The sequence below is a fragment of the Centropristis striata genome, chromosome 19 (assembly GCF_030273125.1).
Source record: "Centropristis striata isolate RG_2023a ecotype Rhode Island chromosome 19, C.striata_1.0, whole genome shotgun sequence".
NCBI classification, from domain to species: domain Eukaryota; kingdom Metazoa; phylum Chordata; class Actinopteri; order Perciformes; family Serranidae; genus Centropristis; species Centropristis striata.
The window spans coordinates 16,468,651-16,757,008 of NC_081535.1; the positions used below are offsets into that span (position 1 = coordinate 16,468,651).

Here is a 288,358-nt window from a genome sequence, read left to right on the forward strand (position 1 = left end):
AGACACTTTGGAGACAACAAAGTGTGATTTTGTATTGCAGTGAATCAGAATATCATAATCAAAAGCAGTAGGCTATGACTGGGAATAGAATACTGAAAAAAACATTTGCTGATTCATCCAGAGTGAACATTTCTTATGTTTTAGATAAAAGTTTTGTCTGATATATTTAAGTTAACAAAAGTACAAGTGCTATCAAACTTGCACAGTTTCATTCTGGTGGACTAGGAGCTCATACTGGTCTGTGCATTGACCACAGACTGTATAGAAAATGGACGTAGTGACCGTGATGTCACCCATTGGTTTGTGGACTGCCCGTTGGAAGCATCGAGCGTTACACTCGTCGCCATCTTGCGTCGCCATCTTGTTTCCGATACGGGGAGCAGACCATATTTGGACTGTGGAGGAGCGAGAGGGATCTGACACTGACTACACGCCTCTGTACACCGGCAACCTGACTGAGAGAAGTCACTGCTAATTCATGTTAGCATTAACTGGAGCATTAACTGGAATGTTAGTTTTGGCTAGCAAAAAACAAAAACTAATAAATGTATGGTACTGACCTCAGAAAAATGAACAGCGACTCCTTGGAGTGTCTATTAGTCCAACCAAACGCTGAACAAGACATTTTTAATGAACAAAACGTTCATATAAACTGTCATTAAATGAAAAACAGTGTGAAAGGGTCAAAGTTATGAGACCAAACTGGTAAACGTCCTTTTTTATATCTATATATTGTTATATATAACTTTATTGACACGTTGCCGTGGATACGCATTGTTCTGCTTCTCTCCTGATGACGGCTCGCCTTGTTAGAGACCTGTCAATCGAAGGTGGCCACGCCCCAAATCATACGATTCTTTATCATCTGTTTTCTTCTAAATGGTGCCATTATTTGAACTATTAATATAAAATTTTCTTGAAGAAAATTTTTTACTCGCGACTGAGACTATAGTGTTGTCCTAAAAAAAAAATCTGAGGTAATAAATCAACAGAAGTTTTCTCATTTTGCATTGAAATTAATGGACAGAATTTTTTTTTTTGCAGCTACACTTAGCTGTAAATAGCTACTAGATTTGCAGGATGTAAATTTAAAAAAAATGGCAACACTGCAGGAGGTTACTATATTGTTATCTGAGATTGCGACAGAAAAAGGGATAGTGGTGCCATCGGAGATGATATGAAAGACCCTTCAGATTAAGCACATCATGAAAATAGTGACAACTCCAACACTGACCCTATCTTTCATGTGCGTATTGCATCTTGCAGATGTGTAGCTTTATTTTCAGAGGGCAGCACAACCAACACTCCAAACAGACCCAGAATATGAGCGACAGCCATCAAACATATGTGGTAGTTAAAAGCAAACATATCTCCAGCGTCACCATATTCACCATCTTTGATTTTTATGTTATCATGCACAAAAGTGGGCCTAAAGATAACCTATGTTTTGGAAGCATTTAAAAAACTGGCCTCATAATGGTCAGCAGGCTTCATCCTCTTTAGAGACAGATACATCAGATATTAGAGGTGGGAATCAGCAGAGGCCCCACGATACAATTTTATCCCGATACTTGAGTCACGATACAATATTATTGTGATTTTAAGCATTTTGGGATATGGTGAGTATTGTGATACAGTATATTGCAATTTAAGTGTTTAACTGCATTTTGTGTCCAAAAAATTTAATCAAATCAATAATTGTTTTGTCAAAAAAGAGAAAATTCTCAGTCTATTCATCTCACTTAAATCTTTTTATTTCTCCACAATGAGAGTCAAACCCACAGACTGACCAACAAAGTCAAACTGAACTTAACTGATATCAAACATGTATGAACGACAACAACTGCAGCATTTTCTCAAATCTTCCTCAACTTTAAGCTTCACTGCTCTGAATCGCTTAGATGAGTCACAAATCAGTGTCTTTAGCATGTGACTGAAACCCTCGTAACTTCAGTTACCCTCGTGCCTATAGATTCCTTAGATCTTCGAGTTTCATATGATACCAGTCTCTCCAGTATATTATTAATAGTGACCCCGCTACGGCCTCTGAAAATAAAGAAAAACAAACAATGGGGGAAATACTGACGACGGGCGTGCGGAACACTATCGATACTTGGCGGCCATGAATCTATATAATATTGCCCCGCAAAATATCGCGAAACAACTCTATTAGACATTGTCCAATATTGGCCTATCAAAGGCATATCATTATCAGTCTATATGTTGTACGATATGCATCACTATGAAAACTTATTTTACACAATAAATAATGTAGAAAATGTTACTTGCACTCTAAAATCATTATCAGCACCAGTGTCAAAAATCACATATCAGTCAGGCTCTAACCCTCTTGGCACCACTCCACTCATGGCAATACATCCAAATTGTGTCAAGATATTTCACAAGAAAAAAAATGTCAATCACCTGGTGGGACTACAGGAAGACTGTAGTCACAATTATGAGCAAGAAACAAGAAAAGTAAATATGTGTGGTAATAAACTGCTTTACAAATGATATATATTTGGTGAAGGAAAACTAGGAAACTAATCCTGGGACACTCAATTGTCCTCAAAATGTAAATGGTATTGCCACATTTGTGGCTGTGTATAAATGTTTTTCTTGGGACAAGTTGAATAAATTGTCTATGGCCAGTTAAATAAACTTCACAGTGTAATCTTTGTGCTTATTAAAGCTTGAATTACAGTGTCCTTGTAAGCACTGTGCAAGAATGTTTCTTCCTTCTCAAGATTTATGTTCCCTTTTTTTACCTTTATTGTTATCACCCATTACTGTATGTGAAGCCCTGTACAACTATTAAATTACCAGGTGGATTTTAGAGCATGGGGCTCATGGGTCTTCTTGTTTGTGCAGAAAAAAAGGGTATACACTGTTCTTTTTAGGTGCTGGACAGAGGGCACATATCAACGATAAAAAGTAAAGGATGTCTGCAACAGTGAAGGGCTCACATAGAAAAATAATTATTATTACGCAGTAGTAATATTTGGGAACCCATTCAGTGTTGTGTACTTCATTTTAACTTGTATCCTTTTTTGCTATGACATTCATAAGTCAAAATTCCTAGTAATATTATTGTCTTGTGGACATTAAAATTTATATTAAAGCTGCACAGCATGGGGGGAAGATTTGGAGATTGTCTCACTGCCTTCTGCGAGATATCAAATGAGTTTCGGATCCAGATCTTTGCTTGCACCCAGCTGCCATCCAGACAAACAAATGGAAGCACAGTCCAAGCAAAGCCTAATGCACCACGGAGAGGACATTAGAAACACATATCCTGTTTTATTAATGTGGTCAATACAGTCCATTAGGCCAGGGATTTAAAAGCCACAGAGCTCTTCCACCTCCATTAATATTTTCCTTTGACCCATGGTAATCTTGTTTTTTTGTCGAAAAGGGGCCAAGTTGCTTTCCATATTACCCCAAGAGCACAGACATAAATTGACTATAACCGTATAACATTTGTATGTTTTAAATTGTGGTGATGAGAGTTCAGTTGTGAATAATAGGAAGGCAATGTCAAGGCTTAAAGATTCCAAGAACTCAGTAGCCAAGAAACCCTGAGGACATTAGGACATCATAACTGGTTATTGTTATATTATTAGGCATAATACATATGCTGTCTTTGTTATTGTTTACATCCCACCATCAGCTGCTGCAGACATTGTGCAACTAGTTCTCCAATCTAAACGACAGAAGAGGTTGTGTGTCAGTACAAAATTACAAATTACAGCACATATGCACATATAGCGCCTTGTGGTACAGCCATTCTAAAAATAGCACACACGTACGGTTTGGGGTTGTAAAACAGGCTGCAGTTTCTGTTGATTCATGTTGTAAAACCACTGACCTAGGTTAAGGGCAATAAACTTCCTGGTAAGGCTTCATAAAATACAGTTTAAACAGTAAATTAATTTACGTAAATGGCGGAAGTGCAGTTACAAGGGTCACGTGACTACCGCTAGTTACTTATAAAACAAAAGTTACGTTCAAAAACGTGATTCACGTAACTTAAGTTATGCTCTCCTGGGTGAGTCTGCCGTTTCTTCGACCTATCCACCAGCCCAGCTTCCTTACTACGTCAGCAAGATGGCAGCGGACGCATTGCAGCAGTCAGTGAAATATGTCAATATTGCTAGTTTTTCGCCGCTTGTACACATGACCTTTTTTGACGTTTTGAAGGGAGAACAGGCTGCATCGTGAGTGACACCAATGACTAAGTCTTACTGGGGATTTCCACCGGACACGTTACAGCAGCAGCACGTCTCCACAGCGTTTTTGCTGCGTCTGTCAATTCACAACGGGCGCGTTACAGCAGCAGCACGTCAGTTTAGCGAGCCGGCCGTATACATGCGAGATAACGAGATCACGCGATAATCTTGACCATACGGGAGACCGCAAGATCCCGTGATAAACTTTAAACTCTATTTATACAGTCTATGGATAAACTGTGTGTATAAAGTAAACAACAACAACAAAAACCAACTTACTTTGCTTCTCTGAGGTGAAAAATATGTTGATCTGACCATCTATCCTTATAAAAACAATATGTTATGTCATAAATGATTGTATGATGTTCCACTTCAACAATCTGTCTCTTGTCGTCCGTGTCGCCGATCCTCTGAGACCCTTTGATTGATTGATTGATTGATTGATTGATTGATTGATTGCTGATCTGGTGCCCCGGTCATAACATAATGTTGATGTGAAGTAGTTTTAGGCTGCATGAATTGCGTATTGTGTTTTATTTTGAAAGGGGCGGAAGTGTTTTACGCTGATTCTGAGTCGGACTTCCTGTCTGGTGCGATCTGCTCTGTTGAGATTCACGCGATTTGGCAGCGTCTCGCGGAGAAATAGAAGTCCTACCTAATGCTCGCGTAGAGACGCTGACGTGACGCTGCTGTAACGTTACGCTACGCGCCCGGTGGAAATGCTCTCATTGATTAGAGTGTTACCTATTTGCAACGGCATACGCGACGCTGACGTGACGCTGCAGTAACGCGCCCGGTGGAAATCAGGCTTTTGTTTCCATAGTTTTCAGCTCCAGGCCTAAAATACCTCTTTCTCCCACCCATCGAAGGATCCTTTGCTACCAGTTACATCAACACTTTATCGGTGCTCCAAGTAGTTCTGGCAGCACAGCTCACTGAGCTAACTGACCGCAACTGCAGTTAGCAGCAGTTGTGATTAGCTACCAGGAAACTCCGTAAACCATCAAGAGTCGAAGCAGAAACGATGATACATAGATAATAGAAGAATATTTCTATTTTTATGAATTTTTCTGTCTCAGAATCTGCTCACACACTTTATGGCCTCACTAACATGTTGTCACAATAACAACAAACGACAATCATGATTTTCTTTTTTGGACCAGTCTAAATTACCACAGCCAACAGTGCAATGTATCTTCTATCCTATTCTAGTTCTATGTTCACGGAGCTCAGTCAGTGACTCAGTGACAGACTTTTGCATTCATAGGGCTTGCAAAAAAAACACTATTTCTGGACATAAAAACACAAAAACAGTACTTTGGGAAATAACTAATTTTACTTAATAAAATGCCAAAATTTTAAATGGCACTGGGGCTGTGTACAGATTGGTCCTCTTTATTTAGTTAATTTATATAAAGTTAATTTAGAAAGGTTATCTACCCGAGTGTTCTTAATGTTTTTGTATTTGATTTATTAAAATCCAGAGGATGATTTCCACAGGATTTTTTTCTTTTTTTCACCTGCCAAAAAAAAGGTATGGACCAAACCGTTATTCAACGATTGGGTTAGGTGCCTTGCTCAAGGGTACTTCAGTCCTTGACCTGTAAATCCTGGGATACGATCCTCCGATTACAAGCCAGATTCCTAACCTCTAGCCACGTTCTGCCCAAGTAAGGAGAATTTATAATAAGAGTGAAGTTGGGTGGGCTATACATTATAAGGCATATAAAGCATTAAAACGGTTCTGAGCAAAATGAAAAGTTGGCATTGGGAGGCCATCGAGTTTCTGTGGTTTCAATGGATGTTTTTCAAGTTATATTCTTTTCCAGATATAAATGTTCTTGAAGGACATCAGTCATAGAATAAATGTTTTTGAAGTCTGTTGCTAGGAGATCTATACATTGCTTATGTAAGACATTTTATTCGTTAAAGGTCTGAAAAATCATGCTAACATTCCTGATATTTGAGGCTATTCTATCCTGCAGAGGCACAGTCGAGGACATAAACAGGATAAAAGGGGGCTGAGTCGCACTTTTATCAAAATGTTAAATAGTTCTGAAGCTATGAAATGTACTGTGTAAATATTTCTGTTTTTCTGTAAAAAGTTTCTCTCTGATAAAAGATTACAGACATGGCACCCAGTATTTTCTGGCACTATTAGAGCATATCTGTGTCTTTTCACTATACAGCCAAGGTTGTCAAGTTATTTCCCTCTGTAGTCCCATTCATAGCTTGTGTCAGACCACTCCCTATGACAGTAATGGTTCTTTAAAAGCCTAGCAGAGGTGTATTCCCTCTGCAGTCCGACAAGGTTGAGCAGCAGTGGTTGGAGCCCACCTTGTCCCCACACCTGCCCTCTAAACCCTTCCCACTCAAAAGAGCACTATTTCAGGTGTGTTGATGCAGAGTCTATCCTGATTCAAAGAGACATTATGCTGCACAAAGAGATTCATGGGCGCAGTGTCATGCCCTCATTCCAAGGATCTGTAGTGAGCAGTTGAGAGTGTTCCTCTTTTCTTTTCTTCTGTATTGTATCCTGATTCCCAGGGCACAGTGGGACAAGGCAGATAGCACAAAGAGATAAGACACAAAACCCTTTTATTCAGCACCAGGTTTGAAACAGGGAAATTAATTCAGTCTTATCATCTGCCTCTTTCAGGAGCTAGGGGGCTGAAATTATGGGCTGAAATTTGAATGTCGACAGTGGGGATTTTGCAAAAATTGTGTCTAATGTAGGTACTGTATATCGTTCAATTTCCATATAAAATGTGAAGGTATGACTTCATTTAAATGTAATAAACTTGAAGAGTTTATAACTGGTAAAATAATGGAGTTATTTAACGTATCAGCTGTAATGATTTGTTTTTGGAAAAAAACAACATAATATTGGCTGCATGGTGTATTGTAAAAATGTGTTTTGCATTCCTTCCTCTGCTCAGTGAGACAGGTAAGGTTTGACCCCTAACAGTTTCTCCACAAGGTTAGCATGCCCTCCCTACCATGTTCATCCAGTAGCCCCATACATCAGCGGTGACACTGGGAAAATTAATGTCGCTGAGATCCAGAGCCCAGCGATGCTACTGATGGCATCTTGCTCAGTGGCCAGACACCAGATTTCCTCCTCAACAAAGCATTACATGTTAAACTTAATATTAAAGTAAGTAAATACCCTCAAAATAAAACCCTACTATCTGTGCTAAAGTAGAATTTATCTTCAAGGCTCCATGCTGACCTTAAAAAACATTAGAAAAACATTGGAAAAGACATATTTTCCAAGATGTCAAACAGCATCACATATATTTTAACTGTCATTGCAAAAGATCTTGGACCTTTCCTGCAATAAAAATAACACGATGATATCTTAAGAACAAACTCTGTCTTTTGCATATGAAAAAGATTCTGTATGAGGCTGGAATAACTGGAGCAATAAGATGAGCAGTTCTCAGTGAGAGTTTAATTATGCTATCATTAATAACACATTATAGATCAGTCTTAGGGAGAGACAATTTATCATGTTAGTTGAAGGGTCACAAACATGATGAAGTGATTAAAAGATAATGTTTAGTTAATGATCATTGCAATACTTGGAAACCAACAGAACCCAGGCTCCACTTGGCCATCTTGTCAGGTTATTATAATAAAGAAATGCCATGTTTAATACCTAAGATATCATAATATTGCAGATATCTTACGTCCTGCATATATCAATATATAGTTTGTGCACTACAGTGCAGTGTCCATAATTGCACATTTATAAGGTTATAGCTGCAACTGATTGCCATAAATTATTATTTGTAATGCAATTTATTTAATTATTTTCCCATCAAACTTCTAGTTACAGCTGGTTTACCATGAAAAACCTTGAAATACACTTTAGATTAACAGCCAATGATAAGTACATATTGACCTTTTACATAATTGTTCCTCTTACAATACAATGTTATAATTTTAAATACAGGTAATTTCATTTTGACCGCATCTTGCTTATTACATGCCAGGAAAACAACAGGAAAAGGTTATTATTGTAGCGCCTAAAATACAAGCAATTACCTTTTTATCAATGCTTCATTAGTGTACCCGAACATTGAATGTGTTATACAGACAATATTTAGTTTACTCCTGCCTTGTATTCTGAATCCAAAGGAGGCTGCTGGCCTCACTGAAGGATAATGAGTCTAATTAACTCCTCCCTTTAGTTAGTATTTCTTTAACATTTAGAATAGTCACTTTTTTTCTTTTTTCTTTGTAACTTTGAATATCTAATGACAAGTAGCTAATGCTATCAAGTTAAGGTGTAGATGTTTTGTTTCATACTTGAAAGGGTTTACGGACATAATCTTAAAGTTACCAACTCGATCACTGTCCCTGGTTTTGAATCCGCTTGAAATCCTGTAGTGTGAAAATAAAAAGCAAATATTTAGCAGAAAGCCAATAAGTACAAGCTGACCGAGAAGCATCACTCACGTAACACATTTTGCCTTGTGAACCTTGTACAAGTCATGCACATTATGAAAACACAACTTCATCCAAAGTTTTTGCTCTCTTTTTTCCCCTTTTTTCCCCATGCAGAACATAGCAGGGTCAACCAGCTGTCAACGACAATCTGCTGCCATGTTTTTTTTGTTTGTTTTCTTTTCTTTTCTCAAGTCATATTTGATCACACATGTTTCTGTGAGATTCCAAGTCCTTCGATTGCTGCTTACAATTTGGTCCATAAATGTGAAAAATGTAATTTTCCATCCTAAGTGAAACGTCTGGTGTGTGCGTTCTTAAGATTAAAACACTTATGATTGGTTAAATTTGTCATTATTATATGTAGTCTTCTACATTGTTAAAGTGGGGTAAGATCTGAAATCACCTAGTGTGCCCCAGGTTTTTACTATTTTTTTAAGGCATGCTTACTGCAAGATGGAATAAGGATGTCCTAACTACAAACCCAAACTAACCCCATGAAAGAAAAGATATAATGACTGCAAAGAACTGGACTCTTACACAGACAGATAATATGTGGTACAAGAGACAGGGACGAGGGATACAGAGAGAGAGAGAGAGAGAGAGAGAGAGAGAGAGAGAGAGAGAGAGAGGAGGAACAGGCAACATTCCAGCCTGCAGTAACCTTGATGACACCCTTCATTACTATGTGCAGGCTGACATCCTGACAGAGGCATGCGGCACCAGATGGAGGGGAGGGACACAGCACCATTCCCACCCTCCACTCGTCCTTTGTAGAGGGGCAGCGAGAAGGAAGTTGTGGGTGTGTGAAGAAAAGGGAAGGGATCGCAGTTGCGTTGGTGCACAGCTTGACTGACACTGCACTGGCTCAGCTCTGCGAGGCTGCCCTTGTCCTTGTGCCTTGACAGCAGGTGGCCTCAACTCTGGCCCGACCTTGCCATATCAAAAAACCTTAGCCTACTACTCTGCATGAAGCGGGAGGACCCTCAATCCAACCCCTGTACGAATCCCGAACATCCCCCATGGAGACGTCAATGCCTGTATGCTTCTTCAGAAAATTTGAAATCACAGCGGGGTGGAAAAAGTTAGCTGACTTAAAGATGATACACAGAAATTGCAGATCTAATTTTATGCTGATGATGTTCACATTTTAGCATGGAAATCCTCAGTATTACACGTTGCTTAACTCTTTATAATCCAGATTGCCTTTATGGAAATCAAAGTGTTAAAGCTTCTTCAGTAAGACACAGTGGATATGAAGTATTATGATGAGTGGCTACTGAAACTACAGAGTTGAAAGCTATGTTATGACACAGAAAGCTAGCAAACAGTCCCAGTGCTGTGGGAAATACAGTCATGGTGGACTGATCAAAGGTGGCATTGCCAGCAAGTCCCCTTTAAGGACATTGGCAGTTAGCACAGGGCTGCCCAGCCTCTTTGTCTTCCTGGCAGCCCTTTGATGAGAGCCCCCTGGGTGATTCACTCTTACTTACAGAAGTGCACACGGCTGTTAAGAATTGGATCAAAACAGATTGAGAGGGGGTTGAATGCACAGAGAGGAAGAGCGGAGCAAAGGATTAAAAATGGGAGATAGATGGGGAGGATAGAGAAACAGTGTGTAAAAAAAAAAGGAAGAGATGGAGCATGGGGCAGACAGAGGGTGACTTAAAGAGGCAGGATTAAAATGTTGAAATATCCCGTCCTATTCATCAGTTCATTGTTGTCACATTCAAAGACAAAAGGTCACTCGGTTTAATGGTCTTCTTGTCCTGGGGGTGGCCAACATGGGTTGTGCAATCAACTCATCAATTTGAACAGTGAATCAGTCACGCTCATCTTTCCATGGTTACAAATCTGATGTAAATGCAGATGAATCTATGCCCTACTTAACTCATCAGCCTTGACAGTTTTGCATGGACTTCACCAGTCTAAATGTAAATGGTGATGAGTGAATAGACAGGGTACATTTAGGAATATTTCTGAAATATTGAAGCGGCGTAATGGGTCATTTTGATAACTTTCTGTTTGATTTTCCCAGTGGTTCATGATAATTTACAATGAGTTAGCACTTTCTGCTAACGGACTTGATAGAACGTACATAAATGGAATTATTTTAATCAACACGCCGCCAGTTATGCTGATAATAAATAATCTAAACATGAATAAAGACATTTGTTTGTAACTGCCTTTGACTCACTGCAAAGCATTTAATCTTCATTAGCTGTGAAAACCAAGGTCATTCCAGTCTCTTTTTCTTGTGGATGCACTTTTTTCCATGCATGTCTCTTTCTGATCAGTTATCTGACTAGGACCCATGCACAAAATCATGTTGAGATCCATGTTGTTGAGTAATGGTAAATTGAAAAGATTTTGGATGACATCCGTTATCTTTCTGACAAAATGACACCATTTCCAGAAGCTGTAGGTAGGGTTGAGCCGACTGGCGATCGGATCATATCAACAGAAATGTTATGAAAATTATCTGTAGAATCTGTGCCCTATACTGTTTATTTTTACTCCTTTTCAACCAACTTAACTTAACTTACTTCTACTGCTTTTCTTGTGGTGGCTCATAGTTGGTTCAACTTGCGAACCTTATCCTTCTACATCTATATACGTTAGGGATGCAATGGTACGCGGTCCGCTCTGCATGGGACAATACCCTCACACTGATACACTGTTGTAACTGAAGCCGGGTTCAAAGTGCAGCCATAGTTTACAGGTCCACTTATAATAAGCTACTTATATTACTAATAAATTACTTGGAAAGTCACTTGTAAATATTGGCAGTTGCAAGTTGTATTTTTTTGGGCTTGTTCCAAAAGTACAGTTGCTGTTTTGGGCTTGTTCTGCCCCCGAAACCCAGGAGAGATCCGAAGCGCGATTATCGTAACCAACAAGACCAACTCAGTGCCGTTAAGAGAGACCAACTAAAATGTGTATCATTCATTAATTTGATTTGCTTAACTGCAATGTGTTTGATATGGGCTAGAGAGCTAATGTTAGCGGGCTAGTGCCCTAACGTTAGCTTACAACATAGTCAAACATTAACATCTCACGTTCAGTGTTAATAAGAACGTAATCACCGTCCATAGCAATCAAGGTGAGCAGCACAAATGTGTTGTACATGACGTGTTTGGATGCCAACGTAGGCTAACAAAGCCAGGAGCAACATTTGTAAAGAGCTGAAGTAGTCCACCTTTGTTGTTATTATACTTGCCGACTGCCAAGAGGGTGGAGACATATACAGATGTAAACAGTAAAGTAATGTTGTGGCTCTCTAGCCTGTGGAAAGTTATATTATTCAGTACACCAGTGATACTGGAAATTGTTTAATGCGATATGCAGTTTTTGCTGACAAGCAAAATAAACTATAATAAAAATGATATTGGGAGAAAAAAACCTGTACCGAAACCGTACCGAAAACCGTGGCCCAAAAGCCAAAAGTATGGACCATACCGTGGGTTACCTGTACCATTTCACCCTTTTCTAAAGGGGTTAGAAAGGTTTCTGGTAGAAAGGCTTGTCCACCCGTAAATCTGTTCTGTGCTCCATTAGAGTAGTTTATGTTATGGATATTATTTGAATTTTCATATTAAAGATAAGACAATAACTTTAAATGAAACACAATACTGGGATATTGTAGCACAAAGCACAGACTTACAGAAAGGAGGCATTGTTTGAATAAAGGAGACATTGCCGTTACATACATTTTTTGTTTAAATATTTAAAGCTGTTTAATCAGGGTTTTCCCCAGTGTATTGCAAGCCCAGTTTCCCATCGTGCCTAAGTTGACCCCCCCACTGTGGCTAAGCATCAACGACTGTTTTTAAACTTTAAAATTTAAGCAGTTTTCAACTAGAGCTAGTGGGGTGGCTCTGTTGGAAACATAGATATCCGTATATGCAATAGGTCTCACACAATGGGCCACAATCAAAACACTGTTTATAGATGTTTATTAAGTCAAATGTAACTTTATTGCTTGCAGAAGAAGTCAAACCATTACCCCTACCAACTGTGTGTAATTGCCAAAACCAAACCATGATGCAACTTATTGATGTGAGAAAAACCCAACTGATTAGCAGAAAAGCCTCTGCAGATGTGATATACTAAATAAGAAAAGTTTTGTCTGATACAGTGAAGAACCATAACAAGTTTCTGAAAGCAGATGATGCAAAACATTTTAATTCAGCAGATAAGAAAAAAATAAGGTTGTGCAGCATTCAGCCTTCTGGAGTCTTTTAATATGTGTACATTGCCACTATTTCCATTTTAAAGCTGTATTTATTGATTTTTTTGGCCGCCATGGGGCAGAAATGCATCAATATTATGCTGACAGACAGACACTTCATATGATCAGCTTATAGATTTGATGGGCAACATGTTAGCAAAACTATTGCACTGACTTCCTACAGAGGTCGATGAGAGCTGCTCCACCTCGTACAGTAAACTTCACATTATCAAGGACCCTTTCACATTACTCAGTCATACACACCATGGCACATATTTGTTATTAAATACATATAAATGCAGCAAAGTCCTCTGCTATGTTTGTCAGCAGTGTAATATCTCATCCTATCATTGATTGGCAGCAGCACTGATTCCTGGCTGTTACTGCAGCGGCAAGAGGCACATATTAGACCTGCTAAATTTTGGTGGCAGATGGCAAAACTGTGTGCTCTCCCATGGGTGGCAGCCAGCTGGCCTCTCTTTGCCACTGTGACTAGGGTGAGCAGTAAAGTTGCCACTTTATGTACATTAAAATATGAAAGTTTTTTCTGCTTGCTATTGTGCACGTATTAGATATTTTGGCATGCCATGGGAAGTGATTTAATGTGGTGTATTTATCATGTATTATTATCGTTTAATGTGGAGCGTAGTCAGGCTTTATGGAGGTTTAGGACGCCTGGAGTTCGATTATTATCAAAGAAAATCTATTAAAATTGATACCTTTGAATATCCTTTGGCAAAAAAAACCTTAAATGTATTAAAAGATTAATCTTTACGCTCATTTATGTAATGCTGAAATGGCAGCTTGTAGCACAGTCATTTGATAGAAGTCGGCGCTGACTAACCATCTGGCCCTCTCCTTATTTGTTGTGATTGAACAGGATCATGTGGTAATTTCAGTTTCTATATGATGCAAATGAAGCCAAGAAATCCTCATAAATAATGTAAACAACCTAAAGACTCAACGCCCAAACAAACGCACATGGCCGGGGTAGCTAGGCAACAGGCTTGATAACTATGGTGTACAGCGTGAAGGTAACAGAGTAATCCCACAGTTATTTACTGTATGCTTCAGCCTGAGAGCTTAATAGGCGCAACAGTCTGGAGGAGGTGATGAAATTATTGCAGAGCAGCCTAAGTTTGTTTACTGAAGTGCGAGTGAACTAAACACAACAGCGTGAATGACACAACAAGCCCCGTGCTTTAGCAGGGTGGGTTTTCTATTTTAGAGATGCAATAAATTAGTAATGCCAAAAAGCATCATGACCAACAAAAAATACAGTAAAAAAAGGTAAAACGTGCATTGTGCTCTCTAATTTATTGTAACAAATACACTATTATAACAATTCACAAGGGGAAAAAAATATTTTATTAGGTTAGACATGAACTGCCGCCACAAATTATATTGTTTATGTGTTTCAGTTGAAAGCTGACAAAGTGCAAACTGCACATAAGTATTCATTTAGAAATTTTATGATGAACATGATAATATTATTTCCATAACATTATTCAGTCTGACTCGTCACTCATGCCATTTTTTATCCAACAAAGCAGTTTGCAGTTAGTTGCAAAAAGACGTTAACTTAACTTTATCATCTAAATCATAAAAATAAGTTGATTAAAATGTTGTTTTTTCTAGGAAAAAATGACTTGAGCGCAGCTGTGTCAAACTCATCAATGCTCCATCTGAGATTTAACAATTTGCCGTTGATCATAACTGAGCAATCGCTCCAGGAAAGTAAAGAAACAGCAGGGAAGCACTGAAGAATAATGATATTTGTTTAGAGGTGATGGATAACAACACAAAAAACAAATATACAATTACAGATGATCAGTCTGATGGAATGTGAGGCATCTTTGAATAAGTTGGTCGGAAATGTTAAATACATTTTCCTGTTTTAATCCTGTGCCTGCAAGTTAATTGTTGATTTTTTTGCTCTTGATTTATGCCAAATATATGTCAAAATAAATCAGTATCAGAGTATTTTTACATCAAAATCCCTGTGTTTTCCTCTACCAACTCATCCTGTACTCAGGGTTGTTTACAACATTTTATCCAATAAAAAAAAATTGTTTTTGGGTTGTAGTAGCCAACAGAGCAATATGGAGAAAGGTAGGAAAAGATGCTTGTTTGACATCATTTGGCAAATCATTTTTTAAAATTTCCAAAACAATGTGGCTGAGATCTATTACACACAGACTTTGCCAGTTTTCGACCGACTCTGTGTCCTGCTCAAAGCTTGGTGGTGAGACAGACTCACACATGTAACTCAGCTGGAAAAGCTCAGCTTCTGCATTGGGTCCATAGTTCTTTTTCAAATTACGTTACATTCGGCATCATGTTTATTTTTTACTTGCCCAAACACCAAGTATGCATGAGGCATTGCACTTGCACCAGCACAGAGGTTGAGGTACAGTGATTTTGTCGGTTAACAAGACTGGTCTCCCCAAAAAAACGACCCCATAGGTCACCGGCACCCTCTAGCAACTGAAATAATAGCAATTGACGATAATGCAGAGTTTAAATGACAGAACTTGTGCGCAGTGAGGGCAGGAGGGGAGGTGGCTGGGTAGAACGAGCTTCGGAACAGGGTTTGTGTTCAATGAGAAAACAAAAGTAGCCAATGTCATTTAGTATGCATTCTTTTTGTGCATCACGTTTGTACGTAACTATGTCACCTCCTGTAGTCCCATCGCCCTCGTATCTACTTCACAGCCGGCATTTATGTACATTTATTTACTGTTTAAACTAGGGGTGCACCGATCGATCGATCGGCGCCGATTTCCTTAATTTTGCGGGATCGGAGATCGGCTGATTCTTTTACGCCAAACCGATCTTGTCTACCTCGATAATAACCCCCCACCGGGGAAGCAGTGCTCCCAACTTTGTTGCTAAATTTAGCAACTTTCCAGACCCCCTTGGCGACTATTTTTCAAGAAAGCGACTAGAGACAAATCCAGCGACTCCTTCTTACTCGGCCTCTGGCTCATTAGCGGCTCGTTAAGAAGAGCCGCCGTTAGCGGTAGTTAGCTACAGTTACTGCTGCTGCAGGAGGTGTTCACTTAGCGAGCTCTGTTTGTTCTTTTACAGTTTGGCATCTAGCGCGCCACACTGTATAATCAAATGCTACGCTGCCCCCATGTGGAATGCACCAGTAATACACCTTTGTTTCCTTCCAGATATGATGAACTATTCGATTTTTTTTTATTTAATGACTATTTGAAAATCGATGCCCATCCCTAGTTGTAAATATGTTGTACTATAATGAAACCAAAAACTCAGGACACTTTATTTATGGTTGCAGTTCTTTTGTTAGTATGTCCTGTAAATTGTTGCTATTTATTATAAGTTCAGCATTTTATTAACTACCTCAGGCATTGTGATTTCCTTTATTTGTTAAAGAAAAATACTGCTGTGTTATTGTTTTCAATAAAATAAGATTCAAACATTGAAGGTAAAGTTAGTTCAGAGTTATAAAAAAATCGGTATCGGCCAAAATCGGAATCGGCAGGTCAGGCTCTTTAAAAATCGGTGATCGGCCAGAAAATTGCAATCGGTGCACCCCTAGTTTAAACTGTCTTTAAAAGGATTTTTGCCCTAGACCTAGGTCAGAGGTTTTGTAACTATAATTCAACGAAACTGAAACCACGAACCATATGTGTATGTTTAATGATATGTATGTATAGTGCTATTTGTAGAACGATCCACTCTGGAATGATTCACAACGCTCATATGGGTTGTTTTGATAAACGCTCATATTGGTCGTTATGGGTGGTATTGACAAACTGCTGGAGATCTTGAGAAATTAGCATCCCTAAACCCTAATATTAGTAAAATATAAGAGACAAGATAACAACCTTACCAAAATATGAAAAGTTATCACATACAATTTGTATGCCTATGTGCATTATTAAGATGTATCAGTTAGCGGCAAAATTGCTATGTCAAAATGACACATTTCCTCATTGTCTCACTACAGCTGAGTAGTGCGGTATCAGCATAGACTAATTACTTGTCCTACAAATCATAATTTGTTTTGCCAAAGATTCCTCTCGGTGGCATGCAAAATAAGGCCAAAGGTAATCCCATTGATTAGTGTCGTGTGAACTCAGCACCTTTCAACAATGAGGTGAGCATGCCTTCCCATTAAATTAATTAATTACCTTTTGCCATTTGGGAACCATTTAAATTTGTAAAAATGTGCCTGGGCCAGGCAAGGTTAATTGGGCATTTAGCTCTCAGAGCTCCCCCTCAACACCCAGGAGGAGCTTGTCCCTAAAACAGAAGCAGGTCCTTAATAAAAGTAGCACAGTGACCCCTCCAATAGACAATAGCTGGTTTCTCGTCTTTGACCGCACCCATCCTGATACTGATAAATGAATGCATCTGAATGTGTCTACATAATCGTACTCCATCCTACTACATCCCTGGAAAAGAGGAGAGGGAGGCTGGAACGGTGTTCCTGGCTTGTGTTTTGAAACTGTGATCATGGTGCGTGTGTGTGTGTGTCTCCCCCCTGACAGAGACAGATGGAGTGGGAGCCACCAGATTTACCAGAGGAAGCAGTTTATAGAATATTGTCAGGGGAGAGTAGGCAGTTTCTGAAATACAGCTTTCAAGTCACAGCCATCAATCTCACCACTGGCTGTCTGGATCAAGCAGGCTGGAGAGCTAGTTTGTTAGTGTTCACAAAAGATGAGTGTGTTATGCTACGCCATTCCGACGCCTCGGAGACAAAACAGCCGCCAGCAGATTCATGCAAAGAACTAAGAGGTAAAGGTGACGCTGTCGGTCATCAGTATGTAAATAAATTGCCCCATTCTGTCAATCAGACAGTGAAAGTAGGGCAGAGGAACTGGAGGTCCTGTGTTAATGAACAGCCTCTGAGGACTTTTTGCAGGCACATATACATTGGGGAGAAGCAACATGTTTAACAAATCTGACCATCCATTTTTCGACCCCGTTTTAGCCCAATGAGCGTGTAATGAACTAGGGGTGCAATGGATCATAAAACTACAGGATGGGATTGGATTGTGGTTTTGAGTCCTAGGTTCGCTCAAAATGTAACGTCAAAAAAATGCTCATTAGGCTTTTATTCATACCTTCCGAACAAGCTGCCTGAAGACTGAGCTCTAGTGGTGGCTGCTATGCGCTACACATAAAAACGTCAGTTTAATACATAGAATGAAAGAGCAGCGTCTGTATATTTGACGGTATGGCTGGGCAATATCACCTCAAATCAATATAAATTAATACGATATCGAATATGATTAATTGAAAATTGATTACGGTTAATGAACAATTATATTCTTTTTGTTTTTTGCCCTCACAGTTCACTAACATGCTCTCTAATGTTAATGTAATCAATTATTAAAGCTGGGATTGTTTTTGTAATGAAAGAGTGCACATCTTTAAGGAAATTAAGGAAACGCACACAGATTAACTATTTTGTGGTTATTTATTGAATACTTGGAACTGAAATCAAAGCATCCCTTGAAATTAAAACATCACATTTTAGTTTTAACAGAAGAAATCGACTTCTCTAAAACAGTATAAAATAAATAACTTGCATTTCTTGCAAACAGGTTTTTTTTGCAGTTTTTACATTTCACTTCTTTTTGTTTGGTGTAGTCTTCCCTAAAGCCAAAATGTATCCAAACAACGTGGACGACGTGGCATTTTTGTATAAGCAGCTTGAGTCACATGAAAATAAAATATGATCGCTATTAATGTCGGTTTCACTTAGCTTTTAACCAGCCCTATTTGACAGTATTGAAAATTATACTGCCAGGATGTCTAAATACCCTGGTACATCATAATACCGTAATATCGCCCAAGCATATGGCAAGTTAACCAGCGAAATAACCACAAGAATAATGACATCCCACCAATCACCTTTCATTTTGCATATTTGTTTGGTATAAAAAACCTTGAATAATGTAAAAAGCCATTCAATACATGTGATTTCCTCGTCACTACCTAGTGTTGCAGGAAATAAATATGCAAGATTTGTTTTCTTGTTTCATAATAATTTATATACAAGGATAGGTGGGGAAGGAGGAGCAGAGCTCATTCATTTTCTGCCATGAAGGTGAAGAGCTATTTAAACTGTTTTACACTGGGGCTAACATAGTCATGAAAATATGATAACTGATATAGATAACTGGGGTGGCATTACATTTTGTCACGCCAGCTCAAACTTATTGTTTATGTCAAACGGTGATGATTAACAAAGATGAAATGACGAACTCCAAACAGAGGAACAGAACAGTCCGAAGAAGAGGAATTTGTCATTTGGATGGATGGAAATGATATAATCCCCCATACGTGCAGTAAGCCAACAATTTACTGCAGTTATGTGATTTAAAATCTGAGTGAGACTTTTATGGAGCAGCACACTACAGAAAACCACATATTTCACCATTTATCATTCAGCAGGCGAGACTCAGAGTCTGATTCCTTACTAACACCAAGCTGCAAGGCAGTGACACTGGAGACGCCATCCATGTCTCTCTGTTTTTACCACTAATGAGCTGTTTGTAGATTAAACCACAGAGTTCAATATAAAAACAGAGACGGTTTTTCTTCCAGTCAGATAAACGCTTCAAATTCCATTACCACAATTTCAGTCCTGCTGTGCAATGTCCCACTACTTGGATCACCCTCCAAATCTGATGGGACCATATGGTTTGCAAGCCTATGACAATGGAATTTATGTTCAATGTATAAAGTAAATGTACACCCAGGTTCAATAACCTTCATATTTCATAGTTCTACAAGTGCAAAAACCATCTATTTCTAGCACTGTGTGCTTTCACAAGTGCCCAAACCTTAAATGTTCAATTTTCAAGCAGCAACTTAGGAGCCAAGGAACACCTTGAAAATGATAGAAATAATATATTTTGGCAAAAAGAGGAGGTGAGTCCATCATATGGGTCAGTCTGTAGAGAACTTTAACTCTCAGCTTGAACTGAAGGAAAACTGTTGTCGCAGAGAAGAAAGAAAATGTTTAAAAAAGTCAAAAGGATATACTGCGTATGTACAGAAATATCATATCCAATTATCACTAACCAATTCCGTTATCACAGTTTATTCAAAACATTCCCAATCAGCATAAGCAGCACTCTTACCATTAGTGACTAAAGTGTTATGTATAGTGTTCATTAGGAACTGGCAGGTGATTACTTATGTTTATGGCACAGGATTTGGTCATGCATGTGAGTTTTTGTTTCTTAAGTCTACACCCAAACAAGTGAAGCACAAATCCTCCAATAATGTGAAGGATTGAACACTAATTACTGCTCCAGCTGCTGGGATGCTGACAATTCTGTCAGGTTAATGTTAATGTTGCTGGCTGCTTCAGGAACTAGATTGATTCTCATAACAGCTGAAAATGTGGTGTGAATATAGCAGAGTTGTCGCCTTCCTATAGCACCCAAGACATATTTAGATTCCACAGAAGATACATAATTATAGGCTTTTTTTGTGTGCCAATAACTGAGAAATAGACCCTGAGATATTACTATTACTTAGACTGCATTGGTGTCAGCCCCCTACCCAGGACAAACTGAAAGAGGAGTTCAGTTTTCACAGGGGGTCGGACTAAAAACATGGTTGGAACCGTGGTTCAAATGCCAAAACCACTATATGATAAGAGAAACCACACAGCTGAAAATACATCATTATACATAACATCTCATGTTCTGGTGCAAAATTATTCAGAAAACTATTAATCCCAAAACCCCAGCCAGAAAAGAACTCACTTGATGTTGGTGACATAAAACAGCACAGCACAGCACAAACACATTCCAATGCAAACTTCATGAACAAAATAAAGAAAGTTGCTGAAGCAAAAGCTGATTACTTCCAGGTAATAACACAGGCTTACAGGTAACACAGGCTTACAGGTTTAACCTAGGGTTGCAACTAGATGAGATGTTCTCTGTACGGTAACTATTCTTATTAATATTATTATTATTATTAGTAGTAGTATTACTACTACTATTATCAGACGCAATGACACTTACGAATGAAAACAGTGTTGTTTTAATTATTTATTTTTTATAACAGATACTTTTTTTATGGAACTATATGAAAAAATGGCTCCCTTTTGGTAAATAATTTAAGAAAACTATATTTGGAAATAAACAGAAGGACTTTTATAATAATAAAAAAAGTAATATCTGTTTTCATTCATGCAATGGTAACCATCAACTTTCATACCACAGTTTACAGTGAAACCGGTACACTATTGCAACTCTACTTTAAGTCTGCCAATTTTACGCAACCGACGCAAAAGTAGCACAGCTTGACTCACCGTTAGAAGAGCTGTAGGTGTGCACAACCTCCAAAGAATCTCGCCCGTCCATTCATTCAGGCATCTGCGTCTCTGGGAGGCCAGCTGCTCCAGATGCGCATTAGATGCATGGAGCATGGACTCACGGTGGTCGGTGAAGAATCCTCACAGTGACTTCTCTGCCACTTCCAAGCTCCTCCGGAGGCTGAAGTTGTATTCCACTGACAGCCATGAAAGATCCACAAACAGCGGCGTTGGCTTGGCTTTCAATCATGATTTCGTCCATTCCTCTTCCTCTAACTACTGTTCCTTCCGATTCCAAGCCGGACGTATTTTTATTTTTGGCGATTAAATGCCCTTTTGCTTGAAGCCACGATTTTATATGCATCAACCAAAAATCACTCGTTGCTAACGCTAGCTCATAGCGCTAGCTCCGAACTTTCCCTGTGCTTCACCCTTCACTCTTCCAACGATATTATTCATACAGTCTATGTATTAAACTGCAAAATCGACAATTTAAGTAGGCTATACCCCAAAATACTTTTTAATTAGCCGATAATCCTATAGTATCTCTGTTTAATTGTATTATTTTACATTTTTTTCTTAATATCACCTTAATACCTTGATTGCGTATTAATTAAATATCAATTTACAACGTATTCATCCTTAGTATTTTTCCCCTCTTCCTATTTATTTACAATGTATTCATCCTCAGTGTTTCTTTTATCTGTTTGTGTCTGATTGTGTCAAATGTTGAATATTGTATTTCATTGTGAAATGTATGTTCTGCTAATTAAAAAAAAATCAACCATAAAAAAAAACATAAATGGTGTAGCCTGAATCATATGAGTAGTAGCCTATAAATAAAAAATTGTGCATGCCTGGTGGAAATTAATGAAACAAAGATATTTAATTAGTCTTCTTTGAATCATGAAAACAATAATTTCAAATGTTTGAAATAAGTCTATGATTCAACATAACGATAACAATCTCCCCTTTTTTAGAATCAATGGGTGGACTGTCATTGATTCATCAGACCTTGTTAACTAACTTGATGGAAGGTCTGTGCAAAACATATTAACTTTTACTTTCTCTTATTTTTACACTTTGCTCTAAATAGTATCTGACAGCTTGTGACGGCTCATGTAGTTAAGGCGCTGCCAGGCAACTGCACCGTCACCTAATTATAATTGAGATGTGAGCCTTAGTCATGTTAGGATTTGCAATTTTTGGTTCCTAGCCTTAATAACAATATAGAAAATTATAACGCTCAAACATTTGTAGATTTTGTGCATTGAAACAAAAGATTTGTTAAGAATTAACAGATTACAACGGCGGTCTCTGGAGGCTCATTTGATCTTACACTCTGTGGCTTTGGTTTATGAAGTGTTCGATTTGGATATGCAATGCTGTTTCTGATGAATCATTTCAGTCTTGTATCTGGGTACTGTGTACCACACTGCAGCGTTAGTGTCTGATTTATTGTGTTGCTCTGCTGTAAGGTTTCTTTGACTCATTATTTTATGTTTTCTTTGCAAATTTGTGCTTTTTCACAGCACCTGAGGGCTATCATAAATAACCACACAGCTGAACCCGAAACATCAGATCCTCAAACCACACTATTTTCCAGCACACAGAGAACTGCATTAAGGTATTTCAAGTCATTCTCTTCTCGCTGTGAGCCATATGACAACATTTTGCACCTAAAATACTTTTATGCCGTTAGTTTTGTGTGGCTTGTCACAAAATTCACCATGTACAATGCCCTTAACATTTGCACTCACACATTTCTGTCATCCACAGCTGTTAACAAGATTCTAGAATAACAACAGCCTTGAGGTGTTTACGGTGTAGTGTCTTCAATTATCAGGAGAGCTACCTGCCAGGTTGTGTCTAATTCCTTGCAAGGCGAGAGTGTACACTAACAAGTGTGTTTATTCCTGTCAGGTGTTTTCCTGCCCAGAGGAAAGCACAAACTTAACAGTAAGTTTGCTTGTTCCTTGTTAATGGGCTTTATTTATTTGACATTTATTTAAGTGAGGCCGGATTATTTACCCCTCTTATTCATTGTATGAGGGAACATGGTTTCATTGTCCCTCATTTTATCATTCCAGTCTGCTTCCCTTATGTCTGGAGGCTCTTGGGTTTTGTGAACTTTTCAGAAATATGTGTCTTTTATCTTTTTTTGTCCTTCAAAATATTATCAGTTCCTGCGAGCCAGAAGCCAGAGGCCAGCGGGAGTATGCGAAATGAAGTGTGTAAAAAATATTAACCAAAATCTGATTTTGTACCCCCATGTAAATTTAATTGTATCATATTTCTGATCTTTTTCGAAACCCTGTGACATACGTTGTTGCCACCTTGTTCATTGATTCTCTGCCAGACTCTCATTGAAGGCAATGTGTCTGATAGAAGGCATCTGTCTCCTTTAGTCTCCCTATTCCCGTGATGTACTCTACCAGGTGTTGGCTATGAAACTACAGATCACAAAAATATGTATTCAAGACACTAATTTAGGCCATGTAATGTGCAGTGAATAATATCAAAAAGGCCACTTTTGCTTGTATAATAAAGACAAATACCTCTGTGTGCCAAAGGAGGAGTACATTTCTTGCACAATAATGCAGCATTTTTGTCTTTCTAAAGGTGAGTGGTGTTTGTTATATATTACAATACTTCCAGTTAAATTAAATTTTAAATAGATCTACTTTATTTACACTTAAAACTTGATTCTGAGTTGCACAATGGCTGTATAGGCACTTTACAGCAATAAATCCAGAAATTACATCCACAGCAAGGGACGGCACTGTCAATTTAGCATATAAAGCAAATAAACCTATCAACTAATGTAAGAAATACACTTATAAGTACAATATTACAGCACTTACAATTGTAGGCGTAATGGCTTAATATTAGCTGTGGGTGGATACTTTATGTAAGTGCACAATCTGGCACCCAAAATTCTATTTATTTATTCATTTTATTTTATGCATTATTATAGATTAGGAGAAAGAAAGAAATTCGGTGAGCAGAAAAGAACCTATGAACCCTTCTTAAACATCTATTTTTATAGTTTATTTATTTAAGTATGACCAGTGCGGGAACTATAGCTTACTACAGCTTACAGGGGAACTCTCTCTGAACTGGAGGACTGACTGTGACTCCCGTTGCAAAAGAAAAACTTCCATAGCTGTAAGCATGCAGGCCTACTTACTTTATATCAGCAAATCTGGCATATAATATTCAGTTAATGGCCATCATTAAACATTTATCCTCCACAAGGGTATCAAAAGAAACATCACAGTATGATACAATTCATCTAACTAAAGCAGGGCACAGTATGCTCTGCAAAGTGATGTACTACACATGGATAGGTCAAATAGCAAAACAGCCATTATAAACACAAATATATGAGCGTTAAAACGGAGCACAGCAGCCGAAAAATAAGTTACCATCACATACAGATGAGCACAATCATTTCAAGAATAGCATGCTATCGTTATTATAGTGAGTCAGTGATGAATCAGCCTCATGCATGAATCATACAAAAATAATAGCCTAGCTTTATGTGTGATCCCTGATGATAAAGATACAGAAAAAAGATAAAGGCATGGCTAAAATAGCATGTTGTGAATATTTTAAATAGCCCCCCAAAATTTGCAAATCATGTTTTCAGGGAGTTCATGTCTTATTAAGAGGAGACAGGCTCCCCTTGGCTCCCCTATAGTTTGCACCCTGAGTATGATAAATAATAAACCACAATGGAGTACACAGGAAACCATGTGACTGTCACTGTTAATGCAATTGTATGCAATGGGCATACAGTATATGTCATACACTTTCATTATGAATAACTTTATTGTTTTTACTTTAATATTCAGGCAGAATTCTTAACAAAATTTTACAGTCATAAATTGAAGAAAAATGATAAAAGATTTATATTAATTGTTATGTTTTGACAAAATTACACTAGTCAACCAATGCCAATTAAATTCACCCTACATTATTTATATTCCCCTGTTTGCTTATCTTGATGCTTGATTATCTTCATTAGATTTGTTGCTACTTTGTTATTGTTTTCTGGTAGTTTTTTTTAAATTTATAAATTCTTTAATGTTCATGTATTCTACAGGGCTGCAGAAAAACTTCAAGACAAAATCTTACATTTGTCAACTTGATTAGAAATAAAAATGGATTCTAGTTTTATTAGTAACTTTGACACACTGATAGTTTACTGCCTGCATCCTTAAGTCAAGGCCTGTACTGAAAGATCGCTGTTTCATTAGTTTCCCAAACACATAACGCTGCACTGATGCAGCAGGAATGTCAATGTTTAGGGTGAGTAGTGTTATGGCTAAATCTCTTATAATGCTGTCCAGTTCAATGGACAAATCCCCCTCAGGTTTACATGAATCCCATTATCAGTGTCAGAGATTTGAAATGTCCTTGTAATGTATGTATTTCATAATGTAATATGTATTAGTTGATGCTGTGGTTCAGTGACTACTTCTTAAGAAGATCCTAACATATAAAGAAGCTCTGAATTGACTTTGGTGGGGAAGGGGATAAACAGGTAAGTTGTTGGTTTAGCAGCATGTACTAATAGCAGCTGTGTCTACTGAGAGGATACGCTGGCGGGCACTAAAGCAGTAGGTGTGCATTCTTAGTAAGACCAGTAAGTCCTCATTAGGGCAAATTGATAATTTCATGTCTGATTAGGTCAATTATTTGCGATTGAAGAAGATTAGGAAATTAAACGTGTCATTAAAGAATGTTAAGGAATCATTTGCGGTAAACACGGGTACGAGGATATAGGCCGGGGTCATTGAGAAGGTTTTTTTTTAAAAAAGCGATCATGTCAGAAAGAAGGTAATGATTATCTTTATTAGCATTGATGAGTTCTGAGGTTTGGCGGGCGGGAGCTTAAATTTGTATCTTTCACTCGATAGTGAAGAAATTATCATGAGTTAATTTATTGAGATGGCAGTATTGCTAAGGAAATTAGCTTTAGGAAGCTTTAGGGAGATGTAAAAAAAATTCCACTACCTGAAAAAGTGCCCCCTAACAGTGCAAAAAAATTTACCAAAGTGCTGTAAATGGTGCCCTTCCAGTGGAGAAAACATGCAGTCTACTACTGGATGCCATTAAATTGGATAAAACCCAATGTAGTCCACGCTAGGGTGCCCTTCCAGAAGGGAAAATGTGATAAAGCGCCCTCTCTCTGTTGCCCTTCCAGTGGGGAAAACACACAGTCCACTACTGGATGCCCTTAAATTGGATAAAACCCAATGTAGTCCACGTTAGGGTGCTTTTCCAAAGGGGAAAAGGGTTCCCATAAAATGGTTAAAACCCAGTGCTGTGCCCTCAAGGGTGTCCTTCCAGTAGAGAAAATGTGATAAAGCGCCTTCTCGAGTGCCCTTCCAGTGGAGAAAACATGCAGTCCACTACTGGATGCCCTTAAACTGGATAAACCCAACGTAGTCCACCCTTGGATGCCCTTAAAATGGATAAAACTCAATGCAGTGCCCTCAAAGGTATCCCTCCAGTAGATAAAAAATGATGAGTACCCTCTACGATGCCCTTTAAATGGTTAAAACTCAATGCTGTGATCTCCAAGGGGCCATTCTAGTGGAGAAAATTGGATGCCCTTAAAATGGCATACATTTTTGTCATTTCATATTGGATAAAATGGATTTATATTGGATTTTTTTTTTGTCCCTGCCCCCTCAGAGAGCCTCAGTCCGCCACTGGAATTAGTATTGGTTCTGTAGGAATCAATCTGCTCAGTGTGTTGGTAGAATAGTTCAAATTAGAATCCACAGGATCAGATACAATGGCTTTTGAGGCAAAAGTGTTTCATCAAAAGTGAGGACCTGATCCAGGGTAATACCATTACAATGGGCCTTTTCATGTATAAAGCAAATGTGTCTATTAGGTGACAAGAAAGCTCACCCACAGGGTCAGAGCCAATATTATATGAGAACTGTCACAGATAATAAAATGTAATGGTTACCAGGTCAGAGATGAAACTGGAGGTCTTCTAATAAAAGCTGCTTAAATCTTTTATCCGTATCTTCATCGCTATCAGTGATTTTTTTTTGTGTGTTTTTAATTATGCTGATGCTTTGGTTTGGCCCTGTGCCACCTATGCAACACATTTCTAATGATGTGATATTATATATTAGTAAGGTTCCTGGGTAATATTAAGGTTTATAGTTCCCTAACACCCAAAGATATGAAGCAATATCTTTTAATAGGGATACAATCTTGTGTTTGGGTCCTCTTGTATTATGGAGGAGGTATCTCAGTTGTTGTCCACCAATCTGTCTGTCTGTCCATGAATTTCATTTTAGACTGGACACAGATATTGTGCCTCTGGTTGTAAAGATATATTCAGTTGTTCCTTTCTTTTTGTGTTAAGTTGCGCTTAGCTTAGAACTGCCTTAGTGCATCTCTGAGCTCATACATATCAGAAAGGTGTTTCCTCTTGAAGGCACCTCTGTATGCTGCAACATGCATCACACAGTAGGGTAAGGTAAGCAATAGGGACTACAGCGGATGTGACTTAACTGACAACTTGGATAAGTCATTCCATCATTGCAGTCAGACTTGGATGCATTTTGTCTGTTAATTAAATTGTTGGAACTCTGGAATCACAAACCATCCAATAAAGACTGGAACCTAAAATTATTATCATTCCAATATATGATAAAGAGCTACAGTGTCAAAAGCAAAAAATTATGATTTGGATCCAAAATAACAGACTCAGTATGTAATGTGATTTTTTTGTGTTTCTCATTCTGTTCATTTGAGTTGTAGTTTTTGGGAGGCATTCTTTGCATTTCTGAGCTTCTATTCTAACTATTGAATGGGCGTTTATTAGCACTGATCACCCCATAAGTAGGGGCCAACTCTACCTTCTAGTAAGTCCAGTAGGTTGTTATCGCCCAGGAAGATGTGCTGCTATATTAACATGTATTGTTTGGCGGTTTGGCGGTGTTTTATATCTATGGTTACAAAGTGCATTACTCGTCTCACACAGCCAAAACGTCAAGCCAAACTTACCATTTACTGCCGTTACTCAATTTTTATGTTACAGTGAGACCAGCATGCATGCTAACCCCTAGCTCATAAAACAATTTAGCAGGTGTTCGGGTGGTAAGTAACAGCGTGACGAGTAAAGATACCATGGCTCACCACTGCAAAATGACCGGGTGCCCGAAGAGTAATATTAATATTAAAATACAACATTATCAGATACTTCATGTACTTACTGAACAGTGTAACCGTTAAAAGTTGAGATGTAGCTCTATCTTCAGCAGACCGATTGACACGCAGCAGTGCGGTGCTGTACGGTGTAGGGGGGCGACGTTAACACTTGAGGTGTGAAATACAGGATCAGAGTTTAGAGTAAGAATTTCGGAGTTAATATTTAAATATTTACACTTACAGGTTTGATTGAGTGACACTTCCTTTTTACACTCGGTAACTCAACTATTTATCGACTGAGAGTTAATTATAATGGATTAACTCTATCCAGAGTACAATTAACTCTACTAGTGTATGTCTAGTTTAACACCATGAATTCAACTCTTCTCAATTTGCTGTGTACCTATCCGAGGCAGGTACTTTCTGAGCTGCTACCTGAGCCGCTAACTGGTGAAGTCGTGTGGATCTTGGGTGGATCCTCTCTCACAAGCCACACCCATAGCGGCTCACTAGAGGGAAAGGACCTAATGGAAACGTGTCTTATGTCACATCTGGTCATAACGTCGTCCTCGTAAGTACTTCAGTACTTGAAAAAAATTGCATAAATAATATTTTTTTTATTATCATTTATAACGCCGAACCACAAGCTTAATAGCCCGAAACTTGACGAAGTAGTTTTGTAACCTAAAATAAAAAAATCACACCCCTTTTCAGTGCCCCAACCTAGCACTATGAAAAAACAAGCAACTATTAAATGTGCTGTTAGCAACCTAGTAGAGGGTGGAGCAGACCATTGAATAGGCTGATAAGCACCTAACTACCTTCTAGAGGGTAGAGTAGGCCTCGACTTGCTGATACTTATGGGATGATAATCGCTGATAAACATCCATTCAACATCCTGATCGGATGGATCATCCGTCATATATTACAGGAACTCTGTAAAGTGACCGCAGAGCTCCGATGGTACTAGCACTGGAGCAGTAGCACTCCCTAAAGTTTAAATTAAAATCATCTCCATTGTTGGTTTTCATCACTTATTGATGGAACCTTACTGATAAAGACAGACTGGCCCAGTTGTCCAATTTGTGTGAAGACCGAGCTCAAAACCTCTCATCATCAGTTAGAGTGCCACTGTGCTCTAAAATGAGAGAGTTCTAAATTTACTAAGCCTTTTGTCTCTCACTTGAGATGCTGGGATTACAATAGCTTACAATAGCAATTCAGGTATTTAATTAGCTTAGTTGGAGATGAAGAAAAAATTAGGTGAATGTTATATGCATTGTTTGATTTCTGTTGATTCATGGAGGACAATAGGAAAATAGAGAACCACTGTCATTAGTCATAAAATTGACTTCAACAATGTTCCTGGATATTGACTTTTATTTGTTTTCTTCGTGTGTGTGTGTGTGTGTGTGTGTGTGTGTGTGTGTGTAAGTAGCTAGCTATTTGAAGAGCTGCTTCTAATCTAATTATTTTAAAAGCTTTCCCGCCTTCTCTTTTTGTAAAAGCTATCCCTTTTTAGCCTGAGATGACAGAATAATTTTCTTTGAATAGAAAGGAGCTTCGGTGAAACTCATTTCTGCCCATCAAATACAATGTTTTGCCCTTTAAGAATATGATGTTCAGTTCTCCTTTGCTCTAAAATGTTAAGTGTCTTTAGGTTCTTACTCTTCTATACCATGCTGCAGTGCAGATTTACAAAAAAACAAAAATTATTGTGTGCAATAATGCAATACAAAATGTCATGTATATTTATATTATAATATGACTTTATCTTGGTGGCAGTATTTATGTAAAGTGTAATAACATGATGTTTATTGTAACAAGTGATAACTGTATATCCATAAGTTCAGCTTGTGCTAAAACAAGGACATCCCCACACAAACAGAGGCAGAGGAGTGTCCAGGTGGCACACCACGGCAGACACCTGCAGGTTCCTTTCCTGGCAGAGGCTCCTTTGGCTTGACCTGGCATTTCAACCAACACACCTGGCAGAGTTAACTAGTGGGAAGCCAGTGAAGGGATCATGTCCAAGGTCCTACATTGGGAGCTCTGGATGAGGTTTGAGAACAAATTTTATCATATAAAATGCAGGAATGTAGAGAAAATGATGCTGCAGTGTAGCTGATGTCATTACATCATAGTTCATATTATTGTGGGCATGTGGCATAACTGTGTATTACATAGACGATAATTCTAGAGCTAACAATGATATCAATCTATTCATGCTAGGTAGTTGTTTTGTTTGTTTCTGTCAACACAAAAATGACAAACTGAAAATATTAAAAGCCATAGCATTATGTAAACCCAGTGTGAACCCTAGTTAAGATCTTAAAAGGCACAGTGTAGTGGTTGATGTTACAGAGAATGCATGTCATAGCACTGATGAAAGTTGATATGGTATCATGTGATCTCTGTATTAACATATATTTATGTATTAAATTATTTAATAATCTATTTGTTAAAAGCTGGCTTTTGCGGGAGGGGAGCTTAAAGAGACAGGCACTAAAACTGAGAATTTCAGAGGGTGAATTCAGAGAGAAAGTATGCGAAATATATTGTTTTAAGTGATGTCCAAATGAAGCTTCATGAACCATTACTGGCATTTGTAACACCACCAGATGGCGCTCTTGGTTTATTGAAAACAGGCTTGAGGAACGTCAATTCAGAGTGCTATCTTGTAAATAATAAGAAATGTTTATATTATTTGTATTATTAATATATATTCATTTGATATGTTTTAGGATTTATCTGAATTCCCCTGGAAACTTCTGTGATCCCTTCATGTTGCTGCTGCAGCTGTCAGGGAGCAGCTTACATATCACTCACATGTCATCATGGGGGCATGTTTTATTCTATACATGTCAAGGACTGAGAATAGTTCTGCTCTGATGCTTGTACCAGCAGCACCATTTTAAGCCACTAAAGTGTTTCAAAGTCAAAAGCAGGGCATGTTGAGTACACATGCACAACTTTTGTGTGTATGAGGGAGAAATAAATACCAAATCTGGTTGTGATTAATGCCACCGCCTTACTGGATATGAATCCTTGAGCACAAATATTATTTCCTTCACTGTGTTCAGTAAACAATAAAATGTGAAGCCACAAAAAGCAATGGTGCGCCAAGGAAAGAAATCTTTGTTATCAGCAAACTTCAGAGACAGGATAATGATCATGGTGAGAATCTTCTATGGAATAAAAAAAAAAAAAGTATTTAAAAGAAAGTATTGTGGCCATACTTTGACAATGCCAGTAGACTAAAATTAGCTGGCTCATAGGATTTGGTTAATACTCTGTGCAAAAATATTGATAATAGTTTCTGGAATGGGAAATGGTACAAACAAGCCTTGCTCTTCTTATTAAATATAGCCTTTTAATGAGAAATAGATTATTATATGAAACATTCATTTGAAATAAGCTGATATAATGATCTCAACAGAACAGCAAAAAAGTACATAGGCAAGGTATTAGGTGTAAAAATCTTCAGACATATCCATGGATACATGTAAGCAACACTGTGGTAGCATAATGCCATACGAGTAAATGTGCTTGTTTTATGGACCTTGCAGTGGCTCAAAACTAAATTGTAATGTACAGTATGTTTTGACAATATAAAAACAGTCATACATTGTCATGAATCTAATTAGATACATAAGACATGGATGCCCTGTTTACTTTGTGCTGATGTACTCAAATGGAGGGCTTTTTTTAAACAAGTCTTTGTGTTCCCTTTCAATACTGTTATATTTTATAATATTGTTACTGTAGCAGAACATTGTTACTGTAACCGAGTTAATATTTACAGGTATATTGTACAACAGGGGACAAAAAATATCAACCATTACTTCAAGTCATCCTTTGACCCCACCCCTGTATGGTGGTTGATTTCCCCACATGCACAAACCTCCTCGAAGGCGTAGTTCTCAGTAGGAGATGAAAAGTGTATATTAATTAACATCTATGGTCATAAATTCTGAAGCTAATTCAGTGTCACCTGTCTGTGTAACATCTAAAAGTTTTCTCCAGCTCTAAATGTGTTAAAGGGATAGATAACAGGCACTTAATAATAATAATAATAATAATAATAATAATAATAATAATTATAGAAATAATCATAATTATAATAATAATAATAACCATAATAATAATAATAATAATAAGGTAACAACTCATTTGGATAGTCCAATGTTAATGCTGAACAATCAATTCCTATTTACTGCATCTCAATTGATTACAGGCTTGTGGACATATCAGGCTTGTTATGCTTCGCTTCAGTATGTCAAAGTCAGCTCTACATCAGCTTCAACAAATTCTATTAGGAGGTACTGTTAGAATGCAAATGATACAATTGCAATACTATGGATGCATGAGTACAGTCTACTATACGGAAGCCCTTAGAGGCAAGTGGATTTGAAAAAAATGTTTAATCCATTTTCTAAGTCTGATCTAAATTGTTATCTCCCCTGTGTTTATGACTTAAGAAATTGTGAGAAAAAAAGAATCTTTGTAAGTTTATTCTTGTTGTTTAGTCTTTTTTTTTTTTTTTTTAAATCAGTAAAACAGGAAGAAAAAGGATTTGCCAGGTGGAAAACTGAAAATGTTTTTGCCAGGACCATTTCCTTGGTAACTTTTTTTCTGAAAACAGGTGGGCAAACAAGTTCTAGCAGGTCATATTGTAATTTTTTTGTCATCCGTTAAAACTGTTGGGGGGAAAAAAAAGTGGATTTTTTCCCCCAGTATCATATTTCCTTGTTTGTTGTTGTAATATCATGTTGGCCACAAGACCTTGTGCTTAGACTACATGGTGAAAACTCGCCTGGAAAAAAACAAAAACATGAAAGCTTTTCATCCTATTTAGAACATATGGTATTGATGCACTTCAGCCTCTTGTGGCCAAAATAAGTATTACAACAACAATGACTTCACTTTGAAAAATTAACAAACTGCCAAACCGTTTTCCCCACCTGTTCCATGAATATAGATTATCCTGGTAAAACTTTTTTCCCTGTTGTGAAGTCATAAACACAAGAGACACAACAGTTTAGATCCGACTAAGAGAATGGATCACCACATTTGTTTTTTTTTTCTAATTTGCCTCTCAGGGCTTCTGTATAACTATGTTAACATTAGCATGCTAATAAGCTCAAAATTCATAATGTGGGCCAAAAAACCTCAATGCTGAGGAGCTTTGAGGCAGCTTGCAGTTCCCATCTACACCCAAGCAGATGCACTGGTCTCGATACAGTACATTTAACTGGCATCCACCGGTCCAGATGCCTTCTCTCCCCTTTCTGCTGCTTAGCTCGAGGCAGTGCTGCCATCCTATGCAAATTGGAAACAATAGCACTGCAGAGGTAACTGCTCACAAGTGCATTTTTACAGATGTTGAGCTGTTAGCCTGACATAAGATATAGACTGATGAAAGTATCGTAGTGTGAGATTAATTTGACAGGCAGAGCTGAAGCTGACAACCTGAGCTTTAGTCATCCTGAACCAGCCAACACATATGTGCAAACCCTTGCACTGAAAATCGGTCATTTATTTTGCAGACTACTGAATCACCAGAAAAAGATTTGATTTGCAGTGATATAGTTACATAAGTAAGTGACTAAGTTGTTATTTATAGAGCACCTATGCTTCACAAAAAGACAGTAAAAGAAATTATAAGAATAATCATCGCCACACAAAGACAGACATGATTCTGTTAGTTACATCATGTATACAACAATGCACATCTAGACACAACTATTAAAGTTATGGATGTGGTCAAATCTGCAGCTGACAAAGCGATATCCATAACAATCATACAACAGGTTTTGTTCCAGGGCCGCTGCAATTTCTTGCTGATATGATGGCCCCGACTTTAACTGCTCTGTTTAAGAGGTGTGAATTGGCTGTGTAATTCCAAACCTGGTTTCTCAGTGTATGATTAAACCCACCACGGTTGATCGCAGAAATATCACATGCCTCTGCTTACAGCTGACCCCAAAGACCAGTCTCATCACAATGTAAAAGAACAATAAATAGAATAAAATAAAATACAAGAACAGAAAATTCAACCAAAAAATACAAAGGAAACTAAACAATAATACATTAAGAGACTAACAGACAAAAGAAAAAAACTATTTGAAAACCAAAAAAAAGTATGAGTTTTTAAATGTTTGTCTAAAAGCTTGCAACTGGGCTGGCAGCTTTTACACTGGGAGGAAAGTTTTTTCCAGAGTCTGGGTGCCATGGCAGCAAATATGAAGGTTCCTGTTTTTTTAAGTTCGTACCCATCTATGGCTAGAACAGCTATGACATGAGTGACCTTGCCTTTGTTGTTAACACACATGCAGGTAATGGACCGGACCTACAAAAACTCATCAGCAATGCTTAAGCATCAGACTACCCAAATAAAATGTGACCAACAATACATATAGGTAGTGTTCATATTTGATGACTGAGTGTTAAACACAGTTGCAGCTCTGTTGATGTTTCCAGCAACATGCAAAACAAGGTTAAATTTCAAATCTGGAAAGAAAAAAATCTACATGTGGTCATTAAAAAGCTTACAGATTAAAGACTGCCAAAAAGGTATTTTAAGCTTTAATATAACCATTTCTTTTTTTCTTTTTTTTTTCTTTTTTTTTCTGTGGCACAACAGAGAAATTCAATGGCTTTACAACACGAATCTTATCCAACATAATATGCCTTTTCTTCTTGTCATCTCCCTTTTTGCTGTGCTCTTATCTAAAAACCGAGAGAATAAAATAAAAACATACAAATGGAACATTTTTTTTTTTTTTTTATGTACGTACTTTCGTGAAACGGGGATGGGCTTTATGTCATACTGTATGTCTACCTCAGGGAAGTGTATGGCTTTAAGTTGTCTTGCAAATGTGCCTGAATGATGAATGTTTACATTTTGCTCTTGGTGCTGAAAAGCTCCACAAATCAGCAGTCACAACATGTACATTTTGCAAAGCTGTACAAAATAGCATTGATTGTTAAATCTTCAGACCACAATATTGCACTCACGCACCAGGAGGTACTGCCTTGTGAAAAACACAGCTTGAATTTCAAACACGGGAAGAAGCGCTCCAAATGCTAGATTTTGCTTAGACTGGAGTCAATCTCAAATGACACATTCAATTAACAAACAGCAATAAGCATCAAGCCAAAAAAATGTATACGCACATTTGCACACGCGCACGCACACATACATTCACCCACATATATATGTATATATAAACAGCTGGCTTTTGTTATTTGACATGACTATCCATTACTGCCCTGCTGTGTGCCTTATGTGTCAGAACAATGACAGAGTGCCTCATAACTCACAAAGAGCAATGCAGATTCGCTGTGGGTTTGAGATGTAATAAAGAGTCTATAAGTAATGTGTCGACTACTTACTCACTAGGGCTATTTAATCCTTACAATGTATAAACATTTTTTTTAAATATTAAACTGTCCATTATGTCTGAAATATTTTGCACATTAGCTGAAATAAAAGGATATCTGGTCTGCCCTTGTGTCATTATTCCTTTAAAAATGTTTTTCTCAGTAAAGAATGGCAGTTTCAGATACAACCTTTGATCCCTCGGAGTAAAATCAAGGCCTCTTTTTCACCAGTACATAGATTTAATATTTCTTTTTTTTTCTCTCTCACTTTTAAGTTCTTTTGGGGAATGACAGACATGCTGGGACAAATATGATACAGTCTTTATAGTGGTTCCATTAATCTTCTTTATCTTAATCTGAAATGCTTTTCATCATTGCCTTTTTCCTTTATCTCTTTAAGAATTATGCTTACAAAGTTAATATTACATCAAAAGGCAGAAAAGGTCCAAAAAATGAAAAAGAGACAACAAAAATTAAGATTAATATCCCCTCGTAGTTCATTTGTTGGGTGTTTCTGTTTGCTGTCCTTTGTGTTAATGTGACTTTGTTCAACAGAGTTTAGCAGTCAGGTGATCTGATTGTTTTAGTATCTCTGTGCTGTACATGTCCAAGGCATGATTTACTCGAATCATCTCGCTGTTGTTGAGCTTGAGCCTATGCTTCAGCATACAGGAGAAGAGGTCCAGCTGGGGTTTGCCAGGTGCAGATGGAGGAGCAAGGCGGTTAATTCGATCCCTAATATCCAATAACAGGAGCATAACAGATGAAGATGAATAGAACTGAGTTCCTTGTGTGTACGACTGGTTAACCTGCTGGACGGCACTACGGAGCAGGTCGGCATTAAACCGCAGGCTGTAGCCGAACACTTGGATGTCAGATATTTTTATGTAGATCTGCCGCTTGTTAGGGTCTCCAAGATCCACTGGACCCTGTCCAGTGTCATTGCGTAGGCCAGTTGGGATCTTAGCGCGGCTGCGCAGGTAGATGTGCACCGTCTCAAAGAAGGTCTTCCACCGGTTGCCCAGCAACAGAGTCCAGTTGAAGCACTGGGAGTTCTGCAGCCGTACTTTTTCCCAGCGGGGGTAGCCATGTTCCCCAAAGGGCATGCTCCAGCCTTCTGAGTGGCTGCCACTGAATGGGTTGACATAAACAAAGAACATGGGATCAATGCTGCTATTTCGCATCTGGCAGATCTTCATCGACAGACCGATAATCATGTGGAGGTAGTCCATCCGGTTTTTGTTACTCTTGAGAGTCAGGGACATGCGCTTACGCCATCGAGGGTCAAAGAAGGTCTCTAGTCGGATCTCATTACTGATGAAAGTGGTGTGAATGTACAGTCGCGAATCCATTTTCTGTAACAGGTACTTGAGCTCCAGGTCCTGAAAGTCCAGATCAGTTTCAAAGCTGATGAACTGCTCGCTACGTTCTGAGTCCACATTCTGGGGCTCACAGCGACCACGGTACAACTTGTAGCCCTTGTTGCAGGAGCCACATTGTGAGATGTTGGCCAAGCTGCACATGGCACAGCTGTTGTTGCCACCTATGACACATGGGATGGGTCGCTGGCATAGGGTGACACCTGTGTGGCACACGCATGTCCTTTGGCTCTCCAGGAAGGTCCCCCAGAAGCCGTTCTCATTGCAGTAGAGGAAGGACTGGACCCTGTTGAGCCACTGCATCACAGATCTAGAGAGAAAGAAGAGGAAAAATCAGGAAAGAAGAATTAACAGTGGTCAGATGGAGAGTTCAGAGGTTTTATCACATCAGCACGCTTTTAGCACATTTGCAACTAATTGTGTAAGCAATACATTAATGCTGACACATTTTTGGCTGAGTAAAATAAAGGGAAACTAATGACTACAAGGTATAAAAACACAGGATTAAAAAATCAATAAAATGCTTTGTTAAATGGTTTGGAGTAGTGTATACTTGAAAACCATCTAGTCAGGATAGTCAGGGAATAGGATAATTCCTTCTCTTCAAGGGGGAGGAGCTGCGTTATTTCCCTCAGGTGGAAGGCATTACTTGCTATTCTTATCTTGTCTCTTCTTTCCCCCTCAGGCATCTTTCCCTGTCATCTTGACAGTAGTGGAACTTCTTTTCTGACTGGAGGAGGTGAATTCTGAATCCTGATTTTTCAGAGTGGAGGGCTGGTCAAGGTTAGCTTGACATGTTAATGAAGCTAAGGCTTAACTATGATGGATGACATTGCATTCTCAGCAGGCCGGAAAGCCCCCAAGCTACACCCAAAATGAGCCCGGAACAAATCACCTATAGAGGACAATGGAAGCACATTGTTTGATTCAACTAACTTTGGTTCCAAATTGAAGATGGGATAAAGTGAAGGTGTGCTGTTATTTCCATGATCCCATAGTCCCACAGGTGCATTTTAGGAAACGTAAACATCAACTTGAAGCGTACATAATGGCAATAAAGTGTCCCTTATTTTCCCACACAAAACACCTTTCTAGAACATAATGTCAAGACATTCATTGGTCCTTGAATGGCTGGAATTCAATTCGCCAATGCTCAGTTCAGCCCCTTTTTGCTTGGTGCTCCAACAACAATTGAGCAAGCTTGGTACCAGCAGAATCACAGTCAACTTTCCTTTTTCCTGTTACTTAGCCAGCATATCGGATTACATGCTAGGCTTGTCTGTATGGAAAGTAAAACCAAATTTTAAAGACTGACAAAGTGGCAATCGATGCCCTGACCATGTCAGAATCTTCACATCATAATAAGTTAGCTAATATTAGCAAAATGCAAGCTAATGAATAGCTACATCAAGAGGCCTTGTCAATAGAATGAAAAGCTTTTTAAGAGTTTGAAATGTTGAAATGAAATGAAACTGTCAACACACACACACACACACACACACACACACACACACACACACACACACACTTCATTAGACCAACGGTTTATGCCACATCGGTCCTAAATTAACAGCATTAGTAATTACAAAAATATTTTTTTTCTGTAATGGTTAATACACCAGTATGTAGAAGCTCTTTCACCAAAATCATATTTTAAATGCTAAAATATAATAATTATTGTTATTCATGAATTTTCAAATGTACTGTTAAAAAAACAGTTTTAGTGGTTGAATGTTATGCTTGAATAATGATTCAGACTTCTGAAGCCCAGTGAGCTCGCTCAAAATTGGGTATAAAAAGATGAATTCAGTTTGTAATTTGCCAAATAAATTACAATAACATTTTTACTTTTAAAAAAGCTTTAGAAAGATTCCTAAAATATTTATGTTTTTTTTCTCAGTTTTATGACAGGTGGTCCAATAAATAAATAAATATAAATATATATATAGTTTTTAAAACTTTAACTCAGTCGACAAACTCCTATTATTGTTTGTAAAATCTAAGTCCCTAAAAAAGTAGGATTATACTTCATGTGAAAGAAGTTTATGGGGCGTCCCGATGGCTCACACTGGTAGAGCGTGTACCATGAAGGCCGGGTCCTTGCTACGGCAGACCTGGGTTTGAATCCGGCCTGTGCTGCATGTCTCCCCCTTTCTATCTGTCACTATCTAATAAAGCAGTAAAATGCCAAAAAAATTATCTTTAAAGAAAAAGGAGTTTATTTTCATCCTAGAGATTAAGTTCAATCTGGATTCAGCCAGTCCCTGAACTACGTATGGTAGAATCTTGCCAACTTTCTCACTGGCAAAATTAATGTTTTGCATGAGTCATAAGGTTATTTGTCTCCGTGGACAAAAGTAAATTGCATGCAGTCTGGAGGTGTATTCTCTTTATATAAAACGTTGAAAGGAGAAACTGGATACGGCTGATCTAATTTTAATATTTTGACTTTAGCTTCTTTTTCTCTGTGAAGTTTGTGCAAATGTTATGTCAAATAATATGTCTCTGAATATGTGTTTTGAGAGTCCTTGAGAGATTGTGTGGTCAGTATGGCTTTTAATCTGTTTCGCATTTTTTTTTTCTCATAGACAGTGCCTTACCTTTGCTGTATATTTTGATTTCAGTTTGGCATTGAATTTTTTTGACATGACATGACATGACATGACAACATGTTACAGTCTGGAAGCTTCTGTCATGGCAAATTTGTAAGAGTTAGCAACACTTAAATATGAGCTATCTTCAGTTTTCTTTTATTCTTTTGCTTCAATTTCCCTGTCCTCTGCATTTTTCATGTAGTTTTTACCCTAAATCCATGCTGTCTTCCAGCACTGGTCTTTTCACACACAGGTTTTTCCCATTTGTATGTTCAATTGCAACCTTGGTATGTGCCTTCTCTGGAGCAGCTATTTCTTGAGCTTGTTTGCTTATGTGCACTAGTGTGCTGATGTCTGCTTTTGCCTGCTTTTCCCTTTTCCCCTAGAGATGAGATGTCTTAATCTCCTGGTGCAGGCACTGTATTTGTGATTTTTATATCACTTTCCATTGCCTCTCTGTGGTATTGCAGTTTGGCCTGGAGTGTCTTTACAGAGATGAGTGTATCATGTTGGTTCCCTCCAGCTTGCGTCTGCTGTCCATTCCGGCATGAATACAAAAGAAGCTACCGTGCAGAGATGGGCCAGTATGTTGGTTGATTTTACTACATTGTACTGAAACATCCACAGCCAAAAATTTCTATTACCATCAATACTGCTATTATTTTCCACTGCTCTAATAGAGGCAGACAGCAGGGACAGCTAACTAGTTTTCACGTCTGTCTAGCCCTGAGCTCTAACTACTCTGGTCATTACTGTTTACATTAGCTAGTTGTCCTACTGAAGCACAGGAAGCTTATGGTTTCATGCATTTTACATGACTGTCACAAAGGAAAATCACTGCTGCAACATTGTGCACATTCAGTTCTTTCTGACAGGTGAATTTTAAATGTGCCGATGTTGACAAAATTCTGCTTAACAACTATTATATATGTATCATTTTTCTATCACCAACACATCAGCTACAAATCTTTGGAAGAACTTAACCATGTGCTTATTGTGAACAAAAACTTCTTCTTTTTTTATAGATAATTGGATTTTGATATAAGAGATCAAACTGGCATATTCATTTGACATTATCTAATTGGGAAATATCACACTTGATTTCTTGTTCAACATTCAGTATCTAATATTTTAAAATATTGTGGAGTTCACAACACTTTTAAAAAAAAAAAAAGGAAAATCTTCATTGGGATTGGCATACAAAAGAGATTGTTTTGACAGTTGCCTCAAATATAAAGCCATTTCCTTTTTTGGTATTTATCACTGCATTTGACAAGGCACAATCAAAACGATCCCTTCTTTAATTATATTTGCAATAACTGTTGAAATATCCAGTCTGCAAGACTGAACTAAAATATATTTTATCATATAACTGCCTTCCTCAATAAGCTATTTGAGTGCCTCATGCAGCTAGTTTTATTCCTGCTTCATTTATTTCAATTTAAAGTAATAACTGGAGATTTGCTACAGAAAATTAAATAAAAGTACATTGGAATGGGTGCTGTTTGTTTTCATAAATTCAAGGACACTTTGTGCTTGTATTGGCGCATCAAACAGCCGTGGTATTCATATGAGATATGCCATAACTCGCTCGTTAGAAAAGGGAAAATAAAAGAGATGGAGAACATCAGAGCAGGATAAAGGAATCTGCTTTTCATCAAAGAAAACTGAAAAAGAAACTCCCACAGATGGGGCATGTATATTTAAAAAAAAAAAAGAAGAGTATGAGAGTAGAGACCCCCTGAAAGGTCACAGTGGGGATTTTATTTCTGAAATGGTTTGACGTGAACCTTGCAATATTTTGCAATATGTCTTACTTTCCCTCTGATCCATGGAGAAAGAGAGAGCTATAATATGATAGAGTATTAAGTATTATTAAGTGTAAGTGTGGCTGTACTTGGGTTGTTATGATCATGGCTGTACCATGGGTGTAACACTAATGCAGGGGCTGTGTGAACAAGGAAATGTTACTGCTGGCTGAGCTTTAAAGCAACTATGGTTCTGAACTCCTGTGGTGTATAACACATCTGTCACATCTGATATGAACGCCGCAGGTTCCAATCCCGTGTGGCCTAACAATGCTTTCTTGGCGAATGTTAATATGAGCAGTAAGGAGTAGTCATATGAGATAGCACCATAGATACAAATGCAGTCATCGTCCGTGCAATAACAATATTCAGGGCTACAGCTCAGCTACAGCTACAGCAACACCACAGCCAGGCGGATCTGTTGCAGCGCTACTGTCAGATCTCGGCCTTTTGAAAAGAATAATGAGCAATAAATGCATAATGTAAAGTGTCACATCATCTCTTCATTCTGTTATATCTGCAGAGCATATCCCTCAACTGGCAGCATACCATATTGCACTAACTGTTCCTATAGAACGGCCTGGGGACACAAAGTTGAGAAAAAAAAAATTCCCAGCATGACCCTTGGCTACATATAAGAGAGAGCATTACCCTTGATGATTTCATGTGACAGTATAACACTCAATGCAAAAATGTGGCTTGCATATATTCAAGCACAAACTTAAAAGCAATGTTGTGTCAAAATCGATACAAATTAGAGCAAAGTAATTCATCACACGGAGGGTATATTCATATTTGTAAATATGCTTGACTTGACATGAATAATTAAAGGCAATGCATAACCTGGATGCAAATGATTTGGCTGGGAGTGAAGCTACTTCATATCTGTCACTATTAATCATTTATACCAAAGACAAACTGCTATGTTCATTCTACTTGAAGCAAGCTGCTATACTCATTACAGGAAATGCAATAGCAAATCCAATATAGTTCAGCTATAAAGTTTCCACACAGTTATTGCAGTGAGTGTTCACAAGAGGAATTTACGACGTTTGTAATGAATGGATTCCTTGTGGTGAGGTAAACCTAGAAAAATTACAAGGTGGTGATATGATATTCTAATTATGGGTCAGGCAACAATGCATCTGATGTCTGTCTAGTGAAGGGGCAGTTTGATTTAGAACTTAAAATCTTTTTTGGATGAGTTTAACCTGATAACATAAGTTTACATCATAATAATTGTAATTAGTAATAAGTAACTTCCTTTCTCCTATGCATCCATAATTTAATTAAACTAAAAGCGCACAAGGACTGGCATAATAGAAATGCTTTAAGGCTGTGTGTAAGAATTATGAAATAAAATGAAACTAAAGTGGAGCTGGTTCATTAAGATTGCATCACTCTACTGTGTTCTAGTGTCAGTCAACACGTTACCGGTGAATATGAATAGTCTTTCAATACCTCTATTTTTATCTTACCTATGAATATACATTCACTCATATTCACATTTATGCCTGCACTAACAGTGCATGCATAATAAACATGCTTTATTAAGCACCTCACTCAAGTGATTTACATTACACACACACACAAAAAAAGATTTACTTGTGAGTCCAAGCTCGCTTCTATGACTGAACTCTCTCGTTGCCTCGGCAACAAAGCATAAAAAAATTATTGTTCTCTTTTTTTCTTACCTTTCCAGCACATTGCAAAAGACTGTGAGTCACTTGTGGTGCCAGACACAGCGTCCTTAGAAAGTATCAAGTATATGCTGTTCAAATACTGATACCACAGCTTTCTTATTACTGTTAATAAAGCTGGGGGTGATTTTACTTACCAATAGTACCTTATCATTGCTCTTAGATTGTATCAAGGTATTTCAGTATACCAGGGTATTTAGAAATCCCAACGGTAGGATTTTTAATACCGTCAAAAACACAGACACTCCTCTTTGACAGTGAGATACTGTATTGAGACAATGTACTGCAGTGCTCAGCATGTGCCACCAGGGGTCAGTCTCTCTAATGGTGGAACAAGCAGGGTTGTTTTTCCATCCAACTTCTGCTGAAACCATGCCCATTTTCTTGTGAAAAATGTCTGAAAGCAACTTCTGGGTTGATGAATTTCCCATTAACTGCTAGTCAGCTAGCTAGTTTGTCCATTTCCGGAGCTGCTGTCCATTTCCTTCCTAGTCGAAATAATCTCGTAGAGACGGGGATTGAAGGGATTTATCCAGCACTGCCGCTGGCCACCTGCCCACATTTTCTGTTACCAGTGTAGCGTGAAAGCTAGCTTAATAGTGGATTATTCAGAAAATTGCTAAATTGTTAAAGTTTATGAATTTAACAGCTGGCTAGATAGCTAACTTGCTAGTTTTGCCATGCTTTCATGCTGCACTGGTAATACTGCTACTAAGTTGTTAAATTTTTCTAATTTAGCAGCTGGCTAGTAAGCTAACAAAGAGTTTTGCTAGTTTTGCAGACCTTTCATACTACACTGGTTATACTGCTACTAAATTGTTAAATATTACTTAAATTTAGTGGCGGTCTAGTTAGCTAGCTAATTTGGTAATTTCACCATGCTTTGTATGCTACACTGGAAGTTCCGGAGCTCCATGAGCTGTTCGTGCTCATGTTACAGTGAAAAATCTGCAACGTTTCCCTACAAGTATTTAATTAAGAAAGACATGTCTAAGTAGACTAATTGAACATTAGACACACAGCATGGTGGGCAACTCATAAATGACTTTTTGGCCAGCGGCATTTTTTTCAACACAAATACCACCGTTTATCCTTGAAAAATGTCAGGAATGCATGATGGTATGAAGATTATACCGTTCAGGCCTATTCCTTATCTTGGTTACCTTGAATCACTGGTGATTTCATAGGGTTGACTCTCCTATCAGACTTGCATATTTTCCTTCCTCCCTAACAGATGCACTGCACTATCACCAAGTTTCCGGGAAAACATGATTCTGATCAAGTCTAAGATGCAAAGGTTAATAAGCAAGCAAGATAATACAGTCCCCTGAGGAGCCACCGTCTCTCCCACTTGTTGATCCGACATGGAGTTGCACGGTGTCAAATACTGTGATATCGGTGGGGTAATCTGTGATCCAAGTGATCACTGGGGCTTCCACATGCATAGCTTAGAGACATTTCCCCAGTAGAGGACCCTGGGTGGTGTTAAAACCACTGGAGAAGTCAATGAACATGATTCTTGCAGTGCTTGTCCAAGTATGCATGGAGTAGCAGGTGGTTGACAGCATCATCCTCCCCATTGTGGACCTGATGTATGAACTGGAGGGGCTCTAAACGGTCCCTCACAAGGGATCAGGCCTGCTGTCATTTAGAACCCTGGTGTGCCCATTCTTGGCCACTGGGGCCAGGCAGGATGTTTTTCACATCATCATCAGCACCCTCTGCAGCTTCACTGACAGGTTGAGGATGTGCTGGAAGGCCTCCCTGAGGTGGTTGGCACAAACCTTGAAAACACTTGGGCTGATGGTTTATGGGCCTTCAGCTTTCCCTCAATTCCCTCATCCTTTGATCAGCTGTTATAGGCTGCCCAGAGGAGAGGGGAGGGTTGGATGTTGGTGATGAGGACAATATTCTTGAATTGGGGACACATTCACATGCATACACATGGGGACTATACACGTGCATAGAGCAAACTCATGGATATATGATAATAATATAGTCTTTAAACCCTCTGAACCCCAAAAGCTGCCAATGGATTTGAAAAGCATGTTTTCTTTATAACATCACTAAAATAACACCATTTAGCAAAGTGAAAATCTGTAAAAACAGACATTATCATCTAAAAATCAGTGAATCTCTGACTGACAGCATATGGAGCACCCTTTCTTTTTTTGGTATTGGTAACACTTGCAGGCTCTTGGAAAAATTGCATTAATAAAAAAACTTTTTTCTTCGTAAAATAAAGTATCAAACAACCTCAATGTGCATTTTTTTCACTTTTTTATGATTCAAGGTAAGTCTTGCAATAAATTTAAATATTATTTTCTTTCACAAGACATTAACAAAAAGGAAAAAATAGGGAGTTGCAGAGACTTGTGATGAATAAAACAAATTCATCCTGCACAAAAGTTTTATAAAAACACATTATAGCATAATGTAGAATCCCTGTGTGAGCTATAGACCACTTATGACCCACTCACGAATGTATGCAAACCGCTTACACGCAAGCACACAGAGGTGATGAAAACAAATAAGTCCTCCATCTGATGCAAAGCTGTCTCACACAAGCAAGCAAATAAACACGCTGCTCTTATTTCCAGTGCCATCAGGCACCCTTGATGCGTACTCCATGGAAGAGGAAGCGCATACTGCGGCTCTTTGATAACACTTCAGAACAAACCTTTGCCAACTCTCACACACAAATGTGGGTGTGCTCCTTTTCTGTCACTGACAGTTGACAACTGCTCATTTTCAGACCACTTAAATGAATATTTTACGGATTCTGTTTCCATTTATATGGCGACATCCCCTACACCGAACAGTTTTAGGGGTGTTTTGTGTGGCACTCGGGAACTTTGCATATGTTGCATAGTTTTTTCTAATATTTGCTGCAGTGGATAGGGAAATTCCTGGCATTTCAGGCAGTGCCGTCACCACGACACATCCATAGCAAGGCTCTTAAGCTGCAACTGCAGTAGGTGGTGACAGATGTGTGCAATGACCTATCAAGAAAACTCCCACAGCTACATTTTCTTTTCAGCCTGCAATGTGAAATACAAGAGTGAGCAAGAGTGCTTTGGGCATGTGCAAACCTCAGCACTAAGTTGGCTTGATGGACAGAAACAACAGAGCCATAAGTTGAAATGTATAATGGATGACAACTTACTTTGCATGCTTCAAGAAGCAACAATCAAAATAAAACCTCTACATCATCTCAGAGGAGACATCTCCCTGAAAGATGTCACTCCTCTGCGGGATACATTTTCATTTGCTTTACTTGCACTTGGAAAGCAAAGATCCCAAAATACCAGCGTAATAAACAGCACCTTTGCTTTTACGTCACTGTGTAAATCCACATCTAATTTCCATCACGATGTGGAGGTCGTATTTCTACCCACCTCTCCCGAGGCATCTGGTGGTTGGGGTTGTGGTGACAACGGATGCTGAGGCCAAAGAGCTTGCGGGCGGTGCGCTGAATCTTGAGCCGCTGGATCTCCAGGGAGCTCTGAAGGAGCCTGTAGCGGGCCTGAAGGTCCCAGTCGCTGCCCCACAGGAGATGCACACTGCTGATGGGCAGGAAGTGAGTGGAGGGCAGTCTCTTCAGAAAGGACTTAAACTCATCTGGATGACAGGAAGGGATCGAGGGAGAGAGCAGATTGCAGAGAAAAGAAGAAGAGAATACAAAGAAGGAATTCATTTTCTGACTTAATATATCTGGAAGGTGCTGTGTTAGGAAGAAAATGTGATAAAATAAAACAGTTGCATTTGAGAAAGTGATACCGGTTCTTCTTATATTGTACTTATTAGTCAACATAATTAAAACATCATAAGTAAAGAAGAAGAATTTACATTCATTCTCAAACTTTTAAGCAGGTGAATTACACAAGTAAGCAGCAGGTAATGCATGTTTCACACTAGAACACTTGTTTTACACCCCGCTAAAATCCCAGGATTAGAGGCAAATTGGCATTGACTTAATGCTCGCAAATTAATGATATAATATCTGGACCAAGAAGAACATCAAGAACTTTACTTCATGTGTTGCATTTTTAAACCACCAAAGATGTTGTTGCACCTAAAGGAACCTGGTGAAAGGTTGTGACCCCCTGTCACCAGCCAGTCTTGAAGTTCTCAAACATAAACAACAGAAGACGTCGTGTGTCAGTTCTACAAATTACGACACATATGAATGTATCACGACGCAGCTCGTGGTGCAACGACGCGTTCTAAAAATAGCACATACGTACGGCCTGCGGTTGTAAAAAAAGACTCCAGTTTCTGTGGATTCATGTTGTAAAAGTACTGACCTTGTTTAGGGCAAAAAAAATCTGGTTAGGTGTTTTAAACAGACAGTTTAAACAGTAAATAAATGTATGTGAATGTCAAAAAAAAAATGTTGTTACAAGGATCATGTGACTGCCGCAAGTTATGTAAAAAACGTAAGTTAAGTTAAAAATTGTGACTCACGTACTGTAACTACGTCAGCAAGATGGCGGCAGGTGCATTACAGCGGACGGTGAAATACGGGGACATAGCTTGTTTATCGCTGCCTGTACACGCGACCTATATTCACATTTTTGACGGGAGAACAGGCTGATGCATAAGTTAATTAACAAAGCAAGTCTAAAAGTTTCTTCCATTTGATTAACTTTTATGAAATAGTGAAAAAAAAAAAAGAAAATCTGTATCCAAACAATCTTATCTGTGAACCAACCGGTGTGTTTTCATACAAATGCTATGAGTGCAAACAACATCGGTGAGTGGGATTACTTTACAAAACTCTTATTTGTTCAACCTTATCCTTAGTAGAATTACAAACACAACAGCAAGCAGCAAACAGTTTGCAGGACTCAACTCACACGGGTAAGTGACTAAACAAAACAAACAAATCTGTTGGATTGTAATTCTTTGTCTGTAAGTTGTCCATCAAAACTGTTTTTTGACTGTAATTAGAGCAATACAACAGTACTATTGTATTATAAATGCTGTAGTGTGACAAATAAGGCAGTATTTTAGCATTTGAAGGGAAACAAAATGAAACTTGCTTTAACTCCATCAATGTGAATCTTTACTAACTGAACTTTTTGCATTGTAATTTTTATGTATGTTATAATTCAGGCTCCTGATTTAATCTGGTGACTGACTGAATGAACATTTCGGACTGATACATTTAGGTTAAAGTACGATTAAGGAAAAGTTGGTCCTGTTGTTCGAAGCATCCAATATTTTTTGCATATTGTTGGTGCTTTCATACGGAGCCCCCAAAGTGATATGAGAAAAAAAAAAAAGCGGTGAAACTCGAAATCTCGACTTGTAATCTCAATCTGTACCATACTTTCATGCGCATTAATGGACGTATTATTGATGTTTTCATAGTAGTATGCAGTATGAAACAATTAAATGGATTTATTTTGTAGAATGCAAGACACCATTTCAGCTGAACTTGGCAAGCTGTTTATTCCAGTGATTTTAACTTTAATATTTATATATTTATAAATAAAAAAGTATAAAAAACAACCCCACCTTTTCTTGCTTTAATTCCTAAAATATTAAAATGTGAATTTTGGGAGTTCACCAAGATTTATATATTATTAAATAATCTCACCCAGAGTGTATTCTTATTTATATCATACATATCTTAACATATTCCTTAACCCCCACTCTACAGTTATTTATACACCACTATCCATTTGAACATACTTCTTTTTGCACTTCTAATTAGAAGCTGAGTAGCATTGTGTCCCTTCAGCACTTGTATTGTGTGCAATGACAATGAACTCTGACCAGCCTTCTTAATATGTGCCTGAGCATCTTTGATTTACTCTTTTGGATTGCTTCTGTTCTGAGCATTTACAGAGAATTGAAACCCTCAGTGCAGTAAACAGCCTCTTACTCTGTGCTCCCACACACTTACTGAAGAGCACTGCTCCAACCAATTTGTTCCCACCAGTGTTGATTATTGCCCTTATGTTCCTCTCGCTGTTTCTGATAATTCTTTGCTTGTCTCCTCCCTAGACAACCCCAGGAGCCCAGCTCTCTGACCCTTGTTTTCAACACTAGCTCCAATCTTTAGCAACACTGGGTTTGAGCATGTTGTTACGTCTCCAGTGGCAAATACACAAGGAATCTTTTACTTGGTGCGCCAATTAAGAACATTTAAGTCAAATGACTCAGAGTGGCTCGTTATTGTCTCCGAAGATAAATTTAAGCACATGATTATAAATAATAGAGTGAGCAATTTAATGTCTCCTTAGCAACATCAGTAGTCAGGCTGAAGACAGTCCAAAAGTAGTCGAACACAAAGATAATTGCCTCTACCTAGGGTTCACATTTCATCTTTATACTGTCATAATGGTGCAGAGCTAGACACAATCCATACATTCAATGTATAAGTCCCTGGTGCTAAGAACTGTTGTTGAAAAGATTCTTATAATCAAGACACAGCAAAGATCTGTGCACTAAGCCAGCACCCTCCTACAGACCTCTCCAAGACAGTCTAACAGCATTAACTACAGAGTTGAGAGCTCTTTCTCAGACACAGCTGAGAAATGTCAGAACTTCCTCCACTCTCCTCCCAGGCATGTCAGAGCTCCTTTCCCTCTTTTCTTCAAAGAAGCCAGATTCCTTCTCCTCCCCTGTTTCCAACTTGCCATATCCCCCCCACCCAGTTTTTCAGAGATGTCAGGTACCTCCCTCTCCCCTTTTCCTAGAAAAGATGGGTGTCTCCAGCATCCGCTATTCAAAACTGTCTGATTCCCTCACCACAAAAAAAAAATCCTTTATCATGTCATGCCAGTTCAACAGTTGCCAAGTCCCTTTTTACCGGCTTCAAAGCCATCCAGGATCTCTTCCTTGATACAGCTTCCAAAGAGCCCACAAAGTCCCTCGAATGACCCTTATCTCAAGTCACCCAGCACCTTATCTGGAGATTACAGCTCTCCAAATGTAAACCCACTTTACCTCTTGTGCTATTACATCTCAATATGTTGTGGTCCAGACAGTAACACTTTATAATAACCATCATTAACTCATGGCCATTTCATAGTGAAGGAAACTGTAGTTTATAGTTTGTTTGTTTTTTATGTAGACAATAACTAATAAGGTTTACTGATTACTAGTAACGCTATAAACGATGTTATTTAATAGTTTGGAGGACACATTATAACATTTTACATATTATATTAATTATTTATAAACTGTCTACAAGCACAATTTGAATATACAGTTGCTAATGATGAGTATAATAGCTTGTTAAATGGGTAATAAACACAATAAACACAAAAGCATCTATAAACATTATTTTATAAATATCATCAGTACACTAATAATCACTCTTTTACAGATTACCAATAAAAATGTGAATGTGACTTGATGCTTTACAAATCAGTGATTAATAGATAATTATTATAAGCATTTGTTATTTTTTTATTGCTTTATTAAAGCCATCCAAATAATGTTAATAGACAATTTACAAAGTGAAGTGTTTCATCTATCCATGTGATGTTTTTCAAATAATGCCTTAAACGTTTAGAAATAATTTAGTAATAATTAGCAAAACATTATTTCATTGTTTCTTGACAGCAAATGATATAACATTACAATAAACTTTTTAATTAATTTGCAATGTACCATTTATAAATGATGGTTATCTCGTATTATAATATTTACATTTGCAATTTTTTTCAGTTTGGGTTTGATGGTTTTCAACAGGATTACTGAAACACTTGCTTCATTTTCATGGAACTTGGTGGAAGGGTGGAGCATGAGCATAAGACGAACCAATTACATTTTAAAGAAGATTTGAATCACAGGGCAGATACTATAATAATATACTATTATTATCAGATATTATTTTTCACTTAAAATTGTGAGATTTCTGCTGCATTTTAAGTGCATGTCGCATCTGCAGAATCTGAGAAAACCAACTAAAGTAGCACTTATTGTTGTAGTAGCTGCTGAATTTAGCATTAAATTTATTTCAAACTTTTATTTAATCAATTTGGACGTTTGGACAATTTGTGGAATATCTAGCTGGACAGATGCACAATGCGGCATGGTGGTAGTGGAAAATATATTATCTGAGGACGGTTGATGGTGATATTGTAATTAGTCAAATCACCTTTTTCTTTTCTTTTAAAAGGAAAATGACTAAGCCTAAAAAAAAATCTCCCAAGAGGAAACAGGAGTCTTTGTAGAAGAGGTACTGATCATAATTGCTATGAGCAGAAGAAAAGTGTCTTGACAGAATGCATCTCATTTACTTTCCATTTACTCTGCTAATAGTGGATGATCGTTAGGGTCATTTTGTATTTTTCACTTTGGGGGAAAAATCTTTAAAATAATGTTAATAATTTACTGGCTTGACTCTCAAAATGCAACTATGGCTGCCCTTTGGATGAAGCAATCACATGCACCACAGGGCTTGTCAGGGCTTGTATCTTGTTATTTTCATGATATTTCTTTTTTTTGTGCCAAAAATGTGGTGTTGAAACGAGGGATTTTTTTTTTAGTTAGCTGAAAGAGAGAATTATTAGAAAACTGCACTTTAAAATGTAATCACTCTTTCTTTTGCTGGTGACTTTCCTGTTCAGTTTAAGGTCAGTGCGTTCAATTAGAGAATGTTGTAAATAACTTTCTTTTAAATTTTTATTTAACTCAGGAAGCATTTTTTTTGTATTATAGCAGCTCACTGAAAGCAGCAGAACAGCAGAAAAGAGTACATAACGATTAATTCATGTATCACAACTCATATCATTATCATATATTGCATCTTTTTCTCATATTGTGCAGCCCTAGTGTTATTCAATCTTTCATATTAAAAAAAATATGTACTCAAGTATATATTCTGTATATTCCTTGTTTCAAAACCAAAGACAAAATGATAAAGTTTAGACAGATGTTCCTCACAGGCCCTCTGACCCTGAGAAAGTTATTGATTCAACTATTCCTTATTTTGGTCAGTATGTGAAATACATTTAACTTTCTGGGCCAGTTAATACATTTATAGAAATCACTTTTTGGCCTCTTCATGTGCACTTTCCACCGCCTCTTCACAGACTTACTGCACTCACTGACCTCCACAACTCACATTAACTTTCTTCTACGGTACATAAATATATTTATCTGCTGCTGGCAGGTTTTATTGGGACACTTTTATATCATATCAATAATAGATCAATGTGGTGACTTGCCATGTAACAACTGAGCACTAGCTGTGCTTTTTCTCCCCTCCACTGTGTCTAAAATATTTTTTACCTCAGGTCTCTATTTGCATTCAGTGAAACAGGAGACATTTATATTGGAAAGAATATAACTTGCCCTGACATTCAAGCAATTGACATTTCAAAGTATTTTTTGCTGCCATTCATTCCTCATACACAACAAATAACAAGTAAGAAAATTATTATTTGCAAGTCCATTACAAAGATGGCCCATATGATTATTTTCTGATCTATTGCCGCTATGTGAAACACTTGGTTGCTGTTCAGGAAAGACCACTGTGATAAAATAAATCATTTTAGAGTCAGAATACAATCACCAGTCTTTGGTGTTGGATTAAAAAAGTTTCACTGTCTTTCCATCCATGAAGCTTGACCTTTTGTAACACAATGAAAGTTTCACACTACACTCTGCAGTGAACACAAGAAACCTTAATTTCCTATTAATTATGTAGTTTTGGGAGTGAACATGGAAGCTGCCAAATAATTAAATGTGTTTTTAAACTATCTTCAAGTGAAAGGAATACTGCCAGATTACCTTAATTACCGGAGCTCAGCATGTGTGCGCATAAAAAAAAATCACTTCATGTCAGGAAATATTTACTTGCTTAGTAAAAGGAATGCAATGCAATATTGCTCTACAAATGATATGCTATTATTGTGTCTCCTTTCAGGCTTTTTGTAATGTAATGTTGGTAATTCATCTAAGTAAGAAACAAGATGTGTATGATTACTTAAAAGTTTAACAATTTTTTTTAACTTTATTATCTGTTTATGTAAATATATGATGTCACATCCTGTTTAATCACTTCCACTTCCTGTTTAGTGACTTCCTCTTGGATCCCTTCCTATTAAGTCACTTCCTGTTCAGTTACTTCCTGGTTAACTGGAAAAAAAGGAAGGCAGACATGTGTTGCATGCTCTGAAAGCAATCTGTACACCTACTCTGAAGCATCATAGAGGCAATGCCTTAAGTTGGATTTTGCATTTGACATTAGTGAAGCTTTCCATCCAATTGGTTCATAAAAAGGTTAATTTCTCAAGGCTTCATGTGCTCACAAACCCCCCTGCTGGTCAAAACTTTTACTGTCATTTCAACTATTTCCAACTATTTGTGATTGGCCTCTTGGCTGTCTTGCAACATTGTCAGCATAGGAATAATCACTGCCAAGAACAATTGCATTTGATTTTGTGTGGTTCATTCATTCATTCATATGTGGGTAATGGTAAAAGTCTATTAATGTCAAAAAAATGTGTCAGTATGATTTCATTCAATGTTTAAATAAATCCAATAGGACATGAGATGTTTATGTTAAAACTGTGGCAGTGTTTTCCAGATCAGGACTTTATTAATTTTTTTTAAACAGTATTTTTGCAACTTTGCTTGGACTCAATTTTGTGGGGATCCCTTGTGCTTTATATATTGTTCATGTATAACGCCAACACTCAAACCATTCCCTGAACCAGTGAGGCTTCAAACGTCATCAAAGATGTCACTTGCCCTTAAAGAAACAAGCCTCGATACGAGCTTCATAAAAGACTTCCTGGGTTTCTCGACACACACTCCGAAGCACAGTCCGTCCCATCACTATTCGACATGTTTATATATAAGCAAGTGATTTTATAAATGAATGTATATGATAAATTAAGTTAAGTTAAAAGTGTTTTTCATTTACAATTATATACAAGCAGACAGAAATGTGCATCATGTTTACAGCTGTGTATGTTGTAATATTTAGTTAAAATACTTTTGTATTGCTTTATTTGCAGTTTTCACCAGCATGTTAATGAATAAAGTGTGACAGTAAATGGTCAAACTTACTACGACTCTGTCTTCATTGGCAATGGTTTAACTTGGTGTGTTAAACTTAGAGTTTCAACGAACTGCACGAGAACACTACAATTATCATAACGCTTCATTGTAAATACATATTGTAGGAATTTCTGTCTTACCAGAGTTCTCAAAGTCTTTGTAAGAGGACGCCCAGGACTCAGACATCCCCAGCAGGGTATTCTCCATGATCTGGATGTCGGTGATGGGGCAGTTGCATTGGGGATACTCCTCGGCGCACTGACAGATGCACTGGTTGTTGCTGCACACGTACTCTCCCTCTCCATTGCACATGATGTAGCTCAGAGCCGACTGGACAAATTTCTCCTGCAGGTAATCTGGGAAAATGACCTGAAGACCTGAAGGAAAAGATAAATGAAGTGCCTTATTGAAACAGAATGCTTTTTTTAAAAGATATTTTTTGAGCATTTAACGGCTGTATTTGATAGTGGCAGAGAGACAGGCAAAAGGCTCCAGGCTGGATTTGAACCCGGGTCGCTGCTACAAGGACTAAGCCTTAGTGGTATGCGCTTTTCCAGTGAGCCACTGGGACACGACAGAGAGCATTTTAATTCGCTATTGTCTATTATGGCATAAAGTACACTTCAAGAAAAAAAAAACATTGCAATCTTATGAAAGAGTTTTCTTTGGTGAAGTAATTGGGGGGCAAATTAAGTCTGAAATATGCAGCCATGTTTTTTTTCCATGAAAGCGCACCAAACAATGGATTTTTTTAATACCAAAATCTCAAAACATGACCTGATAAAAAAAATTAATCTGAAAACTGCTGAGTGACATGAATAGCCTTTTCACTATTTTGTAATTACATGTGTTCAGAAAAAAGAACTGAAATGGAAAAATTCGAGTCAGTTTACTGTCAGTGCATTGTTACTCACAATGTTTCTTCGCAGATAAAGTGAACATATATGTAAGAAAATGTTACCAGAATAAGAAAAGCTGTGGTTAAATGGCAGGCTGCCCTTCCGGGAGCAATTTGTCTTTTAAGCACTCATTCATTTTTCTGAAGGATGTGCTTCAAAGCTCGACTATGTTCAACTTGAGCTGTCTCTTCGCTAGCGGGTCACTCGTGACGTGACAATGTATATAACAGAGATTGATGCCTGCTTGCTTGTGCTGTGGATTTACTAAAGCATGGAATATGTTTCCATCATGAGCATTTTCATGTGCTTCACTGTGTACGGTAAATGATACCATTTGTAGTTTCTTGTGGTTTACATACCCAACTTTGCAGCATTCTGCTAATTATACACTAATGGCAATAGATGAATTCATAACCTAGAGAGCAATTCGGGGCTGAAGCTGAAAGTACCTCCTCACTCTCACCACTGACAAGGTATTTATAATTTTCAGACTCCGAGCCAGTCCATATCTCACCCTGGGGATCTCATAGAATTGAAGCTTGAACAGCTAACATTAAAGCCTTTCTCTTCAGTCCAAGCCCGGGGAAAAGAAATCCCTAGCTCTACAAGCCACTGGATTGGAAAAGAACTAAATAGATTTTTTCTTTCTTGTATGAAACGACATCTTGGTGAGGCAATATTTCCTTAATAGGTTTTACTTGAGCACAAACAGTGCTTCAGCAGAAAATATGCAACCAGGAACCAGAACATAACATGTTATTGAATGATGAATGATTGCATTCTTTTTTCAGCTCACGTATTATTTGCACCTTTGGGTGAAAATAAGATTCCATTTATGCAAAATCAACATAATGTAACTGAAATGAAAGTGAGGGTATAATTTCATCTTGTACACATGAATCACTCTCATCTCACAGAGTTGAGTGGTATCTCTCATTTTGCATATAATGTGGCAATTAATGCTCATTATCATCCACAACATGGGCAAACTGAAAACTGTGGGGAATTAAGAAGCGAATAAAGGTCTTAATATGTACAGAGAACTGTCTCTTCAACAAAGGGCAACTGTAACAATTATCGTCATGGTGATAGACTTTGAAGAGGAGCAATGAACAGGCTGCATGGAAAACTTCATACCAACATGTTATTTAGTATAAACGGTAGTATGACAACAATTTCCACTGAAATATTTAATGATGCAAACAGTGGACACTGTGCTGGCATAAATATCCCACAATGCAATGCGGTGGTGATCAGTGTTGGGGGGGAATTAACTATATGTAATTAAATTAGTAGTTTAACTACAAATTGCAGTAGCCTGCTGGTGGTTCAACTATTGGTGGTTAAATTATTTTATACTATTTTTTGTGTAGTTAAACGACTGAAACGACAAACTTTACACTGTGCCATAAAAAGAAAAGGACTTTTTTTTTTAATCATTATTATTTTACCATATCTGTTCTACAGTAATTGAACCTCCTTTGACCGCCCACACCCCCTTTCTCTTTCATCCTGACCGCTGTGGAGGCATGCTGAGGCACTGGCATCCGTCAGACAAAAGCCAGATTTGTTTACAAAAATGCTGTCAGATTAAAGCCTGTTTATTTTTGAAAAGTGGGTGGATTTGTGAATAAAGGAAATCTTTTTTTCTAGGATTTGTGGGAAAATACACATGAAGAAAGGGCAATTAAAGTAAAGTAATTAACATTAATATAACTACTAAAAGGCATGCTGTAGGTATAGAAACAATTATATTCCTTTGTTGCTGTTTTATTGATAATAAGCTTGATAAAAACGTTTTGAACTTGTAAACTGACACTTATTAGGCAGAATGAGCTTGAGGTATATGAACGTTGTCAATTTGATCTTTTTAACTAATTCGTTTGAACTACTTTTTTTTAAGTAGCTTTAGTTAACCAAACGAGAATTCTCTCTAGGGTAGCTCTACTGTAGTTCAACTTCTTCTAGTGTTAAGTAATTGGTAGCCTGCAAAGCTATGCTTTCAAAGTAGCTTTCCCAACACTGTTGGTGACGATAATGTTCATAACAGACAATGGTGGAAAGCAACCAAGGAATCATTTTTTTTATTACATTAAATTTGATTAGTTTTGTTGTCTTTTTCTGTTTGGCACTGCTTTTAATTTTATTTTCTTAATTTTTCATCTGTATGTGTGTGATTCTGATGATGGAAAAAAATTATTAGACCATCCTTGTTTTCTTCAATTTCTTTTTAATTTTAATGCCTGGTACAACTAAAGGTACATTTGTTTGGACAAATATAATGAAAACAACAACAACAGCTCATAGGAGTTTAATTTAAGAGCTGATATCTAGCCATTTTATATGGTTTTCTTGATACCAAAACCATTATCAAGAAAACCATGGAAAAAAATTGTCCAAATGAAAGGAACCTTTAGTTCTACTGGGCATTAAATGAACAACAAAGCAAGGAGAAAACAAGGGTGGTCTAATATTTTTTTTCTATGACTGTACATTGTCAATTTTTTTAAAGACAGCGGTCAAGGCAGCTCTGTTATGACAGACACAATGACTTGGATTGCAGTTCACTTTTTCTCACAGCCGAAGTACTCCTTTAAGTGATTTTTATTAGAGATTTATGACTTGGAAAACTTGACACAAAGTGCTGAGCTGCATCTCAAATCTTCATCTCCCCTTAAATGTCTACTGCCTATAACCCCTACTCCTCTATAAAGGCAAACACTAAGGGGTTAATAGGGGTGTAGTCTAATCTCTTGCTTCGGCACGAGTTCATGCTTTGAACTCATGGTGTGAGTGGTACCGGTACTGACCTTGAACGCATTTGTGTATCTTGTACCAAAACTATTTTTCTGTCAAAAATGCTCCACAATGGAGTTCACAAGGTTTTTCCTTTTTTGAGTTATGTGAGTGGAGTGTTGTGAAATCTGAGTTGAGCTTTATTAAAAGTATAGCAGCTTTGATCGGGGGAGCGGAGGGAACAAAAAAACTCAGTGAGCAAGAAGATATTCAGGGGAGTTTCTATTTTTCAGGACTTTGTGATCAGCTGCCCAGTGCAGCTGCAGTCTCAGTCTGGCCACTGAGCGGCTCCACAGCCGGGGTTAAGGGTCTTGCTCCAGACCACCCAGGTTTATCCTGCCTGTCTGGGGATTGAACTGGCAACCTTCCAGTCACAAGCTCACTTCTTTATCCTTTAAGCCACTAAAATTAACAAAATTGACTTTAGCTTTAGGAACACTGGTCTCCAGGGTGAAGTCTGGTTTCTGCTTGAGCCATCCAACCATTTCTGGTAACTTGGCTGCATATTTGTACATAATCTCAGTTCAAATATGAGGCAAACTTTCTACCTTTGCCTTGAATTAAAAGATCAACATTTTCACCTATTATCTATCCTAAACAAGCTTCTTTCTGTAGCTCCTTTTGTAACTTTATACCTCATCAGAAGCACTGCCTATCAGTAATGAAGGGAACAGAAGGAGGGTGGGATGGAGGGAGTAAAGGGGATGGATGGATCATGTCTGACCACAAAAGAGTTGGGTTGCACAGGGCTTTTTCTCCATCAGGCCTGTCTGCGGCCCCTGGATCCAATATTCATTTAGCTTGATGTATTCCTGGGCTTGAAACTTTAATGTGATTTGTGGGAGAATCCAGATGGCAAGTTCACGGATCAACGCTGCTTACTGACAGTGCTGGTGCCAGCGGCCGGGTGCACAATAACACCGAGTGCCTCAGCCCTCCCTCTTTCACTCTCCTGTCTTACCATACCTCATACCCCCAACTCTACCATCAGCACAACCACACGTTTTCTTCTGATATCATTGTGTTGGTACCAGGAGATTGCAGAGGGAATCGTTCAGGATGCTGACATTCAACTCAGCGCTATCACTCTTGCGATCTATTGTTTTCCACTCTTTTCCTCTCAGTGTTCCTGTCCCTTCTCTTCCCGAGCCTCTCCCTCTCTACCTCGTACTCCGTCTCTGTACACATCTCTTCTGTCTTACTTCATTACGCTCACTCCTACTCCCGCCACACTCATGCACATGCCCCTTGACTCGTCCCCCATCATCCTTTGGCTCTCATTCACTCCATCAATCACTCTCCTCATTCCTGTTACTTCACCTCTTCTGCTCTCCTCTACTACCAAGCACGTAGTCAAGTATTGGAAATTTGATGTCTTGTCCTCCCACTCCAGTGTAGAAAATGATGTCATGCAATAAAAGTAAATCCATCAACATTTGTTAGTGCAGTGGGGAATGAGTAAGAGAATTGGAGCCCTCGGGCCAAAAATGAAATGAGAAACTAATCAGAGTAACAACATTTATCTTTGTGGCTTTCCTAGCTTTGCTGTGTTAGTGCAGGAACATGTGAACACATTGAGAATGATTGGGCTATAAAGCTACAGTTATACAGCTCTGATGCAGGTATTTGTTGCAGAAAACACTCGGTATTGGAGCAGGGAGTTGCACCTGCCGTCATTAAAGAGTTGCTGATGAAATGAATAGGTGCATATTGGAATTCCCGTGCAGCCATTTGATAACCTCCAACTTCATGCTCTGCCAGTGCACATAATTCCCTGCAACCCCTATGCCTGGCTAGCTCTAAATAAATAGCACCTCAAAATGGCAGTTAATCTCACCGCATACATCACAGGCTGATATATTTCCTTCACGTATATTGGAGGATATAGGCCCTCAAACATTCCATGAATGCTAAAAATGGAGACTCTGCAACTGTGACTTTGCCTTTTCATTATGTCTCTTTCCAGAGTGCTCTATTTTTACATGGTGATAGATGGGGAGTGTAGGCCGCAACTGAGGCTTGTAACTGTCTTGGCAAGCAGTTGCATGCTTATTGCAATGCCACGCTTCGCCTCATAAGTTACAGTTTCATTAAAGATTAATTGACCATTGTGTGGCCGCAATTTCGCAAAATAATCATTACTTAATCCACTGGTGCAATAAAGTGCATTACTTGAATGGGGGCATTAAATTACCATTGGAGGTTATCGTTGCAGCCATGATACAAAACCAAAGACCTCTGAACTGGAAGATTGCCTGTTTCTCTTCAGTCCAGGTCTGCCCAAGTCTGCACCGCTGATCCCTAGATACTTAAAACAGAAGGGGCATATCGCTTTAAGATTTGCTGCGTCGGCCCATTTCACACGACAGCTCCTCTTCCACAACTGTGAGGTAAAAAGGTACAGCTAAAGTAGCTATTTATCCACTTTTCATTTCTTTACATAAAGCGCTTAAGGTCTCTGACAGTGTGTGTGTGTGTTGGGCCTGACAGAGGATAACATGTTCCACTGGAGCTATTCTCAGCTCTCAGAATATGTTAGCATTTTTTAAAGTTCTGAATGAAGTGTACTTAGCATTCAAACGGATAATGTGTTGCTGTGTCTGTGCTGAGTAGATTATCGTAGATTATCATAAGTGTTCCCGGCACACTAAGGGCAGCAGACTGTTTTCAAACATGACTGTGGAGTCAGATTTCTTTTCATGCAATCCTTCTTAGGCATCTGTGTGTGAACATAACTGTTCGGGACATTCTAATCAATACTTCCATCTAAAATATGTCCAAAGTGCAGCATAAAGAATGATTTTTTTTCCAACCCTGAGTGCTTTGTTGAGGGTTTTTTGGGGGGATTTCCATGCTACATTAATATTTAGGCATGCATATATTTGAAACGGCAAAACAACAGAGAAGTCGTAAATCCAATTTCCTAGAACATATTAACATACAAGAGCCTGCATATGCATATGTCCTACACAGCGCCCTATCTGTGCGGAGCAGAAAGACTTGCAGAACACAATGTGCTTTACACAATACCTCTATATAGAGTTAGCTTAGAAGAGACCCACTTATTTGTATTGTTAACACAAAAAGCAAGCAAAGATGCAGGTGCAGTAATCACTGTAAAAGCATAAATTACATATAAAAATGATGCCTGCATTCGGGGCTTAGAGCTTCTGCCTCCCGAAAAGAGGGAAAATGCTGAAATTGCATGTTGAAGCAATTGCTGGATTGAGGAGGGCAGGCAGTCTGGAGAGGTAGATGAGCTCTCCATGGTGCTGAGTTATTGCCAGTTGTGCCGCACACTGGACACTGACACACACGTCGAGTGGGGGCTGAAGTAAGTTAGCGATTACTTTTGTTTTCCTTTCCCTGTGTGCAAAATCACAGGAGGGAAAGTACAATTTTGTATTTTATTCTTTGTTTCTTTAGACGTAATGCCCTCAAAGTGCTGCAAGTTGAATGTAGTCATTTTGTTTTGATTTACTAAAGAACACAGTGTCTATCAGCCCCGTTTCATAATATGTGTGGTGGCGATTGTTGCCTGCTTCACTCGCACTGATCAAGCTGTTCCGTCATGTGCTGCCATGTGTCCCAGCACAGCAGCAGCAGGAGGGCCTCGGCTGGTGAGATGTTCTACTAGTGTCACATTTCTATATGCACGCACACACACACACACGCACACACACGTACGAGCACACATACACACCCTTTGCGAGGCTCTTGCAGAAATCACATGTTTTACAAGAACCCCGGAGAGGGGGCTGGAGAGACGTATGACAAGCTCTGACATTTCCATTTCAGCTATAAAAGATACAACTGCCCTCAAAGTGTCAAGATGTGCTGTATACACGTCTCAGATCAAAAGCCCCGAATTCATCACAGAAATTACATCAAACATCCCTTAATACAGAAATAATGTTCATCTATTTGCATTGGGAGGCACATGTTTGCTGTACACTACGGTGAAAACTGAAAATCTGCTGATTCAAAAATAAACTCTTGTACAGTAACACAAATACACAAGCTGGATCATTTAGGGTTATTGGATTATTGAAGTATTACACTTTTTAAGATGTATGTGTGGTTATATACTATTAAAAACAGTCAATATAAGGCACTGTCTGCAACATTAACACATATTAATAATAAAATACTTTTTAACACATATGAATTATAGTTTGTGAGTATATTGTATATCATTTATTTAGTGGTAAATATATAAGAAGTTTGATTATGGCCTTTTATTGATACATTTATTATTAGTTATAATGTGGGGAGGCAGCAAGATATCAGAAGATCACCACTATCTTGGTTTGGGGGAAATCGTGTGTGTTTTTTTTCGTGTGGAGACTGCCAAATCTTGAGAGAGCGGTAGTTTTTCTTCTTTTTAGGTTAATTTCACAACCTTGACTTACATCATGATTGAAGAAGATTGAGGCGAACATGATATTTGACTATTTTGCAGCCCTTTCTGCTGATCTGAAGGCAAGATATGAAAGAGAAAACTTGCTGTTATCAGGTTTGAATCATGGTCCACATAAATATAATATATACTATAGTATGATATATTACAAAACTTGTATATGGTAAAATATAAAACTGGAGACATTACTCTTGTTACAAGAACAACCAGACAAACAGCAGCTCTGTGGTGTGTTGAAGAAAACTATCTTAATTTGTCACTCTTCAAGCTGCTCAATCTCCAACAAGCAATTTATGATTATTTTTATTTCTATAGCACCTTTCAACAATAAGGCAATTGAAAGTGCTTTACACAAAACATTAGAAGAATTGGAAAGTGACATATATAAAATTACATTCAAATATAACATTTTAAAATTGAAAACCAGCAGATAAATATCTAAGAAAAAATATCAAATAAAAGTCTTCATTCTTGATTTAAAAGCATTGGAAATAGACATTAAACACATTAAAATATATGAGCAGATACAATTTTAAAAATATCAAAAATCAAAGGAACAGAAGTAAGTTAGGTTTAGTTAATATGCATCATTCAGGTGACAGTAAATTCTAGTTTAATTAATTCATTGTTAGTCAAGACATCTCCCCATCCCAAGGAAAGACTTACTTTAAATTGGCACATACCGGGCAGCTGAACAATATACAATATTGCAGAAATGTCTGATTTAAGTATAAAATAATGTTAACTAATTTCATCCTTCATGTGTGCTTGTTGTTTTGAGGGGGAGCAGCAGCCCCAGTAGGCTACAAGAGGACTGTCAGATGCTTTCTACTTCAAAACATACGGTATGGTATCGTATGTAAATGTGAGTCGCATACCAACAACAGACTGTAAGTTAATTTTGAGAATAACATGACGCCTTTGTACACAGCGAACACAATCTACGCCACAAATTCACAATATGTCTTTTCACTGCCAGGGCCTTTCTAAATACAGAAGAACAATAAAGTAAAGCAACCCCCAATCAATTGATGAAACAGAGTTTGTCAGAGAGAGAAAAAAGACCCTGGCTCTTGCTGAAATGGCAGCCTGCAGCTGGCAAGAGTGAGTGGAAAAGGAGATTTATGGTCATGCTGGCCCGAATGGAAACTCACTCTTGATTGACCACTTCCAATTGAAGGCTGACCTCCAGGTCAACCTGGAAAGATTTCATCGGGTACTGGGTTTTCAGAATGGTAGAGAAAAGTGAAAAAATGTGTGCGGCCATCTATCTTGATGGGAATGATCCTGCTTTATCAGATCTTCGGGCAGAAGGACCAATGTTTTCATAAAGGAAATGGTCACATGGGGATGTCTATGAGGTGAGTCAGTACATCGGACATGAGATATAGCACCAAGATTTCAAAGTTAAAAACAACTTTAATGAATCTTTTCAACTGTGCGATTAGTATTATCAAATTACTTTTTGATTTTGTGTTCTGAAAGATAAACAGTTAAACAGCCTATGTTTAATCTCTGAGTATAGAGAAAGATGCAGAGGAAGAACAACTGAGAGAAAGAAGATAATAAAAATGCCTCTGTGTGTTTATTGTTGGGCTCGTCCAACATTTGCTCCCCAAGATTTTTTTCTTCTGTAAATTATTCTCTGGTAACCAAGGACAATGTATTTCCTGATACACTTTAGTCTCCCAATCAATTTCTCAACAAGTATGTCATCAAAAACAACTTAATTGATTTGTATGTTTGTTTGTCTTCCCGCATAATGTTTGCAGTGTTTTCACTTGAAAAGAGGGACAGGCATCGAGCGACAGAGCAATGAGTATCTAATTCATCACTCTCCGCACGACTTGCCTACAGGGCCAGTTTAATTTATTTTCACTTCACCACTTTGAAAACTGTTGGCTCAGGCTATTCTAACATATTCATAAATCTTCCAAGATAGGCTCATGGCTCTTCCAAGATAGGCTGTTGAGGAAACTGAAGAAGGAGAAAAAGAGAGAAAGCATGTGTGCTGGGGATTGAAAGAAGCAAATTAGTTTGCTTTTGTTTTGGTGCTAATTTATGACAGCCATATTGGAGGTGATTGGGTCCTCGCGAGGTAATGGCTTGTGGAGGTGCCAGGGCCTTTTATATTTCTTTGGCCGAGCTAATATATGTAACCAATTTGCCATTTTCAATCCCAAGTACGTGTTTTCTTTATTTGAGTTGGCTATCAAATTACACAAATAATATTCCAATCTTCTGTGTAATATACTGAAAGCCCCTGCTGTTTTGCTTTTAAAAAAAAAATAATTCAAATGAAGCAATAAATTATATCCGATGGAAGGAAACTAGCATATCAGGAGGAAATAAACATGCCATCGCACTACCACTTACATACAGTATAATAAGAGTTAAAGTAAACAGTGAAAAGTCTGACCATTTAACTTCCACATGCCTATTCCCACTTTTGCTTAATTCTCACCCCTCAATAAGCTATTTATACTTGTTTACCTCCCAGTGGAGGAAGAAAGTGAGAATCCAGCCAAAGCCAATATCATCAGGTTTCTAAGCTTTAGCCTGGAGAGAGGACAAACAAACAACGAACAAATTAATGCGGGAGAACAAAAGTGTATTTAAATCCCAACTGTGGTATAGCTAAATGGTGTGGATCTTCTTTAGAGAATAAACAAAAAAAGAGTTCTTTTAAAAAAATATCTGTGTTCCAGTGAATCAGAAAATCCATTAAAAATTTAAGAGAGGGTTCACGTTTATGGCTTTTACTACATATGCATGATATTTCTTTGGCCCTGCAGATAATTTGTAACAGAAAATAGGTCGATTACATCATGTTCAGAGACACGAGTGTGTGCAAGGTTATACTGTAATTCATGTAAGGTGGCAGTGTGAGACTGGGCCAGAATCAATGAATTCCTCTTGCATACCCACAAATAGCCTCTGCCAATGACATATCCCCATGCCCTCTTGTACTGTATTTAACGGCCAATAAAGCTGTGCATACAGTATCAGGGATGTACCGGAATCTGAAGATTTTATTCGGGAAAGCACAAATAAGTCACTGGAATCAGATATTTGTGTTACCCGAAGGTGCTCATTATTACTGGGGGGAAAAAAAAAACATGATCAACATGTCCATGCTTCAGCAGATTCATAGATAAAATGCCACAAGATAGAATGTTGTCTTGTTTCGGACAACTCGCTTTGTCAACCCACGGGAACCGCGGCTTTTGGGTCGATCTGCAGATCGGCTAGCTATCATTTAGTGAAACTCTCACATTGAGTAGGAGGAGGCGACATGTGCCGGAGTAGAAAGACAGAAGTCTGGTGTGACAGGTGGATTTCTTTCAAACCCCCTAAAGCCATGCATAAAAAATGAAGCTTACAACCTGTATTTTTTTCTGATTAATTTTAAAAAATCATGCAAAATAAAAATAATTGCAAACGCTGCATCATTGGGACAATTACCTTCAACTGAAGGATATATTTTTAGATCTTTTAAATCCTGTAAAGTGTTTTTATTTCCAATGCAAAACAGAATATATCAACAATAACTGTCTGACACATGCCAGACAGTTAATTAAACACATTTAGGTTATAAATAAGAGGGAGAGAGAGAGAGAGAGAGAGAGAGAGAGAGAGAGAGAGAGAGAGAGAGAGAGAGAGAGAGAGAGAGAGAGAGAGAGAGAGAGAGAAAGAGAGAGAGAGAGAGAGAGAGAGAGAGAGAGAGAGAGAGAGAGAGAGAGAGAGTATGAGTCAATGAATATTATATATAAAAAATACAACATTCGCTCGATTTAGGTGACTTATAGTATAAATCCCGCCCACTTCCAGTCTACTATCTGCATACAGAAAGAGAGACAGATAATGATGTCCCTGCACATCTTTAGTGCAAATACTATGCTTTATTGCACTTATTGCAAAATGGAAAAAAAACATGAAACAAGACTTTGGCAATATGACATGATGTCAAAGACCTTCTAAAATACTGAAAACTGTTTTATCATGTATATAGCTCTCTCACATTAACAATGCCTAATGTTTCACAACCAGTGGTGGAATGTAACTAAGTACATTTACTTTAAGTACTGTACTTAAGTAGAATTTTAAGGTAAATGGAGTGCACTTATATAGCGGCTTTATCCAAAGCGCTTTACACTACACACTACACTCATTCACCTGTTCACACACACATTAATACTGGTGGCCGAGGCAACCAGGGCACACCAGTGCCACCTGCCACCATTGGGAATTCATTCACACACGGATGAACGCAGCATCCGGAGCAATCCCTGCTGTGGTCAGGGATCGAACCAAATATTTAAAAATATTTTAACATGATTTAACATGAAAACATGGTCACTTTAAATATATAAGGCTTTTTTTTTACAATTAAACCTCATAACAGTATATTAAATAGTTAAAATGAGACATATCTTCACAACATTAAAATCCTGCTTACATAAATGTATCAATAATAATAAGATAGTAATATATTTAGAATATATTAAACTATCTAAGTGGGGTCATTCTGCATGAAAAGTACTTTTACTTTTGATACTTTAAGTACATGTTGATGCTGATGCTACTTCTGTACTTTTACTTATAATGGAGGATTTCTGCAGTGTGGTATTAGTACTTTTACTTAAGTAAGTGATCTGAATACTTTTTCCACCACTGCTCACAGCTTAGAGTGCAGTATTTCGTGTTTATTTCAGCACCACGGACAGAGAATGAAGGTCTATTTATATTTAGCCATATGTTTAAACATCACAGAAAAAAAATAAATGGATCACATGCTAATTCAAAGGGGGGGATGACATCACAGGAAAACAAAAGGCACAAAATAGCTAAATTTACTGTAGTTTTATAGTTGCTGAGCTTCATATGCAAACACTCCAATGTGTATTAATAGGCTACATATTTCCGAAACCTCCACAGTTGTATCAGGTTTAAGGAATGTAAGGTTTCGTGCTTTATGGATCAAAGCTTTGCTAAGTCATGCATGAAATCTAATGTGGAAAAATAGTTCCAGAGCCATCTCTAATTCAGACGGTTGTTAGGGGGGAAAAGGGAGAAAAAAGGGGGGAGAAAGCACAGGGTGTTGGTTAATTTGCCAAACATTTTACAAAGCAAAACTGTGGGAGAGAAGAGGACTGAGTTGAGGCTTTGATAGGTAGCTCCCTTGATGTGAGATTCTACTACAGCATTCTAATCTAAATCTAAGTGAAAGCAGAGGGAATATCCAGGGAGTGTCATATCCGCATTGTGTTATCTGTGGCTCACAGCCCCACCGGCTCACAAAGAGCGGACCACGGGGGTGAGAAGGAGAGGGAAATAACATTCCTGTTTGAAAATACTGTTTTCTCTTTGGAAAGATAGTCTACAGTGTCTCCAGGAAAAAAATTGACCACAACTAAATTGACTACCTTGTTAATTTAAACCAGAGTGCTGTCTGAGACTGTTTTAAAAGTAATCCCACCAAAGCGAATCCCTCAAACAGCATTAAAAGTGTTTGGTTACAGGTTCGTAATCATTTTCTTGTACATATTTTCCAACAAAGTTTTGCAGTTACAGTCTGCCTCAAGGTAGACAAAGTGCTGAGGTTTGGAGTGACAAAAAGGAAAAAAATGTGGGGGAAGAAAAAGGCATGATTAAAAGTTTAATTAGAAGAATAAAATGGAGTGGGTTTTCTATTACTGCATCCTTGTTGTAACTCACATGGTGCTGCATACTAATATGATCCCCTTATTTAATTCATAAGCAATTAGAATAGCTGGTCTAGATTAACGTTTTTATGAGTTTATTCATATCCAAAAGATGGCAAATGTTTTTCGTTCAACATTATGGCCAAAGATAATAAGAAGCTACATGTTTATATGTTGAAAAGTAGAGTTAAAAAACAGAAAAGAACAAAAAATATGAAGAAAATAGGCAGCCAAGACAAATAGGCTGACGGAATAGATGAATCAATGCGGTGAAAAATAATAAATTATTTTAGAAACAGAGAAAATTTGATCCGAAAATGAGGGTAAAAGCAAACAAAATGTACCGGACACAGCTCATCTTGGCTCATTAGAAATGGCTCCAGTAGGGTGGGAGATCACACACATCCTGTTCTGAAATGTCAGCTGAACCACACAAAAAGAAAAAAGGATGTCTGCAATTACGCTGTCTAAAAGAAGAAGTGAAAATGTGTTCGCAATCTCTCACTCCCTCACTGGTAGCTATTTAGATGGCTGTCTCACCCACAGTACAGACAAAAATATATGAAACTTAAAAATTGGAAAGTTGTGTAAGCAATTGTTTTGTTCTTATCCCTTTGGCCCACGTCAGTCTGTCAGATGCACAAAATTTGTTATTTTCATGCAGCCAGTATTCCACTTGTGTTCCAGCTATACTGACTAATCTCTCAAAAATATTTGTTCACCAGAGAATATTTTAGTTAGGATTAACTTGATAAAGTGGCCAGAGGCTTTCTTCAGTCAGAGAGCACACTGAAGAAGCCTCGGGCTGAAAGCTGGTACATTTGTGTCGCATTATGTTTTCAGCGGTAATAAATGACAAAAAATAAGTAATAATTCAGGACAAACCTTTTCTATTTTATGTCACAAACGGTCTGGTTAAACACACCAGCTCAAGGAGGACAGAGAAGCACTTTTATGGCTGATATTTCAGAATCCAAAGTTTTCATTCACAGCATGAAAACTACAGCTCATCTGGGAGACGTATTGTTGCTGTCCAGTGAAAATCATGAATCTCAAAGATGTCAGCTGTTCATGAGCTATGAAAAACAGCCCTGGTTTCAGACAATGCATTTGTCAGAAATCCCAATGGCATTTTAAAACGGTTTGTTCAGCTTATAAAGTAGAAGAATTTCCACAATCATGAAAATCCTTTGGTTTGATTGCCAAATGTGGAGATACATTGTTTACACAGGACAGGTGATTCACACTCCATTTTCTCTTGTGGGTGGCCAAAGTTCTCTAATTAGCAACCTATTTTTTGTTTTTTTTCTCTCTTGCACACCATCTACTTCTTCTACTGTTGACTGACGGATTAGCCTACAGCAATACATAACTGCCATCTCCTGACCAAAGTAAGTTTATGCAGCTTTGTTTATTCGCTCTAAACCAGTTGATGGAAACGTCCCTAATTTTCATTTTCTTTCATGCAAAACATCAAAATTTTGCTTAAAAATTGGATTTGACTTTAATGGAAAACACAGCTTCAAATCCAAGACATGCCTCCAACTACATAATGCCCACATTATTGATTTTGGCAAATAGAAAATAAAAAAACAACAACTAAAAACCAAGATGAAAAATATTAAAATAAGGCAATAATTCTATAACATTAAAAAATATATATCAATTGCATCTTTATCAAAATAGTACTTACACCTGCATTTTAAAAGCATGTGTGATTTTCTTTCCACATTGTGATTTTTTCTTGATTTGATTTAATAAGCTGATTCCTAAGATGTGGATATATGGATGTTGGAATCCTGAATAACTATTCTGACTCTGTTTCTACATAGTCAGAGAGATGTGTAGGATTTTTGTTTTAATCACAAAAACATACTACTACAGGAGAGTTCAAAATAAAATGATTGCATCAGAGTTAAAAGTGGGCAGCTCTCTCCTCCTTCCTTTGATGTTCACCTGTGAACTGTTACCTTGTGAGAATATGTGTGCATTCTCCTCAGTTCTTTATTGATTGAACGCACCAAACATTCAAAATAATGAGGTGGTTGGGCATTGTGGAGTCCTGTGTGAACCATTGAAACAAATCATACCCATGTGGACAGAGTAAACAGATGGAAAAATCACACAGAAGAGTCTGCAGTGGCTACGTGTCCCGGGTGTGTAATCTGCCTATGGAGGTACATCTACATTGGGGGTGAAAGATTTTCTTTCCAGGCTCAAATTCTATTTCATCTAAAATGTTGCATGATGTGCATATTTTGCTATTAGATAGTGCTGCCAGTGATCCGTGATCTTCTATATTGGCCAGATGTGACTCCTCCCCACAGTTTAAATGCCAAAAGTTAGCATTTTAGCTAATTGTCTGGTAAAAGGTCAATAGGCATTTGAAAATGAGACACATGGTGGGTGTTCATTAGATGTGCTGGGAGCGGCGAGTGCTTATAAGAGCGATTCTGAGCCCAGCCAACGTCTTCCTCCTCCAGGGATAGTTTGTGAAGTCCATTTATGGCGTGTTGTCAAAGACGAGGACAATGCTGTCAAAGCTGTTATTTTTTGGGCATTGACTGCAAAGACCAGTCAAGGGAAACAGTAAATCTGTCAGGGAATCGAACTGCTTTCTATGAATAAAAGGCGATAAAGCTGCTTTTGGAAACAATATGAGGTTCACAAGTTGATCCAAGTGGCTCAACCATTAACTTGCAAATTTTCTACATGTCCAATTTTTCTGAGTGCACCCAGACAAAGGGGAAAAATACATTTAAACACATGCTGCTAAAATCCTTATTAACTTTCTTTTTAAGAGTGAATGTCTTTGTCTATTCACAGTTACAACAGTTACTCCAGATGTCCTTGAAATCAGAGAAAAGATGGTAGAAATCGCCAATAAACACAACACCAAAGCCCTGGACACTGCAGCAACCACATTGTACAGCTCTAGTGGCCACAACACAACATGCCCTGACATTACCTCCACTCTATCTGCTTTGCTGTTATGGAGGAGGATTGATTTCCCCTGAAAAATCACCAGAGACTTCTGTTGGCTGAGCCAGTTAACTTCCAGTTCGGCCTTTTGCTAACTTGAAAGGAAATAAAATTCCAAGAACTGTGAAGCTCTCCCACACATTCCAAATGTTATCAGGTTGCCAGTTTTACAGCAATTTTATCCACCATTTTACAGCCACAGCAGTAGCGATAGCAGACCCTATACCATAGCAACACGTTTCACTAACTTGGTTGTGATTGACCAGTGAGCCTTGTGCCAGAACACACACAGAACACACTGTAATGTGCACCCCGAATGACAGACACACAGTGAGAGGGTCGGTAAAGGGGCAGGCAGAGCTGGCTGGCTGGTAAAAATTTTATGGATTTTTGGATGGTTCACTAGCCCACCAGGATTTGTCCAGGTATGACAGATGGCCACTACACCACTGGAGCAAAGTAAAACCAAACTGCAATGTCAGACGATATTGAGAAGACATTTATTTAAAGGCACAGCTTTGACAACAGGGTTAGTCCTGCCCAATTCGCAGTTTGGCTTAGCATTGGCCCACCCGTGTCAGTCAATGGATTGAATGCTGTTAAATACCATATTTGGTAACTTCAGCGGAGCCCCATGCCTCTCTGTAAGGCTGTACAGCCAAATGGATTTCTCCCAGCTTATCAGCAGAGATCAGGCTATGTCACAGGCAGTGACACCGTGACATCTGATCCATCAGTATGATAAACATATAATAATAATAAAAACTTAATTGACTTCGATGTCTGAAGTAAAAATAAAAAAATTTGAAAAAGTAAAAAGGGTTGAAATTTGGAATTTGCAAGTATTTCAATGAGTGCCTTATAAAGGGCTACTCAAGAAACTGCTGTTCCATGCCATAATGCAGAATAGATAAGTCAACTTGAAGTTAGTAAGTAAGTTTCAAAAGTTTCAAATTTTTAGTTGTTCAAATATGTAACTATCTAAAGATGTCGTAACAACCACATCAAGAACTCCAACCTATATGGCAGAAGAGGTCATTTGTCAGTACCACCCATTACGTCACCTAGCTACGTATGTAAGTAGCGTGTTTCGTGGTACAACGGCACGTTCAAAAATAGCACACACGTACAGTCAACGGTTCTAAAATAGGCTGGAAGTGAAGTAGTTACAAGGGTCACTTGACTACCGCAAGTTACGCAAAAAACTTAAGTTACATTCAAAAAAAGTGGTTCACGTAACTTAAGTCAAAATTCGTTTGCTTTTGTTTTCACACTGGATGTGAACCCCGCTCTGTTGGGTGAAAGTCCGATGTTTGTTGGTGGCGGACGCATTGCAGCTGTAGATGAAATACATCAACGTGGCTCGTTTTTCACTGCCTGAACACACAAACTATTGACGTTTTTGATGGGAGAACAGGCTGACATCAAACACCCAAGACATGACCGAGCCATCCCCAAACACACATTCACACCACCACAGCTACCACCTACCAACAACCTGACAACCTACCTAAACAATCTTTTAACACCCTAGCGACCACACAATGATATCAACCACGTGTAAAGCCAACCATTGCAATTACTCCAGGAAATGTATCCTGTTCGTCATTTAAAAATCCAAATCAAATCTTTCTTCTGATAAAAGTAATTAAATTCTTAACTAAAACAATTTGTTAATCAAACATGCAAACACATCACACATACACCCACCAATGTTTCATGACTGAGCGCTTTCAGCTGCATGCCCTTTTGAAATTCCAAATGATGTTAGAAGCTGGGAGTACTAATAAACATATCAAAGTAAAGACCAACACTGTGTATCTCTAACATCTGCTTGTGTTTGTTGACACTGAGGAGAAATGGCCTATGGACATAACAATAATCTTAACATAAGTGCGTATCTTTCAAAAAGAGAGGGAGCTAAATTTAATACGTGATGGCTTCCCAGTAGAGTCCAAGTAAATAACTGTTTTGAAGCCGACTGAATTGCCTGGGAACAATAGAGAAAATCAGCAATAACCCTATAGCAGCATGGGACTAAATGCAGGTCACATCCTGTGACCCAAGTGAATGAAAACTTCTAACCTATGCCAATTTTATGTGCGCAGGAGGACAAAATCTTTACAAATGTGCATGCCTGGCTTGATCTGAAAGGAATATATGGCTCAAGGATAAAATAACACTAATTGTAACACTTGCACTAGTGTGTATGACAGAAGGAGAACGGCAGGGTGAATTAAATGATTGGATCTCATTATAAATATATTTGAACAGCATAACCTTAAAAGCTTTTCCACTGACTACATGCCTCTCCATGGGCTGTGTGAAGTGCTATCACTTTGAAGAGCACTATGAACAGCACTGTTTGTTGAAGAAGTTACACCATCAGCTGTCTCTCTAATTAAAGGCAGGAATGATAATTGCTCTTAAAAGAACGCATTTTCAGGAGAACTCTCACCACCTCCTCCTCACCCTTCGCCCACACACAAACTGCATAAACACACGGCAATATAATTTGGCCTCATGCAGAACTTCTAAGCCGGAAACCAATGGAAAAGCTTTTCCTTTCTATTGGGGTTATTATGAAGCCAAAAGAAAGGAATCTTACCCAGGCCTGTCATCTATCAATTTGGTGACAAAACAGTCTTCAAAGCACAAGGCTAATACGTTTGGTGCATGACAATAAAGCTTTTCCAAAAACCTATAGAGTCCTTTGAGTAAGTGGCAGCTGAAGACTTAAAAGTGTTTCTTTGACAAACCACTTAGTTCTCTGATTTTGGAGGACGAGTAATGATCCCTTCAGAGAGAGAAAATAGAGGAGGGGGGTGATGTGGGCTGGATTGAAAATAAGCTTCTGTGATTCTCAAACCGGTTTTAATAACCTGCGTAAACTCGAATAAATCAAAGAAACAATCACTCTACTCAAACACTTGACCACAGTTACACAGTTCTTTCATCACTTTTCCCCAGGGTGACTGTCACTGCAAGCAATTCCTTCTCTCATGCTAATTATTAGCTGTGTCAATGTTTAAGACAGAACTATTTTCACTTAAAAGAGCATAAGCACTAATGGGTAAAAGTTGCTATTTGCATCCACTGACATGTGATCTGTGAGTAGATTTCTTTAAAGTGACTCATTAGGTGTTGAATACATTCTTAAGAAGTTACAGTCTGGCTCTTATAATGATAAGTATAGCAATGCTTTTGCAAGATGGTATAATTGTCTTATTACCTCCACTGAGGAAGTGATTTTTCTATATTTTTTGGTTTCATTTTTTTGGCTTGTCTGTTTGTCATCAGAATTACACATAAACTACGATCCGGATTTCATCAAACTTGGCACGGGGTGTAGCATGGGCCAAGGAGGAACCAAATAAATTTAGGAGTGGTTCTGAATCATGATGAAGTTAGAGTTAGACCCCAAATATTTCCAATTTTAGAAACATGATGACTCCATATCACAATTCATGGCTACAAGAAATCCTTTGGGATATTCTTAACATGTAGCTGCTTAAACTGTCAGAAAGCAGTTGTTGCAGAGCATTCTGGGAGAGTGGTGTCAGGGAAGTATGGTATCATTTGTACGTAAAATGTAAACGTGAAATAAAAATACAAACAAATCTATGAAGTAAAATTTGACCCATTTGAATTTTAAAAAATCCTTGTGAACATACCGTTTTTTCGTAACATCTGTTTTCCAATACAAGCTACCACGTTATTTCAGTCCAAGCATTGATGATATTTGTACATATATACGTATATGATATAGGTAACTGTTTTTCACATATGTATGTTCAGAATGTGCAATATTCTCAATCTATTACATAATACATGCCCAGATGAGATAGAGGCTCGAGCTGGCAGAACCATATTTTGACAGAAGAGTTTTGGAAATGTATCCAGACATTCATAGTGCTTGCAATAGCAGATTTGCATATGCAGTCTCTGAGAGCCCTTCTAGTAATATTTTATACCTGCATGGAGAGTGATATTTTCCACACTCATGTGTGAATAGTTTTCACAGTTCGTGAAACTGTTTTGAATTAAAGCCTGTCTTTGAACACAGCGAATCCATCCCAGGTCCAGTTAAAAATGCATTGTCTCTTTTGAAGGCACAAACCATTTCACTTGTCCATATAAGAGCAGAGTATATCAATTTTACTTTTAGAAGCTAAAATGGAGTTTGACCCTGCTGCCCTCTTATGTCAAACATCACTGTGCAGAATGTGGAAAATATTGATATGCTGGGGTTGTTTACCTTGCAGATGAAGCTTGCTCTCAGGGCTCTGTAGAAGGATGGAGCTAACGGAGTCCAGATTGTCATAGCTACTGCATCCCAGTGGTCCCGTCCGTGTTTCTGTCACCTGCAACAGGATTAAGGCTAAAATTAACGTTTGAGAAACAGACAAATGCACTTTCTGCATGCGTGTAAATGTGTGTGTTTGGCGGCAAACAGTTGCATGCACTTTATGTCCATGTAGAAGTGAACACTCAATCTCCAGAGTGTGTAGTGTTTGTCTCCACACTAACCTTCCAGACAACATGTGCAAAGATAAGCCGGGCTCAGACCACAGGAGTTTTAAAATCCTACCCAACTTTGGATTCGGTTCAAACTTCACACATGCTCTTCTCTCTAATCTCAAACATGCACACACTACAAGATTTGAAAATAACAGCACATCTCACTGCAATATATTATTAAGATTATCATGCCAGAGGGAGGAATGCACAACATCATGTGATGCAGTGCTGTAGCAATGCTCTGCACTGAGAAAATCAGAAGGCTAAATGAATCTGAATGAGAAAATGGTTGGGGAGACGCGGTCAACAAGGGTTTCCTATTCCTCAGCGAGGACTGGAGGTGAGATTTAAACTGTCAGTTTAAATATCTGTCAACAGTAATGTGGTCGCTAATGTTATCCTCAAGGGCTAGAATGTTTTACAGTTGCTTGACAACACCTATTGTGGTCCTGTAAAATAAAGATGTAACCATCCAGATCCTGAATATCAAACATTTCTGAATGAGTCTGTGAACAGTTTGGGAGGTTTACGGCTGGATCTTAAACCCCTTACATTACCACAAATCTGGGCCACATATCGGTACCGATCAAGGTCCCAGGCCAGATTTCTCCTCAAAACCCCCATCACATGAACCCAGACTTTAGAGATCACACGATCCTCCAGTTATTAACACTGTCAGGCGGCAGTAAGATGTTAACATCTGTTCATTACTGCTGTCAGTGGATAATGTAACAGTGTTAGTACAGACTTAGACTTTCATATGTGCTAATTGCGTTGAGATCTCACTAGTAAATTTAACAGCCAGTGGCTCACAGACACAGGAAGACTGTGCAGTGGCAGAATGTATTGCCACAGGTTCTCACACCAGAAAGCTTCATTATTTAAGCACCAGTCACACTATAAGGACTAATTGACTCAATGTTCAAAAGAATGGCCTCTTATAAAACATCTTAACATGATGCATCTTTAACATAGCAACTATGTCCGACCTGTTGCAACAATGGGATTTCTTTTTTTGAAAAAAATAATTGGAAGAGAAACATTAATGGCCATTTTTCTTGAACTGCTGTATGTCCTTGTCCCGTTCCAAACAATAGACCCGTTAGTGGCGGTTCTTTACCTCCACCCCCAGACCCCTGCCAATAGAAATAACATCTCTATTCAGATGTGAAGAGGTTGCTTTGAAAGTATACAGCTTCCGTGTTTGAGACCTTGAAAATATTTCTCTTGAGATGAATGGAAGAAGGAGAAAAATCTCTCGTCTTTTCAGTTGCCTTTGCTCATTAAGTTCTTCTAGGAGCTCCTAATTGTTATTTTACAAGGATCCCAAGGAGCCAGAACAGATAGCACTCATAAGAGGAGATTAGGCGAAAGAAAAGATGAATCTTTCTAAAAACTTCAAGTGTTTTTTCTCTTCTGTTGAGCACAAAAATGAAAAAAATCCAATGCCAACTAGCACATGTATAATTTGAACACAGCAGAACATTAAAACAGTAATCAGATAATGCAATTATTTCACAGCGGTTTTGTTTATTAAGTATAGAAATACATATTGTGTTTTAATAGCGAGGAGAGATTTGGGAATACATTCTTTAATATTTCTGTCCGTTAGTACAGTTAGGGGGTTTTGTCAGCACAATGGGTGTTTTCTGGCTCACAATGTGTGACCAGCATGTGTATGTCACAGGTGCTAAAAGTCTTGTGAGTTGGACCCACACTAACTGGTGTTACTGGCCACTTGGGGGCAGCCAAAACAAGCTGTGAACACAGCACATATTATCACCTTATTAGCAGCATTAACATTCATTTGGAATCATGTGTCTAGCCACTTAGTAAATATAACTCCAATATTAACTCCAATTTTGTGTTCATTTTAATGGCCAGCAGCAGACAAGTTCACCTGTTGCAAAAATAAGTCTGATTGTATAGAAGTCTATGAAAAAATTACCCTACTTCTAACTTGATTTATCACCACAGTAAAAATGTTCCCAAAAAGATTATGGTCGTAATGGCTAGTTTAAAGTCTTCTTTAATACAGCATGATTTTTCTTGATGTAAATGATGGTCCGATTTGGAGTAAAATAGACAATAAAGCAGGGTATGCTAAGAACTGTGTTTTCGTATCACAACTTTGACCTTTACAAAGTGTGCTTTCAGTTCATAAAGGTTAATTGTAACATTTTGGTTGCTTTGAAATGTAATTTTCAGCCTTATGTTGTACGAAAAGACACCCTAAGAAGTTGGCTGTTTATTTTGGATTATGGATGCATCTTGCTAACCAAGCTAGCTACTGCTCATGTTAGCTGATAACATAGAGTCTTTCTGGCATGCCCATGCATTTATCTCACACGCTGGTTCCAAAAAAACAAGAGTGGCAAACTCAAGGCTTCCAAATGGCAGTGTTAAAACCAATGGGCAAGAAAAGGACAAGAAAAGATAATAGTGGAAGTAAATAAGGAATTCAAAAGTGATTACTGGTCTTGAAGTTTTAAGAAAAAAAATTAAGCTTTGTATTGGAAAATTACCATTTTACTAATAAGATTAGGAGGGCTTAGATACAGTTGGAGGGTGTTCCAAGCTGATCCACAGAATTGGGAGTGGGGCCAATCCGGACACCCCTGAGGAGTACAATATGTTGCTTATTGTGACCCAGTGTGTTCTTGGTACATCAACTGTTAAAAGCACCTACACTAACAAACAAAAACTGACCAACTAATCACTGAAATGTGCTTAAGACTGAACAACGCTCTTGAGAAAGTGCTCTTACAATTTAAAATGACAAATGTTTGTAAGATGTCGACCACCTATGGCCTCAATAACTTTTGCATCTGACACAAGCGTTTGTGTGTGTGGGTGTGTTTCTGTGAATGACAGTGTGATACCATTTCCCTGTCTTTAATGTTGATACTGCACCAGATGGTGGGCTGACAACCAAGAAATTAGACAGATGTATATCTTACCCTTGGCATCAGGCTGTTGGGGGAAAAAATGCAAAATCATGGGGAGACAGCGACAGACTCTGTGGGAGAACTATACAATCTTAGTCTTTAATAATTTTGCTCTTGAATAAGTTTTGCTAATTTTCATCATCCTAGGACACATGGTATTAACATCACAGTTGTGTTACATGATTGCTGTATGATTTCATCACTATAAATCTTTTTATCCCTGGGTGGTAAATTGGCTCTATCAGTATATGACAGTGTGTTACTGTTGCATTGGAGTGGCATTATTAATGTGTATATATTAAAGGTTTAATGACTACTAATATATTCAGTATTGAGAGAAAAATATCAATTAGAAGAACAATAATAATAATAAAAAAACGAGAATACATATATGTCCTCATCTTTACATCCACATTTAGTTTACTCTAAATGGAACCATAATTTACAAAATGAACATCATGTATTATAGAAGACTTGAAACTAGTGATTGAGACAATAAACTGACTTGAAAATGTTATGAGGGAATAAATTAAGTGATAAGCAGGGTAATTTCCCTATTTACCTACGTGCAATAGGACTTTTTATGCAACTAGTGGAGTCGCCCCCTGCTGGTCATAAGAGATAATGCAGGTTTAAGGCCCCTCTGCATTGCCTTCAGTTTTCAGGCTGGTAGGCTACTACTTGCTACTTCCACCTTGGTGTAATAATTCACTTTTGTTGCTAATAAACATTGATGTTAACTAAAGAGGTATATGTCAGTCCAATTTCTCAAATCACAATAAAACAAATGTGTTTTTCTGGTTTCATTACACTTATTATACTTATATTTATTGACAACTATTCAATTGCATCTGAACTGTTCATGAGACATTAACGATCATGTCATTTAATTTTTTTTCTCACTGGTCCACAGTTTCCAGGCATGTACCCTTCTTTATTTCTTTCCAGTCAAGCAATGGCCTTTGAAATGCACTTCGTGGCCTTGCATAAAGTGCATGTGCAGATTGATTACAGAGCCAGACTTGCCTATCACAATCTACCATCTTGATGGCTGCTGACGGTGCTCTTTTTTTCCCCCTTTTTGTTGTGCTTATCGCCGAATGAATTACTTCCTTCCAAAGGTTGTGTTGCATGATCCATGGTGACTGAGCAAAGTGAATATCTGTCCTCTGTCGCCAAGGGACATCTTCCCCGGTGCCAAAGCAGGCGTATGCACGAGCTCGCTCAGCCACATTTACATTAGTAGTTACACACAAATCACACACTCCAGTGGATGTGCATAAACATGAGCGCAGCTTGCCACAGCCAGTTTACCATACAGTAATTTTTCTCCAAGAATTATTATTCCAAGTTGGGAGCAGACGTACCCAGCTTTATGGATTAGAGACTGACCCTTGTAATCTGAATGACTTTAGGAGGGCAGTATGCAGTGCTTGTTCAGCTCTCTGTTTTCATTCTCTCCAGCACACACCATAAGAGTGCTGTGCACCAGATTATGAAAATGGAGTATAACGCAATAAAAATACAAGGAGCAATCAAAGGACTGAAGTGGGCCGAGGGGGACTTAGAGGATTTGGATTATTAAGCAGAACACAACAGTGGAATCCCACTGGGCCTAGACTGTATCACAGCCCACAGTCAGAAACCACGGTTCTGGAACATCCTCTCTAATTGTCATCTGTCATCAAGAAAATCATCTAAGCAAGTAAATAAGAGATGATGCACATGAGATCCTAAGTTTCTTTTGGTTCTATAATTTCTGGTGTCAATTTAAAGCACATGTACTATTCCCCAAGCCCCAAATGTAGGAAAACTACGTTTCTCCGCTATGGGCAAAGTTGTGCAGCAGCAGTATATCAGGGGTGTGTAGGCCGAATATGTGGGTTCTGGACATGTGTGTGTTTTCTCAATTACAGCGCTTCTTTCTTTTCATACTGAAATGATTCCCATATGAGCTTGTCTCTTTCAGTTACATGCATCATCAGTTGCTATGCCAGCCAAGTATTTTGATCTCAGGCATATTGTACACTTTTCAAAAGCAATGCTCTCATTACACACACACACACACACACACACACACACACACACACACACACACACACACACACATATATCCTAAAATTAGAATAGATTGTCACTTCAATGTGATTGGAGGTGGAGTCGATCCACTCTAATTAGGCACCTGTAGCAATATACTGCATGTACTATATGCAGTATTTATCTTACAACTGATTCCAGCACTGTCCACGTGTTCTCAGCACACTGCAGTCTCGTCACTTGTATGGTTGACCCTGTTAAGCACCAATTAAAAATCTCATTAGGATCCTGGACTTTCTGACAACTTATACTACCTTAAATGCAGAGAGTTGGAAGTGTTTGCAGTCAACATTGGAGGCAAATGCCGGCTCATGGCAGAGAAATTGCACAATGTTTTTACACCAAGCGATGCAAATATTTTTCCAGAGGGTAACTGCTAAATAATATGCATTATCTTGGAGCAATGTAAATTATAAGAGATAATTGTAGGCCTCTCAGTACATCAGTTATTAGGTAAATGTCATAGGACCTTCTTGTGCCTAATTAGAGTGATTAAGAATTAGGTCATTTTCAATCAAATAAAAGGTTGTTATTAATTCCTCCCCAACTATGTCGAAACCAGAAAATGGTTCATGGGAGTGTTATGTAAGTTTTGCACATATGTGAATGGCTGCTTCTCAATGCATCAATGAAGAATACAGTAATAAACACTCTATTTGTATGCAGTAAAATGAAGAGGTCCTTCATATCTATAAACTTAATACGCATTAGCTTTGCATTAGCACTGCAGCACTGTGAGAATGGAGGAGCAGAAATTGTATGACTTAGATATCACCCTTGGATGTGATGCGACTGTCTTAGTTGTGCAGTAAAACCACTTTTCACCAAGTTCATTAAAATTATCACAGCATATGGAGCTCTCATTATTTCTGTAATTCCTGTAACTTGTCATGGGAGCAGTGTGTCCTCACTTCTGTTTTTCAAACCACACCGAGAGGAGTATATTTCTCTGAAAGCAAACCTCACATTATACCGTGTCCCCAAGTTGCATTTCAACTTGAAAGACCCAGAAGAAGAAAAAAAGGTGGTTTGAAGCTACGTGAGATAAAGAAAACAAGGGATCAAGGCAATAAGATGGGTGAGTGGGACAGGGAGGAATACTGTAAGGTTGAACTGTCTTCATTACACATCGCCTCTGCTGAGCCTTCCTAATACGCCCATCACCTGCCATTCTCTTAATGACTTGCTATTTCTGGATGCATAGAAATGAAGAGACGTGCTCCTCAGTTATTCTCAAAGCCTGATAACGGAAGATCTCGGAGGACTTTTTTCTGCCTTGTTCATACCATAATACATGTGGCTACAGTATCACAGTAAGTCACATTATAGGGATGACATTTGATGAACACATGTAGCAACACATTTATCAGATAGATCCACAGCATTTTTAATATGTAAATGAGCAGTCTTTCGTGTCTGTAATAGCCATTTTTAATATTACTCATTTGTTTTAAATGATACTGAGAAAATGATCAACTTTGGGGCATTTCTAATTATAACTGTGGCACGCTCAAGTGCGCAACTCAGGCAACACTGCATACAAAAATCTGTCATGCTTGCTCATGGCAAATGCAAATTAGATGTAAACTGCTCCAAACTTGGCTACCGCAGTCGACACAAATCTGGGTCATATTATATACACGTTACATTTTCCTTTCACATTTCACATGAGGCTCACATGGCTGGACTGTGAAATGAGAAAAAAGGATAGTATGGCTGTGGCTGATACACTAGCAGCATCACCACCCCACAGCATTGCAGCATCATCAGGAAATATGCATATTGAGCACTGGTGTAAATCAGAGTAACTGTATGGATAGGTGACCTTGCGAGGCATGCTGTAAGCACACTCTCCAGTTGGAATGCATACTTGCACACTTCACGCATGAATGAATACACAGTACACACGCCACATGCACACTGGTATGCATTCACGATAGCATGCGAGCACGTATATGCAGTCGATTCCTAATCGTACTTCTTCCTGCATAATCACACTTTCCCAGAGGAAGGCACTCACTCGTAAAACTGACATTTTCTTTCCATTAAAACACTCCATTGGGTATCTTATTTTCATTTCTAAATGACCCTCCCTCTCTACTGGAGCCTTGGCTTGCAGCAATCAGGTTCAGCCACACAAAGACAAACAACCACATGCCATTTATTTCTATCAGCAAGGTATGATATTGCTCACAGTGGGAAGAGACCTCACTTTGTATTAGATTTATTATTTTTGTTTAGGACCCTACTGACGTGTCCCTATTATTAAATGATGAACGTGTTCCTAAAAAATACTAAATAAAAGGTATCCAGCTCATTCCTAGCCACTGTGATATCTTGTGTGAATTATTGGTGCAACTTCCAGCTGAACCTGAATTGCGGTTTCACCAACACTAGCATGCTTAGCTTCTTTACTGACTCCATTGTTACAGACCTTACATAGATGGTAATTAACACGCTGCAAAAACAATTTCAGCCATGTAAAAAAAATCAATATCAGTTCATCAGTGTAAACTATACTTAAAATATTTTTACTGATTTACCCCGCTGCCAGAGAACCAGTTACATTGGGGAACTGACACCATTATATCCATCTATACTCTCCTAAAAGACACCAGACTTCTGTGACAAAAACAGTAAATTAACCTCACAGAACATGTAGGTTGCTGGTCTCCTGCAGCACCGATAGTTTTGTTTATAAGTTAGTTTTGTTACTTCCTAATCCTTTTAAAGAACCACAGTCACATAACTAAACAAACTAGTAGACCAGCAACTCCTATGTTCTGCACTATACAATTAATGTTTTTGTCAAGGGAGTATGGTTGCTTTGAAGAGGGCATAGATGAATATAGCTGGCTACAGTTTCTCGTGTCTGATTGCAAGTGAAAGCAGTGAAAACATCCAAAAGACAGCATACACTTCAACTCATATGGATTTATTTATTTATGGTTGGCTAAAATATGTTTAGCTGCTGCTCCTGTCCACAGCAGTACTTTGCTTAGCTTCCATATTGGTACCCCTGACTGCTAATTTGCTAATTTGAATGTAAACTTTCAGCTTTGGTAGTAAACCACAATGGTTAGCCACTGCGTCTAACTAGCTGACTGCTTCACTTCTTCAGCTATCTCACTGGAAGTTAAACCCATAATCATTTCTACAGTAGCGCCCCTAAGAATAAGGTGGACAGGGAAAGACTGCTACACTAGTGGGGAAAGGCATCAGAGAAACCAGTGCAACCCAGTGGTTAAGTGCAGCTGGGAAAGATTTGATGATTACAGATTTTGGCACAAGAGGGAGCTGAATTATGATTTATGAATCGGTAGAAACTGGATAAGCCCTATGTTGAATGGCTTCTGCAATTTTTTTCCCTATTTAATAAAAGGGCTGCAATACATCCATGGAGATAAATGATGTACAGCAGGATCCCCCCCCTACTGTACGATCTCATTACAGCGTAACCCCAGGCCGGCTTGTTCACTACCATGGGTCTAATGTGTGCTTGATGGTTTGTTTATTTGTGTGTATATATGTATGCTTGTGTACTTCCATTGATATGAGTGAATATTGCACATAAGACAGGCAAGGTCAGAGACTACTTTCATTTTCTTTTCTTTTGTGTCATCCATTTGTTCTTTACTTTTGTTTTAACTTTGAAGTCTGGTCTGTATTACAACTTTGAAGTCTGGTCTTTATTATTACACAGCTGTGGCTAAGGTTCATTTATTTTAATGCACAAGGAAACAACGTAAAGCATTTTTCTTATCCAATGTATTTCTGGATAGGTGGTTTCAGGTAAATACAAACTAAGATTCTGCAGAAGGCGCCTACAGCACAGTGGGGATATGTCTTGGTTTTGATTAACGTTCACATGTACCTAAGACCTCTTAAGCAGTGCAAAGGCTCAGGGAGACAGAAGGGGGTATCAAGGATGAAAGGTTTGATAAATTCAGGCAGCCACCGTACACGTAGTATCAGCCCACACATTTAGTGGCAAGCAATTGGATACAGCCTGCACAAAGGACTCACATTCTCATACGGAAAGCTGTTCCTTGCTGTGCATATCCCATTTCTGACACTTTATTATTACTGATTTTGATTATTAGTGAATTTTATTTTAGCAATGAAATCAGTGCTCCTCAGGACCAATTTACATGTAACCTTAATAGCACTCTATAAATGTGTTTTCAGTATTCCAACTGACACAGTTTGCACAGCATGCACAACCTGTAGGAGTCAAATAACAATCAAACAATTGTTTGTATTTCTTGCTGATGAAAAGACGACTGTGTTTATAATGAGAAGGCTTGGCATTAGTTCCTGCACAGATGTCTGATGTCATCAAAGACTGATTGTTATATGTCCTGCTGGCTGCCCTGATGTTCACGTACTGTTCTGTTGCCTCATTAGTACTCTGATAATGACACAGTTAATCAAATAATGCTTGCAAATAAATGATAAAGCATAAAGGTTCTTTTGATTTACTGCAGATTTACATTTATTTACAAGTAGAATTTGAATTCTGTTTTTTAGACCCCATAGTTGTGTATTAATTAGATGGAATACTGTTCCGGTATCTGTGTCTGTAGATGGATGTATTATTTTGATTCAGCCAGCAAACCTTGCATTAAGCAGTAATGTCAGCGTTCTGTCATTGGCAGAGCAGACGTCACACTGATCCAGACAGGAGCCGGCTACACAACGCATGAGCCACAGACCCTGAACAACAACCACATTAGCTTTCAGCTAGTCTCCTTATCTAACTAACAAACATGAACGTGAACATGAACATTCTGCCCTGCACCTCAGCTCGCTGAAAGAGCGACCAAACAAACACTCACTGGGGAAAAATGCACGGCTAACGTCAGTTTGCAGGTTAGGTGGCTAATTAGCTTTTCAGCTGCAGCACATTACACAGCATATTAACATATCGGCAAATGTCACTTCGGTCCATAGATGCTGGTGTGGCTTTTACTTTTCATTACTACTAAAAACACATTGTACTAGTTTCAGATTTGCCATACTATATATATGCACTAAAAACATCCTATAGGCGCCCAAGGTTGATATTACAATTTCTCAGAAGAGGGAAAGCATTTGGTTACTATTTTGTTTTGGTTCTAGGATAACTGTTATCCATCATAGGAAACAGTTTTGTGCTATCAGGCAAAGAGCCAAACAAAAGTTGGCGGCAAACTATTTTGTTGAAGGGAGGGGCCACCCACCAGCTTGTCCCTGACATCTGCACAATATGCAGCCCTCTCAAAATTAGAAGCTTTTTTCCCTTCCCTGGTTGGCGTATTGTAAAACTACTTTTCAAAGGGATTTTTTTCTTTTCGATTGGCTAATGGGTGCTCCCTGGGTAACAACAAGGTCTTCTGACTGCATTTGTGTGCATGCTATTGAAGTCCCTTCTGTTGTGCCTCACTGCAGACATTGAAAGAAATAAGCAATGAAAATGATTGATTTGGAGGTGAAGATCCTAATACAATCCAGTTTCTAAACATTTCTTTTTAATCCAATATATTTTAGGTTTCATGTGAAGCTGCGAGGGTGGTTTAATTCTGTACTGCTCTGTGTCATGACAGAGAAGTAAGAAATTATCAACAAAAGCAAACATTTTAATGGTAGATAAGTTATAATTTTTCTGCAGTTCAAAAGTACTTTTGAAATATAAGTTTAAAGAGTTCAAGGCGCTGTACACTGCAATTGCTCCACAATATCTTTACATGGCAAATAAGTATCTGCGCCCTCACCTCAAGCAAGCAAGCGGGTCGCCGGTTCGCCTCCCGCCTGCGGCTCTTCTGTGTGGAGTTTGCATGTTCTCCCCGTGTCAGCGTGGGTTCTCACCGGGTACTCCGGCTTCCTCCCACAGTCCAATAACATGCACTTACGTTTAATTGGTGACTCTAAATTGCCCGTTGGTGTGAATGAGCGTGTGATTGTCTGTCTATATGTGTCTGCCCTGTGATAGTCTGGCGACCTGTCCAGGGTGTACCCCGCCTCTCGCCCAATGTCAGCTGGGATCGGCTCCAACCCCCGCAACCCGAGTGCGGATAAGCGGTTAAGGATAATAAATTAATGAATGAATGAATAATGCTAATGGTATGACACCAGCTGTGATATCTACCCCTTGTTCGCCTCAGGGTGATTTTTGTCACTGCTAGAAATCTGCAATTAAACATACATATTTCAGTGTATTTAGAATAAGGAGGGGGGAAAAATCAGATAATCAGCAGTTTTATTCAGTGCATCAGTAGGTTTGCATTATGCCATCTGCATATAATCTCTTATTAATTTCAGGGCATACAGAAATACTTAATAAAAGAAGCCTTTTCTATCATTGACCCTTAAGGGATCAAGGAAAAGAGAAGCAGAATATTGGCATCATAAATAAAGCACAATGCTCCCTTTAAAAGCTTTAAAAGTTATTATTACAATAACAGAACTAAATCTAATACTCCTATTGTTTTTAAATTTCAAACATTTTCAATGAAAGCATTTATACGAGTTTTAATTCAAGTGGCTGACCAAGAACAAACAACAAAACTGGTAAATGAGCTAATTATGAGGATAGAGTTAAAGGTGCCTCACAAAATATTTCAGTGAAACAAAGTGAACCTGACTTTCAACCTGCTTACTCGCAGACAGGAAATGTCTAAAACATTTTTGCAGTATTGACACGTGTTTTTCATCCTGATTGTAAGTTTGCACTCCAAAGCAGGTCTCACAGCCATACTGAATCAATATTGGAGGAGCAAAGCCCTTGTTCTCTGTGTTTATAGATCCGTGCCTTCTGCCGGACTTTGCTTCCTCTGCACATTCTGATCACTGTCTGTCTGCTGGCGACGTGACTAGAGAACTGCAATTTGTGCTGCCTTTATTTATAGTCGACAGATACGAGAATTCAGGTTCGGCCTTCGACGATTTTAGATTGCTATATCTGACAGTTATGCACGTTTGAACGAAGATTCTAGAATTGTATTTCACTGAATGTCTCCACAAACCATGTTCCTCTTAATCTTTTTTTGACATTTTTTCCACTTTCTGCCAATATTTTGCATTATTAATTTCTCATGATGGTGATCTCTGAAGACATAATGATTACACAGTATGTGCATCAATATAGCACCTGTAATTTGGGGGATGTAATATTTACGTAAAGTGCTGCACAATTATGTGGCAATTATGTGCGTACCTTGAAATCATCTTACACAACTATAGCACCAACCTTTGCAAAAATAGTATTTTGCCCACATTAAAGTTGTGAGTTGTAGCTATGCATATGGCTCCAAAGTTTTATGCAATGGAAATTATAATAGAGAGGACAGTTTTCTTTAGAGAGAAGGTGGCCTGGACTCTAACCCCAGCCTATTATAAAACTGTCTGCTGCTTTTAAATGAGATGAGAAGAGTTAATGTGATTGGCCATTACTGAAGGCTGTGCCAACTCTATTCTCTGATAATATATTTCAGAACAATGTATTTCTCATTATTTCATCCTATCCCCTATTTTCCACATTACTCTACTGCCCATGGTCACCAAAATTGCCAAACAAAAAAAGTGCTGGCAATACCAAAGTATGTTTGCAAGAACTTATTGAGCCCTTGGTGTATTTGTTAAAAAGTGGGCACTTCTATAGAACAGGAATTTAGGATTACATATTAATGATTTCATGCTAATTTAAAACTCTTATTAAATTATTAATGAAATTACCACAAATCAATTACACACATTAAACCTGGGGCTCTCAGTGACCCTGCGGCAGTTGACCACTAAAAATTAAGCCTAAAAGTGTCTATTATTAAATACAGTACATGTGGAAAATTCTGAATTCAATTAAAGAGACATGATCAACATTATACCTGCATGATTCTGTATTCTTTATCCCATCCCCTCCAAGGTATGTAAAGTGAAGTCAAGTAAAAATTCTTAATAAAGTCCAATATCACAAATCTTACATTTGCCTCAAGGGGCTTTACAATCTCGACATACAACACTCTGTCCTTAGACCCTTGATTTGGATGAGGGGAAAAACAAACTTTAACAGGGAAAATAATAATAGAACAGAAGAGAATCTGAGTCGAAATCTGTGTTCCTGGACAGAAAGACAAGCAATAAATGGCATTTGTACTGAAAAACGTTTTCTTCCATTTCTTGCTCATTTTAATACTTGGTGCAACTAAAGGTACATTTATTTGGACAAAGATAATGATAACAACAAAAATAGCTCGGAGTTTGATTTAAGAATTGATATCTAGCCATTTCCCATAGTTTTTTTGATAATGATTTTGGTTATTATCAAGAAAACCATGGAAAATGACTAGATATCAACTCTTAAATTAAACTCTTATGAGCTATTTTTGTTAATATTATTATATTTGTCCAAACAAATGTAATTTTAGTTGTACCAGGCATTGAAATGAACAAGAAATTGAAGAAAAAGGGTGGTCTACCAATTTTTTCCATGACTGTATATAACTTACTGGTGCACTGTACCAAAAAAACAACAAAAAAAACACTAAAACGTATGCAGTCTTTCCCACTATGCCATGCTATCCACTTTGAGCACTGTGTGTACAGCCATGTTTGTTTCACTTGATAGAAAAAGCCTATTAAAGTGCTATTTCATCCTGTTAGAAGACTAAGAGACATCCATTGTGAGTTTCAACCAAGTCATTACAAACTCTCAGGGAGTGCTATAGGTGGGTGAAAGCTATCTTGCATGCCTGCATTTCCATTAACTAACTCACAAATTCACTCAATCACAGATCCATCCCCAACCCTTTTTTCCAAACTCAGACAAAGTCTCACCTCTTGACATATGCTTCAGGTCCATCGGTCTTGATCAGCAGACATGCAGTCCACTTAGCTTTGCAGTAACTTGTAACTGTGTGTGTGTATGTGTGTCTGTGTGTGTGTGTGTGTGTGTGTGTGTGTTGTATGGATAGTTTCTCCTCTCAACACCTCCTCCCTCCTTTTCCTCAGAACCTGACTCAGCAGCCACTGTCAGGTCTGCTTAATTTTGTCATGGTTGACTTCCTGCTACCTGAAGTCTCATCTGCCAGAGCCCCTTAATCCACTTGTCACTCACAACAACAAAAAGCTAGGATGGTGCTCCTTGAATGAAGACAGAGAGGTGGAGCATTGGTGGGTGTATCGGAGAGCTGTTTGGAGGAGTTTTTTTTTTTCCTGCAGGTGTGCAGGCACAGGTGCAGGCAGCAGCTGTGAGTCTTGGACTTATGGAAAATGTCAACACTATTCCAAGATTATGCCAAGAGGAAGGCCATAAATCCTCAAGTAGAAATGCACGACACTACCATGCATGCAACTTGTTGTATAATACTCAAAAGATTAAATTTAATCAATAAAATATGAATAAAACAACAAAAACTATATATGTTTGCTCAACTCAAACTGAACTATTTTTTATTCATTGACATCTTTTGTTCATTGTAATTAATTATGCATTCTATCAGTACTACTTTTACGAACTCACGGGCAAGAAGGGCATGAGGCGTGCAGCTATTGCCCGGGATGAAGAGGACTGGCAGAATGAGTAGTCCTGAGGTTGTTTGGTGATGTAGAGAGGAGAGATAAGTTTAAATTAGTTTCCATGGATCCCTGTAGTCTGTGTGTGTCCAATATGGCTCCAGGATGCCTACACTCTGCCTGCTGATCTGCACAGCGTAAAAAAAACATCAGTTTGGGTAGAAAATCTACAATAACAAAACACTCTGGCTGGTTATTTTGCAGCATCCTGGTGCTGATTGTGCAGGATTTAAATATCTAGTCACAATGGATTAAAGTTTTGTAAGTGCACTTTTCTATTTTTTATAATGTGCTTTTCTCATATTAGTGAAAACTTAGAAATGTGTTTTGTGTTGCCCTCAGACAGCTGAATTCAACTGAATGAAGAATAAAAACTTCTACATTCAGTTATGGATGAATGATATAACCAATTAATCTTTAGCTCAGATGAGACTTTACTGGCATTATTGCCATATTCATAATAAAATGGCATATTTGATGCTAATGCTACGTGCTAAAAATACCAACATTCTTGTCCTGCATCATCTCAATTATATGAAACTCCCAGTCCCCAGATCAAATATGTCAAATTGGGGATACTTTATATCAATGAATACACATTTACCATTAACTAGTTGCTCATTAGCATGCAAATTATAGGAACGATGCCTCTGCATTAGTCATAATAAAGCACTTCTTAATGTCACAATCTGCTACTACTACGAGGCCATTAAGAGTTTTTTCTCTGCATCTCCTAAAGGCATTATTAGGGGTTTATAATCATTAATAATGAAGAGCCAATATGCTATGAATATGCTTTTAAGCAACTGGTTAATATGTGTATCTTAACATAGACATATGAACCATAACGTAATTCAGATATGATCCAATGGAAAATATTTTTCTCCATTTTACTTCAAGAAAACTGGAAATTAATTGATTTATGGCATCTACTCCATCTATTATCAATTGAAATGTTATGGCTCTAAGTGTGCAATTCTTCTTGTAAGACAGTAGGTTAAAAATAAAGGTTTATAAGAACCCACAAGGGGCATATCAGGAGGTCCCTAGATAAATGAAGACAATACCCCATATCACATTTAACAACATACAGTATGTCCATATGATATCCAGAGCTTAAATTGCATAATATTTCAGTCTGAAGTCAGACTTGGGTATTAAAGTTTAGATGGCCTCCATAGTTACAGGCACTGTTCCAAGGTAAAAGTCTATATAATCATGTGGCATTTTTCAATTTCTTTTTAATGCAGCCTATTTTTTGCATCTGCAATCTGTGTGTGATTGCAGACCCAGAGACGAAAACCAGAGAAGTCTAAATAATTATGCTCACCAGGGCTTGAAATTAACAGCAGCTAACTCACTCAGTCTAGGTAGAATTTGACTGTGGCAGGTAACACATTTTATACCTGCAGCTTTGTTTGCTGAGGTTTTCTGACTCTGTTTCCATACCAACACAAAGCTTCTTTGGTACTGAGGCTTCAGACTGTGCATGCTTTTATGTATTCTCTCCCTCCTACCTGATTTTCTTTTTGTATTCACTGCACAACTGTCTTATTGTCCATTCCTGAATTTTGTTATTGAGTGAAGTTCATAAAGTGTTATGTTTTCAACTCTTTCAACTTCAGCACAGCGGTGGTTTCATTGTAGCAGAAGTCTACACCAACACATTGTAAACAGGATTTGGAGAGAGAAGAATTGGAGACATTTGCATAGTGAGTAAGTTGCTTTGGCACGACACAGTTGTAGACATATCATTTTTGTGTGTGTTGTGATATATTTGGCATATATATTTATAACTGAGAATACTTGGCTACTAGAAATACACTGATGCATTTCACAGTTAGTAATCAATGCCTGGTTCCTCTGGGTCATCCAGGTCCCTACAGCTATAGTGGAAGCATAATAGAAGCAAACAGTCCCCGCTGCTGAACTGCTGACTTGTTAATCAAGTTGACATCTTCACACAACAAAACATCCCAGAAGCAACTGCACATTCAGGTTTACTCCAACTTTGCTTATTTTTCTGTAGCTACGGCACGTGCATTGGGTTACAAAGTAGGTGCATACTGTATGAGCAAGGTCATAGCAGTCAGTGGATATTATTGTGGGCAGTATTATTTATTAGATATACAGGTATACACACTGAATTGCAATGCTTATCCCTGCCAGTTTGGAATAGGAGTGTTTCACTATGAACCCACTGAACCCCTCTTTAAAAGATCATAAAAAATACACCATTTATCATAGAAACAAGCTGTGAAAACAGGCATTATCGTCAGATTTTGAACTTTCCAATAGTCTTTGAAGGCATCATAGTTTATCAAAGTTTCTGTTAGAAAAAGTAACCAAAACGGGGGAAAAAAATGGAATTTGGTGATATTTCTGTGACTTTATCACAAAATCAGTTTATTCTATTTGTCTCATTTAAAACGTTGCCAAAAATAATTAATTTGGAAAAACTAAATCCTGATAAAAAATATTAACTTCTGTGCTCCTCAGCGAATCTGTGAAGCCATGACTGATTTTGAACAACAGTTATGTGACAAAAAAATCCCTAAAAATTGGACAGGACTGCAGGCTGTTTACACAGAGCAGAGAGAAAAGGATTTTTATTATATTACTGACACTTGTGGGCACTGGAAGTGTTGTTAAAATACTTTTCATTTTATTCCAAATTTTTGAAAATAATTTATCAGAGAAATTCAGTTTGCTTTTTTGCTTTTTTAAGATTTATGTCATGAGTGTTTATTACAGATAAACATTCCACGTCTAGCCATGATTGTGCTTACTCCATAGAGGTGCAGGACTTATATATTGCATTGAAATACAAGGCCACAGTAAGTAAAATGTAAACGGACTGAAATGGTTTGGGGTTGCGAGGGTTAAATTCAATGGGGGCACGGAGTTGTTGCGGCCATTCTTTATTTTAATACTTTTCGTTTCTTTTCATAAAATAAACCTGTCTTAGGGGGTTTTATATAAGCAGGTATTTGATGTAATTTATGGTCGAGATATAGAAAAACTGTTGAAATAATTATGGAATTATGAGAGTGGGTGTGACAATCAGCTGACAACAACACTTTGATTTGTGTGTTTACATGTTGTTTCATTATGTGATAACAAGGGCAACTCCACTTGGCAGAAAGTAGAATGTCTGTTTTGATGCATTATTATGATTGTTCATGAGAGTCATTTTGTGTTTCATTACTGTATTTGCATGAGTTTTAAAGCTAAACCTTATCCCAAGCTGACACCACCCCCTCTTTTCACCTGAGACAAGGATGAACATTTGGGCTAATTACTGGAACATGGTCACAAGAGAGGGCTCTTCCAGAACTCTGACCTTACGTGGTTTTACTTGATGTTATTTATACTTTACAATTGCTTTCCCTAGCCCCCTCCTCTCAGTGTCGCTGGGTGAATGAGCATCTGAATGACCACAACTGGCAAGCAGTTGCAGGTAGTGGACTCACACAGCTTACCTTTGTTTCCTCAGTTTCTGACAGGCAGAACAGAAAGAGGAGTCTACTGTCTTCAGCATAAAAAAAAATCACATTAGGTAATTTGTTTGAATGTCTAAATCTGAATGTGTCCTGTATCAGTTTGTTATGGTTCATGGTTAACTTCTTTTCAGCACCTTCTAGTGGTAAATGTGAGGTTATGTTTTTTTGGGGTTTTTTTGGGTGGGGGGGTGTTATTGTTTTGTCTATCAGCAGGATTACAGAAAGACTAGTAGCCAAATTTTCATCAAATTTGGCAGAAGAGTGTAGCATGGGCAAGAACCCATTTCATTTTGGACCAGATCTAAATCACTGGACGGATACACAAATTATTTTTCATTTTCGTTTTTCATTAACATTGCGAGATAGGGCATTTGGCCTTGCTGGAGGTCTGCAATGTCCGGGTGCCCTTTTAGTTTCTGTTCAAAACTGTGCTCATATGACCCTGATGTGATGAATATGCATACAGGAAGTATGCAATTTGAATCACAGAGACTACCATTCAGTCGCATGTATGTAAATTAATGTATTACAACCTATCTGCTCACTTCCTGCAGCCTGTGGTAGCGTCACCTGCCTCGGTTTCTTTTCATCACACCTACTCCTATGAACAAAGTATGAATACAATTGTGAAATATGTTAATTTTGTGAGTTTGTGTATTAAAATTAGCTTATCTGTATAATGCTACCTTAGAACTTATGCAAATGTACATTAATTAGGATGCACTTTCTATGTATTTCTGTTTTTCAGTTTCATGTGTTTTTTATGATAAAGTCTGCCATCTGTCTCTGGAGGAAGTGAAAGTAAGGTGTTTATCTGACTGTTAAATCACATTGTTTGTGTGGAGGATGGAATGTTATGTTTACATTTTCCTTTCAGACAATTTATTCCTCATAACTGTTTTTTTTCTCATTAGCAAAAGTGAAAACACTGTGTTATTATAGCGAGAAGTCTTAGGCAGGAAGGCTGGAAATACAAGGACATTCACTTTGACATCGGGGACCACAAGAAGACACTAAGTGGATTTACTTTTCCTTACATTGATCATGTTGATTAAGTTGCCTTAACTTTGGCTTTGGCTGAAAAAGTTGTTTTTGGACAATCATAAAGGTGGTTTTGGAAGCCATTCACAATCCTGTTGTGTTGTTCTGTCCCTTGATTGTTTTTGAAAAAAAGCCATCTATGGTAATAATAAGTACCAACAGTGTTAGTTCAAGGGACCAATGCTGCAGAGTTGTGAGTGCTGCTGCAAAAATTTCCCATCATCATTAATATCCTCTGCCCACTTTCACCGAGGGTGGCGAATAGGCCAAAATGCATGGTGCACTTATATTCTGCAACACGTCTGGTGCAGTATGCACGTAAAAGAGCACATCCATAATAAAGTCAAGCTGCTACACTGTGTCCCCAAGCAAGAAATGATGATGTTTCCTGTGTTTTTGTGTTTTTTACTGAGAAGAGAATAATAAAACAGAGGGTAATGCTGTTCTGCCCTTATTGTAAGTGAGCCCTGCACTGGACTCCATTAAAAAAATTGCCTTTTAATTGCTACATTCCTTTTCATCAACAGATACATATGAGGAGGCTATTTGTCCTTGTGTGCTCTGGTTTGGTATAACAAGTAATACATAATCTTGTTGAATGAAAACTCTGGATAAAACTGCCATTTTATTCTGTTCTTCACCACTGTTTTGTAAGAGAGAAATAATGGGAGTAACAGACAAACCAGCAATAAAAGTGACATATTTTCTTTTTAAATAAATGCTGTGCAAAGGATCGCATTTATGCTGATGTGAAGAATCGTCCATGTGAATTTTTGAAAAGTAACTGATAAATATTTATAGCTGTTGAATATTTAAAGCGACTTTAAAGTGTTAAATTTGAGAATGGAATCTGGATTTAATCTGAAATTCCAGTTGTCAGGATATATATGTATATAAAAGTTTATGGGCATGTTTATTATGCACTGACCTTGATGGCATTGGTGGAAATCTGGATCTCATGCAACTTCCTCATCGTGCCGTCACGGTCAATGAAGTAGGATGAGGCCAGCTGATGAAGGGCTTCCACGTTCTGAGTAGCATTGGCAAGCTTCCTGTCCAGCTTGTTTTTGGCCAGGTACATAGTCAGCGCCTCCTCCCCTACAGGTGGCACAAAGAAAAGGAAATATGATTAGGATCAAAAGCACTCGGTGCCTCTGCTGTTTCGGTCGAAAAAAAGTACTTGATGTACTTAAAGTTTGAGCAGCGAGTGAAGTATTTAACGTCTGAACCGAAGAAATTATCTTGATTTAAGGTGCGCTGAATAAATAATGTGAGTGTACTGTAGATATCTTCATTTTGGACACTGGTCCGATCCAGGCTTATCACAGTGGCCAATGGAGCTTTTAACAGGAGGGATAAGTCAGAGGCCTGAATACCAAGGCAAGCAGTTTTCGCTTGAGAAACCAGATGCCCCAGTTTTCCAGGAACAGTCTCTGTATTTGCTGCTTTATCCCCAGCTGGCACCATCCCCAGAAATGTCCCTGGATTTACCCCTATTGGGATGGCATTATTTCCATGAGAGGTCTAGTGATATAGAATTTTTACCCCAATACCACAGGAAGAGTACCCTGTGGAGAGCAAATATATCACATCTGGTATCTTTTTTTTTTCTTCAGCGACCTACCTCAGGTAGGGAAGAGAGAAATTGAAAATAAACACACAAATAGAAAATAACATAACTGATTGCTAAGATTTAATTGGTGCAGAGAAAAGTTGTAAAATAGGAGGACAGGAGGCTGGTGGGGAGCCACATGAGGAGGACTTAACATGTTTGTCTGTGCTGTGGCACTGTGTGGCACTTTCCTGGATTACCACTGTCCCACTGATTTTTTTCTGTCCCCATCTGGATCACAGACTAAAATTACTCATGTGCATGGTTGAATCAAATTACTGACCCTGGCTGGTGATACTAACACTGCCTGGAGAGGTGTTAAACAATTTCTTTCACTTCTATTTCCCTCTACTTTAATACTCTTATTCTCACCAACAATGCCTTTAAACCACAGAAGAATACTTTACATAGCCAAGTTGTTTTCTCTTAAATCAACAACAATCTGTTAGGTGTCTTGCCAGAACCAAGCCAAACACCCCCGATGAGGTATTGTTGTTATTGTTGGTGGTGTCATCTCGGAGATAGTTCAAATGTAGACTTGGGTGGACCTAAAAATCTGTGCTCATTTGCTGAGTTAAAGAGGCAGACTTCCCACCTCTAATGTGACATGAATTTTAAATAATCTCTGCTAAGGTCACAACTACTGTGAATATAAAACTGATTATGCACACAAAAAACAGCATGTCTCTAATCTCTCTCTTTAAATGCAGTGCTATGCCCAGAATTAATATTTGAAAGGTGAAAAATGAAAGCCCAAAACGGCCTCAGCCTCACTGTATGTGTGCACAATATGCCAAGTCTGACTGTCCACAGGAAAACGGCGGGGGATTGTATTTAAACTGAACCACTGACCTTTCAGTAAGTGTCTGTATACCACAAAAGGGGAAGAATGTAAGCGCTTGAAGCAGTAACAGGGCCAAATATTTACTGAGCACCAGACAATCTCTCTTATTTGCATGTCATGTGTTTGTTTGTTGACACACTATAAAGAGTTGAGCTGCTCATTCTTTACACATCATATTTTTCCCCCCATCTCTCGTTCCTACAAGCAGAAACAGACGCATAAAAAGCAAACAAACAAACACCAATTCGCTTCCGCCGGGCTCACACAAACTTGCCTTCGAAGATTACTGTTCAAATGGCGAACCATATGCCCGGAACTCGTTCAAGAGCGTGTCACATATGTTCAGGTTCCCAGTGATGTGAATGGTTATTTGGCCCCCAGCGATGCATTGGAATTGGTCACTTAACTTGTGGTGACCGTGACTAGGGGAGGGTAGCAGTCAGGGCCAATGTCTCATGCCTGGTTAGAGTACAAGCACTGAGGGGACGAGGGCCCATTCTCTGACGCTACCATGCTCTCTCTCCCTCGGGGGTTAGCAAAGTTACTTACACACACTTGACTTACACTACTGCACAAGAATAACGGTCCCACATTAAGCCCTTGATCTGCCCTTTTTTTTATTTTTTATCTCTGTTGCAACTTAGCGTGGCATAAAGGAGGCCCTCTGTACATAAATACTCTGTGGTTATTGCTGCTGGTCAAGCAAAATCATTACCTCCGTGGCTTTAAAAAATTCATCCGTGTGCACCTTTCTGTAAGTAATACATTGTGTTACATTCTAACGGGGCGCCTCGCTGGCACTCTGCCAGAATTAATCAGCTCATGCAGAGCTTATGTGTTTACAGCAGAGAGGTATTCAAAAACAATGTACTGTTTCACCTCAAGAGAGTGTGTGGGAAAAAGGCATCTCCTACATGTGTGGTTTTTTTTCTTTTTTTCTTTTTTTGTGTGTGTCGATGCATGTGGATGTCGATGAGGGTCAGGAGTGCAACTAGGGTTTTAAAGTAATGGAATGGCTGGGAGTGCTCAATTTGGTGTTAATGGTACATGTGTGGGTCACTTTATGGAGAACATTAAACTATACTGCTTTATACTGTGCAGAGGAAAGACACTAATGGATATTGTTGTTTTCCTTTTTTAAAAACATTCCCATTAGCGATATAGATTCACAGAATTCATGCACAGATTACATTGCTCGTCATGCTTTATCATTTCATGCATTTAATTTATTTATTTTGCTCTTTTTTTTCTATATATATATAGAATGTTCATGTCAAAGGTTGCCAAAGTTACAAATGATATTGTTTTAAAGTAATCCCTGTGAGCAAAAACTTCAGATTTCCAAAAATTCTTAACACTACATTTCTAACAGTTTCCTATAGTACAGCGACAGCACGAAGTGCTGAGCAATCAGTGTAGACTGGACACTATAAAAGCACGTCTCAGACTGAGGGTTATTAGAGGTGCAGCAGCCATGGAGAGTATGTGACAGATATAGTGTCTTTGGAACACTTTTTTTTTAATAAAAAAAAAGAAGCCCTTTTCAGTGGTTTTACATATATATTTGAGTATCTGTAATGCCTACCAACCCACAACCTGTGAAACAAGACAATCCAGTCCAGTGTTTTGTGGGCTGCTTAGATCAGGATCATAAGAATATATTACCCCCATCTGAGTTATTCCATCCACAGATTGAGATCTACCTTTGCAAAATTGCGCCATATTTTTCTTGCAAGCCAATCAGAACAGGCTTTTTTTTTTTTTTCGGAAGTTGGGCTTAAAGAGAGGGGCGCAAAATACAAGTGAGAACCTGGAAATGAGCATTATAGGTCCCCTTTAAACTACAGTGTATTCCAGATATGTCAAAAGTAAAACAAGAAAAAAGAAAAGAGGTGTTCTAAGTTCATAATCTGTGTATTTCATACATAGAGAGCAGTAAAACTCAACAAAGGCAATATATAGAAAAACAAACTTTGTTTTCTTTTGTTAATCAATAAAAAAAAAAATGTGGTGAACATAATAAATAAATGCCCAGTAATGACTGTAATAATTTCTCCTTGAAAACAGGTGAAAAGACTTTCTTAAAAAAATAAATAAAAAGCATAATAACTGCATACACTCACACAATACATTTGAATAAGCAGAGGAATGAATTCAACCGATTTTCTATTCAACTTTAACTAGATTGTCCTTGCTTTATGCAAGAGATATTCTGAAAGTGGGGCTGTTGCTTTGAGATAGCCACGCTCTCAATGCCCAATTATGCCCTGTGCTTTTTTATGTTGGCAGCAGAACAACAGCAACTACAAAAAACTTTTAAGCACGATGTGGCGAAAAGTCGGTGTCGACAGCTTTCACAGGACAGTCCTCCACTAGAACCCAGGGCAAGGCCAGCGTTCTGTAAATCTAGCCTCAGGCTGCAGTGACCACAAGTCCTTTTAATCAACTACTTTTTCCTCTTCAGCGCTGAATGCATGAGACTGTTGCACTAAAAAGGTCTCCGATCCAGTCACACAGGTTATGAATTCACTAGGGACTGGGAGGGCTAATGATTCCTCACAGTTTAGATACACCCCCTCCTAGGTGTGAAATCTGCAGTCAGTCTCGGCTCTTTTTAACAGATTCAGGGCGTTTTTTGCTCTTTTCACATTTTATTTACTGTGGGCTTGTATTTCACTGCAATACATAAAGGTCCTGCAACTCTGTGGAATCAGAACAGTCATGGCTGGAAGTGGGAACAACTCAAAAATGCCTTTTGTGCAGAATAACAAAGTTATGACATAAAAAAATAAAAAAACACAAGTTGAATTTCTCTGATACACATTTTAAAAATTGGAATAAAATGAAATTTATATATACAACACTTTTCCAAACGCCCACAAGTGTCATGAATATTGGAAAAAATGGGTCTTCACATGCTTTACATATTGAACTATTTTCATTTTTACAACCTCTACTTGCAACCTCTCCTGTCCTCTCCACTCTGCTCTGTGTAAACAGCCTGCTGTTATGTCCAATTTTCAGTGAATATTTGTCACATAATCGTTAATCTCCCCAGAATCAATCACAGCTTCCCAGCTGCACTGAGGAGTGCAGAACTCAATGTTATTCCAAAAGGTTTATTTTTGGCAACGTTCTAAATGAGATATGTAGAATTAAGTGATTTTTGCGGAAATATCAAAATGTTTAGCTTCATTTTGATTGCTTTTTTATATGGAAATGTTTGTAAACTATGATCGTTCAAGGACTGTCGGAGAGTTTTACAGCTTCTTCCTACGATAAACAGTGCATTTTCGATTTACTAAAGAAAGTAGTTTCAATCCCGTCAGCGGGAAAAAGGTTACATTACTTTACATTACTCACTTTAAGAGTTGGAGGTTCTTCTTTTTGCCCTCTTTAGCCCGATATGCAGGACAATGACCTTTAAAAATGTAGCCGTAGTGAATTTAAATTGCACTTTTATCTCCCTACACTCTCCCGGACATTTGCATCCCATCTGTGTCAGCTCAAATGCTCTGGATCCCTCTGTACAAATACTAACAGAACTCAGAGTGAAACAGCAGTGGTCTCACTCAGAGTGTAAAACTGATTTCAGACATATGAGGGAGAGGCAATGACAGATGTGGTGAAATATGTCCCTTGCAGCTTTAGCAAAATGCAAATCTGTCCTTCACACTTAGCAGCACCTTCCTCTAACATGTATATACAGTACAGCCTCAGCTGTGCAGAGATGCATTCCCCATTTTGTAAAGTTGATTTAGAAGTTTTGAATTCTCCTGTCAATAAACACCTACAGTATTGTTCTCAGTGACTGCAGGCAAGCCAAAAGACGTCAAGCATCTGTGTCAAACTGTATTGATGTATTTTTCAGATTCGGCTTCAGAACTCAGTTAAATTCTGGAGCATTGACTCACAGTGGTGCCTTTTGTTGGTATGTCTGAGATGTATTTGCTCTGTTTGGTCTCCCACGCGCAGTGTGCACCCGGGATGCAGCCAGGTCATATGTTGCACTTCAAAAATACACATCCCTTGATGCCTGCTTTAAAGCATCCACAGATGCCAGAGACTCGGCTTTGGGTGGTATGAGGTAGGTAAAAATCTTCTGACAGCAGAAAAGCAGCAGGTAATTGATAATTATGTCTTCAAACATATTCAGTAAAGGCTGTCAGTCAGTAGAGTTAAGAGAAAGAACTGAAAATCTCCCTCTCCTTTATGCTTGTGAGAATTGAGCTTATCCTGACATTACTACAGTATTACTTTTTCACACATTTGCTAACTCTAAAAGCATGAATTTTCATTCAATATGTCAATTTTCTAAAGCTAAAAATGTTTTTATTAACTATTGTTTTTGTTATTTGCAAAATAATGAGATATCATCATGTTCAGCTTTAGTTTTTTAAAACATAACAACCACGGCACAATTAGTGAGTCGTTGCCATGCTCCACCTGGGGCCAGTACCTCGCCACAGGCATCAGAAAATAAGCAAATAAAAATAAAATATATATAATTTATAATCAGCAAAGAGTGTCTCCATGAATCCAGACACAAAGAAGGGGTATTGTCACAAAAAGTGTTTTGTTCTCCGAGCACTGTGTGTTGGTGCCCAGTGCTTCCATGCACCATTGTTTTGACATGAAAAGAAAGCAAGTGACAGCAGAACACAAAGAAACGGATAAAAAAAAACTTGGAAAAAAAGGTCATAATCTACTTGCAGAATTGAAAAAATAATACTTCTCGGAACTTAGGGCTTTAGTTTTATAAATGGGATAAGGGACGGGGTTACACAATCAGTGGTAAGGATAAAGTGAGAGTGTCCTCACCAAAAACAACAGCACGGGTCAGCTGATCAGCTGTTTGTGTGAAGTGGGAGGTTTAGGCGTTGCACAATATCTTACAGAAAAAGTCTCGTCTTATATATCTACAACAACAAATTTGTTTAATGAATGACAATCTTTGCCCAAATCCTAACCATGATTATATTTTCCCCTAACCCTTATCCAGTAGTTTAATTTGCCTTAATTTAACCCTACATACCTGAGAGGTGTTGTGCTGGCCCTTTGGCAAAAGTTAAAACAGCAACAACAGAATTGGTCATTCGTCAATATCACCATTTGACGACCAATATGAGCGATTTGCAGTTTGCAGTACAGAGTGGAGCACACACTTCGTTATACATAAACGTTAGGTTTGCGGTAGTAAAAAAGGCTGCAGTTTTTCTAGAATTTAGGCTACAGAGGCAGTGATCTAGGTTAAAGGCAAAAAAAAACAACTTCCTGGTCAGGCATTATAAAAGAGTCAAATGTAAATAAATGTCCGTAAATGTCGGAAGTGAAGTAGTTACGAGAGTGACGTGACTACCGGAAGTGACATAGTTTTGTAAAAACATGAGGCACAAAACCTAAGTAACGTTATGTTTAAATCACATTGTGTATTTTTGTTTTCACATGGGACACGAACCCCCTTTCTCCTGGGTGAAAGCAGATTCCATCATTTAAACTTTGCATTGCCGTCATTCATTATTATAACGGCCACTAGAGGGCGATGGAAGACAGTTTAGGACGTAAATATGGGTCGTATTTTGCTGCCTATACAAATTACCTATAGAGTCGTAATTGAGGGGAGACCAGTCTGGCAATACAAACTAATCAGGGACCAGTTCATAAACATTGCTTCTTAGCGCAATTTGTGGTCAAACTATAGGGGTGCCAGATGAGAAAACACTGGCACTGACTTTCTTGAAAAGGACATATGGGTAATTTTGTAACTCCCTGATAATTTCAATGTTTTACCATTTATGTATGAGGACTTGTAGGAATGAAATATGTTTGTGGCAGTGTGTATTTGTCACGTCAGTATAAATCTGTTATCAACAGCAAACTATCTGAGTGAGATAGCAGTATATAATAAAATATGAATACAATGAGATATAAAGTAAGATTAAAAAAGGTGGCTTTTATCTTGATATGACACTTTCCATATGCACCCATAAAGGTCTTTATTTTTCAGGGCTTATCAGCTCAGTCAGTAGGATTTCGCTCAGTCAGGTAGAGATGTGCCACTTGAAGAAAATCACAGCAATAATGTGCATTTTGTGCTTTGCACAGCCATTAGACTAAAAAGAGAAGAAGGAAAAAAAAACTGTGATATAACAACAGTTCAATGGTCATGCATGGGAAGCATTTCTATTCAGTTCAGAGGAGGAAACCTCTAATGGGGCTCTTCACACTTGACCACTCAACTCTAAGTTGCCTGTGAGATGGAGAATTCACTTCTTTCCACTCGAGAGTATAACGACTCTTGAGACCACAAAGTGTAGGTGGCTAAAGAGAGAATTAGCCTCTTCTTCTTACTTTATCACAAGCCTGCTGTGCACATTTACTGCTTCATATAACTGTGATCTTTAATGGGCAATCCCAAGATTGAGATAAGAGCGTGCTGACCCATAACTTGAAACAAGATGGCCTCAAGGTTACAGATAATACGGTGATAACTCAGAGGTAGAGAGGAGGAGCAGGAGGTTAAAAATGACTGAAAGGCGAGAAATGTAAAGAGAAAGAGGACAAATATGAGGTGATGCAACAAAATGAGATTAGGAAGGATGCTGCGGCTGAAAATGATACTGGGATTATTTCTGTGGCTCATTTGTCCAATTTTAGCCACCTGGTGCATCGGTGGCAGTGGCGTTCTTCCGAGCTTAGGCTCACTTAATTACATTTTACCTTCGTATAATGTTACACACCAATATTGTATTTCCAATTTCCAAAATGAGTGTCTCCGCATGAATCATCTTACAGAATGGTGTATACAATATTGCAACTCTAGGCCTTCACACCTGATATTCCTCCAGCTAAATTATTAAAGCCTAGTGTTTGACATTAAGTGGACTGCAAGGTTTTAAAATGAAAGAAGTCTTCTTCCGGATTGCTTTTCTCTGCTAACTGCTTTGGCATCAGCGTTCCAGCTGCGGTGTCAGTGCCAACAAACAAAGCAAGTTTGAATTTCTTCTGCAATCATGAGACTAAATAAAAACAATCTCCACATAATTTAAAGGTTGAATAGATGCCCATGACCTCTACACTCTACATCAGCAATCTTAAACTGTTATATTGCTAAATGCTTTTAACCCTCTGAACCTGAAAAGTGTGTTTTCTTTGGCAAAAATAAAATGTTTATCCTAGAAAGAAACTGTAAAAACAAGCATTTTTTATTGACATTTTTGGAATTTGAACAGTCCTTGAATCATAGGTTCTGAAAGTTTCTGTTTGAAAAAGAAGTAACCAACATTGTGATTTTTCTGTCAAACTCACTTTATTCTGTCTTATTTAAAAGGTGGTCAAACCGCTTGGAATAGCTAGATCCCGTTAAAAATATTAAATTCTGATAGATTTTGCTAACACTACCAGTCACATGGCAAATATTCACTGAAAATTGGACAGAACAGCAGGTTGTTTACACAGACCAGAGAGAAGGGGACAGGAGAGGTTGCAAGTAGAGGTTGTAAAAATGCAAATACTTCAATATGTATAACATGTGGAAATCTAATTCTTTTTTTTCCGATATTCATGACACTTGTGGGCATTTAGAAAAGTGTTGGAATAAAATGGAATGTATATATATATATATATATATATATATATAAATTCTAAAAAATACATTTTAGAAACAATTTAATAATAATGTTTCAGAGAAATTCAATTGCGTTTTTTTTCCTTTTTTGTGATGTATGATACTATAACTATGCTACTCTGTAAAAAATATTTTTTTTACAAGGCCACAGCAGGTAAAATTACAGGGCAAAAAATGTCCTGAAACAGCTTGGGGTTCAGAGGATTAAATATACCCTGTTTAAACTGTGTTACCATGTTATACGTTCTAACTCAGTCTGTTCTGTACAGTGGTGTACTAAAAAGAGGAGAAACTTGACAAAAGTATGGTGAATATTTCCCAACGTCATTTGATTGTGAGATTAATTTGCGATAAACATTTTCCACAACCGGAACGACAACTTGGCAATGTTTCATGCATACTGTTATATAATGCAGGGTTTGAGTTAAAGAGCGGGTAATCATACTAATTATATCTTTGAAATGCAATTGGCAAAGTAATCACAGCTAGCTGCCTTCATGTGTCCCTCAGAGCTTGAGATAAGATAAGAGATTCGAGGGAGAAGCCATTTATATTTAGACTTCGACAGCAGGGGTGCTTAACTTTTATTTTGGGAAACATCCAAAATACTGAAATGATCCATCAGAGGTATTTAAACCTCTTTCTGTTATGTTTTTTGTCAAGTGTATATTATGTGGCCTTAAAAATATATTTCACTACTTGCATGATGTTATGGTAATGGGTTATTATTTCCAAAATAAAAATAAAGCATTAAAACAGCCTTCATAAATCTTAAATCTTAATAAAAATAGCATGTCTGCACACAGTAGTACCTAAAATGTGCTAAGTGAAATTGTTTTTTCTCTCTAATAAGCTTGTAGATAAATCAGAGCAATACATATGATAATCACACTCCCCCATTTACCTGAAAGGTCTGTAAGTACAAGTACTTATGAAGAAGATTATCTTCAGGTTAAATTTGGCATGTGCAAAAAAATGCAATTACCATATGTATGACTATAATGGTCTTGGGGTGTTGCGAATGAAATTGAAGCTGTGTTATTAGACCCGTGTGCATTCAGGGAGCTGAACCAGAAGATGAATTTCTGAAGTCTCCTGCACTGGGTTACACCAGCTATGTTGTAAGTTCAAACATAGTTCAAATGTAATATTTAACTGGGGTCAGAGTTTATGTTCGGCTAACATTTTAAGGGTTGCAACGGCCGAAATAATTCCAGTTTAACTTTCAACCTAAATGGCGAGGAGGAGGAGCTGACAGATTTGTGTCGACTTTGCGTTCTCCGTTATAGATTACACACCTTGGACATTTATGATGACTTAGATTTACTGTGTAGTCATGCTTTTTCCAGCGGAGATAGCGTTACAGAAGATTACCGACCTACTGGGGACTGCAATTAAATGGACCCGCCTCTCGCCCAATGTCAGCTGGGATCGGCTTCAGCCCCCCACAAACTGGTTGCGGATAAGGGGTTAAGGAAAGTGAATGAATTAATAAATTAACTTAATTTATTTGAATTTTTTAGAACACAGAACTCAAAATCTGACACTTGAAAGATGTTTGAGATGAATGAAAATGACTATTTGAAGCAAAAATAAAAAGTTGTCTCAAATGTAGGCAGTTTTTTGTTGGCCTCAAAACTTAAAAATCTAGTCTGGAAAGATGCTTTGAAATACGAGCTTTTGAATTTTCTTAACTTTTGAATTTTCACAGTGTGAGTGTCTGTAAACAAGCAGATTAAAGTGCATATGTTATGCTACGTCCTTGGGGTACGGTGTGTGTGTTTTGCTCTCTGTTTGTGCCTCAGGACCGCAGCATACGTCACCGACTCTGAATCCCCGCTGGGTAACGCCTCCGTCAAATGCCGACAGCAGGCCGCAGTGTTTCCCTGGCTCCGCCCTCTTCTGCTCTATTGGTCTGGCGACCAATCGACTGCCGCACCTGCCTCCAGCTCAGCCTTAAGAGCCGCTTCGCACGGCTATCAAAGCCCTTTTTTTTTTGTCTTTGTATGTCCTTGTATTAAGTGTCTCTCGTTGTTAAGGTCTTTGAGAAACTTGTGTGTTAATTTAGAATCGAGGCACTAGTTTTGTGATCGTTGTTTGTTATTGGGCATTAGGTTTGGTTTTTCTTTTTCACATTTCTTCGCACCACACTTAGACTATTCCATTTGTTAGGTTCACTAGTTTATGGGTGGTTGCACTTATGTATTTTTGTTTGTGAAGATTAAATCAGCGTAGACAGCCAGAGTTCTTTTGTTGATTGTGTTTTGAATAGAAAGATAGTGGTAGTGTTACTTCTTGTTAACTTTTGCTGTTAACCAATAAATATCTTTATTTGCCTGAGTACACCGGTGTAGTGTTATATTCCCATTCCTCTAGACTCATACTGGGTTGTATATATATATATATATATATATATATATAACCAAAATTATTATCAAGAAAACCATGGAAAATGGCTAGATATCACCTCTTATATTAAATTCTTATGAGCTATTTTTGTTGTTTCCATTATATTTGCCCAAAGAAATGTACCTTTAGTTGTACCAGGCAATAAAATGAACAAGAAATTGAAGAAAACAATGGTCTAATAATTTTTTCCATGACTGTATGTATGGTCTTATTTACTCTTTATTTCTAACAGTGCGCCAACAGTGTGTGGTTGTATAGTTATCGCCTTATCTCAGTGCTTCGGTCTAGTTTACATACCTTTTTGTTGTTGTTTGGTAATCTATATTAGCTATTTTAAGCTATTAGCCTCTCCACTATTGGGTTAGTTTGCACTTTACCCTCAAATAGCTAATATGAATTTTACGGCTCCATGGTTCAGCCGAATGTCAACATAGTTTTACTACCAGTTTAACTAGATTTAATGTTAAGTGTTGACTTTACACCCCAATTTAAGAGAAAATCTGATATAGTATGTATTTACCCATGAAGATTTTTTTCTTATCATTTGTTATAGTTGTTTATGTTTATCATATGTCCAACAATTACAGAGAAGCAGCAGAGATATAAAAATCTAAGGCTTCAGGTTCCCTCCACAAATTTTCATTAAATGTTAATATTAAATTCAAAAAACAAACATGCAAGTAAAAGCAAAATCCAGGTCTAAGGCATGCATGATGCAACTAAATTGTAAATGTAATTGTGAAATGTAAAACTACAAATTGCATTATGTGCATGTAATGTTGCTTCAGGCAGGGTTTGTATAGGGAATGTATGTGGTTTTAGATACCTACTGATCATTTCTCATACAAGAAAGCTATTTATTCAAAGTCTGAGTTCTCTAAATTCAGTGAGGTGACAGCTTCCAGCTGGCAGCCACACTTTGCCTCCACAATATTGAAGATTGTGCGAATTCATATTATTTTTAGGATGTTACAGTAGGTTTTTTCCCCCTTTTTCACTTATCAAATGTCCCCACATGTGTTCAGTGGGGATAGGGTTTGGTGACTGTGGATATAAGATAGTCCTGTCATAGCTTTGATGCAAGTTTTGGGTCACTGTCCTGCTGGAAAATCCACTTAAGCCAGACGAGATGGAATACCTGTTCAGAATAGAGCTGTGCTTCTCTTTGGTCAGTGTGGAGTCTGCTGTGCAAGTCACCGGCTCTAGAAAACTGACAAATCCACATACTTGAATGTAACCCTCACTATATATTCAAATGCAGGTCTTATTTGGTTTCACATTCAGTCTGATACAGCAGACTCATGATACTGACTTCAATCAGGCTTACAAATTAAATTCAAATTTATATTCCTAAATCTTGCCGTTGTTTGGCCAAATGCTAAATGTTTAGAGTCACTTTGTCATCAAGGAAATGGATTGGAAACTGCTACTCATTCATCAGCGCTGTTCATTTGGCTTCACTTTATGGATGCAAGTGCTGCTCTGGTGCAAAGATGTCTTATAAAATGGTTCAACTGATCTTTCAGTGTGGTCACTTTAACTTGCCCTAATCTTGCTTTGGAGAAAAATAAAGGTTACGTGGTCTGTGAAAATGTCTCCAGTCTGCTTTGCCCTGCCCTCGTCTGATGTAGCTGCAGTTTTGCTGTGGGAGAGTTTTTCCAACACCCTGGAGAAAAACTTGGCCCCAAACTGCTTCACTGAGCTGTTTTGACATTGTTGCAAACAGGCAATAATCCAGGACACCATGGTGTTGCCGTTTGAAAGGATAATCATATGAGGTCACTGAATACTGATGTGCCTTTGTACAAATATAAGGAAAATGTTTATTCCTTAACTTGCTGAAAGGGTTCTGTCTTGTTTTTATTGATAATTTAATGAAACAATGATCAGTTTTTAAATAAGCCTTGTTAATGAATAAAATTCATATTGAACAGTCGTAACAAAAAGTAGCAGTTTATTACCTAATATGAGTTATATCAGAATGTATACCTCCTCTTATACATCACAGGAACAAGTCTCAGACATAATGTTCAATGCCTATGTTAGAGGAAAATACACTTTATATATGTTGCAGCCCTAATGACCCTTTAAAGACCTGCTGTAATTATAAAAGCTGGCTGTATAACATTAATAACTCAAGTCCAGTGGTGGAAAAATATTCAGATCCCTTACTTAGCTGTAATTTCACACTGTGAAACTTGTTGAAGTAAAAGTACAAAAGTATCAGCATCAAAATGTCCTTAAAATATCAAAAGTAGAAGTACTCGTTGTGCAGAATGGACCCATTCAGACTGAATCTTATACTGTAAATGTATTATTAGATTCATTTTATTGATGCATATATTTATATTACATATTTATGCTGCGTTTTAATTTTCTCAAAGCAGGGCTCATTTTAGCTACTTAATATACTGTCATGAGCTTTAATAGAAAATGTCTAATCACTTTAAATGTATCATGTTTTTCATGTTAAATCTCAACCTGAAAAGTAACTAAAGCTTTCAGCTAAATGTAGTGGAGTAAAAAGCACAATATTTGCCTCAAAATGTAGTGGAGCAGAAGTATAGAGTACCTAAAAATTTTACTTAAGTAGAATATTTGAGTAAATGTACATTCCACCTCTTCTAAAGTTGTATTTGCAGCCCAAGAAAAGAACCTTGTCCATAAAATAATACAATTGCCCCAAAGCATGTAAGGAAACTACAACCCATGTGTGACAACCACTTGAAATAAAATGTAAAAGCTGTAAAACAAGCATGTAAGTGAGCAGGATGAAGCCTCTCTTACCTCCCAGGGTGGCTGAGATGAGAATGTGGGTTCCATATTTCTTAATGATGGTGTCGATGAACTGTTGAGTCGTGGGTCTGCGGCCCAGCAAGCGTACGCTGCGCTGGAACTCAGGCATGAGCGGCACAGGGTTCCGGATCAGGTCCCTTCTCTCGATCGCTGTGTTCCTCACCTTCCAACGTGCAAATTCCCTGACATTCACAGGAAAAAAACAACAGCTTACACCAAGATGACTTGGTACATACAACCACAGGATCAACAACAACAACAGTAAAACGCTATTAATTACTGTGTGGTAGCACATTAATTAGACTCAATCGCACTGAATGCATTTGTGGGAAAACAATACACATCTTGAAGTGAATACTGTGGTTTAATCCGTCAATTAATTAAGATAATGAAAAAGGCTGGTGTTTTTATTAATAAATATTTATCGAGCAGAGAATATTCACAGTAAAGTTCATTTTAATACAGTATAACACAATTAAACACAATGGTGTTCGTTTATCCACGAATATTACTATGAAATATCATGTTTTTTGTTGTTCATCTGTATTCATTTAAAACGCTTAAGGTTATTTAAACCTTAAAATACCAAGAAATCCCAACAAGAAAACAGTTTAAACAATAGTACAACTGCAGTGTCAATATTAAAAATATCTTTCAAAATATTTGTGTGGATTTTCATGTTTGCTTCTGTTCCCGCTGAGACATGCATCAAGAAAACATTTTCACAGACAGACGTTACAGACACTTCTGTTATGTTACAGAAAACCCAGATATCCTCACCCTGAGGATATAAACACCAGGTTTCTTCAGCTGTCTGAAATGCAAAAGAAGGCACTCAATTATTGAGTCTGGCTAATGCCTGGCATATCCAGGTACTGACAGTCAGTGATTAGGAATCTGTGTAAGTATGTTTCTTTCTGTGGTAACATTTACAGTACAGAGTGTTGCATACAAATTGTGTTTTTGTTATAAAACAAGCAGTTCAGCTGTTTTTTTCCAGGAAAGACACAGAAAAAAAGGATTTCTGATGTATTGGTTTACTCTAGTAGTCATCATTTTAATGCAAATGGAATCGGAGACTGTGATTTCCATCACCATCTGTTCTTTCTGTCAATGGCAGAAATATTTCCATTTCCATATGGATTGTGCATATTCTCACACGCAACTATCAAACATATATGCTTCTGCATGCCGATCTTTTTATATGGATTGGATGTGTGATACATGAGCTCACACTTTTTCCTGAAAGATGCAATGCACACACTACTCAGATGAGCAAGAAACCAATTCTTTTTAGTCTATAGACGGGGGGAAATGCAATTTCCTGATTACTGAGTGATAGTTTTAAAAGCATTTCCTCAGAATTAGATTTAGATTGAATTTAGATATGTTTAATGATGCAGACTTTAGTGTATGAACGATGAGCCTAATTACAGTAAGTGTGTGACTTAAAGTGCAACAAAAAGCTCCATCGGATCAAGCAAAAACAAAAGGCTTTATCGTCTCAATAATTTCGCCCTAATAGCCTACTCTAATTGAAATCTGGGTTCTGTTCAATAGATGCATATAATTCATGTAGAAATCATCCAACAAAGCAGATATAAACAGACAAAATACACACACATACACAATGTTTCAAAGACTTTAGTTATTCTTTTGGCTTTTTGGATATTGCATTTTAATCTTACTAAAACATCTATTTAAATCTTGAAGAAATCAAATGGGGGTTTTGCTCGGTGTCCACTTTACTTAATAAAAAACAGAACTGCAACAACACAAAGAGGAGATCTGAGGGGAAAAAATGATTTTACCGTTCTAGTATCCTGAAAATAGAAGTGAATGCCTTTTTGAGATGGACTCTTAAGGTTGTTTTTGTCCACAAGAAATCCAGCATCCCCTTTCAAAGTCCTGACACTATTACTTGTAAAACTTTGTCTACAAAGCAATGAAAATACTCGACACCAAAAAAAAAAAAAAATTGCCAATGTGGAAGTTCCTTAGATCTGCATTCTATCTAATTGCCTGTAGGGGGTGACACCACTGGTTGCAAAAAGAAGTCAGGACAGGGCTTCTCACTTGATTTATTACCTCAGTGAAAATTTTCATAATGAGCTTATGGTCTCAATCACTAGTTTTAGTCTAATTCAATACAGCGTGATTTTCATTTTGCAAATTTTGGTCACATTTAGAGTGAAATAGCTAATACAGCAGGGTGTACTTTAGGGCGGGATACCTTGTGTTTCAGGGGTTGCTACCATTTACATTTACATTTACATTTACATTTAGTCATTTAGCAGATGCTTTTATCCAAAGCGACTTACAGGAAAAAAGGGGAACAATCAAGGTATAGTGCAATAACAGCCATTAGTGCAGTGACACCTCTTTAAGGAGTAGAATTTTTGTGTGTTGCTAGGAGAGAAAGTGCTCTCTGAAGAGCTACCACAGGCACTGTGGTCCTTTCCTACCATGTTTGCAACTTAACAAAGTGCACTGTAACATTCTGGTGACTTAAAAATGTCGGTTGGACTAGAGACACTTTAAAGAGTCCACTGTTCAATTGAATAACAATTGACCCTTGCTAACCAAGCTTGCTAGCAAGTGCTAGCATGAGCTGATGACATAGCATCCATTCTGCATGCGCTGGTTGCAAAAAACAATATGGCGATGGCCAAAAAACAAAATGGCGACAGTCAAAGTGCTGAACACAAGGCTTCAAAAGAGTCCCCAAACCAATGAGGTGACATCGTGGCGACTACTATTTTTATACACAAATATAGTGAGGCAGAACACCTGGAGGAAGTGGACAAAGCTTTTAGGTTGTTTTCACTTTCATGAGCTGGGTAGGAAACGCAAAGTTTGAACGTTGTGTTTACAAACAGCAAGTGACAATTCCTGCATAGTGTGCCTTTAAAGACTACGTATAAGGATATTAAAAGTTCATTTCATTGACACAATTAGACATTTTATTTGTTACCATATTTCTACACACTGAGTAAAGCTGGTCACAAAACAACTAAGAAATAAGAAGTTAAAGTAGAAAATGAATTATAGGAGTTCAGCCATTTACAGAAACATGCACTTATTGAGCTTTTGTATTATATACTAGAGTTTAGTGAAATTGCATTACAAACACACAAAAACATTCTAAAGGATTGTTTAACAAAGTGTTTCAGGACCCCACAGCGCTCTTATAAAAATGATGATTTAATTTAAAGAAAAAGCAATGTGAATAAAAGCTACAGCACACTGCTTTATACCGGCTTCATCCTCCAAGTCTTTTACCTCAAAGCCCTCAGGGGCTCTAATGAATGATTTAACCGTGAATAGGTGGGTCCCTTCAAATTGATCGTCGGTTACTTAGTTTAAAGTCTCTGACACGCAGTCAGCGATGTGTCAGTCTGCCTGAGCGCGGCTTGACGGCAGCACTTTTTAATGCTCTATTCAGCAGTCTTTATTAGCATTTAAAGTTGAATTCCTTTCAGCCGGGCGACTGTTGCGTAATCACACAATGTAGCCAGCATTTCAAAGGTAATATCTTGACAACTCTCTCATAGCTTATACAATGACAATATAGGCTTTCACAACTGACAGGAAAATGACTGCGTCGCTTTCTCTTTACTCTGTCTGATCACATACATCATCGAGTAATGTTCTCCAACCAGATATTCAATAAATGCTTTGTGGCAGATTTGCAGAAGTCTTTCTTTTTCGAGAACTTTGCAATTCCTCAACGTTGCAAAGACACGAGTCTCATCCGGCGGGACAGGGCGCTCCGGCACATGCTGATTCAGCTTGCACTCCTGTTCCATGACTTAGCTTTATGAGAGGTACACGCTGGCTGCTATTTCGAAAAATCTAGAGCAAACATTCAAGTCAGGAAATCTGCGAGAGACTTTGCAGCAGATGTACCAACATTTCTGCTCTTTCATTTGGTGCCCAGCTCTCTCACTGTACCCCCTGTCTGCTGCTATCTCCCTCTCTTCAATATCAATTCATTTTCACTGGAATCCTCCTCATGGCTCCGTCACTGCCAATTATTATATAAAACTTTTTATATGGCAGCCATATGTACTTGAGCCCCTCTGCCCCAGATTAGGCATGCCAGCAGATGGAACCTGCGACATGATTCAGTGCTTTACTTCACAGCTCCAAGACCAGTTTAATGACCTATCAAAGGAAGTTAAGAGGAGATAAATGGCATTGCAGCTGCATAGGAGGAAAATGGGAATGTAGGTGATTATTGCTTTATGGTGTTCAAGTAACTCGCGTGGGAGCGTGGCTACATTACACTCGCCTGTGTGGAAGTGTCTGTGACCTACAGAAAATACAGGTTCTATGATATGGACACAGAGGGCCATAAATAAATACTTATTCATGCATAATAACGTCTATGCTTTAAATGGCTCTGACAGCCTGTTTGCTGAAGAATTTCATGTGGATGGAGCCCCATAAGGCACACATTCGTTATGCATCTGCACTCATTTATCCCGCATACATACATGCATGCGTTCTAACAAGCAACATTTTGGCATCTTGAACAAAGAGCTTGCTCGATGACAGAGGAGTTAGTTTTTTTTCTTCTTTGAAGAAGAATCAGCTAAAGTCGGTTAATTCCCCAGTGCCCTCATTGAGACCACCATTTTATCTCATTCCTTTCCAATGTTTGTCTCTGCACAGTTTAGTCCAATAAACATGGAAAGTGGTTGCTAGGAAAAACATTATTGTAATCAAACAGCCGACCTCCTCATCTCAAATAGATCAGAATGAATCAGAATGTTTTCCACTAGAGAGGTCTAATGGATGCACTGAAGGCTGTAATGCGTCTACTGGTATTTTATACCTTAATCAAGTAAAAGACTAAGAAAAATGCAATTTTTAGAGCACGTATATTTGACACCTCAGCATTAAAGCCCCAAAAAACTACGTTTGATGAGCTTTTTTTGGATTTCTTGCATACATTATTGATATGAACTACTGATTACTACGGTCAGTCCTTGTTAGAGCCAAATTACCCTCATAAATATACTTGAAAGTCATCTTTGAGGATGAACCAGATGCAAAAATGCAATGTATAACTGGGATGGCAGAATGGAAACAAAATAAAAAATTTACAGAATGCATTAACACATTTCTGCCAGTGACCCTGTTTTATTATTTTGCACTAATTGATGTTTACAAGAGGCATAATGATTCATTCATTGCACCAATCCATCAACTGCAAATTATGCCAATTCATAACAGCATTACCCTGCTAAAATAAATAAACAGGATTATTCTGACTGCAGTAGATAAATTTAGAGCAAACTATTTGTGATTTCAGATAGCTGGTTATGATTTCACATTTAATACATTAAAACATTAAAGTTAAAATCCATGCAGAGAAATCAAACCCTGTTTAAGCTAGTATTTAGTTGGCATTTTTTCTGAAACAGCCATTAAGAGTATTTGATTTCAGTAATTTCCTTCAGTTTTTGTTATTAGTGGCAGGGTCCGCCATTTCTGCACTTGATTCAGATTGCAGCGTTCAACTGGGAATCACAAAGTGCTTTTTTACAGTGAAACAATTATTACAGGGAGTAATGGACTAAAGACCAAGCCACAATAAACAGTTGTTCCTTAACTGTGTCCTGCTACTGCGTGAAAAATTATTATATGCTGCAGGAAATCAGATTGTTTGGCTGCGCTGTAAAAGGAAGCATGAACTGTTTTTCTGTTGTATTTGTGCCAAAGCAGCGACACACATCCATTGGTACCAAATCGACATTTCCAACTTATTTAACGGAAATTGTCACAGGAAACACAGCATCAAATTCCGTGCAGACCTGCTCCAACAAGCATCCATTCGTCAGCGGTTAGACTTCGTAGCATTTGATGCTAGGTGCAGCAAAGTATTCACTTGCACATACAACCCCGATTCCAGAGGGTTGTTGGGACAGAATGCAAAGAGTTGCAAATCCTTTTCGAACTACATTCGAAACACAAGATATCTTACGCTCAAACTGGGAAACTTGAATTTTGAATTTGACTAGTTCTGTCTTTGTTTGCATGGTGTTCCAGCTTTTGGTGAAATCAGGGTTGTACAAACACCCTGCAAGCAATGGCACAAAATCCATTATTATAACCATCATAATATTCTCCTCTGTAAAGTTATATTTGTTGTGATTCCTAGTAAGCAATTAATTGCTCATCTTGCTCATGAGTTAAAAGCTGTTATGAATACTATGGTGCTCTCTTTAACCGTAATGGCTGGAAAGTGTTGCTGTGGCATGTCATCACACCTTCCAGGCAGCACGTTGTCTGCTTCAATTAGAGTTGGGTTGTATTGACATTCAGTGAATATTCCCCAAAGCTCTGTCAGGGGCAGGAAACGGCCATCATACAATGTGTCACCACGGGCACTTTGTTGAACCTGGCGCTAGAGCCCAGATTAAAAAACCTTGAGAGAGCATGACAGACATTCAAAGTGGAAGTGTGGTGGCACAGAGGAAGGGGAGGCACGGTTCTGCTGAAAGAAAATCTCTAATTAATTGAGTGGGAAACTGGCTCGCTGGACCCAGAGACAACATGTTCCTGGACGCCTCATAAATGACATCAGAAAACAATAAAAGCGGTAGTGTCAGTAAATTACACAACTTGTCATACTTGGCTCCTTGTTCACCTCTGTCCTCCTCTCACACTGAATCAAAGTCTTTACTGTTAAATGTGTTACATATTCAGAAGGATATGTTGTTCAGTTACATCTTGACCTTTGTCAGCCTGTGGTAAGAATCATGAATATCTGACAAAAAGCCTGTGCCATTTTCCCTTCGCTTGAGGCACACAAACAAGCATTTATGATGAAACAAACCAAATAAAAATGTTACACCTCGCAATAAACATGTTAGTGTTATCAAAACACACTGACTTTATTTGAAGCAGACAAGATGCTGTCATAAAGGGCAACAGTGTGGCACACAGCATTTTACAAGGACGATTTAAAGGATGCACCTGCTGTAGGAAAAAAAAGTACTGAAAGAACAAAAACAGGCTAAAATAAACCTTACATGTTTTTTTTTTTGTTTATTTATATATATTTAGGTTGAAGTGCTGTGTGCTCATCTCCCTGTCTGACTGCAGACGCAGCAATGCAGTCTTTAATAATAAACCCAGACAGTGTTCACCCTCTGAACCCCACAACATGCAGGTGGGGTGAAAGACCGTTTCTTTTAAAAAAAAGTTAAAATTACAGCATTCATCATAGCCAGAAACTGTAAAGACGGGAATTATCGTCGAATGTTTTAATTTCCATAGGTTCCTTGAATGCCACATGTGACAAACGCTTCAGTCAGGAAAAACAACCAACAATAAGCTTAAAATAGTGAGAATTAAAACCACTATATTGTACATGTCTCATTTAAAAAACAATTATTTGCCCTTGCATTTGCATGAGAAAAGGAACACAGTTTCTGTGAAAGTTGGACTAAACGAGAAGAGAGGACAAGGGAGGTAGTGCTGTAAAACTGTAAATAGTTCAATATGTTTAGCATCTGGAGCCCTACTGTTTCCCCCCAATATTGGTTTTATTGATGCTTCTTTCTATTTTTGCGATACACTTTTTGCTGCTAACACTGGACATGTCCCCATTGTGGGACAAATAAAGGAATATTTTATCTTATCTATAGACTCTATTTTATTCAATTTTTTTGTAAAAAAAAATAAGTTATAAACTAAATTTGCATTTTTTTTCTCTTCTTTTTTTAATAATGTATGGCATTACATCTGTGTTTTATTGCATGTAAGACATTTTTTAATTCTCCCTCGTGAAAATCCCTACTATGATTTTGCTGTCTTAACAGAGTTGCATGACGTTATACTGCAGTGAGACACAAGGTCAGTGTTTGGTGGAAGTCTGAATTTCATTTTTATGCACTTTATGTAAGTGCAAACGATTGCACTACTGCATAAGACTATGCACTCATTTATTCATTTATTTTTATCTCTTGTGCTTCAACTTGAAAAAGATTAATGACCACATTTAGCTTGTTGCACCTTTATTTTGAATGGATGAACATTTTTGGCTTATAGTTACTGATCTGAAGCATTATTTTAAAAAATAATTTTGAATTGAATTTTAGATTACTAATATTATTATTAGTAGTAGTATTATTATTTAGACACTCAAAGACACTTAACAGAAAATAAGTAAATAAAATAGACAAAATAAAATAAAAAGTCAGTGGTTGTAGGCGGATTTGAAGAGGTGAGTATTAAGAGACTTCTTGAAGAGTTCGGGGGAGTCGCAGATGGTTTTTGGGACTGAGTTCCAGAGGGTGGGAGCAGCAATGGAGAAGGCCCTGTCACCCCAGGTGCAAAGTTTAGTACTGGTGGGGGGAGAGAAGGATGGTGTCAACAGACTGGAGAGTGCGGGATGGAGTGTGCCGGTGGAGGATTTGAGACTGATTTGAGAAGACCTTAAATGCAACAATTTCCCGTGCAAAGTATTTATAATTTTAATAGTAATTTAATTAGAATACAGTGTGCGATAAGCTCCCCATTATGACAAACAGAAGATAAGAGGACAGGGAGAATTAACCCGCATATTCTGTATATTCTGTCTTTTCTATACATTAGTGAGCTCATAATTATTGTTTTTACACAGACAGTGTCAGAGAGCTGATGATTCAACTCTCTATAGTCTCTATTTCTGTAGCTGCAGTTAAATGCTATGTTGTACTGAGTTACATCATATTTTAGGATTAATAGTAAGCCTGTCACAAGCAAAAGCCATTTGGAAGAATGAAAAAAATATTTTACAATTTATGTGGCTATTCTATTAAGAATGCATTATCTAGACTGCATTGATGCTGTAATAAAACATCAATAAAGGTTGCATAGAGAGTAACCAAATCTGAAATAACTTAGTAGGGCAACAAAGTCTAATCCATCTGTTTAGTGACATTTTCAAAAAGTGAGAAAGGATTTTAGCATCTGCTCCAACAATGTTAACAGTTGATTTTTTAGAAATGCCATTTCATTACCAAAGTCTAGATCAGGAACATGCCACCAAATTGAAAAGTTCATGATAAACTGTAGATTAAAGGGATAGTTTTTTAAATTTACTTGGGCAATATGAAAAATACCCTTAAAATAAACTTTTCTTTTTAGCCTCAAGGTTTTCATTTATAGATAAAGATACAATATTTATCATGCTGGAAGTCTCACTATATACAAGAATACAATATTTATTCCACTGCAGTCACACCAATGATTATTTCAGAGTTACATTATTTTTAGAGATTGCATTATTATTATTTAAACCCTGTTGTTCTGTTGCTACTCCTTTAGTTTCCACTGAAAGCCTCCGCAGCTCTTTATACTTGGCAGTTCCTTCAAATTCACTTTGGAGTCATCCAGTTGTGCGTGTCACCTTTACACACTACATGCTTCATATGTGATGAGTCAGCTAGTTCTGCTATTCTCAGACATATTCCTGTGATATGTATTTGGGTTTAAAAAGGAATAAATGAGATGGTTAGATGCTGGATTGTTGCCACTTACTGTGCTCTATAAACGTATCTTTGTATGAATCTGAAACCTAAATCTATAGACTGCTTAATAAATCTAAAGTGGAATAATGGACAGGATGCTTCCTATGTTAGTTTTTGAAAATAATAGATAAACCGTTTTGTTTTTTAATGGGCAAAGAGTGGAAATGACAAGCACTTTATCTAAAACAAAGCCACAAATTAACATTTTTTCCAAATTTAACTGAACCATTGTGTTTTTCCCTCTAGATTCCAGTTGTTTGGTGGTAGCTGTGAAACAAACAAAACTTCATGAAATGAGCTGTGTGTGTGTTCGGTGCCACTGATGTGAGAAGGAAACGACAGCATCGATTTTAATGCTTTGATGAAGGATGAACCTTTCATTTTTAGCCATTTGTTCCACTACTTGTTTGTTAAGGATGACTTGACTAATACTTCAATTGCTGGTTGAAAAAGATACAATGCAACAACATAATTTTTGAACTATCTACTTTCGTCAGTTTATTGTCATATAACAAAATACTCCAGAGGGGAGCAGTCCATTTGCAATAACCAATCAAAGAAGTGGAGACATCAACTGCTGTCTGCCCTAAAAGTCTAAATTAAGTTTGTACACATGGCAGCTTCGTGACAACATGATTGTGACACATGCATGTTTACACTTCTGCAAGGTCATTTACGGGTTCCAAATTATCTGTATTTGCGAAACTATTTTAATACAATATTGTGGCACAGAAGCTTATGCCAATGGTCTGTTCCTCTGATTAGCATTAGCACAGTGATCCATCAAAACAACCATAAAATAAGGCAACAACAAGGGAAATAGCAGTGAGTGCTCTATCTGCTGTCAGTAAAAGCATGGGGTGGGTCTGTTGGCTTCTTTTTTTGTTTTCGTAAAACTGAGACTGGTTGCCTAATTACATAGTGCGCCACAGGAATTAGTTCTTAAACTAGGTTAACTACCAGGTTAGGTAGGTTGGCATTTTAGCACCTTGGGGTCTAACCTCTAAAACTCAATGAGGATTTTGAATGGTTTGGTGGGTTAGGTGCCTGAAATAAGGTCTATGGTTAGCACAAGCTTAAGAGATGTTCACATTTTGTTGTATGGCATAAAATACATTATGTACAGTAAATAGCCCCACTTGTGAACATTGTAGTTTTTATGTGTCCTAACTTGCTAACAAGTAGCTAAAGGAGACTACAGTGGTTGTCGGGGACTTTAAACGCCATCACGACGGACACGGACAGGAACTCTCTCACTAGTCACCTTACAGCCTCTAGTCGTGTTTTTCAGTGCTCTTGCAAACTCTTCTAGATGTTATTAAACAATTTATTGAGCTACTATTAGCTTAGCTTAGCTAGGCTGTCAAAACTGCTGGTTAGCATCTCAGAGACCGCCTGAAGCATAACGGCTGTGCCATTCAAGTCATGCGACCGTGGTGTAGTTCGCTATAGCATAACGTTAGCTTTTTACTTTCGTTGGCTACATTAACACTTCAAACGTCATAAAAGTGGTGTTCATTTGTGTATTTTCTGCAATGATCCAAAATCCAATGCAAAAATCCCATAGGCAAATTCTCAATAGTTCCCATGATGATGGTACATCCAAAGTGGCCTACAGAAATACGTCATTTAATTGTCTCTATAAAGAGTCCTGTGTTGTATCTACATGCTCATTCCATGCTGTTACATTTGTGTCATAGGCTTTTTTTTTTTTACAATGAAAGTATGAAAAAGAGGTAAGAAAGTAAGAAATGTGGCTTATGGAAAGGTGGGGATAATTATCTTGTAGTGGGCAGATTGAAAAATTAGCCAATATAAGTCTAAACTAATAATTGGTGTTAGAGTTTGCCATACAGCGTGAGTCACATAACTGTGGATGGGGGGGATCATCCTCATCATGATGATCTCATTTGTCTATGCCCTTAATATTATGTTATTAAAATTAATTAGCAAATTATCCTACACATAGAGATTTTGCATTATAGCATGCTGTATTATTTATAAAAAAGACCATTAAACATTCCTGAGACGTAATTGATGGAATCTTTGCCACACAGTTCTTTGTGGAGCCAGACTCAGCTGACTGATAGTGGTGCATGAGGACCTCCACAGAAAATGCTGGCAAGCTGCAAAGACTGGGGGAGACTTTGATCCAATAATGGTAATTCCCCCATGAATGACTTTGTGAAGCGATTTTGTCTTCCCACTCAGTATTGACTTATTCCCTTTCATGCTGTACATGGTGTTCCCACACAGAAACAGTGCTGCATGATCTCATGTATTTGGATATGATATATTTTCAGGGATGTAAGTAAATGTTGTTACATCTAGATCACCATGTGGTGCAACATGGTTTATGAATGTCCATATGTGTTGCAGTGCGGAGGCTGACAAACAACTCGTAAGAGCTACCAACAAGGTGCTTCCATGATTTCATGTTGCCGTAGCTTTTTCATTTGCCCAGTTCATGTGATTTACCAGTGATAGATAAGCACCCGAGGGCAAACACCTGGAAAATAAAACCTAATTAAGGTCTCCCTAACAAGGATAGACTGCATGATTAACAAATGGCACGCTATTGATCCAAGCATAGTACTGTTAGGACTGCAAAGGACACCCTACCTGTATCTTACTCTGTTCTCCAAGAGTGGTATTAATCAACTCTATTTCAAAATCTTTTGAAAGATTAGGCTTTGTTGACAACATTTGTCAACATATCAATTGGGTGGAAGTCCCTAAAATCGAACACATCTGATTGTATCGATTTCTGTTTAATTTATCAAAGAGTGTGCATATTTTCGTGCTGTGAGTGATATGTAGATGACATTAAGGTTTACATTCAAAATATGTCGAGCACGATCTAGGAGCGTTTATTCACGATTGAAGGGATGATCCTCGATTGGTTCTTCCTTTGCCAATATTAGGCTGATTTTAACCAACTTACTATCAGATCTAAGATATCTATAGAATCTGCACCCTGCTGTGCATGTACAAAGGTTTCTGGGAGCAACATGTACCCCTGCTGAGCCATGTTAATCAGCACGAGTGGCGAATACATTTTAGATCCTTAATAAGCAACCTTTACATCACTTTTCCCATATGACACGTGACGGGCGATGCTTCCTTTGAACAGTCAACCAGCCTCCCTAGCTTCCCTGCTGCTTGGGAACTACTCCAGGGATGGCTAACAGGAGCTTTGTTATTGGCACAGTAATTGGCCCACACCAATTACTGTGGGCTGGTTAGCCAAAGCAGCTAACGTTAACAATTGAGTTTTCATGCTGCATAAACCCAATTATTACATATCACTAGGAGGCAGGGAAATAGCAAAACATTTGAAATTAAAAGAGCAGAAGCCAAGCTAACTGCTAAGCTAACGCAGCTAACTTACTGAATAGCGTGTAAACAACTATAGGATTGGGTTAGAACGTTGCTAAAAGAAGGAGATCAATGAGGGCTGTAGTAGAGCTACTGTAGTTTTAAATGTAAAGCAGATAATTAATCGCTATAATGAATAACATGAAAACTTTAACTGGGTTGAGTTAGCGACAAGATAATGCTATCAGTAACATAGAATCAATAAGCCTCCCTAGCTTCCCTGCTTCTCAGGAGCTACTCCAAGGATGGCTCACAACAGCTATGTTAGGACGGCTAATTAACTGTAACAACTAACATTAACAATTGAGTTTTCATGCTGAAAATAAAGCACATTTACAACATATACCATTATTACTAAAGGAGGCAGGGGAATAGCAAAACATTTGGTATGGAGAGAGCAGGAGAAGCCAAGGCTAACTGCTAAGCTAACATAGCTAACATACTGAATAGCGTGTAAACAATAGGATTGGGTTAGAAAGCTGCCAAAAGACGAAGAGTGATGAGCGCCTTAGCAGAGCTAGTGTAGGTTTAAATGTAAAGCTGATAATTAGTTGCTGTAATGAATAACATGAAAAATGTAACTGGGTTAAGTAAGCGACAAAATAATGCTATCAGTAACACAGAATCAAAAAGCCTCCCTAGCTTCCCTGCTGCTCAGGAGCTACTCCAGGGATGGCTTACAAGACCTATGTTAGCTCGGCTAATTAACTGTAGCAACTAACATTAACAATTGAGTTTCATGCTGAAAATAAACCACATTTATTACAACATTATTACTAAAGGAGGCAGGGGAATAGCAAAACATTTGACATGGAGAGAGCAGGAAAAGCCAAAGCTAACTGCTAAGCTAAAATAGCTAACATACTGAATAGCGTGTAAACAACTATAGGATTGGGTTAAATGTAAAGCAGATTATCAGCCGCTGTAATGAATAACATGACACATTTAACTAGGTTGAGTTAGTAACAAGATAATGCTATCAGAAACACAGAAGCAAAGGCAACTGGAAATATGGCTAGTATGCTTACTGTAGCATGTCAGCCATGCAGGACGTAGGACAGAAAATTGTGGTGGGAAAAACTGACTTCTTTCTATGTTGAATCTCTCTGTGATCTGACTGAACTATTTCAGAACAACTATCTACCGATCATTACATACTGCAGATCTACATGCTCATGTTCCTTGGGGGGGCAGTATTAACAGCTATTTCTTTGGTGAAGGCCCCCATAATCTGAGACCACAGGAGCCTTGTTCCTGTGCTGCCACAGCATTATGCAGCAGCTTGACAGAACGAAAGAGAAAAAAAAAATCCAGGCCTTTCATGGTAATAAGGAGGCAAGGCCCAGTAATAAATCAAACAGACAGAGATACAATTGAAATCCTGTATGAATTTCAACCACCAAGAACCATTCAAAATATTATAGAATGAATCTTAATCCCATGCTCCAATGCACAGTGAAGGACTGCGCAAAAAGAGTTGGGATGCTATTTTGGATGGCCTGAGCTGTTTGCCTGTGCTTGTTTTATTTATTTTCACTTCAATACTGGCATGGGCCCGATTTCTGAACACAGCAGTGTAAATACTGCAGGAAATCCGAGGGGCTATTTTGAAATTCTGTTATAGTGCTGCAGAAGAAAAAGTAGATAACATCAGCAGAGAGGCCATGTAAAAATATCCGAGTGACTGTTCCGAGCTAATGGGTTTAGATAAAATTAGGTGTGCGTTAACCATAAATCGCTTCAGACTCACTGTCAATGTTCCCACATGTCCGTCAAGTTTATAATAATACTGCAAACTGTATAACAGAGATTGTTGCATATCTTTCATAAAAATTCAGTGAGGCAACTGATATTCTTGACAAGTGTCCTTATGTGCACTTTGAAAAATATGATCCTGCACAGAATTACTTCACATAATGAGATCTTTTATAGGAGATTTCTTATAAGTGATAGTCTTAAGGTTGTAAGAAAGTTTAAGTACAAGCTATTTGATTGACTGGATTGTTGGCTGTTACATTTTGCTAATCCTGCAGGAATGATCAGATCTTTTGCACAGGAATATAGCAAAAATAGATTTATTTTTTTTACCCATAACCTTTGTTAAATTTGCAAATTGCAACACCTTTCCAAGTCGTGACATCACGGACATGATGCCTGCAGAGTCCATCTGTGTGAAATGGTGGCATTAGGATGGGACTATTTTCAGTCCGGAGGAAGGGAAAGAAGGATAGATGCAGAAAGAGAAGAGGGGGGGCGGGGGGATCAGTGGCGTAGAAGGGATTATGTCAAGGTTACTGTGATGTACAAGATCAACACACAGAAATAGAAACGCTGCCATCAATCTTACAGTGTGGGGAATGAGTTTGGGTATATTTTTGATTTCTTCTGCCAACTTTTGTATGAGCTGACAAAATTCAATTTCAGCTCCTCTTTCAAAGAGTTGTACATTCAGTAAAGCCAGTAGTCAGATCTAAACAGCGATAGAGAGAGGTGAAGAGAAGCATAGCTGAATTCCGAAAAATAAATTTGTGAATGAATTGTCTTTTTCCATTAACTGCACTGCTGTTTGTGTGAAGCGTTGCTGAAAGTCTGTTGCCTGGGTCATCATCTAATTTAATTTTGTGCCTGCAGAAATTTGACTGATCCCAGAAGAAATCCTCTACAGGCTCAAATCAAGGCAAAGGGGAAATAAACAGCATAAATCTAATTTACTTACTACCACAATGACACAGTTAATGCAATAAATACGCTCAGTGGTAACTTAACACAGACTTATAATAGAGCTATTCTCAGAGTTGCTGTATGTTAGAAATTTATACTAAAACACACTACTGCAGCCTCAAATATTCAATATTTATGGACTTTAATATCTAATATGGTTCTACTACCGCCATATTCACATGTAAGTATCTTAGTTATTAACCATTAATTGGAGCATATCAGCAAATGGAACGTGATTGCCTAAATGGAATATGATTGCTGGCATAATGGCTTTGTTAGTGCACTCTGTAATTGTGATGAGGCAATGAAACGAAAATGGATCTAATCAAAAACAATCTCTTAATTCACTTTGATCTCAAGAATTTGATGGGACATGGTGCCGGAAGCGAGTGCACGGGTGAGTGACACGAGCATGCGTTCCGATCTAATTAACTGTGTAATGTGAGAAGTTCTGCTGATGAACTAGTCTGACTGTGTGGGCATCGGATTGAATGGAAATTATTATGAGCCCACACAACAAATAATGGGAAGAGAGACAATGACTTGCATTGATGTGAAACCCACCATCGTACAGAATCTGGAAATGAATGATCACCTCGAAAATAGTGTTTACATTGTATTCACAAAAGCCAGTGCAGTTCAAGAGATTATCTCGTCTTTTTTTTTCTCCATATGTTCCCATCTCAGTCTTCCTGTATGCTGTTTACAGCTGATGAAACACTTCATCACCTTCTGCGTCCTGTAATGAAATCACCAACAAAGCTCTTCCAATCTACATATAACACAAAACCTACCAAGGTCAAGGCATTCATGCAGTACAAAGAAACAACTGCTATTGTCAGTGCCCTAGATGCAGCTTATTGTATCCCATCCATTTCCTGCTGAACTCAATTTGCCCTGTAATAACAGTCAGTCATACCTCGAATAAAACGGCATTATGTTGATGATTTCTATGTACTGTATGTGCAGTTGGTGTAACGGGTAAAATTGCCAGCTCCTTCAATTCAATAATAATCGCTTTATCTTTTTATCTACCAGAAACAAAGCTTCTTATTATTCACTTGCCTGTCTTTAATTCAAGGACATCTAAATAACTTGTGCGGTGTCATACTACTCCTACGATAAATGGTGATGATATGAAATTTTAAAAAAATAAATAAATCTATTCAATATTGTCAGGCAGACTGAAAAATGGGCAATAACGTGTTTTGTCATCTTGCACAGAATTGCGGCACAAACTGTGAACAGTTCTGAGGTAAATAAGATGTTTTTTGAGGATGGATATCAGAACCTTGGACAGTGATAGTTTCCTCACAAAAAGAAACCTTTCGATGCAGGTCAAATTCAAGAAAGCCAAAACAAGCGTTATTCAGGGAAATGTTGTTTTTTTAGCAGTGTTGGAAAACACCTTTAAAAAGAAAAAAGGATACCACTTTCCTGTTTTGAGATAATGCCTTATGCTTAATGTCACACGTTCAATATAGAGAAATGTGACATTTTTTTCTCACTTGATCTTTCCATTCAATCTCAACTTGCCCAACAAGACGTGTAATTCACTATTTTTTATTTTCTTGTGATTATTTATTACAAGGAAACTTCAGAACAAGCTCCAGATCAAGCGTATAAGTGGACTTTGAGATTGTGATTGTTTTGTGAGCTGCTGTTTCCAAGGTCAAGAATGAACTGTCAAACTCAACACACATTAGTTTAAGCTGACAAAATGTATTCTGTGATCAGGAGGAAAAAGGTTTGCATAGCTAATTTTGTCAAGATAATAAAAAACCTTGTGATTAGGTTTATTTTGTAGTTTTGTGTACTCAAGGAAATTAGTCAGTAGTATTAAAGATGTGGTACAGAATTAAGAACACTGTCTGTAATGTCCTCTCTGGCCTTCCGTAGAGGCTTTTGACCCTTAATTGGTAAGTACAAGTGTTGTACTGGACACAAGCATGAACAAGTCTGCGGTAATCTTTAATACCATCGCTGCTTCACTGCTTCCAGTCTGAAAATGAGAAACATGTCATTACTTGTTAAACCCACTTATCAAGCCTCTGCTGTGTGAACCCCAAGAGATCCAAACAACCTTCCATCAGGCTGGCTATCTCTGTGCCCTCTTTCTCAAACTCCCTTTATACACACTGTGCACTTATTCTCTGTGAAGTGCATGTATAACAATGCATCTGTATCAAGCACAGAAGCCGAGCCCGCCTACGATTTTATGTAGTTAAACTGATGTTAAACGGCCAACATGTTGAGGCACATACTATCACATAAAATGCACTTTAGACATGTGACCTTTCTGGATTCCTACAGTAGAAAATCCTGCCAAACGCTGTATTTCTAACACAGCGAGGATAACATGCCCAACATTTTTAGTGTTTTGCTGGAAGTGAACTGACTCAGATGTTCTGCGGGAGGCCGAGAATAAACCTTTTGTGTTTGTGTAGGTCACACAAACCACCAAAGCTGTGCAGTGACTGCAGGACACAGAAGTAAGAGAGTAAAGACACCTCTGCTGTGTTCGGCAGAGATGCTGCGCGCTGACTCTAGGACAGAACATATGTGATATTTTTAGACTTCTAAAGAATATTTAGGAATTTGTATATAATGCATCCCACAATTGCAACTGCATTTTGTGTTCATTCTGATTTTGTTTATGTAAGGAATTTCTCCAGAAATTATTTGTGTAATAAAAAATTGGTCAAATCATATTCATGCAGGTTTACAGCATGAACATTTAAACCTGACACTAACTCATTATCACGCTCATGCCAACACCATCTGATGGCAGTAGCTTCCTCTACCATCTAAAACTCCTTCTTAAGTGGCCTTTCCTATTGCTGACTTTATGAAGATTTATGTTTACTCTTATTAAGGGAAATTAGCTCTTCCAACAAAATCCTAAAAGCTCCTTCAAAGAGCAAAGCATTTTCTGCTAAAAATCTAACTATATAACACATTCTATAGTGTCCCTAATGAAACAAATTCCTTCATAATGAGACCAAAATTATAATTATTTTCTTCTTAAGGCAGGGTAGCAATCTTGATACATTACCTTACCTAACCTAGTTTGACACCATTGTAAAGAATATTGAAAATGCCTCGTCATTCAAAACCAAATTTTCTTACCTAAATAAGGGTAAATCTCATCAGTGTCGGTGAACCAATAAGCATGCAGTATGCTTGTACCAAGAACTAATAAGGCTGCTGATTGGCTGTCTAATGGTAGTTGTTCACGTGCAGGAAAACAGTGTGTTTGTGTGTGTGTGTGTGTGTGTGTGTGTGTGTGAGTGTGTGTGTGTGTGTGTGTGTGTGTGTGTGTAGCCGTGCCTGCCTGCGTGCGTGCGTGCGTGTGTGGATTTTGAGAGGCACCACATACAGTAGTTGTAATGAGGTTGTCAAAGAGGATAAATATTTAAAGCATAATGTGGAACTTTGGGATTTCTATTTGTTAAAATGGATTTTATGAAAAAGTTTATTTCTAAAAAGTATTGTCAGGAACAGTATCAAAGTTAAGTGTCAGTACCAGAATATTCAATTAAAATATACATTAAAATATATAAAAATGTTTGCTGCTTTCTCTACTTTAATTCTTTCTTCCAGCCTGTACACTGATACCCACGCAGGTGTTTTCAGTTAGCTCACTTGATAAGACTTTTCCCCAGGACTTTGAAGTGTTTCTACACTTCATGCTTGACTGACATCTCCCTGACCCCTCCAATGTTAGTTATGTTGTACCTGTTTGGGCAACACTTATAGCTTTGATTCTATTGAATATTTGGTGTTTCGGGACCTCTTTTCTACCTAACCTTAGCCTGAGCCAAGTCTGATCAGCTAAAGTGAAAACACCTGTATGGGTTAACAAAATAAAATAAAAAGTAAATAATAGGGCGAGTCCTTGGGCTTTGCTTCTGTGTATTCAAAGTCACTGCAAGCCAAGTGCAGTCATTGAATGCCTCACAGGTCTATATTCATTTCATGGGCAGCTTTGACTTTTTATTACTATTATGTGCACTTGTCTGATATTTTCATTGAAGGATGCAGGCCTTACTTTAGTGGAACATTTAGTATTATTTATCAGCCCAGATCACAACATCACGAAGATGATAATATGAGACATGGCTGCTCTAGCATCTACTCTACAGAGCTTGCTGCACTTGGTGATGTTGCATTGCCATTCTCAAGGGAGAGGCACAGGCGTCCCACGCAGTGAATTAGTCAGTGCTTAACCCTGACAGTTTCTTCTAGCCTCCTGTTTCTCCTCTAATTACCATCCCTTCCTTGCCAGTAATTAAGTCGTCCCACTGCGGGGGCTTTTTACCACTAGGTAGGAGAAAGGAAGTGGCATGGAGTCCCTTCCCTGATCAGCCCCTGTTGAGTCTCTCCCAAACTTATAGAGGTGGGAAATGCAGATCAACATCCAATATCAGCCCCGCTCCAGTGATTGTAATTGCAGTGCAGTCCCATGATACCATTGTTTTGCATTATTATGTGGGTTTCTGTTTCCAAGTGTGTAAAAGAGAAAGATGCATAGAGAAAATGTATATTTTCCATCTATGTGATCCTGTGTTTTCTGTGGCCCACGGCAAACAACACTCACATGCTAGGATTCATATGTAAATTTTTGCTTTAAAAAAAGAAGCTCAATTTGTACACGACAGTGACAAGCTGTGCTGAAATTTCTGCTTGCCTGATTGGCTGAGCCGAACGCTCCGAATCCAAGTGTTGGAAGTGGTTCCTGCTTCAGTCAGCAAATGGGGAACTCACGTCTGCTGCCAGAGTGTGAGGTGACAGCCAACATTCTCTTTGGTGACAGCATCTTCATGAGTCATCTAAACTAAATTTACACGATCATCTCGTAACAGAGACACTTAGATACTGAACTAAATATACATTTTACAGCAAATGTCTGACTGAACTGGTGGGAGGGCCTCACATCCTGGAATTCGACTGATGAAAAGTACACGAAGAAGAAAACTTTTAGTCCGTTGGCGAACCGCTAGCTCACTGCAATAACTTACACTTTCACTTATCATTTTTAGGTATATTTCTACGTCTTTTTTGCATTTATACATAAAATAGGTGCCATATGACGGACAGAAATTGAAGCTCATGTTTGAAAATGTCATTGTGATAATTTTCACCAATAAGTGAGTGTATATTTCTGACTGGTAGAAGACAAAATGGCATTACGCCATTTTTGCGCCTATCGCAAGTGACTTTGTTATAAATTCAGATTTATTATTGTCATTTCTATTATTATTTCACATTCATCCAAACTCCACAACAATGTTAGTCCTTAATAGACTTTCTCTGTCACCCTCTCACTGCTGAAAAAAATAATGAATGAGTAATAAATAATTAAAATGATGTTGTGTCACCAACTGAGCATTTATACGGTAGATAAGAGCAAGGATGAATTAAAAAAACCCTGAAATCTAATGGTGCGGGCAGTCCTGGATGTTAATGAAAACACGTTGACAGATGCACACGTGAGTTTCTAAGCACAGGCATGATGAGATGCAGAGGAGGCTTTAATAATACATGGCCTCTGTTATTTTTTGAGGTGCACTCAACTACATGGTATTTGTGGGTCATGTGAGCCATTCGAATGCTTCTGTGAGGCGGCATTTCCTCACCTTGGCTGTGACCTCACTGCCAGCATACCTGTCTGCTCCCCCATTCCTTGTTTTGATACTGAGCTCACTGGACCCCCTTCCTTGTCGCCAGCACTTATATACATTTTCGTTATCACACACTTTTAGCACCTTCCTGTCTCACTGCCTAATGGCATCTCAGACCCTACGACGTCTCTGTCCTCTTTCTACAGTCTGTTTCATCCCTCCTGACTTCCTGACTGCCTCTCTCCTTCTCCTCCTTTGGCTACCGCCTGCTGAATTAAACATTGCTGCAGTCTCTCTCAGCAAATCTGCCGACGACATCAAATTCGCCTTCCCTTGCTCTATCCAATTACAGATGGTTCATCCAAACTAATTCAGGACCTGAGTCGGACAAATGTTACACCTTGTTTCTGTTTAAAACAAATGGAGCCCAGATCAGCTCTGACAGACACATCCACACTGAACACATGAGGAAACCCAATGTGTTTCTGTCGCTGCTTGTCGGATTTCAAAAATGAATTACATCAAGGCGACAGACGATGCCAAGCTAATAACAAATTAAAAGAAAAATGAGGATTTCAAAAAAATGGAATAAAAAGGTGAAGTGAGTCTACAGATGCACGGTTTAAATTGGAGACTGAATAAAAGAAGTTGTTTGCGCATGCAAATTAGAGCTGCAGATTATTCATTCAAGGTTTAGTGCTGATCAAGTGGTTGTCTCTGGACTGATTATAGTTAGGAATAATTAATATCATGAAGGAAATGTTCAGTTAGAGATATGCATGATGTGCTTTCATTGAATATACCCATGCTGTGCATATCGAAACTGGTATAAAAGCTGAGCATTAAAAAAAATGCTTATTTTAAACCTAAAATGATAAAACTACATGAATATGATATGTCCTTATGAATGAAATGAAACTGGTCAACATCACATCTGTCACTTGTCTCTCTTCGGTGTGTGTCTTTTAATGTGTCCAAGCTAGATAGCTAGATTGGCATCCAAGTTGTGCCAAATTGTGCTTATTTGTGTATGTACATGTAATCCAGGATTTTTCAGTGCAAATTGTGCCCTCATTTGTGTTTAAACATCCAACATTTCAACAAATCCTTTTGTTGCATCACCGGTCAGTCGTATGACAACTGCTAGCTATCCCACAGTGCTTTGAGAGGAGATTGTACAGTTGATGAACGTACAACATTAATGTGTTATTTAATGAGCTTGAGAAGAGCCGGTACAGAGGGTGATTTTTTTTTCTGTATGTTTGGAATGAGCCATGTTTACGATCATCATGCTAACCTAAGGTAATCTGCTGCTAACAGTAGCTTTATATTTACTGTAAAGACATGACAGGTGTTCCAAAAAGTCAGACTACTTCTTTAAATTTCCACCCAGAATCAAGGCATAGTATATTATCAACCAACAGTAATGTGAAAAACACATTTTTTTACATTAATCGCGTGATTTTCACTCAAATTCACCCTTTGTCAGAAAATATTGACCACGGATTATTTATCATTAGAAATAATTAAGTATCTACACCACTTCACTCGACTTTATTGAAGCTTTATAATACTTATAGTACCTAAAATATTAAAACTCAAGATGGCCATGTTTTAGTGTTCCAATTTTGTCATTTCATTTTCAGCTCAGATCTGCAGGAACTTACTATGAAGGGCGCCCTGAGGATGATTCACTTGACTTCTTCGCTAGCTAGCTGTTAGCTTCAGTAACTGTGTTATGTTTGGTTTTGTTCTTGGAAATAAGTTAATATGACTCCCATAAAAAAACGTCTCTTACTGCTGTATCATCCTAACACACCAAAATGGAATAAAGGTAGACAGGAATACAGGCCAGCAGAGATAAACTATATTACAGAAGCTGAGATATCATTCACAGTTCTGTTACAGAAAAGAGGATCTGTCTCAGATAAGGGGAAGCAAGCGATTAAAGAGAAATCACAATGTGAAAATCATAGTTTTTGTGTGTGCAAGCATTCTTCAAAGGTTTTAACAAGTCAGTAATTAAGTATAGCGATTAAGGATATTAAACTGGCTTTGCAATTGTCTTTAATAGTGCTGTAAAACATGCAGTGGGTCAATTTTCATTTTTTTAATGATTCTAATCCCAACTTGTTGGATACAGGCAAGACCAATGACACGGAACCTCTTTGCCCCAGTTTTGGATGTTTCAGGGAGGGTGTGTTACTTAACTATAGTTACATGTAGGGGTGGGCAATATGGCCCTATATATGTATATATCGGGTTAAAAATCAATCATAAATCTAAAATGTAGTGTAAATTGCAAATTTCAACAGTTGCAATACAAATACAAAAAAAAATCCTCTAGAGGGTCCGGGGACATGCCCCCCGGGAGCAAATTATGTACATTTTTAAGTGAAAAGCATCAATTCCGTCCACTTTGAGAGCTAAATGTGAGCAATCACATCACATAACATTTTTCACAGTGAACAGGGCTTTCGAATAGGACATGGAGCAGCCAGACAGTGTTAAAAAATAGCTGGCTAAGGGGGTCCGGGGGCATGCCCCCCTCGAGAATTTTTTTTTCATTAAAGCCCAAATTTGGTGGCCTCTCACACATTCTAATGCCACTATTCCAACGCATACACTGATCGTAATCATTGCCTATTTTAATTAATTATTGTAAAGGAGAATAAGAGTTCTTGTATTATTATTATTATTATTATGTTTTATCTAAGGCATCTTATTTTGACAGTCTTCTTGTAAATTCTGTGGTGGATTCTATTGTGAATGATACGATATGGCACACCCCTACTTACATCCATTGTGGATTTTCAAAATAAACTTCTGTGTTCACAGAAAACGGTTAATCTATGGCACAAAACCACTTGACTAAGGTTAGGGTTAAAGAAAACAGGGTTTGGAACAACTATTAAAAACTACTTCTGCATTAAACTACCAGACACAGTTACACAGACTAAAACATCAAGTCTTGGTTTCACCAGGAAACAAATCCAGGGTCGAAGTCCAGGGTTAGTTTGTCCCATTCTGTCCTTCCTTTTCAAATATCTATTCAATTCAAACACAAAAAAATATCTGTTTACCTTATTTAATTGGAGCCCAACTAGTCTGTTTTTGTTATTACCATGGACAACATGCTAGCTTTAATTTAATTTCTAAATATTGTTTTTCCACAGGTCATTACCGGCTTTTGTTCGAAGCCTTGGATAGGTCTTCATGAGCTCTGGCCCAATGACAGGAGTGGCTCTATCACCCTCTCTATTCATTCACTTTAGCGTGTCTTTTCAAAGTGTGATCAATCAGAACTATTCATTTTCATAAATATTTTTATTATAAATAACAACCCCCATCTCGCTTCTTTGATTACAGTGCAATGCTGATTTGAGGCCTTTAAAATGCATTAATGGCTACCAGATTTGCATTTATATTGGTTTTTCACTCAGGCACACAAGAACCTGAGATAGAGCTCTGCGAACAAAGACCAAAGAGAGAACACGCATTATCTGAAACACATTCGACCCCATAATAGAGTACAAGCAACAGAATGAGAGATGCTAGTGTGAGCAAAACAGGCCATCGAGTTTCACCACTAACTGAAGCACACATTGATACACATTATTCAGCTGCAGGTCTGATACAGGAGCAGCCAGCAGTGAAAGTGGCTTTCTTTTGACCGATGAATACCATATAGGAAATTTACACTTCTGCCTACGATAACGGGGGAGGAGGAAGAAAGGAAGGAATTCAGTTTGAAGATTCCAATCAGCAGTGACACAGCGGTGACGATTACTTAAACAAAATGCACTCCAATCATTTCTTTAAGAGACATAAGTCTAGAGGGAGCGGATAATTGGTGCCTCGCGGTGTGTCTTTCCCCTTCAAGCGACTGTGACCTTTTCAGAGCATGAGACAAGAGGCTGGCTTCCTCTCCCTAAATCTGTGTTTATCCTTCAAATTAGGCGCAATGCCCATGTTATTAAAGATGGGGCAGATTTGTTTGTTGCTGATCAGGTTGGCATTGTCCACGCAGCATGCCTCCGGGGTAATCTCTCTTGATAAGAGAACCCGAAAGGAATGGATGCTTTGTCTCTCTGCAAATCTGATTCAACCACTTTCCACCACTAAATCGTCGAGGCAGAGAAAGTCCCCGGGGAAATTTACAAAGCGATTCAGTTCTCATTGCTGGTTAGAGGAGAGCACGGCTGGGCAATCATGTGCCGAAGAGGACCGAGGGTATGTATGATTTCATTCCAACCAAACACTACACCAGCTGATGTCACTGATTTCCTCCAACCACCCCTCTCTCTGGGTGAAGATGTACTAATCATTGAAATTAACTGGGGGTCCAGGTTGGGATGAAAATCCTTGGAAAACTGTGAACCTCAGGGAGAATGTTTCACACCCTCACAAACCCTGAATATGATTATTTATTAAATATCTGTTCCAAAAAATCTTTCATTTAGTCCACTAACACATCAGCATAGCACAATACACTAGATAGTACTGTGTATACTATGTGTTACTGCACTGTATATTTCCAAATGCATTACTTGAGGGAAATTGCTCAGAACATAGGTATAAAAGTAAAACAATCAATCAAACTTTTCTGTGTCTGACAGTTCTGCAGATGTGTGACAGATGTGAGTGTGGATTGTTGATTGTTGTCGTCGAATTTTTAACGAGATATACATCAAATTCTTCACACTCTTAATGCAAGATTTAATTGTCTTGTCATGAGGAAAGGGACATCCAGCACTGATGGCTGAATTTGATGCCACTAATGGTCTGTTAAGAGGGAGAAACAACAGGAGCCACCTGGGCCCGGCAACGTTCCCAGCAGCCCCCAACATGCAAACACACACTCTCTGTTTTAATAAATCACTGCAGCATCACAGACAGCACTCGACGGCTGTACGGCGTCTGTGGAAAGCAGCTTCAGAAGTTTTGCCTCTGAGATTCATGTCTCTGTGCAACATCCCGCTCTGTCAAGTTACACATTATGCAAATGCGTTGTTTACTGTTCATGTGACAATATCAAGGCACGAAAGCCAGTGGGGACCGGGGGCTGTGGCAAGTTACCAAGAGACGGAGCGGAGAGACAGAGAACAAACTCTGTGAAAGAACTGCCAAAGGAATGTAGCAAATGACTCTTACTCTTTCTCAGTCTTTCTATACTTCTGAGTTAGCAGACTAGGGATTAGGGATACAAGGAAATCAAAGCAGATCATTCTGAGAAAGAGGGTTTCTATCCATCTAAATTCCCTACATCTTCTTCTCTATGTGACAAACGAGCAGCTGTGTGATGCAAAGCAAAATACATGCTGGAAAATATCGACCATGTTGCAATTAATGAATGTCAAACTGTCTTATTTGGGAACAAGTGCTAGAGAACAGATAGAGAGTTAATTAGTGATAGAAATCAGTGATTTAAAGTAATTTATAATGGTCTTAATACAGTTTAAGGCAAAGGTTTACATAAAAAAAATGAGAACTAAGTATATTAATTTGTTATATGTATTTTTGATATGTGTGAAATTCATATTTCTCTGTCAATATATTTTATCTACCCAGTTCAAATGTTATCAGTGATTAAATGGATGTTATCAGCTTCATTTACTAAACTTAACCATGTAGTTTTTTTTTTTGCCTAAACCGAATCATGTATTTTCTTTTCCTAAACTTCACCATTTAGTTTATTTTCCTAAACCTAACCATGTAGTTTATTTTCCTAAACTTAACCATGTAGTTTATTTTCCTAAACCTAACCATGTAGTTTCTTTTCCTAAACTTAACCATTTAGTATTGGTGCCTAAACCTAACAAAACAGAGACGAGCTATCTAATGGTGATAACGACCTTCTACACATAATAAGTGGAGAAGGCACCTTCCCATATGTATGAGGCTTATACCAAGTAGTAACAGCGATTTTAATGGGCTGTTAATATGAAAAAAACTTTAGATTTGTCCTTTTCTTTTTTGTTATATGTTATTGGTATAAATAAATCATGCAAATTTTAATGTCATACTATGTGGCAAAAAATATTTAGCTCATTAATAGCCTGTTAGAAAAGCCACAGGTGTTTGATTTTGTCATCATTTGACTAATAACAGTAGATGTGTACTGTCTTTCTAAAGGCTGTCACCAGGGTCATACTGGTTTGGGCTCAGACACTATTAATTTATACCATAGAGCCTGTGTTACAAACTAGGGCAAGTAGTTTGAAAGACATATGAGTACAAGTGAGAAACACTTTAAATGGGATTTTGCAAAGTCTGGGATACAGTATTTTTGGATTTTGATCCATGACTTAAAGTCAGCATATATCAGTCACTGCTGCCCAGATTTTGACCTTTTTTTCTCCTTTTTTTCCTCCTTTTTTATTTTTTAAAGCTGTCTCTTGCAACTCCCAACCTTATGGAACCATTAAATTAAATATAGAATAACCTATTTAATTGCTCAAATTTGTGCAAATACCAAACTGTTAGGCAGCATTTCTCACCTCAGTACTCTGCACCTACTGTCTGCCAATAATAGCCAAACAGTACAGTAACACGCTGATTAACACCAGTGTGCAAATATTTAGGCTGTTAGCTATAATATGATCATTATTTTATATTTCATGTCACAGACTGGGGAAATCAAATTGTTGAAAAAAAAAAAGACTAAAAGCTATTTGCATTAATATCAGAAGAATACAAGTGCACACTACCTAGAGTTGTTGCAAGCCAGTATAAAAGATGCACACTTGATAGGTTTAAAATGTGCACGGTGCAGCTTTTTGCAACTAAAATTTAAAAATAGAAAAACCATTAAAACAGACAGATTCTTAAAAAGCCTGCGTGGCATCAGTACACAGGCTGAAAGTGAACTCACCTATAAATTTTATATCTGGTCGTAAATCCTTGGCGGAATCTTTCCACAAAGGACAGATAACTCCGAGAGTGGTGGAAAGGTCCACGGTCAGAGATGAGCCAGTCATATTGCTTGGTGACATGTTGTTCAGTGGCCAACGGGTCCTGGCGGGAAGACTGAACTGTTATATGGTCCCATATAAACAGGAAGCAGATGACCTCAATAAACCTCCAGTTCATGCTTTTTTTTAAGCCGCTCTCTGTTCATTCTCGCTCCATTATTTGGAGACCTGATGGGAGAGAAAAGAAGAGGAAAGGAGGGGAGGGAGACACAAAAAAAGAGAGCTGTTACATGACAAAGTCTATTTTAGCAGTACAAGAAGATGTCACAGAGTTAGGTTAATTGTGTTGTAGTGAACAAATAAGATAGTGCCCTTGTCATTGTCACTTTACTGTGACATGATGGGTATTTATTTTGCTCTTTTTAGATTGTTCACCCTTCATGCGTCCCTGGAGTTTTTCAGAGAGCCACACGGATTGTGCCTCCACATACAAGGACTGTTACCCTTTTGCAGATGAGCATGAAGAACACCCTCAGCTGTGTGACTGTCTTCTTCTTTTTTTAAAACATCTAATTGGTGTCATGATAAGTTCTGACAAGGTTAGAAGACTGCTTTACGATATGTTATGACACCCAGCCACTAATGTGGAGGAACACCATCTCCCTTTACCCAGTGGTGTCAATTACTGCTGGAGGAAACTTTCAACTATTGACTTGCGACTCCATGAATTGTTAAAACTAATGTGATACAAAATATCGCCTTTTTCATCAAATGCAAAATAAGAACTCGATTTGGTTCCACTAAAGCTGCTAGGGGTGGTTAATACAATTGTATTATTGCCCTTAGCTTTGCAAAATGGCCCAATAAAACTAAATCTGACCCTCAGTCTATAAATATTTTAGAGACAATGCATTTTTAGCAAAGCAGCGGGAACAGGTCATCTAAAAACAGATTTAAACAAGGCCAGATTTATGGAGTTTCTTTAATTAAAAGATCCTAGAGGTAGCACACACCATACACCTAATGCGTCCTGGATTGGAATTACAGTAAATGCAATTCATGCTTAGAATAAAGTAGGATGACCGATATTCTGATGTATTAAACAGTACAGTAATTTCCAATTTATTTCCAAATGAAAGATTCCTAAAACACTCAGCTCCATTACAGCGGAGAAAGAGCACATTTAATGCCACCACACACTGCTTAATGGAAGAAATTAAAAAATCTTGAAAACATTTTAACATTTCAAACATTAAAATGATATACTTCCTCATTTTGCATCGGCTGTGAATATTATTATCCATTTGGAAGTGAAATTATGTCTCTTAGTTACTGATAAGGAAACGATTTTCATCAGTAATTGCATTTAAGAACTTTGGCCCCTGGCCGTGGAGCACCCAGCAGTGTGCTATCAATTGCTACTGTATGCAAAAATCCTCCCCCTTTCATGGTTTATTAGACAATAACATCTTAAAAGAGCAGGGAGAATTTAATGGGCCTAATCTTCTCCTGTTAAATAGATGATGAACTACTTGATTGCAAAAGTTAAAGAAATCACAGTGGCATACTTAAACGATTTTTTTCTTTTTTTTAATGTGTCATACCATGGTTAAAATTAGTGTGTCAGTTTCTAATGACACCTCAAATTAATTCTGTATTTTATTATTTAAACATTACTTCACCCACTTGCTAAAGGACCAGGAACAATCTTGGATAATTTGAATATCTCTACTTGTATAACTAATTATAATTATACTGCCATATTTGAAGTATAATCAGTTCTTAAAAATGATTGTAATGAAATCTCAACTATGAAAACGGCATTTCAGCCATAATTGCATGGTTGACAAAGGGAAAACAAGTCTTCTCTCTCACCCTATCAACCAGAGACTCTGTGGCAATGACAAAATATGACAGTGTTCAGAACAGGCCTGTTTCAGGCTAATTACATAAGGCTAATTTGAGCTTGGCTGTCAAAATGAAATGGTACATAATCTGATAGAGAGGGACGATGCTGAGCAGGGGATTGATAACAATATGCCTTTGTGCAAAGATTAGGGTGTGAGTGTGAATTTGAAAACAAAACGTGTATGAGAAACTAAATCAAAAATGTGTTTTTTATTTAATTTCAGTAAATCACTTATTGACAACAGAGTTCACAATGAAATCTTTTGTCTGCATGTTACAATGAGTACAAGGTTGAATTCTTTGCTCTTACTGACATAGAAATCTATGAGAGTACAATTTGTTTGATGTGGTGTATAAGACCACATTTTCCATCTTAAAAACCCCAACTATAATAACGTGAAATGGCCATTGAGCATGTGACGGTCACTAAAAGTATATTTGACAGCCTGGCAGAGAAGAGTCACAGGCCGATGCAATGTGTCAGGTGTTAGGACGATACATGCTGCAGCTGTCGGTCATACCTTACAAATTGTATCCAATATAAATTATTTATCTTTAGACTTTTCAGCTTTTAGGTATGAACCACCAACCAGACTTTTACTTTTTTTTTTTTTTTTGCCTAATTCAATAACACTAACACACCTTATTTTTCTATTTAATATTAAATTCTACTGACACTAATTTGGTAGCATATAATTAAAAAAACAGATTGAATATTGACAAAAGCAAATGGATAATTGATCCTTTTGGTCTAGGCAAGATATGTGTTGCATGTGTTGTAGAATTGGACTTAATTTGTTTGAGATGGTGCCATAAAACAGTTTTGGACACATTTTCAAATGGAAGGGAAGAACAAATTTGGCATGAAAACGTGTTTTTTGGCAAAAAAAAATATGATAGTATGTTGTATGGTGTTTAAAGAGTAAAATCCTTGTTACAACAAGGATGGATTTTTGTCAGGTAAGAATTGGGTTGGATCTCAATTTCAGCAGATTTCTGCCTGTGGAAATAGATGTTGGACCGGTAAAATCCTTAGTTCCAACTGAATTCATGCCTCCCAGTCATAGTTAGCTTCCTGCCAATTTCTCAACGCCCTATATTGTACAAAAATCACAGCAATGACTACCTGAACAACTAAATAAAGGGCAACATATGGCTTGAGATCACCTAGCAGCCTTGATATGACTAATGTAGTGCCGTTTGCTACACAATTCATAAACCATCCAGTCCCCAATTAATTATATATTGCAGCTTCTCACGACAAAGCTTGTTGGTAGTTGTCATGTGGAATGTATACATGCACATTTTCCCCAATTCTTACATCGCACTGGTAACTTTAACTGTTGCACATGATCATAAAGCTGCATGCAGATAGCTGCTAAACTTGCTGGTAAAGAAAGGTAATAACCCTAAAGTTATCTCGTGCTCTTGATTGCCCCACTAACATGAAAATCAGTCCTGCAGTTGACCCAGAGGCTTAGTCATTTCCACCACCTGAGGTGTCATTGCTGTCTGAATCCCCTAAATCTCCTGCAGTGAGTGCATTTACATTCATATGGCCACATGATGAGAGTAAATTCTCCCTGCGTCTGTCTGTAAGCCTGTTTCCAACCGTATACTAAGATCTGTCTGTCTTCGACTGCCAAAACGGCATTTATCTCATGCCAGATTTTCTGCTTGCTTGCTTTGTGGGTTTTGCATCTGAACATTATCACACCTTAAACCGAAATTTATTGCTAGATAAAAGGGAGTCTGGTTCAACAAACAGCACCGAGCGATACAGAGGAATAGTGGATAAATATGACTCATTGCGACCGCTAAGCTCTCATGGATGCTGTCATGATTTCATTATATGACATATTTCTTCAATATTTAAAGACGCCATTTGTCTTGATAATGAGAGGGGGTGTTATGATAAAGAAAAGATCTGAGGACAAAAGATGACGGTGAAAATATGAGGAACGGTTTCTTATAGTTAGAGAACATATTATTATAAAAGAGGATTTGTCAGAATGAATGTACTGCATGCAAACATCACAATCTGACAGCCCCACATTACTGAATCCATGCACAGTGGTGAAAAACACTGTCCACAAGGGGTGGGGTGATGGACTTTTGGTATTTTGGGGGGACTGGAGCCATGTGGTGCAGTGCACCAGCTGCACAGCTGGATATAGGCTTGGATGAAAAATCATATAAACTCTTATTCTTTCCTTTAAAACATGCACACTCTATGCCATGCTGCTCTCTCAGTTTAAATATGGAAGCCACGGAGAACAGTTGGAAGCATTTACTACACAAAAAAAGATTCTCTCTGGAATAAACTGATGTTCACGTGCGTGAACTGCTGACTCACCATGAGCAAACATGCAGCATTGTAAATAAGCCACTGAGGGCTGCTGATGTTAAATTAGCTTGGGAGGAGATAACACATTTGGTTAATAATTGCCGCCCAGGTCCTACGAGAACTGTTGTCCGATGTAGGAAACAGTTCAATGCCATCGCAAGGAGAGCCAAATAATTTGGCAAAGAACCGCGGGGACAGTTTAACAACTGGATGGGGGCCATCCACTAAAGCCAGTCCCTCACTGGTGCTGAGGATGTCACTACATCTGCAAACCCAGCTCAAATGTGTTTGGAGGAAATCTTGGTAATTTCAGGTGCTATTAAGAAAATCAGTGATCGTGCCTTTCAGGTGAGAAACTGCATACTCACAAACATTTCAAAGGTCAAGTTAGAGTGATAAAAATAGATTTGATGACATTTCATAAAACTGCACTGACGTGGGACAAATATGCATTTAATTTCAAAAGTTGTCTCCTGTTCATTTGGGAAAACTCAACGAGAGAAATGTCAAAAAAGTCAAACTCCATAAAGAACTAGATTTTCAACAATACAGACAATCCCTCTGTTACACATGAAGAGCTACGGTAGCCAGTGTCATACCTGCATCAAGGTCAGAGTAGGTTAGAGAAAGATGAGTAGTGCAACATTGAAAGGATGATGGCGTCCTGCTTTTCCCTGATCTCCACTGAAGTGGATTTGATCTGTTCAAAAAGGAAATGGCTTCCTTGATAGGGATGCTTGAAATCCCACTGAAATTGCATTTTTTTATTTGGGTGCTGCAGCATACATATCTGTCCTGTAAATCACTCGTTCTGTGTTCTCTTTGTTGCAAAAAAAGGAAAATATATGTTTTCTATTGGTTGCTTTTATGATGTCATTTGGAAGCTTTACAATATTACTTTATGTCGGTTAAGACGTTGTTATAATGCAAATACAAAATCTAATCTTGCCAGGTGCAGCAATATTAGGGGGGGGATAAATGTGTTTATAGCTAGGTGAACAAACATAGTTTTGTTCTCAATAGCTAATTTCCCAGTTCATAACAACTGCAAAGGGGGTGCATTTTTACAGAACTCACCATTTACATTTTATTGAGGCTTAAATTTATGCATAATTAAGGACCTGGCCATGTTGAGCGACAGGCAGATGTCGTCACAGGTGGCGTGCTTTGGCCCACCGCAGCTCACCCACCCTCTACATTAAGCACATTTTTGGCTGGAGCTGGTGATTGCCTGAGCCGGAGCCGGGCCTGCGGACAATGGAACCAGGTTCAGCAGCCTCTGGACGTTACGCTGGCTATCCCAGTAACAATTTGGCTACAATTAAGCACATTGTCAGACTCCAGTCTTGTAATTTTTTACCTAGTCTTGTTGGATTAGCCAGGAGTTAGGAGACAGCAAGAGCCTCTACACTGAGCTTCACATCTGCTCAGCAGAAACCTATGGGTGACATCAGAGATAAGATCTATATTTTATATAGCCTATGGTACAACAGATGTCACACTGAGCCAGAAGTCTGCTAAGCAACGGACTAAAACAACCACATTAGCTTTCTTGCTAAACTCTCCTTCTTATCTAATTCACAAACATGAACAGACTGTTTGGACTTAGCTTGTTGAACAAGCCACCGACAACACACACTCACTGGGGAAAAGTGCACTGCTAATGTCAGTTTGCAGGCTAGATAGCCAATTAGCTGCTCAGCTGCAGCACGTTAAACAGCATGTACACGTACCTGGCCCTTATTCTTTAGTACCACTAACAACATGCTGTCTGCCATGACATGTACAGTTGTTTACTTTGTCTTTCCTTCCCTACGGTGTGACGCCGCACTTTGGCAGCTCGCCAGCTGCTGTCAGTCAAACACAGACATTGGACGAAAAGGTACAATTCTGATATTTCCCTAAAGACGTTATTTCCTTCTGCCAATAATAAAAAAAATTATAATACATTTTAAAAAGATGACATTATTCATGAGCCATAACCTGCCACCCCATCCCATTATTTTGAATTTTATAAAAATGCATATTTCATCATAAAACACAGTCACGGCTACCAAAACATTATGCACAAATTAAATGTATTGACAACTCCCCCATGATATTAAAGGCTTACATTTGCAGGGATGTTGCAATCAATCCATTTTAATGTGTTAGTGCTAACAAAAGGCACTTTTTTCATATTTCAAGAGTCCTTGTTTGATTACTCAACACAATATAATGCACCGAATGGTGTGCACTCCACTCTACTCCACATCAAGCTCATGGCAAAATAGAATTTTTCAAACTCCCTCTCCATCCAGAGGTATTTGTGTCCTGTTGCTGCATGAGATCATAGCTCACAGATCCCAAATCTCACACGCATTCAACATATTTGTTTGTTGGTACGTCAGGAATATTCTTTATCTTCTGTTATTTGCAGATTACTGTTATTTGCCGAGTGGATTAGTGAAACAGAGAGAGTAAGAGACAGAGAGTGGATCACGTTTACCCTTGAATAAGCAGGGTAAAAAGGGGAGGATGTCTGCTTCAGGAAATCACAAGACAGGACAAGGGAGGCTTGTTTTCTCCATCCTCTTTTTAAACAGCCTTATTCATGCCGCAACTCCTCCTCCATTCTGGTTCATTCAAGGGGATTCAATCTCCATTCTGGTCCCGTCACTCGCTTTGCCAATCAATTCCCCTCTCCCCTGTGTGGGGCCCTAAGTGTCCCTCTTTATTCTATAAAGTTCATAAGAATGGGGAGGCTTGTTCTCCTTATTTGTATTCTAAATCCCAGGGAGGCAAGAGATCAGGGTAGAATGAAGCCTTTTGCAAGGAGACAGGTAGACTCAAGGGAATTAGAGCAGATATAATGTATTTCTGCACTATCCATCTATTCGTTGCTTGGGCCTGACACCTGGTCACCAATATGTAATATTTATTTTTTAGACTTGATTTGTAGCTGGAACTATATGGATACAAGCAGATGGAGTTCTGTGTGAAATGTTATCAGCATGACTGCCTCACAGCCAATTCCCAGTGATACAGGTATAATGCGCGTAGTGAAGCAAAACCTTTGACGTAAGGTTATGGATGGCTGGCAGCCTAGAAATGAATTTTTATACTCCTCTGGGTTATTTTTTAACTTAGTCATATTAATATGACCTCAATGGGACTAAAGGGTTATGTGAGACTGATGCAACGGAATGACAGAATGAGGAGAGAGCGAGAAGAGTTGCATCTAAACATGCCAAACCAGTGTCGTCTGAATTCAGAGAATTATTATTGCACAGCTCACAGCCATGTCTGGAGAGGCGTAGTAATAGTCTGCCACTTGCAATTGCTGGGAAGCAACAGAGGAATGGGAAGGCCGGCCGTGGCTAACTTCATTTGTACTGGATTCTTTTTCCCCTGAATCTCTCGCCTTGCTCCTGTCGTTTCTTTTATAAAAAATAAAAAAAAGGACTGCAGTGGCACCCAGCACCCTGACCTTCAGAAAACATGGCTGAGCAAGCAACACTCGGTTTGATAATTAAATTCTCTGGTTGGTCAGCAACCAATCAGTTCAGCTCAGGGATCAATGGCTGATTTTAAAGAGCAAACTAATTCACTAATGGTCAGAGTTATTCCAATTTACCTGGCTGAATTATTGTGTTCAAATCTATTCAGGGAGGGAGGATCAATGCGAGCCGGCGAGAGGGGAGCTGCCTGCATCTGTCATGTGAAGCAGTGCAAGGAGTGCGCTGCGAGGTTTATTTGATAGCTGCCCAGCTGAACAGCAGTGATGCGTGGGCGTTTTATGACATGGTTTTAAACAGGGACTGTCTCTGTCATAAAGCAAACTAATTAATAAGGTCTCAGAGTAAGCTCGAGAGCAAACACCGTGGATGGTAAAGGTATAGGGTTTTTGGGCGTGTGATTCAGATAAATTAAGCACACAGACTGACCGAAGGGCAATTAAATTTAGCGTGAAATAAAAATGAAATTCATTTCCTTCACGAGGGACTCTGCAGCAGGGGAAATAAAAACATTGCGACACATTTTTTGTTTTTTCAATGCTGATTTTACCTTGAATCTGTTTTTTTAATAAACAGAGCTCACCTTTTTGCATTGCAGTTATGAATGGGATGGTTTAAGTAATTATAAGCAGCATATGTCTCTTAAATATATTCAATGAAAAAGAGCATTGCAGTGGTGATTTGCTCCTGTGTTTGTCTCATTCCAGGAGAAGGTGCTTTGCACTGATAGGAAAAACAGAAGGATTCTACTTCTTTAGTCAGCATCTGAGTCTTTCACCGAAGAGAATGAGATGCTAGGTAGCACAGGCAAAGCCATTTGTCACCACATCCACCACTGCTGCTGTATGCTACTGTGGCTGCGTTACAGATGAAGATTGATCATTTGTCAACTCGCAAATTGGCTTTCAAGTGCTTTCTCTAATTACTCTGTGGTTTTATTGATGAGAAACCACTGACTGCTTTCCTTCGATTTACCTCGCCGGGCACAGTCTTTGTTTTGAATATGTTGTCTCTCACCTTCCTCTCCAAAGGCATTAGAGGGGCAAATAAAATGCTCCAACCTTAACACATTTCGCATGCTACCTCTTGTTCTCACGTTCCACTGAAACAATGTGAGATTAAAGGCAAAAAAATGCCAGAGCGAATTCCATTCCCTTAGCTGGTCACACTCAAAATGCACCCAGAGGAGCCCCCTGACATGAATAAGAGCCTGAACAGGAGCTGCTGGGAGGATGTAAATGACACTGTTCGCACTGCAGTTCCTCCTTGCTCATGCATGTAAATGTCAAGTGATGTTATCCACTGTATGGTTTTCACCGAATAGACTTGAAAGGTTTTGACCAAAGGAAGGGAAGAACAGGGAGAAAAAAAAAGTCTCATAGGGAGTCTAAATGTGTTTATCGCCAAGAGAGCGCATGTAAGATAAGTATGATATAAACACACCCAAGGTGCTTTTCTCTGAAGTGTCGGCGTGCATGCACACATTTGTTTTTCTTTGCAACTGTACAATCTGTTCATTCAGTAAAAAAAAAACAACATAACAGGCATTTAATAAGGCTGCGATGGAGCTCTCACCTCAGGCCCCATTAATATATCTTTTTTACTGTAATTACCGGCAGAATTAAACAGCAGATCCTCCTTCCTCTTTTCTCCCTTCTGTGACTGATCTGTCATAATTGCTTGTGTCTCTAACATTTTATTCACATCTCACTATCAGTGCCACAGGGCAGGGTGTGATGAAGTGTTGTTGCGAGGCAACTGTGAGACTGCAATTGGATTGCAGAGCTGCATTTTATTTTCTAGACATATGTGAGAGAAGTATCACCTTATCAGGGTGAGAACATGATTTGCTCATCCTATTTCAGTATCTGAGGTACAGGACTCTGGTAGGGAAAAGAAATGTTTCTCGTTTTCTCATCCTGGGATTTTATCAGCGTGTGCACAAGATGAAGCTTGAGCAGAACAATGTGTTTCACTCAAACTCGTCCCTCCCCACTTGCACTCCTAACGACCGTCATAGTTGAGCAATTTCCTCTGCCAGATGTTTATATATCACAGGAAAAAGTCTGTTGTGACAAAAAAAGGAAAGATAAAGGAAAATGTTTTGCCAGCACATTTCGGAGTTAATGCTGCTTCACCTAACCTTTTCACGACAACCTTCTACTTTTGCACATTTTTTATTTTTTATTTTTTTTAGGCGAAGAAGACAGAAATACATAACAGCTGCTGCCCTCTCAAGAGACTGGACCACTGGCATTATGTGAAGAGAGATTTTGTCCAGCTGCAGTGGGTTATTTTTGTTCCCCTTTGCTACCCCCGTTTGCTCCGCGCACTCTGATGCAATGCCATCCCTGAATTTATTGACCTCATTTTCCTTCCCAATTCGATGTTTACTTTCCAATTCACCCTTTGACGAATTGCTAATCGCGAAAACTTTGGCGAGAGTTCCTCCGATCTGACCAACCGCCTTGCTCTCCAGCAGTAGAAAGGAACAGGGTGTTAAGGCGACGGTCACTGCTCCTATTGTTCCTAATTCAAAGCCATAAATTTGTGGAATGGAAGGAAAGCAGAGGAGCAGGCACAGACTCAGTGGCTTCCATAAATCAGCAAAATCTGCAGAGACGCAGAGCAGATGGTAAAAATGAAAAAAAAAAGTGCTCCCATCTCAATTCCTTGCAGATTAAGCATCGCAAAGCTAAACTGTTCCGTATTACGTATGCCTCTTGTCAGTGCTGTGCATGAATATCAATATTCTAAGGGTGTTTTTGTTCAGTGCCAAGCTCAATCTCCCTCACAGTCTGAATGCACTTACAGTGTCAACCACAATTTAGTGTCATCTATTAACCTACAGCATGTCATTTGCAATTTAGTGTTCCAATGTACATTACAGCTTCAGTGCCACAAAGACACACATAGAATAGCTCTATATTTGTCTTTTTAATATTCAGATAGCACCACATCTGTATACCATATATAAGAAGAAATCTTTAAACGCTGGGTTGTTTTATTTGCTTGTAGGCTACAGATGAATTGGATGCATCTGCCGTTTAGCCCTGGGAGAATTTTTAGTGATCACTCTGCAGTGCCAAGGACAATCACAATTAAGGCACAAAACGGGTGGAAATAGTTCATTTGGGTGTATTTGTGAGTTTGTTACAGTCTAATTGCACGTGCAAATATGATTATACACATCTATGTAAAATTATGGTTTAAAAGGAAGCTTTTTTCATGTGGTGAATGTCGTGTCTTTGAGTGATGTTTAGTGATTCATAGAAGAAGTATCTTAGAGGAGAGACGTAGTGAGAAGGGCACTGCTTAGGGGGGATACTCTGTCATGTACACAAGCACGCACGCACATAGTCATACAGTATATAGATCCACATGCGCAAAGGCATCCTGAGCAGACATTTTCAGGCCTGATATGACTAAAAGGATTGTGAATTTTTGCTGAGAAAAGCTCTTTCTTTTTTGCACCATATTCCATCTCCTCTTCTTCAGAGGTTATCGTTTGCAAAAACGTGCCCTTGATACGGGTTATTGCAGCCAACTTGTACCCATTCCCCATGTTAAGATTGAAAATAGAGTGCTCTTGACCTCTTGCCTGTGAAATTCTTCCACTGTCGCTGTATTCCAACCCTAAGCTGTCCTCTTTTCATCCCATAGCTCAGAGGCTTTTGCCACGAGGCTAGCACTTTCATTTCCCATGCTCCAGCGTTCCTTTGGCCTCATTCATTTCCAAGACGGAAGTAAACTGAGTCATAGGCCATGTAAAATGCATGTCCTTATACAGGGATTTAACTCAGCTGTGGTTATAACAACTAAGTAAAACCTCAATGCATGATAGCCAATAACAACATGCCCACAGCTGCTTAATAATTCACAGACCAATTTTTCCAAATGTGCACTGTGAGACGCAGAAGAACAGGGGTGATTTTCTAAGGTCTTCTTCAAACGTTTATGTTCCAATAAAGTCAGCAAATGCCTCTTTACAATTTAAATTTTAATTAGGTGATATAGCTATAGGTAACGCTTCCTTTCTCCTTGGTGCATAGAGTACTTACTGTATATTATTAAATTAAAGCCACAATATGTAGAATTGGGAAATGTCTGATTTTGGCCATCCCCAAAGGTCGTATCAAAAAAGACAAGCTTGCACGAGATTGTACAGAGCAATTATTGAGCTATTCATATTAATGATGTCACATGGAAGAGCAATATTCATGGATACTGTCATGTGGCAGACTAAATGGCTGCTGGAGCTTGGTGTGGGACCATTTATTTTGTTTTTATTTATATCAAAGTTATTAAGTCAAGTCAAACATTAACTGTGTGATGTAACTCTTCAGTGGTAGTGGTCCTAGCACCATGCAGTACTGCATTAAGAGAAGTGCTGGAGCATCAGGCAGAAGGACAAGATGCAAGAATTGCATTTTTTCTACGATTGGTTGGCGTGCACTTGTGTTTTGTAAACTGCTGAGAAATCCCCTTATTGTCAATATACATAGGAAAGCTATCCATCCTCTTAAAGCCCTCTAGGTCTCTAGTTTGTGGTTGTAAAGTTTAGGAGGTTGTGATTATCTTAGAGGTCACAATAAGTCATTTAGTTCTAATAGTGCTTACCCCAGTATGCAAAAGAATTCAAATACAATCGGCATAAATACCACATTTGAAGGAGAACGGCATGTTTTTTTTGGTTGATATTTTTTGGCCATTTTAAGGCTTTGAGATACAGAATGAAAGGGGAAAAAGAGGGGAAGACATGCCAGGAAGGGCTCTGAGTCATATTCAAACCCAGGCTGCCCACTTGCGAGGACTAGGCCTCTGTGGATTGCACTCTACCAGGTCTGCCCAGGGCCCAAACCCCAACTGGCATGGTTTTTGGCCCAGACTGCATGAGATTAGCATTAAATGGACATGTCTGTAAAACGGAGACTTGTGGGTACCCCTACAACCCATCTTTACACATAAATCTTTGTCATAGGTCAAGTGATCCCCTTTAGAAACAGCCATGTCAGTTTTTCTCTTTCTAAAATTTAGCATAACTTTGAAGCGTTATTTCACTGGTTTTATTTGAGCCTTTTTCACTGGTTTGTAACATAATTGTTGCCTTTGAAGACTTCTTTGCTGCCATGTCCAAATAAGTAAACCTTTTTCCTTTTTATATTTAAAGGCCTGGTTGTGGTTGTAACAGTAATCTGCTCTAATTACTGTGTGTGCTTGGGTGTCAACATTTTTTAAAGGTGCCAACTTAGTGTGTGAGGGTCACTTTCTTCTGGAGTGCTGCCTAATTTTCTGTTCATCTTAAGAATCACTTTGTGTGTGTGTGTGTGTGTGTGTGTGTGTGTGTGTGTGTGTGTGTGTGTGTGTGTGTGCATTCTCTTAAGTAAGCTCAGGGTGGTCATCATAGATCAAAGACTGATTGCTTGGCTTTATAAGAGAGCAAATGAGGAGAAAACTAGTAGCAGTTCACAGTAATGTGATGCTGTTTAGAGAAATTATGCTTAAGTGAGGCTCCCACTGGGAGAACCATCTTTGTCTGGTCTGGAAATAAGCTTTGGGAATCCACTTCCTCTTTTGTGTCAAGACTCTGGCTTGGTGGAATGATGTGTGTGAGCACTGTACAAGGTGGCCAAGAGTGTCTTTAAAGTGCCAAAACGGTGACTGAAGGCAACGGGAAACAGCGAGCCTCGGAAGCTGTTGAATGGGTTAATAAGAGCGCTGATTAGTGATTAGCTCCCATCTGTGTAAGAGAGAAGGAGTGAATTTAGGGCTTACTTGATTGGATGATGAACGAAGAGGAGGTTGCCTCTTGAATTTCAAACTGATATAATAATGGAGGGAGGTGGGGATGAAAGGAATGCAGCCAAGAGGTGTGGCTTCGAAGAAGTAATGAATGAAAGAGTAGCCTACAGGTGAAAGAATTAAAAATGAAGCAGTCTTCCTTATTAAACTTTCGCTGAGCTCAATTACAATGACAAAAGACTTGTCTGATGGACCATTCCAACAAAAGCTCATTGAAACTGAGCATCAAAGTACAAGCACATTTTATAGAATCTCTCCTGAGCTCACTGAGATGTCACTATCCGTGTCTCTTCTTAATGTGATCAGTTTTCAGAACCACTGTTCCGCCACTGTAGTCAGATTGTTATCCAGCCAAAGGCTACCACCATTGCACTTTGTTTTCTGCTCACCGCTGTGACTTGAATCTGCCGCGTTGCCTCTTCTCTGCCCTACACTGGTGTCATGTTAGTGTGCCGAGTCTGCAAAAAACACCACAGAGGATTCTGCTCGGGCTAGCTTCACCTGGACTGGCCTCTCCATCATTAAAACTAACAACACCAGCTCCATCAGCACGGCGGCGCAGAGGTCTTTGGGGATGGAACACGTTTGTGTGTGCTTTGTGAACATGTGCATGCATATGTAAATGAATACTGGTCCGTGTCCCCGAAGGTTTAATCAATGTTTGTCTGTTTGTCGCATGCTGTATATGTATTTATGTGGTTGAGTGAGCCGCAATAAAAGATCAATGTACAGGATCAATGGAACTAACATTGGTAATGTGTCATATTTTACAGAAGACTAAACACATGACCACATAGGTCACCTAACGGTATGATTAAGTTACAGTATGTAAATTGGTCAGCGTACAGGTAATACACAATTCCTTAGTTTTTCTGTGGTTATTATGTTACAATAATGATCCTTTCATCTATTTAGTTGAATCATCTGTAGCATCCCTAGCTGAAGCAACAGCCAATCGTCCATGAAGATTATATTTATAATATAAACAGTACTACAGGTGCATCTCAATATATTAGAATATCATAGAAAAGTTTATTTATGTCAGTAATTCAATTCAAAAAGTGGAAATAACACATTATATAGATCCACTACACACAGAATGAAACATATATTAATATATATTTATATAATATTTAATTTCTTCTAATTATAATGATTATGGCTTACATTTATTGAAGACCTTAAATTCAGTGTCTCAAAAAAATATAGTATTACAAAAGACCAATGTTTAATATGGGAATGCTGGCCTCTGAAAAGTATGTTGGGGCTATTTGACTTGAACTATTGCACTTTTCCATGATATTCTAATTTATTGAAATGCAACTGTATATATTATTATCTATATTAATAAGAAGAAAGAAGAAGAAAAATAAAAGAAAGGCACTGATAAATCTGAGCATGTCCACACACAAAGAAAACAATAGCCATAAACAATTAAAATGCGCTGAAAGTAAAATTAGACAATAAGTCTTTACTGTTAAAGTTAGGTTATCTGTTCATATACTTGATGAAAACAAAACAGATAATCAACCTTAGAAAAATAGTTGGGCCCAAATTAGCCACAAATGCAGTCACAAAGATTTGTGTTAGATTACTTTCATATACATTTGCATACCATTAGCAAAACAGTAATTGAAAGCTAACTCAAACCTTGTTCACTTTCCAGCCAGGTGATGAGAGGTGATGAGAGTTCTGCATGTTTCCACAATGTTGCATGTTACTAATTTAGCTAATTTTGTGGCACCAGTCATCATCCAGAACCACAGTAAATATACATCTAGAGATGACAGAACTGCTCTCTAGTCTACAGCTGCATGGCTGCAGTTTGTGTTATTTTAGTAAAATAGCAACTTGTGTGGTTTTTGGGGCTGCTCTCTAAGTTGTTACCCTGTAGCCCATTGCATGCTACCAGGCTGGCCAAAAATCACTCCCATTTATTATTGGGAGAGTCAGACTGATCCATGAAAGTGCCAGTGTTGCTGCAGATTTTGTTCCAACCAAGCAGGAGCACACCTGACTCAAGTCATTCAGTCACCTCAACTGTCTTCACTCAGTTGATTTATTGTATCGAGTGTGCTCTTGCTTGGTTAGAACAAAAAACTGCAGCCAAACCAGACCTTTAATGGATCAGTTTGACACCCTGCATTATGTATTAGAAACGACTAATTTGCTGCACAAAGCATGCTGGGATACTTGGCGACATTGACCAAGCTAAACAAGGAGGGCGGACCCATATTCATACAAAGTGGTTGGGTACAGTGGGCAAACATCATTACCAACGAAGGCAGGGGGCCGAACAAACCTAACCTGCTTTCAAAATAAAAGCCCAAATTAATGTAAAAATAAAAATGAATAGAGAATAAAAATTGATTAAACGTCATATAAGCCAGTCATTTTGAGGGGTCTTTTGCAACATGCATTTCCAAAAACTCAGTTACCAACCCCAGTTTTGAGGCAGTTTATTGGTTAAGGGCATTATCAAAAGCTTTCATAATACCAAATCAGCAGTAGGGGGTTACAGGAGCTTTTGAAGGAAATCATGCAGCAAAACATATTTTTACCACACCTCAAATGTCTAGCAAGCATCATATCAAAGAATGATGTAACTTTAACATCACAGTTCGCAGACTACCCACATCATTGTAGCATTGCATCCATAATTCATTTGGTGGGAATTAAATATAGCCGAACACGTTCAGTCTATCACAGTATAGAGCGGATGATTAAATCATATATGAGATGCCTCTGTATTTACAGTGCATGCAGTGCATCTTCTCCCAGTCAGCACACTGTCAGCAGTTTGATTCAAACACAAATCTGACTGAAACACAAATCATTTCCCTGTCTGGCTCAGGCATGCTTGTCAGATTTTGCAGGGTTTTCGTGCTAAAACGGCATCTCAGCATTACAAATAGGCCCACTGCGGGCTGATTTGTGATTCTTTATTCATAGTTCAAACACTTAGAATCTGTCTGTGTCTGTCTTCTTTGTGTGGAGAACAACATATAAGTCTGATCATTATAATCCTGCCACTTGGTGATTTCATGTAACTGCAAAATTAGAAGAGGGCTGTTAATGGAGTGAGGTGCCAGGTTGGCACAGTGCTGGCAGCTCTGCACTTGGTTGAGAAAACATATTATTCATGTTAAGAGACTCAATCAACGTGAATTTCCAATGCCTCTGCTGTTTTGACTGAAGGCAACAAGTGTGTCACCCACTGAAGTGTTGAAGAATTAATCAAAGTGGGAATATTTTTGATGTATTATTTTCAGAAAATGGATAGACTCAGTAAAGGACTCCAGTTTTACCCAATCAGGATAAAATTAACATAAAAATCTAAATAGCATCTGTTTGGCTTTTAGTTCTGGGTCCTGCATGTCCATGAAAAGACTGCAATAAAAAAATAAATGCTTTTTTTCTGAGGTGTTCTGTCAGTCTGCCAGATATCGTCTTGAACTCAAATCAAAAGAGGTTTTAAAACACAACATTTGGCCTCTCTTGCATCTCCATCAGATTTATGTTACCTGATACACAATCATCCCAAAGCATAATATAATTACCCCCGACATTTTCTTGATTGCGTTTGACTCAGTGCAAGCAAGCCCAGAGGGAGCAGCATAAAGACCTGCTTTGCTCTACAACTGAATTTCACATTATTGCAGTTGTTTTAGTTCATCTGAAAGATCAAATTAGTTCAGATGTCCTTTTAGCAAGTCTGTTCTTTTTATGCTAGAAGAGAAGACTTCTGAAGATTTCCTCAATGTTCCCCTTAACCCACCACCCTTACCAAACCTCTTGAGTTTTGAAAACCAGTTCTAAATTGTCCTCGTTACTTCAACCACCATCTCTTGTCAACCTCTTTCTCCCTCTCCCCTCGCTCATGTATCCCCAAGCTCACCATCTCTGTCAACCCGACTCCCCTAAAAGAGGATCAGGAGAGAGGCCCCCTCCAATTCCTCTCCACCTCTAATAGGCACTTCCTTGTGTTACATGATCACCGGGTGTCAAGATTAAAGAATGGCTACTGCTTCCCAGGGCAGACATAGATAGGAGACAGAGAAAATAGCACTCCATAATTACTGATAAATCGAGCACACTGCCTCTTCTCCTTCCACTTCCTCCCCGTCCACCTGGCCCTGATGTCAATGTGAGGGGCTGAGCAAGTTAAGCCGAGAAAAAAAGTTGACCACGCCAGCACTGCTGATATTGCAGTTAAGTTCGGGCAATTCAGGGCCAATTGACTGACTTGGAGCTTTTATTCACCCTCCAATCGTGTCCTCTTTGAAGTGGGACTCACAGCACTAGACTCACTAAAGGCAGCTGCAGCAGGAGCACAATGGCCCCGGCTTACTCTCAAGAAACTATACCATACTACACTCTCTATCGAACACAGGTAAGCTGCTATGATAAACATACAGCACAGGTCTCGCCTGCGGTCTCTGACAGGGTTATAACCTGCAGAGGATGATGGATGCACAACAGAGCAAGCACTCCTCTCTGCTGAGCACTACACATGTGCAGTGTAAGGGACAGCGGCTGGCACCAGTGGTAAAGAATGGCCAGCTGGTTGGGTCTCCTCCCTCCAGCAGGCAATCACAATAGGTTGCCAGGTGGCAACCCACTGCCATTGTTTATTAGTAATCCCAACAGCCTTCATGGAAACCAAAGTAGAAGCGAATGGAGTCCAACAGTGCATGAAAGCCTCTGCTGCACTGAGACTGTTTTGTTCCATCCTGTCATATTGGAGAATTTGAATCTTTAGTTGAGTCGGCAGGCAACCAGGTGATGATGAGGCCCTGGGCATTACCATCACAAGCAGTCTACCTATGAAATAATGAGGTAAATATAGTAAGTAATGCATGTGCCAGAAAGCTTCATCCTGGATGGAGTAGATGAGCTAAACCAGGCCCAATAAATGGGCCATGTGTATGTACTGTATTAGCCTGATAATCAAGACTGAATTCCCTGAACAAATTGTAGACGTTGGTGGTGGCTGAGAGATCTGAAGCCACATGCTGTTTATCTTTTTGAGATCAAAATCTTTTCAGAATGCACTACAGCAGAAAGTAAAAGTAGAAATTGGCAGATCATGAACTGTCACAGACGTATGCGTAACTATCTGTATTGGCGAATATGTTTCACAGTCTGTGCCAATATGATAACCTTTTTTCACAGTACATATAGTGCAGAAAATGCTTGGGCTGATTTAGAAGGTGTCATATGGCTATTTATTTAATTTCTATTTATTATTTATTCAAATGGCCAGCTATTGGCCGATACTGAACATACAGTAATGTTGTTTATTTCGCCTTTAGTATTATTTTGAATTAATTATTTATTTTCTAAGTTTTCATTTCCAGCATTGGTTGACAATAGTACATTGTATGATGTAATTGTAATGTATATATGTATGAACCTTATAACCATATAAGTGCAAAATCAGTCTTTAATTCACAAAAAAAGGGTCTATTTTCATTTTAGCTCAAGATTCACTGTATTGGCCATCATATGGGTCATCTGTAAATGTATCTTCTTTAAAATCAGTATCCTTTTCAAGAATCCCATTATGGTCTGGCTCTAGTATGCACACATTACGTCTGTTAATTCAGTGTAAGGAAACCATAGATAACTATACTTAATTGTTCTGCTGCATAAAAGTTAATTTGTTAACTGTAAATTGCTATTTTGTCAATATAATTTGTAATTCAATTTGAAGATGTCTAAAGGACAAACAGCTACAGCCACTAACAAATATGTTTTGCAAGGTTTTTAATGTTTTTATTAGGTCTCACAGTGCCCAATCTGTCCCATAAATTTGTCCTACTAAGTTTCTAGTTAATTTGATTCAGTGTTTTGTCTATTTTTACAAATTATCTGGCCACAGCTTCATTTCCTACTTTTAAACATGCAACGCTTGGTCCTCTTTTCGAGAAACCCTGCTGACAGTTGACCTAACCCTCTTTCCTCCAAACTATGAAAGCATTTGAGGGTTGACCTTTTTCATCCAGGATTAAAATTTTTAAAAATTAATAACACAGCTGTTATTTCTTCATTTGTGAAGTGTCCTAAATTAAGTCTATGATTTTTTTTTTCTCAGTTTTTCTGCAGTATTCTAAGATTGTGCATAATATTTTTTTTTTTATTGGTTGAATGAAAGTGGTTCCATTTATGTATTCCACAGTATGATCATTAGTATTGTAGACGCTGGCTTTTCAATAGATTTCATCATTAAAGTTGGTTTAAGATGCACAGTTCCATCTGTTTCAGTGTCTTTCACTCAACATCTGCTCGACTGTTTCATCTTCAGTGGACACTGCAGGTTTGGCAGGGTTCCTTTTTTAGTTCTCACTTTCCCTCTCACATGAGAAGTACACTTTTTTTTTTAATTGAGCAATCTGTAACTTTAAGTGATCTGGAAACACAAGAAGACAGGAGAAATTTATTACCTGTTCATTTCATAATAATTCCATAAATCTTATCAAAGCACATGACGGCATTTATGGGAAGGCGGAAGTTCTCAAGCTGTTACCCTTTTTGCACATTCTAAAATGTGCTTTAAAACCAACAGACTTTTATTGTGGTCATCAAATTTAAGGAATATTTATGCCGTCATTACATGCCAAGCATACACACAGTAAGTTTTATTTTAACTATAATTATATACATAGAATTTCAAACATTTACCATAACATGAAGACCATTTGGAGGCCAGGCAATAACCGCAACATATGCATGCCTGGAGGAGATATATAATTTTTAATTTATATCGAATTTATCCAATTTATATTCAATAATGTCCAGGACGATATTACTGCCTTTAGGTGTGCCTTAAAGCACAACTGATCATGAAAATCAAACTGCAGCATTTTAAAAGACAGGTCATTATGAAAACATTAATTTATCGAGTAGATTTAAAATAATGGTTGCATGAATGATAAGTAGAGATTAAGCCGGCCAAATACACGAACACCAGTTGAAGATCTGATACAAGGTTATAAGAGTTACCATAGCAACAGCCCTGAAGGCAATGCCAAATGATCACAAATATGCATGAATGTCTAGTCAATGTCCCTCAGGCTAAATGTGACAGGATGCGGTGCTTAGGCAATAAAGCTCACATACTAGGAATGCAAATGCACTAATGGTTCACCCATTGGGACATGTAGGATTGACGTTAGCGAACATGAAGGATGTATGTTTAAATACTAATTAATATACGGGTCTGCTGCCGTGGCAGATGTTCTGCCTCAGCCATTCAAAAGATGCTCAACGTGCAAGAGACACACGCGCATATATACAGGCACAGGCAAGGTCAGGCACATAGAAAAAAAAATCTATAGGTTGGTACTTCTGTGAAAGTGCTGTGTCAGGCCATTCATGTGCTACTTCTGGAGTCAGTAGCACAATGTCTTTTACAGCACTAAGTTGTTGCAGACAAAGAATGCAGCGCTAATCAACTGTGTCTCCTACAAATTGTGTCCATTTTGCTTAAGCAGTTACTTTTAGGGTGAAACACATTAGTGCCTGGATTATGTTTTTCTCATCAAACTTCAGATAAAATGTTAAGCACTGTACTGTACTTTACATACAAAACATTTACAACCAGTGATTTTAAGATTGATCCTACGATACCTACTGGGTTTAGATGCCTTTTGGACATTCAGATATGATGTGAACAACATAATATGTTGCTTGTCCATGCCTTCTTCTATAAGTATGATAGAATTATTTGTTCGTACCTTCCAAAACTATTAAACATTACTGTTGAAAAATGAATCTGTTTTATTAAAACTTTTGTTCAGGTTTGGTTGGGTTCAGAATCAAAAAGGCTTGGTTAGGTTTAGGAAAAGCTCATGACTTGGGTACTTTGTTAAAGTTCGGGACGACATCATGGCCCTTTGTCATTATGGTTACTACCTTGTGTAACAAACGTGGTTAAGGTTAAACTTAACGACTGTGGTCATTCTTGGGGAAAAAAACTGATGCCAATTTGAAACAGGAATTGGATAGTTTGTTGACTCGGTCCAACCAGACGTCCTCTCCACAGACACTGCAGCTCTTTAATGACATCATTTGACCTCTTTAACTCTCTTTAACTCACTTTAAGGTGGACATAAGTCATTCCTGGGCACTTAAAAAGACAGATGCTGTCACTGCTTCAGAAGGACACTCTCCTTTTTTAAACAGAAGTTAAACCTGCCATCACATTTACATAAAGAGGTTCATGTCTGAAGGGACTTTATGCACTAAGCTAAATTACAGGTACATAATCCAGTTTGGGGAAAGTACATCTGCATAAGTGAGAATCAGGGTACATACCATAGACTCAAGCCAAAATGATGTCCCCCATTGGTTTGTGGACCACTGTGAGCCAGAAGTGGCTATATTTGGATGAGATGGTGGATCTGATTGAGAACCTGAGGACACTATATGCATGCCCACTTACCCTGGCAGCCAGACTATAGCTGGCTCCTGTTTACAAAATGGAAATCTCCTTAGTTAGCTTACATAATTCAAGGTCAACCACAACAATTTCATAGCTATTTAAATGTAGAGTGCCATGCAAACATATTGTTATACTCCTATGCTGACTAACAGGTCCATCACAAGGTACACTCTAAAACATAAAATGCTCTATTATATATTTTACTCTAAACTAGACCATAATTTACTAAACATCATGCTTCATTGAAGAAGACTTGAAACTAGCCAATAAGACCATATCTCATTAGAACAATAAGTTCTGAGATAATAAATCAGGTGAAAAGTAGGGTAATTTTCTCATAGACTTCTATACACTAGCTTTACTTATCAGACCAGGAGGCTATGTCTACTTCAAACCAAAATACATTTCATGGCTATTTAAATGTACACAGTGCTATGCATATACGTTGTTATACTCCTATGCTGCCTAACAGGTCCATCACAAGGTAGCCACGCTCCAAAGCATAGAATGCTCTATTATCTATTTTACTCTACATAAGACTGTAATTTACTAGATTAACACCATGTTTCATTGAAGAAGCCTTAAAACTAGCAAATGACACCATAAACTCATTAGAAAAAGACGTTCTGAGATAATAAATCAGGTTAGAAGTAGGGTCATTTACTCATAGACTATACATTAGCTTTACTTTTCAGACCATGCTCACACAATATTAGTTTATCTGCAATAAGATTAAGAAAAATACAGTTGTTGAGTAGATATCTATCCCTAGCAGGATTAGCCACATAAGAAAGCTGTTACCAGCAGCTTACAATAGATACCACTCCAATGTGAGTATACAAACTCTTTTCCTCTAAATTAGACCATAATTTACCTAATAAACACAATGTTTCATTGAAGAAGACTTGAAACTAGCCAATGAGACCATAAAGTCATTAGAAAAATAAGTTCTGAGATAATAAATCAGGTGAGAAGTAGGGTAATTTTCTCATAGACTTCTATACATGAGCTTTACTTATCAGACCAGGAGGCTTTGTCCACTTCATTCCACAATTAGACTAGAAGTGAGTTCACAAATTGCTACTAATATTAGTCAAACTATTAGTTATTACCCAATATTAGTTACCCACATTTAGTTTTTTAGTGCAATACGATTAAGAAATCTACAATTGTTGAGTTAACATCTATCTCTAGCGAGCCACATAAGAGAGCTTTTTACAGTAGCTCACATTAAGATACCACTCCAATGTGAGTATTCAAGTCTAATTGGTCATTTGCTGCATTGTATGCTGCTGCTGCCCTGAGCCGCAATATAGGTCAGTGATGCTGGGAGCCACTGGCATGAGCCAACAGTGCCTTGACTCACCAGCTTCACATCGGTCATGGGTCAGTCTATGAATCTACCCTCTCTCCCAAATGACTGTTCAGCTGTTGAATTTTTCAAAATTGGGACACACTGTAAGTACTGAAAATAGAAGCTTCTCATCTCCATCCAGGCTTCATTTTTATAAATCCCAGACTATTTGAAATGTTTTAGCAAATGTTTCTCTATTCTTAAGGAATAATTGGAGGTACCTAAAATGTTCCAGCAGGGAGTGCTTCTCGTTTGCAAGTCAGCACCAGGAAGATTGGAAAAGATTAAAACCTTCACTGTGAGAGGCCTAATTAAAATTCTTCAGAAAGATTATCGTTCCATGATTGTTCATATCTTAAATTGGGGCTTTTTTATCTTGGCAGACACTTAGCTGAGTCATAGAAATAAGTAATACTTTAGATTTGTTTATAAACTTTAACAGTAAGTGTGGAGGTCCAGGATTAGACACATATTTGAATCCCTTCTTTGTGAAATGTAAAGTGAAATTTGTAGATACATTTGATAAAGGAATACAAATGTATTAATTAAAACTTGGGTATTAAATGCACATAAGTCAGGCATCAGTTAAAGAATTATATGTGTGTTTGTATCTTACAAATAGTTTTGATCATTTGAAAACAAATATTTTAAAGGCAAAAAAGGAAAATACATTTTCTGTCTGTGTGTTTCAGTCATGAAGATAGTCTTTTTTAGACAGAGATGTGTATTATTAATTTAAAAAAAAAAACAAAGCATAAGTACTGGGGCAAGTTTGTGGCTCTAGTGCACTTGAACATGACCCTTAAAATAATCACATATTTGATCATTTTAGTGCCAATCAAATCTGATCCTCTCAAGCCCTTTAAACACTTGAAAGTGAGTTTCCTGCAGCACACTGACAGTTGTCCAGAGAGGTCCAAACTAACAGCTTTTTATAAGGGCTCAATTTTCTTAAGATGTGAAATTCCCCTTCATCGTCTTGTCTGTCAACAGTGAATCGGACCAATTATGAAAGACAAAGACCATTTTGTTTCTTGCCTAGAGCTCCTTGTTCTCCTTATGCTCCGAAGACAGTAGGTAGCCAATATAGCCATATTTACATGCATCCAATCATGAATTTTATTTTAACAACTTAAGTGCACAGCTTAATTTTTCAGTTGTTTGTTTCAGCTAAATGTAAATTACCAATCACTTATCACAATGCCCTGCCACTATCAACCTCCACCAAACCACTTTTTCACTTTTATTATTTTAAGGCAACCTTTTGGGAAGCAAGAGAGATAGCATATGCCTCTGATGCACCTCTGGAAACACAGTGTTCTTGTTGAGAATACAGAGTTACTCTCCTGAAAATTGTCGGAGGATCTCAGCTATTGTTTTCAGTGTGGAGCCTGGAAATCACTGTCAGAGCAGTGGTAACTGCACTGTAGGCCCCTGGTAGCTGTGACTACCATAAAAACACTGAGCTATGACCATCCAATTGGGAGTGTGCCAGGGAAGTGTGAGAAAAGTTTGTGCACTGACCTTGTTAAAGCATACGGTTAGAAGGAAATGATTCAAACACGGTGTCCAGAGCAGATTGGGTATGTATTTTTGTGTTAAAATGATTTGTTTCAATGTTGAGCAAATGGCCGGAAATAAGGTTAAAATTAGAAGTAACTGGGCTGGAGTTTTCTTTAATCTCTATACATGATGATTAGCATTGGCACATTGCAATTCATTTATAGAAAAACGACCCATATTTCAGTTGATGTTAGGGGACGACCTCTAGTGGCCGTAGTAATTATGAAGGGCAAAAAGGAGGAAGTCAGGTCGAATATAATAGACGGGTCAAATAAACACAGGACCTAGATCCAGAACAATGAGCCCCATAGAGCCGAGAGGAGCTGCAGAGCTGGGTGGTCTGTCTCTGTGGGTTTGTCACTACTATCGACCCTATTATACAGATATAAACAGCCATTTGATCCTAGGGCTGAAGAATTAAGGTTGAGTTTATAGGAATTGTAATATGGACTACACTGTTAAAAAAAATATCTGTTTAATTTGCAGCTGTGGTTACCACAACTTCACCGTGAAAAATACAGTGAGTTTTCTACTGTTAATTTAAATGTAAATATCAGCAAAAACTGTAATTTAGACTGAGTCGTCCCTTTATTTTTAGGTTCATTGTGTCCTTCTGACATCATAGTATTTCTACATTAATTTTACATGAAAAAAAATGTGTTTTTTCTACAGTTTAAAAGTTTTGTACTATTCCTTGATTTACGCTAATTAAAGGGTATTTCTGATGCAATTTGACAGTGTTTTACTATTTTTTTTACAATTTTCAAATCGCAAGAAGCGCAGTATTTGTTAAAGGTAGAATATATATATATAAATACCAACACCAAAAATTTGGGACAGACCTTTGCAAAAAAACACCATATTTGAAATGTTTTTAATTAAAATTAAGAGTAATGATCCAAAAATTGACCATTCTCTCCAGTTCCATATGAAATATAGGTGCATTAAAAGTCAATGTAATCACGATTAGGTATTTTTTCAAATCATGCAGCCCTGTTTGATCCAATGTTTGACACAGATTTAACAATATCTTACACATGTTTTAACTAACAATTGTTTGTGGATATTCCAGCTATTCCATTCTATAACACTGATGCAAGTTCACAGTAAACACTATACAACTACAAACACATGTTGGCTTTGGATGTTTCGTAGATATGTTAAACACACAGTAAACATGTATGATATATCGACTGAAAAAGATCAGAATCCATACTGCATTTTCCCCAGAATGTATTTGTACAATGACTGCCCACAAAATTACCAAACAGATGCAGATGGAACAGAAAATCTCCACAACAGATTTGCCAATTGCCAAAGCATCGTCACAGCCGCATTTCATCTCCATACAAATTGGAGCCCGAAGATATTTTACGACTGAGAAGACTGTATTTTGTTTAAGATACCTCAGACACAACTTCCAGACTGTGGCAGATCAAATTACATTGCTGGAGGGAACATGGGAGGCAACAGTGAAGCAAATGAAGTTAAAAGGTTCTATGTGTAATCGCCGGCCAGTGCAGACCTCTATTGTTCAGTGATGTGAAAGACCACAGCAAATCAAAACATCTCTCTCCCTCTCCCTCTCACAGCAAAACTGGACAGAAAATTCAAATGGATGTAGAACCACAGCTATCACCTAGCCAGCAAAGACCAAGGCGGTGTCAGGCAAGATAAATTACTCTGGTTATTACTGTGTTGTCAGAGTTATCATATTTTTAAGGAGTAATAACGGAGCTCCCTGGTAGTGCTTAAAGACACGGGGGTCAGGTTTGCAGAGGCTCCATTTAGCATCACTTTTGTATCCGGTGTCTCCTAACTGGCAATGGCCAAATGTTAGGTCAAGATGAATAATTTGCAGAGGACTGTGTGTGGTAACCAAATATGCAAGGTCTGCTTTTGCACATTTGAAAGCAGAGATCTTCAGAGCAAGTATGCATGGAGGATTCAGCGACTGCTTCTGATACATATTAATCAATCTCTGCCAGTACATAGAATAACATCAAAGTGATTGACTGATTTTCTTTTGAACGCTACAATAAATGCTGCAAAAATTATAATTGTTGTATCCAGGGCAAAGCTCTATAACTGCAGCTCCTGCAAATGAACTTAATAATTAATGATTTTTTTTACGTAACATCCTATTCAGGTTCATCAGCAGTCACAAGGCAGGCAGGCCACAATGAGCTTCGCTTACAGCAACTGAAGGTGCATTTTTCTGACAAATAATTGATTTCTGTTTGCTGGTTAACTTTTAATGTGCAATTTATTTCTTGATTGTGTCATATAACAGTGGTTATGTTGACTCGCACACATTTAGAATGTGGTCCCCTTCTGTGAAGAAAGAGAAAGAGGAGGATACTGAGAGATTGGACAGAGGCCACTGAATTCAGATGACAAATTGTGTGTGCCGTTATAGTTGATAACAATAAAATTGTTTTGATGCTTTTCTAAGGCTGCTTTCAGCTCCCCAAAGGCTTCGAGACCAAAATTTGTGTCTGAAAAAAAAACAGAAACTGAAAAAGATAGCGAACAGCAGCAGATGCAACACTGAATTTAAAAACTATGGTTCTCACACAATAAGTCAGTGTTTTTATGCAGTTTATGTGCTGTGCACGGGGGTGAGACTGCTCTACATGAATGTTCTGATGTTTTTAAAGGCCATTGTGAAGAAAAAAAACTGAAACAAAATTTCCTTCTGGAATTGTTAATCAAGGCTTAACATGCTTTAAATTTCATGGTGTGCAAGAATGCAATTAACCACTTGTGATCAGCTACCAACCCGTTAATTATGAGCCTACAGGGTGAGAATTCTTTTTGAACATGGCACCATACAGGCATGGTTAGGCCCCATGTGGTCTTGCAGGGACTGATAGCAGCAGCACATAGGTCAGACAGCCCCTAGTGGAGGTCAAATGATTCAGCCGCCTTTCCCAAATATTGTAAGCTCACCAGCATTTCTGTGAGATTTTGTCACATGTCATTATGTGACCCTGTTGTTTGTTTCCGATGAAAACAGATTTTTTTTTCAAACCTCTTGGGAGGCAGCCTTCTGGCCACTACAGCTGCAGCCAGCCCCCACATAAAAACAATGCCGTGCCAATACAAGAATACAAAGACAGTGACAGAGAGGGAGAGGGAGAGAGAGAGCTGGTGGGTTCTGCCAACACAAGACTAATACTGTTCTCTGTCCAGCACAAAGACAGTTTGTAAATAATATCCTTATCTATACACAAGATACTATAGATAGAACAGCTCTGCGTGCAAAGCGCAGATGCATGAATTCTATCTCCCATTCCTCCTAATTATGTTTATGGGTGTTTATTTCTTCTCCTTTAAAGAATCACAGCCAAATACTTTACAGACAATTCATCAGTAAGTTGCACTGCCAAGGTCTGTAAAAGGACCTCTGCTGCTGAATGCTCTCTTTTCAGTCCTTGAAAGCATCATCAACATTGGGTCATCTAAAGCCATGACACAAATATAGCTTTAAGCTAGTGCTGGCATTTTCATTTTGGCGATGTGATGTGGAATGCCTTCCCTCTGAAAATGATTACATGTTGCCAGCATTTTGCCATTGAAAAGGCCACCAGATTGAATGAGGCATACTGAATGAGGCAGCTTTTCTTCTGTAATTTCCGCTGCGAGTGCACTGCACACTTGGAGACTGCACAATTTTTCTTGTGCTGCACGTTTGGAGACGAAGGCAGAACAATACTGCAGGATGGATTGACTTGCTTTGGGTATAATGTCAATTTCAAACATTAAAGCTTAACTCAAAGTTCAAATTCAGGGTGCAGGATTATTCACAGGCAGATCATTTGTCACCTGTCTCTTTAAAGCCTACACAGTGTTTCAGTCAGACAGAGATCTTGTATTATTTGAAGTCTATTGATTATACATTAAATGACACTAATGTCTTGTGCTTTACACCTGACAATCATTTTTACTTCTATTTTTTTTAATTCTACATCAATGTAGCTAATTAGGGTTGGCTTTCCAAAGAGAAACAATGACAAACAAAACAAAAACTGCACTGGCAGTCATGGAAGTGCAGATAAATGCTTCCGGACCAATTTCAAACAGAAGCCGCTTCTCTAATTTCATAGAGTTGGTGTCAGTATCATACACAGTTATCTTGCCTTTAGCCACATAATGACACCCAGTGTAAAGAGCATGAGCTCCCCTCGCAGTTAGTCAGTGGAACAGCAATCAAAGCAACTTAAGGGAACACGGAATGGCAACTTTGCCTCACTGGTGACACACGCGCGCGCTTGCACGCACACATAGAAATAAAACAAGCATGTACGTGCTTGATTTTTTGCACGCGCAAAAAAAAAAAAGCCACGTAGACTCGCACGGGTACAGAAATACAGATTCGCAGAATTCATTACAGGCAGTAAGTCATCCATAAATCTGCAGGAGAAAAATAATAATAACAGGAAGCATGACCGCAACTCATTCCGTATCCAATATCCAAGCTGGGATGGCACTCACTTTTCCTTAATGGAACATGCAGTTTCCGGGATGAATTGATCAACATGGATGTAAAAAAAAGCCACGACTGGACTGCAAACAGAATTAGCTCGAATACAAATATTGATGCCGACTTGCACAGTGATCTGCAGGCCTGCTAATGCACCTTCACTCTGAATGTTGCCCCTGTAATGCCATTCACTGGAGCCGCGGCAGGTCTGCGTAATATGCGAACCCCCAAAATTCTGAGATCATTGTTTCTCCTAGTGTTTTAATGCTCCTTTCTGCCCGCACTCCTGCAGCATCACCGCGGGAAGATGCTGCCTCACAACGTGCGGACAGAACGCAGTCGAGTGCACATAATCGGGAGAAAAACTAATTTGCATAATGTTTGGAGATGATGGGTTTATATGATTGTAAGAGTCGTGTTGTTATTTTTAATAGCCTCAGATCGCTCCGTCGACATTGAGCCCGGGCGGAGCTTGAAAGCACTTGCACACCGATGATTTAAAAGGTAGCTTCACAGTGTGAAGAACAAATTGCCTCCATCCCGAAAAAGACACCACCGGCCACCTCAGTAACATGCTGACCACGCAACATCGCCATAATTGTGCCACAATATAGCCCTGCCTACCCGACCACTACCTCGTGGTCAGTGATGGACAGAAAAATATATATATATAAAATACCCTCATATTATGTTAGAGGTCCAAGCCGGGATAACCGTACTTACCTAAAACTGACTCTCCCCTCTTAGCTGTATTTGTGGTCCAAGATTTGTTAGTTCTCTAGCCAACAACTTCTGCTGGAGCATATGTATCCAGTGCTCATGCTGGTGGCTCAGTCGGTGATGTTGGATTGCGGATGATTTGGCAATCCTTTTCATGCTCAAGGGAAAAAAATCCTTCGTTTCGGCGTGGTCTCGGGCATTGGCGCGCAGAGGAATAAAGTAATGAAGTCCGTCAGGAGGGGAAGGAGAAAAGGGAGCTCTGGATGTGAGATTTATGCCGACGTGTTTGAAACTGTTCTGCTCTCTTTTTTTTCTCACCGTAGGAGCCGTTTGCGGGTGGAGAGGTGTGGGATGGATATCTAGGAAGGGAGGCTGGGATGCACAGACTGAGGGCGAGAAAGGGGAGGTACAAAGAATACAGTCTCGTATTGTAGAGGACGGTCATGGCAGACAGTAAGGGGTGGGTCTGGACTGGATGAGGCGGAAGGCGAGGGAACTGAGGGTGGATGAGGATAAGAAGCCGTGTCGTGACTTTTCTCTGCTGATTTACACCAAGGCTGTAGTTGACCACCATAGCTTGACTGTGACTAATTAGGTGGGGGCGAAATCGGGGAAAGATCTAAGCCTAAGAGCTGATACGAGTTATGATTTAGTTATGAGATATATCTTTTTTAAACTGAAACCGCAACAAAGTGAGAAGGCGGTGAGTGGCAGAGAAGGTGCCACACTATGCCACGTGTAGGCTGTGTACTTTGCATAAGATACAACGTGACTGTATGACTCTTAATGTAAAGTTGAAAAGACTCCCCGTGAAACTCTCTTCTAAAATCCCCCATAGATCAGGTCTGTGGAGTCTGTTCAACTTTGAATGGAACACTGGTGGTTGCTGTCCATGGTACTGAAACACAACTAACGAGTATAAGGCTGATGGCTGCTGTCCATGGTTCTGAAAAGCATATAACTAAATAGTTTGATTCTGTCCATGGTGCTGAAAGACAATTTTTTTTATCCTGGTGGATGCTGGACCACAACTAACATGTATAATTATTTTGGTACATGCTGTCCATGGTGTTGAAAAATGGCAAAGGGGAGAAATTCTGGTTGTTGCTATGCATGGTGCAGAAACGCAACTTAAGAGGCCAACATTATTGATGTCGAGGTTACATCAATACACAAGGGGCAAAAAAAGACCAAAAAAGTCAAAAAAGGTTTTGTCTTGTTTCTTGAAATTTGGGGGATTAAACAAGTTAAATTTATAGTTAAAAGAAAATTTTAGCTTTTACGGTTGATTTTGACATTTCTAGAGTCCATATTCTTAAATTTGACCATTTTAGGCCAAAGACATAATACAAATAAAGGGATTAAGTGTTTATGCAGATTTTTGGCATTGAAGGGAAGGCTCTTTACAATTAAACAATTTTAAAGAAAATAAATGCTTACATTTAAATTAATATAAAGAATGTGTGGAAAAACAAAATATTAAAAGCTTCTTTTTTTGCTTAAGTCAAATGTGTTAGAGTGATGGGATTGCATGAGGGACTCAGGAACTCAGGAAGTTTTTTCTAAAATCTTGGCTATGGCGCTGATGACTGCAGTGTATTGAAAACAATACTGGTGTGACAATAGCACTAAGGATTTAGAAGCTTATTGAGACATGGTGCATAATGGTACACAATGGTGCATAATTTTAGGGAACCATTTAAAACCACACTGCAAGAGAACCATTGTCTCAGTCTACTGTGTTGTTATCTATGTCTTCTGCTTTAGACATTGATTCACACACATGCATGAGCAAGCGTGTGACATAATATAATCAATTTATGAATCATACATTTATCATTTGCTGCTTCATGATGTACATGCTGCTGGCTTGTTAGTAGCTCATTCATTACTGACTACTTGCTTTACTTATGGTGTTGAGCAAGATGGTAATGTGAGAAGATTTTGTCCCTCTACTCCATTTTTAAAGAGTTGGAATAAATCAATCAAATCCAAAACAAAGGCATTAGTAAAGAACCAGTATTTCAGTTCTTGTGGGAAATAACATGGTTGATAATTTATGACTTATGATTATTATGAGAATAAGCATGGCAATGCATAAGCATTGCCATGCTATTAACTACAAAAACAGCCAGATTCCAATTTATTTGGGTAAAACCCCACAATAAACTACTATTACAACAACTACTACTTTTACTAATAGCCATTATATTACCGGGACAATAAAACCACTATGGTAAGTGAATCACTTACCACTCAAGAATTTCAAGAGTGTGTGTGCTTGAAAGGATGAGTGTATGGCCTGCAGAAATCTGTTTTTATCCACCTTAGAATGTCAAAATGATGAAAAACAGTGAACACTGTCAATTTCATTTAATTTTTCAGTTATAATACATGACAAAAATGACAAGTTGTGTAGACAAGTCCTCCTCAGGTAATTATAAATTACCCCTCTACGTTTAATGTTAGTGCCACCTGTTCCTGCCTTTGATTCTAGCTACTGGAGATACTATATTCCACAGCTGTGCTGTATTATTGAACCCCAAATAAACATATGGATAAATGATAGACTTAATATCATCCTGGTGGCACAGCAGCTGAAACTTTGCCTCAAACCATTTTTGGTGAGGTTGTTTAAAATGTAAGGTTCCTCCTCGGCAGTATATTTCCCCATAAAGTTTAAAAGTTGAGCTAGTTTCGAAGGCTGATTAAGAGACACAACATAGTGTAATGTGATTATCAATGCATGGGTTTGATTATGTCACTTTTTATTTAGTTGAACTCACTGTCACATTCAGGTTTTCCCCTTCTCTGAAAAAGTAATTGGTTTCTCAAATGCAATTCAGAGACACACTGCTGCATTGACATGATACAACATGATAGATTGAAAGGGTATATTACAGTTTTATACATTTTAATGCACCTACGTGTATTATTTAACATCACAATGGAAGTTATCGAAAGAACATAAATGGAAATCCCTATAAATTTCCATTTCCTATCTAGTAATCCAACATTGGCTGATATATGTGACAGCGCCTACCAGTTATATGTTATATCGTTCATTGTAGCTTAAAGCTCAAATTTTAAAAATAGATAACGTTTGGATTGATTTTGACACAACTACATCCATTGTGACCACAGACAGCTTTGCAACTCCACTAGCTCTCCAATGGTCCACTTGCAGTCAAGTGTTTGAAGCATCCACCAATGGGCAAAGAACCTGGCTGGACCAGCACTGCAAAGAACTCAATGAGGCTAAATGGATGAATGGGGCCATTACAGAGTCATTAGCCTGGAAGTGGCGGTGACACGTGACAAGCTGCCTTTGCAATAGTAGACATAAAATACTCCAGGGATCATTGAAGTCGTTACATTCTATAATTCTATTGGCCGTAGCTTTTAATTAGAAACTTCCCTTCGACTTCGTTAATCAGGATATCCGGACACTTCTCTGACCAGCCATACCTTTTGTTGTAGCTTAAAAACCCCTTCAAACAAAATCAGCTTATCTATGATATATAAGCCACAGTGTGTACTTGCATCTGTATGTCAGCCAGGGCTACATCAAACACACCACAGGAAGAAATGTACTTCATGTGGGGTTTCAGGTATGCTTTTTTTTTTGTGTTATTGCGGCTGGTGCAGAAGTACTGTACGTGTGGTATGAGCACAGTGGTCATGAATGCTATAGTGAACCATGAATTCCACTGTTGCACTGAGTACACCTGTCTGATGAAATGTGCAGTACTGTGTGTGGTTGGGTGATGTCAAGCAGAGTGTTGGTAGGATGCATATTTTAAATGCCCTTATCTCCAGAGAGGAAGTGCTGGTGAGGGACTGTTGGCTACTAAACTAAAAGCAAAAAGAAGGATTAAAAAGAGGAGGGAAACAGACTGGAAAGAAAGAAAAATCTGGCAAGAAAGAAAGGTCTATAAATTATTTGGAAAAATGTGAACTGAAGTCCACTGTGGAGCACACAATCACATTCAAACCAAAATATCCTGTTTTTGAGTGCACCAAACTTCCTTCTGAACAGGTAACTTCAGATTAAGAGCTCACAATCTCTTGTTTGTGCTCGTCAGTAGTTGGCGATGACAGCCACCTGGTGAGCAAACAGGCTTCTTGGGCATTTGGCATAGCGGGTATTAGAGATAAAATGAGGTGCTCTCTTGTGCTGATTCCACATCACCTTTCAGACAAATCACTTCAGGGAAAGTGTGCCCTAGGCAGAGCCCACAGCACGGCAGTTCTACAGGCGTATGAAGGTTTTATCGATGAATTAGGATGAAAACAAAAATGAAGCTCTTGAAGTCCAACATGAAGTACACTGTACTGTTATTTTCTGCAACAGCATATGTATTTCCTCTGTAAATGAAATGCCCCACTAGCAGCGAAGTCTAACTACTTTGAAATCTTGTGTCAATGCTTCCAAATCAGACTTCTCGTTCTTCCCACTCTGTCGAAATTCTGCCAGTATCCTATTGAGCAAGTAAAAAAAACCATTATTAGGCTGTAACTTGTTCAAAACGCAGCAGCAAGAAAAAACAGGAAAAGAGAACCTATTACGGCAGTACGAGCGTCATTACATGATGCTGAGATGCTTGTTTTTAAGACCCCTAATGATTTAGCACATTCATACCTCTGTGATTGCTTGAGTATGTTCCACACTGTTCTCTGAGGTCGTCTAGCGCTGGCTTGCACAATGTACCAAAAATTAATAACAAAAAGTATGGTAAAGGAACTTTCTGCAGTTATGCATCAGCGGTTTTGAACAAACAAACCAGTAATAACCAGTTTTTGGTAGTTTTTTTTTCTTTCAATTAATTTCCCCTTTTTTTAACATCATTGTTATTTTTTTTTTTCAATATTTGTTTTATGGTTTTTACAGCTTATAGTTGTTGTTTTTTTTATGGTTATGGACTTGCTTTTGTTTACGAGTATTATTACGAGTATTATCCTATTTTTTTTGTCACATTAGTATTTTATTGTTTGTTTGTTTGTTTCTCTTGGAAAGCACTTTGAGCTGCATTGTATACCGAATGAAAGATGTTATGTAAATAAATAAAGTGCATTTATATTTGTTATTAGTAGTAGTATGATTAGATTATAATTTAAACCTTACCTGCAAATGTCAACATTGGTCAGTTTAAATACTAAATGGCCTGCTCCTTATTCTTCTACATTATTTGTTATTTTGTTTAAGTATATTCAATTGATTCTAACTGTAATAAAATAGATACGTTTGGGATTTTAATTTGATTTGACAACCAAGATTGTTTGTGGAGGTTTGGCTATAATATTTGCAGTCAAGTATTTGTAAGCTTGGAAGAAAACTGAAACATATATACAATTATATGTCAAAGGACTACTTAAAAGAAGCAGAGTTCATGCTAAAGAGGTGGAGGACTTTGGCCAGAAAGCTGCTCATGTGTGACATGATATATATTTATATATATTTATTTATATTTGAGAAGGAATTATGGAGTTTGTCATTTTGATTGAGAGTTAACTAACAGAGAAAAGTCTTGCTGAAGTTTAAAAAAAGGAAAGAAAAGAAAAAAAAGCGTATGAGTGTTAACACCTTATTAGCACCATAGACTGTGCAAAGCATACTAAAAATCTATTTGTGCGTGTCAACTTTCTAAATGACTTCTTGTAAGGAGAATTAAGAATTAATGTGCCAACATGTGTGACATTCAGCATCTCATTATCGTTGAGCATGTGTTCCTTAATGTCAAATATTACAAAAGTTTGTAACTCACAGCCTTCTGGGAATACCACTGTCAAGTAAAAATAGACTTTTATGCTGTGCAGGATTTGACTCCATTATCCACATAACTACAATAATTGTGCCATATTCGGCCCCAGCCCAGACACAATACCCTTACAGGAGCTAAATTTATCTGGACCATAATGATCTCACATCTACCTCCTTGTTGGAAGCCATGAGCTGAATCTCCCTCCTAGCTGCCCAGAAGACTGTTAGCGCTCGCTAGATTGACAACCTACTAATGGCTGATCTCTGAGGCTCGGGCCACAGAGATCTTTCTACCCGGTGTTAGTACACGCTGTTGCGGAAGCCTGTCACACTGTACCCAGACCTCTCCCTGCCAGGGCTATGAAGGAGAAGACAGATGTCCAAATAGGCAGCAGGTCCATCAGTCATGGCGATTTTTTCTCTCGCAGGGCGGGAGGCAGGGAGGGTCAAGTGGGAGAAACACAGATGAATGAAGATGACACCATTCCAGCCTCTCTGCTACTCTAATGAAAAACAGTCTCATTTTCAGGAAGTTTCTGGGTAATAAGACAGTCAGCCAGCCAGAGCCAAACATAGAAACAACTTTTAGAAAGTATTACCTTACTATTGAGGCCATGATTCCTCCAATCCAACCAAAAAGAAAACTCCCAGCTACTACAAAAACAATTGTAAAAGCACTTCAGCATGCAATTGTGACAAGTTTCGGTGTATTTGCTGAACAATATTTTAAAACACAAGGACATTAAATTCATGCAGTGATAAAAAAGACCAAGAAAATAAAGAAAGCCGTCCAAATTAACAGGCAAAATATGTAATGTGTCCATGAGCTCCGGAATAGCCAATCTAGTCACCAGAAAAATATCTTGGCATTGTATGTTTCTGCAAACCACAGATATTGTATGTTCATATGACACGTTTTCGGCACCCTTTAGTGTAGCGCACGTCACAGTCTGTGGAGGGAAGAGGTCTGGAGGTTGGATGTGCAAAACAGACACCAGACTTTCACCCAGGAGACCAGTGTTTGGGTCCCATTCATGTCCCCAAAAGTCAAAGTTGTTGTTTTAAGTTAACATGTGAATTAATTTCCAAAAAGGTAAAAACATCACATTCTATGTCATGCTCTATAGTAACTGCGTTCACTAATTATGTACAGATCTTTTTCTTTTTCCTAATCTCAGCAATCTTATTTTGTTTTTGTTTTGTTGCCTAAATATAGCCAACTAGTGGTTGTATGAATTCACAACATTAACCTAACAACATTACTTGCATAAGCCTGTTCTGATAACAGAGCCTTTTATTTTTAAAGGACAAAAAGAGACTTTCTGTCAATCGTAAAACTTACTCAAGTGAGGTGATACTGTAAAGATAAAGGAGTTAAATGTTTTATGTTTTAGCCCCCGAAGTGGCATGAGGTTAGTTTTCACAGTTATCTTGCATATTTAAGTGTGTTATGTGTTAAAAATTAAAACGAGCAATTCATACTATCAAGGTTTGATACACTCAGCTAGTTTTGCTCAAAATAATATTCTTGTATTTTCTGTGTTTTTTTGTGTGTGATTGCAATTTTCAGTTAGCAAACTGTAGCTGTATCCAACTTACTTCTCAGCTCATTGGTTCATTCACGTACGGCCACAGAATTGAACACTCGACCGTGTTTCAGTTCAGTGAGTACTGATAGACAGTCATAGATAAAAGTATAATTAAAAAATACACAGAACGATTAAAAATTCCACGTGATCAACCAAATTCTTACTGAACATTAAATCGATCAATTATACCCACCCCTACTAGTGACTGATTTGAAACAGCGCATTTGAGTATTTTCTGATCTGACGCTATATCAGACATATATATTTTGTCTATGCCTCTAAAAATCATTGTTGAAAAATAGTAGTTTAATGATGCGGTATAGTTTTAAGAACAAAAACCACTTGGTTAGGTTTAGTGAAAGATCATGTTGGGTTAAAACAGATACTTTTTAAAATGACTGGTCTAATGTTAGGTGATCTTCAATGGTGATAATAATAAACACATGGTTATGGGTTGGGACCGATCAGGGTGATGTTTAAAAGAAGAAAAATAAACTGTTGCTTTGGAATGAGAAATTAACAGCTGTCTCAAAGTGTTTAAGTCCAAAATTTTGTTGACCCATCCATCAACCTCGACCTCTACTTCACGCAGACTTTGTCAGTCTTTAATAAGGTCACTGACTTCCTCCTTTGTTCCTGTCATAATTACTATGCACGTAAGAGAACTTTGTTGTCATTTTGGGGCTGAAAAAATGTTCTTGGGAGAAAAGTCTCTATCAAGAAGTGGAGACAGGAGAGGGAATAATGGTGGTGCTTCTCTCTCAGAGGGATAGAAATCGAAATGAAAAGCAATGTTAAAGATTCTTGTAAATTGCTTTTAGCACAACATGCATATCCAAATGTATATTAAAGTAATAAAATCCAAGTTAAAGCACAATAACAAACTGGAATAACTGGACCCTAATGACTTTGCAGAAGCTTCCTAAGACATAACGACGTTGTGACTAAACTGTTTAAACCTCCTGTAACAAAATCCCAGATGTCAGCTGTTCTTCCTTATTGAATGCTATGCACAGAAAGTTTTAAGCTCAGTGACAAGGACCTTGAATGAGGTATATAATATGAGTGGTATTACAGGTAATCTCACCACATGTGGCAGTGTTGCAGCCAGTGTGTGGGTGGCTGCTCAGCATGCAGTAACCATATTTCTAATTGCCCATCTGGCACAAAAGCAAAGGACTGTGCACACAGAGCGAGCACACCGAATCACAAAGTTTAGCAGAGCATTAAAAAAACAAGTCTTCGGCCTTCTTTGAAAACATTCTAGAGAATTGGGTGAGATTCAACAATCTGCTTTGTATTTTTGAATGACTTTGCTGGATTCTTAACTGAGAAGGGTACTTGACTAGTGGAGTGCAGCTCTCAGGCTTCACTCACACTTCACTATCAAACTATTGTTTGGCCTTTTCATCACATCCCCTTTTCTTTGCTAACCCCTCGTTAAAAGTTTGTTTGCGAGAGATAAGTCACAATATGAAACACAAAGGATAAATGTTAGTACAGTTTGAAGGTACATGGTGCCATTGAAAATTGAACATCAAAAAATGCACAGCAGTTTATGAAAGACAGGAGTTCAACTCTATTGAGGTATTAGCTGCAGTGACAATGCAGCGTGTCTGCCAGTGTATCGCTCAGCACAAGTTGACTCCCTGCCAGGCTTATGCATCAGGGAATTAATATAAATACTAATATGTATATATTTAATATGTGTTAAACAAGTGGTGAACTACGTTAGCAAGTGTGCGACGGACAGTCAGTCAGTCAGACAGACAGACAGACAGACAGACAGACAGACAGACAGACAGACAGACAGACAGACAGACAGACAGACAGACAGACAGACAGACAGACAGTGTGTGTGTGTGTGTGTGTGTGTGTGTCTGTGAGTGTTAGAGTGAGTGTGAAATTAACAGCAGGGGTTGAGTGGGTGGTGGATTCAGGGGCTCCAGTCCTCAATGTTTTCTCAAAAGTTATCAAAAAAATTTGGATTTTAAAATACCTTTAACTTTGTTTATTTTCTGGGGAAATATCTCCATCAATAGGTGTGCCCTAACATTGCCATGGGGTGGTTGTTCAATGCTACTACTAAACTACGCTATTACCAAAAGAAATCTAATATAACTGAGAAAATTTTCTTCCGTTGGCCTAATATTCAAGTAAGAGCAAGATGACTTACAATTAAAGCAACCCAGATTATTATGGGTGGAATTCCAAATGTAGCAGATTTGTCAGCTAAACATTTACATAGTATAACCGAAATAGGTTTCAAGATTACTAATGCTGTTTACACCTTTCATACCTATGTTGTGTAACTTAAAAATGGCAGCAACAGACAGATTTTGACACGTTTTACTTGGCAGCAGTGAAAATGACTCACCCTCAACATTTGTTGTGTCATGTTTTCAGAATGATACAGACAGTTGGAGAATAATTAGATACACAATTTGAATAGAGGGTCTGCAGGATGATTTTTTCCCCTTGGCAACCATCTTTTTTTTCTTAAATCATGTGCAGATTTTTAGACATTCTGCTATCAAATGGCTTGAAAAATAGTGAATATATCTGCTGTAAGTAGTGAAAAAAAACCTCCCTGAGGCTCATGCCCCCAGAGCCTGATGTTTACAGCATCAGGCTCTGCTCTGGTTAGCAGTGGCAATATAGCTGTGAACACAGCAGTGTAGTGTATACAGTTTATGCTATTTGTTGGTGAATAAATAATGCAACTTCTAGAGATCTAAGCAAAGTGCCCGTGTCTTGCTTGCCACCTGCTGATGAAAGTGGAGCAATAATTTCGGCCAAGGCTCACCTATAGTGGTCTGACCTTTTAAGGCGGACAAGATATAATTTTCTGGCAGAAACCCAGGACAATCATCTAATATTTCATTTGTTCAGTCTTTATGAGGTGAATAGTAGAAATATGGTGTTCACGTTAAATTGTAATCTACCAGGAATGTGTCTGGCAGTAGATGAACAAGTTTTTTTTGTTGGACGACACTGCGTTTGACAAAAGGGGGTAAAATTTAAATTTAACCACTAAACAGAAAAAAAATGTTCCTTGATGAATCCAACCATCTCCATTGCCTCATTCCATCTGAAGACACTGACAGGATGAATTAATGTCACCGTTTGCTTGAGTGATCTCCTGGCACATTAAAAGCAAACCTTTAAATAATCTTTTTTATAAACTTAGAAAATATTTATAATTTATAGTCATTTGAAACCCCCATAAATCATTTATACGCTGCATGAAAGTCATTTTTTGGAATTTCTGTAGATAGTTATCTTTTAAATAATCAAATCAGCCATGTGAAGTTATTATAAATTGTGTATAAATATTTAATGGATAATTACTAACCTTTTTTTTTTACATTACAAACATCATTGATCTCCCATTATTCCAAAGCCATTATAAAAAAACATGTTTGGCACCTTTTATATTAGGCGTGTCACAAAGGAAAACAACAGCAGTAACTCTGGGGCATTGTGAGAATACTGAATTATAGCCGAGCCTGTTTGGACAGCACAATACATTAATATGAGCAGCGTAGTGTGGAATATTTAAGAATAATTCAACTATGAATCACAGAGGACAGAAAACATCTGCCGCACTGCTCTCTGTAGGTTGAAACCTTCAAGCATGCAAGACCTCTGGTCCTAATCAGTAAAGTTACAGCAGGTATGTTGTGATTAAGACGTAAATAAGTATCAAAGGTGTACTCTATATTACCTGCTGTTGAATACCAATTGTTACCCATATGTACATCTACATAATGTGAGACACTACACAGCATCACAGTAAAAATGTGGACCATATTAAGGAAGAATGTAGCTCTTGTGGCTGCTGACTACGGGGAGTTCTCCCTCCTCTTATTGCTCTTGGCAAACACTGTAATTTAAACAAAAAATGTGGGCTTTGTTTGTTTCTTGCTCCAGACAGAAGAAGGGAAAACACATATGCAATAGGATTACAATGGAAAAGAAAACAAAGCAGCCTTGAGAGCAGTTGTTCAGTCTAAATAATTAAGCAGTGATTAGGATGTGGCCAAAGGCTGTCTGATGGGCTCAGTGGCATGCTGTGGACTGGGCTGAAGCCCTCCATTCGCAAAATATGCATTATTGTTGCCAGCAGTGAAGAAATCTCACGCCTCCCACTTTTCCATTTTCCACTTGACAGCGACTCTTACCGTCCTTAGCGTTCTCCTTCTCCCTCTAACTCTCCATCTACGTGTCTTTCTTCATTCCTTTTCAGATTATATTTTTGCTCCTGTGCCTTTTTCATGTGTGTACCCACTCATCATTCTACATAGCACTGTGCATTTCTCAGCTCCGGGCACTTTTTGAACCACATTACACTTATGACACTTTATTTTTACATTCATTTAATCATTTCGACATTTCATTTCATGCCCTGCTCTTTCATTTGTTAAAACCCTGTGTGTTTTTTGTTTGCACAGAGTCCTGGCTGTTACATTGTGAAGTAACTGGTTTTGCTAATGAATTGCTAAGTTAAGCTTTGATGATATTTTAATCACCCGGAGCAAAAGGAGAGCTTGTAGATGCCTGAGCCTAGCAGGAGTTTAGCACATTATTGGAGCCCCAGCTATATTAAGGTTTTAGTAGATTTGCAACTAATAGATACTTACATGATTCCCTATCTTGATGTACCTGTGTGCATTCCTAGATTTAACAAACACCACGTACACCTGTGTCTCATTATGAATCACAGCATGGAATCAGTGGAACTGCGGTTTTGAGATGAACATTTAACCCTCTAGAGTCCATGAAAGCACCAGCACATTACTTCTTCATGATGTGAAGACATAAAAATGAAGCAACATTGAGTCTTGCCATCAGCGTCCCTCTAAAGTTCTGGCTTAAAAATCCATGCCAGATTTTTTTGGGATTATATTCGGCCAAGTAAAACCGGAGATAATGTCAAATATATTTAGTATAAAAATATAGAATTAGAGATTATCCTCATTTTACCTGTTATATGTAATATTTGCAACCTGTATTCATATTTGCAACATTTTAAATTCTTTGTGTTGAGATATAATTTTCAAGATCAAATTGTATGTTTTCCTTTGTTTCTTTTGGGTTCAACATTTTTACCAAGTAAGTCAAAGTTAAAACATTAATTATCAGGACATATAGGTGAGGTTGAGCTGAAAAAAATGATACCAACATGGCATGGTAAAGATTTTTTAACAGATTTGGAACATAATAGCCCAAGATTTCAGAGGGTTAAAAGCAACACAAATGCGGACGGGGAAGAAAAACTGCAGCATTACTGAATGCCGGGCTCTGTTAATGAAATAGAAAGAACAAAAGCAATATTGTTTGGCAGATTGAGTTGTGGGATCTCTGATGAAATACATTGCAGAGTGACAGAAGGTCAGTGAGACTGTGGATTCTGGAAGTTCAAAGTTGTGTTCTTCTTAACAAGATAAAGACAACACTGTCTGATTACAAAAGAGAGGCTGTGAAATAGAGGAGGGAATCAGTAGAGGCCCCACGATACGATTTTATCCCGATACTTGAGTCACAATATGATATGGTATTTCAGTTCATTCTTTTCAATACAAAATGAGAAAACTTCTCACTTGATTTATTACTTCAGAATTTTTTTTTAGGACAACACTATGGTCTCAATCGCTAGTAAAAAAAACTTCTTCATGACAATTTGATGTTAATAGTGTAAATAATGGCCCCATTTAGAAGAAAATAGAAGATAAAGAATCATATGATTTGGGGCATGGCTACCTTTTGATTGACAGGTCACTAACAAGGCAGTCAGATATGTTTTTTTTGCTAGCCAAAACCAACATCCCAGTTAATGCTGCAGTTAATGCTAACATGAATTAGCATCGACTTCGCTCAGTCAGGTTGCCGGTGTAGAGAGGCGTGTAGTCAGTGTCGTCAGATCCCTCTCGCTCCACAAGATGGCGACACCAGATGACGACAAGTGTAACGCTTCTAGTTTCATATGATACCAGTGTCTATTATATTCCTAAAAGTGAGGAATATATTGGAAAAAATGACAAAAATACTGCCGATCGGCCGGCCGTCAGGACACTAAGTATAGATATTTGGCAGTCATTAATCAATATAATATTGCCACGGGAAATATTGCAATACTATGCTGTATTGAGTTTTTACCCTACATCTACTGTGAAAACACATCAGCATGTACAGATGCAGTCTTAAAGTGAGTTAGGAAGGTGAAACTCTTTTCAATTGACCAAAGTATTGTCAGAAAAAAGGGACACCACAGAGGCCTGACTGCAGATGCAGTTGGACAAGTGCTTCTCTGCCAGATTGATTACATTCACAAATCAAATAAATGGCAAAACAACATTTCAATGCATAGTTTTACAGTGTAGGAGATATTAAGCCTTTTGATTTAATTTATGACTAGCGCTGGAAGGGGTTTGATTGAAGAGGAAGGTGGAAAAAGGTGTTGTGTGCTGCACAGTGCAGGAAATCTGCCTCACTGTCTGCCAGTGAATGTACTGGTCCACATGGATGGGTTGTAACAGGTGCAGTGCTGAGGATGCAGAGGGAAACCACACAAGCTCTAGTGAGGCATCAAGGCAAAGCCATCTCCCTCATGGTCTGCTCAACTACAAAATGAGCCATATGCTTTGCCCTGTAGTGTGCTTACTGTGCGGACTAAGGCTCTGTCGTTTGAGCATAAAGGCATTTGAATGGGGCTCGAAGATGAAATTGACCCTTGACATTAATAAACCTGTAGTAAACCTGTGGCTGTAAACTTTTATAGTAGCAGTGAGTCTTCATTCACAGCTACACCTTTAAGTCACTACCTCATTTAAAAAAATAAAAATAAAAAAAAAAGAATCAATCCATAAAATTTGACCTCTGGCTTATGGCAGGAGAAGCTTGTAACTGTAAGGTCGATAGTTCAATCCACTGGGAAAAACTGGACGCGGAAAGTGAAAGAGCTGCATTTGCTGCTCCTTCTTTACCTTAACCAATTGAGGCTTTTCATCTCTATAAACAGATCCTATATGAATGCAGACGCTGTAGGCAAAGGGCCACATTTTGATATGGGAAGTGTTGTGGTACTCCGAGTAGTATTGACAAATTACCTTTGAGTTGGCTTTGATTGACTACAGGTAAACAATCTGTGTGGAGAGAAAAAGAAGCAGAACAAATTGGCGGAAATGCTTGCTCTTTAGTTTTTAGCTCTTTAAGTTAACTCAACTAAACTGCAGCCTGGAAACAAGTCGAATCTGTTGAACTCATGTCATCTGGCCACTCTCCCATTCAGGCGTCCATCACAATTCATGAAACTCAGACTGTCAAACAATGCAGTGCTGATCAAATATGAATCAAGACTTTGTTAGTGCATTGCCTATTTCTCACTGCAAATGTTTTAACACATTTTATTGTAATGCTGAGCCAGTGTGGGGAGCGCCCCTTAGAGGGGCCATGGAGGCTTGTCACGAGGGACGTGAGATGGCTTCTGGGTGGGTTTTTTTCTTCAGGTCAGAATACGTAGCAACTAATGTTTTGGCGTCGGAGCACCCCAAACTCACTGCCATGGTGCCAAGGTTTCGAGAATGTTTTGGGGCGAAAAAGAAAAACTAACAAGACAATGTTATACATGACCCATTGTTACAATTTTGTTGGGGGGTCATTATGACCTATTAGTAATGTTGGTAGGCTAATTTAGACTTAGTAGGCTTTTTTATCTTCATTGTAAGGCCCAACATAAGATTTGTGGCTCCATTCCAACATTTTTTTCTGTTTTTCTGGCCAAAAATGGCTCTTTTGTTAGGAAAGGTTGCCGACCTCTGCTGAGCTAGCTAAATTGGCTATTAGTAGAACAATCCGGTCATGGACATCGTCATCATTGGCATCCTAATCCATTCTTGCATGTTAAGTTGTTAATCGGACTGTATACAATAACTAGCACTTAGAAGAGGAAGTCTCTCCACTGGCTACACCAGAACCCCAAGAAAAATCAGCACTTTCCCCCTAGAGGCTAAATCATCGTCAGACGTTCCAACATTCCTTATCTCGAGCTGCTCCAGTGACAATCAGATCAGATTGTGCTTGTGGTTGTACTGGGAAGCTCCCCGGTCTTCATGTGTGTACAGTAACAGTGTGAGTATGAACAGAGCCTTCCTGAAAAACAGAGCATAGCCCTCAGGTAACCTTCCAGGATAAATAAAAGCAAAAACACACAGAGGAGAAAAAAAGGAGAAATTGTTTGTTTACTCACTGAAATGAAAGTAAAATAATTGTCAATAGTTAATTTGATTTAACTGGCTTTCTAGTTTCTATTCAAAATATGCGCATGTGTGAATGTGCAAATATCTGAAGCAGATGTCTGAAGGAGAAAAAGTTCACACGTACCGGAAAGCAAACAACGTGTCATAAATATTGACATCTCATTGTGACAGCTGCAAACTCCTAAGTTCCTGTCTGTACCCCCTCAGCAAACACAGACAAACACCCAGACACAGGCAAACACACGCACACTCACACAAACACACGAACACCCTTTTGTGTCAACAGACGATTCTGAGCTGTGTTGAAAGCTTGTACAGTAGTAAGAGCGACACTCTGTCTTCTGGGGAAAATACTGACTGCCACAAAGAGATGCTGGATTTGCTTTCTGGGACCTGTTTGAGCTGCCTGGTACTCCTGGAGCTCACCGTGCTCAGCATCTGGAGCACATTATAGTGCGGAATATAAACAGACTTTTCTCCCATGCTATTTAAATAGCCTTAAAACATTCACATCATCATGCAAATACCATTCTGTGTGTGTGTTTGGTTTTTTTTACCTGATCTTTGTCTAATTTGATGGACCCACTCAATAACATCCTACTCATTAACTGCCGGCCTGCTGCACCACTTGTGTTGGTAAGGGTCTGTATCATAGAGACTAAAGCAGCATCTTAAGTGAGTGATGTCCGAATGACAGCTCAATCTCATAAACAACCGGGATGGGCTTGAAGTTATTGAGCACGGTGGGGTAGGTCTGCAAGTGGCCAAATCACTTCATCACATGTGCCAATCTTCCTCCAGCTCTAATGTAATTAGTGTGGATCTCGTCTGCCTGCCCTGGCCTTTTGTTGTTTGATAAATGTAATTAGATAAAATGAGCATCAGTAAGCTAAGGCCTCACTAGCTTGAAAAATGTGACAAGAAAGTCATTGTCATTAACAAAGTGGCTGAAAATGTGCTTAGCTCACATCTCATTGAAGTGAGGTTAAACTGCATGCAAACACACACACACACACACACACACACACACCTGAGTGTGTCTGTATTGTTAATAAGACGATAAAAATTCATTTCTGTACACAAATTCTCATGAGGTTTCTAAAATATTGTCTGGCTCCAAACTAAACTTCAAATTTCCTGAGAAGATTATTTTTTTACTTTAATTCCTCAACATGCAGTGATGGTTGGATCAGGCCACTGCGGTAAGGCTTCAACCTTAGTACATGCGCTCTACCAGATGGGGCTCCTCCAAAATCTGACATTTTTTACCCATTTTTGTTTGTTTTTTACTTCTTGGGGGCAGCTGAAACCAGCAGAACCTGAAGGCACTGGGACAAGATTGGCCAAAATGCAGGGTTATTGTCAGTATTGTTATTGTCGGACAATAATTTAGCTTTTTATTTTATCGGCATCTACATCTGTTTATAGAGAATGTCATTTATGTCATTTGGACATAAAACTACTAGAAATAGCATTGATAAAGTTGCTACATGGACTGGAAAACAGAAAAAGGAAGTCATGGCCCTGGCAACACTGGCAATCAATCTGTTGCCCCCAGAAACGAAATCATCATGTGATAGTTGATAGGTAGTGAAGTGATAACAAAGCTTTGTGAACTATTTGCTTTATTTTTTGACCCCACTAGATGCCGTCTTGGCTTACAAAAAAACCTCTAGCAATGGAAATTGAGTGCGTTTTCAGTGCTTTGTTGAACAAAAAGTGCCATCTAGTGGCCTTAGAAAATAAAGAAAATGGTTCACGAAGTTTCGTTGTCACGTCACTACTGATGGGGTCCAAGATCCCCTTTTCTACTTAACAGCAAACAGTTGGTTAGCAGTTTCGGATTTTAATCTTTGGTTGGTTTCCACCAACTCTTGAGGGGATTATCTGTCTGTTTAGCTATTAAATTCATAACTGTTAAGTCGCCAACTTTATAGCTTTACCATTTGGATCTGTGTAGGTAGTGTATGCCACACTATTAAGAGCAATGAGAGTGAACCAAAGCAGTAAAGCTGCAGGCCGTAAATAATTAAGACAATGAGCTTAATATGCTAAAATGCTCTATAGAGCTGAGAAAAAGTGAGTCGGGTGATAATTCTCTGTGGTTTCATCACTACAAGCGACCCTTTTCACATTACTCATAGTTGTTTGGCCTATTTTTTATCTTTATAAACATTGATTACAGCAACTTTAAAGTTCGCTTGTTCAAATGTCAAACAAAAAATAATTTAATGCCTCATCGACTTTCAAAACAAAACATCAACAACTCTCATTAGCCCAATTTCTTCTCTTCATTTTCGCCTTGCCATCCCATCCCATGCAGGTCTTGTATAAATGTTCTAAAGCTTGTTTTTTGCATGTTCTTCAGCTTAGTGTAATTTATTTCTTATCTCATTTATCCTTTCACCTTTCCTTAGTCTGTGCTTTAAACCTTTATTCGACGTTCCTAATGATTTCCCTGGTTTACCATTTGGATCAGACAGGTGAGGTAAAATAGAACATTTATTGAAAATTTGCAAGGCCCACTGGATTTTTTGCCTCTGCTTTGGCGGCGAGTAAACTCGTGCAATCAGCTAATGGTCAGATTAACCCACTGGGGAGCCCTTGGGCAAAAATCAGGTATGGGTCAGTTCACAGGAGTAATAAGTGCTGTCAGCTTGTGCACATTCAAACCGAGGTGGAAAATGATATTTTGTAGATGTACTGTTATCTATAACGGGGGTAAAGGAGGATGAGGAAAGCAGTATGACTTAACTGAAAACACTTCCAAGAGGGAGAGAGAGTTTGGATCAGTCGACTTATTACAGAATACATCAGGGGCCAACGGGTGGCAGTACACTTGAAAGCAATCAATAAAACATAAATGCTGTGGAAGAAGATCATCTGCCTCAAATGGCAGCATGTGGTGAGGACAATTGAAAAGTGCTCTGTCCAAGTCATGGTGCACTGGTAGAGAATGAGGTGGAGTTTGTGAAAGAAATGATGTTATGTCAAAATGTAAAGAGGTGTTTACTTCAATCAATTCAAAGCAAAGCAAGTGAGATGAAGGTATGTGATGAAGTAAATGATTATACAAAATATTTATTCATTTTTTAAATTTAGCACCACTTGCATAAGGATGTAGGACCCACTCGAGAGTAAATCAAGTGGTGTTCGACTTATTGAAAATGAATCAGCCCACATGCAATACGATGAGGTAGAAGAGTCTACTGCGAAGTCTGTACTTCACAATCATTCACACCATGTTAAACCATATGGATTGGATAGACACTTTGGAAAATGAATGGAAAACCATAAGGGTAGCTACTGTATCCTTTGTTTCTAAATGGCTGTCAACAGGAGTCTGTTATTTCCCTCTGAATGACATTTTTCTTATGTGCATGTGCCAAATCCAGCCGTGATACGGTACATTCAAAGCTGTTCCTGAGGATTAATTTGACTGGGTGGATAAACCTGACTGTGCAGTTGCACAGATAGCCAGCAGTGATGTTGGAGGGTAAACAGTGTGTGAGGGATGAACTCAAAATGATCTCCAAATAAGATAGCGCAATTATATCTCATCAGAAATAATGCTATGCAGGATTAAGCTGGTAAAAAGGTTTATCCTTGAGTCGAACGCAAGCAGAGCTACATGATTAGCATTTGTGTGATCTCTGTATTAATACCATTTATTTGCCTTTTTTCCTATATATTCTAGATATTTACTTACTGTATTCATGCTGGGATTGGCATTGAGTAAATAAAACCAAGGCCTTTTGAACACAATCATGCAAGAGAGGCAAGAAAAATATATTTAACTTGTCAGACTCTCGAACTGTAGTGTTTCAGTCTAGCTTGAAAGGAACTAAAGTAGCACTTGTAGTTGAGTTTGATTGACTGGAGTCTAAGATCTGTGTACAATACTTTGTTTCAACCCTAATGAAGCTAGCATGTCTGGTAAAACATTGGAACTTGCTTTAAATTATTCTGTAGAGAAATCAAAGAGTGTGACCATCTCTTACTTGGGAGTTATTTAGTCTGTACATTTTTTCTTCAAAGCCAATTTGGATCCTTACTTGAAGTAAATACCTTTTTTTTTTCCTGTGACGTTCCTCGGGGCACTGCATACAATTTATACCACTAACAAGCATAAATTACACTGGAGACTAAAAAACCATTTGGCTCTCCTTGAATTCCTGCTTTTGCAGTTTTGAAAAGAGAAAATTGCACAAGCATTTTCCTTAGTCATTTTGCATTTTGAAAGGTAACACTCAAGGATGCCAACACTTTCGGCATCAAAAGACTGAGACTGCGAGAGTTGAATAGTCACATATGAGACACATCATTTCAATTCTCCACAAATAATGTGCGTAACATGAGTGATGGATAATTCTCTATCTTCTGGAGGTCTTTTCATGGGGAGACGCTTAGTGAGACCTAGCATTTAACCAATCCAGTGGCATGAGGATGAAAGGGGAGGAGGCAGCGGGACAAAAAAGCAATAATAACAGAGTTGGAAAGTTGTGGGTCCACAATACGAGGAATTTTTATATAAAGAATTGTATGATTTTCCACACGTCAGAAGAGACTTCAGCATAATTTTAATTGAAGCAAAAATAATACAGTCTTTATAATTAAAAAGAGACATTAAATGATGTTATCAATGATTGTGGCTCAATGATGTGTTTGTTAGTTAAACACATTGTTGTGTAGTTTCTGAAACAAAGAAAAAAGCTAAACAAACATTATGTCTAATTCATATGCCATTCCTCCCTAATCCAATGTTCAGATCACACGGTGTTTTATCTTTATTCCTTGTCTTCCCCACGGTCTATCTAAATCCCTCAAAGCCTTTGTGCTACCTGCCTGCTAGGAAGGCAAACATCCCATCCTTTCCATACAGTTTCACAAACTTTGCAAGTGCTGCCTTTGTCATCTTACGTGTGCAGAATTGGAACTGTGAGATAAGGCTGGGGACAGGAAATACTCAGCTCTAGCCTTGGCAAACATTTCATCCAAGTCTTTCCAAAATTCCCTTGGACTTTCTGCAGATTGGTCAATTTGATTTTCTGTTTGCAACACTCTTGACCCTTGACCTCGGAGTTTTCCTAAGAAAATTGCAATAACTGACCACAATACTAGAAAAGACATTAAAAATTAAACGTTAGTCAAGGGATGAGGCTTTTTTATATATATATATATCAATAAGTTTGAGCAACTGGGTAGGAGATTCTTAACATCAGACAATACAAAAACTCATTGAAAACACAGTTTACTAGGGTTCCACTGGAATAAGAAATAGAAAATTGAAAAAAAGAATTTTATTTCTGCTCCTCTGCACAAGAAAAAAGGACTGAAAAGCAGCGTGAAGAAAACAGGTGAGGACCTTGAACACACAAAACCCCCAACCAAAGCAAACCGACCTACAACAAAAAGAGTTTATTCATCTCGGAAGCATTGTTAGATAAAATTGAAGAGCAAGTATTGACATCAAAAGACGACTTAGCAAGGCCAGGGCACTGAAAAATATGTAGACACTCCTCCTAGTTCGGCATCAACACAAAGCCAATTCTGTACTGGAGCCGCCATACAGCTCCAAATGTTGGAAAATGATAGAAAGCGACCTCTCCAAGCTGTTAACATTCCACACAAGTGAGCCTCAAGATGCTCATGCGTATCTGTCGGGCCTAAAACCCTCTCCAACCAACAACTAGTCGCTCAGTCCAATCAAGAGAGCAGAGACGCCACCATCATGAGAAGGCTGTGGAGATGGATTGGTCACATCATGCGAAGAGAGCAGGATGACAGCACAAGAACAGCCCTCCACTGGGCAGAAAGAAGGCGTTAAGAGAGGGAGAGCAAAGGAAATCTGGCGTCGAACAGTGAAGAGAGAAATGAAAGCCCTCAAGCAGATCCGCCATCCAAAGGACTGCCCTAAACAGACAGGAGTACAGATCCTTTGGGGGGCATAAAGGGCAGTATGTAAGTGAATAGGTACTGAAATATCATGGCATGACATTCTGCAATACAAAAACTTGACAATCTACAATGAAAAATTGATTGTAATATCAACTGAATCTTATCAGTTGGCTATTTGAGCTGTATAGCGCAGAGGCAGAGCAGCAGTCAGCAGTCTTGGGAGGGGTAGTGTTCATGGGAAATGCATGTCTCAAATAAATGTAATAGCAAAACACCAAGTTTTATTAGAAACAAGGCACTCAATTTTCCATAAACCTGCTGACAAACCAAACCAAAAGCATAACCTCCTTGGCCTTCAAGTAATATATTTTTTAACATAGTAACTATATACAGAAAACCACCAATTTAAACTGTAATGAAACAGTTACTTATATTAAGTATTTAAAATACATAATACCATTACTATCATTCTGTTATTCCTAGTAGTGAGTGAAGTTCCTCAGACTGAATTTGGTAAAGGGGTAGCAACCATAGACTGTATAAAAATAATGGACGTAGTGACCGTGACGTCACCCATTGGTTTGTGGACTGCCCGTTGAGAGCATCGAGTTCAGCGTTACACTCATAGCCATCTTGAGTCGACATCTTGTTCACAGAAACGGGGAGCAGACCATATTTGGACTGTAGAGGAGTGAGAGGGATCTGACGACACTGACTACACTACACTTTCGACAGGCAACCTGACTGAGTGAAGCCGCTGCTAATTCATGTTAGCAATAACTGCAGCATTAACTTGGATGTTCATTTTGGCTAGCAAAAAACAAAAACAAAACGTATGTTACTTACCTCAGAAAACTGAACAGCGACTCCTTGGAGTGTTTATTAGTCCAACCAAACGCTGAACAAGACATTTTTAATGACGAAGTGTTGAAATAAACAGTCATTAAGTGAAAATACAGTGAAAGGGTCATAGTTATGAGACCAACTGGTAGACCAAACTTTATTGACACAGTGCCCCAAATCATTAGATTCTTTATCTTCTATTTTCTTCTAAATGGGGCCATTATTTACACTATTAACATTATATTGTCTTGAAGATTTTTTCATCTAGATTGAGACCATAGTGTTGCCCTAAAAAAAATCGGAGGTAATAAATCAAGTGAGAAGTTTTCTAATTTTGTATTGAAATGATGGGCCCAAATGCTTCTGCAGCCGTTGTCAGTGCCCCCTGTTGGAATTTTCGGTACAATGCAGCTTAAGGCACTTCCTGGTTTGCCTCACTGCTCAGACCCGGAGGTTGCCGCTTGGTAGCAACTTCGTTGTTAGTGCAATTATTTTTTCTTGTTACCACCACTAGGAGTCGCTAAAGTCAGAAATGTAAAATTCCCATAGATAAGCACATTAGGAGAGGCTTTAAATTTGCATTTTGCAAAAAAAAAAAAAAAAAAAAAACAATTTAGAATACTGGGAGAGGTGACTCAAAAGACAGTTTTGCACATTTTTAATCAAATAAAGCAGAAAGATATAAGACTTTTTTAATAGTCACTTTATTTTCAGTCAGACTTTGTTTAAGTATCACAAGTGCATCTAACTTTCAGCTCTCTAGTGTGAAGCAAAGGGAAGCACTGAGTGTTTCTTTACACCCCAACAACACACATATGGTACATATTTAACATTGTTGAATAGACTTCAATTAAAATCTTTGAACTCATTTTCATCATCATATTTTCTAAGCCCATCTGTCTTCCTGGTTGAAGTTGCAGCTTTATTAAGCAGTTGCATCTCATGTTATGCATTTTTTTATGGTTACATCCCTCTGTTATAAATTACAATATAATTCTGTTACTCAGAGGAGATATCATTCAAACTGTGATTAAATGAATGAAGTCTGGCTTCACAGATATTAACAGTCACAATTGGATGGCGTGGGAGTTTGTGTGTTTGTCCCAAAAACACTTAGGTTCATTTCCGAGGACTCTGTCATCACCATCGCCCTCCCACACAGCGTGATGTCTGGCCAGGTGGCAGAATCGTTCTCCACTGACAGCTTTGGAATAATTTTGGACCTGGTCCTCATTCTCTGCATTAACAAGGAATGCCTGAGCAGCAGTAATGTGCGACAACACATCATTTACAATGACAATATTATTTTTGCACATTTCATTCTTCTCTATCACATATGTGCCCAATTAAACCTGATAAACACTGATATGTGCTTTGTGTATTCTCAAACAGAAGTTCGCACTTACAGTAAAGGTGCAGTCAGCAATTATACCCCAATACAATTCAGTGTTTTAGAGTTTTGTAGAAGAAAACTTTGTATATTTTAAAGTTACAAGCTTCACTTAGATCTATGAAGAACTTTGCAGTCTTATAAGCAGTTTAATCAAAAACAATATATGAACGACAATGATGACATTGCAATAAAAGTCCCAGCAGTGATAGCAAGTTTTGGCATTGACAAAAGACACCCTGACACTGAAAAAGTTCCACTGAAAAATAAAACTCAGGCAAACGATAATAAGCGTTAACCACACAGCCAGCGCATCATTCCTGCCATTGTTATAATCCACTGAAGATATGTAGAGTCATAACATTTTAGTAAACTACTTTATATGGTGATAGGAACATTTTTAAGTAGAAATCCATTGCATTTACCATGTTTCTTTAGTAATGTCACATATCCAGTACGATGTGTAATACAACATTAGTTTTTTTTAAGCTGTAGTTTGATTCTGTAACACATATAAGACTGTTTAGTTTTATATTATTCAGCATTCTACAGACAAAATGCATCAAAGCATTGCAACACACATTTTGAACTCTGATGAGGCTTAGCAGCTGTAATGGTGATTAGAGAGTGTTTTGATTCCAACTATGCTTATCTAACATCATCATCAATAACATCATGAGAAAATAGAGCGTTTTAGACTCAATATTGCCATGTTTGAGCCAAAATCCACACACACAAGGGAGCTCAATATTGAGCTTTGGTAATGGGACTTTAACTAACTTAACAAACTAGATTCCATCATTTTACTGTCAGTTTCGGCAATGGTAAATTAATTTTGAGACACTCTGCCTGGTCAAAATTTCTTCATGGGTATTTGGGCTTTCTGTCACTCGCCAGGGGAGTAGAATAACGGAAATAGACATGCTTTGAAATTTTGCAGCTGCGGCCTTGGGAGGGAGAAGGCGTTACTGATGGGAAGAAGAGCAGAAGTAGATGACGTGGGTTGGATTTGAATATCAAGAAAGAAAAGAAGGGTTTTTCGAGTCAGTCCTGATTGTCTCTTTTTTTTTTTTTTTTACTTGATTCAATTCTGCAGAATTGTCACTACCTGTCTACTGCTTTTGAATAAAAGTCCTGTGTTCAATCAGAACGGACTGCTTATTGATTCCTTGAGTATATCGAGTATATTCTAAGTTAAAGTTAAAAAGCCACCACAGTATATAAAATGTGAGAAATGATTGCTATAATACCGGTCTTTCTTCAGCCCTACTTCTGCTCCAGGTGTCTGCACCATAACTGCACAAATAAAAGACATGTATCAAAAACCAGACGGCAGCTGGCTTGACGGCAGTCAGCCTCTGGCTTTCCCGTACATCTATGGAAACGCCTTCAACATGCGGCCCACCGCCGTCTAGAAAATTAATGGGAAACGTTGAACTTTTTCTCAAATTTCTCGAAATGGTCCGCTAGCTGTCTGAGCTGTGTCCATTTACAATATTCCATCGTACTCATGCACAGATGACAGAGACAGGCCATGAATGTGATGATAAAGTGAAAGGCAGTGTGGTTGATAGGGATGGTAAATCTGGCACATGCACACATTCTGAAGGAGCACTGATGGGAGGAGTGGGTTTCTTTGGCTGTTGAGCTAAAATTTCAAGAATCTTTCTCCGTGATCGCTAACTCCACCTTTAATTTGCAATGAAGAGACTTGGCAGCACATTGTTGTGTCTAATGGCAGCCTCTTCTGCTGTCTCAGACCCTCAACATGGTGCCCCTCAAATCACCTGCAGCCGTCTGCAAGTGCACACCGGACCGATCGCCCACCCTCACCAATCGATTTATATGATCCATTTTGCTTCGCGTGCCTTGCTGCAGAACCAGTCTTCATCATCCAGGAGTGCATGTTCCGGGTTTGTGCATGATAGATGAAAGCTGGGAACCTCCGGTGAAATTGCTGCAGCACTGCACCATAAGCACCTCTCTGTTCGAAATGAGAAAATTACAGAGATGACTGTGAGAAAGCATCATTGTTGCTGCATCACTTAAATTACGCATTTAAATCATCTTATACTCGATTGCAAAACCTACTTTGGTGTTCCTTTTTTTTTGCTGCTGTAGCTTAGGTGTCCTGTAGGTCTGGCATCATATTTGCATCTCCACCCTGCTTTCAATGGCCGACAGGCGGCCCTGCCATTTGTCAACTGTTCTCTACAGGAAGATCTGCTGTTTATTCAGCCGTTTCAATATGCAGTGTTGCATCATACATGGCACTCAACATACAGCAAGAAACCTGGGAGGGACCTATGATGATAAATGAATTCCAGTCCTGCTTATCATAATGCAAAAGTAGATAGAGCAGACAGCAACATACTTTATCATAGTTTAACATGGTGGTATTCGTGTGTACTTCAATGAAGTATGAAGTGCGAGCGTTGTGTGCTATCATAAATGTTCATGTGGAATGAATTTTAGCTTTTGCAAAAGCTCTTATCCCCAGTGATTTCTCTTACTATCCCTAGCAATGAGTGTCACAGTTTGTGTGTATGACTGTTTGAAGGTAATAATAATTTGTCTGTTTGCCTGCTGGCGGATAATTTCCTTCTGGAACTCGACTAGAGCATCCACAAGCCGCTCCAAATGCAGAACAGGAGTTGCACCGTTGCATCTGGCATGAAAACAGTGGGCCATGTGCTCCCCACTTGCGCCATCTCCACGGCAGAGGACAGGCTGCCGAACATTATGGACGACCAGCATGAATCCCTGGCATCCATCTATGGTTTCCAGAACTGCGGCGGTGGTACTGGGGTTTGACAAGACCACACTGAGGCTGTCCTGTTCAGGGAGGATAGGCCAGTATGAGTGAGGATTCTCAAGAGAGAAAAACAAAATTATGTTTCAGGGTTGACGACTTTCCCGAAGGACCCGTCTACTGTAGCTCAGCCATTGTTTCCTTTGAAAAAAGTTCAATAATAGTGCAGAACGAACTAGACTGTATGTAAATTAGGTAACTTTACTGGCAAATAATTCATTTTTAATACTGACAGTTTACTGGGTGAAAGAAATACACCACTTAGAGGAGCAAATAAACTGATAACTAACAACAAATACCATTGTTTTAATATAAATAGGAATAAATAGGTATAAATAGAGTGAAAATGAATAAAATAAAGCTTACCTCTTCGATGTATATTCAAATTTCGATGAAGTCATCATTAAAACAGGCATCTTCTGGTATTTTTGTCATATTTCTACTAATATTGCCACAAAATATAAACATATAAAATATAAATATAAAACTGATTGCCACTCTGATAGCTCTTCAGAGGAGTCCAATCTTCTTTATAATATCATATAAACACTGTGCAGTGTTCTGGTGTCCCCTTCAAATTCACATTAAGACAGCGCCTTTAATTTTTTAAAGGCTCTGAAAACCTATTTTCTCAGTAAGCTCCTGTGTCACATGGCGATGCGATCCTTGATTCGATCAGCAAAGTTTTCTGCCAACAGCTTTGGTTGTTCCACATGCCAGATTCTGTGGGCTTTTTTGTTCCTCTCACTGCTTTCAATTAGATGTAGCTTCATTGGAAAATGATGATGTCACATATTTCTGTGCACCAATAAGGATTTAGCAAAAATCTCAATGAAAATGTGATGACATGCATCAGCTGCTGTCAATCAAATAAGATAAAAGCACACACACACTTGTGATCATGCAGATCAGTTGAGTGTTGGGGTGTTAAATAAAACCTAGGGTTGTTTTTTCTCTCATATTTGAACTTTCATAGATGCATATTTATTCATACATATTTAATATTATCGAGAAATGGGCTTTAACACAGGGCAGTTTTCAGTCTGGTTGCCCACTAAGAGGTTTTGCGGCACTACAACAGCGTCACACTGCCTCCATCTTTGCTCCTGACAGACAACAGTCATTATTTCCAACAACCACAAGAGGTTCTTGTCAGGAAATGGAAAGAATGGTGGTTTTAAGTGTTTTAAGAAGCAAACCAGAGGGTGTTGTTTTTCTGGCGAGAACAGTCTCCCTCCGGAGGACGCACATCCAAAAACCTCCCTTTGTGGTTTTTTAAATATGTGTGCTGTTTTATTGAGCAAACACGTTAAACTTCACTACTGAGTGCTCTGGTGTGGCTGAACCAATCTACAATCACAGCTAAGCTAACCTCTGTTTAATTACAATCTCTTATTAATTCTTCCTCTCACACATTGATTAATTCGCTAGGATGAATGAAGGATCGACTGCTTGTTGTGTTGAAGCCTTTCACCTCAGCATATTAGTATATTTGAAACACTAGCTGACATAAATCACCCTGATATTGAGAGACTATTTTGATCATGTTGCATAAGCCCGTTAGGTAACTAAATGGTTTGTTTGTTTCACATCTGATTTTCTAAAAAATGAAAGGCGGTAGCATGCGGATATCACTGCCCACAATAAATCTGCAGCATTAATTTGCTCGACTGCTCAATTAAAATGCATTCTGGTTTTTTTTGTTTTTTTTATTTTGAACCTACATAAACCACCACTGTCTGGGTAAAAACTGAATAAATAAAAAGGGTAGAGAAAATGCAAATAGTCTGGGTGTTAGACAGTACAAAGCAAATCCGTCCTGCAGACTCTGCTTCAGGGGTGCTTTGCAACAGAGGAACAGATATATTTGTGACTACAACTGTGGAGGTTTTATGAGAATGTGAATGCTGAAGGGGGGAAAAAATCTTCTTGTTTTTATTGCATGTGCACATGTGGGTGGATGCATGACAGCGAGGATATGTGCGAGCATGTCTGTCTCGGAATATGACAGACATGTGTAAACATTTGAGTGCTGGCAGCAGGAGAAGAATGCATGTTGACAATTGTGAAAGCTTTGGGTATTCTGGTGAGGTATTCCCTTCAAAACTCAGGAGAGCTCGAATGGTTTCGAGCCCGGTGCAGTAATGCATTTTCAAGCGAAGCATCTGTCATAAGCTTTATATCTCACTGCGACTGCGGCCCATTGAGCAACATCTATGCACCACAGCTTGATCCATGGTCACCCCCCCCCCTTCCTGTTCCCAGTCCATTTCCCCCTCCCCTTTCCATCCACACCTGCCCCTCCAATCATGGATGATCCTGGTTGATGGTGACTCCACCAAGGCCAGTATCGAATACATTACTCTTAGGGTCAGAGCCAAGGGAGTTTTGGTTGGTCAGATATCGGCTTTAACTAATAAAGTGCATCTTACAGCACAACAGCTTTAGAGAAAAAAAGACCTTGCAGTTCATGGAAGATAGGATTTTTTCAAAAACTGAAAGGTAATGTGAGTCCTGGATCTGCTGTGACATTTCATTATCCATTTGAGAAATATCACAGTAATGAAAACACTTTGTCCTGATAGAATAACATGGCTGGTGTATTTTAAATACATATACCTTATGCTTGGATTTAAGACCACATTCTTACTCTGCATAATTGTCAGGCATAACCTTTAGATAATACTGAATGACCTTTAGCACACTGGCAAGCCTTACTCTCTGGGTAATCTAACCCATCAACATTAAAATCATTTACCAGGTGGGGGCTGATGGAGCTTACCTAGCTTTGATGATACCACAAGGGCAGCAGCAATTTGCAGATACAAATCAGAAAATGATTTTGCATTAGCAATCATCCCTGGGTATTTGCGATTGCCCACGGGGATGCAGAGGAAAAATATGATTATATGGCATATACTGCACTTCAGTCATTTTTTAATTGAGGGAAAACTGGCATTTAATTAACAATTGACCAAAAGGAAATGAGTTTTATTGATTTGTTTGCGAAGGGACAACATTCATCTGTGCATGTGCAGCTCGCTAGCTCAGTCCTCGGAGGGAACAGACAGAGATTGTGAGAAATAGGATTTTGTTTAATGAATAAAACAATTAAAAACTTTCAAATTTTTGTGGGCCAACTGATGACTATCATGACCCACACATATCTGAATTATTCTACCAAGGAGATTGTGTTTTCAGTGTGGGGCGGGGTTGAGCAAAAGAATATGAGCAGCAGAGAATGTTCAGTGCCTGTCGGGCACAGAGAAGAGCGGTCATAAGTTAAGGCCACGTCAAAATATATATTGTCTCAACTACATAGCTCCGTCGAAAATATATCGGTATAACTTGTAATACCGATATACTGCCCAGCCCTAAAAACCCTAAATTCCCTTTGCTCCTCACTGTCACACAAATACTGGAAACACTTAACATGTTGCTTCAATGCTCTGAGCAATAAAGTACAACTCATCTTTCATTATGTTTACACTTTAATGGCATGAACAAAGCAAAATCAGAAGAATGACCTCCCAACTGAGAAATGAGATTATCCGAGGAGCATGTGAATGCACCATTGGCCTTGGTGGAGGAAGTGACTGCTCCTCAATATCTTATCTGATCTTTTTGTTTGTTTGTTTTCAATCTAAAGTCCCAGTTTGTTTACATTTCTCAAGATTAAATGTAGCATAAACCTTGTTTTTGTTTTTTGTTGTATATCGATTTTTAAGTGGAATATATTTATGAATTCTAAAAGATTTAAAAGAAATTGACATTGCACTTCTTGGCAAAGGCACTAAGTAAAAAAAAAGGGTAAGCACATAGTGAACCAGTCAGTAGCTGCTACAGTTAAAAGCCAGAGGGCAAAGTTGAGACATAGAACCACTGCATTAAACAACTGCAACACTAACCGTGCTTTAACTTTCTGGGGTGAGAGGGTGCAGACATTTTGGCCGGATCAACAAATAGATTTTTGATTCCTGCATTTCAACAAACACGCACATACACACACGGCTCACAACTACTTGTTAGAAGGCTGCTGGGTGGGTGGCAGAGATGGTTCATTCCAGATCTCCTCACTGGCAGAACTGTGTGGGCGGAGGAGCATGTCTGGAGTATGAAAACAGTGCCAAGGTTGTAGCTCATAACACTGGGTAAACACATGGCGGCAACACACAAGTGCTCATGCATCGACACACACACACACACACACACACACACACACAGAGACACAAACTGCCCCTCAACATGAAAACACACTCATTTGCTCTCTCTCACACACACACACACACACACACACACACATTGCCTTGTTCATGCCTGTGTGCTGGCAGGGTGCCTGACTTGAGCAAATGGACAGGAGCATTTTCACCACCACAATCGAGCCCAAGGTCTGATGATAACGGTTGAAATTAACTTACCATCCCGTGGCCCCAAACCTCCTGTTTATCCTCTCTTTAATTTCTTTTACTCTCTCCATCTCTGCTCTGTCTAAAGTGCTGTAAGCTACACTGCAGTAAGGGGTTGTGGACGGGAATAGAGTTGAAGTGATAATAAACCTCTTCTGTCATTTTATTACCTTGGCCGCATTTCATGACGTTAATATGTTGTCTGTTGTGAAGGATAAGTAAAAACACCCGAAGGAGAACGGGAATAAATACAACAAATTAAAAGTAAGTAAAAATGACTGATCTCTCGTCTCTCTCTTGATGGGTCTTGAGCTTGTGCTGACTGCTGATTAGACTGACAGAGCCATTCTGACTCTGACTCACTGAACTGGCTTCAAAGCAGCCTGTGTGTGCAGGCTGTTTGTATGTGTGCGCGCTGGTGTGTGTGTGTGCAAGGATGCTTGTCTTTTTATGTATGAGTGTGTGTGTGTTTGCATAAATGAGCAGTCCAGTCATTCATCATGGTTTCATTTCTCAGCTTCATGAATAATGTCAGTGTGTATGCATCTATTTGATGTCCCAGAGTATAGGACTGCAGTGCAGCTTCGGCGATCTCTGTTCATTGTAAATCAAAATTAATCAATTAAACTGAATCAACTCACTGCACCAAATGCCATGTATATTTTGTTCAACTGCGCATCACACTAATATGGAAATTACAAAGCATGTGTTTGAACACTTGTTAATAAAGCAGGCCGACTGTTGCCAAATATTTTAATCTTCTTTATTCATACTTATGTAAGGGTAATGGGGCAGTAAAACTACTACAAATCTACATTGAATTGAATTTTAAGTGAAGAAATTGAATAGTGTCACAGCGATGGAATAACAGTTGGTTGTCAACAATAAAACTGGCAAATATCTGTATCGTACTAGATGGAAACAATGCTAATAATAGGCACTTATGTGATAGAAATGTGTTTGTGATCCAGCCTGGATGGGTGGGGCAAATCAATTGGGCAAAAAATAAATATATAAAATAAGTCCTTTGTTTACTGGAATGAGCTAAAGAAATGCAGAGAACAAGGCTGATGCTGGAGCTGAAACAATTTGATTAATTGGTTGACAGAAAATTAAACATTTTTGATGCTAGATGTTTGAGGTGGGAATCAGCAGAGGCCCCACAATACAATTTCATCCCGATAATTGAGTCACGAATACGATATTATTATGCGATTTTTTTTGCAATATGGTGAGTATTGCAATACAATATATTGCGATTTAACTGTTTAAAAGCATTTTGTGTCCACAGAATTAAATTTAATCAATAATTGTTTTGTCAAATAAGAAAAAATTCTCAGTTTATTCATCTCACTTCAGTCATTTTATTTCTCCACAATGAGAGTCAAACCCACAGACCGACCACAAAGTATTCAGTCAAATTGAACTTAACTGATATCAAACATATATGGACGACAACAACTATAGCATTTTCTTAAACTTTCCTCAACTTTAAACTCCACTGCTGAAGAAATTTAAAGTTAAAAAAAGCCTAACTTTGCAGCAGTACTTTGACAACTTCCCGACACGATATCCTGACGCACATGGTGCCTATAGATTCTAATTGCATATGATACCAGTATTTCCAGTAAATACCTAAAAGTGAGCCTGCTACAGCCTCCGAAAAAACAAAAACGGAAACAGAAACTACTATTGTTGGAGTGTAAAATATTGATACTTGGCAGCCATGAATTGATATTATATTGCCACGAAATATCACGATCATAGACTGTATATAAATAATGGACGTAGTCACCGTGACGTCATCCATTGGTTTGTGGACTGCCCGTTGGAAGCCTCGAGTTTAGCGTTACACTCGTCGCAATCTTGCGTCGCCATCTTGTTTCCGATATTGGGAGCAGACCATATTTGGACTGGGGACTTTGGACTCTACACTGGCAACCTGACTGAGTGAAGCTGCTGCTAATTCATGTTAACATTAACTGGAGCATGAATTGGGATGTTAGTTTTGACTAGCAAAAAACAAAAACAAAATGTTTGTTACTTACCTCAGAAAACTGAACAGCGACTCCTTGGAGTGTCTGTTAGTCCAACCAAACGCTGAACAAGACATTTTTACTGAACCACTGCTGATCACGATACTATGCTGTATCGTTTTTTTCCAGCACCTCTACTAGATGTATTGTCTGAAATTGAACAGAAATGCCCAACATCTCTGGTTTCAGCTTCTCCAATGTGAGGAATTTACTGCATTTATTTATCTTTCATGATATTTAACCAGATCTTTATGGGTTTTGGTATGATGATTGGAAAAGCAAGACGTTTAAAGATGTCACCTATGGCTTAAAGGGGGAAAAAAAACACTATTTCTTGACATTTTATATACCAAGCAGGTATCTTAACAATTCTTTGAATGTAGACTGGAGCTGAAAATAATAACTGTCATTACCGATTTTCTTGATTTGATTTATTATTGTGATATTGTGAATATTATGATTTATTGTCTAATCAAATGCCAGAATAATTCCCATCGGTTTCCTACAGCCTATAATGCCATCTTTAAAATTACTTTTACTGTCCAAGAAACAGTCGAGAACACACACGAGCCAGGTTGCAAGGCAGATAAAGCAAAAACAATCATAGCAGTGGACAGCGTGGGTCAATCAAAGAATTTCGATACAATTACTGACAGCCATTGACAGCAAAACAAAATGTGGTCAATAAACTTGTGCTGTAGTGATGAGAGTTTGTAGGGAAGAAGGATTATTCAGCAACCTGCTAATGGCAGTTGACCTCATTGTGTGTTTTGCCAATATATAATTTTATTCACATTTGGTGAAATGCAGATGCAAATCAAAATTATGGTGATTACATTTCTGTCAATCACCAAATCAATAAATCGTCTCCTGACATTCACATTTTTTCCAGTATTCTAATTACACATATTAACCCTAATAACCACAGACAAGAGATTTTTTTTTTTAGCCACAACTCATGGCAACACAGGAGCGCTATAAACATGGCATCAAATTGACCATTTTATTCCACAAGCCCAAAATAGCACCGCATTCATTCAAGGCACGGCATGTCAAATGTCAGGAGCACAGAGGAAGAACTCCCCATTTTTCCTTCAAACGCTGGTGTCTCTCACCGCCGAGACTGGATAGAGATTGAAAGCATTACAAAGAGGCAGAGTTTCCATGTGTCCTTAGCAGAGAACAATACCTCAACTTTGAAAACAGCTCCTGCTCAAAGTGAACATCATTCGCTCAAAAAGACTGAAAAACAAGACAACCAATGTCGCCGTAATATCAGGATGAAGAAACGACAGACGGATGACAGCCCTTAGCTGTCTTCAAATCCTGGGTTTCTTTCATCACTGGGTTTGAAACTAAAGAAAAAGGGACAAAAAAAGATGGATGGAGTTCAAGGATGCCTGACAGATGGACAGTAAAGATCCGGGGCTCGCCCCTAGCAGTTATAATTAAGTTGCGTAATTGCACAGATAATGATTCAGTCTGCCTTCAAGTCAAACACTCCATGACACACAGCAGAGAAGACTTTGTCATTTGCCTGCCTCGCTGCAAATGTCATCCTGCAAAAAAAATGTTTTAGTGGTGTCTGCAACCAATGAATAAAGACTTTACAGAAGTGGTGGCAGGCTTCATTGTCAGGCTGGTGGGTGATACAGTCCCCCAGGTTACCGCTGCGGCTCTTCACTGGAAAAATCCATTCACAGTGCTCTGAAAGTTTTATACTCTGCCTGTAACTCGGGGTTTGTATTAGAGTACATAGACCTTATAAAAAAAAACGTCCTAAAACTTATGGAGAGCAGTCAAGGAAAGTAAAGGCTGTTTTATAGACACTCGCTGTACAAGATGGCAAAACAGGCACTACGATTAAGGCTATCCACTAAAAGGGCAACACCCTAAAACACATCAGGAATAAGAGCTTAGCATTTGTGGAGTTGTCAAACAGAAAACCACAAGCCAGCCATATGGATTTGCTCACTGCAGTTGAATTCGTTAACAGTGCATTATGCATCGCAATGCATAGAGAGGCTGCATGTAAAGACTTAGTTTACTACACTTTGGGTATTTTCTGATTCCACTGCAGATGCCAAGGCAGGTGTAAGCTGTCAAGTGCAAGAGATGAATGCACAGTAAATCTGTGTCAGGATTTTTAGTTTATTAAGCAGACAGGATGTCACAGCTGAAAAATCTAAGCTCGTGGAAATATTTTTTATTATCGATGATGTGCAGGAAGAAATGTGTGCGGTGGGGAGTAATGGAGTGAGGTCATTATGAGCGCACCGCTTGCATCAAAACCCAGAGGCTACAGACAGACTTTGGATCCATCAAAGCCAATCTCTAACCTGGCAATGAACTCTTCAATTCTGAATATGATGTTGTTTTTACAGTTATATTTTAGTGAAAAGGATGATGGAGTGAGTTTCCTTTAAGATGGAAAACTGACTGCAGCCAACGATCCCAGTGTTTATACCACTGTGCACTTCGGGCCATAGCAACTGCACTCACAGCTTTCACCCCCTGCATTGTGATGGAGATATCCACTGAAACACACAAGAACTCATTCTCAACTCTTAAAAGCATTTTGGCTAGAAGCGACGCATCGCATGTTGCTTGAAAACACAGGGTCCATCTCATTCAGCTCGCCTTCAAAAACAAAAAAAGGCCCTCAAACACAAGTTAAAAAATAAATGGATATTTTGATGAATATAGATGCAATGTCCAGCAAAACAGCCTTCAGCTTTACTGATGCACAGAGCGAGAAATCCAGAGTAAGTTTAGGTTCCTTGTGTCTGTCTATGAATGCTGTGTTGCTTTACACCCCCTGTTAATGAATACACATCAATATTAATTCATATTTCTGATGGTCTCTGCGTAGGCTGCTTTGTATAATGGCATTATAATATATCTTGTTTGCAAGCGCACCTGTTGTTGAGCCAAAGTGTAGCGGTAAAGTCTTTTGAATTTCGAACCCAGCAATCAGTCAAAGTGCAAAAAACAGTTGTACAATTTGTTCAATCATCAACCCAGGGTCTGTTGACGTCCCTGCCAGATGTTTGCTCTTGTGATTCATGTCTTACATTCATATTTCTTAATGGCTTCAACCTTGCTTTAAGCGATAAAGTTCTATTGTATCGATGACATTGTAACCCAACTTTAACTTGACTATTGAACAGTCAAATGACATTGGCCATGTCTCCATTTACCTGTTTTTATGCACACTTTGATGTATCACATTAGAAAAGCTGATAAAACACTGCACAAAAATGGTTTTGCCTCTTTCTGAAGGTAGTTTTTGCCTTTTGTTGAAAAGAGCCAACGCACTAAATGAGATATATGAATGCCTTCGTCGAATAAATTCTCAGAGAACAAACTCAAAACAAAATTTTCTGCTACTATGGGGTCTTTCGATCAATCAATGCCATCACTGAAGGCCATTTCTTACGGTTAGGAATCCTTCAGGTTCATTGATCAGGGTATTTTACAGAGAGACTTATTATCCGCAGAGGTCTCCTCCTCTCAAAATCAAACAGATCAGATGATTAAAACCAGTAAAAGCATGAAATAAAGAAGTATCACCTTAATAATTTGTGTTTCTCCAGAACTGTTCGGCTTGTCAGTGGAGGAGCTGCTGCTTTCACTGCTCAGCGTGTTTTTTTCTGGTAACTTAAGATCCAGACATGCAGGAGGTTTTGTCCAAGAGCTGAATTATCTGCAGAGCTCTCCTAAAACTAAAACTAAAACAAACAGACCCACTGATTAAAAGCAGTAGAAAGACTGAATGAAGCAGTTTTACATTAAAAACTTGTGTTTCTCTTATTATGTTTGGCATCAGGGGGAAGGGGCTGGAGCTCAGAAGTTGCTAAATTTTGTGCAGCTTGTGTCTTTGATGACTTAAATCTTTCATCATGCTGAAAATATACAGGTAAAATCCACCAACATTTAAAACATGCATCATAAAAATGTGTCTTAAAACTGGATTAAAAAGTGAATTTATGGCAACTTCTGGCAGATAACCACATTGCTGTGACACACTACAGGCTTGATTAAAAATAACACATTTTTCCAGGTTTCCTACTTCCTCTGCTCCATATATCGGTGGATTAGATCCATGCATAGCCTTTAACACCATCCTCTGATGAAACCACACTTCAGCCTAGTTTATTCTCTCCAAACCAGTTGACTTAATTCACTATTCTTTCTGCGACATTTCAAGTGTTTGAATGCTAATAAAATCTGCTTCATAATTGAATGCCAACACAGCTATTGCCAATAAAACAATACTGAGGGGAACCAGAATACACTCCTCAGTCTAGAATCCGCATCTTGTAAGTCGTGCAGTGTTTGAACTATAAATGTATGCAGTGAACTGTTGGTGTTCTTTCATTACTGTGTTCTAACAAGCATTGACTCTGACATCAGTGACAGTGGCCATACATCCTCTCTCTCAGTAAAGACAGAGAAAGAAGTAAGAGACTCCCCGGAGGACACATTTGTTGCCTAGGCTTCAGACTGAGCATGTATCATGGATAAAAAATGACTGGAATTCTTCAGTCTCTCATCTTGACACTCATGCAAGACATTCTGTATGTGTCTGTAATATACTGGAGGTAGACACACACTACGCATGAGCTTTCCATTGCTCTGTGCCCGTCCTTCGCTTATTCAACTTCTTGATATTATTGTTTCCATGTGATTAATTTAGAAACCTCAGCCGCATCAACAACCTCAATGCAGAGAAGACAAAAAACTGTCAAATCAGTGTCCTCGTCATTAAAAGTGAAGCAACCTCCAAGGATTGCATTGGATATGTTCCAGATGAGTCAGAAAGTAGAACTACAGATCGGGGGTAGACAGATACGTCTACAAAGCAAAAAACAAAAACAAGGCATCATTAGAACTGTAGTCATCTGCAGTTTGTATCATCCTCCGTGTGAAAGTCTTTACAAAGCAAATTCAGGGGATAAACAGTATTATAGCTTTGTCCTACATTACCACATTTTAACTGATTTTTTGATTAGATGTAGCTATACAAACTTATCTGTATGCCTCAGTGATGATGGTTTGCACATTTGGTAAACTACAGAAAATAAATCAGGTGGAATAATTCTTCAAATGCCCTGTTCGGCAGATCTTAATTTTCATTCACTCATTCATCATATTTCTCCGCTTATCCACACTCGGCTGGAGCTGATCCAAGCTGACATTGGGCGAGAGACGGGGTACATCCTGGACATCTTGCCAGACTATTGCAGGGCTGACACATAGACATTCACGCACACACGTCCGGAGGAAGCCGGAGTTCCCGGAAGAGCCGCAGGCCGGAGTCGAACCGGCGACCCTCTTGTTGTGAGGCAAGAGTGCTAACCACCGTGTAGCCTAGACCTCGATTTTTTAAGGGAGAATTAATTAAACAAAAAAACACTTCAAAATGAATAGATAACACACAATTAACTTCTCATAAAGAAATTATAATAATATATTTTAAAAATCTCCTCTCTACAAACAAAGACAAACTGTACAATGAAGAGACAGAAGGCCATTATTAATCCCACGGGGAATTCACTTAAAACCACTGGGTTGTTGAGTCTGCAGTGTAGTGATGATAGTGTGGGTGGCACCACTTGCTACATCTGCAGCAGCAGATTGTGGAATGCAAGCACACAAAAGATGGTGCATATGGAGGTAGACATAATATGAACGGAGACTCGTGGCTAATCTTTCCATATCTGGGTTCCTTATGCTTATATTTAACGGCAACCCTGTCCTCCTTTCTACTTACTGCTACTCGTGAGGTCTGCCCACACGGGGCCAGAGTGCAGCACACACTGCTCCGGTTTGTCATCCCACAGACTCTCCCTTTACTTTTGCTCAGTAAACTGTAACCTTTACTGTACATTTACAGCAACACATTGCGGACAAGACAAAACCAGAATAGGCAGTTGGCGCTGGTGTGACATTTGCTGTCTCGACACGAGACTGTGACACAGAAGACAGAACCACAAGAAGACGTTGTGCTGCGGTTTTTCAGTCTCAGTTTTAGAACCGTTATGCCCTTATTAAGTCCTATGTTACATAAATACATATTGTATATCACCTGAGTGAGGTGATAGTTAATTCAATTGAATAAAGAACTAGAAAATTTTCTCTGGGTGCTTGTAATTGTAATCACATCAAAGGATCAAAGGCGTTGGGGTCAACCAATCAGACCAGAGCAATCAACAGAACTAACAGGTGTGGAATCTTCTTGCACAGTGACAGCGGCAAGAGGTGGACAGACTGGTATTTCTGGCCTCGAACAGAAAGCATTTTTGGCAATACCATGATAGCTATCATTGATCCGACTTCACTTTGAGCGTCCTGAGTTCTTCCTGAACAGCTACATATGTTTTTTGTGAAGAAAAATGAAGAAATAGCTTTGTAAGAGCGATCTGAAAAACTGTTAAATATGCTTTCCTACAGAAATCTTCCTGCGTTTTTAATATGGGAGCCAATGGGGCTGTTGGTGCGTGTTGGTGGCACATCTGTGCGTCCTACGTCCAAACTATAACTCTGACAGCTTTACCAGAGGATTGTGAGTGAGAAGACAAATTTTCCTACTTTTCTATGTATAAATTATTTCTGTAGGGTGGAATTTGCGGCCTGGAGCACAGTTTTCAAATTAATTTTTTGACTATTTTTTCTCTGACACGAACATTCCATGCAATGCACACCCATTATAATGTCAGAATTTCTCTGAAAATGATCATGGTCATTGAACAGGGATTGATAAAAAAATATATATATGACCTATCGAAACGTGGATTAATACACCACTACGCAAGACTTGTGTCTACTGTTTAAAGTTTAAATGGAGGTGAAATTATGCCGGAGAAATAGACATTTTATTGTTCTTTTTTGCTCTTTTTTTTTTCGGCCGTCCCATTCACTTCAATGCTAAATTTTGTGGAGTTTTTCACGACTTTTCACGATATAATTTGTCCTGCAACTCTTCAAGTTGTAGGACTAGTAGCAGGACGAAATTGCGTCCGGAAGAGGAACAAGAAAAAATCCACAGTATAACAATAGTGCTCGGTGCGATTGCCCCGTGGCCCTAATAAAGTGTTTTCATAAATTAACCTACCTGTACCATGATTTTTACTTGGAATACGAATATGATCTTGTTTATGGTCGATAGTATGTATATTGTTAACATGATACATATTAATTGGTATTTAGATTTTCCTATATCTAACAACAGCCTGTTCAGCAACTTTAGTCATTATTGCTCAAACATACGTATACATACATATGTGAATGAGCCTGCGCATGTATGTGTAGTGTTTTTTGTGGATGAAGCACAAATTTAATTTTATCATTGGTGCGATGACAATAAAGTCTTCTGATTCTGATACAAGTATGTAGTTTTGTTATTTTGGAGGATTTCCAGTTTTATAAACACAGTCTGTTGTTGAAACAAAAGGTGAGAGTATCTTGAAGCCATATATATTGATGTGTCTGCCTCTTTTGTGTTTTTATACAATATGAGGCACCTTTCGATTCCAATCTTTCACTTGCAGGTAAATAAGATATGGATTTGCACGCAGACTTGATTTAGTACTCTTTGTGAACAAAAACAGTAGGTATTGGGCTACAACATGAGTGAGTGCTGACATGGGGTTATACTAATGATGCAACGCCTGAGGCATACTGACAGGTCTGCTGTAGGGGGCCAGGCCAGAACTCCAGGCTGCTGATGCTTACTGCTGACAGATATTGACTTGTTCTGAAGCAAAGGCCTTGCGTGGCGGTGTTGGTGATTACCATGTACTGCTTGTTGACATGTGGAGTGTGTCAGACATATTCAGAGGTTTGAGGCCCCCACACCGTGACACTCTGAAGTAGTGGTAGAGACTAAATATGTCTTAGTTAGAAATGGGATCCTTTCATCGATTTTATTTTCCCCCCAATTTATGAGCTATGGCTAGATTACATGTTCTCATTTCCCTCAGAGCTGACGGTGTGCACTCCCTTATACATCCTCCACTCTTTTATTCTCAGCTCCCTCTTAGCGTCACCCCTCGCTCCTTTATTTGTTCCTGCTTTCTTTGATTATCCAATTAGTCAAAAGTCTCTTGGTTTAAATCATTCAATCGGTTTTCCCTGTCTTTTGTCCCTTTTGGGTTCTACCACATAATTAGACATTATCCTGAAATGGAGGCAACACTGCCTCCTAAAAACCATGTACAAGTAATTTGCTTTGGCTTTTTTTCCTTCTTTTTTTTTTTACATTTAACATAACTGCAATGCATTCGTAGTCAATGCTGCAAACACGCAGAGTCTTGTCAAACCGGTACTCAGCTAAACTGTTCTGGGTGTGCAGATACATGATATGAATAAAACATTTTTAAAACATTAATAGGGCACTTTTTCATAGTGGCCAAAAAAAATATCTCTGTATCGCTAAATATGCCTAGTACAAGAAGCCATTCAAGCCAAGCTGCCCAAGATTTGACAGGCAAAAGTGCTGATCCGAGACACAAGCTTACTACATAATCAGTTAGTATATGCTACTAAATTAACAGTATACTATATTGCAGCAACTTCCCAAATAGGCATTTGGATGAACCAACAACATATTGGGAACCTAAATGGTTACTTTCATGCCTGGAAAAATATTAAAACTTAACAAAATGACATGCATTACAAAATGATATATTAACTGCAAAATATATAGCATACACTAATAAGGAATTTCCCAAATTTTTGGGAATCTGGGATGTATTGTGCAATATGAACACACTACAAACTTACAAAATTTCGCATTTACTTGATGTTAGTATGTGATGTTAAACCCAGCTACAGCTGACAATAAGTTCAATCATGATTCCTTGCAAATATTCAATATATGTATATCCCAGCAATGCACAAAACATCACACAAATGAGTTTTGACTCAAAAGTTGCATACGGCAGTTAGTTCAACGAAGAACAAATAACAACAAAACAGTAAATATAATTTCCACAGAGCAGTTTAGTCTAGCCAGTTCACCCACTCAAGGGTTTCATGCTCAAATTATCACTCCATGCCAAAATTTCCAAAACTGATCAAAGGATATTCTTACATAAATTAGCCCAAAATGATTTTCACAGCTAGCTTTTGGTCTTACCTGCACATCTGTCAGCAGCTGTTTCACCTGACCTGATGATGCTAGTGTGCCAAATATTCCAGGGAAGTTTATAAACGATGCCAAGGGTGTGCTCAGATCTTACAGGATGGATATGCAGCCTCTTCACCATCACACAGAGAGCTGCACCACACCTGTTGACAAAGTATCAGCACAGGTTAGCTCGGGTCTACTTTGAATGCGTGTGTTTGACGTTGCTGACTGAAGTGGGTGTATAGCTAAATTACAGATATTTTTTCCCCACATTGATCCATTACTGCGTTGAAACGACTGTTGCAAACTGCTGCACTTAAGCCATTCAGTATCAGAAATTGCACTTTTAAGAGTCATAACTCAGTCAAACCTGAACATACAAACATCATACACACAGTGCAGGAATTGAAAACTTACCCTTTCCAGTGTTGTCGGTATTAACGTAAGTAAATCCATTTCGAAATAAAATGACAAGTTAGCTACTCATAGCTTAAAACCTTGCCTCAAACATTTCAGACGTTTTTTGTTTAGCTGGGGGGGTGTTCGGTATCAAAATAAATCCAGCGTCATGGTGTTTGTGCGTCCATGCATAAAGTGTGAACATAAAGCGGCAATGTAGGCCTTGAACAAGTAATATAGGCTTTAAAAAAAATAAAAATAACCGAGGTTAGCGTCTCCGACAAGCAGGTGTAGGTGCAGAACATAATTAACTTCCTGTTTACATCCTCCAATGCATAATGGGAAATGTAGGTACTACCACCCAAACTCAAATCTTCTCAAATGGAGAAAAAGATCAAATGCATATCGCCACCCTGTTAAAATAATCGCCTAACTAGTTTTTACAACTAGTTTTGCAGGAAACACAAAAAACTTCACCAAAAGTGTAACATATTACATTTATTGATTATTTGACTCAAAAAGGATGTAACAAAGGATGGCTATTAGCATAGTAATAACAGTGCGTAAATTACGTAACTTAAGAGAAATAAATTACTTATTTTTATTTTTTGAACATGCCTTTGTGACTTAAGCAAGATATGGTAACACTTTATTTTGAAGGCGTCTACAGAAGAGTCACACAAGCCTGTCAGAAACATGACATGACAAGTATCATAAACATTAATGTTACTTCAAAATGTCATTAATGTTCATGACACATCCCATGTCATGTTTATGACACTCTCATGGCACTCTTATGTAGACACCTTCAAAATAAAGTGTTACCATATCTCGCTTAAGTCACAAAGGCATGTTCAAAAAATTGTCTAAGTCACATTTTATTTTGACTTAGGCATAATAAATCAGCTTAAGTCACACACTTGACATAGGCCATTATCTTAAAGGGGTAAAATCACATGATCTGATCAACTCAGAATGTAGCCGATTTTACCATAGGTGGACGGCATCATGAGGAGATGATTTAGGCAAAAAAAAACAATTTTGATAAAAAATGACATAGGCGATTATTTTAACAGTGTGACAATATAAAAAATGTTGGTTTTTTTTTTTTCATTTTATATCAAACATTTTTAAAGCAAGTAATATAGGTAATAGACAAGTAATATCGACTTTAAAAGACGACTGTAGACGAGTAAAATAGGCTTTTTTTTAACATGTGTTTATTAGTTTTTGTTTACAAATTAGAGCAAATCAAACAGCAAGATATTATTGCATGCAACAGAGCAAACTTTTTTCTCCCTCTTCCACTCACCAAATAAGTCTAGAAAAACATGTTCGAAATTAAAAAAAAATATGAAAATAAAGCAAAAGAAAATACGTAAAAATTAAAGTAAACAAATAAATAAATAAAAATAAAGTAGTATTGATAGCAATACGACCCTGGGTATGGTATACAGTATTGCCATAGGTCATGGACAAAGATGTACATACATATACATATAATCACTTTAATTATTTAGTCAAATACTGGAAACATTTATACTGATAATTTAACCAGTACATTTTAATGTAATATAGGCTTTTAAAAAAAACGAGGTTAGCATCTCTCCCACGAGCAGGTGTAGGTGCAGAACATAATTAACTTCCTGTTTACATCCTTTAATGCATAATGGGAAATGTAGGTACTACCACCCAAACTCAAATACATTTTCATTTTATGCTAATAAAGAAATTAAAGCACATATCTATAATATATATGTATATTTAAACCCTATGTAGCACCATTCATATGCCAGATAATTGCATCTCTAAGCAGCCTAATGTGTCTTGTGTTTCATTTATCTACCTCAGATAGTGAATATGTCATAAATCTGTAAATGAAATAAGTGAATAATCTGTCATGAGGCCAATCCAGCCACTGTATACTGTGGTGAGTCGTTGATTTACTAACAGTTCATTATTTAACTGTATTTTACTGAATTTCATTAGCATTATATATTTCCTTCCGCAAATAACATAGATAAAATGTAAGAGCTGGATTTAATGCGACTGGGCCCTCCTGCTATGGGACTGCTCTTTATTTAATTCCAGCGTTGAAGTGAGAACTTGTGATAATGACTTCTTCCCCATATAGAGTAGCTTTGGGGCTTCTCAACATTGATGCTTCCTTAATACTGACACCTTTGTAAAATAAATGCCTCCCAGTGCTTCCAAAGTGACTGCTTTAATGTCAGTAATACCAGATTTTCTCTAATCTTAGTACAGAGGTTTGTCATACTATATGTGATGCTGCATGGATAATGCCCATTATACATTTATCTATTGTTGCTTATCAATATACTCAAGTTATTTTTACATTAATCTTAGTCCATACAATGAACAACTGGGGTCTGTGGAAATAAACTTCATGCATTATTAAAATAGGTTTAAATGTTTAAAGGACAGTGATAATACAATCAAAGTACGTACAATTTCAACATGCAGCTTTAAGAGACAAAAAATAACCAAAAAAAGACACAAAATGACCAAAAACAGACACAAAAGGACTACAGAGACACAAAATGAACAAAATAACGACAAAAACATTGACACAAAGACACAAAATTACCAGACACAAAAGGACAACAGAGACACAACATGGCCCAAAAATCAAACAAGATACAAAATGACCACAGAGGCAAAAACAGCATGAAAAGAAACAAAATGACCACAAATAGCCACAAAACAACCCAAAAAAGAACTACAAAGACACACAAAATTACCACAAAGAGCATTAAATCACAAAAAGTGCACAGGGACTACAAAGACATGCAATTAAATAACAAAAAGAGACACAACCACCACAGGTCTGTGCCTTTGTCCTCTGTGGTAGAGGTAATGGGGCCTTTTTGCATGCCTGTGCCCAGAATAAACAATATCATTCAAATGTACATTCTATATTAACATCAGAACATTTCTCAAAGAACATTTCCACCATTTCACCTGTTAGATTTCCCACTCACCTTTCAGCACAATTTAGCCAGATGAAAAGACAGATATTACAAATATGCTGATTACGTGATGAACCTGACTCAGATCTCATGAATGAAAAACATACCTAGTGATAACAGACCAGAGAAATTAATGGGATTTTTATGTAAAAGAGGAATGAAAGATATCTTTTCTCTGAAACATACACAAAGAGTATTAAAGAGGTTAAGATACTGAAGCCAATATCACATCAAGCACAACTCTGTGAGGAATCAGTCTGTGATCTGAGCTCCATTCCCGGTCGTGGTTAAATGACACTTGAGGACCAATACTGGGGTGGTGAACCATGAACAAAAGGTGCCCTCTGTCTTCATGAAAACTCAAGGCTTTGTTGCATAGGGAGGTGTATTAACAAGATATATTCTTTGCCACTGTGGTATACAGCAAGCTTTATAACATAAAAAGTTAAAGTGTAAAGATGTCACTAAAAGTTCAGTTATAAACATTTGAAAAAAAGGCTCAATTCAGGATACAAAGACCATATAGAGTCCTTGTTGATAGTAAAGGTCAGCTGAGCCAGAGACTCAATTACTCTGCTGGAAAACCTATAAAGTGAAACTAGTGTACAGCGCTGTGTGACTGCACGGCTCACTGTGAAGATGACTTGAGTGGAGCAAAAGCTCCAAATATACACAAAAACACACAAACTCAAGAGTTTTTTATTTCCAGTTCCCACTTCAGAGAGAATTTTGTCTAGCATCCCGGCTCACCTCAGGGATTACAATTGTGTGCAGTCAAAGTAAACAAGTGCATCGTAGCATCTCAGATCCCAGACAGGCAGACAGGAGGAAGGAAAGAAGGAAGGATGGTAAGTAGGTAGGTAGGTAGCTAGATAACATAGCACGTATTCCTGTAGCCAGTTACGCTGTCATAATATTGATTAATGTTGGAGTTTGTCTGTGACAAAGTAAGCAGCTAAAACAAATGATAAAAGTCCTATATAAATCTATGTGAAAAAGACTGTCTGAGACTTCAATTTGATATCTGAAGCTCGACACAAAATAAAGAAATTTTGAAGGGTAAATACAGAACTGTATGTAGGACACAGGCGGCAGATAGGAAGAAATGACAGATAATCGCCTTGCAAAAGAAACTGAGTTGACACATTTATCTTGAATTCATAAATAAATAAAAGCAGTGGCTGAAATGAAATAAGCAGCGACAAGGGTCTAAAACTTTGTGCGCAGCAGTGGCAAAAATTGCATTTTCGCTCCTCTGATTAGTTTTTAATGTGAGGAATGAAAGTGACGCAAAAACCTCATCAGTGAGAGCAGTTGCTTGAGAGACATCCGAGGCCTTTGTCATCATATCATTTCTGTGTCTCGAAGTCCTGATCTGGAGCATTGTCACGTCTCATCATTATGCCCTGATGTTATCACTTACCACTGCTTGAGGACAATACACAACAGTGCAGATTAGCCAAGTTAAAAAAAATCCAATTAATCGGGAGTTTAGTGGGGAAAGAGTTTCAATTTAATCTCCCAAAGGAGGAGGCTTCATGTACCTCATTGAAGCATGTCAGAGTTCAGGGGTTTAAGGGATTGTGCCACAGGCTTACCGCGTCTGGACAGGGACAGTTATTGAGTGCACTCGTCCTTGGGGTCGGACAAGGGCTTACGTGCTAGTGATGAGAGTGACAATGGCAGTTGTTCCTGATTGTGTCCTGTAGTGTTTGGTTTTGCAAAAGAGATGAAAAGAAACGAAAAGAGTGAAGGATGAGTATGGAAGAATGCATTCAACTAATGCTGAAACAATTAGCATTCATGGAATTCAATTAGTGCTTAAAAGGATTAGCTGATTAATCAAGTGGACGATAGTAATGGACAACACTTTTGATGAATTAAAAAGGTTCTAAAAAAGACATTCAGAACCACGAAAGCAACAGCATTTCAGACCCAAAAAAACATGCACACACATGCAGCACGTGTGACCATTCTGGCTACCAAAACAAAGAAGCTTGGATTACTGCACATACAGAGGGAGTGTGACTTAATTTTATGCTCAGCATGCAGGCTGTTCTCATTCTTTGTTTGAAGTTACACCTTCAAAAAGTAACACGCAATAAATCATAGATAACCCACTTAATTGTAAGCAAGGAGGTGCAGCTCATTAAGACCCATATTGACGTTTTGTTTGTTAGACGAATGAAGCAAAGAGGAAGTGAGGAGACTTGGTATCATGACCAATAAAGTCCGTCCAGGGTGGGTTGGAGTGGTGATGGTAGATGTGTCAATTATACACAGGACAGGATCCAGGAGAAGTGTGGCCGTGTCTCCTGTAAAACCAAAGCAAACATTGTTGGTTTAAGTTAACCTGTAAATTAACTTCCATATGTAGACATATCACATTCTACATCACTTATTATTATTAGTTTATTTAAAAGGGGACAGTGCAATTTCATAAAACACATGATTATACATGGTTAAAAAAGCCAGAGTTAGCCAGAAGGCTAGTTTTCATCTGTAGTCCCTGGCCATGATGTAAAAAAGCAGAGAATTACAAAACAAAAAACGAACAAATAAAAAAACAAAAACAAAAAATAAAAATAAAAATACGTACAATATACAAAATACATATACAAACACTTACGATATGATTAAGAAAAAAATACAACATCACATACAACATCACAACATAACATTTTATCATAACATCAAAAGAACACAACAGTCTTATCTTTTAGTGTTGGCAGCTGTAGGTGTTGATAAGCCACAATTTCAACTTTTTTGTGAAGGCCTTGTATGTTGTTAGCAGTTTAACCTCCTCAGGTACTGAGTTCCACACACTTGCACTCCTTACTGACCAGGCCGACTTACTGAAAGTGCTCCTGCGCAGAGGAATATAACAGTCACCTCTGACTTATGACTTATGAAACTACGTCCAGTAGGTACACAGTGATGTAAATATTTTAACTTAAACATTGATCTTTTTTTCCTCACAAGCAGTTTTAGTGCTGTTTAGGTGTCTTTTACACTGGGGAAGCTGGGGAAACACTTTTTGAAATGGTCTATTTTGACCTGTTATCAGGTCAGGACCTCATACAAGTGCCCCATTAGGCGCGTTTCCATTAGGGTAAAAAGTGGCCGCTGGGAAAGTTTCCGGCCACGCCCTCTCAAATGGCTGCTCACTCGGCGTGTCTCCATTACAAAAAAAGGCCACAGAGGGATTTACAAGACTTACGATAGTGCGTATATACTATCGTCGCGTAATCACTTAGCGACAGTTTTGACCATGACATCACATATGCGATGGATTTAGTGGATGGTATTGGACTATAGTGGAAACTCAACTATTAACACTAAAATTGCATATGTTGAGGGCCATTAAAAAAATGTTTTTACATTTGAGCCCTTTTGTCCCACCACTGTTAACACCTTTCTGCACAAACTTGGTGCAAAGTAGTTCTGCTTCACAATGTTAACCACATGTTAACATTTATATGTCATATATCATGATTCATAACCATAACAAATAGTTGTTTGCTGCTTAACTAATGTTCAAAATCACCTCTAAAAGACCTTTAATCCATGGTTTCAGTCACTTGTCAGGCAAATATACCACACCTCCTTAGGCTGCAGTTTTTCAAATGTGAGGATGTGTTACTTTTCTATATTTAACATTGTTTTTCATTGAATGTCTTTGGCTTTTTGGTCTGTTGATTAAACAAAAGAAGCAATTTGATGTCGTCACCTCGGATCCGGGAATTTTGACAGGGGTATTTTTTCCTCACATTTTATAGAATAGATGATTGATTAAGCAGTGAGGCTCATTTGATAAGGAGCACAGTTTCTGTTCAAACTCACTGTATTGTTTCACCAAAGTTAAAAGTCATGTCCACATTCTTGGCACTAAGTAGAGTTTCTTCTCAGTTCTTTTTAGGGGTGGTTTAAAGTCAGCTGTGTCAACTCTGATGCCACAGTACTCTGCCAGAAAAAGGTGGCTTGCCCAGCTGGGATTAAGTTGAGGAATTTAAGTATATCAGCGCTCCTTCGCTCAGAAGTAACATTGATTGATTGTAGAGTTTATTTTTGCTTTGCAGTCAGCAAACAACCGCTGGGCTGCACTCCTATTTATGTTGATTATGCATATTTTTGTCATTATATACTTAAAATGTTTGCCAAATTATCCACTTACACTCCATGGTTGCGAAGGACACAGCTCTGAATATTTGTTACCTGTGTTATCAAAATTCTGCTCATGTCAGTCCATCAGGTTAATGAATTCAGGGCTGATAAAAGGACTCTCTCCATATGTTCACCTGTACAAGCAAATGTAACCAAATTCAGTACAGATTGCACTCCACGGATTCACTCCTGCTGTTAGCGGATCAAAATGTGACATCAGGGACAGAGACGGTAATAACAAATGTGCCCCTTGCATTTTGATTTTTGCTCATATTTGTGATGTTTGACAGAATGTATTAAAGTCACAGAAGCCATAAAAAAGTGATATCTCTCGTAGAAAACTATTGGAAATCAGTGATCCTGTTTTATAATTTTTTTTATATATACATAAAAATTATCCCAAAAAAGTGAATTCATTGTTAGATGCAGCCGGGGGCAACCTCCCGGTCTGAGCAGTGAAGCTAACCTCGAAGTGCCTTAAGCCTGCAATCTTTAAAAGATACAACAGGGGTCCCCAACAGTAGTTGCAAACAACGACTTCAAACTTGATTTATTATCTCAGAAAAAATTCTCATTGCAAGATTATGGTCTCCATTGCTAGTTTCAAGTCTTTTGCAATACAATATGATGTTAACTGTGTAAATATTATATATAATTATATATATTATAATAACAATTGTCCCATTATTTATATACAGTCTATGGATGCAGCATACTAGTTTGTCCTTACTGATATCATGTGTCTACTGCCTTTCTCATCTCACCCACACTCCAATAGGTGGTACTGTGTGCAAAAGTTCAGGTTCACACTTGCTAAATCAGTAATATCCATGCTCCTCCAACAACATTAACTTGGTGTTTATTATTCAAGTTTTACAGATCAGAATCCCTCTTTGTACTTTTGTGCAGTTCAATAATTCACTTCACTGCCTCTCTCCTCTTACTATTGTCCTTGTACTTTATTCCCTTTCTTTTACACTTGAGTCTGAGAACTTTGACTCCTACATCTTTAACTTGCTACCAAAAAAAAAAAAAAAAAAAAAAACTAGTCAGTAAAAGTAATTGAACCAGGCAATGTATTTTCTCCAACTGTGAACTCAGGATTTAAAACTTTTCTTTGTGCCATTATTGTATTACTTGAAGGGAAAGTTTGGATTTACTGAAGTTGGGTTTTATAAAGTACTTATCCATCATCAGTGTATTACCTACAGTATATCGTGGATGGCAAACAAGCAGGCAGAGCAGGCATGGAAGCTGAAAAATGTACCACTGAGGACGCAGTATCAAAACATAAATTACAGTCAACGGTACATGAACATTAATTTGCTGTCTCTATCAGTCAGTTTGTTTGCATTATTGTGTGTCATTTTTCTGTTTAAAGGGTTAGTTCAGATTCACCAAAGCCAAAAAAAATCACACAAACTAACAAACTAACTAACTGATCAAGGCAGCGGTAGACCAGTAACTCCTATGTTCTGTGAGGTAGAATTACACTTCTTGTAAATGGAGTACAGTGGCTTTGACAAGAGTATAAAACACCATAATCCCCCTCATTTACACTTAAACAGGGCATATTGAGGTACTTATTGAGGGTTGAGGTAAAGCAGTGGAAAATGTCCCAAATCAACCTAAATGATGACAGAATAATGATAGAAAAGATTGTTTGTCAATACCATCCTGAAAAAACCCATATGAACATTTGTCAAAATGACCCATATGATCGTTTCGCCGTACAGAGCAGATCGTTCTTAAAAAATAGCACACGTCATTTATAGGTTTAGGCCAAAAACTTTGGCGTTATAAAAGATAGTTTAAATGCCAGATGGTAAGTAGTTACAAGAATGACATGACTTTCAGAAGTGACATAGTTACATAAAAACGTGATTCACAAAACGTGATATACAGAAGTTAAGTGATGTTTTAATCACAGTTTACTTTTGTTTTCACATGGGACATGAACCCTGTTCTCTTGGGTGAAAGTTCGGAATCTGTTCGACCCATCTACCAACCCTCCCACCCTCCCCTGTGCAACTTCCGTGTTTTATACTTCACCTTGCCATCATGCAAGTAATAGTAGTAGTGGAATAATTTCACAGTGTGGTATAAGTGCTTTTACTTGAGTAAGAGTGAATACTTTTTTGACCACTGCTTTAAATGGGTAAATGGTAAATTGGGTGCACTTATATAGGGCTTTTATCCAAAACGCTTTACACTACACACTATGCTCATTCACCCGTTCACACACACATTCATACTGGTGGCCGAGGCTACGATGCCCAAGTATTACCTAGAAATAAATGTCTTGCCACACTATCAGTTATTTTTTTTATCAATACATCCATCTCCTATATCTGTTCTGTATTATATCAGAGAGGGACTGAGCAGATCCCAAGTGGTATTACAGGCTTGGACAGGCCACCAGTATATCAACACATATCGACTGACAAAACCATTCACACCTTCTCTTGTTTTCTCCCAGTGTGTGTTTGTTGTTTACACAGGTACAGCTCACAGAAACATAACTGTAATACAGGCTTAAATAGTGCAGTGGGTATCAAAGGAATCATCAGGGCTGAGACAGCTTTTAAGTGATCTGTACAAATAGATCATGAATTTGTTCAAGTTTATTTGCTGCCGCTTCTTTTCCTTTGCCATATTATCAAGGGGAAATGCATGCAAATAAACTCTTTTATGTTTTAGCTGATGAAGATTAAGCGCTTATTTTATGGCTTTTAAATTCATGCACCCATACACACACTTTATGTGTAATTTTAAAAAAGGAAATGTGTGTTTGAAAAAGCTCAAGGGGTGCTTCTTCGGACATTTTCAGGCAAGGGATTTTTGCTGGCTCTGCAGAAGGTGCACAGTCATGATTGAGTGGTTTTCCTTGGATCAATAATCCTGGACTATGCAGTATCAAGGACAACAACAAATTCCCAGATCTCCACCAGCCGTCTCTAACACCTGCATCAAGCCCTTCATTGTGAAGACGGGGTCCCATGGTTAAACGGCGCGCATGATGCACAGTCACGATTAAGCGCTGCACCCAGAGAGTCGAGGCAACAGTGGTAAAACAAGTTCTCATTAGTCACCCATTCCCTATTCTGCTCTCCTGCTTGCCTGGAGCTACTCTCACTGCACATGCTTTGAATATATTCACATCTCACACACATATATACACACTCGTGCAGATGTTCAAACATGTTCTTTCTAATTCAAAAATATATCTGACATGGAATTTGATTTAATTTTAATGGCATGCTTTATGAGACCGCTGGACATCTTCTGAATATAATTACGCAGAACTGTATCATATTAATGTTTATTTGCAATACGCTTTGCTGTACCCCTTAGCTGATCTTCCTGACTAGCTAACTGGCTGGTAGGGATGGATTTTATGCAAGCAGCGTGGGAGGTCTACATATTATCAAACTGCCTTCATGGCCCGCAGTTCATCTGCTTGCTTGTTTATCTGCTTATCCCTTACCATTACTGTAATTAGGTCTTTGTACTGGAAGCCACAGCAGTCGTAACAAGAGCTCAGAACAGCATGTGAAGACAGAATGATGGTAAATAGGGCAAAAGCAAAATGGACTATGTGTACAGCGCACTCTCTGAAGAGAAATAAGTCAGGGCCCTGGCAGCAGTGAATGCTGTAATTGCTCCCTTCAAAGAGCCCCTGCCTTGCCAGGACACAATGGAATGACCTTTTGTGATTGCAAACCTCTATTAATGGTGAACCACAGTGGTCAAAGCCTCAGTTCTCTCCTTTATCCTGTCCTGCTCTGTTGTCATTCTAATTATGTAATTTAAGTGTTTTTTTTACAGCATTTCTCATTTGTTTTAAGGGGCAGAGATCTGTTATTTCAATCGAAACAGTTTTGTTTTGTTTCTTACTGTTCATGCTGTGTCCTTGTTTGAGTCATTTCGGCGAAGAAGAACACACTCCCCGGCTCAGATATTCACCATCTGGCTGTTCTCTCAAAGAGTGACAGCTTTCGACACGGTTGTTTGAATTACTAATTTGCTGTGGAAGTCCTTCTGTGACGTAAGGGTCCACGGGAAATGCAATTTTAATGCACAACGGCAGCTTTTACTGAAAGAATGTTTGTCATTGTGTTTTTGAAGGTAATACACATGAGCTGATGTTTAAGCTGTAATTATAACTCGCAGCTTAATGAACCGCTGCACAGATTTTCTTTACTAGCAGGTAATGACGCTTAAAATAAACTCACTGACTGTTCCACTGTAAAATTTTTCATCCCTGAAGTAACTGCAGAAAGACAAAGGACCTTGGCAATACCCATTTAAAGGAGAACACGGTAAGCAATGGTGTGATAGGGTCCTGTTTACTACAGTAGTCTCGGGTCAAACAAACTGACCTTGACCCAGGCGAGCTGTGTTTGTGTCCCATGTGAAACCAAGAGTCAATTTCGTTTTTTGTAATTTGAAGTCAACCTGTGTAACTGCATCCAGTAGTAAAGTGCCGAAGTAGTTGTTTTTAAGGCCAACTCTGTTCTTGTATTGCTTTAAGTTAACTGTTTCCTGTGTAGTTTATTTTGAAAAGCCACTATGATTCCCATTTACCTTTTTATCGTACATCAAGACATACATTTTTTTGGGTCAGATTAAGAGGTCCACATCTGTAGAATTCATTGAATATGTCACTGAAATAATTATCTTGCAGGCAACCTTTTAGGACAAAGTTAAATGAATTAGAATTTTAAAAATAAGCTTTATGGCATGATGTTTCTGTTGGTGGTTTATATCTAGAGATTCTAGGTTTGTTTTTCTGTATTATATATTTCTTTCCTTTTTTCTTTTCTCTTTTTTAATACTGTTAATGCTTGCTTGTGTGTTCAAAGTGGGTGTGTATGTGAAGAGGAGACTTGTGGGTACCCATAGAACCCATTTTCATTGAGATATCTTGAGGTCAGAGTACAAGGCCCTCCTTAGATAGTCAGTCATTTTTTTGCCATGCCATTCCTGAACAAAATGTATCATTTGTACTAAGGGTTTCCTTAGATCTTCTAGTTTCATAAGATTATACTGTCTTCTCTGTAGCCTTGAATCCACTCAGCCTCTGACAGAGAGAAAAAGCAAAAAAAAATCAGATGGACTGGGGTTCAAATTCTTTTGAATAGAGACTTTGAATAAGCTTTTCAGGCCTCCTCTCTCTCTCCTGCACTGTATCTATTGTAAGAGTGTTGTACCTTCATAATTCTGCAAATAAAGAAACTAAACTCAACTGATTTTAAGTAATTAGATTATAAAACTATCATAATTCACTGTGCTGTATTATTTCCATTTCCGTTTTAATGAAGCGAAGAGTGTGCAGCAGACAATGCTTCAGCAAGGTTGAGACAGTGCTATTCATTTATTTTCACCTCCCATTTTTTCCATCAGTGAAAGCATTCAAGAGCCAATATGCTAAGAATGTTGAGCTATTAAGTTTGCCAACATTCTTTGGACTACGGTGAACACCAGATGCCATAGAGAAACTGCTATATCAATGTGATTAAATGAGGTAGAAGTGGAGAGAAAAGTATTGTTTTTATTAGTGTACTGCAAACTTCACAGGGTTGGCCAAGCAATATTTCATGACATGACTTAATTTTGTTAATTCAGAGAGTGTACATTTCAAGACTATATCACATATCCTATGTAACAATTCAACAAGGCTGCTCAAAGGCTCTCTAACATGCAACTGAGAAATGCAGCCTTCTGCAGCCTAAATCTGAAGGGAACAAGCAGTGTCAATATCCCAAAATCCATTCTTTATTGATGTGGTCACTTGGTCACTTTGGTGCTTTTGTACACATAAGCCATTCCACACACAGTATGAGTGTGAAAATAATTAGGAGGAGGGATCTGTCTTAGCTTAATGAAAAATGTCAAAAACCATCAATCAAAAGATTTTGATTGATGGTATGGATGGAGATGGGTAGATGGATAGCAGCTTGTACTGATAAAACTTTATGAATTGTTTTATTTATTGATTTCTTTCCTTAAAAAAAACATTTAACTAGAAAGGCACTGGGAGAGCGCAGACCTTTGCTAAAGCATGCGCTCTCTGGCAATGTTAATGTTCTGACTTGTGGGGGCGTTCTCGTCAGTTTTCCCATTTGGGAATTCATATTTACAAATAATTCCAACAACACATGAATGCAGCACAAATGTCTGATATCACAATGTTAACATAAGTGAAAAATAAGTACAAATCTGCCTTATGATTTGGATTTGCTTCAAAATGTAGTGGGCTCTTGGCCCTGAAAATCAGGCCAGTAGTTTTTCTGTAATCCTGCTGACAAGGAAAGAATGATAATGTCTTCTAAAATGACTTATTCTAAAATAATAAATGTGTGCCCTAGCAAGGCAAAAAGCAGTATTTTGTGGCTTATCTATAGTTGTATTTGCATTCAGTATGTTACTGTCATTACATGTATCCACTGTGACCATTGCAAATACCATGCTCAGAACTGCATAAACTGACAACCCCCAATAATAATCCAATTGCATGACTTAAATTCTTTTTTTGGTTATGCAGAGAGAATTGTCAAAAGTCAACTGACGCCAAGCAACATGCTATAAACAGAGCGGCAAAGAGCCTGTGGAGGAGGCATCACTCAAAAGTGATGGATCTAATTTTAATTATGTGTAAGCTATTTTGTTATACAGGATTAAAATTACTCCACAACCTATTTGCTACGGATCCCATAATTGACATTAAAACGTCTGATGTTTTGTACGAATGTGAAAATATTGACGCACTGTTCATCTGATGAGTAGAGCAACAGTACGAAGCATATTGTACCTGCCTGCCAATCACATCAGTCAGCCCCTCCAGCATGAGTCCAGCTGGTGCTTCCATCTGAGCCAGGGAAAACCTTGCTACCCATATGCAGCACATAAAGAATTCAAAAAGCTCAGGTTTCAAGGCCAAATATTTCAGAAAAGGTCGTCAAGGTTCCTCAAAATGAAGCTGAGGGATTGGGTATACAGTGTCAACTGTAACGCATACAGGGAGGCAGGCAGAACAACAGTAAGTATTAGATGGATAGAAAGAAGAATGGATTCAGATAGGTGGATTTTCTCTGCACAGGCAGAGGTAACAAAAATAATTGATCAAATTGAAGTGATAAAAATGCATGACAATTGAAAAAAGAGCAGTAAAATAGATGTGAAATGAAAAATAGAGCAATAAATTATCAAGTGAGTTGATTTGATCAAAAGAGTCATGATGAGATGAAAACAGGCAGTGTTTCATCATTTTTCCCTGATAAACTTCATTGACATTTAATTTTAAAAAGTGTTGCTCTGATAATCAACCAGACTGTGTTACTGCCTACTGTCTAATATTCATCCTTCACAATACCCAACTGACATTTATTGTTTACAGCAAGCCATTTTTGTTACTTCTGCCCAAATGTCCACTGGGAGGAGAGCTCAGGAGATGGATCTTCTGTTTCCTCGGCCTGCCTGCCTGCCACCAAGAGACTACTTCACCAGTAGGAGTGGATGGCAGCTCTGGACCTTAGTTAGCGGCTAAAGCAACTCGAAATCAGCCAGCACAAACACTTGCGCTGGGGGTCACAGCAGGCTGGTGGCCAGCGGCGGGTTTAACCTGTGTAACGGCAGCAACAGCAAGTTTGCTGATCCAGTGGGGAGTCTGGGCAACCTGGGATTAGACCCTCTGTGCTGGGGTTTATGCTGGCTGAATTTAAGATTGTCTTGCAGCTAACTGAAGGTCTGTTACTAGAGCTGTGGTCCTCTCTCCTTCCGGCGAAGGAGTCTCATGGCGGACGCAGAGGGAACAGAAGGTCCGTATCCGCCTGGAGCTCTTCCTCTCATGGTGGCATGCAGTGGGCATAATATTTCATTGACATTTTGGAGCTGAAGTATCCAAAATTGCTTGCTGTAAACAATAAATGTCAGTTGGGTATTGTGAATGATGAATGAACAGTAGACAGTAATTTTCAATTCACATGCATTTTCCTTCTACCTCCATTGACACATTGTCTTTGGACTTTTTCAATGTTTAGTAACAGCATAAGTTGCTGGAGGGAAAAAGAAACTAACTTTTTAGACATAAATTTGTATGGGAAACTTTCTTATGGCATGCAACATGTTGATCGACAGCTGTAGCTAACAGGACAGATGGAGGGAAGTCGTAGTACTAATGCGAATAATGCCAATGCGTGTTTTTTTCCATGTTTTTAACAAATATTAAATAACCCCCCCACTAGACATGCCAGATTTCTGGTGAATTATGTGTAATAATATATGCCTGCGTAGGTAAATTTTCACACATTTTCACAAACGTAACAACAAGAACAAAGTAAAAGTATTTCCCGCCTGCTGGGGAACATTTGTGAACACATGTTATGGGTTTGTGATTATCGTTTCTGAAAACCCATAAAACAGTCCTGTGCTTTCCATTCAAAGTCATGACTCTGTCACCTCTATCAGGCCTGAATTACAAGCTGTCACCAAGTCACGCACAGAAACTCTAACACATCCTGACACACAGCGGTCAGCTAAGCATTGATCTTAGTGCCAGAGAAAGCTGTTGATCTGTTGGCCAAGGCATCAGAACATTATTAAAATCCTGGGCTTGACTGCATCTCCTTTATCTGACTGAGGATGAGGAGACATTCTGGGGTTTTTCTTTTTATGTTGGCAAGTTGGGAACCAAACACTTTCACTGACAATTGGTAGCCATGCTTAACATACTTTTGTGCACTCTAATTTTTGTAAGTCAGCATAACTTGCACAGGTCAGTAGATTTCTTAGGGACAGAATTTTTTCAGCAACATGCCTTCTAAAACCCAGTCACCAAGATCAGATAAGGCCAGTTGAATTTCAAGGATTTTAATGGAAAACAGCCAGTCCAAGAGGCTCTCCCTTTGTGCTGGTTGGATTATTTACTGCTTGGGTTTTTAAAATGTTCAGTTCGATTCACCGCTTTTGTGGTTTGTGTCGTTTACCAAACCTAAATGTAGAGCCTGGCCTAAATAATATCTTCCTATACAATGAAACTGCATTGTAAATCAAGTTTTGAGGGAAAGTTATTTTCTCACATATTACAAATGTATTTGATGTATTACAAATACATTTCTAATCAAAGTAATCTAATGTAATCTGCGTAACTCAGTGTGGATGGATGGATGGATGGATGGATGGATGGATCAAACGAACATCGGACTATCACGCAGAAGTTAAACCAAACATCAACATTGACTATTTTAACTTAAGAATGTAAGTTAAGTAACATATTAACTTTACCCCACTATGATCAACAAAAACCTCACCTAACCAAGCAGCTATGTTTGAATTCACAGTGTTAACCATGTGTTTAAGACCGTGACTGCTATCCAGGAAAAAATACATTTCAATGTAGGTATCAACAAATCCTTGAGTCTGTGAGGAGGATGAATATGAAAAAAGATTAAATATTACAATTAATGCTCGTCATCAAAATCAACCATTCATGACTTGGAGACACAAGAGATCGAGGTCTTGCACTGACCTTCAGAGTGCCCAGACTTGAATATTACTGAATGCTTGTGGTTATACTCAGAGGTGCAGTGCATATTAAAGGCCTTTGCATGTTCTGCAGGGAAATGTGAAGAAGAAAATAAACTCTGAAGCAAATATGAATAGGTCTCTACAAGAAATTACAAGGCTGTGGTGATCAAAGGTTGAATTAACCTCGCAGAGAAAATCTAAAAAATCAACAGTTGCCTCGTAGGTTACCAAACTTTTATATAGATTTTGAATAGATATGAATAGATTTCCTGAGCCAATGTGTACCTGCTTTTGTATTTTGTCTGCATTCGTTGTGTGCCTTCCTTTTTACCCCTGCTGCTTAGTGCACTCAGTGCATTGTACATCAGTGGATTTACTCCAAATAGCACAGCTCCCCCCTACTGCCAGTCACCCCCTCTATTTTCTGCATGTTACGTGAGTAGCATTGATGTAACATCCCCAGACACTGCCCTGGGTTTCTTATTCAGGAGGTATAGGGCTTCTAAGTAGCCATCTATCAGAAAATCAGTGCCCCAAAACCAGTTCTAATTGTGCTCAGACTCTCTGGTGGCTGCTGCCAATGCTGCGTCAGATTAAGTGTATGACCAACCCATTAATTTCCAATCCATTGTTTTGTGAGCGCTGTAGCCCAGTGAACGTGAGTGTTGTTTGTTTTCAACCCTTCACCCCTACTTTGTTTCTTTCTCTCCTTTGCCTTCTCTGTAACTTTGTGAGTCTCCCTTCTCTAACTTTTTCTTCATCCCTTTTCTGCCTCAGCTTTGAGCTTGGATACATGAAAGCAGGGCAGCTAGCCAGTCCCAGCCACGCTGTAAGACATGCTTATTTGTCATGGATGGCTCTCAATGCTGCGAAGAGAAGAACAGCAGACAGTGTTGCTCTGGGCAACACAACACTGCTTGGGTATGGTGACATGACTCACTGGGTACATCTGTCTTTATGTCTGTCTTAAGTGCTTTCAAGTGTCATTAGAGATGTCCATGGCTTCACCAGCAGGTTAATCAGGTTTTCTTGTTAAACTGCAATATACTCATTATTGCAAATGCACATTGAGTGGCTACCAAATGTTTGGACGAACACAACTCTATTGAAGGTTGTAAAGCTAAAAAAAAACCCACTAATGGCTTATGGCTGTTTTTTGCGTCTCTGGTAGTGTTGCAAATAAACTTATTATGGTATAAAAAAAACAAAGAAAATAGCAATGACCACAGTAGATGAGACTCTACAAACAAGTGAAAGTGAAAACACACCTAGGCGCAACATATGCATAATTTTAACATTACAACTTAAAAGTAACATATGCAAATATTTTACCCAAAATAAAAGCTTGAAAATCATTTGAATTCTACGGTGACTTGTGAAAGGGACAACATTGCCTCTGTCATTCCCATTCTGCGACCCAAATGCCTGTTCTTGTACTATGTAACTTACACTGCCAGCACAGGAGCTTTGTTCCATGGGGAGGAGGAGGTTTTTCAGGCCCGGGGCAGGTGGCAACATCATGCTAGAACTGGAGCTGGGCAGGCGGGCAAATGAAACGGGTTCAGCAGCCTCTATGGACATCATGGCAGAGATGGAGAGACCAAAGACGAAGCTAAGAAGAGAAAAGGATTGAGCCACCATCAAGATGCGGCTGGACAAAGTAATTTTTGAGATCAAGAACAAGAATCAAGTTTGCCTTTTTCCTGTTGGACTCGTTAGTAATTAGCTGGTTTGCTATGTATTGTGGTGGTGTACTTGCTTGATGTTTGGCTGTGTTAGCAAAGTTGGCGACTAGTTATTGATCATAACTAATGTAAGCATAACAAATGCAGGTGTACGGTTGTTGATATTTACGATAGCAGTGGAGTAGTTCATTGGAAAACTGTAGGGGGCGCTAAATCACAAACAATACCAATTCTATGTTGCTTTCAGCATTCTTTTTTTATTCTTGCTTTTTATATTTTAGTTCCTTCTTCAATCCATCCTTCCTTCCCCTGCCTGTTGTATTAATGGGAATTTTTGACCTCTAGAGGAGCGAAAGACTTCAAAACAACGTCACAGCAACTTAGCCCTGGTAGAGTTCACACTTTTCAAGGTCATCTGGCTGGAATAATAAACACATTACACATTCAGCAGAAACAGCCACATCCCTTTGTAGTCTTTCTCCCCCTCAACTTTAAGCTCTAGTTTGGTCCTCCAACTCATGAGAAAAATCCCTAGGTGTTTAGCTTTCTTTGTCTGCCATTTCACACTGGGCAGGTAGCTTAAACTCAGCTTGTCTGAGCTTGTTTGCTGGAAATGGGTGCTTACAGTATATAGAAGGTCGATAAGAGCCAATAGGGAACAACTATACAGTCTGACTGGAAAACCTAAACAATTAGCTCCAAGCTGCTATGTGTTGATTCTCTGTAGGTTTGGCAGTCGCCCACGAGCAACCTTTCCACATTACACAGACAGTTTAATTACAGAGACATTTATTTAATGTTAATATCGCTTAATGGAACTTTAATTACACCTCTCCTCCACCAGTCATTCTTAATCTGCATGAGGTTGTAGCTACCTTCCCCTCCTTCTGTTCCTATACCTTGATGTCTTTTTGCCTGTCACTCTGCCCTGCTTCCCTTCACTTCTTTCCAGCCCACCTTCCACTACCTCTCTCTCTCCCTCTCTGGATCCCTCCAGCAATATTCCACATCTTTGTAACTCTCACTTTGCATCTTTCAGCTCTCCCTTTCCCTTGGCTTTGCCATCCCCTCTCTTTCTCTTTGAGATGCGGCTGTCATGAGATGAAAAGCTAATTTTTGTGTCTCTCTCTTTCCATCTTTCCCCTCACTCAGTACATCACCCTGTCTATTTGACTGCCTTTCTCCCTTCTGCTCTCTCTGCCCTCCTAAATCAAGCAGAGAGAGACACAGCCAGGAACTGTTCAAACAAAATGCTAATGGTCTGCTAATGGATCCGTGCTTTCCATTGCTTTGCCTGGTAGCTGGCAAAGTATAGAGTCTGCACAAAAGTTTACACTATGCAAAGAAACACAGCCTGAAGACACACACTCATCACCACCTTACTAAGTACACCTGCTTTATTCAGAGTGAATAGATGCTGTTACTGTTGAACTAAACATCAGATCATACAAGCCATGTGGTCTAAGCATATTTGGGTGGTATGATGCCAGTGATAGACTTGGCTGCTGAAGTGCTCAGAAACAGTTGCCGTTTGTGGGATTTTCACACACTTCTATTTTCGCTAGTCTTATGTAACATAAGGAGGGGTGACAAATTAAAGAAAAAAAAACATAAAGTGTCTTACTAAGGTGTTGGAACACCACGAACCACCAGCTTTAAGGCCCCTCGTGGAAGTTGCAGAACTATTCAGATCCTTTACTTCAGTAAAAGTACTAATACTGCTTTGTGAAAATACTCCAAGCCTTGGGCGCTCTATGCACCTCCTACTGTGGGATCTCTAACTGCTCTTATGTACTCCTTTGAGCAGTTGCTTTGCCTTTATGTCCTCTCACTTGGTGCCTGGAATTCTTGCAATAAAAATTAACTCACATCAAATGCCCAAACAACTTCTTCTGGCTCTTTGTAAAGCAGCACTCACTTAACTCCAAGGTCCCTCCTGATCACTGGTGTCCTTATCCTATTGTGAGGCCTTTGGTTGTTGCAGTATGGGTAATTACATTTTTGCACCCAAAAATACGGCATTATTACAATTACATCTTACAATTAAAATACTATTATGATTAGAACAGCATGATTATGCATTGCTAATTATGTAGTAAATATGAAAATTAAGTGCTTCCCAGTTATTTGTCGGTATTAAATTGCAAAAAATAGAAACTAAAAAAGGCTAAATTCATTCAGTATGCGACGTGGTCTCTATGGCAGTTGTAATTGCGTGTGTGTGTGTGTGTGTGTTAGACCGGCAATAAGAAAGTGAGAAAAAATGCCTGCTTCAGTAAAGTTTCATTTTGAGTGCATAATGCGGGATACTGTATAAGGCATCTGTGCGTATAAGTATACAAACACTGTATCTTGTAAGTAGCTTGATGGGCCAGAGAGTAAATACAAACCATAGCAATTTGTCTGCTCAGCTATATTCCGTGAATACATTACATAAAGATGAGAATGCAAATCTACAGTCAATGGAAAAACCATTCAAGCAGTCCTATCACACTTGAGAATGCAAACAGGCAGGACATTTTCTCAAGTGCAGCGCGGTGAACATCACAAGAAGAGACGTCGGGAATAAAGCAGCCTCTACTGTGATTCTTGATTAACCTGTCGTAAAATACATAAGCATGCAGGCCCAGGTTGCGCTGTAAACAGAAGAAACCTCTTACCTCTAAGGTGGGCACTCAGTCCTTCGAAAGCCATTCCTCAGCATTATCGATTCATTCCCTGCTTGGTGAACTGAATTACATTCGATCCAATTTGGTTTCCCACCTTTTCTCCTCTGCAGGACAGAAGACTTATTTGCATGAAGTTGCAATTGAAGTATAGTGGGCAGAGACAGGAGGACAGGGGAAAAGAGGTTAGACAAGGCCACAAGGACTGAAACTGAATTGTAGACCTATTGCTGCCAATTTCCATTTTCTATATCCTCATCAAAGAGAGAAAAAAATTGGGTTTACACTTTATAATAAGTTATTTTACTGTTAAACAATGAGATGATGACTAATAATTTTCACAAATTATGCCATAATTTGTTATTTTAACAATTTATTGCTGTTGTATTTATTCATGATTACCAAATTACTTGTAAACCTTTAAGAAATGATTTGTTAAACATCAATCAACATTTCATAGACAGATGGACAATTAATTCACCCATTATCCTTATCCACTAATCCAAACACAGGTTGCGAGCGGGCGGGACATCCTGGACATGTTGCCAGACTATCACAGGCTTGACACATAGAGACAGACAAACATTCGTGCTTACACCTACGGGCAATTTAGAGTCACCAATTAATTCTAAGCTGCATGTCTGGACTGTGATAGGAAGCCAGAGAACCCATGCTGACACTGGGAGAACATGCAAATTCACATTTAACACACATCAGAGCCGAAAGCCGGATTTCGAGCCCACAACCCTCTGTGGGGCGGAAGTGCTAATCACTACACCACCGCGTAGCCCACACATGGACCACTTATCTGAAAAACTTTGATTCATTTCTGATTTGTAATCCATCAACATAATTTAGATGCATGGGTATTGCAATGTTGCAACCGATTCTTGGAATAACCTGATTACTGGGTTCAAGTGGCTGTACACGAAATTCAGAGCATTTATTGCCTGCACAAGGCTCTCAACGTGGCGGCTAATGGTGCTAACTCGAGCAGTCCTAAAAATGGCAACAGTGGGGACAGAGCTAACAATATAACCTGAACCAACAACCAGCAGGTGGCTGTTAGGTGTCCAACAGAGCACCATGGGGGGAAGGTGTGATCAGCGATATCCGGCATATTGCGGAGCGGCGTCAAGAGGGACACACACATGCTCCAACATAAATGTGTTTTATAACCATTAGCAGGGAACAGGGAAGCATTAGCAGATGTGTGCGTCACGCTTTGCAAAACATGTTACATAAATTCGGCCCAATTACGGCTTACATGTATTGGTGATCTATGACTGGTAACTTGAAATTGCTTGAGTACCATTACTATATATAACCATACTTTCATAATCATCAACTTTATAATAGCCATTAAAATAATGTTTATGGACGGTTTGAAAATGATTTAGTAATCATCAGAATCAGAATCAGAAGCACTTTATTGAAATTGCTGTTACAGTTGCTGCTGTATAAGAATAGAACAGAAAGTAATTATCTAAATAAAATAAAGGTTAAAAAAAAGCATGCTACACTAAATATACAATATAAATATATATGCAAGTATTAAATAAACATTTGTACAAATGGAATAGAATAATTTTGAATAGATATGTACAATAGAATAAAATAGAAATGTGGAAATATAGAAATAGATATATAGATTTGTAAAAATATGTATATATGTTACAACAGTGTGACAAATTGAGTTATTGCATAGTTTCTATAGAATTGATTTCTATCATCAACAAATACTTTGTGTTGATGTGTGCAACAATAAACTGTTAAATAACGTAAATTATAGCATTAATAATAATAAGCAAACAATATTTTCATTTTTTTCACAATAAAATAACTAATAATAATTGAATCAATTTACCATTTATTCATGATGATTGTTATAGTGTTGCTTACATTTGTCTTTCAGATTTGCTTAAGTACCAACTACGAACACATAATAAACTGCAGCATGATAATAGTAATTGTTTGAACCCTAGCAGCTGCTTGTCATAAGATTAGAAGAGCAACAAAAGCAGGTTTCAAACATTAACAGTTGTCCTTGGGAGTCGTCTACTATATGAGAGTGGGTTGTCTTGGTAACCTTTAATTTAGACGCATGCCTGGGTGGAGAATAATCTCTGTGGCATCCTGTTTCTCAGTCACACGGGTCACACATGTAACCAACAGCAGGCTGAATAGGCCCGTTAGCACATACAGGGTGGTTGCCTGAGTCCTAAATCACACTTCAACATTGCTGCATGAATGCTAAGTGTAGGACAGCCAGTCATGATCATAACTATGTGTGGGCACTCTTGCCACATTTCCCTCTTTTCAGTAGTACACATCTGGTAAAGCCAGGGCTGCTGACAGGACAGCAGGCTTATTAATGATTACCTTCAGCAGGTGTCCCACCGTACTGTATCCTCTGACCTTTCCCTCTGAAGAAAACAGTCGATGGACTGCAGCAGCGCCCAGTCAGATGCCCTTCCTCCTCCTCCTCCTCCTCTTCCTTATGCCCCGTCAACCATGTTAGGAAGCCAAACAGACTCAAGGCAAGAAAGGAAGGAAATAAGTGTTACTTTTAAAGCCTTATTCATGTTACTGTGTTTTTTTAAGGTGGCTGTTTGTCTATTTGAAGTGCATCATTACGTTCCGCAAAGAGCGGGTTGTTGATGTGATAATTCAGTGTGCGAATCTGTGCTTTTGTTTCCTTCTAAATCTTTATTGTCTCCTTTCCTTTTTCTTCTAGCTCCCTGCAGAGATGCTTTTCCAAAACACTCCATTCTGTGCTTTATGCCATACAATTATGCACAAATATGGGTCAACATTTCCCTATGAAAACTCGGAATTGATTACATATCCTGACAAGCACTCCAGCTATGCCATTATCAAATATTGCCTAGAATCCCAAAGCAGTGCTTAAGGGAGAATGAATAAATTCAGCCTTCATCTTTGAAGACAGTCAAATGGGTTAGCTATCCCCACATCACCTTTATTTTCTGCTGACAAAAACAAATTAGTGACAGGTCTTAACGATGGCTCATCTGTTTTGTACCTGTGTGAAAAGTGAGGTGTTATCTAACACCCCAGCGCCCCACTGAAGAGCAAAGCATTTCCCCTCAAGAGCATCTTTTTTAAATTTCTTATGCTGTGTGTTCAGAGGAGATATCATGGGTGCCACTAGCCGTACTGCTTCTGTCTTTGCACCTGTTTGAAGCTCCTGACAGGCTATATAGCCTGAATCTTCCTTCTGGGAAACCAGCAGGACATTCCTCAGACAGAGACCCTTTAAAGAGTTCCAGTGGTTAGGGCTCTGAGTGAGAGCAGAAGCTCCTATTAGGGTTTCTATTTCAGTCAGAGTCCATCTGAGCTGAGGGAAATTAAGAGGTTTTCCCTATTTCTGATTGAAAAAAAAAAGATAATTCTTGTTTTACTGATTACTTGACATGATTTATGTATTTCTACTTCTATTTTATCCCAAATAAATGATAGAAAATAGGGAGATTTATTGTCTTGTCTCTCTTACTGATATCAGGCATAGCTTTAGTTACAGATAACGCCTTTTAGATTTGAATTTTCATAGCAGGGCAAGCACAGGTGTAATCATTATGTAACATTAACAACCGGTTTCATGCCATTTAGGTTTTCCAGTTTCAGGGCCCTGCTTTTGTGCAGAGTTTGTTTAGTGGCACAGCTTACTAACACGCCCAAATGGAAGCATTGTTAATGTTATTAGCTACAGCTGTGCTTTCCCTGCTATCAGAGTCCAAATGTCTGCGTTGTAAAAATGTCTATGTGCCTGGAATGTGAAAAGGATTTCTCATATTCTTACTTGTAATGTTTTGAAAGTCGCTCAGTTGCAAAGGACTTTTTAATTAAAAAGCATACGCATAATAAGAGATAAATAAAGTTGAGTGCAAATTTGCATTGTGCGTCAGGTTTAAATCAGGTCACACAACTGCTATTTTGATATGCAAGTTTGAGTGCCATACTGAGTTACTTAAAGGTATAATATGTAGCCTTGTGAAAAGTTGCCCCCTTCTCATCAGTTCAACCAACCACAGAGTGAGAGAGGGAGAGCACCAGTGAGTAAGCAAGGTAGCCAGTGAATGAAGAGAGGGAGCAACGTTAGCAAGAGCAAAGCCTTACGTATTCCACTGGATGCGGTACGACTCCTAAATGGGTCCGTCTGCGTATCTCCGCAGTCCGTCAACACACACTGGATCCGCCTGCGACCGTCTGTTGCGGACAGCGGAGTCCCGAGGACGCACGAGATCTTGCGAATTCACGCGTAATTAAGTGATATAACCGGACGAGAGAATGTCTCATTTAATGTACAAGAACAGATCATTGCTTTCAAACAACATTTATTGAATCATATTAGTAACTAACCATCCACTCCCATTACTCCTGCAATGGTTTTTCCAAGCAACTTCCTTTTTTGGGGTGAAAAGACAGTGAAAACCTCTAACCTGTTGACTTCAGGTCCGTCTCCGCCCATCATGACATCCTCAAGTTGTGAAATACGATCCACCGTGAACCTAAGGTATTTTATTTTGAAAATATACTGGATGTTTTACGGATGTCCGTGCAACGTCAGACTCACTACGCAGCGGATACGGAGTCGGTGGAATCTCACACAGTGATTATAATGAATGCGTATTGGCTCCGCCGACGGATCTGCAGCCGTTACGCATTCAGTGGAATTTAGGGGTTAATTGCAGGAATAAATCTAGATTTTCTTTTTATTTCACCGTGATTACGTTCTAAAGCCGCATAAACACACCTACACCTCCTCACAACCCTGATGGAACCCCTCATCGCTGGATTTTGAGTGAATATGAGCTTCATCCTGTTGCAGATGACGAGCGGCCCAAAGGCTCAGCTAACGCCCATTAAACTCTCAAACACAGAAAAATAAGAAAAATAGAGGCAGAGGGCAGGTAGTTTATTGTGTATTATTTTTCTATGCATCTATGGATTGTTTTAAGGAAATTTAAAGCCAAACTTTGTTTTCCTCTCTCACTTACTGCCAGAGGGAGGAATTTGGTCTCCTCTCTTTGGCAGTAAGTAAAATTACACAAGTACTGTATTAGTTTTCGCCATACTCCTAGCTGTTGCTTCATTGCTATAGTCTCTTCAGCCATCCTGTCTGTTAAGTTACTGGGTAATACAGGTTGACTAGCATACTGTCTAAGGTTCACTGTGAAGAACTGAGATTGGGTGTGCAACGTTGGTTGACGGCATTTCCTGCACTGCTCATGTAACATTGTTGTTGTAGATGCTCATTCTGAGTACACATAAGTTGTATCTGCTGCACCAATGCAGGAATATTGCAACAAACACCACAACTTCAGTATGTAAGAAATACAGAGAGCTCTCCCTGGGGGTTGCGATAGGCTTCATAAGCATTGTGTGAAATATTTGGCAAGGACTTGAATGGAACAGACGCTCATATATATGCTAAAGTCTCACACTCTAGATTGAATGTATGAAAAGGCAAGAGTTGTTGATTTTTTTCTCATATATTGTTGGATCATCAGGAGCACACACTACAAAATTATGTAATGTGTCAAGTACCAACACTGGAATACTGCACTGGCAAAGCTAAACAGTGTGACAATTAGACCCACACCACCACTGATTGAAGGACACTTAGTGGTGTTTTTTGCTTGATAACACCACAAACTCTGTCCTCAATTTACCAGCATGGAATCAACTCTTCTCTGACAAGTTTTAACAATCGTTGTATTTGTTGTAATAGCATTGCATGGCATGACAATATACTTTAATGTGTTATTGTTTCATCCTGCCCATGTATGTGCATCACTGTCCTGGGGGAGTCCACACCGAGTCTGTCATCCAATTAGGTCTAAATCTGATTTCGCTAAAAGGCTCCATCATTTAGGAGGTCTTTTACAAAGCAGGCACTGAGATGCATTACAACTGGGGGATTGTTTGCATTCATTTTCACAGCAGTTAGCACATTCTGCTTCAGCTCTTAAGCAAATCCCTTCCTGCCTCATGTTTGCTGGGGGCAGCTGGCAGATACAGACAGATAGGTCTAGAGTCAGAACATCATGAGCTCAAGGCGGCTATAATCGATATTTTTTTAATAACAATGTATCAAATGACAATGTGAAAGGGCGCTCAAACTCCCCTCGGCTTTAAAGAGCTTTATAGCGAGATTTGGTTCATTGTTTAGCTGTCTCGTATGCTTTACAGTTTCACTCTCAGCGCTCTTATGGCACTGTTTTCAGCCTCAGCAGGCAGCTGTTTTCAAAGAAAAAGTGATAAAAACCAACTATGCACTACCTGCTGAGTACCAAACAGCAGACGGGCACAGTTAGCGACGAGGTGGTGAACATAGAGCAGCATTTGGCTGATAAAGAGCAAGATATTTTCCTCAGGAGTTGGTGGAGAACAAAAACTAAGATAAAAGAGAGTGAATGTTGGACTTACATTCATCATGAATATGCAAATAAGCAACTGTTTGCTTATATGTTGCAATGTCAATTTTAAAAGGTGGTGATGAGCCAGTGTTGTGTTCACAACTTGTTTTCTGCTGCCCCCAAAAACTCACAGTTCACCCTCAAATCATCAAGAAATGCTTTCCCTATTACCTGTAGTGCTCTTTATCAGTCTCGATTGTTTTGGTGTAAGTTGAGTGTTGGAGAAGTGTGCCTTCTCTCAAATATAATGGAACTAGAAGACACTTGCCTTGTGGTGCTCAAAGCACCGAAGAGAAAAAATAAAGAAGAAGAAAAACAACATTTGAAAAACTCAACAGCAGTGTCTCTTTCCAGAATTCATTACCTGGTTATTCAAGATAAACCAAAGGACTTGTTTAGACCGGTTTCATGTAGAAACTGTTTCCTTTTCTACACCCACCAACTGTATCAATACACATAAGGAAGCCTGCGTCTAGTCATGGACAGCGCACAATGTAAATATCATTGGTGTCCTGCTCTACTGAGAAACATGAGCTAGCATATTCTAGATCCCATGAGGTTTTTCTCAAGCAGTAAAAAGTCCCTTAAGAATCTTTGAAATGCATAACTTGGGTATGACTGGAAAGCTGAATCATTTGTGGATTCAGTGAGCCCAATAAAAAAGCAGAAAATGCAATTCTTGCAGAAATCTCCAAAATATGAAAAGTTTTTGATACCAAATCACAGCAGTGGTATTTCTGATTTGATTCTCAAGGTCTTGGTGACTTGGTGTGATATTTTGGAGAAATTTTTCACAACTTCTGTCAATTCTCAAGTTTAAAAGAATGCTGTTGCCTCTCAAATAACTCTTCAGGTTCCAAGCTTTCACATGGTGTACACATCTAATGTTGACCTGCTATCTCCCCCTTAAAATCCCCTGTCCCCCCCCACTCCTAATTTCCTCTAAAGGCAGCAGAACACTAAGGGGTATTACAAATCATAAAGCCATAAAGCCAAGTCATAAAGCAAGTGTCAGGATAAAGGGTAATAGAACAGTAATAGTAACATTAACAACCAAAATAAATGTTGGTCAGATAAGGATTTGAACTGACGTGAGAGGTGACAGCTGAGATTTAGCATTTTCTGGTCTTTTTCACAAGCTTAAGGTTTTCTGAGGATATATCTAATTAGCCAGACACCTGTGTGAGTTTGATAGACTTCTGAAGTTCCATCATACTTCAATTATCAGGGCAGCGCTTTGGCAATATAGAAGCATCTTTATCAACCAACAGAAAAGCTGGCCATACTCATAACCAACCAGGGACCTTTTTATAGTGAAACTACCACGCACTGACTTGACATGCCTCCCAGGCAAATTGACCTGGACAAGCACACACCTTCCTGAGGAGAAGGCTAATTAGCCAAAAGCCATACACCTGCCTGGGATGGATAGTCTTTTTGAAGTTGTGAGAAAATTAAAGCCTTCAATTTCGACATTACATCCCCAAGAAGTACAACTTGTAGCTCTGGGTTCGAGAAAAAAGTAGCTGAATATAATAGCATATAGTACTTAAATTAAGAGAGAATCTTTCATTTAAAATGGGAGACTATATGAGATTTGACAGTCCTCTACCGACCAATTAAGCATTCAAGCTCCAAAACTGTAACTCTCATGGGTAAAAGAAAAGTTTCATATTTTGAGAGAGAGGAGGCTGGTGGGTAAATCTAGATGTATAATTTAAGTGTGAAGCGTGAAAACTGTGAGCAGTTTAATTTTCTTTTTCCCGAGTCTTAAATACCATAGCTTCTCCCTATGATGATGTTACACTCAAGCCTTCCATAAACTTTAATTGGAGCAAAAGAAGAGAAGAAAATGGAGCAAGTTAAATATCTCAAACAACTAAAACAATTATAAAACATTTGCTTAGAAGCGCACACACACAATGGCCTTCAGAATACGATTTCAACATTTCTCAGTGAGAGAAGTTATCTGGGACCATTTAGGTGCAAAATGTATTTCTTAAGAACAAAGAAGTAAATCTGAGAATGTGCTTTGCTGAACCGAGCAGACTAATTATAGATGTTGGAATTAAACGCATTTTTGGGGCTGGGAGTGTTGTATTACTTATAACTGTAACTTGTAACTCATCGCCTATTAAGATAAATGAGGTCGCCATGTGTAGAAAAGTTTTTATTTGTCGCATTAAACTCTTGGTTAATTGCTTCTACAGATTAAAACGTGCCCTGTTTAAGCACAGATGCATCGGTTTGATGAGCGAAGCCTGGAGTGACAGCCTGACATGAAGTCATTCTGACAGCACCCCATTACAGTCTATTGGATGAGAGAGAGCATATCAATCTCCCTCTCTGTCGTGATTTTATACTGTAACAACCTTTGAACACATTGCAGCGCTGTCTTCATCTACAATATGCTTGCCTCTTCTCAGGTCTTTCGACCAGAAGGTGCCGAAAAACAGCATGAAATGAATTTGTTTTCAATGCAAATGTCTGGAAAGGTATTCAGTGTGCATTCTGTTCCATTTTTACACATTTCTAGCTCCTTATACTTTGTACACTATGCATTTTTGTGTTTTTTCAGTGCTATGCTAAGTATACAATGATAATTGTACATTGCATGTACTATTGCCTGAAAACTGTAAGTATAATACAATAAAATTAGAGAAATTGTATCACTGCAGCCTCTGACTATTGCAATTTTTTTTGATAGAATGCTTCCACAACTTTGCCTTTTAAACTCTTTCTCTGCACCCCAGACACAGACACATTTTCCTACATTTTATGCAGCTGACATATTAAGGATTTCAAACTGTTGCTGTTAGGTCTTTACAATCTGGCAGACATACGCCAACTTCCTTTGACCTTCACCAAGATGACTGACACTTTTATATGCCACAAACAATTATCCAAATTGACTTGGATTTGCAAAAAGGCCAGAAATGTCAATATGTATCAACTATATTAAGGCAGCGAATTCATACAAACATTTCAAGGGCCACAGTCGGGGTAAAGAAAAAAAAAATCAATGTGAGTCTTTTAATTGTGAAACATGAAAAGATATCTTCTTGTATCAGTAGCTGGGAGGCGTATAAAGAAGAAACTAGCAAAGGAGTCAGTAGCACCAGTATCTTATAGGATGATCTGTCTAGCACAGTATCAACTATTGCTATCACAAGCCCTCTGGAGACAGGAAATTTAAAACATGATTCATTGTATTTCCAGTAATATTGTAGTTGTGTAATACAAAAATATTGGGCATCATGCATGCATAGGTAAATAAAGTCTGGAAAAAAAGTTGCACTTTAATATCTCAGGACCAAACCTGAGATATCTATTTAAAGATAGTGACAATTGCAATATGTTAAGGGGCAACAACCAAGGCCTCTGATAGAAATCACGACTCAATACCAGTGGAGTGAATTGCTGCAGTGTTTGCTGTTACAGACTCAGGCTTTGAGGAGAGAAAATAGGCTTGAGCAAATTATCTCAAAGTGAAGTGTACAAAACTTCCATTCGCTATCCAAGTCTCAAAGATTGTTCTGTTGTGCTATTTTGGTGGGTTCAGTAACACTTGTAGTGTCTGATGGTCACATCAATATTTCACACTTTCATCTGGAACAGCAGTATGCCTTGCAGCATCTAGTCTGCCTAGAGATTCATTAGGAGCAGAAGACAAACACATTTGTACAGCAAACGCCCCCCAACAAAGCATTGTTAAACATGGAGTGTTTTATTAAGAGGATATGTCAATGGTGAATTGTCTTCTTCTTTATATTATTCAGCTACTGTCTCATTAGCCATTAGCATAGTCTCCTATAGCTGCCCTCTTCTTTCTGTTTGACAGTATTGCTTATTTGTTTATGGATCATTCCCTCTGCATTCATCAAATTAACATATTTGCTGGGAACCCACCAGAAACCAAGTCGACTAACATATACAGCACAAGAAGTGCTTACAGAATGCAAATACTGTATAAGCCAACGTTCATTATAAGACTCATTATAACTTAGAAAGAGGAAGCAAGAAAAACAAAACAAATAGCCAGAAAAGATAAAGTCGCATTCTATATAAATTGAGTTGTTTACTGGTAAATAGACACCATGGCCTGAAAGACTGTACCCATCTCATTGACAACTCAGAATTCAGCTTGTTTTTTGATTTCCAAAGCTTCCAGCTGAAAAACAGCTCTGGTGGCATTCTTCACTCTATTTTGCAGTCACATATACTCTGCTATCAAGTTCTTGGAGAAAGCTGTATTTGGGGCCACTGAGAGATTTCCTCTGACTGGATTTTTAAAACTGTCTTTAAGGATTTGTCGTCTTTTAACATGACGTACTGTGACAGCGTATTTCTTGGCCAGTCCGTTTCTGTGCAGAAGACGTCAGGAGATACTTTCTAATACTTGGGAATTCAAGACATAGGATTGAGTTTGGAGACTCAATTTCTTGCTCGTCTTCTAGTTTCTGAATTTTTGACATGCACTAGAAACTCTACAATGTGACATTATTGTTTGGTATGGGAGAGCTGAACGCAGCAGAAAAACTGGATGGAGGTAGAGCTTCTGGTTTGGGCTACCTTGGAGACCCTGGTGCTTGGAGTCCTGAACACCTGCCAGAACCCTAGAATGAAGCCTGACTTATGCCCTCATATTTTATTACCTCTTGATGAGCAGGCCTGTGGTGCCATTAATCAAACACGGCATGGCAGACACATCCCCTTAAGCCTTGGTCAGGCTCAGCTCCATCGTCTATCCCTCAGAGGCACCAAACTCCACTCTGCATTTTTACCTTTGAAATTACTCCGCAGAAATGCAAAGTAATTTCTGCGTTAAATTACTTCACAAGCTAGTCCATTAATATGACAGGCTACCAAGGCCAAGCATGGCAATCAATGCCTTGGCACATCAACAAGCAATATTTCCTCCTACATGCCTTGCTACTGTTGAAAGCTACTAAAAGGCAGGATTTAAAGTCACATAATTCCATTCAGTATAAAAGAAAAAAAAAACTATTCATTCAGAAAGCAGCCCTCTACAGGAATACTCCTGTGCAGCCGCAGAGTTATGGAAGACAAATGCATTTTTTTCTAAAGGGGAGGAAAGACATAAAAGTATAATGGAATTTCTGCGAATGTCTTGCCATTGCCTTGCCTGAACCCAACAAGAAAGGTCAATGTGTCCAAGATGCACATTCCTCTGGTGAAGCATGGCCACCTTACATCCAATCCAACATATTTTTTTATATACAACAATCAGCCTTCATTGATCCTAAAATTGGCATTCGTGTCCAAAAGCTGCTTTTCTTCTTTAGCATTTTCATCTTATGCCATCCACAACATCAGACACGGCACTCTGATGCAAAAATGGCCTTTGCACAGTGAGTTTCTCTGCTGCCTCAGCTCTTGTCAATACATCTTGCTGACCTCCATATAATGGCATCTCATCCCAATCTCATTAAAGACCCCCATTCTTCTCTTTTATAATCCAGCACTGGTGTGTGTATTGAGATTTTCCTTTCGCGAGTTTTCTTTTTTTGCACAGAACTGCTCACAACTGTAGACTCTGGGTGTATCAGTAAAAAAGACGTTTGTTACACATTTCACATGAGAACAGTTGTTTGGATCCCGTTTTTAAGAGACATCCACAGTATCCTAATTTAAGATGCAAGGCCTGCACCAACAGCTCTGAAAAATACCAAATGGCAAAGGAGATAAGTGAAAACCTGATGAGAGGAACTAGTGACAGGGAAGCTGTTGCAACAGGTGTTGCCTGTCCAGATGATTTCATAAAACCAGTGTGGTTGTGGTAAACCAAGTGGGACGTATAACACTCTTGTTAAGTTGCCAGGACCACTTTGTTTTGCTCCTTTTTTTGAGTGCTTTGTTTGATTTGTGTCTCAACATGCTTTGTCGAACTAGTGCTCTGCAAAGGCAATCTGGCATGCAGACTAGGGTTGAAAGCAGCCCATGAGGAGCAGAGTATTTTGTCAGGATGAATAGTCGTGAAACAGTCACTCAGACATTGACTAGTCCCGACCTACGCATCATCCCTGACTTCTCTCATTTAGTGCAACTCAGGAGGATGTTAAGCTGTTTGAATCCCTCCACTACAGGATGCTGTGGTTAATATAAATGAACATAGATTAATACTTTAACACTCATTGATTGTGCTGCTGCGATGTCTACACGGACTTTAGCCTACAACATATGAGTTACGTTCTCATTTAATGGTAAAATATGATTGAAAATGCTTTTAAATCAAATGGTAGATGAATTTATTGGCATATTTTTCCAGAAACCTGTATACAAGCACAACATACGAACTGAAAACATACAAGTCACCAGTGAAAATAAATCATTATCAGGGATTTTCTGCCATTGTGGTAATAAACCAATACACCCACACCATTATCCTTCATATGAGCAGTAATGAAGTCAAGCTTGGTCAGACATAAATGTCAAAATCAACTCCATCTCAATCTGGACATCCACAAACTAGACAACATCTCCAACTCTCACCTCATCATTGTAATCTGTTGGTTCCCTCAGTGCTCACTAAAATTCACAACATAATGCTAAAATAGGAAATTGCTACCTTGTCCTCTTTCCAGACTGAAATTATGATCATTATGGTTGTTTATTTTGCTGTATACAATTAGTGTTATTTGCAAAATTGCTGGTGATGTGTAAAATATGAAGAACCATTGCTGGGGTTACTTTGGACTTGATAAGGTGATCTGTTGTTTCTAAGGGGTTGATAAAGAATTGCAAAGGTTAGTTGCTATGTTCATAGTGTAGTCTCATAGTGTGTCATAGTAGTATCACAAGCAGCAGACTGGGTTTAAGTTTTCAACAGAACAGAGACCAATGCACAGAGATTTCCCCTTCAGCACCATGGACAGAAACAAGTATCGAGTGGCTGAAGCTCAAAAGGCGTCATTTACAGTATATCTTCTTGATTTTTTACAGTAATTTCTAATTATGAAAGTCACAGTAATAAAGTGCTGTTGCAGGTTAACGGTACAACTGAATCCTCCTCTGTCACGGGGAATAGGCTGACACTTTAGTGACTCAGTATTTATACAAGGGTGTGAGTGTGTGGGGTAGTGTGAAATTAAAAATAAACCTACATTAATTATGTCTTAGGTCCTGGCAATCCAATCAAATAAACTCACACCAGTCATCATGTCATTAACCCAGTTCAAGCAAGCTTTGTCGATGTGTAACATGTAATACTTACATTAAACACAATATTATCATGCTTTAGCTTGGCTGTGTGGATGTGAGACAGCAACATCAGCTAGCACTAGCATAAGCCACATGTAGCAGGGTACACCGGCAAACTATTATTATTCTGCTACTAGTTTAACATTACTTACATTTGCATGGACACACGTTTCCCTCCTGTGTTGATGTAAATGAGAAAATTACCCTTCTCACTTGACTTCTTTTTTCAGCAAACAATTTTCTAATGAGTTTATGGTCTCAGTCGCTTGTTTTAAGTCTTCCTAAATACAGCATGATGTTCAATTTACGAGGCCATTTAGAGGTTGGACTAAAAGACACTCTAAGGAGTTCATTTTCATTTATAGATGCACCTTGCTAACCAAGCTGATAACTCTCCCCTCTCATCCAAACATGATCACTTATGGTTCAGAAAAACCCAAAATGAGGACGGCCAAAATGCCAATCTTAAGGGTTCAAAACAGTAGTCCACAAAACGATTGGTGACATCACAGTGATGTCATGCCACTGATCCCTTTTTTAGAAAGTCTGTTTGCTACCGCTCCACCGACTGCAAGTGCCCTCACTTTTGTGAGCTGAACACAATACGAGGCAAAGCAATTTTCAACAAAAAAAAGTATTTTTTTATAACTATTACACACAGTCTGCTGAACAAGATGATACAGTCCATGGAGTACAGGGAGTTTCAACTAAAACGTCTGTGTGTGCGCATCCAATTTAGGATTTTAGGTGTCAGTTAAATTGGCAGGGAAATTAAATAATATCAGCTCAGCGTCTCCTCTGATGACTCTTCAACGTTGCTGGAGTTAAAGAGACTGACTGGTTCATTCCGACATCAGAAACCTGCCCAACTATGTCTCCTGCCTGCCACAATAATCTGCAGGTTTCACTGTGGCCACTGTGTTCTAAGTCAACAAATTATTCACACATCCATAAACTGCTAAAAGATACACCATAAAATCCCTCACAAGCAGCAGCAGTAGGTTTGTATCTTTGATGCGAGTGTGGTGGCCAAATAAAATTACCCTTATAAATGTGTTTATCTGAACAAAGAGCATGGACTGTCTTTATGGAGAACAAAGTAATATTCCTGTTTTATAACAGCCGTTGATGCATCACACAGGTCGTAATGGAGTCCCCTTCTCCTGTGCAGTGAGGGGTTTTCTCAAGTTTCACATATTCTCTTTGTCTAAGCTTTGTAGATTTGATCCTCTAACCTGTGTGTCTTACACTGTTCTGACCTGAGTCCTGATCTGAGGTGTTTGTTCTTCTATGGCTGTCAGGCAGTTTTAAAGTGATTGCTTTTTCCATTGTTGTGTTTTGATTCTTAGTGGGGTCTAAACCTTTGTTTATGTTTGGATCACAGAGTGCGCCTTTAAAAGCAGTCAGAGAGCACTGTGGTGGAGTTGAATAGTTGTGAATGTGTGACATGATGGATGCTCGGGGCCAGTGTTGTGGAAAACGTGATTCCACTTCACACCTAATGGACTGGCAAGCCATCCCCTAGACTGCAAGAGTTCCTAAATAAAGGCCCAGACATTTTGCCAAGCTGACAACACCGCTGACATCAAATTAAAGCTTTACTATCTATCTCGGTCAGGCAAACACTCACAGCATGCTGTATAACAAAAGCGTAGCCTACATGTGTCGAAATCAGAATGGTTACAAAATTTTTAATCTAGAATATATTTCTGAACTTATATAAAAACCCAGCAGAAATGTAATAGCTTTTGTGATGCATCTCAGTCTGAATCAGGCAAAGCAGAAACAGAATCTTGCTCCAGTTATTCAATGGTTGCAAACAAAATGACAGGCAAATACAGCATATAGTCCTTGTTCTATTTGGTAACATCACAACGACTTAAGCTCCAAACGCAGCCACATTGCATATCTTATCTCTATGCAGTGAGCTTTACACAAGCATACATGCACACATGGAGAGAGAAACAGACATTGGCAGAGAGACAGTGAGACAGAACACCATGCTGCGTCTAACCTTTTCTTAAAGCTCTCCATCACCGGGTATTTAGGCATCACAAACACAGAAGAGAGCAGTGGGCAAACAGCAAGGCTGCCCTGGTCTGACCTCACTAGAAATGGGATGACTTTGATATTCCCCAGGCACACGACACAAGGTACTCAGATTAAAAGGCTTTTATTCACCATGACCTTTCCCTTGCCGTCTTTCCTCAGAGAAATCTTCCCTCCTTCTACTGCCATCTCAGTGACAGGCCATCCCCACCAAAACAAAAGGCCAAGTGGTAGGGTGACACAAAGTCAATATGGGCGACTTGTTCGCGTTTGAACACATCACACAGTAACCTCTGTGTTATTGTTGTTTATATAGCAGACCTACCGAGGAGAGAATGCAACCTGAGATGGGACGTGTTGATAAATCACCATTGTTCAGTGCCTCATGCAATTCTAACAAAATGTAGATTCACTGTATTCATTAATGTCAAATGTTGAAGTTTTGTGTTTTAGCAGATTTTTCTGCTGTTAAACTTCAAACTAACATTATCTCTGTTTGTCGGTTTGGTTTCAATCATTTACATTTAACAATACTCCATCATCCATCCATGTCTATGGCTGACAAGACTCAGTGTGACATATATCTGATTGGGTTCCAGTCTCCATTTTTGTCCCAAACATTGGTCATTATCACCTTCACCATGTGGACATGACCTCTCACACTCAATATGTCATGTCATGTGGGTGGACAAAGAACTGATGCATTCCTTAATCTTATTTGTGACGCTTTATTTTTGCTACTACAGCTCCCACAAGGTTGTGACAGCCCACCTATGTCAAAGGTTTGTGAGAGCTGGAGCTGAGAGAATATAATGCCTCAGTGTTTTGGATTGGTTAAATCCAAGGGTTTTAAAAAAGAATGAGCACAAATGAACAGAAACCCTGGTAGACATAAGGAACCTCTAGTCATGTTTAATGACACTGCCACAAATGAAGGTTATGTTTTGACAGTCACTTTCATATAAAAGTTACTCAAGTCGAACACACTTAAGGCATCAGATGAAGAATCATTACCCCGAACAATAACTCTGCCTTTAGGAGTAAAAAAAAAAACACATGGTGTAATGCATCATTTGCTCTGTTTCTACTTGCATTATCTATGAATAAATCCCATTAAGTTGGCTTGTACTTGGGCAGCATCACACAGATTTGGAGCTGTGCTGATGACATTTTACACTCACTTTATAACCTACTCAAAACACACCCAGAGCATCTAACTACAGTGGAAGGAGCTTCTGTCTGTCTTTATTTATGTGTATCTTTCGATTTTCTTGAAGACCGTTCATTCAATCAACTTCACACTTGACAGGTGAATAACTGAGAACCCAAGGAAGTGCAGTGTTGAGTGCAAACTCTTGAGATTTATTCGTTACCTCCGCAAAATAGGTTATGTCTGTCTGTTTTTCTGTCTGTCTATCTATCCGTCAGTCAGTCAGTAGGACTGCGGAAAAACTATCACGACACCTGGTGGAAAGGTGTTGCATGGGCCCAGGAATTACCCATTACATTTTGCAGCAGATCATCAAATAATGGGGCAGATACATTACTTAATTTTTACTATTATTAACATTGTCATAATGGGTATTTGTTCTGCACTCTAGTGGTGTTGGAATAAGCTGAAAAATTAGTTCCCGTGTTGAAATATTAATGTGAACGCCTCCTCAAGTCGTTGGCTGAGTCTGTGCTCTATGAGTGCCCTATTAACCCTATTAACCGCCAGATGGCATGCTGGGTACAGCTAGCTCTCTGTTGCTCGCTACTGTACATCCAAAACTGGATTTAAAAAAAGAGACTGGAGATGTCTGTAGCAAATTAAACATTTCACACGTCAGCGATTTTTTCAAGTTTCTCTCTCTTTGTTCCTGAAAATAGTCTGGTCCCAAATAGCTAGCTGTTAGCAAATGGTGCATAAACTCTTGCATTGCTAGGGGGCGCAATTATGTCAAGGATTGCTCGGAACCCAAGCAAAGCTGCAAGCTACAACGCCAGAGGCCATGCCATACAAAATAAACAGGCACTGCACTATTATCGATAATGCCGAGTTGTATCTAACATATTCAAGAGAAATAGTACAACTAGTATTTTACTCAGAAGCACACATTGAAGATACTGTTTTAATACTGTAGTTGATTTCTGAAATGTACAGCTCAGAGGTACTACAATGCAAAACTGTATATGTTGCTTTTGGTAAGAATAAGTAGAGATTTCACTGCTTGAAAACTTCCCTATACTAGGTAATTTCATAATGTTATCACCATTACACGGCTATTAAAAATGATTATGAACAACAATCTGTTCCCCTTCCTGGTGAAGTGCCTCAGTAGGCCTTAAAAGCTAACTATCTGCAAAAAACAAGTGCAAATGCACCCTCACAACACACATAAAACCATCATTTCTATCTCCCAAACACACACACACACATACTATGTCTTTGATGTGTAGATAAAAAGGGAATACAATCATGATAATTCGATTTAAGCGCACATTAACATGTATGTTGTTCCCCTAAATTCATTACGGCTGCGCTTTTGGCTCGAGGCTTTGTTTGTCATTGTCCAATTGGTCCGTGCCACCCGCTAGTAACTTTATCTCTCAGTCCAGCTTTCCTTCTACCATGGCCAATTCCTCTCTCCCTCCACCCACAAAAAACTGTCCTCTTTGCACAAGCCCCCCTCATTCATTCTAATTAAGCCAACTGAAACTAAATAGCAGAAGCTTTGTTTACAAGGGGCTCGCTGTGCTCAGCATTCTGTGCACGGAGGCACTTGTCTTTACAGCCAGTCAGGGGTTTATCTAAAGCCACACTTACTGCTTACACTAATTTACATTTGTGCTTTCCTTTCCACTTATTTCCATATCTGTCACTGTGGGGCTAGGTTGCCTTCACAGAAGAAATTTATCAATCACATTTAAACTATAACTAACACAGGCTGTTCCAGCACCACAAAAGCATTGGCACACAATCAGTTTCGAGATATTGAAAGGTGATGCAATAACATCATCATCCTGCAAGGAAAAACAGTAATGCCATATGAGGTCAATAAGGTTTCTGGCCTTAGCAAAAAATAAAAAAATAATAAAAAGCAAAATACCATTGCTAAGAAAAAGATTTAAGACTGCCAGACAAGTTCAAAGAAACCATCAAATCCTGAAAATCTCCTTGACGACTTGACATAGTTGATAGAAGATCAAACGCCCAACAGCATGGGAGTATGCATTCATCAGCACCCTACACTGATAAAGTAAAGGAGGATTGAGAGATGAGTGAGAAGATGATATCATCCTTCAGTATTTCATCTCAAGACAAACAAGACACAAGAGTGTTTGTCTAAAACAAAATGTCTTCACCTAATTAAGCGTTGGTACTGTGCCAAGACTGGAATGCCTAGCCTCTAAAGATCATTAGCAAGTGTTAAGACCTGGAACAAACCCTCAATTAAAAACAAAATACACGTTTATATTTTTAGTTATTGTGGGGGAAAAAACATTCACAGGCTCTGCAGCTGTTTTCAGCAAGAAAGCTTTGAAAACCTGCTATGGACCTGTTCAGCATTAAAAAGCAAAGTTAGCAACTGGCTAACAGAGTTTAGCATTTATCATACTGAGACCGAGGTCCCAGTTTCAAGCTGGGTGTCTCGAGTCCAGACATAGAAACACACTTAATCTTCCTGTTTTTTAATGCCTGTGCACCTCAGAAAAAAACATAAACACTTGAAATATGACCCTTGAAGATTACCCGTAGGTTGCACTTTTCTTGCCGAGTTCCCCGTGACGTGAATTTAATTTCGAACCTCCAGGCGGTCTAGAAACCAGGAAGCTTTCTTAGCCCTGTTTTAGGGATCCAATCACAGAGCGGGGAGGGACGGCAAGACGATGACGCGTACTACTCGGCACTTGGAAGGTTGTAGTTTTCTTACGGATCCAACATGGCTGCTGCAGACGCGAAACTCTCTTTAGCTGTAGATGGTGTTTTAAATAGTTTAGAGCGAAAGTTGAAAGGCGAAAGGTCTCTCGGCGGCTCCGCTGTCCCCCGGCTCGTAGCGAGATCACCGGTAGCGGGACTATTAGCGCAGCTAGCGTAACGCCGGTGATCCCGCTACGAGCCGGGGGACAGCGGAGCCGCCGAGAGACCCGCAGCAGCTTGTTTATTGCCCATAAAATCAGTGGATGTGTGTGGCTGAATGACATGAGGGGGAATAAAGTGTGAAAATAAATCTTGCAGAAAGCGAGAACTGGAGAAGCAAAGCAGCAAACAACACTCTCTCACAGACACACACACAACAAACATCCATCTCTGTTGCTCTACTACGTCATCTGGTATAACTGATACGATTGGCTAAGAGCTACCTACAGACGCTTTTGATAGACATTCTAAGCGCCCAATAAACGGCTCCGGAGGATCGTAAACCACACCTCCTCTACGGAGAAATGAACGGCTGGTTCCCAGACCACATCTCATTTGAGATTTGTCAGGTGTTAGCCAGGCTACGTGACGTGTGCAAACCAGGCGGCTATCTCCGTGCCTGAGCATGGAGGCCACCAGGAAGTGCATAAAGCCTGCAATTCACCGAAAATTCCAGTAGGGGGTGCTAAGTTTGGCTGCAAAAGAAATCTGCCCATTCATTTCAGTGCTAAATTTGAAAACTTCTCACTTGATTTATTACCTCAGAAAAAAATTTCAGGGACAACATTATGGTCTCAATCGCTAGTATGTCAATAGTTCTAATAAAGGCCCCATTTAGAAGAAAATAGAAGATAAAGAATCGTATGATTTGGGGCGTTTCTAGCTTTGATTGACAGGTCACTGACAAGGCGAGCCGCCACCAGGAGAGAAGCAGAGCATGCGTATCCATGGAAACGTGTCAATAAAGTTATATATAACATTATATAGATAGAAAAGAGGACGTTTACCGGTTTGGTCTCATAACTTTGACCCTTTCACTGTATTTTCACTTAACGACAGTTTATTTGAACGTTTTGTTCAGTAAAAATGTCTTGTTCCGTGTTTGGCTGGACTAACAGACGCTCCAAGGAGTCGCTGCTCAGTTTTCTGAGGTAAGAAAGATACATTTTGTTTTTGTTTTTTTGCTAGCCAAAACTAACATCCCAGTTAATGCTCCAATTAATGCTAACATGAATTAGCAGCGGCTTCTCTCAGTCGGGTTGCCGGTGTAGAGAGGCGTGTAGTCAGTGTCGTCAGATCCCTCGCGCTCCGCCACAGTCCAATTATGGTCTGCTCCGCGTATTGGAAACAAGATGGCGACGCAAGATGGCGACAAGTATAACGCTGAACTCGAGGCTTCCACAAATCAATGGGTGACGTCACGGTGACTACGTCCATTATTTATATACAGTCTATGGTGCAAACAATCAACGGTATAGCTATGGACTTCATGGGGCATTCAGGTGCACCTTGTAAACTCTGAGAACTCAAGCTGTTGTTGTAAAGTATCTGCCATCTATTGGCTCTTTTTTGTTGGTCAACAGTTTGTTCCCAATTGACTGTTGAAATAAATTATTTGGATTACATTTTGAATAAATTATTTAAATGTAATCATATGGTGAAGTACTTTCCCAAACAAATATCACACTTAATACCACATGGCCTATAGTCACGAGAAAAGAAAAGAAAAATAGAAGTTCAAATCAAACATTAAATCAAATCATGACATTAAAATCGAAAGTCTAAACCATGTCTTGGATTTGGAGAATTGTGACACCACTAATAATATACAATATTACACCTATTTTTAGCATTGACATAGATGTTTATCATGTCCTCATGAATACACCTATGATACGTGCATAGGCACATAGATGTGCACATGCATGAGCTTGTAAACACTGTGTCCCTGTATGGTGGTCGCAGAGGAATATACTATTTAATTTGTAAATGTGCTAATTAGCTGCTAGTGTTAGTCCAGAATGTAAATAAGCAAATGTTTGCTATATCAAGTGAAAAATGTATGATATGTCAATGTGTTTGCAGCTTGTTAAGCTATTCCTTACAGTATGCTCCACCTTTGATTTATAGAAGACATGACTTAATTAGAAATTTTTCACCTTCTTTTTCTTCTTGCATTTTGTGGTTGTGTGATGTTTTTTGAAGTCTTATCTAATTTGTTGCACCTGTGGCTCCTGACAGTTTATATATCCCCTGTATGGACCTACAGGTGCAACTGTTGTGACTTATTGAAATGCTTTGAGAAGTGTATTAAGTAGATGTAGTGCATTTTACTCAGTTATTTTGCCCTAATAATATAGAACAGGGCACTAACTAACCACTATGTGCTGTGTCTGGACTGACGGTCTAACTGTTTGACAAGCCAGTATATTCTGTTCAGACATATTTTCATGTTGCTGTTTTTGTTATGTTCTGGCTGTATAACTTGGCCAGTTCATGAGAGATATACCTGAGTGTGCCAAGTCTGAGCTGACCATCCATCATCCCTCCTACAACAAAACACAATGCAGTGTCAAGGGTTTGCTTAAAGGTGAAGAATGTGATTCTGGAGAAAGATGGGCTGATTGTTGAGTTTCATTCCCAGGTCTGCACTACTCAACTGGACTCACTTTTTTGTGAATTTCCAAAGTTATGGATAGTGCCTGGTACCACCTTAGTTGAAATTGTAGCTGAAATTCCAAACGAAGTCAGAAAAGTTGGAGTTCAAACACTGCAGACAAATGATTGGTTAAAGAATATTGTCACTAGTGCAACAACATACATCCTGCAAAAACCTTCTATTTTTAAAGAGCCAAGCCACCATCAACAGTAACCACAAATGTTTTCTTGACTCGACTCATATTTTTTTAAATGGAAACTCGCAAAATAATGCTGTAGAGCAGGTCATACAGTTGACGAAGTGCAGACATATTGCAGATGAAAGCATTCAGCTTGTGTCCAGTTGAGGATGATGTCATGGCAGCTTCACTTGGAGTCAATATAGCGATCACCTGAGAATTCCCCCTAAACTGAGGGTATACTAACCCTGACTGCAGTGAAAAAATACATTTAGAAAAGCACCTGTTACCATAAAAGAGCCAGATTGAGCCAAACCTTGCAGTGTCAATGAGGCATTAGTCTGGTACAGTGCTCAGCCTATTTTCAGTGAAAGCGCTAAACATTTAAGGTTTTCTCTGAGAGACTAGCATTAGCAATTAAAGGAGAGAGAAACAGGATGAAAAAAACTATAATCTGTTGTGGCAGTAAGAAAAGAGCCAACCTAGAAGAGAAAACAAAACCCAATACCTGTAAAGCATTTAGCCGTAGCCAATTATACATCAGCTGGAACACCAGGAATGAAGCTCAAGGAGAAAATGGTCTGTCTTACTCCAACAGTCGATTTTTAAAGGAAAGACATTACTCTTGTAAAACATTGAAAACCAGTAGGGGGGTGTGGTAGGGTTGTGGAACAGCAGTGCTCACCTTGCTCATGGCAGCAGGGGTATGTAGGGGTAAAATTATTCCATATGTGGTATCTGTTGCCTTCTGCCATCCAGATGCTACTGGTGTAGCATGGACAGTCTGGGGTCATGGTTCACCAAATTGGTTGAGTGGATGGATTGATCTATATATATATATCAACATCTAGTCTAACACCTAGACTGAGACAAGGTATCAGTTGAGAAGTAGAGTTAAAGATTCAGGCACAACTTCACCTGCTTCTAAGGTGCGAGAAGAGGGGAAAGAAGTCAAAACTCCAGTAACACTTTGATATAGAACAGGTAGAAGGTGGGAGTATATTTTTACAAAATGCCAAAAATATAGGTATTGTTCGCCTCAAATTATAAAACGTAAAGAGGCAAGAAAACCATCCACCTGCTGTTTATTAAAAGTACTTTTCTTAATCTATAATATCTATTATATGGTGTGTAACTGTGGTCATGGCCAAAAGTATTCTATAAACTATATCTATAAGTAAAGGTTATCTTTTTTGTCAAGTTGAAAATGTTTAAATAAGACAATTTAATAAAATAAAAAATAATGTTATCTATCAAATTGAATTCATTAATTGTGTGGGGCTTTTTGTGAAAAAAAATCAAAAAGTGTATGCAGGTGGAGAACCATACGATAATCTGTTACCATAACTATATAGAAGCCCTCAAAACAATTATACTAATATACCGAGAAAATCAATCAGCTAATCAATAAAAAAATTATCCAAGGCGCTGGATTATTTACATGTTATTATCATATGTACATTATCAATATAATATAAAATAAAAGTAATTAATAAAATAACTGTTATAAAAATATCAGTAATCGTCAACACTGGTATATCACAACACCTTTAATTATAAAAAGCTACATTGTTCTTATGTAGCTTCTTATATATATATATGGTCAGTGAGTTATTACCACATTAAAGTGAACAGTCACATATCCAGTCTGCAAAAATTAGTTGTACAATAAGAAACAATTATGATAATAATAACTCATTGCAGAGTGGATATTTCTATTAAAGGCTACACGTTCGATAGTTATTTGTATGTAGGAGAGTGAGGAGTGGAGCGCGGGGAGCAAACATAAAAGAAGACAAAGCTATGTTCCATCACCTCTGAGGTGTTTGGGCCACAGCTCCAGAGGTGTCTGCATTTTTGAAGGAATGGGATTTGCTTGGAGCACACAGCACTGCCTATAAGTTAGAGGATTACCCTGGTCCATGCTCAGTGAGGTGTGGGCAAGTATATGGTTGCTTGTGAGAGAGTGAATGTCTGCGTGTGGGTGAGAGACGGGGAGAAAAGCTGAGCCTGTACACAGTGTCGGTGTCTGTAAACAACCTTGTGTGCAGCACATCGCCTCGGGGTGTGAAAGTCTGAGGGAGAGGCGGCTTACTCCGAGGAGCTTCAGTTATGCTCTCATGTAGCTTCCTGAATTCAACATGCCCTCGAGGCTTTATAGGCTTCATGTCAGGATCAGTCACAGATTTGTTAACCTGATTCTAAGAAAGGTCGTTAAATATAAATAATGTGAACCGCAAACATAGTGTAAAAATAGAAGTGCTCAGTCCAAAGCAGATAACATCCATTGTGGTTAAAACTGTATTTTATAAATAATAGATGAAGTATGATGCTAAATGCAATGTTTTCACTGCTTCTGCACTGCTTCTTTGCTTCAGATTTCATTCAATTATTTTTAATGTGCATTTGCCTTACAATGAGGCTCATTGTCTTCTTCTGTTCATAGGCTATACAATCTGTGGATTCAGAGAAATTAAAAAAATATAGCACCATCTGGTGGTGGTGGGAGGTAACCCATTCATCAGAGTAATTAAGTGTAATGGGACTTCCCTGCAGCCACTCATTATACGGTGTAACAAGCAAATCTGACACTATAATGAAAGCTATACTGGGATAGTTTATCTTTTTAATTTCATTATACGCACAGGTCAACTCTACACAATAGGCAGTTTGTTGAGTACTTACATAGCGCTCAGGGACATGCAATTAAACACTTGACCTTTACTGTCTATAAGGGTCACGTTAAACTCAGAAAATGTTAAGACTCACATTTTCTTCCATTTGGATGACCTTACTTTTTATTTCTTTTCATTCATTTTCCTTTTTTCACTGTGTTTTTTCTGACTTCATGTCCTTAAAGCTCTCTGTAAAGTAGATTTTTCAAAAATGAGTCATATAAATGAAAGATATTATGCACAGGCAGTTATAAGATTGTGATTTTCATTTATGGCAGTCAAGTGATTGATTAATTGACCAATTAATAGTGGAAATGCTAATGACAAGGAAGAGTAATGTTAGTTAATGTGGGAAATGAACCCTCAAATCAATAGAAATCCAGACGAGAGGAAAGCAAAAATTGTGTAAAGTTGTGCAAAGAGAAACCAGGCATCCGGTTCCTTCTTCTTTCTATATGTGAGATTCATTTTATTGAAGGTCACAGAACAATGTAGTTTTGCTGCTATTCACCTGCCAGCAATCCGTCTTTTCACACCAGATGTGCTCGTCTCTTTGTCTGATTCTCTTTTTCCACTCTCTTTCTCTCTCAGTGTACCGGCCATTTTATATGTTGCAGCATAGTTATCCCAAATCTGTAAATATATGTCTGTTTTTAATCATTTACAGCGACAAGATTGGCAATTAAAGGCTGTTTTCGAAGACACATGAACACCTATATAGCTGTATCCTTCTTCCATACTACATTATATATTTGAATATGGGTTGACATTGAATGTTGACTAAATTAAGTGTATCTGAAGATGCATTTGCCACATTGTGCAATGTGCATAGGAAATGAAAGAGCTATTCCTATCTGGAAAAAGAAAAGGTTGATAATAATGCTCCAGAAACATTAAGGTCAGATATAAAATGCCCTGGTCAATTTGGGATTTTGCTTCTAACATGTTTTCTTTCAGACTAGTGGAAAGAAAACAACCAAAATACAAATGTAGGTGTTTATTTTACTGCACTGTGTCCATCTGTGTCTGTAGATTTAATTTTCATTAAACATCACAGTTCAGAAAACTTACAAAAAAAAACAAAATACAAATAAAAAAGAAATAATTAAATCTTAATGTTATCAACCTTTTTGTTAAAGTTTACACCTGTTGTGTTTTAAATTGCAGCTTGTTTAGTGATCTCAGTTCACATTTTGCAATATAATCATTCTTCAAAATAACAATCTACAGGAAAGTAGTGGTCAGTAACAGTTACAGTTACTGAAACTCAGTTAGTGAATTTACTGTTATCGTCATCTCATGGTGATTGTGTTGGTTAGCTTGTAGCTTTACCTGCTAATGGAAAATGTTAACTGAGATTACTAAACATGTAAAACTGTAAAATGCAACATTTTGTTTAAACACACTACAGGTGTATATGGTCAAAAATGTAATTTTGAAAAAGTTGCTTATATTGCTTACACTATTGAATTTGTATTTTGTATTTTTTTGGATGCTTCCTGAAATGTTATGGTTTAATATGAAAATAATGCATTATCTAATTAAATGAAATCTACAGATTCATATAGACAAAATAAAAGCCCTATTATGTCTTTTGGATGTTTTCACTATTAGTGTTACAGTCTATAAGAGCCCAGTAATACACTATGGTAAATATTCAACTTCTTGGCATCAACAACACAGTATTTCCTCCTTTAAAAAAAAAAAAAAAAAAAATCTTTTATATTTAATTTGCAAAGACAGAAGGTAAATATCCTTTGAGCTTACAGCTCCTTACTGACAATACTGACATCGTTTGTATATTCGCAGATAAAACCACAAACTGTACAACAGCATCAAAGAAAAGAAAAATCCTTTTTTCTATAGATTCACACCTTAATTTTTATAGAACAGAGCTGTGAAGACTGGCTTTGCCCTGAGGTCATTGTTGCACGCTTTATGCACAGATAACAAACACATTTCAGCAGGCACAATTTTAACAGAAAAGAACAGATTTGTCCTGAGACGTAAACAACCTGAATTGGCGAGCAAGCAAGCACACACACACAGCGGCACACACACAGGCACACACGTCACACAATGTATCCTGTGCAAGGCCAAATGGTTCCAGGGTCATATTTGGAGATGACGGCAGCCCATAAACATGTATTGTGTTCCTTGGCTCCAGTCCTGAAAGCAAGATTGAATTTGTATATAAGAAGGAAGACTTGAAACCTCTGGAAGGGCCATTGATGGAAGAAAAAACATTATTTTCATCATTTCACCCAACAATAAAGGTTGTATATGACTCATAACAGCATTACCGTCAAATGTTTTCGATTCTTTAAGCTCTTTGTGTTTCAGGTCAGTCATAAGGTGAACTCTGCTGAATCAGATGAGCGCAATAATAAGACACAAATGCAAAAAATAAATGCATGACATCAGATGAAACAGCAGGTGAAGCATTTGATTAAAAAAATAAAAACAAATCTGTGAGGGAATGTAAAAAAAATGAAGACATAAAAAATAGATAAGTGAAAAAATACCTTCTTATTACTCAGCAGTGAAATGTACTATTACTCTGTAGTTTACTTAAGTACAATTTTAAGTATTTTCTATTATATGCAACTTTAAACCTTTATTCCACAAAACCTCAGAATGAAATACTGTATTTTTTACATTAATTTAACAGCTGTAGTTGGTTACTTTGCAGATGCTGCTATAACATAATTTCAATTGGCTTCAAAATAAAAAAAATGACACATTAATGTGGGACTAATAGTATTCAAAAAATATAATATGTACGTACATAACAATATAATACTTACAGGTACATTACAAGTACTTTTACATTTATTTTATATTTTCACATTTCTATTTATGTTATTACTTAAGCAAGATGTTTTCTTGTAACAGGGTATTTTTTACATTGTGGTTTTAGTACTTTTTAGGCCAAAAATACGAGTGAAGGCCCTCTCAAACGCAAATCGACAAAAGCATCACTGCACCCTGAAACCCATCATTTCCAACGGTTTGCACCGCGCCATGACGGCTTTTAAAGCATGACGCATCACGCTGTCACAAATACCTGTGTGGCCAATATAAAGGAGGCAGCCAGCCAGACCCAGTACGCAAAATGAAGGAATAACTTACATTGTGTGTGTCTAAATTCCCCCAAACTGCTATCTGGATCTACGGGTCTCTTGCAAATAAAGCATGCAGACTTGTCTGGTTCCCAAGCCAGCTACTTCAACTAATGTAAAGGATCTGAATACTTCTTTCACTGATGAAATCCCAAAAGTTGATGCTGTGTGAAAGAAAGCTATATCCGTGATTTCTTATGAGATTATGAATTATGTGTAAGTTTAAGAACATAGAAACAATCCAATGATTATTTTGGACAGAAACACTTGTGATAGAGGTTTTAAGTCTTGTCTACTGTAGTGTGGGCTGCACACAGAGCCATGAAATCTCACTTTTGTTTTCAAACTGTGTGATCCCCTGACATTAGTCATTATGCCAAGCAAGCTGTGTCCACTACTTTGGGTTGAAAGTAACTTATATTTGCTGCTAGTTAATGAGAAGTCACTTTACAGTGCTAGTGCTAAATGGAAGCGACCAAAGCGGGAACATAACAGAGGAAGCTCACACCTACTGTGGATGCGACAAGTCATCGCGCGAAAATGTCACAGCAATTGTTAGCAGGCAACACCAGTCAAATAACTGGGCATTTTCACTACCTACATACAACATGTTCTATAATATTTCAATTAAAATGCAGTCTAAACACAGAAGATCCTTCATTGTTCCCTTTGTCACTGTTAATAATGTGTTTGAGAGTGTGTAGTGTTGCTGGCTCTTTATTCTGTGAGAGCCCTGCCAAGTGTGCTGTATTATTACTCTGTGATATTACTTGTCCTGGGGGATCCGGGATGTCCTGGGAGTTTGTGTTTTCCAACAGTACATAATGCTGCCTGTAAGAAAGACACCACAAAACACAAAGAACGTTTGTCATAATCACTTTATTAAGATAATTTCAGACAAAACATATATTTATTCAGAGACAACATAGAATAACATGACATTTGGTGAGTACTACCTCAGGAAATGGACCCATTTTAAATGGCAGGAAAGTAACACTGCATTTTATACTCAGAAAAATCAAAGCAGACATTCTGACGTGTTGTTAAGGCTTGAGATTCTTTGGTAAGAATTCAGGATTTGGACGTTGTTAAGAGACTGGAGGAAGGATCTGCTCACATAAATGTCGTTTCTATTGTACACCTACACACAGGCGCACACACACACACACATAGAGTACATATACTGTGTATGTGCGCACGCTGACACAGATATTTCGTTTGGCTGTGAGTGTCTGTGGAGGAGGAAGCTGTTGTCAGAGAGGTAACGAATGGATCTGCAGGGTTAACAAGTGAATTAACTGGCAGGTTGTCTGATTTTATTGTCAGTGCTCGGACAGAATCTGTCAGTCACAGTGGCTGGTTTAACACAGGTACAGAATACCTGACATTTGAAAAGTAAAAATCCTAAAATTAAATGCAAAAGTTCTCACTAACCGTCGCATTTTTAGCTGTTTTAAGTTTGAATGTTCCCTGCAAACGACATGTTCGTGAGTGCTGGGATGCTTCTCCGTGGAGAGAAATTCTGTTTTTCAGAATGTACTTCCCCATCACACCCACTGAAGATACAATGAGCACAATACAATGTCAGGATGTCAGCATCAGCAGAGATATGCCATGTTTTTGGACAGTAGGGGAATCTTAGGGTTAGAGCAAAAAGTCAAACAGGGGTAAAACCAAAAAACGAACCAAATGTACGGTGTTTGACATGTGATGTGACACGTCTGTGACTACAGTGTAACCGAATGGATAAGAGAATAAAAAACAAAAGATTACAATACAAAACAAATCATACATTTGATTAAGTGCCTTGATTAGGAATTGTCCCACTTCTCCAAATATGTAAAAGAGAAAAAAAATATGTAAAGAACAAAGTAAGACTGTCATACAACACTTACAAAAAACATGATTAAAAAAAAATACATATTACACATTACATAAGAGTTTACCTCATCATATTGCACAAATACTCAAGTGGCATTTTGTACTGGCCCTCTTTGTTCTCTGTCTCTGCACAAACACACAAAGAAAATCAGGCATGCACAGAGAAACGTACATGCACGCACACACTGAGTTCGAGAGGAGGATGATAAGCTACATAGCTCACATACAATGAGGAGACATTTTACAAATGCAGTTGTTCTGGAAAACGCTGAATACTGTTGAGGTTAGGCTTTAAAGGTGAATAAATTATTCAAACCAAATCAGAAAGTGAGTAACTACGGAGTGTGAATATATATGCATGTAAAACTAAATCAGTGTTTCAAATGTATATAAAGAAACGTTTTAACATCACAATGTTTGTGCCAAAGCTATGTACTGTGGATACAAATGGCTTACTTATACCAAAAGACGTGTGATGGGAATATCTTTAAAGAGGTAACAGAGTGGCAATAAAAATATAAAATACATTTACATTTGTACATTGAAACAAATATCGGGTTCACGGATCAACCGTCACTCTACAGTTGCAGCTCTCATGAGTCCCCATTATGCATCGAAGCAGCTTCTGTCTAGCATTAGCACTGCAGTGGCTGATGCAGCCTATCAAATGTAAAGAGCAGAATTTTAAAAATTTTAATAAGAAACTCTCTTTAATGACAGTTTCCATATAATTCCATATGTGGAAAATAAAGCTGGAGATGTTTTTTTTTTATTAAGCAGTCTTTATGTGGTAAAAGCATGAGCGATTGACCAGCCGGGGCTCCTAAAAATTACAACCCTCATTCCAAAAAAGTTGGGACACAGTAAGAAACGTGTGATAAAAACACAACGTAATGATTTGCAAATCCTTTATAACCGAATTCAAATGAATACAGTACAAAGACAAGATATCTAATGCTCGAATTGCTCAAACACAGCATCCAAACTTTTTTGGAACAAGGGTTTTATGTTCCCCTCCACAAAACTACATTGTTTATTATATGTTGAGGAAAAAATATATTCTCTCAGTTCTGTGTTTTTTTTGTTGTTGTTTGTTTTAAACCTATCCCAAATATGTTTCTATTTAAAATCTGTGTAAGGAGGATGTCAGTGTGGATAGAAACACAGGGCTTTCACCCAGGACCCTGCTGTTTGTGATCGGTGTGAAACCAAAAGTCAACATAAGTAACTTATTTTAACTTACGTTTTACGTTTAAAGTACTTATTATAACCCAAAGGATGATTTATTTTACTAAACCTAACTAAGCAGTTTTGGTGCCTTAACCTAACCAAACTGCGACAGTTTCACAGATAAAAAATAATAATGTGTTTAATACTGTAACTGTAATGCTGTTTTCGCTTGAAACATTATTGGGAATGCAATTTTGTTGTATGGGAACATATTTTTTAGGGTTGGATTGGCTGATTAATGCATTGTCAAAAACTACATTCAAACTACAGTCCAAATAGGCTGGATTAGGAAATGGTTTTTAACTCAGTTTACCAGAATGATCTATGTACAGTCCACATGTTTGAATTTCTCAGTTTTACTGTGGAAAGTGGGTTTTCTAGATAATTTATTCGAAACAAACAGCCTCAAATATTCCATTTTCTTCTGCCAAAAAAACCTAATAATGTGAATTTCATTATGGGACATTTTAGCCTATTATTGGTACCTAAAGTTCCAAAGAATAACAATTTCTGGTCACATGGATCAATAACATCAGAGGTCCTTCAGTGCACTCATCTCCAATCACAAGAATGAGCAGAGCATTAATGGCTGGCTACATTTTGAATGATGCGACATCAAAAATGAGCAGGCAGGTTAACTCTATTATACAATATATTCTGTAAAGCTCTTTTTGTATGTATGTGTTTATGTATGTTACCAGAGAGGAGGCATATATTGTGAAAAATTGTGGTTATAAGAAATTGTCAGGCAGTGGTTATGGACTGAGAATGGACATTGCGCAAAAAGGAAAAGTACTGGAATTCCACCTCCAGACAGACTGTTTTGGGGAAACTCCACCCTGTTGGCGTAGCTGTATGAGTGGTGCTTAAGTCCATATATAAGTCTGAGGTCTGAAAAGTGATGTGCAGAGTTTTGGCATTAACTCCTCATTATGGGAACTCTGTATACAGCCATGCATCTCTGCATGCTTAGAAAATAAAAGTACTTTTATTCTTCCTGGTTCATAATTTATTGCTACGTTTGGGCAATAAATATCATTGAAGATGGATTTTGTTGAGTAATTACAAAATCAAGCATATTTCTCTGTAACTTCCATTAAACACTGGAAGAAAAAACAAACTTGACTTTCATATATGAAGGCCCTGATACAGCTATTGGATAGCATAGAAATGGCACCATGACTTTGTTTTGTGAGCTACAAATACTACTACAAGATTCACTTAAAGTGACACAGAAAAAAATAATAAATGCAGAAAATCAGGTCAATTCACCGGAGAAATCTAGTGTTAAGAGTAAACTTAGCAAAAGACTTCTAAACAATAGGAGGTAGCTGTTATTTTTGACCTCGAACTCCAATTAAGACAAATACCCCTTTAAGTGAGCATTTCATTGACTGGTTTGAGATCCAAACGTTGAGCTTTTCAGTCCCCGAGACGTTGTTGATTACATTTTGGACTGACCAAGCCAAAAGCCCGTCATATTTTTGTAGTTTAGATGTGAATGCAAAACAGCTTTTCATCTGTTTTTCAAAGTCGTTCTTTTGACTGGTTTGTCTCCTGTCTGACTATTATTGTGCTGCCATCACACAAGCACAATTCATTGAAAGGAATGTAGTGAATTTCCTGTTAGCTCTTGGGGGATATGGTTTGTTTTTCCTGTTGCTGGGAGCCAATTTATTTTTTTTTCTCTTGCCCTCTTTAACTTCCTGTCTAGGAGCTTGACTTTACAGAGAGGCTGCAGAGGTGAGCGTCAGAGGCCATTGATTAGACTTCTGTTATCCGTCACCCAGCCCCCCCCCCACCTCCGATCCACCATTCCAAACTCCCAGATCACATCCATTACAGGCTTGGTGAGTCAAAGACGTGGGTTGTGCTTTTCAATAAGAATTTGAAGGGGGCGGGGAAGGTAGAAATGCTTTTAAAGCATTATTAAAGAAAACAAAAGCACAAAACTCGTATAGGTGACTTTGAAGGGAGACGGTGGCCCTGCTGTTGGTGGAGATTACCATAATCTCATGCCATGCTGCTGGTCGGCGTGCTCTGGGTGCTTCCAATGCTTGCGTTGGCGCTGCTGTTCTCAGAGGGGGATGGTTTGGTAGAAACAGGTTGTCGTTTTGCTCCTGAGCAAGGACATCCTGAAGAAATAGGAGAGACAAGCCTATAAGAACCTTACAAAATGAGAAGAATTGAACCAATCAAAGGAAAATAAAAAACCCTTACCAGGAAGATTTGCTGCAGTTGAGCTAATGTCCAGTCCAGTTGGGTACCCTGAATAAAACAGAAATTGACAATTTCAAATCCAGACTCAGCTACATATTCAACCAGAAACATTATGTCGTTAATCATACATTTACCTGTTTTAATTTTGATAAACCACAGTGCTCCAATAAGTAAAACTCCAATCAGGAACCCTCCAAAAGCAATGCCCAGGACACCAGGTAGGCCGAAATCAATGCACGGTGGGGCTGCAACATACACATGAAAATAACAATGTATTCAAGCTTCAATCAAACAACAGTAGAAATCATAACAACCTCAATTAAACTGATGGTTGTTGTGCATACTAACACAGTATCAAAATACATTACACAGACTTGAGTTTTGGATTTTTGTCACAGTGATGACATTTTCGCGTGAGGATGCAAGTTGTCGATGCAGCACTGAGATATCAATGTAGAAAGTTCAAAGATATCAGCAACCTTATCAGATTGGCTGATTTCTCCAGAGAACCGGAGCTAACAAGAAGGACCAGTTGCCAGCACCAAATTTCAGTTCAGTGTAACAAAACACCCACACAGTAATTGTACTAGTGTGTCTGGTAAGGATTATGTTTTTAAGGCAAAATCTTGAACTCAAGATGTAGGAGTTTCCTGGAATGCACAAATACAGTGTTTTTAAATCCTGCTTTCAACTATATAAACATGTAATAACAATGATTTTTTTTTGACAACACCTCCCTTGCAAGTGTCTGCAAGTTGATTTTCATCCAAGTCGAAACCAACAGCTGCCTCAAATGTCACTTTAAAGATTGATGGAATTGATTATAAAAGCAGCAACAGTAATTCTAATCACACAAAATGTATGCACCATGTATGTACCAGCTATGCCATGTTCCTTTTATGCTATTTTCCCCCATTCTCGTTACTATGGTAATACAAGCAAAGCCCATGCAGTAAATATATTACTATTGCAGGGTAAGACCTCAGCCAGACTGGAATAAAAAAGAACATTTGTGCTCATCGTCTCTCTTCTAATTTAATGATACAAATTTCAATTTACAATCAAGTTTGGCAGTGGTGACGTTCAGTATGCTGGCTCATGCCACACAACGTGCTTCACTGCTGACAGACTTCATAGAAAACGTAAAAATCTGAGCCAGCAGCAATAAAAAATAATTTTCTCTGAAAGAGTAAGAAAAGAGACTAAAAATTCACTAAAATTCGCTCAAACCCATGACACACTGTACCGCGCCACGGACATCCGGTACTAACCCGACAAGGACATCCCACAGTGTTCCTTCACTCATTGTGATCTGGCAAAGGCCATGAATGGATAACCTTGAGTTCGTCACCATTTCAAGAGTGCTGTACAATAGATGCAGAGTTTTCACTCTCACTCAGACGTCACCGTAAACTCAGCAATTATTGATCCTCACTTCAGATTTTTTTTGCTGAAAAAACAGCAAGGTACTCTTAAATCCTTGCAAAACGAATTTAAAACTTCCACCAAGATCAGTTTTTAAATAATTTTGACATAAAAGCGTGTAAAGGGTTTGGCATATTACAATTATAATCAAACAAAATCTGAATTTTTGAATATAGTGTGGCTCTACAAGGCTACACACCCACCACTTTTTCTGATGCCAGCAAGCTGTCAAAAGTCCCCAACAGAACCAGAAACATAATCAGTATGGTGTGATGTGTGTTGCATATCAAGAAAAACTGAACAAACAAATGCTTTTCCTTCTCCCCCTCTCCAGCTACCTGTAGAGATCCTCACACAAGTATCTCGAACATTTGGAAGAAACTAATCATCACCTTTGCACGAGTTTCTCTCACCTGCCTCTGCTGCCTCCTGCCTCCTGGTGGAATGTGCTAGGCTAAGTACTATACTGGGCTTCATACAATACAGCTCCCCTTCCCTGAAGTACATTAAAGAGAGGACATGAGGGACAGAAGAGAGCGGGTTTGTTTTGTAGAACCACTCTGTGCATCATGTGTATTTAAATAGGTGTATAAAATGTGCAATGGAACTGCTAGTGTAGTGATCTTAATGCTGACTGCAGAACATACAATATTTAAACTGAACTGCATAGGGACAATACAGAGTCTGATACAGGACATGTGACTCCATAAGGTTTAATTATTGTAAGTACAATTATGATTATATTTAATACAAATAAACTACGGCTAATAAATAATGCTGATATTTGATTGAACATTAACAAATATCAATGGAATTAAACATGACCCAACCCATTAAAACAGTGACATCTTGTGGGCGTTTGGATCAACTACATCCCAAACAGCCAACCCAGTTTGTTGATCTGTCAGCGAGGAACATTCCTTGACCCCAAATGAGCCAAAAACATCACAGCAACTTGAGCTGGCTTTCTCTTGAGACTTTTTTTTCTGTAATCAGTAGCTGTGTTAGTTTGTACAAGTGAAGCTTTGACAGCAAAGCTGAATAAACAAGAGCAGGAAGCAGAAGCTCCAGTGCAGGTGGAGAGGAGGAGGCAGACAGCAGGCCTGTGCTGTGACTCCCTGGAGCCCTCTGGATGAAAACTACCAAACAGGAATGATTGCTGAATGGAGCACTCAGTCCTGCCCAGTGAGGGCTCGCAGCAGAATGCAGTCTGTTAGTCCTGCTGATATGACCCCTGTATCGCTGACACTGGCTAATGAATGGAACCACGTAAACAGACCTATCAAAGCAGCATGTTCCTTCACAAGTAGCACGATTCCTGTACTTCGGGTGCCAGTGTCAAGAAACACATTTTTAATTGCGTAAGTTAAAGCAAAGAGGAGGACAAACAGGACACAGGAAAGCATAGATGAGTAGTTTAGTCTGCTGCAACACTGACATACCAACCTTTATCTTTCTCCTCTAGAAGGAAATGGAGGATAAAGGAAGCTTAATGAATAAACACATCCATTATCAGTTTCACAAAAGGCCAGGCAAACTTCAGGTGATTCAACATCTACTTCCTTCTGTCTTTTTGAGACTGAATTATTTCAATTTTCCTATAAATTTATCATCAATCTAGAGGCTGGGCTTTCTTTGAAAAAAGACATCTTTCCTTGTTTGAGTCAACTGTTTTGAATGGTCCGACAATAGCAGCAGGCCCAGTGGCTGTGTTTGGACAGCAACACAGTCAGACCCCCTTGGAAACACAAAGGACTTCACCCCCCTCCCCTGAGGGCCATTACTTCTGATTGTGGCCACAAGGTCAGCCTGCAGACCTTCCTAAAGGACGAGGCCCAGCCCCGCAACCCCTTACTGGCTTCACTGCATATCCTGAGTTCACTGCTATGACAACCGCCTGCGCAGCACTTGTTGTCCACTGAAAGCAACAATTGGAATGAAAATTATAGCAGCAAGAGGCAATTCACTGGCCGAGCACCATGCAGGCAATTAAGTCCTGAGGGCAAAAAAGGCAATTCAAAAGTTTGAACTCTTTTCTTTTTTTGAGAGTTTCTTTATAAAGAATTAAATATGAAACATTCATCTTCATAGTGAGTCTTTGGCAAGAAATTACACTTTTCCCCACAATTATGAGTGGATCTTTTTGGAGACTGGAGCTTTCTGCATTTGTTGTGTTTGATGTGTTTTTATTCATGTGAAAGATATTTGTTTTTTAGACTAAAATAAAAAAATATTAACTTATGGTGTTTCAAATGTATCTTATACCTTTTGTGAACTTCCTTGCTCCACTAAAAAATATTATGATATTTATAGATTTATATAACAAAATGCTAGTGTAAAAAAACAAAAAACAATTAATGATCTGCATATAATCGACGACATATTTTATGCAATTGCTTTGTATTTTTTTTTTTTTTCCTTGTCTGGAAAGTAAGTAAGTTAGTGAAGGAAAAAAGAAAGGAAAATAAGAGAAAATCAGCTAATCAATAGACCTGAGCCTAGTCTCCTAAGAACAAACTGGGATTTGGTCCAATCTGGTCAAACCTGGGCCAGTTAAGTTAATTGACTCATATTTTGGAGTTTAAACTGAACTCACTTGGTGGTTGCAGACACGGCTGGGTGACTTCCAGATTCCTCTTCACTCTTCCTCCATCTCCACATTTCTAGTGAGGTGGTGAAAGAAAAAAACTTACTGACAAAGCCCATAAGTGTGTCAAAAACGGAAGTCAAGCTTCAGTATTTTAATCTTGCTAGAAATGAAGGTCTACACTGACACTCAATACAAAATATTCTAAAAGGAAAAGTTGATAGAAAAAAGTAGGGGATGAAGTCCTACCTCACTGTAGCAAAGTTTGACGGAGCATTCCAGATCCCATGTGGTGGACTCCAGCTCTTGAAGCTGATCTAAGGAGAAGCTGAGTCGGGTGCTGTTGGGACAAGAATTTAAGGTGCAGGCCTCTGGCATGAAGGGCAGCTCTTTCACTACAGGGCATGAGCCCGTGGATCGCACAAAGCAGCTGATCACCTTGATGGTCAAGACAAAATCTCCTAAAGTGTGCCCCGAAATCTACAACAAACGAGAAAAGTTTAAATAAACTTCAGATCAATTAAAAAAAAGCACAATAATGACAATAGCAACAAATTACAAATATAATGACTATACAACTGGGAGTATAAAACTCATAATAGCTGTGTTTAGGAAAGAAATACAATATTGCACAAAAGCACATTAAAATTATTTTGACATGTTTGGCGCAGACCAATGTTATATACTAGCTGCTAAACAAGCATATTTATTTTACATTATCCATCAAATATTTAGCTGTTTTTCAGCCGCAGTTGAGCTAGGAGATGTAAAGTACTGCTAAGAAGGTGAATGATTTCCTACCTCTGCATAAATTCTCTTGTCACTCTGCACCTTGGCGGGGTCCAGGGGGCAATGGTAGTCTGGGGAGGCATATAGCTGCATCAGCAGAGGCATCTGCTGATGACCAACATTAGGTGTTCCAGGAGTGACTGTTGCTGGTGCTGTTTCTGTAACTGAGAGAGAAACAGCTAAAATTAAAAGAAAAGATTAACAAAGGATAAAGCATATACATTCATTTGTATAGATTTCTATCAACTGAAAATCGCCAGTTCTGCAAAGTTAGGACAATGCAAAGTGCCTTAAACTTGCATTTTTTCACATGGCCAGCAGGGGGTGACTCCACTGGTTGCAAAATTAAATCAGATTGTTAATAAGTATATGAAAAAAGTTCCTTGATTCTCACTGAATTTATTATTATTATTATTATTTATTAGTATATATTTTCCTAATGAGTTTATGTTCTCATTCAGTAGTTACAAATCTTCTTCAGTAAAGCATGGTGCTGATTTTGTAAACTACGGACCCATTCAGAGTAAAATAGATGACAAAGCAGGGTATGCTTAAACTGCTTTTGAGCTGTTCATTTTTTTTCAGGAAGAATATTTTGTTTAACGACTCTTTTCCATGAGCCAAAGTTAGCATCCTAATGAATGTCCAAGTTCACCAATTACACATGTACAGATGTATACTGAACTTAATATGGAAAGTTGTCCTTTCCTGTGCACACTATGCTGTACTACCACTTTTAAAAGATGTCTCACTCAAAGGCTGAAATCAAATTACAGCATAGCACAATGTGTATGTAAAATAATGCATAATGTAAAAATGTCAATGCTGAATATTACTTTTACTATTATTACAACAGTCATTATCCTCCAAATTTTTTCCATCTCAGTGCTGGCATTGTGTAACATTTATTGTGCGTGGGTTGTTGCTTTCTGCAGTCCTCCCTCTACTTTTTTTTTCGTCTTACCTGCAGGGTTGTCTTTTTTTCCTAGAACCAGTAAAACCATCGAGTCCTCTGGTCTGAGTTCAGTGTAGCTGGTGAATGTGCTGGCTCTGAAGTGATCTAAAGCCTTCCTCTGCACATCCCCTGCATTGTCGCTGTTCAATGTAAATGAAGGCGGGATTTTGTGTGGGAAGGCGGTCAGCAGGATGTCATTGTTAGACTGTAGAGAGGGAAGACGAGTTCAAATAAATCAGTCATGACTTAGATACTGTTTCGTACAAGCACTCGCTTGATAAAAGGCATATTTTCACAAGCATGGGAAAGCTTATTATGAGTTGGAATTTAACCCTGTTATAAAGTGAGCTATAATACTATTGACAACAATGTTATCACACAGATTGGAGTTAATAAATCCAATCTCACATGTGAGACATAAGTATCGTAAATATCTGCGCTACAACTACTGGAGTGTGTGTGTTAGTGAGCTTACACCAAACTTGGTGTGTTGTAGGTTGAGGAAGCTCCATGTGGTGCCCTGAGGGCCTCTCAGGAAAACGCTGGTCTCCTTAGTGTTAACGCGAAGTGATACATTGCTGCAATATGAAGAACAAAAAATTACAAGAGTAATTTTGCCACCAGAGATAGCAAAACAATACATAAAATGCTTTGTCTCCTGAATCTCAAAGTTTACCGAGTGCTGGCGTTCTCTGGGATGTTTATGATATGAAGCTCTGCATCATCACTGGGGTTCTGCTGCGGTGGTGAGCAAGATTTGAATGAAGAAGCCAGGGGTGCTGTTTCAATCTTCATAAAATGCTTCTCAAATGCATCTTCCTCTCTTAGAATGCAGGAACGAGAGCCAGCTTTGGTTCCTGTAAAAACCACAAACATTCATTTTGCATCACTGTTCATTCATTGTATGCCTAACAAAAATGGCCTACCGGGGGAAATTATGAGTAGTTAAATTATTTCTGCATGTATAATCTCGTATAATAAAAAAGAAAACATCTCAAATAATGGACTGCCAGCACTTGTGTTTAAATGCTTAATTGTGGCGGTGGGGTAGTGGATGCAATAATAAGCAATAATCCATGACAATTACAGCCTATTTTTCAAATTTATTCAACTGGGTAGTTTTACCAAGAGTGGTGCTTCTAGAGACTATTTTTGTTGAGTGTGGCTGCTAACAGAAGTTCAGTTTACAGTGTTTTACTTGGTGGCCAGCACTGGGGAGCCATAGCCCAGTGCAGCAGAAGACCAAACTGCTGGGGCATGCACATTAGCGCCTTGCCTTTCCCGCAATGGGAGATGTTCCAGTCTCATGGGACTACACTGTGCTCAGTCTTTGACCAAATAATTGTGACTGATGGTTTACAGGTGCACCCTGGTGTAGTGCTCAAATTGCTACACACATTTTCAAAACACTATGCTAAAAATGGGGTGATGTATCCCCCAGCACCTCATATAGTCTCATCACACCGATAGCCAAGCAGTGTGAACGGCACAACCGGCATACTTGAGCTACATTTGACAAGAATATGAGTACTTGGAGAATACTGAGATTTTGCATGGTTTTAGTATTTTTTTCCAATATAAAAATGTGTTCCCATTAGTATGTTGAAGGTTTTTTTCCAAGCTAACCACTCCTTATTTCCTTGTATATATTAAGCTACCAGCTTTCAACAATGTCATTTCAAAACACATAAGGAAAAGTATTTGGGACAAGAATTATTTTGAGTGCGGTATCACTTTAATCCACTTTTAACAATTTCAAATCACATTGAGACATTCAAGAAACCTGAGGGACATTTACATATTTTCTCCTCTGCAAGCTTTCAACTTGGCAACGCACTGTTGTGTAGTCATTGCACAGACTTTTCAAACGCCTACAACAAGGCCTACGCATGTTCACCTCATACCTCAATACAGGCCAAGGGATACAACAAAATAGCGATGTAAACCGTTGTACTGCTTGAGTAATTTTAATGCCCTTGTGGACTATGAGTCAGTAAAAACACAAGCTAAAACCAAGAGTGGCTGAAAAAAACAAAGCATTTCATCGCAATTTAAATGACACATTTTAAATGGTAATAGAGCAGTACACCATTGCCAGACTGCAGCACCCTATAATTGATAGACCTGGAACAGATAATCATAAGGAGGCAGATTAAAATTGAATTCATGTAAAGATAGTGGGCATAAAAGCAGCCACCACGATTACAGCATCACCAGTGTTCACTATCTGAGCCCATGTCAGAGCTCTGCTCCGGCTCTGACCGCCTTAAGGAAGCTTTGTTAGGAAATAATTGTGCTTGCATCCAGCCTCCCGCTGCTACGGCTGTTGGCAATAGCAGCAAATAATACTTAGTGTGTCCAGGCTTTAGTCAGTCATGAATGTTCACATTAAATCATAGGGTTTTTTATGCCTCCATCTTCAGCATTGCTGGCTACACAGGTATTAGTGATTGAAACATGCAGCATTATAAAGGTTAACTGAACTGCAGTGCTGCAGAACTCCACAAGCTCCTTATATGTTAATGGTAAACTTAAAACATTTATGAGGTTGGTTTGTTAAAGTCTATACAAATCTTGTTATTAAATCCTGTTAAAAACATGTCTGATACTTCTTTCAATATGACAGCAAAAAGGCAAAAAGGCACATTAATTGTCTTTGAACAGAACAGGGTGCCAGTTCTTCAGATGTTTTCACCAAATTTGTCACTTTCCCTCCTCTTGTCACCGTTGTGAACAACTTTTGCAAATCTTTTGCCTTTTCTTCTGCATCAGTCTCATAGGCAAAACACTGCCAATCAGCACTCCTACCTTTTTCTTTTTCAACTAACATTGGTTCTGAATGCATGGCTAACTATGGCTTACTTTTTGAATAACAGTGACAGGTCACCCACTGGCTATTTTGACATCCACTTTCATAGTGTTGCCTGCTCTCTGCCTCCAGTTGTGCTTCAGTTGGTTTAGTTTTGTTGCTGGAGAAAATGCCCTTCAGCTAAAGGTTCAGGATTAGTGGATTTTCTTCCCCCTTGATTCATCTGTACAGCCTTGGGTTGAAATTCTGATTGTCGATCTGTTTCTTTTATAACTTCAGTACTTTTGAAACCATCAAATGTATAATTAGCGATAATTGTACTCTTTAACACTTGGTATCAAATACATATTAAAGTATAGACTTTTGACAACTTTACGCTCCCTGGAAATGTCTCCAAAGATCACACAGTGCACCTGTCTAAATTATAATGGACTGTGTTGGTGTGGAGAAGAAAGACAATGTTTGATTTTTAGAGTTGTATTCAACGTCTTACTGCAAGTATAAAAAATTGTGACACCATTATATTTCAGTAGGCTGTATATTCCCATATTGGTTTAAGGTGCCTTTGTAGAATGGCCATATGGCAACTGGTGCTTTAAAAACAACATGGTCTGGTTCTGTATGTAATGCAGTTTTAGGGAGGGACAAGTGGTGTTGTCAGTCTCTCGGTAAACTTATCCTATATCCTGATCCTATATCTTGAGTTGTTCTTTTATTTTTCTGTGTATCTGTGATGGTCCATGATAGGTAAAGGTTTTTTATTACATATATAACAAGTGTAGTTTCAAGATCCTCAGGCGTATGTTACTACAAATTGACACGAGCAGACAGAATTTCTTTCTAAAATAGTTTAAAAATAAAAAAGGGAGAATAGAATGTGTAAGAAATCAAACCCACTATATCCGGATGGGGCAACGGATAAAATTAAGATTAAATTGTTGCATATCTTATTATTGGTGCCAATAAAAAATTATAACTAGACCTTGGCTCAAACTACTGCCTCGCACACTGTCTCAATGGCAAGAGATGTTAACAAAGGTGTACATAATTGCAAATATCAATCTGAAGTTTGATACATTTTCTAATTTATGAGCTACGATTATCACTTAATTTAAATTATAAGAGCAATAAGGTACCCTGATGAGTAAATTATAAATCATTTTACACACACACACACACACACACACACACACATATATATTTTTTAAATTCCTCTATGTGTTACCAGCATATACAGTTTGTACGTTTGTTTGCCGAATGTGATTTATTGTGTATTTTCTGACAATGTAATACTCAGATAATGTCAAGTTTACATAAAGATTTTGTTAAGTAAAAAGAAAAAAAGCTTTTTTTTGATGCATAGTGTTTTCTCTGGGATTCACACTTGAAATGGATTTCACACACTTCCAATAACAGTAGGTTAGCGTTTGATTTTATCAAGAGAGCTCTGGAAACAAACACCATATCTAACCATGATGACTGTACTGCAGACTCACTGCTGAGTTATGTAAACTTGAACTGTATGTTGTGCCGATTGTAATTCTGCTGCAATCTTCAGCACCAGAAATATTGTTTTAGGCCATAAAAAGATGCAGATAGCATTAAAAAAATCATAGTCACAGTCTCACATACAGCTTAATTTTATATGATGGCATTGTACTCCCTGCAAACGGGCAACTACATCTCACAAGTTAATTAGTTAGTGTTACGTTGATAATAAACTGTTAATTTAAAAAATTTGCCAGGTTACACAAACATTTCTCACCTTTGGTTCCCGTCAATGACAATGTTTTCAGATTTCGGATTGTGGTGAATGAAGTCACACCCCCAAACTTCTGTCTCGCCCACTTGACCAGTTCCTCATCTTGAGTGGGGAAGTTCTGCTTGTGGACATTGTTGTGATGTTGATTACCATGTAGGGTAATCGTGGAGTCATTGTTTATCTGTAATGCATAACCAAAGTCATGTCAATTAGTTTAATTTAAAACAATTTCCAGAAAGAGCACAGTCAGAATCACCTAGGTCCTAAAAGGTATGAGTCTGTCTGCTACAATAACACAGAGTTGAGTGAGTCAGCTTCATATTTATTTATATTCACTGCATGTCTGCTCACATTTTGTCATATCAAACATGTTTGCCCATCCCTCTCACTCTCTACTATTACTTTTTCTTACCCTCCACCCAACTCTCCCTCTATTCTCTGAGCAGGGTGCTGTTAAAAAGAAATGTTTATTATGGTTAAGTGTCCACGAGCCCAGTTGCACAACCCTGTTGGAGCCATGGTCTTTCCTTTGCTTCCTGAGTGGGGCCAGGAAATGGGACCTTTTTTAGCTTTGTGCGTCACCACAGTCGGCTGGAATCTGGCTCCATACAAGGTATAAATATATACATCCATCCCATCGACGAGACACTGCTGTTTCCTCGTCTGGGCCAATGGGAAATAATGGAGTTTACATTAAGCTCTGCATGAATAAGAAGGCAGAGGAGGGGGCTTTGGGAATATAATGGAGATTTTCTACAGTAGGCTTCTAGACAGACATATGTAAAAAAACAAAATATGCTCAATAAATAACAATTCAGGAAGGAAAACATGAACTCCAATTTTATTTTGGGCCTGTCCTTCAACAGATTCTAATCGTCAACGATTTGTCCTTCTCTTCTTTAGCGATCCAAAGTTTAAGTGGAAAATAAAGTGCTGTTTATGTACAGCGCCTCCTCATTTTGTAAACACTTATCCTCACACTCACACAACTTCACACTTTTGCTGAAGGAAAACTTTTTTTACAATGAGAAAGTCTTCAAGAATTATTTGGAATACTTTTTTTTTTTCTAGTGCATTTTAAACCCAGATAAACCCATGAACTCCATGTAATAATGAGCACCATTTTATTCCATATTTTCATGCCTCTCCTTTTAATCATCATTGACCTTTCAGATACACAACACATGGACTGTGACACAAACTTACTGAGTAATCTTACTCATTAGTGTTTTCATTGTTCTAACCCACATTACTGCAACTTCCATGCAGATGTTTATTTGTAATAGGGGACAAATGTTTTACAGCTCATAGCATTTGAGGGGAAAAAAGGAGAAAGTGGAAGGGCGGTGTTGTGCAGAACTGTATTTTCTGTAAATTACCCTGTTAATGTTCGTCAAGTGTGAGTAGGCTTGTTTAAATAATGGAAATCTCTCTCGTGGCCTGTCTCATATGTGTGACTATTTGTGTGTGTGTCCTTGCGTCACAAAGCGAGACAGAAACAAATTGTGAAAGCCAAGTAAGCCTGAGGGAGCCATTGGTCTTTTTACATGAATATTTGATTGACGCAAGATCAAAAATAGCGTGAACGGAAACTTCTGAAATAAAAGAGGGAAAACCAGTCACGAAAGAAGCTGGCAGAGGACGGGACAAAAAAAGGGAAATAACAATGGTAAACATTTTAATGATTACAGTGGAATTTAACTCAGATAAGTCTCAGTGAAATCAGTTTGATATTCTGCAGGCACACAGTAAAGTTCAAGGAACTCAAAGATGTTTTGAGGGAAAAGAGCATCTCTATCTGCAGGATAAAACACAAAGTTCTGATGAAACTTCTTTCCCATCAGTCTGCTTTGGGGTGCTTTCTTTAAACCTTATCTTAAACCCAGATTCTTCCATAAACAGTGTTGCTGTTTATGGAATCTGTATTTGTATCTTTAGGTATAATATACTGAAGGATGTGTTAAATATATAGTAAAAACCTGATTTTGCAGCGAACTATAAAGACTCACAAGGCAAGCGAAAAATCTTGCTGTCCCCACCGTTTTTTTGACAATCCTGTGTAAATAGGCTAGCTTCTGCAGGCCAACAAGGGCTGCTGTTGTGACATTGAGCCAAGCTGTCAAGCTGGTGACGTACTTTCTCAGATGCAGAACAGATGCTGTTTCTCTTACACTGCAATCTGCAGTAAAACACTATTATCCCCCAGTGATACTGCTCATCCCACAAAAAACATCCTGTAGTCACAGGCAATGTTGTCCAGGCTCATGACAGGACATGACACAGGATGTGGTATCACACTGCTGTCAGCATATCAGTAACTGGTGACACTTCTGTAAATATTTCATCACAGTGATTGGACAGCTCTGGTTTTAATTTTTTTTTACATTTTAGCCTGTTTTTCAAGCATATCATAGCCTTTTTTTAACCCATCTACTGGTTGTTTTAATTAACGTCAGTATGAAAGTACACTGACAGATAGGATATTGACGCAGAAAACATTCATTCATCTTTACTTTTTGTCAGCGTGAAATTATTTTTGTGTGTTGAAGTGGATAAAAAAAGATGGTTCTGACAAGTGATGCATTCATGTGCAGGAGGAAAGCTACGACATGCGAGCATCAGCTGCCAAACAGATTTGCACTTATGAGCACCTGTAAGTGTAAAACACTGAAGACAAACAACCAGCCACAATGTTATGACAGACACATTGTGAATTTAGGGGTTGTCTTGTGTTTTAAATGTTCCCGTTCTGTCAGATCTCAGGAGTTCCCACGACAACTTGTTCAAACGACCCAAGATTACGTAGATAGTGCCAGTTTGTGGAAAGAAATAAAGCTGATAAAATGTTCATTGTGATACTTCTTTTCAAAAAAATGTTCAATTGCTGTACTAAACTAAACTGACACAATTGACTGCCTCTACGGTGTGAAAGCATATTAGTCAGAGCACAAAAATACAACTTTTACAAAGTAAACCTGACACCAATATCTGTAAAAATGGAGTTTATTGCTTTAATTAAAGTTATAACTTTCCATGAGAATAAGGATCCTAAAAACAGTAGGTTTGTCAGAAACAGTAGGTATTCCATCAGTTCCATATTACGAAATAATAGTCCACATTTAGGCACACTGTGCTCATTTTCAGGTTCATACTTGTATTATTGGGTTTCGACTAGTACATGTTTACATGCTTTAATGTTCCAAAAACAATGTATGCTTCTTATACTGACTGAATACATCTGAATTCAAACCTGGAAACGACACAAATCTTCTGAGTTTTATTTGCTATCGCAGATGCACAAGTTTCCTCAGATTTTCAGCCAACATGGCCCTGCACAGGCCAAACACAATGGGATATCATATGTGGTGGGTAACATCACAACATTACAGAAATCCTGATGGCTCGTTTAAAGCACAGTTTCTGAATATATGCATTTCTCTGTCGGTTGAGCGTTTTGATATTCTTACAATATTTATATAGCTCCTTGGCCTGATTTATAATAAAAAAGACTTATTACAATGTGGCTCTTTAGTTTGGTGATAAAAAGAATTCTCTGTCAAAACCAAATGGAAGGTATCAGTGGGTTTTTTTTTTTTATCAGTAATAAGATTTTTGTGTTTGAAACACCTCATTAGGTTCATCAATTTAAGTACCAAAATAGTCTGACACACTACAATGACCAAACTGTGACACACGCTTTTCCTCATAACACCGTTATTCCTCTATTTAATTATACACTGAAGCGGCTGAATAAAAGTTGTTTCCTTGCCGTGCTGGATTTAATTCACAGATATAATCTGCAGACAGTGTGTAAAAGTCGGAATCTCCAATTTCATTGGACCATTAATTTTACAGCCATCAGCCCCTCTCGTTGCTGGCCAATCTAAAACTTCTCTTACCGATTTATAGTGTGATAATAAAAACTCCAAAACACAAACTGCCTCGTGCAGAACAGCCACTGGGGAATATCTATGGAAAACCAACATGGTTCATTGTGTCTCTTAAGCTGCTCTCTCTAGAGCTGCACAGCTGTGGCACTGTGAATGTGTGTAAAACAGCTGGCACTAGACAGAAGCTAAGTACATCTGGATAAATTCGAAAATTATACAATACTGAAAAAATAACCACTTATACTTAATTTTTTATAATTAGTCAGTACTTGTTAGACAATCTCTTGTATCAATAGCAAACTGAGTAATGGAATTATCTACAACAGTATGTTGCTGCAGCATTTTTTCCCCCCTTCACAACAAGAGCTCCTCACACATCTACCCATCTTGCACCCAGAAGAATGTGAGGTGTGATCACAGTCTGAATGTTTATGTTGAAAACAAGAGAGGCATAACTCACATATATGTTGACATCGAGGCTGATGTTGAATAGACCATAGGCAGTGTTTGGCGACGTGAGGATAAGGTTCATCGGCTTGGCGTTTGTCATCTGAAGAGAGAACATGTTGCTATCCTGAAAAGAACAAAAAAAATTAAATTAAATTACTTTTAAAACAATCCAAATGTATTTAAAACTGTACAATTAAATATTTAGAGTGTCACGTATTAGGCTGTGCTGTTTAAGCATGATAATGAGTTAACAACTCTTGATTCTGTGTGAAAGCCAAACACTTTGGAGTTCATGCTTGTGTTCTAGGCAGAGGAAGTTGGCAGTAGTGTAAATCTCCAGGTGGAACACTGGGACTGATTAGGAAGACAAAGAAATCAAGTGGCATAAATATTCACTCACACTGTGAATCATCCTTATGGGAACTGGTGTGCTAGCTATAATGAGTTTTTTGGTAAGTGTACCATGCTGAGTATGTGCTGTGTTATTCAAACAAAGAAGTGGAATTTTAAAAAAAACTTTGGAGTACTTCAAGAAATGCCTTTTGATCCGATTGCATAATTGTTAACTGTGTTATCTTACAGCATAGTGTGGGGATAGATTTATCTGTGCAGTCTTGGAAACTAGAAAAACACGTCAGGCTCCATTAAAATGTAATATTTTGCTGAGATTCATACTTTCCTCCCAAGATTAAAAATTTAAAACATCATAACTATGTGATTTAAGCATTTTATAAAGTGCGACCTGAAGAATAAAAATGTGGGGAAACTCAAAGCCATTTATCACAAACAAAATGAACTTTAATTATTATGACCTTTTTGCACAGAATAAAAATCTGCCAATATGCTGACTTCAAGCCAGTGTTTGTTTTCTTTATAAAGAAGATATAGCTATTCCCCAATTTGCAAACCTCCCCGTCTGGCATGGAGTGTCATTAAATGAACAGACCTCGAGTTGACGGAGTAGAGAGACATTTTGCTTGCGGCACCAAGTTTAAAAATAGTTCCAACTGCAGTTTAATTCTAGTTTGATTCTACCCATTGCAAAAAAAGAAATCAGTAGGGGATATGACAATTATCCTTGTTTTTGCAACTATAAAATGTCAACACATGCATCTCTCCAGAAAAAGCAGTGCCAGTCATTTCGGCGCGCAGATAGACAGGAAGCTGTCTTTGCTGGCTGCCTTTGTGTTGACACAGACATTAATGAGGTAATGCAGCTTGGTTCTATTCTTATATCTCCATACAGTGAAAGTCAATAAGGGAAAAAAAAGTCAAAAGCTATTAAAATAAATTATTTACCCTGATGTGCAATGAGATGCATATTCTAAATGTATGCCGTATGTCTTTTGTAGTATTAAGCTGTGGGAAACAGTGCAATAATACTCTGGAGTAATGATAAAAAATATGAGTAAGAACAGTATAACCATGGTACAACATTAATAATAACACCACCATGCCACTCAGAAATATTTACTTATTATCAATTGAAGTTCCGATCCAGTATCCTTCCACTCATGGCTGATCCTGGTGGTAGTTATATACTGTATATAAAACCTTATTAACATAATTTAACACATAATGTAATACCTCATTAACTACATTTTCAGCTTAGGGTAACACAATGGTGATGTGATTTGCTAATCACCACCACAGTCACTCTATGAATCAGCCCTAATTACCATGCTCCACATGTGTTTAGGGTAAAGCTGGTGCTGCTGAGTTTTATGGGTCTAAGTGAGGGTGAGTAAACCTTTTTCACTGTGGAATAATAAGTCTGAATTTAGAGGGTTTTTTCAAGACTGACTTAATTCCAATAAATCCTAGCTCTAATTACTTTTACTTCTGTAATGGCCCTGAGATAATTGGGTTTAGAAAAGTGAAAGAGTCATGGATTTGAAATCAGTTCAATTTTATGACTTAATACGTTACAAATGAACAACAGTTTTAAAATAAAAAAAGAAGCTTGGAAATATCTCTCCAGTGTGAGGCTTTTGTGGGAATTTAACATTCATAAATACAAATTTCTGCTTTCATCCATCTGTGATGCCTTTTGACACCAAATACTTTATTCTGTTTATTTGAAGGTAGATTGTTTTCAGAGCTAGGCCTGCTGGGGAGACAATGAGCATGCTGGGGAAACAGTGTGAATCCCTAATATTAAATTCATTTACTTGCTACCTGATGTTGCCAGGGCTTGATACAAGAGAATTGTGATGAGCTCAGGCCTGAGCTATGGAAATTTTCAGACCCGAACAGAACAAATTAGGTCTGAGGAGACCATCCACAAATTGCCTATGAGCAAAACACAGATGCATTTGAAAGAGAGGCTTGCACGCTGAGCACAATGGATAGAGGGATCTGTCATCACACACAGACACACACCACAGCACCAATGTCTTGTACAGAGTAGGCTTTGCATAATGGCTGCTGCAACTCATGAATGTGTCCAGTCTATGTTTTTTTTAATTGGCCAAAGGGGGCACTGCAATCCCAGGTGAAGAAGTGGTCTTATTTGTTCCTGGATGCATCAGGAGTCATGATCATCTGTTAAAAACCACATTGCCTTGTTTTTTTAACACATCAATAAGAAACTTGCTTTACATCTTTGGTGCATCTTTTGGTTTAATCTTTAAAAGAAGCTTGATTGCCCTGTAGACAGAATAACTCGGTCCCCTTTATTTTTCTTCTAACACGAGTCCCCATTTATCACAGATAGAGTCAGAGGCTGAATTAGAGAAACACAATGTCTTCCCAGAAATAGCACTTATTTTTTTTACCTGAATCGTAAGGCATGTGCTCCAGTAAATGAATGAATGGCATTTCCTGTGGAGTTCATTGTGCTTCATACAGAGATAACTGAGTCGTGTTTTCCTTAAATACTCCCTTCTAATGAGCTTCTTTGTCTCTCTGTCTCCTTTCCCCCCTTCATCCTTTTGTGACTTTCATTCTTTCATTTTGAACTCTGAATCATGACTGTTGCTGACCCTGATCACTCACCTTTCTACTTTTCTTCCTGTGCTTTCAAGATACAATTGTTTTCCTTTTCGGACTTTTTTTTTTTTTCTCGAGAGCATTTTTTGAAGGGCCTTTGCTGATGCAGTTTCCAGTTATTCTTTTGGCTCTCTCCCTTAACTTGAATTGGCTCCATTGGTGTAGTCTCGGCCTTGTGCCAAGACCCTGACTGCCCAAGCCAGTGTGTGACATCAATGGGCCTTGTGCAAGCAGCTCCTCCCTATGAATTCTCCTGGCCTATGCAGCCCCTTGATGCTCCCTCTATAATTCTCTGTGCGGTCAAACTGTGAGAGTCAACTGTCTCTGGCAGGTTGTAAATCAGTATGAAACACAAAAGAGATGGGGAAGAAGGTGATAAGAAAATTGAAAGGACAAAGAAAGGAGGAGGCAAGAGCAAACCTCCCTTCTGACTGGACAGTTTGGCAAGAGATGAAGATGTTCCCCTTCCTCTGTGTTTACAAGAAAAATCTGTTCTAAACAGACAGTCGAGAGCAGATAAGGGGTCTGTGTTAGTAGATCTTATGTCCACTTTGTCTTTCATTTGATAAAACGTCCACTCTTAGTCCCACAAGAGAGCAGGATATGCAAGCTCTGTATAATGTCCATTGCATCACTCACACCAAGAGCCAAATTCCTTTTGTGAACTCCCACACACCAATTTATACTATTTTGCAAGACAACTTCACCATAATTTGTCCAACATGTTTTGCAATGAAGTGTGTCTTTTCATATTCTCCCATACAAGCTAATGTGTCTGGTTTTACTCTCCAGGCCTAACAAGATGACTGAGATAAGCATTTTTTTCTCCTAATATGCTTTAAATCTGTTTTGTCATCAAACTGTTTTTTTCTTCTGATTTCCAGTCCATTAAATATGCTGTAATACTGCAGTCCATTAAATAAGACTAAAGACTTGGCAAAAGAGTTCAGCAACATCTATGCCAATAGCCCAGTCTTTGAGGCAAATACTATCATCTGCTTGCACAATGTTACAACAAAATTAAGTAAAGAAACATATCTATTACAGTCCTGGGCATGCTAACCAGCTTCATTGCTTATGTTAACCTTCCGAGACCCACAGGAACACAGACAATCATATGGAGTTAGATTTGTGCCACAATGTTCAAACAACACTTCTTCAAAATCAAACAAAAAATATCAAATACAAAATTTAAATAAAAAAAATAAAGTCAAAGACAAAAATCAAAACTTGCAATCAAATTATTTGTGTAAATGCAAAAGAAATCTGTCTTTAAGTCTTTTAATAACCGTTTTTTTGGTTGTTTGCTGCTGGTTTTGCATTTGCGATTCTGGTTTTGCTTTTGCGATTCTGTCTTTGTGTTTGCGATGCTAGCCTTTTTGCTTGCGGTTCTGGCACAAATTTCACGTGTGGGCGGGTTTCTCTGGGTGCATTCCTATTGGCTAATGCGTTTTACTGACAGCTGAGCTGAGCTGCAACTGCCCCGGAAGTTAAAACAAACCTCTCTCTGCTTGTTTAGGAGCGGACTGTGGAGTATATCTGGTGATGAAGGGAGCGGTAATTTGGAGACGCAACTCATAAAAGTGTAAGTATTGAACGTGTTTATTGTCTTGACCTTTTGCTGTTTTGTTGTGTTAATGCAAAAGTAAGACTCGGCTCTATAGTGGATATGTAACGTTAGAGAGCTAATTGACCGTACTCAAAAGCTCCGCCCCCTTAGTTACTGTTGCTATGTACATCAAGCTCCCAAATGCAAAACCAGCAGCTAGTTGTTTAAATTTTGTATTTGTTATTTTGATTAATATTTTTTTGTTTGAAATTTGAAAAAGTGGTGTTTGAACATTTTGGCACAAATCTAACTCCATACAATCCTAGCCAACATTACCTGGCTAAAAGGGGCTCAGTTTAAAGATGTTCATTATGTGTCAATTTCCAGAACAGAAGTGCTCGAAGTTGCTAGAAGTTGTTGCAGAAATGTCAAAAGTTTTTGATACCAAATCACATCATGGATTTTTTTATGGCATTCCTCAAGGTTTTGGTGTTTTAATGGGGTATTTTGGAGGAATTCTTGATCATTTTAATCATTTCTTGAGAGGCCAAAATGGTAAAAAATCTTTGCGTGGTGTCAACACAAAAATTGATGCATCAATTTATGACATGTAATTGGTCATGGGAACGGCCACCGTAGACTTCAATCATAATGTTATAAGCCCTTATACACTTTAAACTTTCCACATTTAAATAGGCACCTGACCAAAATACAATGTTTATTTCAGATATCGCGAGAAAAACTTGATACACTGCTGAGCTCCCAACTTTCAGGTGATTTACACCACTATGGTCCATCTACCCCTAAAGCCCCCCCTTCTAAAAAGACAAAAATGGATCTATGTGGGTCTCTAAGGTTTAATGTGTCTCTGCGTAACATAAAAACTAAACTTTATTATCCACAAATGTCGTACCCAAAAGAATTAATTCTTAAAGAAAAACACTCATACTGTATAAATCAGCTTATCTTACTGGTGAAGGTTTTCCTTAAGAGAGAAAGTATTACAGGATTCTCTGTAGCCTTCCTAAGCAACTGAAGGAAAAGACCTTGCATGCTTTTATGAATTTTATAGAGGTGATGGATTCAGACAGGCATTGTATTGCACCATCCTGTGATGGTGTCTTAGCTAGACTGCACATAGCACATCTGCTTCCCTCCTCATAATCACTACCAAATGAGAGAGAATGGCCAACCAACAGAGTGGAAAATAAAAAGAGACAATAAATAAACAGCAGTTGTTTAACACAAGTTATGTGAAAGTACTACATAAAGAACTCTAAGTGAGAATAAACAGGAGAAGCAAGCAAACAGGGTGCACTGATAAAGAAATGACTAATGTGAGCTGACCGACAATGTTGGACAGTGAAAAATGGACTCTGGCGCAGCAATAAAAACATATAGATTAAAAGTTTTCTGCAGTTTCTTTCTGATGTCATTCCCTAAAGCTAAAAGTTTTACAATCAAAATGACATAAGACACTGTTTACAATTATGGTGTGTGTTTGTTTAACTCAAAAGGGAATTCTTTGAACATGCAGTCAAACTCACAGAGGTGGGTTGTCATAGAAGTCTGCAGTGAAAAAAAAGTGGCACGTTGCGAAACCCTATCCTTCTGTAATGTCTGGCATCTGTTAAGGGTTAGCTAGTTACTTGACTGATAAAAGTTTGACATGGAATGAGTGTGTTTACATTTCATAGTGTGGGAAGAACATTTTTGTGTTGCTTGGTTAAGGTTAGAGTTTGCACAGCAGCAATATTACATTTACAACAACAATATTAACCAAAATAAAGCTAAAAGACCAAAGATTTAGCATAGCACTTCTCACTCTAGATATACAGTTTTTAGAAATGGATCGAAATAATTCAGCAGAACCAGCGATATCGTTGCACATTCTTCTTGCCTGTCAAAACCTTTATGGAAAGTTTATATGGGAATTTGAGTGTGTTGTCGTAGCAGCTAACATAGTGTTGAGATGCTAGCTTCAAGCAGAGATGAGAAACAAGCTACATAAGTCTGGTAAACCCAGGGCTGACACCTTCTGGTTGGTGGGTTTCATAAAGCTGTGTGTCCACCAAAGCTGCTTTGGAGGAGTGTTCTTCCACCCTTTTTCAGAGACACAGCTGAACTAGTTGCTGTGATACAGAATATCCACAGAAGTGGCCCTTGTTCTGGATGAAGGGAAGGCTGAAGCATGTGAATAGCACAGAACAGACGTAGTGCCTCTTCAAGGTGCAAGGTGGTTTGTTGCATAGTGTCAATGTGTATCGCTCCCATTGTAAAGGATTACAAAAGTATGCTGACCTCCTGAAAAAAATATTTGGTGGACACGCAAGGTGCAAAGGTAGAGTGTGTTCAATGCAGCGTGGCTGGTTTAGTTAATCTAGAAATAACTACGGGTATTTTTACCCCATCGTCAAATCAATTAAAGAGTTGGTTTAAATTCAGTCAACCAAGGTTTCTTTTGGTTGACTACAGCCTTAGGAAACCCATGTATTTCTAACTCCATACACCTAGATTGTTTTATTTTATTTTGAGCATATACATTATTACATCCTAAGTCTTGCAAACAGATGTTGGTGTTTTAAATTGGAGAGTCTCCTTTAAATGTATGATTTGTATGGTTCACACTAACCTCTCATTAGGTCATTCTAAATCTGCCATTTTTCTCCTGCCTGCCAGCCATCAGTGTTGAGTTTCCTGCCTCAGCTCATCACACAACCCACTCAACTGCCTATTCAGCAGCTCCTTGTTTGCAATTAGCCTCAGTATATACAGAGGGGAGCTATCAGTCAATCTCTGCCAGGTCATACATGTTGTTTTAGCATAGCAGCTCTTATATGCCTTTTCCACAGCAGACAATTTGACTTGTCATAATAGGAAAAGCACAGGTCTAACTAACAACACTGAGCTCTGCTCAATGGTCCCAGACAGAAAGTTATGACAGTGTGACAGTGAGCCAGCATGCACAATACGACCCTGACACCGAGGTAGCTCAATGGAATTCAGCCATCATTAATTCTATTATTTTCATCTATATTTTCACCGCTGGGAATTCAACCTGTGTTTGTAACAATGAGTGACCTTTTTTTATTTGAAAAGTGAAAAATGCATACAAGGTGAGCATGCATGCAAGGCATGGACTGACACATCCTTTCAGGTATAAGTTGACTTAGGACATTGTTCTGTCCACAGAAAAGCATGATTAATTAGCAGATGATAACATACCCATGACAGGCCACAGTATTGGATTTCAATGACAAGTAAGCAGTGTTGTCAGATTGATAGATAGTGTAGCTATAGTGTTGCATTTTAACTTTCTTTGGAATTCAGCTTTGCAACTGTCAGCTGGTTTACTGAGCAAGTTTCATTTGCCTGCTAAATTAAACTGCTAATATGCAAGTTAAGAGCATTTCTGCATATTAATGTTAATATTTTACTAGCATTGCATTTAGCATTTTACTCACTGTCAAGCAGATTTTTCACTTCTTTAAATTTGCATAATTAGCACTAGTTCCTCTGGATCTAATTTGTATAACCTTGACATGCTCACCGCGGCAAAGTTCAGGTTAAGGATGTGGACCTCTGCCTTGTCCTCTCCGATGAAGCTGGTCCAACAGCCAATTAGCATCTCGATCACGTACACCCAAGGGTTGTCATTAACCA

General features: G+C 38.4%; 2 protein-coding genes and 2 long non-coding RNA genes across 6 annotated transcripts in view; 1 reads left to right on the top strand and 3 right to left on the bottom strand.

Annotated features, from left to right (window-relative positions):
- Nucleotides 1-28,241: 28,241 nt before the first annotated feature.
- On the top strand, nt 28,242-31,616 carry LOC131992254 (uncharacterized). The gene is made up of 3 exons (XR_009396206.1): nt 28,242-28,988; nt 30,306-30,478; nt 31,162-31,616. It is a non-coding gene; the product is annotated as an uncharacterized LOC131992254 (long non-coding RNA).
- Nucleotides 31,617-32,271: 655 nt separating this feature from the next.
- On the bottom strand, nt 32,272-168,675 carry brinp1 (bone morphogenetic protein/retinoic acid inducible neural-specific 1). The gene is made up of 8 exons (XM_059357758.1): nt 168,355-168,675; nt 138,189-138,456; nt 110,056-110,246; nt 95,705-95,874; nt 75,376-75,481; nt 54,456-54,692; nt 46,683-46,905; nt 32,272-37,492 (listed from the first exon to the last, which is right to left on the bottom strand). Exons 2-8 carry the CDS (start codon nt 138,404-138,406, stop codon nt 36,352-36,354), a joined length of 2,286 nt encoding a protein of 761 aa, XP_059213741.1. The 5' UTR covers nt 138,407-138,456; nt 168,355-168,675; the 3' UTR covers nt 32,272-36,351.
- A 32,947-nt stretch (nt 168,676-201,622) lies between these two features.
- On the bottom strand, nt 201,623-211,189 carry LOC131992718 (uncharacterized). 2 transcript variants are annotated; one of them, XR_009396240.1, is made up of 4 exons: nt 210,895-211,189; nt 210,487-210,638; nt 204,918-205,075; nt 201,623-202,699 (listed from the first exon to the last, which is right to left on the bottom strand). It is a non-coding gene; the product is annotated as an uncharacterized LOC131992718 (long non-coding RNA). The 2 variants fall into 2 exon arrangements; XR_009396239.1 differs by lacking the exon at nt 204,918-205,075 and having other exon boundaries at nt 210,895-211,180.
- Nucleotides 211,190-261,017: 49,828 nt separating this feature from the next.
- The window catches only part of eng (endoglin), a 44,665-nt gene continuing 17,324 nt past the window's right edge, over nt 261,018-288,358 (bottom strand). For both annotated transcript variants that reach the window (XM_059357894.1, XM_059357895.1), the window contains exons 3-14: nt 288,246-288,358; nt 280,166-280,279; nt 275,819-275,996; nt 271,921-272,101; nt 271,720-271,822; nt 271,254-271,449; nt 270,302-270,453; nt 269,750-269,980; nt 269,510-269,576; nt 265,623-265,733; nt 265,489-265,536; nt 261,018-265,403 (exon numbers count right to left, since the gene is read on the bottom strand). The exon at nt 288,246-288,358 is cut by the window's right edge and continues 27 nt beyond it. In XM_059357894.1, the coding sequence (XP_059213877.1) occupies nt 265,282-265,403; nt 265,489-265,536; nt 265,623-265,733; nt 269,510-269,576; nt 269,750-269,980; nt 270,302-270,453; nt 271,254-271,449; nt 271,720-271,822; nt 271,921-272,101; nt 275,819-275,996; nt 280,166-280,279; nt 288,246-288,358 (1,616 nt within the window). In that variant the 3' untranslated portion in view covers nt 261,018-265,281. The remainder of the gene's footprint in view (nt 265,404-265,488; nt 265,537-265,622; nt 265,734-269,509; nt 269,577-269,749; nt 269,981-270,301; nt 270,454-271,253; nt 271,450-271,719; nt 271,823-271,920; nt 272,102-275,818; nt 275,997-280,165; nt 280,280-288,245) is intronic.

Coding starts and splice junctions, on each gene's coding strand:
- brinp1 (XM_059357758.1), bottom strand. CDS start 138,406: ATGAACTGGAGGTTTATTGAGGTCATCTGCTTCCTGTTTATATGGGAC. Junction 75,482..95,704: donor TTTCCACCAATGCCATCAAG/GTCAGTGCATAA, acceptor ATCCTGTTGCAG/GTGACAGAAACACGGACGGG. Junction 46,906..54,455: donor CAAAGACTTTGAGAACTCTG/GTAAGACAGAAA, acceptor CCTGTCATCCAG/ATGAGTTTAAGTCCTTTCTG.